This window comes from Dipodomys merriami, unplaced genomic scaffold (genome assembly GCF_024711535.1).
Source record: "Dipodomys merriami isolate MVZ:Mamm:240054 unplaced genomic scaffold, mDipMer1.0.p SCAF_11, whole genome shotgun sequence".
Classification (NCBI taxonomy): domain Eukaryota; kingdom Metazoa; phylum Chordata; class Mammalia; order Rodentia; family Heteromyidae; genus Dipodomys; species Dipodomys merriami.
In genome coordinates, this window is record NW_027202382.1 from 6,649,659 (window position 1) to 6,938,016 (window position 288,358).

At 37.6% G+C, this 288,358-nt stretch overlaps 1 protein-coding gene across 12 annotated transcripts; it reads right to left on the reverse strand.

The window, feature by feature from the left end:
- Positions 1-3,547: 3,547 nt before the first annotated feature.
- Positions 3,548-144,925, reverse strand: Elavl2 (ELAV like RNA binding protein 2). 12 transcript variants are annotated; one of them, XM_070008146.1, is made up of 8 exons: positions 144,354-144,925; positions 77,651-77,741; positions 74,670-74,910; positions 42,304-42,407; positions 19,011-19,164; positions 15,991-16,216; positions 6,964-7,002; positions 3,548-6,329 (listed from the first exon to the last, which is right to left on the reverse strand). In XM_070008146.1, the coding sequence occupies exons 2-8, from the start codon at positions 77,720-77,722 to the stop codon at positions 6,002-6,004; spliced, it is 1,164 nt and encodes a 387-aa protein (XP_069864247.1). In that variant the 5' UTR covers positions 77,723-77,741; positions 144,354-144,925; the 3' UTR covers positions 3,548-6,001. The 12 variants fall into 12 exon arrangements, with proteins under 12 accessions (XP_069864247.1, XP_069864237.1, XP_069864203.1 ...); XM_070008136.1 differs by having other exon boundaries at positions 3,548-6,332; XM_070008102.1 differs by having other exon boundaries at positions 3,548-6,332; positions 74,670-74,913.
- Between the last annotated feature and the right edge of the window lie 143,433 nt (positions 144,926-288,358).

Sequence of the window (288,358 nt, forward strand, 5' to 3'; positions counted from 1 at the left end):
CCAAAAACCTAATGGAAACTTCACCTTGAAAATATCTAAAAAACATCTGGAATGAATGGGATGCAATGAAATAATAAACCAGGCACTATAAATAGTATGAAGTCTGAGAGGATCGCTTGTCAATGTGAGCCATTTAGTGTGAAAGTTATATTCTACTATTATTATATATTCTATTATTTATTATTTAATATTATTTTATTCCTAAAAGATTTGGTTGGTCTTTTTACTTACTCCTAGGCAACATGCTTGAAATGCCACTTTTAAAAGAAGGTAATGTTGGGCCAGGCTCATGCCTGTAATCTTAACTACTAAGGAGGCTGAGATCCGAGGATCACAGTCTGAAGCTAGTGGGGAAAGAAAGTCCATGAGACTCATCTCCAATCAACTTCAACTACACAAGTACTGGAAGTGGAGCTATGGCTCAAGTGATAGAGCACCAGCACTGTGTACAAAAGCTCAGAGACAGCACCCAGGCCAAGAGTTGAACCCCCAGGTCTGGCAAAAAAAGGGGGGCAGCAATATCCTTTCTAGTACTAGTCAACTCCCCAGATCACATAAATCTCTCATGTCAAGTATTTTCAGGGTTACAGAGGAAATGGCCAAGAGAACAAGTTGAAGTTTCAGTGCATAGGTATTTTGTATTCCCTATCAATTTAGAAACAGATTCAAATTTCTAACTGATTTATATTGAATATGAGCTAATATAATAATTATTAAATATATTATAAGTGGACAGAGGCTTACCTATGGTTTTAATCACAGGGTTTTCTTGTTAACTCCCTTCCCCTGCTCAAGTTTTTTCTTAATTCCTCTTCTTCTCAATGAGTAGCTCAACTGCTACACTTCATTATGGCCTAGAACTCTTAACCCACTAATATTCAATGACCCTCAACACACATACATTAAAAGCTAAACTTCTACTCAAGACTCAGTTTCCCTTTTACTGTGTGGTTGTTGATGCATGTGGAGGAAGTAATTCTCTGGACCACAAACGATAGGGCGTGTGACAGCAGAAGGAATGCCTTCTACACATTTATGTCATCAGAAATATTTTCTTGCATTTATATCTACAAGTTTGCTGTAGGAAATTTGAACAGGTAACGTTCATGAGTTATTTTAAGAGAATTAGCGTCAATTTAGTCCTAACCTAAATCTTTATTTAAAACTAAAAGTAATGTTACTACTTTCCAGTGTGAGACCTTAATATTATGGAGTTTCTTAATGCAAAGTTGAGTAAAAACACTGACATTCAATGTATTTTACCATATTAATGCTTTCAAATCTTCACTCCATATATGACATGTTTAAAGAGAACAAGATCAAGCCAAATTCCTTGACTGACACAACTATTCAGATATACGGTTGTCTTATTGCACACTGAGAACTTTTATTTTGCTAAGCAAAAGGAAAATAATGTTCTGGAAATTATACAAATGAGCAAATAATCCAAGGAAGGAAAAGAAGAATCTTCGAGAACAAAGTGGGTTCACTTTATGAGTTGTGATTGTCTTCATCAAAACTCTAGCAATTTAACTTGCTGACTATATCTGGGTTCTCACAGCACTGATGATGTGCTAGTCATGGCACGGTGATGGCTTCCAGGAAGTAAGAGTGACATCTGCACATTTTCATAGATTCAGGGCATAGCACAATAGACAGATAACAAATAGTTCCATTTTCACCAACCAAAAAAAAAAATCCTGCTGCCCATTTCTATAAACCAGAATTCCAACTTCAGTAAGGTATATTCTGTGTTGACAGCCTGACTATATTGTGGTGTATTCAACCTTCCATCTTGAACACTAGTAACTGTGTCTAGGAATTTTCTAGGATGAATGTAGTGGGTGATTCATTACAATGCATGACACACTATATAATTTTTTTCCAATATGTTAATTGCCAGTGTTTGAGACTGCAATATGGTTGGTAATAGCATAGTGAGATCACTACCTCTTTTTTGTTCTTCAACCCAGTAAAAGGTATATGTGTATTGCTCTGGAAGTACATTAAGAGTCCTACACATTAAATTTCAATATATGTACTGCTAAAATATATGCATTTTCTTTTTGCTAGGTATCTTTGCAAGCAATAAGTGGTTAAGTTCCTACTACAATTATTGTTGAACCTTTTTATAAAGGATAGACATCTTACAATCTACTTTTTAAAGGGAAGATTAAATTGCTAACACTTTTCTTCAAATTAGATTAAAATAATGAAATTATGTTAAGGATTTATATTCATCACTAACAGTCAACTGCAATATGATTGAGATGATTTGCAAGCTTATATAAAAAAGAACTCTTGGGGCTGGGAAGGTGGCTCAGTGGTAGAGTGGTTGCCTCACATGCATGAGGCCCTGGGTTCAATTCCTCAGCACCACATAAGCAGAAAAAGCTGGACGTGGCAATGTGGCTCAAGTGGGAGAGCCTGAGCTGAAGAGCTGAGGGACAGCACCAAGGCCCAGAGTTCAGGCCCCATGACCAACAACAACAACAACAAAAAAGTAATTTCTTTTCAAATAGACCAGAAGTTACAAATCTCTCTCACAAAGAATATTTCTACTATCTCTTCAAGTATCTGGTCAAAATACTGAGAAAATACAAGAAGAGAGCAGGGTAATGATGTTATAGTGAAACTAAATGAGTATTAAGTTCATGTAATAAAATAACAGTACAGAGATTTGAGTAAAATTGCATAATGAGAGGGAGGAAGTGACTTGTAGCTCAGAGGTGCACTTGACTACTAGATTGTGAATTCATAATTCCTTTTAGAATGTCTCTTACCAAAAAGCCCAACAGATACAAACAAGTTTAAAGGAGCTACATTATTGGGGGTTTTTCCAAAAGCAATTTATTATCCCATTCAGTTTTTAAATCCTATGTAAGTAGAATTCTCATACTGACAAAAACTTCAAAATGTTTTACTTTTTCCCATCCACAGATCCACTGAGGTTGTGTGAACATGTATGTGAAACTTGACTGGCACTGTCCTATGTATGAATGTGCTATGTACACATGCTAACTTAACAGAAAAGAAAATTCTCTGATTTGGGAGACTTATCTCCTGACAATATAGCAATGTGAGAAAAAAGATAAGTATCACACATCAACATTTAAGCTCATGGATAAATTAAATGTTGACAGTGGGTGCAGAGTAAGTTACCTCTCTTCTCTTTAGCTCAAATAAATGGGAGTGGGGGGCAATTCCTACATGAGCATGAAGGTTGGAGATTTAGCCAGAGTTAGATAATAATGTTAGCATCTACTTCCTTAAACTTCACAAATACATCAAAGGACATGTTCCTGTAAGAATTACTCACCTAATAATATTTGAAAGCTAACTAATCAGAAGGTGTCATTCAGTCAACAATTTTTTTTGTACATTCTTCTTCAATTAACTTTTTCTTGGAATCCTTTAGATAACACTGCTTTCAACTAAAGCTCTGAGGGAATCTTTTAACTCAAAAGTGTAAGTTTATTAGCCTGAGCAAAGAAGTTACTCCACACACAAAAAAAATGTGTACAAAGACCTACTCACCACACTGTTCTTTCCCTTCAACTTTGTTTATTGATGTACTGAACATGAAAAAGTACAAAGAATCCAAACACAAAAGAAAACATGTACAGCCTCTTAAATACTCAACAGAATATATTTTCTATTCCAACAGATGTGAATTAAGTCATACTGTACAACTTCAAATAAATACCAGCCTTACATTTTATTAAGTGCTCTGATAAACACTGTAAAGTGAAGCACAATTTGCATGCCTCTCATCAATGCCTTGGTTTGCTACAGTAGTATAGGAAAGAAGCATGTAGCTGCTGTTTTCCCGTGAGGGAAACCTTATTTTTTTTAAGTATATACATGTATTTTATTTTTTATTTTTTAAACGCAGGTTAACTCTGACAATCTAAATGCACCTAAGGATATGAGAAAGTGCTAAGCCAATTGAGTTCTGAATAGCATTGAGTGGGTCAGCATGAAAACTCGCTTATTCACTTTAGCACGCGCCTCACAGTATATGTACTGTACTATACTGAAAATTTTTATAACTACAATTTTAAATAATAACAAAACCAAAACTCAAAGCAACCGCAAAGATAATGTACAACTATGTTATGCATAGCACATTGCCTGTTCTAAGGGGAAGCATATGAGCATCTCAGTTTATACAAAAAGCAGGACGTAACTATATAGTTCTCAGTGCATCCTGTAGAAGGCAACTTCTGCCTTCAGCTTTTTTGAAAATTTATTATAAGCTAGATGCTAATCAGAAAATATTTTGTATTTTTTAAAATTTTCTTTCATACATGGTAAAGACTTATTTTATTATTTCCCCAAATAGTGGTTTAAGCATCATACAAAGTTAAATTTCAATAGCATACAGATATTTATGATTTTTGTATGAAAAATGTAAGGAAATTTGTTCAAAACCTAAGGTTATACTCATTTTTCTTTTTTTTTTTACCACAAACATATTTATAAACGAAAATGTAGCATCACCAGAAACAGCTGAAGCTAGACTATCTACAGACAAAATTAGCAACGAATCTGATGCACTGTAAATTCAAGTCCTCAGGACAACAGAAGTGATTAAGCAAGACCTCAAGTAACAATGTTAATGCCATTTACAAAGGAAAAAACTGATACAAAAACATTCAAAACCTGAACATCACTTGGCATGTAAGGGAAAAGAAATCAAATTAGCTGAAAGGTTCATAAACACAAGGTCTTATTTACATTACACAAAGCTCAGGTGTTAGCCTTAAACGTAACTTTCAAAACACCTTCAAATATATCCAACTCAGATCACTTTTGCTGATCTGCTGCAGTACAAGTCATGTGCAACATCTTTTTTTCCTTAAGACAAAACAATTCTTCAAACAATACTGCAAGTACATCACTAAACACCATGAGCTCTATCTGAAGGGATTTCTTTAGGAAGAACAGATTTTTCCCCCATCTCTTGGTAATTTAATTTCTTGCCTGCTCTTATATATTCTTTTGTAAATTTTTTTGTTTCAAAATCACAAATCAATGTGAGCCACCTATCACATAATAACCAGGATGATCATACATTCCACTGGTGATTACAAAAATGAAACCAGCAGTGGTTCCCTCATTGATTCTATTTACCTTTCACACAAAGATCTCAAATTATTTTCTACATCATAAATCTTTCTAAATTTTCCAACAGCTGCAAATTTCCTGGTAAATTTTAAAAGCTCACTAGGTGTCATATGAAGAGATTTCTCAAAGTATTCAAGTCAAAATATTTGTTCCAGGACCAGTAAAAAGTTTCTCCAAATTTTCTTTTTTATAAAAATAGATGCTTTTTTTTAAACCCACATCAAAGAGGCTCTTATCTCTTTGGCAAGGTACTGCTTTACGAAAAGTTCTCCAGTATTCTTACAATAAGCGTTTATAACGTAGCCCCCCCCTTCCCCAACCCAAATGATAATTACAAAATAAATACTGCTTTTTAACTTCATAAATAAAATGTAAACTTCAAAATACTTTTCTTAGACTTAACAGCAATGCTTTAAATGTAAACCAAACACAAAGCTAATCAGAAAAAAAGAGAGAGAAAAAAGTTGGGGGGGGGGCAGGGGGAGAAAGACACAACCAACTGAAGAATTACAACACAAAGCCTCAATATTTACTCACAGGTTCAAGGCAGTTATGTAAAAAGAAAAGAAATGTCTTCCCTTAGCTGAAACACTTTTAAAAGGTCCACCTTCTTCAAAGAAGGCAATAGAATGCAATGTGACAGGTAAAAACCCTGTACCTCTTGTCCATATTCAAACATAAAAGATATTTAAGAAGTTTTAATTCAAATACTAGCAATAAAAAATCTCACATATTTCTTAGGATGCTAAGTAGTCGTTTTATCCCCATCTCAACACTGACTTACAAAGACATTTACTAATGTATAAAGTTTCTCTTAACTTGCCTTTGTTGTATAGTTTTCATATATAAATGGACTGAGGACAAGAGATCTTTAGGCTTTGTGCGTTTTGTTTGTCTTAAAGGAGACCTGCAGTACTCTGTCCCCCAGACGGTATCCATTGAGGCTAGCTATCGCCATGGCTGCCTCATCATAGTTTGTCATAGTCACAAATCCAAAACCTTTGCATTTATTGGTGTTAAAGTCACGGATGACCTTCACATTGGTGACAGCTCCAAAGGGCCCAAACATTTGCCACAGGATACTCTCATCTGCATCAGGAGCCAGGTTGTATACAAATATGCACCACCCTGTTCCAGGGTGCCCAGGGATATTAATTCCGGCCAAACTGGTCATTCCATCAATGGTCATTGGAGAAAACCTACTAAACAAAATAGGAAACAAACATACACACACACACACACACACACACATACATACATACACACACACACACACACACACACACACACACACACACAAAATAGAAACAGAGGTTGGTTACAGCAATGGATTTCACTTCTTGTACGTTTTTCCATCCCCAAGAATTTTTAGCAATTCCCACCAATAGGTAAGCACAGCTACAGCAATTTGATGTTTCAACCAAGGTCAATGTGCGGCTTACAATGACATGCTATACTATCCCGGTATTATTAAGTGACGTAACGGCCATTATGTGCTGCACTGAGTAACATTATCTACAATGGCAACGGAATACACTTAAAACTGGCTTCATGAATTAAGCAGGATTGAGGGAAACCAACACATACATCAACATGCTATAACGTCGCAATGCAATATGAAAAAAAATATGAGTTTTTAAAAGACCAGGTGGTATTCAGTGGGATAAAAATATTCCATGAGTCAAACGTGCTTCAAAAATAGCTTTTCATTAAGGTTGTACATGCAAAATCAAACCCAACACAAACTTAGGAGGGTAGAAATATCACTCCCAAATCAAAGAAACTAGTCAACTGTGGGAAGGGATTATGAGTGTCACGAACATCTATCATTACCTCTTCACTCCATAAGCCATATTGAGCAGATTGTCCAACCTGCAAAACACACATTCAGCAAACTTCAGTTTTAAATTTTTCCCCTTAATGTTCAAGAAAGCTGGACTGGTTACTGCCACCTTTCCAAGGGGACATTTCTACACATGTGAAGTCTCAAATCTCTGGATCGTCTGGCCTTCCTGAGAGAATTGTGCACTGCTCTAGGACACTAGCTCTTCCAATGGATTAAGTCTGTCTCTACAATGGTCAGTGTGGAGGAACAGCAGTGCAGGGGAACAGCAGTTATGACCTTGCGAAACTCCTCTGAGAGGAAATGTTGAGGTTCTGGGAGGGCTTACATTTGAGCTTTCACCATGCAAATTATATTATAACATGCATCATATTATTACAAACATACTACTTTTTTTTTTTGGTGGTACTGAGGTTTGAATTTGGGATAACCAAATAAGCCATGCTTCCCAGTCCTTTTTGCTTCAGGTCATTTTTCAGGTACAGGCACCTCTTTTGAGGATTTGAGGGCTAGCCTAAAACCACAATTCTCCTACTTATGTCTCCTGTATAGCTGAAATTACAGGCATGAACCTGGGGAGAGAGGAGCTCAATAACTTTTTGCCCCTGATGGCATCAAACCACACTTCTCCCAACCTCTGCCTCAAAGTAGGATGGAATATAGGTGTGAGCTACTTAAAAGCTAGTCCCAAAATGGCTATTTTTCACTTTCACACCAAGATAAATAGAGATTAAGTAGCTAGATTCTCCAAGATCACAAGGCTAGTAAAAATTGGTTGCATTCTACTGAAACTCTTCAACTTCCTGATTTCTATATATATCTTTCTATATTGGCTTTCTATATGTTGGCTTTCTAATATTTAAGTCTTTTGACTTCATTAAAGGTTATGTTTCAAGTTTCTAGTGCTTAACAATAAAATATATTTCAGAAGATAGCTGAATATTAGGACATAGCCATATAACCACCCTCAAATACCACAATGCTCCACACTCTCTAAAAATACTCCTAGGTCAGAAGGAAACACAATTCTCACAGCTATGCTCAAATAAAATGTATCAACTTTTTGTCTCACCTGGATCACAGGCTAGAGCACACACTTTTTGCTTCAGAGCACATACCTTTTACTTTAAAAAAGCCAAACCATCTCACTTAGTCTTTCAAAATTGGAAGAGAACTATTGTTCTCTGTATATCCTTACTACTGGTTCCACTGGGTATTTGTGGAGTTTATTTAAAAAAAAAAAAGAATAGAAAGTACTGAAGTGAGAAAATGCAACATTTAGGTAAACAGGAAAAGCACAGCCACATGGATCCTTATCTGTGTGTCTGTGTATGTGTCTTGTTCTACTGTCCCCTCTTTTAACCAACTGCCCCACAGCACAGCCTGGGTCACTGAAGGTTTATAATAAACATCTAGTGACTGAATAAAGACAATTAAATTTAGAAAGACTGTCATTACCTACTCAGTGTAGAATGAAAACTACCAGGAGCACTGATTGTATATGGCTGTACATGCAAAGGATACAACATATATACAAAAAAAATAATGTAAAAAGTCCATATATGGGACCTAACAGTGTACCTCAAGCTTTTAGAAAAACAAGAACAAACCAAACACAAAATTACTAATGGAAACTTACCAAAATCAAACTTTCTGAATAACTATAATGTCTAGATATTAATGGAGTCTAAAAAAAAAACCACAAAGAATCAACGAAACAAATGTTGGTTCTTTAAAAGATAAAAAATGCTTCAGCTGGGCATAGCTACTCAGGAGGCTGAGATCTAAGGATCACAGTTGGAAACCAGCCTGGGCAGGAAAGTCTGTGAGACACTTTTATCTCCAATAAATTACCAAAAAGGCCAGAAGTAGCACTGTGGCTCAAACAGTACATTTAAGCAAAAGAAGCTCAGAACCAGCCCTAGTACCAGGAAAAAACAAAACAAAACACTTGGCCAAAATAACCTAAGGATAAAATTCAGATTAATAAAATTACAGGCAAAAACAAATATATCACAACAAATATCAATGAAATAAATTCAGAGACTCATAAGGAAATATATCAAACATGGTGTGTGTGTGTGTGTGTGTGTGTGTGTGTGTGTGTGTGTGTGTGTGTGTGTGTGTGTGTGTGTGTGTGTGTGTGTGTGTGTGTGTGTGTGTGTGTGTGTGTGTGTGTGTGTGTGTGTGTGTGTGTGTGTGTGTGTGTGTGTGTGTGTGTGTGTGTGTGTGTGTGTGTGTGTGTGTGTGTGTGTGTGTGTGTGTGTCCTACCAATATTGAACCTCACTGAATTCTACTGAACTTTGGACAAAGAACATTAAGCTCCCCCAAATTATGCCATGAAATAGAAAACAAAGGATTGCTACCAAACTCATTCTATGACGCCAGTATTACCTGTTACCAGAACCACACTACAACAGAAAAAGACAAATATAAACCAACTGCCTTGATGAACAGAGATACAAAAATTTAAGTGCTTTTGCACAACAAAGGAATCAAGAGACAACATAAACAGCTGGGTGCTGGTGGCTGATGCCTATAATCCTAGCTACTCAGGAGACTGAGATCTGAGGATCACAGTTTGAAGCCAGCATGGGCAGGAAACTGTGAGACTCTTCAATAAACTACTCAAAAAAGTCTGAAGTGGTGCTATGGCTCAAGTGGTAGAGCACTGGCCCTTAGCAAAAATGAAGCTTACGGACAGCACCCATGGCCAGAGTTCAATCGCCAGGAGGGGGGTGGGTGGGGAGAGAATATACAGAATGTGAGAAAATGTCTTCAAGTTATTCACTAGACAAAAGATTAATATCCAGAATATATAGAGCTCAAAGTTACATACAAGAAAGCGAGTAGTCCAATTAATGGGCAAATGAATTGAACAGACAGTTCAGAAAAGGAGAAATGCAAATAGCTAATAGCTTCATGAAGAAATGTTCAACATCCTAGCCATAAAGAAAATGCAAATCAAAACTGCACAAAGATTCCATCTCTCAATCAGGATGGTAATCATCAAGGAAATAACAACATATGCTAGCAGGGATAGGGGGAGGAAAAGCTTGTATATACTGCTAGTGGGTATGTAAATTCATGTAGCTACTTCAGAAATCAGTATAGAGGTTCCTCAAAAAACTAAAGATAGTACTATATGATCCTGTAATACTATTCCTGGGCATATAGCTGAAGAACATAAATCAGCAAACTATAGAGATACCTGCACAGTTGTTTTCACTGAAGCATAATGCACAATAATCAAGCCCATCAATCAATAAATAGACATGTGTGTGTGTGTGTGTGTGTGTGTGTGTGTGTGTGTTCATTCAGCCAAAATGGAAGAAATCAGAAAAGAAAGCAGAAAAGTGGATGGAAGTAGAGATCATCATACTGAACAAAATAAGCCAGACTCAAAGACAAATATCACATTTTCTCTTACATGCAGAATCTAGGCCCTCTCCAAATAAAAAAGTGGCATGAATGTAAATGGAGACTGTTGAGGTAAGAAAACCAGCAGGAGAAAAGAGCTGAAGGAGAAGATGAAAGGAGAAGGTGGATCTGACTATAATAAAAGTTACGTAGGAATGTAAGAATGTATATGAAAATAGAATAATGGAACTCATTTAAAATTGTTTTAAAAGGAAGGAGTTGGGATATTAGAGAAAATGAATTTGATGAAATACACATGTATGGAAATAGCACAATTGATACATGCTAATAAAAACAGGGGAGTAAAAGTGAGTGCCTTTATAACCTAAGAATCAAGGTCAAAAACATCAAAGATGAATGCAAATTGGTAACAGCAATCACAAAGTTATCTGATACAGAATATCTCATTGAGTTGTGGGAATGATCAATACAGAATGCATTTGGCATATAATACCTGTGGGACAGAAGAAAAGATTGCGGTCTCTGTCCAAAGTGCTGAAAGGACAGAAGTCAGAGGCACTTTATCAAGTCACTCAAAATGGAGTTACACAATTCACCTCCATTAACTGTATGGAAGTAGGGACTGCCAAACTTCCCCATCACCCTCTTAGTACATGGCAGCCAGAAGTCTAAGGAGAGAATTTCCCTAAAAGATTTCCTTTTAAAACAGAGTGAAAAACCAAACCTGTCCCAGGATTGATCTGCAAGCACTGAAAAAGAGATATCTCAACTTATATCTTCTTTCTATCCCTGGAATCTCTAGAAAGAATGTCTAGGGTTTTTATGTATAGAATCTCTGAGGCCCTATCCAATGGACCTTCCATTTGCTCTATCCCTGAAATCTTCTATGATAACATGATTTGTATTTAATTCACTCATCTCCCATTTTAGCAAAAATTTGTTTCTATGAAACAAGTTTTATACCTTTCTCTATCACCTTTCTTCTTCCCTCCTTAGGGAGTGTAGGAGGAACATTTGATCAAGGAAGTAGGACTCAAGCTGGGATCTTTCACCAATTTCCACCTGAACTCAGTTTTCTAAGTTCTCTCAGTGTCATACGCTCTTATTTTATATGGGAGTTCACAGAAGGGAGTGAACACTTCCTACCAGCATCATGTGGCCCAAGTCTAATAGAGATGGCAATCTATAAGCTAGGCAGTTACTATAAAAATGGTGTAGTACTCTGACATTAGGACCACAGCACTAATATCTTTGCTTGCTCTACCCATTGCTCAACTTTCCTATATGATCATTTAAAAATGAAAGTCAATTTTCAAGTGGAGACCAAGCCAGTAACCCCCAGAATGAAATAAAATATGACAATGCACTTGACTAAGAGAAATACTGGAGTACATTAACTATCTATATATTCCTGTTTAAAGATAATATTCTTTTATTACATTTAGTGGATGCACAGTACTTAGTATCTACATTCAGTCCCCACATATCATATGCTTCCCAGGGGGAATAGTAAGCTTGCCTCAGATGGGGGAGATCACATGTTCTTTAGCTTGGACATAATCTACTTTAGAAATAACATCTTAAGTAGATTTGGAAGATTAGATTTGATCACCTACTTTTGACTAGAATAAGAAAAAAATAGCTTTAAAAAGATTCCCCAAAGAGAGCAAACTGAGTTGGGGGTGTCAGCAAAAATGAAAACTAAGTAAGAAAAAGGAGAGCCAATTATCTCTTCTACTTCTGATATAAGCCACATTATGACACAGCATGAAGGATTATCTAACTTTTCTCAAACAAAGTCAGGAAATTCAGCATAATCAATATTAACATTTTATAGATTTTATTAAAAGCAAATTACATTATTTATTGAGACATGAGATAAATGAAATAATTATCAATACATCTGATGGCATTTCATCTTTACCCTGTCTTTATTTATAAAATTCAGAGTCCATACCATTTATAATTTGAAGACTATATTAGCACAGCACTACATTAGCACAAGTGCATATGTAAAAAAATTATATAGCCAGGCAGCAGTGGCTCCTGCCTGTAATCTTACTCAGGAGTCTTAGATCTGAGACAGAAAAAAGCCAGTCCAAGAAGGAAAGTCTGTGAGACTCTTACATCCAGTTTATCACCAAAAGGCCAGAAGTAGAGCTGTGGTTCAAGTGATAGAGTGCTAGACTTCAGCAAAGAAGCTCAGAGACAGCACTCAAACCTAAAGTTCAAATCCCAAGGCCAGCATACACACATGCATGTGTACAAGCACACATGCACACTTGCATGCACACACAGACACACACATAAATATAGATAATACATTTCTATCATAAGTATAACATTCAGATTATTTTTAGGTGATATTTTGAATTGAACCATAGATTAGTAGATTACATTTCAAAGCTTGGTATAAATATACAGAATAAAAATTAAGTTACCTAATTTCCAAAAAGTTTAGCTTATAGACTATGGGATGGCCTACACACAAGTAAGGGGAAAGAATAAAACAAAGTAGAAATATGAGAAAGGTCTGCTAGTAAGAAAATGAAACTGTGAACCCTTCACACACTTATTATCAAAAACTCTCAAGTGCTGACCGATGCTTGATTTGAAGTTAGAAAAACAAAATCTTCAATTTACCATCTTACCCAATTAGATGGCATCATCTGGCTTCTAAGAATGAGGGCAATTACTCCAAACTTAATACCAGTTCCTTCTAATAAGAAATGGTTATAATGCAACCAGCAACATGCCTTAAATACAACTCAAGTGTGGATTTAAGAGGCTCTTTCAAAATTGCACAAAGTCTCGGTGAAGTAGATACCCAAGCCATTAGACTAGATCACATTCAATAAAATTAAAGCTGCTTCACAAGCAAGGAACAGGAAAATTTTTGGCTTAAAGTTTAATTCAGATATCATATGTCAAGAATATAATTAAGGGGCTAGAATTATACTGTCCATCCAAAAAATAAACTTTGTCTTATTCTGAAAACTGTACTTAATTAAATAATTTTTTACTAGATTATCAGTACTTGTGTAAAAGTATTTCTCTAATTGTTAACACAGGTTGACTGATCCATAAAGCTCACAAGCCCACTTTCAACTTCAATCTTTATTAGATGGGTTACTGTAATTTTTTTACTTTAAAATATTGCATACTTCATGAATATTACAAATTCTTTAACTAATATACTTTATAACTTATTTTCTAATCTCTTTCACCTCTCAAAGTACTGTAACAACAAAAAAGTTACTCAAGGATGAGAAAATGTCTAAAATGCATGCTGAGCTCTAGATCACAAATATTAGGAACAAAATATTTGTGTAAGGAAATAGGCCAGAATTACAGAGAAGAGCAAACTATCAAACTACTCAAGTTCTTAATTCAAGTATTTTATTAAGTACAAGAAGGTTCAAATTTCATTCAACAGAACAAAGATGGGAAAATAAAATATAGACAGCCAAATTCAAGACAGGCATTAACCCTGGACTCTCATACTAAAGACTTTCAATGTTTTTCAAACCCAATTTAGATCACTCACATTTTACTATCTGGACAGACACTATTAAAGGGGACAAAGTGGGCTGAAGAAGACAAGCTAGGAATCTGAAGGGACAAAAACAAACTTCCCCATTTTTACTAGGTTTCCCTTTCAACTCACAATGTTCATTCCCTTCTTCCAAATTGTCTTTCTATAGGAATCACAGAATTTCCTTAATAATAATAACCTAATGATAATAATATGGCACATAAAGATAAACACATAAGAGGAAGAAGATACAAAGGATTTAAATTTAACCACTTGTAAAGCTTTTCTCCACCCCAAATGAAAAGTGAGAAGGACCTAGAGAGGGGAGGTTGGGTAGCTACCAACAATCCAGCAACTGTCACCCACATGTTTTACAAGGTTTGCCATTTTATTAATCACTATCCTGAATGCCAGCTTCTGTGTCCTCTGGCTCAATATTTCCCAGCATTGAATCTTGAGTCTCAGAATTCTATTTTCCCATGAAACAAAAAAGGACACTTAAATAAGAAAAACAAAAATAGCTAACAAATTGTGTTAATATAGCTCTTTGGCTTTGTACACTGTAGCTAAAAGCAGTGTTTATTTATTAACAGCAAAGTGAAGTTCACTAGAACAGTCTGCTTAGGAAACACCTACAAAACTCTTTGGCGCTTCTATGTCCTAAATTAGAAAAACCAACCGATAAATTTAAACCCAAGAAAGATGCCACAAAGAAAACCCAGAGAAAGCTATGAAAGGGTATTGTGGGATTTCCTTCTCTACAAGGACAAGTATCAACCAGCCCCATGTGTCCCTAGTCTGAATGCCTCTTACAATTGTGAATTTAGGTATGAGAAATTTCTCAAACCTAAAGTAATACACTTGAGTATCTCTTAAAAGGAGATGTTGCAAATGAGTTTTCCTCTACGTTTTTCAACAGTCTAATACATTAAGGAGGAGGGGATGGAAGATATTCAAACTAGAAAACACAAAATTTTTACCATCTTCCAAGGTTAATTATGTGATTATAATTTTGATAACTATCCTGTCTCATAAAGGTATGAAATAAAGCTGAAATGTACTTGATGTTATAATGGCTATGTTTCATATGGCCAAAAAAGATACCTTAAAATGTTTTGGCAAACAAAAACTGAATATTTAGTTTATAAAACCAGAACCTCCTTGTGTCTCTGATGAACTTCTTAAAGTGACTATTCTTCTCTCAAGCACATGGAGATGTTTCTGAATGAGTCCTGGTATGATTAATTAGAATACTCATAGATTGAGATGGTCCCTTCTTTGGGCTAATGTCATGATCATCCTACCAGTCAATAAATTATCATCCACAGGCCAAATCCAGTGCTACTAGTTACTGCATGGCCCAGGAGCAGCTAAGAATGACTTTTATACTTTGATCGTTGTTTAAAGAAAAGAAACACAGTTGCAAAGAACATAACCTATGAAGTTTCATTATAGTTCCATTACAGAAAATGTATGCCACCTTCTAAAGTAAAAAAGGGGGATGAGGAGATCCATTGGTATCAACTAGGATATTCACATGGGTTATAGATCCTTAAATAGAACAGGTACTATTGAAACAGATTAACTGAAAGAGCTTGACCTAAACATGGAAATACAAACATAAAATCTGACCAAGAAAATAACCAAGAAAGGGAAATTAGAAGCTCTGGAAACAATTTGCTAGAGCCTAGCAAGCTGTAGGCTGATTTCTCAACTGATGTTTTGGGTCAAATAATTTATTATTACTAGCTCTCCTACACATTGTAGAATGTTTAGTAGCATCCCTAATCTCTACACAGTAAATGCTAGTAGCATCTCCCCCTCAATTTATGGCAACATGAATGTCTTCAGACATGTTTATTACCTGCAAAATTACCCTTAGTGGAGAACTACTACTGTAAATAATTGTTCTTTTGTCTCTATTTTGAATTTTAAAAACGATGTTATTCTCCAAGTAGATTCTGAAGGACTGAGGGAGGGAGGAACAATAAAACTAGTAAGACAAAAGCAAACCAGAGATTCTGTGCTAAAAGCACTAGACAGTAAAGCTAAGCATTTTCTTCATTTAGTAGCTGGACAGGAGAACTAAACCAGACTTACCTAAAACGCTGTGCCTGCTGAGCTAGTGGTCCTGGATACCTTCTGTTTGGAGACTGGTACAGCTGGGAAAGGATGGCCTGATTGGTTTTTTGGCTTGGATTATTAGCAAACTTTACAGTGATTGGCTCTGTGGCACCAGGAGGTTTCTGGCCATTTAGGCCTTTGATAGCTTCTTCTGCCTCAATCCGCTTGTCAAATCGAATAAACCCTACACCCCTTGATATACCTATGGTAGATTTGAGTAAAGATTCAGAAAAGGGGGGAGTAGAAGGAGGGAAGGAAAGAAAAAAGGACAAATTAATTTTTCTTCTTGAGAAAATCTTTTGACTCACACATAATATTTGCCCCAAAAGTGTAAAAAGAAAAATTTTACCTTAGCAATTTGGCTACAATCGCAATTTTACATTTTTTTTAATGCATGAAATCACCTATACTGAGTACCCATTATCACATGTCTTCCAACAAAACAAAAAGACAAGAAAGTACAAGTATGTATATCCATGTTCTCTCAATGCTTTCCTCTCATGTCCTCTCCCTCATGAATTCTCTATAATAATGTCAATGGCTTGCCTATTTTTCAAACTATACTATTGGACATGCAGTACAGAAATAGGAAGCCTAGAGGCTCTCTTTTTCATGGTAATACAACAAAATATGAGCTAAAACTGCTAAAATCACGCACTATGGTAAATATTTCAGCTAAAAATTTAAAGGTTAATAATACTGCATAGATGTAGGTCTTTTACAAATAAGAATGTCTGAAGAGCTATTCTGGTTCTCTAAAGCTTCCTTATGGTGCTATCTGTACTTAGTATCTGGAAAGTAACTACACAGAGAACAGGGATCAAAAGAGAACTTATATTGGGAAATAAGTAAGAAGAGCATGAAAACTTTCTAGCCTCAGCAATAACACTATTAAGGAAGTCACTCCCTATCCATATTCTCCTCACACTGGAAAAAAAGAATGACCGCAGCAAGAGAATGGTCAAGATTTTTCCAGTTTATGAGAAACAGCCATTTAATTAGCATGAACAGGCTAGTTGGCCAACTGCAATTGGTCACCATAAAACAAAAAGCTGCAATCTCAAAGGATCTAGAGTATCTAAACTATATTGATGAAGGAAAAGGAAGTAGGTTTTCCTTGAAAGATGGAATGGAAGCAAATATATCTTTTCTTTTATGCTGTAGTTCCTATTAAAAATACTATCTAGGACTTGACTGTTCCACTAGGAAAGCATTAGAATAGCAATGAATTGGTCTCCACACTGGTTGAGTCACTGAAACCAAAGATTCTCAAACTTGAGCCTGCATCAGCAAAACCAGAGAGTAAAATGTCCAGCCTCAGAGTTTAACTTTACAAGTAAGTTTCTGAATAGGGCTCAAAATGTGCAGTTCTACAAGGTTCCATAAGGTTGCTGATATTGCAGGTGTGGGACTGCAGTTGAGAATCACTGAGTAAAACACCAGATAGTGACCTAGGCCCACCTGTTACCCCACATGCACTGGATATACTCACTGTCAGTTAAACATGAGCTTTCTGTATTACCAATGAAATCTACTCTCCACCCACCAAGTTCTCATTAAGAATGAGTGAATGAATTAAAAAACATTAACAATATGAAAAGTGTTTATGTCACTCAGAACAAGCTTTGTTTGGATATTATGACTAGATTTCTAACTAACCCCAGGAGCAGTCTGTGTGATACATTGAATGCATGCATAGTATTACAATTATTGCAGCAGAAACCATATACAATCACTTGACCAAAAAAATCTTCTCAGAACCATAAAATCTATTGGTCATTCTTCTAGGTATGCATACAGTGGTATATTTCTCCTGTAAGAGCAGTACTTCCTATGAAACCAACTAAGAGCAGAGGGAGCCATAACACAGGGAGCACTGATCAGATTCAAATCAACTAAATTCATCTTCCCTTAAAGATTTTTTTTAAAAAGTGGCCTAATTCTTTTCTGGGATTAAGTTGTTTCTTTTTTAAAAAATATTCTCCTATTGTAAATATCAGATTGTAATATGACTACTTAGGTGATTTTTTTAACCTCCTCACTATGCTTCTCTATATTTAAAAATGTTTCGAGAAGAATAAACATGGCTTTTAGAATGGAAAAAAATGTGCCTGCAACTTATTTGGAAAAGCCAATAGTCAAATCTATTTTGTCAGTTTTCCACTAAGTAAAAGCTTTAACCAGAAGTGCTCCTGCTATAGAAAAGTTTGTTTGTTTATTTATTTATTTATTTATTTATTTATTTATTTATTTATTTATTGTGAACATACTGTACAGAGGGGTTACAATTGCATGGGCAGGATAATGCGTACATTTCTTATCAAGCATTGCAGCCTCCTCCTTTGTTTACCCTTCACATCCCTTCCCAGCTTCCCCCCCACCTCCCCACCCAATCCCCCCCCCCCCCGCACCAACGTTGTAAAGCTATAGAAAAGTTTTAACAAACATTTTATTCCTCTCATTTCATTTTGATCAAAAGTTGTATTAAGCATAAAATAAAAATTTAACCTTCAAAACTGTATACACTAAACTATGCCTATACAGCACAGCATGAACCAGGAAAACAGCTTTAACAGCAAGTAGGAAAGTGGATGCAGCACAACCCTCCTTCAGAGAACTAGATGCCCAGCGCAGCTTAAACTCTGCTTTTTACACAAATAAGATTGTTTATTAGTACTTTATAGGGAAAATGGGAGCTTTCTTTATGGAGAAGCCTGAAAATGAAGATTATAGCATCATAAATTTATTACAAGCCATGAAACAGGCTTCAAACCTGAACCTTCAGGGTGGAAATGACTCAAGCTCACTCACAACATTCCACAATCTATTTCTGTCCATGCATATTTATGAACAATTCCAGCAGAAAATTGCATTTTCTGGCCCACATATACCTTTGATGTGTTCTAGAGGCAAGACTGCAGTAGAGGAAGACAGAGTATTTCACAATCTGCCAGTCCGACACAGCAAAAGACTGTCCAGAACCACTGCCTACTTACCAGTGACCTGGTCCACAAGAATACGAGAAGTAATTATGCGTCCATATTGGGAAAACAGCTGTTCCAACTCCTTTTGGGTCATTGTTTTTGGAAGTCCACTGACATATAAATTTGCATCTCTTATAGAAGCTGAACTTGGGCGAGCATAGGAAACCTGGAAGAGGGGAATAGAATTAGGTGCATATGCCCACTTGGTCACCACCTTTCAGAAACCTAAAGCCTGCCAAAGTATTCTTTTTTAAAAAGCATACAACCAACACTGATGTTAATATATAAGCAGTATATTAACTGTTTTACTCATTTCTGGAAGAGTTGTAGACAAATGGGAAATTCTATCCTCTAGGTAGAAAAAAAGGCATCTATTACTATGGCTGTTTAAAGTTCTCAAAAACACATGAGGTCAGGTGCATAGAACACAATAACAGCTTGTCCCTGTGAGACCAATCCCTTAAGAAGACAGACATGGGGCAAATCACTCCAAGCTTACAGGCCCTAAATTCATCACACACATTTTTAAGTCCCATATCCCAGCCTATCTCATCTCTGAGAATAGTATGACCACATTTCTAAATATGCACTCTAAATTAACAAGTTTGCTCTGGTGACACATGACAAAGTAACTCACTCCCATAAATTCCCAGGAATTTAGATACATGAATGAACTACATCCATGTTTGCCTTTGTCAATTGTCTTCTTGACTAGAGTCAGATTATAAGGATTATAATATGAATAGTTTTATCATATATTATACAAATATTTCAGATCTAGTTCTTGATTAACTTTACCTGCCATGTAATGTACTAACAAAAAATGCCCTAACTTTGAACCATAATATTCAAAATTCTACAAGAATGGAAGACAAAAAAGTATATAACCATTATTCTTGTATCACTCATTACTATATGTTCAGGGTCTAGTTACTGTTCAGCATGTGATGAATGTTGTAATACCTCACCGATGCTGCTGTTCTATCATAGCTCACTGGACCAAAGCATTTATGGCCCAGCTGATAAAGTCATCTCTTGCCCACTATCTATCCCAAGCCAGGTTTAAACAGCTAGACCCGACAACAAGTCACAACCACATTCCCTTTGGGTTAACTCAGTTTTTCTTGGCTATCCAACTGCAAAGACCGAAATTCTGCAATATAGACCAGACCATCATTGGCATCATTTGTAAAAATGATACTGTGTCTAACTCTGCCAGGGAAGTATAATATGGTTATTGGTATCCACCTTCAATATAGTTTATAACCCTCAAAAAGACCAATTTCTAATCAATACTAACATTTTTTTAACTTTTAGTATGAGCTGGGCGCTGGTAGCTCACTCCTGTAATTAATCCTAGCTATTTCAGGAGGCTATGATCTGAGGATCGCAGTTCAAAGCCAGCTTGGGCAGGAAATTCCCTGTGAGACTCTTATCTCCAACTAATCACCAGAAAAATGGAAGTGGTGCTGTGGCTCAAGTGGTAGAGCACTTGGTTTAAGCTGAAGAGCTCAGGGACAGTGCTCAGGCTCAGAGTTCAAGCCCTACAACCGACCCACAAAACAAAAAAAACAAAAACAAAACTTTTATTATGAAGAACCAAGTATTTTCTTCTTGGTTCAAATTAAACCCATAGCTATTACACAGTTTTAAATTACCATATAAAATTCTGTCTATCTTTCACCCTTGTCCCAAGAGTGTTTACTACTCTTAAGCTTTATTGCTCATTAACAAGGGAAAATATATCACCTGTTCTGAAGGATTTATTTGGAAGTCAAAGTAGGTCTGTCCTATGTTATGAAAAGAAGGAATTTGAAACAGTGATAGAAAGAAACATACACCTTTTTTCCTCTATGCCTGTGTAATTAGGAATAATGGATACTGGGAGTTTAAACACAGTACAAAATAAGAAATTAAGAAAAATTTCAACTTATCAAAGTTTACTGTGGGAATCTAGTCTTGGGACTGATATAACTGCTGAACCATCCAGTCACTAAATAATATATGGAATTCAGTGATGTGAATAAATGAATACCCAAGGTTCTTTTCCAGACTACAATTCCCAATTATCTAAGGAAGCTAAAACTCCCACCACTTGGCCCATGTCCATATATGTGATTTGGTGGCTTTATTTCTGTAGCAGGGAGCTCTCAGCAAGTCAGCAGTCACTCTGCTCAGATTACATGACTAAAGTGTACTCAGCGTAAAAAGAATCACTTCCTCTGGGCTATAGGAAAGCACATACATTCACAAAGGAGGCTAACTACAAATGACTGGTGAAGCCAACAAGCAGAAGTGGGCAGGCAACATCTACATTGAGTTCCAGCAGAGTAGAGGGCAGAATAACAGAGGTTAAAGATGATGGACAGTTCTCTAATCTTTGTACCCAGATTCAAAACTAGGTCCAATTCATTACAGGCTCTTTGAAGTCAAGACAAACTATTTAAGCCTATTATACTAATAATTGTACCTTCTTTCTACAGTAGGCATAATTAACTTCTAATACAAAATGCCTAGCACAGAGTCTAGAAACATCAGTGAACTAACATATTAGTTACATCCACATCCACCTGCAGATGATGTAGATAAAGGCCTAGGCCATTGCAGTTTCGAATAACCTGCGTTTTTTACAGTGGACCAGAATAATTTACTCATTCAAATGAATAGGAGTGGAGTGTCTTAAATGTTCTTCTAAAATATATTTAGTTCTTACATATACTTAGTTCTTACATAAAAATTGAAAACACACTTGGGTCAGTTATATTTTCCTTCATTATTCAGTCTTCAGTTCATTGTTTCTTTAATTCCTATACACATTAAAAGGCCTTCAAGACAAATCTCAAAACAGCATTTTTTTCCAGTTGTTTTATCAAAGAACTGCATTCCGTTATAGGACAGATATGACCAGACTGTATAAAACTCATGATGATAACACTGAATAATTCTAAATTACATTTAGACCAGAGAAGTGTAACATTTAAAAGCACAATCAAGGATGGTATTCTGGGCCCTGCAAACAATCCCAATTGGCTGGTAGAACACACAAAGTCACTTACAGCTAGGGAAACAGACAAAGGTGATGTGAACCACCTGCCTAAGGTTAGACAAGAGTAGTGTTGTGTTGATTCACACTGTAATCTTGGCCCCACTTGGTCCCCGATCATTGTCTCATTCAGATTTCTTTTCACAGTACCACACTGTGGTAGCTTGTTTTAAGAGTTTGGACAAATTAAATGACTCTTGGCTGTTTGTTAAACACATTCAGGTACACAACGAAACTGACAAAAGACATCAAAAAACATGATATTGTTAGAAAACATAGTTAAGTCCAAATTATCTATTTCTATTCATATTTTTAACGTAGTTTATCCTAAGAATTGTGGTTACTACTTGAGATTAACTGGAAAAAACTGAACGTCAAAATTAAAATTCATTTCATTATGCTAAAGTTCTAAGAACTAAAGTGCCAGTGGCTCATGTCTGTAATCCTAGCTACTCAAGAGGCTGAGATCTGAGGATCACTATTCAAAAGACAGCGCAGGCAGGAAAGTCTATGACCCTCTTACCGCCAATTAACCACCAAAAAACCTCAAAGTGGAGCTGTAGCTCCAGTGGTAGAAGGCTAGCCTTGAGCAAAAAAGTTCAGGGCCAGCACTCACATCCTGAGTTCAAACCCCAGGACTGGTATAAGGGAAGGGAGGAGGAAGAGCAAAGAGAAAGAAGGGGGAAGGTAGAAAAGGGAAGGAGGAAGTGGGAAGGAGGAAGACAAGGTGGGAAGGAAATAAGCACTGCAATCAAGATGTACTCATAAATTGACAATTGTACAATTGCTTAAAGACTTTTTAAAAAAATTAGAGAAAGTAACAAAGTTAACCTCTAACTTCCAAGAAGTGTAAAGAAGGACATTTGCCCTATCCCTCCCTTCCTCCGGACTGGTTTCACTCCTACTGCTTCATTGTCTCTTCAAATTAAAGTAGCTCCTTTTCCCCTCCCTGTTAAAGATATCACTGTGACGAACAGCCTTTCTTTTAGGAAAAGGAAAACATGTCCTCTTCCATCTCAAAGAATTATACGTATAAGATGCACTTAGACCAAGTGAGAAGGCTTGCAGAGGGATAAGGATTTACACTTCAGGGATTTAAATCAGTTACCATGCCTCATTTTTTATTTAATAAGCAGCAATCTCCTCCACTCTGATTTTTCTGTGGGTTTGGAACTTGTATTGGTGCTTTGCTTTAAATACTCATCCAGGGAACCGTGCAGGGACTATCTTCAGCTTCAAAGTGTTTAAATATCTTTATGGTCTTCAAGACTAAATTCCCTTGGAGAAAACTCAAGAGAGTGTTTGACTGAAACGACAGATTCTGAATTAGAAATACTTCATTTACAATGAACTTCCAGAACATACCCTATGGAATCAATAGCTTCTTCCCTTATCAGGTGCAAGCTATCCTCCAATCTACATTTGCTGGATTAATATATGGCTTAGGATTTTAAATTCTCACTGCCATTTAGACAGGTGAATATTTAATGCCTGAGGAGCAAGGTTATGAAATGTCAAAACTACTAAGTGAAGGATCTAATTTAAGAGGCAGCCAGGGAGTCTGCAATTTAAATATTTAAAGATGATACAGGGAGTACAAAACTGAACACCAATCTACTCCAAAGATAGCAATTTACAACTCAGGTTTATCCTGGAAGTTCTCACAACTCTAAGTGATATAATAAACTAAGACACATATGCTAAAATTATTCAGGGGGTTGGGGGAGAGGAGGCAGTGAGACGTAAGAGGCAAATAAATGTTCTAGCCAATGGTGTCTCAAATAGTTCTACACAGAGATTAAACTGGACAAAATAGAGATAAAAATAGATTTAGCAAAGTAATTAGGTCTCAAAAACAGAGTAATTTGAAACATTCTTAGATTCCTTGTAATTAAAATCTCATTTCTTCATCAGCATCTAAAACTAATTATACATTAAACATGCAACGATGAGTAACACACATACTAAGAGTAGGTTATCAAAACACAAGTTAATCAAAATACACAGAATTAAAAGGGATGAAAAAATTCTTATGGAGAAGAACTGATTTTATTAAATGTGAAGTTTAATATTCCAATACATTGCTTCCAACACAAGCTCATCTGAAACGCTTTTATCCAAAAACATAACTGTTCTCTTTCTCTGACTCATCAATGAAAAGATCAATTACAGTGACATTAATACTAACAAAGAACAGTGATATGGCCCATGAAAGAACAAAGCAATTGCTCCTCTCTTAAACTAAGAACATTTGAAAAAATAACCCACTGACAAGATCACCAATGAACTACTTTCATCACTTGTCAATTACTGACTGAGGAATAGAACTATGAGAACTAAAAATTAGTACTTGCTACCTCAGACATTAAAAAAAGATCCATTCAATCTCTCCAGCTGGAGTAGCAAAGGCCATAGTTATTCCTATTGAAACTATTCATATCAAAAACTTGATGTTTTCATGGGATTATCTTTAGAATGAGGATCACTAACTAAAAGTTAGGTCTGTCTCTGGTAGAGACAGCAAAGGTCTTGTGATACCATTGTGTATATAGTCAGCTAGTCCCACAACACTAGCTCCAGAAATGCTCACAAGTACCATGTACAGAGAGGTTGTCATTTCTAACTACAATTCAGGCTACAGACTATCAATCTGGCTCACAACAAAGACGAACTGCTTCCAAATGCAAACCCTGCCAAGTCTAAATCTTAAAACACACCCAAGACATATGCATATCTTAGTCCAAGATTAAGTTTTCAACAAAACAGGGCATGTTTCACAATGGGTCAAAAATAAGGAAGCCTGAGAAAACAGTAAGAAATTAATGAGTAACTCCAGCAAAGGTATTACAGCTACAGGAAATAATCACATCTAATAAGGAGGATTATAAAAGGTATTATAGATTAATGTAGTTACAGAATTTGGTAAACTATCACTGGAAAATATATATGAACCTTAAGTTTTACTCAGATTTACTGAGTTAAGTGTCTTGAACCTAAATAAGGATTGTTTTAACTCAAGAGAGGTCATAAACATGGTGGAATACGTTTGATAGTTCAACTCTCCTTTAAAATCCTTCCAGGGTTATATAATGCTTTAAGATGAATTTAAAATGTCTCAGTCCTTTGGGCTCAAGGCACTGCTACATTCTCCACAGAACATGCTAACCTTCAGAAGTATTCCCCAAAACATCCTGGCCTCTCACTTTCTTGTGTTTATATAAGTACTTTCTTCTAGTCACATGAACTTCAGTCACTTCAGAGTTTGCATGGACACTAACTGCTCTCTAAAATCCATGCTCATCAGTTCTGTCCACTGCTGCCTCACTTAGTACCTCTCCACTTGTAGCCCACAGTGCATAATATGTGTTTCCCCCTTAAATACTGACTAAAACAGACTTCGCTCATCTTTTACTCTATCTTGTAAGTGGCTAACCGCTTAATATAAGAAACCTTGTTATCATCCTACTTTATACACCTTGGTACTCACAAAACATGTATTATAAAAAAAGATGTATAATCACCCACTAAGTAGAGTTTATCTTTGAAATTTTGTTTAAAAGTTTGAGAAGTCACAATCTGATATAATAAAAATTACTAAAATCCCTAAGTGGTAGCACCTTGAAAACTCTATTATTAAACATTTTTTTTAAATCTTCAGTTCCCAAAGTTGGGATTTAAATCACTAAAGGAAACAATTTTTTATATTGTTTGGTGGAGAGGAGGGGGTCTCAATTTTGGAACAAGCAGAAAATACAGAAGTCATTTTGTTCAATTTCTTATAGTTAGAAAAGATGCTAACAACAACCACAAAGGGCAAAGTGGCTTATCCATTTAGAGTTGAGTGTAGGGTACAGGTCCTGCCTCTTTGCTAATAAATTTTCCAGTATACCATTCACTGAAATACAGCTTTAAAACACAAATAATAAAATGAAAGTTACTGAAAGATCAGACATTTCCAAGGAAATACCAGAAGAGAGATTGTAAGAAGATAAAAAAATTTTTTAAAAGATAAAAACTTCAGCTTTATAAATCAATCTTTTTAAAGAGAATAAAAAACACACTGAAATGAGTGGTTCCACTAATGAAGTGACTGTGCATGTATTTTTTTAGTAGTAATATCCAGTATTTACTTAGCAGATGTGTGCAAAAGAACCAAATCTTCTGAATAGAGAGAGAAAAACTAAGAGTGCTGAGACTAGGGCTTTCTACCAATCTACAACAGTTCATATCTAATGCTTCTACTTTTTTAAAGAATATTTTTAGAAGCACCATTTAGTTATACAAAGGGGCTACATTTTCACATGTATATGCATATCTTGATTAGACTCTCCACTCAACAAACTTCAGTGTTCTATTTTCACACACACAAAGTATTTACACTGCATTCATCATTCACTCTTTCCATCCTCCTACTAGTGTCCCCACCCAAGCAGAATCTGGTTTACATCCTTGTCATTCATGATTTTAGTGTATGCTAATTACTTAATTTCACTGGCATTTCACATGTGCACATACAGGATGTTAACCAGCTTGAACCCAAGTCACTCTCATTTGCCCCCTCCCCGTTACCTCTTATTATTCAGGAGCTTTCATTGAGTTTTGGTTTTGCATCTTCATTCCGAGATGCACTGAATTTTGGAATTGCTCACCCTTGAAAAAAAAATCTCCTTTATGCTTCTGCCTTTTTAAAGATTATCGTCTTTTTAAAATATCACATAAGAAAGAGAAGCCAGTAACTAGTTATACACATTTGGGAGGCTCCCTGGCTTAGCCTTGTATCATTTTCAAGTACAGCAGCATCATTAGAATCAAGTCAATCATAGCTTCAACTTAAAGATAAAGTTAAGAATAAGCAATGTCTTACTAACTGGTCATATAACATGGGTTTAAGTTAATATTAAAAGCTATGAACAGTCACAAAAAAAACAAAAGTACTATGGTTGCAAGATTTGTATTAAACTAATCATAAACCACAGAATACATAAATTAGATTTCCTTTTGCACATGTCTTCTCACAACCTTTTAAAACTGCACTGAACTAGGCTTAAGAATTACTCAGTTTCACTGATGCATATCACTTAAATTAGGGCTGAATAGACTGTCTTGAAAAATATCTTTATTTTTTTATTAAAGTATGATAGCTGGCAGATCACTCCTGCCCATTTACACTGTCTCTCCTCAGCTATAGTAGATGATGTCACTAGAGATAACTCATGTCACTAGAGACAAATGTTGTATTTATTCTTCCTTTTTTCTGAACTGGGATTGAACCCAAGCACCTTTCCTGTGCTAGGCAAGCACTCTACACCATTTGAGACACATCCCCAGCCCTTTTTGCTTACATTTTGTGCCAGAAAATGGGGCCTGCACTCAGGGTCTGGGTACTGTTGCTGAGATTTTGCACTCAAAACTAATTCTCTACCACCTGTGCCACAGCTTTACTTCTGGCTCCATCCATCCCCCCCCCCCCCCCACACACACACACACAACGTTAATTGGAGATTAGAGTCTCACAGACTTTCCTACCCAGGCTGGCTTCAAACCATGATCCTAAGATCTCAGCCTCCTGAGCTACTAGACTTACAGGCATGAGCCACCAGGACCCAGCTGCATCATGTTGTCTGAGACAGAGTCTCCCCTAAATATGTTTGGGCTGGCCTCAAACACATGATTATAGTTATGGACCACTGCATTTAACTATTTTGTTTAAAAGACTAAGGCATGAAACCTAGTACCTCATGAATGCTAGCCCACTGTTCTACAAGGCTTAAACCTCAGCCCAAAAATATTCTTGAAATTAAACTTACAACCTAAGTGTCTTCCAAGCTGCTTAAGCATCTCTACATGTGAAAAATAAAACTAGAAGTTGGATGCCAGTGGCTCACACCTATAACCCTAGCCAATCAGAGGCTGAAATATGAGGACCACAGTTTGAAGCAAACCAAGGTAGAAAAGTCCATGACCCTTATCTCCAACTAACTAGCAAAACGCTAGAAGTGGAGTTGTGACTCAAGTGCTATAGCCAGCCTTAAGCAAAAAAGCTAAGGGACAGTGCCTTGGCCCTGAGTTCAAGCCCTAGTACTGGCAAAATAAATAGGATATTGTCATTATTGGCCATTTCTGAAACAAAAACTCTATTGTCTTTGAGGTAAGATAATAAGATACAGAGAGGGAGACTTTGCACAAGGACACTGTACATACACTGATAGAAAAACAATAATTAAGGCATCTTCCAAGTTCATGGCAGTTGTAAATAATCAATTCTTGGGCATTATACATTTTAGTATAAGATGAGGGCTGGAAAGCCTGCACCTTGAGGAAGAGACTGTCTTATCTCAAGCAGAGTCGACATCCAGAATCTTCAATGGGCTGACAAAAGTTCAACTCACTTGTCTTTCCCCAACCAAACTATTACATATTAAATCCTCCAACCTCCTCATTCTCTCACGTACAAATTTATTCAGTTAAAACCCCAAAAAGGCGTAAAATGAGAAACAGTACACATTTTGGGAACACAATAATAACAAATTAACTTAGCCAACTCCTGATTAGGTTTACAAATTTGTTTCTGCATAGAGGATAGGTTGTAAGTCCCTATGCAACAAGGTGCTCGAGTCCCTATGCAACAAGGTGCTCAATGTTTTAATGGGATCTCCTAGTAGGGAAAAAATACTAGAATGTCTACTTGAGCATATACATAATTCTCATGTTAGACAGTTCCACTAAATATAACAAGACATTCAAGCAATATAAAGAAGGGAAATCACAGTTCCTTGTATGAGATGTATTTGAGCTTCTTCAGTACTGCCTAAGTACCAGAGTGCCTCAAAGCTTCCTGGCAGGGTAGCAGCAATGTAATGCAAAGCTTCTGAAGGTGGACAAGTGGAATAAAGAGAGAAAAACTAAAAATCCTAAAACTAGTACTTCGTATCAATTAAAATACACCTGTAATAGATAAGTCTTTTCAGTATTAAGTGAAAATTATTTGTCCTGGGTTTTAAGCAAGTAGAGGGTTGAAACCAATTCTTAGCAAGTAAGTACTCCAGTACTTAATGAGTGGGTATGTTCCGTGCCCTTATGCAAAAACTATTTCTGAAGTACCTCTCAGGCAAGGATGATTAGAAGTTGTGGAAACTGCCTAAACAACTGGCTTCTTTCTTGCTTCTTTGGAAACAATACAGTAAACTAGTTTATAGAATAATAGCTGTACTTATTCAATTCTTAGCCATTTTCCAGTAATAACTTCTTACAGGTTTTCTCAAGATTGCCAGCAGAAATCATATTATCAAGATAATCGCTGCAACTTTATTTCTAAATATAGAGTTAAGGTATCATTTGTGTAGTACTTGAATATCCAGTAAGTCTAAGGCATGGTGTAGCCACAGAAAGCCTGTAAAATCATCTGATCCACAAGGCTTCTCATTTGCTTCTTGCCTGCTGCTTTTAAGGCCAATTGCCTGTTCTGATAACTTTGTAAGACCCACAAATGTTGTTACAAATATCTAAACGGTTTCTTGGCAAATTAAGCTTCCTCCATCCCTGATCTAAAAACTTGTCAACAGATTTAAATGTAATTAAAATGTCAAAGGACCATGCACGGGCTGGTATAAGTAACCTAGAACTGTTTAAAGAATATAAGTCAAATAGTGCTGATTGGCAATATATGAAAAAAGATGAGTTCTCATCAAGCCAGGTTTAGGATTTTTCACATACTCTAAGTTCTGAGGGGGAGACACATACATAAGATAGATTCAGATGATAGACAAAGACACAAAGGGTAATGGATATTACATAGAAAAGCTCACATAAAAGAATTAATTCAATATTTTTGGCAAGGTGGGGAGAGGTATGCTGATACTGGGACTTGAATTCGGGGAACAGATGCTGTTGTGTAGTTTTTACACTTAAAACTGTCATTCTACTACTTGAACCATAGCTCTACATCTAGCTTTTTGGTACTTAGAGGAAAAAGTCTTTCTTGCCTGGGCTGGCTTCAAGCCATGATTTTAGAACACACATAGACATACACAAAGGTATATATTAAAAAATACCTCAACAATCAAAGAAAAATTCCTCAAAAATAATTTTCATCTCTTAAACAAAAAACAAGCTTATTTTTCTTAACAGCTCCCATTCAAGAGCTTGTTTTAAATTTAAAATTTGTACCCATACCTATTTTTTTTTTTTTGGTCCAGTTGTGGGGCCTGAACTCTGGGCCTGGGCGCTGTCCCTCAGCTCTTCAGCTCAAGGCTAGCGCTCTACCACTTGAGCCACAGCACCATTTCCGGCTTTTTTTTCTTTTTGCTTATGTGGTGCTGAGGAATCGAACCCAGGGCCTCAGGCATGCAAGGCAAGCACTCTACCACTGAGCCACCTTCCCAGCCCCCCATACCTATTTTAAATTAAATGATACAACATTTAAAACAGTGCGTGGGGCTTGGCTTGATTCTGTTGTGAGGGATACAGATACTGTACGCATCTAGATACATATGCCCAAACACATAAAAGCAGCTCATTTTCTTTCAAGTTCAGTCTATCTTTGGTGGTCTCAATCAGTAGAAACTGAATATCAATTTTAAAAACAAAACAAAACAAAAAAAGCATTAACAGGGACCATTTGAGGCTGCCCATGGTATTTAGCCCTAAAATAGGGTGGGGAAGAAATTTGTGTGATATACATATACCTGCGCATATGCTAAAGGAGAAAAGTTCAATACAAATATGACAAAGCCTCCCCTTTGAGCCTATGTATTTTGTAGACTTGATGTAAGTCATACAACTATGAAAAATTTACTCAATTCATAAGTGGATAAGCCCTGCAACTTATTGAGTGTTTTATGACTTTAAATCTACCTCGATATTTCTCTCTTAACATGATTAGACATTAGAGAATAACCACAGGGAAAACTTTTTTTAAATGAACTGATTTGCAAGACTAATAGTCTCATTCAAAGACGATCCTTCATTCTACAAATATCTATTAGACACCTGAGCTGTATATGCCCCCAAACAGCTTTCACAAAAAATAATTACTGTATTCCTGAAGCCCTTTGTGTGACAGTTGTAAAGATTTTACAAGAGGATTTTTGAGGAAAGCCTGACAACCTTCACAGGACACAATAAAGAGACCATATCATTGCCATTTATAGAACACCCACAGAAATGTAAAGAGAGGGCAATGAGGAGGGGGGACAGACACCTTCACCTTTGTTCCAAGACAAAGTGTTCTCATGCTTCAAATTTGCAGAAGCACTTCCCTTTACCTTGAGAATCCTGTCCTGAGGTATTTAATTACACTGAATGATCTGGCACCAGGCCCTTTCCCTGGGTCTCACTGATTGATAGCATCAATAACACTCACTGGCTGTAATTAAACCTCCAAATAGTATCCCCTTCACCACTTGGTAGATCAATGTTCTTTAATATACAAAGAACAGAATACAAAAGGGAGAGAAGTGTGTTTTTAAAGCCCCTCACCTTCACAGTTCACTTGACTTTGCAGACCAGGGTAGTTTGCAGACATTGCATATTTCACAATTCCTCCAAGACATGCTTAATGAAAAACACTACAGAAATTCCTCACTTGTAACAATTCCTTATTAATCTTTTTTTGTAAGCCTTTTGGCAACCCTTTTGGCACCACTTTCACATAGCCAAGGATCAAAATTCAGTTTACAGGTCATAGGATTTCTAAATTAAGGCTGCTTATGGCAAATGTTTTCCTTAGGAAGTATTTATAGCATGCTATGATTTTTATGCTAATAAGACAAATCCCCCCATTTATTCAGGCCCTGGCTAGAATGCTCAAATAGCAATATAACTACTGGGTACCTGTGGTTCACACCTATAATCCTAGCTACAGGGGATGCTGAAATATGAGGATCCTAGTTCAAAGACAGACTAGGCAGTAAAGTCTGTAAGACTGTTATCTCCAATTAATTACCCAAAGAAGCCAGAAGTGGAGCCATAACTCAAGTGGTAAAATTCTAGCCTGAACAATTCAAGCTCTGGACTGTTTACAAAAAAATCCAGATACTCAAGAAGGAGGGGAGAGAGGTATGGTTGAGGAGTCTGTAAATAAGGCAAATTCTCATTCAACTATAAAACCAATTTTCATAACATAAAGAATCGCCATCATCTTGGATCATATTATGACTCAATCTGTATCCATGAAGTAAGTACCCATTTATAAATGGACAAGTCCTCTTAGAATCAAATACACAACAAATTATTGTGATACACTTGGTAAGGTACTGAATGAGCTACAAATGTGCTGAAAATGAATAAACTGAGTATGAGAAAGAAAAGAAAGAAATAAGATTATGGTTTCTGAGGTATACCCAGAATTGTATTCATTAAAGTTAACTTCAATCATTCAAGGTAGTTTGATACATCCCACAGATGAAAATCTTGTTATTTCCACATACGTTTGTTTTGAATCAAGCACCACAGTGTACCTACGAGTAAATCATGTGTTTATTAAGCAGTGGTTCTCAAGTGAGGCAACTTCCTGATTAAGAATTCATTGTTCTGGCTGTTAAAACACATTCTTTGTTCTTATTCTGGAGATGATTTTGATCCTGTAAATTCTGTGTTTTCTCAACCATTTCAATGATAGATTCTGATAAACATGAAAGTTTTCGGAGCCTTATAGGTAAAGGCAATTTAAATATGTAACCTTCAAACTCTGGGGCTTCTTAGGGCTTCCTGGAGAGCTCATAAAAAAAAATTCACAAGACACTAAGGCCTCCTACCTCGACATCCACTGAATGTTAGTCTCTCAATGAGACAAATTCCCATATTGCCTGAAAGCATTTGTAGGGTATAAATCACCAATAAATGTAAACGTGAAAACTAAAACAAAGCCCACAAAACCCATCCGAAGATATTTACAGGAACTGCAACTGCTTGGATGTGGCTCCTCTGGGCTAGAAAGGCCCTGTGCTTGCTTAACTTTATAAGGTGGGGGCCATCATCTTTACAGAAATGTGAAGAAGAAGGTCATTTGGCTACAGCAATCAACAAGTCAAATTTCTAAATATAGACACTTAGCAAAATTTGGGGAAACTAATTTTTCCCCTGAATTATCAGTTTCTAAGAGCAGGAGGTGATGTTTTTCCTTGACACGCCTATTCCTGTAGCTCACTTGAGGGTCATTTCTAGACTCATTAGCAGCTCCAGAACCAGAGCAGGAAGGATTAAATTTCTTTTTCCTGTGGGGCAAGTAACATTATACTAATGACCAAAACAACCAGAGCACTTCAGCAAGATTTATCAATTTTTGTTTTTACAAATCCTCTTCTCTGTAACACAAAGTAACAATAATAAGTGTTAAAATATCCAACAAAATTCAATAAAAAAACTAAATATTATGACTATTTTCTTCAGCAAAGATATTTTTTTCCTCAACTTCTCCTCAACTGTATTCCTAAAACACATTTTTGATACAGAAACTGAAGATCTCAGACTATTTCTAAAAACTTGACCTTCCATAAGAAACAAGCTAAAACAAGCAACTTCTACCTCAATATCCAGTGTGAAAACAAAACCCACTCACAGTTAACCATGTAGACTGGCATGACAGTAGCACTTTATAATGGAGGAAACTGGACCAAGAAAGCAAAAGCAGAAAGCATGACTCTAAATCTTATGACTATATTCAAAAAAGCCCTTCAGACAAAGAAGAGAAGCAGGCAGGCAAGACCAAAATTTTTATGTTATTTTCCAAATATACTCCTCTTCTCTACTTGCCTATAAGCAGCATGTCAAGAAATTTCTGGAAATAACACTTCTGCAAGTAACTCTAAGTTATTAGTTAGGGCTGAAAATTGATGCTAAAGACAATGTTAGGAAAAGCTGGCAGAGGCTAGAGTAAGAGAAAATGGACATCTAGATTTTTTCTAGAGTTGGCATCAATGTGAATGTACTTTCTCTCATTTTTAAATTATTTAACTTTCTCAATAACCCACTAGTAAAAATGCATAAAGGAGGGACTGGGAAGGTGGCTCAGTGGTAGAGCGCTTGCCTTGCATGCATGAGGCCCTGGGTTCTATTCCTCAGCACCACATAAGCAAAAAGAAAAAAGCCAGAAGTGGTGCTGTGGCTCAACTGGTAGAGTGCTAGCCTTGAGCTAAAGAGCTGAGGGACAGCACCCAGGCTCAGGCCCAGAATTCAGGCCCCACGTCCGGACCCAAAAAAAAATTTAAAAAAAGCATAAAGGATAGCTTCTATCAAATAGATTCAAGAAATTCTCATGCTATTTCCTTTACCATTAAATTACAATTGGCACTATTAAATTAATATGAACTCATATGCATCTGCTAAATATGACCTCTTTGTGTCTCAGGCTCAGTTCAAAAGACAATGGAGTTCTTCCACCAGCTATCTCAGAAAACTGATCTCCCTTGCCCTTAATAGTTCCATTTCACAAAATCCCAAGACCCTAAAATGCCTGAATCAAGGTCTCTAAGAGATTATTTGCTCTATTTTTGTGGTGTCTACAACTTGGTAAGCAAAAATAAAATTAAAACACAGTTTCAAAGAAAAAAAGAAGATTCAGTGTTAGAAGTCAAATGGTCCAGTATAGGCAAGTCAGTATAGTCAGCAATGCCCTAAGCCACATCCTTTTAAACAAATATTTCTTAAGAGCTTCATTTTATCAGCCAAAGAGATATATTTGTCTATCAGAGTCCACAGTTTGTTGCCACATGAATTGATACATGCACAAAGCTGAAAAAAAATCTTCTCCAAATGTGTAGCACACACTTGTAATCCTGACATTCATGAGGCAAAGGCAGAAGGATCGTACCAGTGTAATGCCAGCTTGGGCTATGCAGGGACTCTGTCTAAAAAAAATCCTAAAAAAAAAAAAATGAATGAAGTGCTCTGAAATTACAGTAAAAAAAAAGAAAGAACTAAGAGCTCCTTCTTGGGAAGTTAGCTCACTTGTCCCAACTCTTTCACCAAGTAGCAGTACCTTTGAACTCTAATGCAAGCATCTATAAAACCTGAAATTCTCCACACTGGCTGCGAAAGAAATGTCTGGGATTTTGTGATACAGAGACACATCCAACAGAGCATGCTTGGGTAACAAAATGACTCCTCTAGAAGGAGGTGAATACTTTTGACTACAGAAAACTTCTACCATAACTAACCTTATGACCCACAAGCAGAGACTTCTGCTTTATCAAATGTGGAAAGAAATATCTTTAAAAAAATCTACTCAAAGAATGACAAGTTGGATATTCTAGGAATATCCAAGTATCCATCTAATTCTCACTTTAGAAGACATTTAGAGGTATACAACAGATCTAAAACAAACATGGTCTGGGTCTGACTAGCTACCTACCCATATCAAGGTGAGGAAAAAAAAACTTAGGGTTTCATGTGTTGATAATGAGCATCCTGGCTGGGAAGGTGGCTCAGTGGTAGAGTGCTTGCCTTGCATGCATGAGGCCCTGGGTTCAATTCCTCAGTACCACATAAGCAGAAAAAGCCGGGATTGGCGCTGTGGATCAAGTGGTAGAGCACTAGCTTTGAGCTGAAGAGCTGAGGGACAGTGCCCAGGCCCAGAGTTTAGGCCCACAACTGACAAAAATAAAAATAAAAATAAAAAATAAAAATAAAAAAAGATAATGAGCATCCTGAAAATGTAAATTGCTTATTATGTACATACCACATTAATTTAAAAGATCATCTATTATTTCTTACTTTAAATAAAAACTGTAAATTGGAGAACACATAGACGTAACAACTTTATTTAAATGCATTGTGGCTTCTGAGGAACAGATGCAGCAAAATGCTACACCTTGAACCTTGAAACAAGGCTCTGGATTGTCAGACCACAAGTTAAAAAAGAACTTAGGGCCAGGCACTGGTGGCTCATGCCTGTAATCCTAGCTACTCAGGAGGCTGAGATGTGAGGATCATGGTTCAAAGCCAGTCCGAGCAAGAAAGACCATGAGACTCTTATCTCCAATAAACGGCCAGAAAAACTGGAAGTGGCGCTGTGGCTCAAGTGGTAGAGTGTTCGTCTTGAGCTGAAGAGCTGAGGTACAGCACCTAGGCCTAGAGTTCAAGCTCCACGACTGACCAAAAAGAAAAAAAAATGAACTTAGGAGGACTGGGATGTGGCTGAAATGGTAGAATAACTACCACAAGGTCCTGGGTGAAATCTCAATATCACACACACACACAAAAATGACATTAGGAAAGCATGTACTTAGTCTGTGTTTATTATTTTTAATTAAGGTAAAAAGGCCCATTACTCAACATTTCATTTTTGTCTATATCTCTAGCACAGTATTTTTCTATTATTTTGTTCATCCACAAACAGTGATCTGACTAGGCCTTTATAAAGTTGCATCTCCTAAATTGTCAACAATTGTGGCCTATCTTTAAAACTATTATTTCCAAAGTGTGCAACTGTGTTCAAGTAAAGGTAAATAAGAGCTCATAGACAAGTCTTGAAATAATGGCTATGTTATAAAAGATGATTTCCACATTTCTATACTTTGTACCATCACAGGAGATAAACTATGTAAGTAGGAAAACCTGTAGAGTAGGTCAAGGTGTCTAACAGGACTTTCCCAGTGAATAGCGAAATCAATCCCATCACTGCTCTTCCTAAAACATGGTGGATCTCCCTACCTAAGGAATATAATCACAGTGTCCTTTGCATGGCAAGCTCACCTTTTACAATCCCTCTCCACTCTAGGGGTGGTATCTACAATGGTCTCCCACCCTGCTTTCTGCTCTAGCTGCTAGACATGCATGAACATTCAGAGTTCTGGCACTGGGTTTTGGTACTGGTACAGTACAGGCATGTTAATAGATCACCCACCACATATTCTGCACATTCTGGCTCCTGGGCTCTCCACCCCCCCACACTTCCCTACAATGGGAACTTCTGCACATGGCACCTCAAGAATATTTCCTAATAGTTAGAAATAAACTGTTTAGAAGAATTTGCAGTAATAAATTAAATCAAGTCGCATCATAATAACCCTCTAGCAAAAGGAGCTAGAGACAGAAAAGTATGTAACACAACTTTTATTGCAATTGCTAAGTTTCCATCTTGGTAGAGGAAAAAAGTTAAAACTCAGGATATGATGTTGCATTTCACTAACCCTATCATCCCATGGGATAAAGGTTCGTTTATTTTTACAAATTAGCCAGGTGTCCTATTCACACCTATAATCCCAACACTTGGGAGGCCAAAGCAGGAAGATCTCAAGTCCAAAATCAGCTTGAGCTACATGGTGAGACTCTCTCAATAAAAGAATAAAAAGAAAAAGTTGCACTTTCTTATGAAATTTGGTACAGACAATGAAACACTGCTCTCCCTAAAAATATATATAATAGACACTATCAGAATATCTTAATAGTATAAATTAACTTATAAATTATTGTGATAATTACAGGTTGGTATTCCTTACTCAAAATGACTGGGACCATGGTGTTTTCAGGTATTTCTGATTTTGGAATGCTTGCATAAGCATAATGAGAAATCTTACAAATTAATGAGACACAAGTCTAAACAACATGAAATGCACTTTTGTTTCATATGCATCTTATATATGTAACATGAAAGTCATGTAATACAGCATTTCTAATCCTTTTGTTCATGATAGAGTTATATGGTATGGAATTCTCTACTTGTGCTGTCATGACATGAAATTTTTGGATTTTGATTAAGAATGCTTATCATTTTAGACCTATAAATGGGAACTTAAAAAGGACTTGTCCAAGATTATACAGCCAGTTAAGTCCCATTAGCAACATGGGTAATCAGGAGTACAATCTCAGAGATATAGTTCTACATTAAGCATCCAGTTCATGCTAAACAGGAAAAAAATGCAAATGTGACATTTCTAATTAAAAAACAGTAATTAAGAAAAGGTATAAACTTATAGTACCATATATTTAATAGCTTTGTTTAATTACTGTCAAAATGAACATAGTAAGGCACAGATGTAACTTAATATCCCAATATTTGAATATTTTTTCCATATGTGATTAAATAGTGATTTTAATAATGGTATTTCCTATTAATAATTTTAGGTAAATTTTTAGGCAATTTTAATCTGGTATATGCCAGAGTGACTAAGGAAAAGATCTATCTAATCAAGACCAAATTAGATCGATTTTTGTCAGTCTTGGGGTTTATACTCAAGGCCTGGGTGTTGTTTTTGAGCTTTGGGGCTCAAGACTAGCACTCTATCACTTTGAACCACAGCTCTACTTCTGGATTTTAGGTGGTTATTTGGAGAAAAGAGTCTCATGGATTTTCCTGCCTGGGCTTTGAATCGTGACCCTCAGATCTCAGCTTCCAATATAGCTAGGATTACGAAGAGTTCCATTTTAGTGGTGTCTAATAGGCTTTTTGATACAAATTATTTTGAAAGTTTACTAAAAAGGAGAGCCTGATCTCATCTAAGGCAGATCTAATAGATCTAACAGATCTGAAGTGCGTCCTTAAATCTATATTCCTAAATTACTCTTCTTATGATTATAATGTAACCACATATGCAAACAACTGCTCTAGGATCTCATAATGCCTAAAAATTCTGCTTCAATCATTGCAAAAATACCAAATAGGTGTCATTTGTTAAATATACTATATATTACACAAGGCCTATGGAGAAGTTAATGCCATTAGGAAACTCCAGGAGACACTCCTAAATAAGCTACTTTAAAGGAACTTTATTCACTGTTTCAATATTCTAATAACCAGGAATTTCAGCATTTCATACTAACTGTTAGGTGGCTTAGAAGACAGAACAGAGAGGCAGGGATGGTAGGGAAAAAACAAAGGAGAAGGCAACAATGCTTGACAAGAAATGTACTCATTACCTTGCTCATGTAATTGTAACCCCTCTGTACGGTATTTTCACAATAAAAAAAAACTTATTAAAAAAAAAAAAAGAACACCCATTGGATCTCCCAACGCCCCCCCCCAAAAAAAGAAATGAAAATTCAACAAGTACCCAAACAGCTGTATACAAAGGATACAGTAAATAATCTTTAGTGCTCATTAAAATGTAAGCATAATGCATGACAAGTTTTGTTGAAGTATCAGAAAACCAGAGTTGTAATCACAGCTCTGTATTCAACTACCTGACTTCCTCTTGGGCAACACTAAGTCCACCAAGCTCTCCTCTTTTACTTGCAACAGAGAAGAGTGCTTAAGACTAAAAATTACATCTGGGTCATGTTAATCACAAAACTTCTGTTGTGCCTCATGAGCAAAGAAAACAGATGTCAAAGAAAGGAGAGCCCAGTTTGAGTTGGAACCACACAGCCTGGCAGCAGTGAAGGCAGGACTCCAGAAGGACTGTGTGTCATTCAACTAGAAGTAAGCAGGAAAAGGTACAATAAGAGGCAAGCCTCCTAAGAGCACATACAAGCTGGGAATCAGACACACTTGTCAGTGAGGAGCCAGTCTGTCTCCATTGGAGAACAGTAGGAACACCGACCTCACGGCTCCAAAGCTGAACCAAGTGATATAGAGAAAGAGTAGTGAAACCAGAGTGAGAAGTAAGTGATGTTCTGTAAGATTATCCTGACAGTCATCATCAAGATGGATTGGAGGAGGGGAATAAAAGGAGACTGATTTATGGAATAGCATCCCAGGAATTGACAAGACATACAAGTAGCCTCTAAAAACTGTTTAAAGCTGATAACACTCAAAAAACCTGGCTCATGACCTTGTATTAATATCATAAAACCCATCTAATTGGGGAGAGAAAAAGAAAAAAGAGTAAAAAGAAATGGTGGGTATACAGTTTTGGAAAGTGGTCTGCTTTGCCTTTCAGAGAAATCTGGGCCAAATTGAGGATACCAGCTGTTAACTGATATTTTTGCAAGAACCAAATGGGGGTTGGGAAAGATGTAGTCTACTGCTTGCCTATTACCCCCACTCACATTGTAGAAAAATCAGAAGTAGCAGATGTCCCAGTATAAATCCACAAAGCATTACTGTTCTTCCTTCCACATCCTCAGCCCAAGCATTTGGGTCTGAAGAGAGAAGGCCAGACTAAGGACAGTAAGGAAGCAGCTGTCACCAATGTTTCCCTTAAGGTCATAGACATTTCTTCAGTGGCGAACTGTTTCCTTTGGTTTCACCATTCTCTGGATCTTAGGAAGTATGTATGGCAAAAGAAGTGACTCTCTAAAAATGAAATGAGTACTTAACAGAACAGAAGGAAAAGGTATTTCCTGAATGAGTCATATCAACTATCAAGGACTTTTTTTGTTTGGTAACCACAACTCAGGACCTCAGAATTAGGACTAACTGATTTCCAGGACTACTGCTCATTTGAGCTGAGGAAGAGGAAGTCTGCTAAAATGTGCACTTGACAGAGAACACGTAAATAAGCCTGAAGGTAACTGGATAAAGGATGCTATTTTTTTAAAAGTACTTTGTTATTACTTAATAGTACTATTAAAAGATTAATCTCTTGATCAAAAAAATGCAGAAAACGTGGTCACTTAAAGGAAAAACAATTCTGAATGGAAAAAAAAGATTACTACAAATTTAAATCTTTATTTAAATCTGGCAATATTAGGAATCTATTTCTTTTGCATGAATTCTGATAACACAGTAACCAGACTATTTTCTGATTAAAGAATGAATGTTTTCATTGAACATTTTCTTAACTAAGAAATGTCCATAAATCTTAAATATCTTATATGTAAGTATACTTAGGGGCCACCATGAAGTTTCCTTGAGATGAAAAAGAGCTGACAGGAATTTTTCCTATGGGGCAATAAATATAAAGAATGAGGTGTCAAAACTACCCAAGGCTAACAAATTACCTTAACTGACAATTCTAAGAGAACTTTTAAGCACAAAGATGACACTGCATTTCCAGATAACTGAAAAAAATATGAGTAGAAATCTTCAAGACAAGCCTCTAAACAAGATGGATGCCACAATCAGCCTTGACTAACTCCCCTCAGCACTTCAAACTAGAATCTGAGCTGGTTTCTGAAATCACAGGTAGAAAACAGTCTCCAACTTGAGTTAAATGATAGGATTGTGTGGAATGTTATTCAAGAAAATATTTGGGATCCATATCTAGATTCAAATGAGAAAGAGCACTATGACTGACTCACATTGTCTGCACTAGACAGAAGTGAGTGAATTGATGATACAAATGTCAACAATTTGCAAGAGGCAGCATTCCTTGTATCTTATAAAGGAAAAGAAATCTATGCTGTGGACTGGATCAACTTCTTATCCAGAGAGAATCCATGTAAGAATTTCAAGAACACACAAAAGCTAAAAATATCCACAAAATCATTTGCCATACATCCTGAAAAGAAAAAATATAACAGGGAAAAATGACTTGTATGTCATGTAAGCTTTCTAGTTAAGTCTCCTCAAAGAAAGCTGAGTCTGCCAAGACGGAATCAACTACAGTCCTACCACAAAACCGAAATTTGCCACATTTACTGTGTGACCCAGGAGCTAAGAGTGGTTTTACATATTTAAACTGTGGAGAAGAGAATATTCAGAAAGACATTAATAGTAATTAGTAATTTGGTACTAAATTACTAGTATTTCATGTATTTTTTTTCCAGTCGTGGGGCTTGAACTCTGGGCCTAGCTCTTCAGCTCAAGGCTAGTGCTCTACCACTTGAGCCACAGTGCCACTTCCAGTTTTCTAGTGGTTTATCGGAGATGAGAGTCTCACAGACTTTTCTTGCCCTGGCTGGCTTTGAACCAAGATCCTCAGATCTTAGCTTCCTGAATAGCTACGATTACAGGCGTGAGCCACCAGCACTGGCTTATTTCATGTATTTTAACATTTACTAACAACCCTCAATGAAATTCAAGTTTCAGGGCTCATAGATAAACTTTTATTAGCCACTTCACTCTGCTTCAAGGGCAGAAATAAAAAGTTGTAACAAGACTCTATTAGCTTGCAAATTCATATATCTAATACCTGACCTCTTAGAAAACATTTCCACCAAAGCCTGAGCTCAGACAAGTCTAAGGATCTCTCAGATAGTTCAGGAAGTGATTCTTACAAGGGATGGAGATTTAATTAAGTTGTCCTCAAAAGATACTTAAGTAAGAACATTAATGGTCTGTCCCTTTGTTAATATGTGAATGATTATATGAATAAAGATCCCCTATAATACTATGTCACACAGAGTAGTGTTTTCATGGGCCTAAAATAAAGAACTAAAAATAACCCTTAATTTTTTAAACTTCCAGTATATAAGTCAATTTTTTTAAATGTTGAAACATACTTTTATTGTTTTGGTTTGAAGTCTCAATCCATTCAGGGTGTTGATAGCTTTCTCTGCATCCTTGGGGTCAATGTAGTTCACAAAGCCATATCCCAAGCTCTGCCCTGATGAAAGGGAAGGGGAAAAAGCCAAACATTAGTTCTACACACACTCATATTGGTCTTGTCATTCACACCAAAAAGCAACTTTCTATTAATTCTTCCAGGAATACACACATAGTGGTCATTTTCCCCTCTTCTGTCTACTGTATTTACGAACGTAAACATCAGGGAGAATACCATAAACAGTACCGCTTAAAAGTCATACAGTCCCTCACACACAGCTTTCCTGAGCCAGACTAGCAGCAGGGCAACATCTGGCTGCAGAAACTGAGTACGAGTCTCTGCTGAGCTACTACTGGCAAGAGCTTAAAGGGCCAGATCTCACCAGGTTCATTTTCTTCTCTTATTAAATGAGGGGGGAAAAATCAGTCTAGGCTCTGGCAGTTTTCTGTGCTCTGATACATGTACAACTTTTGGCAAGAACAATTATTTCCAAGTTTAAAATGGTGCAAATCACGTGCAAGTTTATTTATGTGTATGCACATTCATGTGCTATATACCATTTTGGACAAGAATGGGCAGCATATAAGCTGGTAATTCCTTAAGATTCTTATAGAGTTGAAAATTTCCTTTCACCTAGTGACATCATAGCTGTGGTGACATCACTGCACAGTGCATTACTTGTGTTTGTTATAATGTGGTATGAACTTACAGCATGAATCATATCCAAGTATAGCACACACAAGTGTGCACAGGATATACTCTTGCCAACAATAAATAACTACTACTGAACTACGTATTTCTATATTTTCTAATCATTAGATTGTAATCCTTCTGTTCATTTAAGTTTACTACACAACATTATGCACAAACAACCTCATATATACTGTGTGCTCCATGTCTCAGCTGCATCAAAAGGTGATCAACCTATACATCAAACTAGGCCTGTGTAAGTACACTTGATGATGTCCATGCAATGAAAAAACTGCATGCCAGAGCTTATCTCAGAATGTGTGTTTCTGAAGCATGACTGCATCTACATACATTTACTTTAGTGGTGGACTCAAATTTTCTAGAGGGTTTTTGACCTAGCTAATTAAATCAGAAAAATATGTACAGAAAGAGATTTACACTGAGGGTATCACAACCAACAAGAAAATGTGGGAAAGAGAAAAAAATAAGACAGAGAAAACATTTGGAGTAAGAATTAGTCCTACCCAAGACTTTTGTTGTGGTAGTTTTCCTTCATGTTTCCTGAGCCCTTTCACTTCTACCTTAATAGTATCCAACTCAGAAATTTAGAGGTGTCAAGCAGTGGGGATCAGCACAACATACATATAAGTAGAGCCTTTCCAAAACATCTCAAATTTTCAACCACGGGCAAGTTTCTCAGTTTAAAAAGGTGAGAACCAAAAAGGTGACAAAATAGGTATCAGAAAAGGTTACACAACTGTCATTTTCCTGGAAGGACCAAACACTTTATTAAATACTATTTCTGTATGTTTTTGTTTGCATCTGTTGTTGAACTCAGGCCTGTGCTCCCTCAACTTGCTCTGCTGGCTCTCTAATCGCTTGAGCCATTCCTTCAGCCTGGCTTTTTGCTGGTTATTTTGAAGATGGCATTTCATGAGTTTTTCAAAGCTCAGGCTGGCTTCAAATCACAATCCTCTGCCTCTTGCATACTAGGACTGAAAGCACTTGGCTCTAGTTATGTATCAATTTTTAGAGAAGGCAGAGATTTTTATTGATAAGGACCCATTGGTCCAAGTAATTTTGAATATGGAAATGTAGAATAGCCACCTTGGGTATTCTAATGTATGGTTCCTAATGAATGAAATAAGGTTCTTAATCAACATGAAAAGTTGTGACTGTATTTTTGAGGACCATGATTAGAGTCTGAAAAAATCATGGCTAGCATATACCTTTTCTTAACAAAATGTTTTCTTGTCTTTTACAAAAGGTTAAAGACAGATGAGCTTTTAGGTAAAATGTCAAACATGAACAAAGCCCTGGGTTTGATCTTCAACACTCAAAATTTGAAATAATAAAATTAAGAAAGGGTAGAGTTGAGAAAGGAGAGAGATAAAAGTTGATAGGTTTCTCTTATACTAAAACTCAAAGATTTTACTGACAATTCTACCCAAAAAAGTTGCATGTCAAACTATTGTCTTTTCAAGCATTCACGAATTGAATAAACATTTATAATGTCTAATGTGTACAGAAAGTCCACAAATGAAATGTGTTGCAGTTAAACTGCCATTGATCAGATTCAAATTTAGCACAATACAAAGAGTCAGCTTACAATGGGGGAGAATATGGGATTTGGAGACAGACACATGTAAGTTCTGGCCCCAGCTCTTTCATTTACTGTGTGACTTTAGAAAATCTACTACGCCTCTCTAAACTGCAGTTCCTTTATCTCTAAAATGGTAATTTTGATATAACTGCATCTCTGAGGGGATGATGACAACTTGTGTTATCAATAAAGTGACTCACCCTAGTCAAAAGAGAACATGGAAAAATCACATAACTGCATGCTAAGTAGTTCAAGCATACTGATTTAAAGTTCTATCAGTAAGATGCTACAAAGGACATACAGACAAGGATAAGGTAGGCAAGCCAAATACCATAATGTGTCATTTTGTCACACTGCTATTCTGTTAGAGAAACCAAATTACCAATAGTGCCAGAATTAACTTCCTTTTCTAACAGCACTTTCCCTTCCACCCACATTTCTGCAACTTCTAATTGTGGTAGAATCATCTAGAAAGCTTTGAAAACAATGCTGATGCCTCTGCGATTCCTGTTCTATTGTTCTGATATGAACATAGGAAGGTGCTTTCTAAAATCTTGATGACTCTAATGCACATTCAAGTTGAGAAATCACTGTTTCCATGTTGAAAGAAAACCCAGGGCTATTAGGGCTTCTCGGAGCCATAGGAGTCATCACATGCTGGTGATGTGAAGTCACTGTACAAGGAAAACCAACTTTTTACAGTTTCATTTCTAAAACATACATGGTGGTCCCTTTTCTGAAAACTTCCACACAATCCACTACTTCAAGAAGCAGTTCACTGGCTCCTCAAAGAGAACAACAAAATTGTGAGACAGGGGACAAAGTGGGAACCTATGCAGCAGCGATACTCACAAGACAATATGTTGGAAATGATCTGTACAATTTGGGGATGGGGGGAAGAGGTAAAAGATGAGGGAGGAGGTAACAACTTAGACAAGAAATGTAATCACTACTTATTTGTGTAACTGTAACCCCTCTGTACATCACCTTGACAATAAAATTTTTAAAAAAAGAAAAAAATCCCCTTCTTCTCAATTCCTGCTTATCTTCTCCAGGTTATCCTGGTCCTTACTCCAAGCACACTACAGACATGTGAAGGTTTGCTAAGCAAATCAGTGAGAATCTTAATGACATTATGCATTTAACCAGAGACAAATGTCACCATCAGAGAGCCCATCTGCTCAGAGGGTCTTTGACTGATTTGCTTATAAAAATCAGGGTTAGCGTATTTCTACTACTTATAAACTGATCATGTGCAGATGCACTATTTACCCCAAATAACCTCTCCTACTTGTCAAAGTTTTGTGTTTCACTAGTGGCATTATTATAAAGAAGGCTACCAGATACTTAGGATGCATTTTAAATAAACAAAATTTTACTATTGTTCTAGGCAGAATAGTTGGAAAGAGACATTTGTTGCTATATAGGTATACTCTTAAATCCCCTGTTAGCATGTTAAAGTCAAATCCTGACATTAGCACAAGGCAAGTAGATCTTTTCAGACATACTGTGAGTTAGCTAAATCCACAAATATTTATTTGATGGATGTATAACATACATGTAGACATCACAGAAGTCTACCCATTCCCATCTTATAGGTAACAGGGTGTCTGTTTACTCCTTAGTGGAACTTCACACTACTGTATTTTGTTTTAATACTTCTCCTTAAAATATAACAAACAGTATCTGAGGGTTGGCAAATCCCACTTTAATTCTTCTCCTTAAAATACCACAGTGTCTGAGGGTTGGCAAATCCAATCAGCCTCTTCGAACTCAGAAGAAGGTACAAAGCAGCAAAGTCAGGAACTCAACTAGTACTCTAGTCCACATCTCCTTTACACCTGAACCCAGACTGTCTTCAATATGCCTTCAATATATCATGTCACCAAGGCCTTTTCTGACTAAGATTACACACCAAAAACAAAATTATTTTTATTTACTCATTATCTCAAGTTTTTCATAGATACTGTGCAAATCTTTTTTCATTTTGTTAATTCATTTCCTTCACAAAGTAAAAATGCATCTACTTATATGATGCACATTTCTGGTTGTAAGTGCTGGTTTTTAAGAAATAAAAGTAGTAGCAAGTCAAATACTGACAGAAATGACTTAGACAGGATCGACCCTTCCCAGCTCTCCTTCTCAGTTACCACATGAACCACCAGGGAAGGCTGGGAAACCAAGCATTATTTATCCTGATCATCCAAATCTATTTTTCAAGTCACTCTGAATTTAGAATAAGCAAACTGACAATCACCAAAACCAAGAATCACTTCTTTGAAAATATTATAAAGCGCCATATTTAAACTATAAATATAACCATTCTTGAAACCTATAGGATTAGAAGAAAATTCTGATCTAAAATGACAAAGCTAAGGGACTTCACAAACAGCCTGTATGATAAATATTTTTTAAAAAATATTTAAAAAAAACAAACAAACTCAAGGACAGGGTCAAACCATCCTGTCCTACCAGCCCAAGCTACTTATAGACATATGTCTTGAAGGATTTAGGGACCTTTAATTCAAATCTTGACCCAAAAGCCATGACAGGGATTCTAGAACTTCCTGTTGAAGACATTACCTGAATCTCTGACGTCCACCCCTTTAATTCTCACATCAGCACACATATTCCAGATGTATATGTAGCACTATTAGTATTGTATCCTCTTTTTAGGTCAAATTTATATGCCACAGAAGGATCAATTCCTTTTCAGTAAAGAGGAAAATTATTGCTCAAATGCCTATGGCATAAGAACAGTTATTCACAAGCTGCTTAAGGCCATGGGTCAAGTGATACAGAGCAACAAGCTCAAATTCTCCACCAGCTTCTGAATGGGACAGAACCAGGGAGAGCTGTTCAGCCTTCCAGCAAGAAACACAAGAATCCATTTTGTGACAAACCACGACTGTGGGAACACAGTAAATGCCAATTTATCCCAAACTGTGTGTAATTCAAAAGCACCGGCCGTTCCCTTGCCACCTACACTGCTTTTAATAGCATACTTTAATTAAAAATTTAATTGCATATTTTAATTAAAAATACACAATCTTCTAGACCTGCTTCAAAGGTCACTTTATATAGTCTTTTCTATTTCAAATTACTACCAATGATCAGAATATCAAATTATCCCCATAAGTTTAAAGCTAAAGGCAATAGGCTGCCATAATTCTTGATTATAAACCTGCTGCATTAAGTTTATCCAACCAATATTAAATGGGACCCACCTCAACATGAAATTGTTGTGGGGGAGGGGGAAGTATCACCCTACAGATTTTCACCTACATAAAGTATCCACTCATTCAATGGTTATGGAAAGTCTACTTTTGCTAGTGCCTGAGGGTGTAAAACAAAGTTCTTTGCAAAGGCTATGTTCTTGAAAGAGGGAGACAAATAAGTAAAATCTGCATTGTAACAGAAGGAGAAATAAGCAGCAGTAACTATAGGGAGTAGAGGAAGTAACAAGGCTGATCTTTAAATAAAAGTCATATTGGGACTCATCTTGATGAAAATATTTGACTCAAGAGTTGGAAGTAGCTCACAGGCTAACCATTAAGAGATATGCATGGGAAGGGATGGGAAGGGGAAACAAAGGAGGAGGCTACAATGCTTGATAAAAAAATGTACTCATCTTGCCCATGTAATTGTAACTCCTCTGTACAGTATTTTCACAATAAAAAAAGAAAGAGATGTGCAAAATCCCAGTTATTTTGTAGAAAGAGATTGGAGGATGAGAGTTCATGGCTAACCTTGGCAAAAAGTTACCATGACCCCATCTAGACCAAAAGGATTTCATGGTTGCTTACATACGTATTTCCAGCTACAAGAGAGGTATAGATGGAAAAATTCTAGTCCAGTTGGGTGAACAAATGTAGCAGTGGTACTCAGTAGACACTATGTTGAAAATAAACTATACAGCTTGTGGATGGGGACAGGAGGAAAAAAACAATGAGAGATGGGAAAAAGGGGTGGCATTGTCCAAAAAGAAATGTACTTATTACCTGACTTATGAAATAGTAATTCCTCTCTACATCACCTTCAAAATAACAATAAAAAAGAAAATATCCTGGTTCAAGGATGATGCCATACAAGAACACAAGATCTTATCTGAAAAATAATTAAAGCCAAAAAGAGCTAGGGATATGGCTCAAGTGGTAGAGTGCCTGTGTAGCAAGTATAAGGCTCTCTTTCTCAACTCCAGAAAAGAAGGGTGGGGAGTTTGCCAGTAGAGTTTTCAGTCAGCTTCAGTTCTCCTATATCAACATCCTGCCAGTGGTTTTCGTTTTGTTTTTGGTGCTAGTCCTGGGTTCTTGAACTCAAGGCCTGGGCACTGTTTTTAAGGTTGTTGCTTTTGCTCAAGGCTAGCACCTCACCACTTGAGCCCTATCTCCACTGCTGGGCTTTTGTTAGTTTATTGGAATAAAGTCTCAAGACTATCCTACCTGGCCTACCTAAGAACCACAACCCTCAGATCTCAGCCTCCTGAGTAGCTATGATTATAGACATGAGCCACTGGTGCCTGGCTAATTGAATCTCTCTTCCTCTGCCATTAGCATTAATTCTCAAGTACTACTCAGAGTTTGATTATCGTGACTCTAACCTAATCAACCAATAAATAGCCTCCTTCACTAGCCTTCTAGCATCCTCCTCTACAATGTTGCCTGAGGGACCTGACCATGGTCATGTGCTTTTTGATCGCTTCCCCTGTGGATCAGCATCCCCTAGTCCTACACAAACATTCTAAAATGAACCCTCCATTTCCAGAGCCTAGAATATAGCTCCAGAACTGGACACCTCTCACAGAGCTTCTGACATTTTCTCTAAGACCATTTCCTACCTCATTCTCACGATACACTTGCTCCCTAGGCCTCCCATAACCTTCTTGCACTGTACACATATGTGAAATAATTTGGATGTTGCCATCCCACTACACTGTCAAACAAGAGCATTTTGAGCTTAGTTCCTGACCAAAGCCCTAGCACATAGTAGTAATTATTGAGTGACTGAATAGATGAACTAACAGCTAAATGAAGGAACAACAGTGTCTGCCTTACAGCTTACAGTTTAGGACAGAATTCTCCTTACAGACTCCCATGTCCCTACACTGTACCAGATGGGTCACAAAACTCATGAAGACAAGATGCTCAAATGTTACAGTGTTCTCTCTTTAAAGGGACTGATATGAGCTATTTTTTAAAATAGTTCATGTAAAAATGTTCATATAAAATTTTTCTATAAATACCATTAAAATGAAATCTCAATTTTAAATAATGTCATCTAGAGTAATTTGATAGATTTACATAAATCTGTTTCACAAATCTGTAGGTATGAATTATGGGATGTCAGCATATAATTTTGTTGAAAGTGCTTTTTTCACTAATATAATTAAGTCTGCCGAGACTATTCATGTTCAAGTCAAATAAAATGCAGAGTGAATTCTGTAAAAACCTGGTAGTTGAATCAACAATAAAAGGTGACTACACTGATTGATGTGTATCTATTATTTCATTTAGAGCAGTGGTAATGTTTTATGAAATAAAAGAGTATAAAAGCGGCGTATTTTTTTTAAATCTCTCAGTTAGCAGTAGCAGGTCACCCACAGTCCTGGCAAGCAAGACCTGAGACCTAATAATGCAGCATTTGAAAACAGATAAAAATGAAAAAAAAATTGTCTCCAAATAGCCCACCACTCCTGTGACACTGCATTCCTGAAGAAATATAGGAGGGAAGGGGCAAGTAACTTGATTTGGAAAGGTTTATTGACTTATAAGGATGTTTTGTGTGTGGTAATGGGTTTGAATCCAGAGCCTCACACTTATTAGTCACTTTTGAGGTAAGGGATCAGGTTTTGGCCCAGGATCTTGCTATTTACATTGCCCAAATTGCTGGGGTAATACGCATATGTCATGCCCAACTACTGGCCTTGATGGAATTTTGGTGACCTTTTACCCCAGCTGGGCTTGAACCAAAATATTCCCCATGTGTGTAGCAGGGATTACAGGTATAAACTACCATGCCCTGCCTTTAGGAGAAGGAGGGAAAGAGGGGGAGGGAGGGAGAGAGAGGGAGACAGAGGGAGAGAGGAAAGGGGAAAGAGGGAGAAGGAGAGGGGGGGAGGAGGGGGGAGAGGGAGAAGAGGGAGGAAAGGAAGGAGGGAGGGGGAAGGGGGAGGGGGGAGGGAGGGAGGGAGGGGAGGGAGGGAAAGGGAGGGAAAGGGAGGGAGAGAGAGGGATACAATTCCCTCATTCCCTCATTTTTCACAACCTTCTCTCCTCCTCCCTCAAGCACACAATAAAGTTACAAATGTGTTGTCTTTCCTCAGATGGACTTTCTGTTCTTGGGCACTCATTATGTGTGTCTGTTCAGACAGGCTGTGCACTCCAACTCTGGCACCAGAGTAGCCCACTCCAGACTTTACCAAACAGCTTTCTTAATATCTCAGGTCTGATAGGCAGCAAAACCATGTGGGTACCACACAGCAGGGGAAAGATTTGAGAAAATCTCCAAAGAACAGAGGGAGGCAATTCTCTCTAGTCATTCTTCTCTCCAAATTTTAATTTCTGAGTTAGCCTGCATCTCTTCAAATGCAACATGCCAGATGCAGCACGTTCTTCCACTCAAATGCCCCACTATCTCAGGTCATATTAAGCAGCTTCTCTTTGCTGCCGTCTAATGAGGATGATCATATGGTGAGGTAGGGAGCTGGCAAGATCCTATTACTACAGTACAAGCCAGCTCTGAACACAGGAGCACTTTTTGCCAGCTTCCCACAGGACATTTACCAGGGATTATCCCAAGGATAAGAATTCAACCTGGACGCTCACTCTTCTACACAAAACAGATGGCTCACCCAAGATCATCTTCCTCCCAAATGCTAATAAAGCTGGCCTGAAACAGAAAAGGACTTAATTTTTAAAGAGCTTTTAGGACTTCAGATACATAGAAATAATAGAGAAGTGTTTAAATTGTAACTTTTCTGCTGAAAGCTCAGTTGTAAATAGTGATTGTTCGGTAAATATTACCTAAGCAGCCTAATTCTAGAGGGAACCCTTACTGTCCTCAGCACCAGGGCATTTTCCCCCTCAAGTTAGTTTTAATGGCCCCACATCTGTCTCCTGATTATGCAACTGGTAAAGCTCTGTTTTCCTATAGTTTCAGTCCTAGCAATTATGAACTTGCTGGCAATGCAGGGTGACCTTGCTTAAGTTGGCAAAAGTGTGGGTTCTTAATACATCACATTTACAGACATTATTAAGAACTCCCACACAATTCAGTCTTACACTATTGAGAACAGAAACAGCCTATTAAATCCTCTAAAATTCTCTTCAAGCACTGTAGCAGGTACTCCAATGCCTTACATCCAAGAGCAGAATGATTAGGAAAAATGATCTGGATCTGAAGAAAGAAAATAAAGCAATTCCTCTAGTATCCTCATCTTAGGATCATACCAAGGTGTAGCAGCTTATCCAGCTTAAAAGTAAGATGCTAGAGCATCTCAGCACAGTAATGAAAACAAAAGCCATGTCTCATTACTTATTGATTTAGGTAGTTGCTGCAAAAGAAAGATCAGCAATTCTACCTTCAAACAGTGGGGCTGCCACTGTGATATGAGCAAAAGCCAAAAAGCTGGCAGGTGGCCAGGAAAATCAGACAGTTCAAAGAAAGTTAGGACATTAACAACTGTGAGCTAATGTACAATCTATGCTCTGTTCAAGGTCTGGGTCTATTGCAAAGTTCTCTCTTTGTTCATTCTAATTAACTCATATTCACATTTACATGAGCACACACACACACACACACACAGAGAAATACAGACAGACACATATAGAGAGATAGTGTGTGGGGAGCTACATTATTGTCTTTATCTTGTGCTTACTTAAAAGGCAACAGTGTTATTCAAATTAGTATCCTTTGGGATGACAGCAAAGGAACCCTATTTCCCAGACAGGGTACTATGATAATGAACAGAGATCTGTTACTTCTTACTAGCACCACTGTCAATCCTCTCACCTTCTCCCTGCTATCTCTCTCAGAAACCAGTAAGCAGTACATCAAGAAGCAGTATAGGCTTCTGAACGTGTATCTTTCTCTCCCGTAAGAGACCATTTTTTATTCAGATATTGAAAGGAAAAAGAAAATCACAAGGCCCTAAAGCACTATAATTAGCTCAGTGTCCTTTTTGAGATTATGTCAGAGGCTTGCATGCTACTATGGAAAGGTCCTTGCTTTGTCCTGAAGGATGGGAATCATTAGATTATACAAACCAAAAATTCTTGTTCACAGATAGTTTTCTTCCTGAATTCATACTTTTAAAGCTATCTCTCAGCAGATAGTAATATTAAAGCTCCACCAGCCCACATCTGCAAATGTGAAAAGGTCAATCAATAAATTTGTGAAGAAACTCCATTCCCAATACCCTGTAAGTGCTGCTATCCAACTGCCTAGAAGCCAACATCACCACTGCCTATCACTACTATCAGCCACTGAGGACCTTGCATTATATCCATCCAGGCCATTTCATTCTTACAACCAATCTCTGGGGAGGTGTCTCTAATGCCCATTTTATAGATATACATCTGGAGGCTCAGTGATACCAATAAACTTGCTCAAAGGCATGTGGATGTCCAAACACACCTGCATTTTATTTCTTGTTATTCACAGAATCAATTGAAATGAAGTTCTTTCTCAATCCATCCAAGACCACCACATATTAAAAAAAACTGAAAGCAAAGGAATAGCATCCTACAGGTGCACAACCCACTTTAAACCTCAAAACAAATCCATCAAACAAAACAGATAGATGAAACATATCTGCATTATAACTAGATTTATTTTAAATAGGCCCTGATTTATATACTTCTTTTCCAGAAACTCAGACAGCAATTCTTATGGCTAAAGCCAAGCATGCTTGCTCCTGCCAAAACTGTCTCCCACACAAGACACTTTTCTCCCCTCAGCAGATTGCTTCAAATGCTTTCAAATGCATAGTACACTTTCCTAGCTATAGAAAAGCAAGTGGTATCAATACCACATGGTCTCTGTCCTCTAAGATGTTCACAGATGTAAACTGCCACTGCAACTAGGAAGGATACAGGCATCTAATGAACAGGAGTAAATACTGAGGGTTCATGCTTAACCAATATGGAACTTGACAAAGAGCAGTTAGTGCTGTGCTGAGACAGGGAAGGTGAAATTTAGACTTTTTGAAACAGAGGCATGAAGGAAATAGTACTTGAGTAGGAGGAACCTGTGGAGAATCCAAAGAATAAGTGGTCTGTGCCTTGGGAAGGGCTATAGTGGTCCTACTGCAGGAACATCAAGCAGGGATGATGAACTAGGAAGAATCAGAACTAGGATCAGCAGCCATGGTGTCCTGAACAACTACTGATTGAGGCACTGGTCTGGAATCAACTGAACTTCCCAAACCTAAATGCCACCCATCTGAATAAACTCAGCTCATAGATTCCAGCTCTTGCTCATGCTACCCTTTGCCCCAAATTAAACTGCTGGACTAGGAACCCTTTTTTTCAGTGCACCTTCAGAATTAGGGCCAAGATAGAAACACAAGACAACCCATTGTCTCCAGGAGAAACATGTTCCTCCTTGGCATGGTAGCTCTTTCCTTTGAAAGGCAATGAACCTTTCAAACAGTAGTTGAATTCCCAGAGAATTACATAGAACACCAAGTCATTAGCCTTACAACTATTCATTCATTATAAATCTAACAACTATGGATAACCCTTACCTCTAAAAGAAATCAAGATAACTTCCCAGGAGGAAAGTTTATGGTTTTCTATGGCCAACTTGGTGTAGCTATAAAAATATACGAAACTGCCAGGCGCCAGTGGCTCACACCTGTACTCCTAGCTACTCAGAAGGCTGAGATCTGAGGATCAAAGTTCAAAGCCAGCCCAGGCAGGAAAAGTCCATGAGACTCTTATCTCCTATAAACCACCAGAAAACCAGAAGTGGCACTGCAGCTCAAATGGTAAAGCACTCGCCTTGAGCTGAAGAGCTGAGGGACAGCACCCAGACCCAGAGTTCAAGCCCACCACCACCACCACCACCACCAACAACAACAACAACAAAAAAACCATGAAACTGAAGCTACTATGGGTAAAGAGAGGGGTCAATAATGACCACAAGTGGGAAGAAACTATTGTAAACGGTAAAGCATATTTCAGCGTTTTAAGCCAAAATTACAATATTATGTGCAACTTCTAAATGCCCATACATTTGTGAGTCTGTCATAGATAATATGGTGATACCACATGAAAAAAGAGAATGAGCTGGGCACCAGTGGCTGACACCTGTAATCCTAGTTACTCAGTAGGCTGAGATCTAAGGACTACAGTTCAAAGCCAGCCTGGGAAGTCTGTGAGTTCTTACCTCCAATTAACCACCAAAAAAGAAAACAGAAATGGAACTGCAGCTCAAGTGGTAGAGTCCTAGCCTAGAGCACAAAAAGCAGCACCCAAGCCCTGAGTTCCAGCCCCAGGACTGATACAAAAATTAAAAACTGAACAACAAAAAAAGGAAAAGGCATGAGAGAGGGAATAAGGCTGGGTCATTACAAAGGAAATAGTGGATTGCATCACATCATTAGAAATAATTTTTAATAAAGTAAAAGCATCATTTCACCTTATAGTGACCGCTTACAGTGATACATACAAGGCTTCCACCTGGGGACAAGTGTTCACTCTCGTTCCTTTTATATCAAAAAGAAAGAGAATTAAATTAGTTATATTTTTAGCAGAGAGAATGGAAGAAAATTTCCAAAGGACGTTCATTGTCCCCATTCAACACAAAGATTTAGATATAAATAACATGGTTTTCCCTCTCTTTGTGCAGGATATTCATTCTACTTAAGTTTATATTTGACAGAGAACGGCAGTGTATTTTCAAAAGGAATACCAGGAATGTATTTTTTTTCCTTCACCCTAAATTTAAGTCAGACAACAGCAGTGATTTTTATACCTAGGAGAAATCCCCACCAAGACAAATTGTGTTTGAGCTCATTGGGGTATAAATGCTGAGTGTCAAAGAAGTCTCTTTAAATACTACAGTCAGTGTTGGGGGGCTCAGAAAAGCTCTCTCTGAGACAGCATCAGGGAAGAATCCCAGCAGATCACAAGCAGCAGAGAAGTTGAGCATACACATAGAAGCTGGTATGGGATCCATGGCTACAAATTTAGTCAAGGAGGCATCCTAAAAGGAATAAGTATCTATCTTGTTTTTTTCCTAATGGACAGCTTATGTTACAGCAAACTTCTCTGAGACCACAAGGCAATCTGCCCACCAAATTAACAGATGGCTTCTAAAAAGGAATGCAAAAATGGTGCAGAGCCTACCGTTGCCACATTCTTATCACACATCAACATTTCTTTCCAAATCACCTTGTTTAATAGTTGGAAAGACTGGCTGTTATAATCCTCCATATCTAAAACCCACAGACCTGCTGTGGATGAAGACATGTGCTCAGAAAAGCCTTTACCTAGACAGTGACTCATTAGGACCCAGGAGTATCAGGGTAAATGCACCATCGTGATGAAATGAAAAAGCAGAGGCTGGTCTTCTGAGTCATAAATTAACAATGAAACGTTTATATCTCGTAACCTAACAACTCGGTGTAGTTACCCATTACAGCTAATTTAGGGCATATCTTTTCCATGAAACAAGAAGAATCTAAACATAAAAATAATTGTTTTAACTAACAGCTGTTCTATCATCTCAAGCACATCCACAAATCCACAACAGAGCAGAGGGCAAAAGGAGTCTTATTAAGCAAACCTCAATTTGAATTCACCTACATATATGAAATACTATACTTCCTTTCATCAGTTGCTACTAAAGATAGTTACTTACTATTTGAGGAAAGTGCTGCATGTTTACAGTACCAAATAGAGCAATATTAAACATATGATGTGGGACTAAACACCTATACACAGAATTTCTCAACCATTGGAACTATAACAATTCTGCAAACACACTGTAAGGTCCATTCCTGGACGGCGGACAGACCTCGCCCAGTACCTGCGTTACCTAGGCAACTGGGACACCTGGAAGAGGTCACATCCGCATCCGCTGAGGTCACATCTTAACCTGATGTGGCCACACCTTTCTCCCACCTGATCCCACTTCCCTTTACCTGGACACACCCTTCCCCACCCCCTACCCTATATAAGGCCTAAACCGCGGCCAGACCGGCCTTTTCTTTTGCCAGCCACTTGGAGTGCCAACCTTGCCTGGTCCCAGCAGGTCTATTGAATAAACCTACCCCTTACCTGAATACCACCTGCGTGGTGCAGTTCTTACTCGGCTACCTCTTTTTTAAAAACCTAACACACACTTCAAGATTAATACCAAGACCAATGCATGAGGAGAATTTACCTCACCACCACAAAGTATCCCTTATGAGAAAAGAAGCCAGGCACCAAGGGCCCAAATCTGCAAACCTAGCTACTCAGGAGGCAGACTCTGGGAGTATCTGGGAAAAAAATTCAAGAGATTCCATCTCAACCAAGAGAAAGATTCAGTGGTGTACACCTGTTTTCCAGGTGATATGGGATGCTGAGATGGGGAGGATCATGCTTCCAGACCAGCTCAGGCAAACATTCATGAGATCCCCCATACCTCAACCAAAATGCTGGGTGTGGTGGCACACATCATCCCAGTTATGGTAGAAAACACAAACTGGGAGCACAGTTCAAATTGGACCACGCAAAGAACAAGACCTTATCTCAGAAATAACCAGGGTACAACAGGTTGGAGGCACAGTTCAAATGGTAAAGTACCTGCCTGGCAAGCACAATGTCCTGAGTTCAAATCAGAGTACTGCAAAAATAAAAATAAACAGAGAAAAGGAAGCAAGAGTTTAAGACTCGTTGTTAAATGTAGCCTGATGACCATGATATCTAGATCAATTAGAAGACACCTCACTTGTAGAAAGAAGCTCAACTATAGGTGTCCTCTGATACTTGCCTCTATGATTCCACCATCTGCAATACACTTGATCAACTATTTCCCACGAATAAATCCAGACCTCTGTTAGAGTCAGCTTGATTAAAGAGCTTCTGACACTGTTAAATGTTACACCAAAAGGAAGTCCTTCAATGATAAGAACAGCACTCAAACAAATGAAGCTCTCACTAAATACTGATTTTTCAGCTTATTCCTAATTCAATAGCCTTTGGTGTCAAGGAGGTTTCCTATTTTGTTGACTACTACTTCTTTGCTATTTATAAAGGAGCAGAGAAGCAAATACCTTATTGCAAATTGATCTCCTTTACTAGGAGAAAAACTTCAAATATCTTATGCATGTTACCAGATAAATTCCTAAACAAGCCATATTCCTAAACATAATGCTTGTTCAAGGCTATCCTAATGGACTTTGCTATTATTACTAATATCATCATTACTATTATTATTATCTGGCTGACAACACCTCCAAATTATCCAGTACTAACACTCAATGAGGTAGAAGTTCTACCACATTAAAAGCTCTTTCTTCCATCTGTTGTTGTGGCTTAATCATGTATATAAAAAACTTCAGATACCTCTAAGGTTAGTTAAGATTCAGACTGCTTCCCAATAGCAATCTGTTTCGTGTTCTTCTTATTTTTTTTAATATATAGGGTCTCAATCTCCCTATATAGCCCAAGCTGACTTCAACCTCCTGATCATCCTGTATCAGCCTCCTAAAAGCTGGGATTACAGGTATGTGCTGCCAAACACAGCAACAAGATTCTTTTGAAGAAAGGGCAGAGGACTATCTTTTTATTTTTCTTTTTTCTGGGCGTGGGGAGAGGCAGTCATGGGGACTGAACTCTGGGCCTAAACACTGTACTGGGCTTTTTCACTGGAAGCTAGTGCTCCAATACTTTGAGCCACAGCACCGCTTCCTTTTTCTGGTGGTTAACTGGAGATAAAAATCTCTTTCCTGGGCTGGGGGTTTAGCCCAGCGGAAGGGCACCCGCCCAGCGCGCACAAGGCCCTGGGTTCAGTCCTCAGTCCTGGAAAAAAAAATGTCTTTCCTGCCCCAGCTGGCTTCAAACCACAATCCTCAAATCTCAGCCTCCTGAGTATAGGATTATAGGTGTGAGCCACTGGCTGAAGATATTTGTCTTATATCTCCAGAATATGAAAAGTTAAACATATCATACTCAATTAACTATTCCATCATAATTAATGATACCAATATTATTCTTCTCTTACAACATAGAAATCAACACAGAATTTGTTCTCTTTGTTAGTAATTCTTGAAATTTAGACATTTACTTCAGTATAATCGTCTCAATTTTCAAGTTTAGCAAATGATTTTTCTTGATCAATCTTACCACCAAAATAAAATCACCTCCAAGTCCTGATTGTTGTCCCAAGACCCTTCATCCTCTAACAAAGCTAAGTAGTTCTAGTATTAAGAAGCAATGAAGAAGAAACATTTTTTAAAGCCACAAAGCAAATGAAGAAGAGTTGAGATACATTTTTACAATTTTCCCCCAAAATTTAGTTTGCTACATGCAGAATCTATTTCACTAGGAGGGTTTGTGGCAAATGTTCTCTGTATGATTTTCTAACACAGGGTATCATCCTGGGCAGGTTTTCCCCTAGCCCTATCAGCCCCCATGTTTACTTAAAGCTACCTGAACAGCAATCCCCTTTATACTCTTCTAAGATTACTGAGCTACCTTAGCAAATTGAAAGGGAAGAGCTTAAAGTTGACTGGATTTATTTTTTAAACAACTGAACTTTTGATTCTATATCAGGGAGTGGTAAGAAATAAACATTACTATAAAGAAAGACAAAACCAGACTTAAGTCTCTACACAGAGAACTGATGACTATAGCAAAGTCGTATACCACAAACTCATAGGACACAGAAAGTTAATGCCTCTGGGAAGATGTAGACCTCCATGTGGCTAGGCACCAGTAATAAAATGAAGCAGGCAGAAAAATACGTAGAAGTTATTCAGTTGGGCGCCAGTAACTCATGCCTGTAATCTTAGCTACTCAGGAAGCTGAGATCTTAGGATCACGGTACAAAGCCAGACCAGGCAGGAAACTCCATGAGACTCTTATCTCCAATAAACCACTAGAAAACCGGAAGCAGAGCTGTGACTCAAACAGTAGAGTGCTCGCCTTGAGCTGAAGCATGCAGGGACAGTGCCCAGGCCCAGAGTTCAAGCCCCATGACCAAGAAAGGAAAAAAAAAAAAAGTTCAAAAGCATAACTATTTTCCATCAGGTGCTATGAGCAATGAGAATTGCCAGACATAACTGACTTCAGAAGATTAAAACAAGAGGTGAAACTAACTCCCACAATATCCTGCTAGCCTGAGGACAGCACTATTTCTGGCTACACTGCTTCTATGTCCTAGCTCACCAACAAACACCAGTTTAGTGCATTCCACATATACCTCTACAACATGATAAATTCCTCGGCCTCCACCTTACCCTAAACCATGAGGGGCTACCATAAGAGGTCATATTATCAGAGTATTTTATGACTCAGGCTATCTTCATCATAAAGTCACCACTTGAATCAAGAGCCCACCACTAGCTGATGTTCTACAGCACACCCACCCAAGTCTTACACACAGGCTGTTCAACAACAGGTTAAGTTCAAATCACCATCCCAAGTGTGTACAGTAAATTTTCCTCATGGCAGTATGAGGACTCTGCCAGCTCCTCACAAATACAGGTGCAAAGAAAGCATTGAGCTAGAACACTATTTTAAGGCAAGCATCAACCAGAGCCCTATAGTTACACAGACTGTCTGACCCAGTCAAAATGGGTACAGATACAATCTAGTTCAACACATACTAAGATAAGAAACCAACCCAGATGCCCCTCAGTAGATGAATGGATCAAAAAATGTGGTGTATGTGTGTATATATATATGCATATATATGTATGTATATATATATATATATATATCGAGAGAGAGAGAGAGAGAGAGAGAGAGAGAGAGAGAGAGAGAGAGAGAGAGAGAGAGATATTCTATGCCTCCATCAGAAAGAATGACACTGCTCATTTGTTAGGAAATAGAAAAACTTGGAAAAAATCATATGAAGTGAAGTAAGCCAGACTCAGAGAAATATAGGTCCCATGGTTTCCCTTATCTGTAATAGCAAGTTTCTTTGTATGTTCTTACCCCATGATACAACCCCTGTTGTCATTGTATTTGATTCCTGGTATCCTGCATCTTGTATATACATTTTCCTAATTTGGGGAGGGGAAGGGGAGTAACAAAATGCTGAAGTAAGGATACAGGATGACCCATTGTAACAATGAGATGTACAAGACAGTATATTAAAAACAAACCTTACAACTTTGTTGGGGGGGGGGGGAAGCGATGGTAGGGGAAAAACAAAGGAAGGGTTAACAATGCTCGATAGAAAATGGACTTATTACCTTGCTCATGTAACCGTAACTGTTCTATACAGTATCTTTACAATAAAAAATATATATTAAAAAAGAAAACATTGAGAAGAAAAATCTACATGAACTTTTAATTAATATCTTCAGCACATGGTTAAAGGTATAGATAAGTACAACATGTGCTTATCATGTGTAATACCCCGGGTTCAATCCCTAGCAGCAAAAAATTAACTTTTAAATAAAGCCTCAAACTTGGGGAATCTTACCCTTTTTTTAACTTTAAATTCATAAAACCCAGGGGAGGTTTTTCATTAAGCCCCAACACATGCAACTGCTTTTCAGTTGTCAACAACCAACATGTGAAAATAAATATAGTCACTAAGAGTGCAGTAATGTTCCTATAGCCAGCAGGCATTTAGCTGATGCCAACCCAGAAGGCAGGAAGCCAAGATATGAAGACCCAACATTTGAAAGGAAGACAGCTCTACTCAGTAACACAATTGGACATGATGCAAAGGCAAAAAGAGGCCAGACTACCTGTCTCTAAATTCAACATCTACATCAGTATCTGCCTCCCAAAGCTGCTTTAGAAAGGTACTTAGTTCTTCTTTAACTACAATAATTGATCCTGTTTTTAAACAACAACCAAAAAAGGGAATGGCTCTACCCTAAAGGTCTGATTGCTATTTCCGTGGCAGTATTTCTGTGCGCTAAGTGTATCCATACTAGGAAAGGGAGGAAAAATTGGAAGAAGAAGATTAAAACTACAAAAAGAATTCTGACTTGTCCCTTCCTTTATTCCTCCTATTGAGAAATGTCTTCTGCCAAGCTTTTCATTAGGCATCAACAGGGGAAAAGGTCAATTGAGGTAAAGAGGACAGCTGGGCACACTCCTATTGAATCCTATGTCCTAAGATCCTATCCAGATGTTCATTCTTAGATGCTTTAACTCTAGGAGACATAGCAGCAGAAAAATTCCTATGAAGGCAGAAGAGACCAATAGATACTAAAACTATCTGGTTTCTTCTTTCTGAGTCTAGGCATACCTTTGCCTCTGCTTCCAGATCACCAGACAATAGATACTAAATGATATAGAGGTGATGTCTGAAAGAACAAAACAACCCTGAAGCAGGTTGAAGAACTACAAATGTGCAATATGGAATCCATAAGCAGTTAGCAAGCTGATTTTAAAAAATATTGCACAGATTCTGCATTCAATCTGGACCTTTTTTTTTTTTTTGATCAATTGTGCGGCTTGCACTCTGGGATTCAGTGCTGTCTCTGTGCTCTTCAGTTCAAGGCAAGCATTCTACCACTTGAGCCACAGCGCCACTTCCGGTATTCTAGTGATTTTACTGGAAATAAGAGTCTCATGCACTTTCCTGCCTGAGCTGGCTTTTTTTTTATTTTTTTATTGTAAAAATACTATACAGAGGGGTTACAGTACAACTATGTCTATTGCAGAATTATTTACCATAGCTAAGATAGGGAACCGACTGGGCTGGCTTTGAACCATGATCCTCAGATCTCAACCTCCTGAGTAGCTAGGATTACAGGGGTGAGCTGGAGCCTAGCTAATCTGGGAATTTTTTATGATAAAAAGGGCAAAACAAAGAAGCTATTTATTTCAATAAAAAGGGTTGTATCCTAAAGCCATATAGAGATGAAGGGAGATCAAATAAGACTCTATAGCCCAAGGGGGGAAAACTAGTATTTCCTGAAACAATCCACTATAATTTACTTCTAACATACTTCAGTATGGCGAATACTATATAAATTTACTTAGATGAGGTCCCCAGGATAGATTTACAAAGATACAAATTAGTAACACTGGACATAGTGGTACGTGCCTGTAATCAAAGCTGCTCAATGAACAGATGTTGGAGGATATGCAGTTTGATACCAGTCTGAACATTAGTGAGACTCTACCTCAGAAACAAAAATATAAAAGTGCAGAGGAATGTAGCTTGAATGATAGAATGAAAGTATGAGGTCCCTGGATCAACCTCCAGTAAAAGAAAATAGAAAGCAGAAAGGTTACAAGGGGCTATAGATAAAGGAAATGGGTACTTTTGTTTAGTAGGTACCAATGTTCTGTTTGGGATGATGAAAGGTTCTGAATAATGGTGGTTCTGTACAATACTGAATGGGCTGAATGGCAATAGACTATGCTTAAAATAACTAAAATTATACATGTTATCATACAAAATAATATTTATTTTGCATCTCTGTAATACTACGTGTGCAAGCTGAATTTCAGGGAAGTCATCTAATTTGCTTTTTAATATACAGTTTTAGGAGCAGTTAACTAGCATAAAAAGTGTTAAGGACTAAAATCCAAAAATGACTAGGATAAGCCTATCTACAGTCTAAAATTAAATCAACAATCAACTCTCTGCTAATTTGCATAATGAATACCAAAATGAGCTCCTGTCCAGTAAACTAGTTATTTGTTAATTAGTGTAATGAGTGTGAGAAATACAGTTCCATTGATAAAACTAAAGGTATTTCAAGATATGTAAGATAAGCTAAATTAAGGATACTAGGTACCCTTGCATAAATAGGGCATAAGAATCTAGGGTGGCTTACCCCAAGATAACCCCATCGTTATGGGCAAAAATCTCTAATTATTAAATGGAACTGAGTCAAACCTTCCCTTAAAGGGATTTCTTTCTTGAGTGGAGCAAACATAGGCCACAGCTTCCTACCTTTGGGAAGCTCGAAGTGAATATTTCTTTATAGAGTAAAATCAAAGCACCTAAAAAGGAAATGAAGAACTAGGACTTTATCAACCCTGCAGAACAGCCTTAAGGCCTGCTTTGGGTCTCCATACTAAATGTCTGTGTAGATAGTACAACTGGCCCGAAACCTGCTTTCATTAAGATCTGAAGAGTAGTAAGCCTCATTCTTATTTCTTTGGTGCCATTATCTATCTAAGTTAAGATTTATATTCAATAAACTAACTTAGGTCCACTGTAACATCTCATCTTTCACAGAGATGGGAGATCACCTTTAGAAAAGAGATGTCCAACTCTGAAAACCAGAAAATATTAGATACCCTTACATTTATGGCTAGGTACAAAAACACTGTTTTCCACAAACATTCACAGAACTAAATCTCAAATACAGTATGAAAGCTAAACCCAGATTTTTTTTTATTGTGAAAATACCATACAGAGGGGTTATAATTACACGAGCAAGATAATGAGTACATTTCTTATCAAGCATTGTTGCCTCCTCTTTTGTTTCCCCTTCCCATATTCTCCCCTCCGCCGTGTCCCCCACCTCCCCCGCACCAAAGTTGTAAAGTTCATCTTTTTTTTTTTTTGGGGGGGGGGTCAGGTCATGGGGCCTGAACTCTGGGCCTGGGCGCTGTCCCTCAGCTCTTCAGCTCAAGGCTAGCACTCTACCACTTGAGCCACAGCACCACTTCCGGCTTTTTTCTTTTTGCTTATGTGGTGCTGAGGAATCGAACCCAGGGCCTCAGGCATCCAAGACAAGCGCTCTAACATTGAGCCACCTTCCCAGTCCATAAAGTTCATTTTTTGACATAACATCTTGTACATCTCATTGCTGCAATGGGTCCACCTGTATCCCTAGTTAAACGATTTGTTTTTTCCCTTCCCCTCCACAAATTATACCAACATCAAATACAGTGAAAACATGGGTTATATCGTGGGGAAGGAACATACAAAGCAACAAAGAAATCATCTTATAAATATGTTAGAAACAATAGCAAGAAAGAAAAACCATTTGAATCCTTATCTTGGGGTTCATTTCGCCTAACATTAACTTATCTGATCTTTTCTGCTTGTCTCAGACATATTCTAGATATTGCAAATAGGGAAACCATGGGACCTATGTTTCTTTGGGCCTGGCTTACTTCACTTAATATAATTTTTTCCAAACCTTTCCATTTCCTAACAAATGGGGAAATGTCATTCTTTCTGATGGAGGCATAGAATTCCATTGTGTATATATACCACATTTTCTTGATCCATCCATCTACTGACAGGTATCTGGGTTGGTTCCATATCTTAGCTATGATAAATAATGCTACAATAAATGTAGTTGTGCTGGTAGCTTTAGTATGGTCTTGTTTGTGATCATTCGGGTAAATGCCCAAAAGTGGGATTGCTGGTAAACCCAGAAGATTCTATATTTGTTTTTAAATAGCACATAAGGTCCAGTGTTAAATGTTCTAGAATTTGGAATTAGCGGATATAATATTTTGAATGTCTTTTTTTTGGGGGGGTCCGGTCATGGGGCTTGAACTCTGGGCCTGGGCGCTGTCCCTCAGCTCTTCAGCTCAAGGCTAGCGCACTACCACTTGAGCCACAGCACCACTTCCGGCTTTTTTTTTTCCACTTATGTGGTGCTGAGGAATGGAACCCATGGCCTCAGGCATGCAAGGCAAGAGCTCTAACACTGAGCCACCTTCCTAGCCCCTTGAATGTCTTTTGATGAGGCTTATAATATTTCACATAGACAGACAGAACACTACAGCAGACCTTATCTATCCGTATTTTACTATTATGGTAATATGAATAGAAGGACTTAGCCCTGAAGTAATGACCTAGAAATACAAAGAATATAATGGCTTAAAAACAAACCTAGTTTAATAGCCTGAGATTTCAAGATGTTAAACCCCTAATCATTCTACTTCAGAAGGTCACTGATGTCTGCACATACATGGCAGTCACTTGGCACTATGTTCAAGGACAGACACAAAAGAAAGTCACCAAATTTAGAGATAAGGCTTATGACACCATTTAAGGAAGTTCCTATAATTTTATACATGAAGAGATGTCAGCTGATTTGACACACCAAAATCCATTTAGGTATTTTTTAAAATGATCTAAGGGCAAACAATGATTTATTTTAGTGGTATCAAAAGCTCTCTTTCTTCTTTCTAAAGAAGGACTCAGAACAAAGGGACTACTCTGTTAATGACCAGTGACTTCTTATGACTAGAGTTGGAAATAAAGCCTATTTGTCAAGTTCCAGTGATCTTGAAAAGAACACAAGAATTCTGTTACCTGTATTTGCATCTATATCTCCCTTAAACACTTTTTAAGGAGGAATAACTGACCTTTTCCTTCCTTTTCAGGATAAAGTCTAAGGTCAAACAAGATACGAGAGATCAAAGGTATCACTGAATCTATAAGGGAATAATAATTGAGTCTATCACGCACATCAAAAAAAAGCAAATTTTAGTTAAGCTGGAAGCAGGAGGTGGATCCAGGACTTGTAAGCCATATACACTCTCCCTTCAAAATCAGAGCATTATGTAGAAAAGAGTTCTAACAAAAAGTACAATGATGAGAAAAGAACTCATTAAGAGCTAAAAATAAACTCTAATTCACAATATGCATAAGGATTTAACAAAAAAAAAGGAAAACAAGATGTAAAATTGCATCTGCTAAGCTAACCATGCCCTCATGGAAATTATCCCCCACCCCCACATAAGCTGAAATCTGTGATGACTGAATGAAGTAATGCTTTGAATGTTTTCAATGAATATTTCAACAGAAAAGCGAACAAAACAAAAAGATAACAATTTCTTTCCTAAGTTCTCTGATCTACAAACACTGCACTAATACTGGGCTTCTTCATATCCTTATAGATTCTCTGTATTTCTTGAACTTCTTAGTAGTACTTGTGATTTATATTAAAGGCATATATATATTAAGGAATATGATGTTAACAAAAGTACAAACATGCCACAACCAGCTAGATTTTATCTTACTAATATTTCAATGCCAAATTTAACAACTTGTTGGATTTCCAGGACAGTAACAGTCCACTGGGAAGCCCAGCTGAGGGTACCTTTCTTTTTTAAGTCAAGCAAATTCATTTGAATAGCATGCACACAGTAAGTATCATGTAGAACAATTGTTCCATGAACCAGTACTCTATTTCACAGACTAGTGTACTATTATTTGTTATCTGCCAGTGTTACACTGCTTCTTAAAACTCTACCAAAATGTATTTAATTATAAGCAAGGCAGATAGAGCACAATTGTAATCCCAGAACTTGGGAAACTGAAGTACGAGGATCTCAAGTTTGAGGCTAGCCTAGGCTATACAATGAGATCCTGTCTTAAACAGTAATTTTTTATTACAGATACCACTGTCAATAAAAGGGACCTCCAGCCTCCAATAGCGTCAAAATATTGACACTCTAAAACTTTAAAGAGTAAAAAGAAAAAAAATAAGTAAAACATACTAATTAAGTCACTACACAGACCTAACAAATCAAGTGGCACTCACAAGTAAAATGCCAGAAAATCTTTGTTAAGGTTGACCTTTACGTTGGAAAGGTAGCTCTGAGGGATTCCATAGCTCTCAGGATCCAGGAGCAGCAGTGCACTCATCTGAAAGTCAATTAATGTCAATGGAGCTCAAGAGAAATTGCCAACTTAGGAAGCACAGCTTTAGTTTCAATGACCAACTACGCTCTACAGGAATATTCAAAGGAAATGCCCCTGATAGATACCGATGAAAAATACCCACACTGTATTCAGAATTTAGACAGTCTACAAAAGGAAAAAATATTAAGGGCTGGGAATGTGGCTCAGTGGTAGAGTGTTTGCCCAGCATCCATGAAGCCCTGGGTTGGAATCCTCAGCACCACATACAGAGAAAAAGAAGTGGCGCTGTGGCTCAAGTGGTAGAATGCTAGCCTTGAACACAGAGAGGCTCAGGGATAGTGCCCAGGCCCTGAGTTCAAGCCCCAGGACTGGCCAAATAATGATAATGTAAATAATAATAATAATAATAATAATAATAATAATAATAATAATAATAATAGGAGGAAGAAAAGGAAGGAGGAGGAGGAAGAGGAAGAGGAGGAAGGAGGAGGAGGAGGATGAAGAGGGGGAGGAGGAAGAGGAGGAAGAGGAAGGAGGAGGAGGAAGAGGAGGAAGGAGGAGGAAGAGGAAGAGGAGGAAGGAGGAGGAAGAGAAGAAAGGAAGAGGAGGAAGAGGAGGGGAAGAAATTAAAAAGAGAACAAAAATCAGAATAAAAATACATTGATCTGGTACTATTTATAAACTGCTTTGTTAAATGGTAACTCCTTTGTATAGCTACTTAAATTAAAAAAATCTTAAGTGGGGTAACTCAATATTCATCTATGAGGGAGCATCCAGCAATGGCATATGCCACCATAAAACTCTCCTCGTTTGCTTAAGTACTGTTTTCAGCTAAGGGCAATGAGGACCAATTGATACAAGAATTATTTTCGGTCCCCAAACACAGAATTTGTAAAACTGTTATATGATGTGGAAAAGACTCACAGCTAGAATCAGCAGAAACTGACATGGCCTTTACAAGGGCAAACTCCGGTAAGTAACCCTTCCTGCTTTTGTTTCCCCATGTACTTCCTGGCCACTGTCCCAAAATTTATCATCCTCCAAAGTCCAAACATGTCCTTACAGTAGGCATGAAACCCTGAGTTCAAATCACACAAATCTGAAAGTGTTATATAACTGTCTGGTGAGCATGAAGCCTGACCTATAAACACACATAGCTTTTCTGACACCTTTCTGATTAAAAAGCACACTGAAGCCAGTAAAATAACCTGTTTGATAAGTCACTATCCACCAGCCCATCCAGCCCTACTTATTCCAACTCTCCTCAGAATTCCTCACCATTGACACTATGGACACCTAATTGACTGGAAACCTATTTTCAAATTAACATTTATCAAAACAGCCTGTGTTCACTGTGACTGACTTCGTTCCTGAAAATAAATGATCTTAAATTTGAAGGTATTCATTAGACTAATAAAAATACCACTTATCTGTTTCAATCCTGAGGAGTTAAGATTCGATGATTTAAGTAGGAAGAGAGACACCTATACCATTAAAATAACATTTGAAAATCTCAGTGTTACAAAAGGATAAACAAAAAAGAAAAACAGCTTTAAAGTTCTCAGGAAGCTAGGAACACTCAAAAACAAAAAGGAAAAAGGAAGATTTTACTACACTAGCTTACAGGGGGGAAAAGGAAGGCTTTGGTTATCATACAAGGCACTTCCTATACAGAATTAGTCAAAGTGTGAAAGTCTGCAAAGCCTTTGCAGGATGCCTGCAGTTTATATTTGTCAGCTTTGGTTTGTCTTTCTTTTTTACCTGAAAGTTTCCATAGGGGTAGCTCAGAATCCATCCCACATAGTCCACAGATCAAGAATCAGTACCACACAAAGACAAAACAAGCAACACACATTACCTGAAGTCTCTAACTGTAACTCTCTAACCCTTCCTGTAGAGGAAAGGGGGAAATAACCATGACAGAACAATCTAAACTGGAGGCTTTAAAACCTAATTGCACAGACACATTCTCTCTCAGCGACCGAGAAGATTGGCCAGTGAAGATGCATGCAGCCTACTGACTTTTAAGCTTGACATCTCTGATCTTGGTACCCAGGAATTAACTCATCAGATAGCAGTGCTTGAGGACAGGGCAGTACTTGAAACTTAAGCTTGCATCAAATTAAGCACTACAGTTATAGTACCTCTCTCATCCATCCCAAGGCCAAACAGCTAGACACCAAAATCCCTGATTTCCATGTTTACATCTGTAAAACATCTGAAAAAGACAGATAACTCCCAGGTATGTAAAACATTCTGAGACTCAACTATAGAGATTCACATTAAACATATCTGGACAGGGGCCAGGCTCTGATTAACTTATTGGCAATCACAGGTGACTCCAGTACAGGTACCCCAGTGGATATAATTCAAGATTCCCAGAACTGATTGGGTTTCAAAATCACTTGGGGAGCTCTTTAATGAAAGACTCCCACACCCAGCATTTACAGTTTTTAACTCCCCTTCATAAGGATGTACTGAAAGATTGGGGGACCACTGAGCTAAATTCACAATCATAGATTATGTTTCTAGAGAAACCTGGATATTCTTCTTCATTTTATGTAGTTTTCAATTAATCCTGAACTTTAAAATTCGTGCTTACTTTCCAGAAAAGATATATTCATCAAAAATCTCCACTCAGTAACCCTGTAAAAGACATACATCTCAATATAAATTAATCATCCTGTGCTTAACTTTGAAAGAGGTAAGGAGAAAGCATCCAAGTAAAGAATACAAAAGTGAATTCTAATCATTGCTCTGTTACATGACTTGCTAGTTGTTCTTAAATGTTTCACAAATCCAAACCTCTGATTGTTTGTTGGAAAGAGAAAATGATGTTGGCTAAGGTCACCTCTGGAATTTTCTGGCTCTAACATTCCACTTTTATTTGGTGCATCAGAAAATCCATTTCACTCCTCTAGAATGCAACATCAGCAGGTGTCAACAACTCTGAAGTGCATTTAAAAACTCAAAGGATAGACCAATGTCAGCTTAGCTATACAAGTAGCAGTGGCTTCTCATGATAAATGCCTATGGATAGAAAACAGACTGGAGCATCAAGCTAGCAGGAGCTCAAAGGGAGGCTGACACCCTAATAAATAGAATGTAGGCTACAAAGATCATTGTATTTGCTTCTGAATACACTTGTTAATGTACTTCCCTAATAAGCATTTTTATCAAAATAGGAACATTAATTTTCTAACAATGATAGTCTAAAAATTACATATTCTTTGCAAGAACCTGGGAAAGAGGCAATACTTTCCTAACTAGATAGTTTTGTAACTGAGATAGTTTTCTACCTCATAAGAAAGCTTCTTAAAAAGTGAAAGGTTTTTGTTTTTGCCATACAATTACTGCTTATTCACTTACAACAGAACCTGGTTTGGTAATGCACACCTATAAATGCAGTTGCTATTCAGGAGGCAAAGGCTGAGGGTCTCCAAATTGAGGCGAATCTAAACAAAAGGTAAGAGAAAAACTAGTCCTAGCTTTGTATATCCCATCCCCACAGTATAACCTCTGCTTTCACTGTATTTGATGTTGGTATAATTTGTGGAGGGGAAGGGAAAAAACAAATCGCTTAAATAGGGATACAGGTGGACCCATTGCAACAATGAGATGTACAAGTTGTTATGTTGAAAAACTAATTTTACAACTTTGGGGGGAGGGAGAGGATCATGGGGGGGTATGGGAAGGGATAGGAAGTGGAAACAAAGGAGGAGGCAACAATGCTTGATAAGAAATGTACTCGTTATCTTGCCCATGTAATTGTAACCCCTCTGTATGGTACTTTCACAATTTAAAAAAAAAAGGGCTGGGGACATAGCTCATGGGACATTTCTGATTCCAGAAATCTGGCCCAATCACACTTAAGGCAAACAATTCTTTCTCCCTCTGGAATGTGCAAAGAGAAATATATGATATGGCTGAGGCTGAAGTTCCTAAGACAAGATCCAAACACCACAGATACTTTTGAAATCTTATGATAGTAAAAGTTCTTCTTAGAAAGGTAAGTCTACCTCACAAAGAATACTACTCAGAATTCAGTTTTTGATAGGTAACATTTAATAGATTATTTTTTTCCAATAAAAATGTTTTTGTGCTGTTCCTGGGGCATGAACTCAATACCTAGGCATTGACTCAACTTTTTTGCTCGAGGATAGTGCTCTACCATTAGAGCCACAGCTCTAATTCCAGCTTCTATAGGCAGTAAATTGAAGAAAAGAGTCTCATGGACTTTCCTGTCATGCTTGCTTTGAACTATGATCCTCAGATCTAGCCTCCTGAATAACTAGAATTACAGGCAAGAGCCATGAGTGCCCAGCTACTACTTGTTCTTATTCTCTTCTCATCCTGATGGTTTTATATCCCATAATTAGCTTAAACAATTGTACGTCTATTAAATTTGTGATGTATGAGTCTAAAAAAAAAAAAAAAGAAAGAAAAGAAAGACACTCAGGCTGGGCACCAGTGGCTCACACCTGTAATCTTAGCTACTCAGGAGACTGAGATCTGAGGAACATGGTTCAAAGCCAGCCTGAGCAGAAAAGTCCATGACACTCTTATCTCCAATAAACCACCAGAAAACTGAAAGTGGCACTGTTGCTCAATGGTAGAGCACTAGCCTTAAGCTAAAGAGCTCAGAGACAGTGCCCAGGCCCAGAGTTTAAGCCCCACAACAACAACAAAAAAAATTTCAGGATATTTTTTTCAAAAACTCAAATATTTGTAAAGAAAATGTTTATTAAGAAAATCAGAATTTTTAGGGCAATTTCTCCTCGAAGCTAAATGATTCAGGGCCTTCTATAAGTCATTTAATGCTACACAACAAATAGGATTATCAGTGGTCCAAATCAAGACAGGTCACAGAAACAGAGTTCCATAAGAACTGTATCTACCTGTTTAATTTATACTTCATTAGTGTTGTATTCATCTTATACATATGCTTATTATCACTAGTGTGATGAGTTAAGAATTTCAGATTCACTGTCCAATAACCAGTTAAATGATTTCAGAATTTTTTATAACCAGGTATGATGATGCTACTTATAATCCCAGCATCTCAGGAGACTGAGATAGTAGGACTGCCAGTATGAGAACAGCCTGAGCTATATAACAAAAGCATTGCAAAATCAAAAGGAACAAAAAACATCTTTTGACTCTAATTCCATGAAATTTCTTGCTTACTGGATAATTACTTGCTTATCAGATACTATAATAGAAATTGTATCATAATAGAAATCTCACTTGCCTACCTTCTCACTGAAAAGATAATGACACAGGGATGGAAAGTGAAGCAAATGGACAAGAAATATTAATGTGGTTGCTCAGTGTCTTAGCTCATCCATGTGTGTCTATTACCTCTGTTCACCACAGTGAAGTCAGAGAAGGCAAAGAGTATGAAGATGCAGAACTCAGATTTATCACATTACATCCCATAACAGCACAGCAAAAGGTTTATAGAAGAATACAATCATTCATGTCTAGCCAGTAATAAGAGGTGGAAATCTCTGTGTATTCCATGGTAACTGCCTATCACAGAAGTTGTATGACATGTTAATATTTTTATATACCATTCCCAGTATCATAACAAAGACGTGTGATTTTTATGTGCTAATCAAACATCTTTTTTTAAATGGTAATGGTAACTGCGAAGCAATCAAGCCACATAGTATATACCAGAAAACCTACATGTATAGGGTATTGTTTTCTTTAAAAAAATTAAAAGCTGACAGAGATATAAGGAGATACTTTTGTTCTCTCTCCCAATTTTTCAAAAACCTTTCTCTACTAATGCTGCTTACCCTCATTTTGGAAAAGAAAATGAAATGATATCATGTATCTGATTGTCAATGGTGAATATAATGCTATCATGAAGATCAAAGAAGCATAATTAGTTAAGATAATTACTTAGTGTGAATTGAGACAATCCCTTTGTATTTGGTTTCAATGAGTTAAAGGTCTCTGTGAACTTCAATCTTCAGCTTGAGGAAACAGGACTGTAAGGCTAAAGCTAGGAGGTGACCTCACAAACTTACTTGTAAATCTTAGAGACAATGAGCCTGAGGCCTTGATTTTTACAAAACAATTAACAGCATCCTCAAAGACAAACACCTAAGTGGCCTCAGAAATGACCCAGTGTAACATCCTTCCATGTCCTTAACTTTTTTTCCAGGAGAAAACTGAAGAGCTAACTTGTCCAAGGTCACATGACTAGGTAAAGGTCAAGATCCTGAGCCCATCATTTACATTGCCATAAATCTCTTACTCAACTTACAGCTTTAGCTTGATTCGTTATCAACCTTATAAAGCAACTAGGTCTACCTCACCTTTCGGATTTACCAATATCATGAAACACCATGGAGTCTGTCTACTTCACACAATCTTAAGTGTCTAAAAACAATCCTAGCAGGAAGAATTAACCCTGCTACTACAAGAACATGCTCCTTAATTAAGTTTTGGCTTACTCTATAACGTTATTCAAAATTTTGAAAATACTCAGGATCAATTTTTCAAAATGTACATAAGTAAAGCCAAACTTTCTCATGTGTCAACAGAGTAAGAGAGGTGCACTTATCACATCTCCCCTTCCTTACTAGGAGGCAGAGTATAAGATCTCATTACACTCAAGTAATACCAGTAAAAATGTTTTTATGTTGACAATGTCAATGTTAGCAATTACTTTATCATCTATTATAAGCAAAAGAATATTTCACTTTAGAATGTTTTTCCCTTTCTCAAATACCATTTTCTCCTTGTAGCTATTACTCAAACGCTCAATAATGTAACTCAGGAGAATTTGAAAAGGTTAACATGACAGTGGCTGCTACACACACACACACACACACACACACACACACACACACACACACACACACACACACACACACACACACACACACACACACACACACACACACACACACACACACACACACACACACACACACACACACACACACACACACACACACACACACACACACACACACACTCTCTCTCTCTCTCACTCACTCACTTTAAAATAATTTCCAAAAACATTCATCTCGGAGTACAGTAAAATCCTGTTAAATTTATACTGCCCGCAAAATATTTTATATTTTAAAAGAAAAACTTAAATCTAAATAAAGTTTCCTATTGCTTATAAAGCCACAAAAAAATCTAAATGTATTCTTTAAAGCTATACTACTATATGATTTACAAATAATAAGCTTATTATTTTCTTATATCATGAAACATGATTCTTAAATGTGACTCATGTATGTAAAATTGCATACCTGTTATTTTGTCTCTTACAAGCTTACAGGATTCTATCTCACCAATGCTCCCAAAAAGACTCTTGAGCTCCTCCTGTGTCATGTTCTGAGGAAGGTAATTGACTATTAGGTTCGTCTTGCTGTCCTCTGTGTTCCCAGAGTCAACTGGTGACGAGCAGTTGTTGTTTATGGTGGTTGGACCATTGGCTGTGTTATTGCAAGTTGGCCCATTAGACAGTTGTGTTTCCATGGCAGCAATTACCTGCTAAAAACAGAGAAAATAAGAAATGTCAGAATTCATATCTCACAACCTATTAGAGATTCCATCCAAGAGTTTAAACATTTGTCACTAAACACAAGCCATTCTGCTGAAATTACAATAAAGCTTCAACAAAAAGTGCAACACCTTTGCTGATTTTACTTCATATGAAACTATTCAATTTAAGACTACAATTATACTTTTACATACATATTCCATACATGCACATAAGCACGACTAAAATCTTAACATTTTCTAGGATCACATTTGGGATCTACTCACATATCCTCAACTCACCTGCAGCATCCAAAGAGAGGAAGAAATTATTACAAAGGGCAAAAAATGAGCCCTTATTAAAAATTATACTAGAAAATATTAAGTGCTTAACATGCTACCAAAACAAATGGGAAAAACATGACCTACTAATTCTGAGGAGGATTTTCAATTAGCACAAGAGATTCAATATTCTAAAACTGACAGATATCTATTAACTTAAAATCAAGGACCAAGAGTACTTTTGAAAAAATAAATTTGTCAACATGTACTGTTTTGGTTACATATTGAAAGTGTTTTTGATTGACAGTATCTTGTACCTCTTCTATTGACAAGAAATAAGAACAATAAATGTTATATGTTCAAGAATGAAAAGGATTTGTATAACTTGGGAATGATGCTACGAGTACTTTTTTCTACTCTGTAGACTCTAATTGGTCATTTTGGTCAATCACCAACAAGAAAACTGATCTACAGCATCAAAATAAAATCCCCAAACAATCCAGTATGATACTTTGCCTTCAATCCAATTTTAAGAGTGAAAACAAATCATGTAACCACTCCACCAAAACAACAACATAAACATATAACAATTTATGCAAACAGACCAGCCCAAGGAACTTTCAGTTGAGCATATAAGCCTGCTGAAAATATAAACTCCAATTAGCAGATAAACAGCAGAGTTGAGGAAAATGGCCTCAAACTACTTTGATCTACCTAAAAATTTACATATTAAACAATTTTGGATCATCCAAACCAGTCTATGCTTTTTGAACACAAAAATCCCAGACCACAGCCCCAAATTTTCCAAAAGCATTTTCTAAAAGTTATCTAACTTCAGACAGCCAAGACTGTGGAGAAATCCAAAAATCAAAACACCACTGAAAAGACTGTCCTTCATATTTCATCCAATACACCTCTGAGCTCCCCAAAGAATTACTGTTCAAAATTGACAACTCTGAAATTCATGGGATACTGCTTCTAGGAAGTTTTAGCATAGAAAAAGCAAAGAATTTGATACAAAGTAAAAAGTACAGGGAAAGAAAGTTACAAGGAAATTGGGGATAAAAATTGTCTTTAAAAAAAAAAGCAAACTACCTCAGAAAAATTAAAAGGTATAAAAGTAATTAAGAAATTCCTGTTGCCAAGGTATGTTTATAAAAGAAGGCAGCTCAGAGAGATTGAAACTGGTCTATCAATCAGATTCAGACTGGTTAGAAAGGGCAAGATTGCGTGGTATCAGCATAAAAAAAAACAGACTCAATCCAGAATAAGTAGGAATATCAAACCCTGTAACCCTTCCATGAACTCATTTCCTTGTCAAAGGAATAATAGGCTATCATTCTCCAAGATGTATACTGTTTTTCCCAGGAAAGTATCCTCTGGGAATACTTACAAAGATAAAGGAAAATAAGCCTTTGAAAATGTAGATTAAAAAATCAAATAATTCAAAATATGGGTTATAATAAATTTATTTGAAACTGAGAAATGAAGTTTTGAATTTCCTAATAACACATAGCTGCTCCTGTGCAGAAAACTAGTGGGATTACCCTTTCCATAACAAAATTCTTGTAAGGCTCACCTCTGCCCAGCAGTTATGACAACAATTAGCTACAAGAAGAAAAGTGGTCAAGGCCAATTAAAACAAATTGCTATTCAAACATTAGAGTATGTATAGAAACTCTAAGAACCCCAAACAGGAGATTTAGGCTAAAGCTCATTGGGATGGCATTTGAAATATAAAGTGTTCATCGACTGAAATTAGCAGGATTTTAACAAGGACAACAAACACTCCTCACTTAATTGCACATTTATTTCCATGTTCAGGTGGCAAGAATGAGCTCCTAAGCCAACATTCAAGTGAACAGCTGCAGTAGGCTGTGTGAGCTGAAAAATTACAGCATCTCTCAGCTATAGGACCATCTGCTCAGAATAAAATGATACTAATGTGCTATATTTTACAAATAATGCATATTCCATTGATAGGCTCAACACAACTGTTCACAGAATGCAAAGTCTTTCAACAGTTACTGGGCAAATAATTTTCAGCCAGATTTACAATTTCAACTTTTTTTGAGCATCAGAAATTGTGAATAACTTCAGAATGTAGTAACCAAAAAAATACATAGTAAACAGAATGTAAAGAATTACGGTAACTTAATATTTAGACCATACCAAAACTTTTATTTTTGTTTTTTTTTAAAAAGCTTGTCACTCTTTTTAGTCTGCTCTAAATCCTAATTGAGATTATAAAAGGTGCATACAAGAACATGTTTCTGATCTAGAGATACTACTAACAGTTAAAATTGCGATGTGCTTAAAGTCCTAATGATGGCCATACCATAATAGGTTAGATTAAGAATAATTAGTATGCCAAATTAAAGGTTCAAGTGTTTGGTATGGCCTCAGCACTTCTGCAACATGCTAAAAAAAAAAGTAGCCTACAGAATTTAAGAAAAATCCCACAGACCCCAGTCCAAGGCTCTGCTGCCCACGAACCACTTCTAAGCAGAGAAGCCACATCACACAGTCTGACTGCCATGTTAGTTTGGAGTTGCCGTCTGCAATATGGACACAAAAAGTACCGTATGTTAGATGAGCAAGATAATGCAACAAATCAGTTTGTACAAAATTTACAGTGATTGTATTGATATTCCCAGCACGTCCATGCAGTGTGGCTTAATTGAGTTTGAGGCAATTCCAATCTAATCTTTCCAAATTCATTTTCACATGTAGTTTTCTTGCACAAATTTAAGCATTTTTAATCACGAGCCTGATTTTAAGACAATATTAACTAGTTGTCTTGGCATCTATCCTAAAGAACTACCTTAAACCACATCTCAAAAATTAAAAAAGTAAAATGAAGCACAACAAACACCCCATGCTGTCCTTTCTTTTAAGGATGTGGGAGAAGGGAGGAAATGTGAATGAAATTTTATAGTGAGAAAAGCAGTCATGCAATTCATAAGTGATTGTTTTGCATAAAAAGCACTTTCCCCAAAATATCAAAAGGGCATTAAGAGAAGCTATATTTGCCCACACTGTTACATTATACTACAAATGATCCTTAATCCTGAGACTTAAAATTAAAAGTGAATTGAAACCCTGTGAGGTTATTCTGCCACTATAGTCAAACTAGTCCCTAACAGTTTCACTGAGAATTGCTCACGTATACTAAGAGGCAGTAAACCAGCATCTTTCAATTGAAATAATTGGACCAATAAATGGGATTGTTGGAATAATGCTTGTATAGGATGTCAGCTTTGTCCCTGAACAAAATCAAGTGAACATTTTTTAATATGTAAATTGTAAACCCAGCACGATTTGAAATTAGTGCTGCCATGAGGCCTCCAATATAGTTAATGGGCCATTTACCACTTATTACAACTTGCCCAAATACTAAACAGAGCCGTGATATTGGCACAAAAGCCAAAGTTTCCTTTTATCCACATATGCAGATACTTTAAAGAAAAATGTCAACTTAATAATCAGAAAACTCAATCTCTGGAAATCAAGCATAATGGGAGGCTGACAACATGTCTTATGTTTTTATGATCTTTACATTTAACTTTGGCTACAAGCATTTGCTGATGCTGCCAGGGATAACAGTAATAACAAGTAGCAATGGATTTTATTTTCTGGCATCTACCAAGCTACCTAGGATGCCATGAAAATCTTTTTCTCTTCTTCCCTTCTCCCACTGTAGCCAGAGAATTCAGTCTGACCCTGTGTTCATTAGAGAAACACTTACTTATCCTCAAACTGAACCTGTGAAAAAGCAAAGTGCTTTATGTCCATGAAACATTTTGATGAGAACCCAGTATGGTTAGACTACATTGGGAGAACATGAGGACCACACCCCACAGGTTAAACCAAGCCTAAATTTATATACAGAGTCCTATAAAGAGTTGTAAGCCAAACATCCCTTATGCCATAAAAACCACAGATTCAAATGTTTTAAGAACATCTCCTAAAGTCCATAGTAGGTGCACACTAAGAGGCTGACACCATACCCCTTCTTTCTGAAAGCCCCAAGGATATGAACAATTACTGAACTAAGCTAGAAATGCTGTGTATGGAAAATGATTCTATTGCACTTTTAGATTCCCAGCACCCCAGACAGTTTCTCCGCTTGAGACAGACACATACCTTTATGGGAAGTTATAAATAAGTTGCTCACATGGCCCTTACCTTTATGCTGGGCAACAATTCAGTTACTAAAAATGTAAAGCTACATCCCCTTCACTTAAGGACAGGCAATTCTGCTCTACTCAATCTACCGCAGACAACTGGGCTCTGTACTATTTATAGATTCCACTGGCTCTGAAACTCTTTGGAAGGGGAAAAAAAGGCCATGTTCCAGTGAAACACAGCCATTAATTTTAAGGCTTAGAAAATAATGTTTCAATATACATTTGCCTCCTAAGTTAAGCATCAACTGTGTCTATTCAGACTGCTTTTCCACCTGTACTCTCCATGTAAAATGCATGAAAACGCATATTTCCTCAGACCAATCTGAAATATTCTATATTTTCACTGGACTCCAAGAGAAACTGGTAGGGTCTTATTTTGGTGGGAACAGGGATTTTATTTGTACAAGGAGAGAAGGATGACCTCTACCTTTTCACAGTTACAAAGTTTACTTCCAAAGACCATTAAGTCTTTTTAGGTTGAATTTTTTAATTTTGTTTAAAGGGCCTTCAGTGTACCTATAACTACCGTTTTCTTACTGTAGAATTGTGAGATCGATGATAATATTTCATTTCTCCTATCTAAGCCCAGTAAGAATTTGGTAAGTCAAACTAGTCTAATAGTTTCCTGATGATAATGGGAAACTTTTTTAAAATCTCTATTTTCCAGTCTTCTTGTAAAAATAAAAATTCGTGAAACTGTAGTAATCATCTCCTTCACTATTTTTAAACCTCTTACAGACAGCCACCAAATAACACTGACTGCTAATCAAAAATACCTGAAGAATATTCCAAGAATTCTTGCTAAACTCACTTGGTACAATGCCTGAAGGGGGTGGGGGAGCGGCGGGGCCATCCAAAACAGAAATTACCTGATGCTGAGATCAAACCTCTGTGGGCTAAAGTCATATCAGGTTGCTAAGAAGTCTGCTGCAGAGTTCCTCCTGCTCCTGCTGCTGCTGCTGATCTAGTCTGACATGCCATCCATACCTATGGTTACCATCCTGATCTGAGCTCTCAGGCTGGGGCCATAGCTCAATGGTACAGGCACTGACCCTGGTTTGATCTTATCTGGACTCTCACCTTCCTCTAAACTACCAAATTACTGCCTTCCACAGGTTAATTCACGTTAACACTATTCCCAGGATTTTACTAAGTCATCAATAGTCCCCTACAGTTTCTTAAATTAAGTATATTTAGTAGAATTAGTGTGCATAAACTATTTAGTAGAATTAGTATAAATACTAGAGATCCTCTACTACTTCTAACAGCTTGTTATTTTAGCCATCTAAAATACCTGAGGGCTTCCAGTCCCTCCAACAGTCCAGTGTCATACTTTCTGGTTTTGCTCAGGTAGTTCCACCTGGTAGCAAGGTCCCCACTCAAACCCTCCCAATTTCATGGATTTATGATAAAGAATAGTATCTTTAAAATTTGGAGGAAAAGCAGCCCACTTCCCCAACAGCATGAAGTTAGTACCTTGTTTTTCTACCTCAGGTATTTGTCTTCAGAGATCATATAATTTCAGTTTTAGCACACTCTACCAACCACTCTTACCCTCTAAAATACAAATCCCTACTACATGGTAAAACAAAGAAAGCCATTTATATTTCAAGTGATCAGTAGTGTGCTTTTTATCAAGAAACTTTTACATTGACTTGCTATAAAAACATGGCAACTAAAGCATAGCAAATCCCAAAGCATAGCACTAATGTGTTCCAAGCCTCTGGGCAGCAAGGACTTGGAGATGTGGCATGTTGGGTTTGGGAATGACTTTAGGATAATGACAGAAACAAACAGTAAATAAAATTTAAAAAAATAAAAAAGATTTGTTTGGAACATAGTTGAGTTATGGTTTATAAATGTTTCTTAATTTGATACCAACTAGGAATTTAGGCACATAAAAAATGATAGTATCGCTAAGAAGAATCATGGCTAGAGGCAAAGAAAAGCATTTCTCTCAGACTAAAAGAAAAAAAAATCCAACTTGAATAAAGTGACCTGGGGCTCCACATTTATTTGCAGTGGGTAGGTTCTCCATATCTAAGTCTCACTGCACCAGGATAGAGCCAGTATGGTGACGCACTGTAAGGTGAGCAATAGGCATTTGTCTCTAAAGTTTAAGAGATAAGCAGCCTTTTCCAAGAAGCACTCTCTTTGAGGAACACAACACAGGGAATGAAAGCAGGAGATATACCCAGTGAAATGCATTAACAGGAGAAACCGCTCCTTCAGTAAATGCTCTCCCATTGAAATCACTCAAATGGCAAGTTCATGATACATTTCTGGCTTTCCTGAATTAAGCAAAAGAATATCCAACCAAATGCTGCAATCCCGGGTCTACATGTCAGTCAAAAGAATGAGCTATTATTTTGTTTTCCTTTAACCCTCTTTGCTGTGGGGTTCCTAAAATAATCTGCCATTTTAGACTACATAGAATTTTCTCAGCCCCTCTTAACTCTTCACCACCACCACATTTTAACCATCTCACTAGATCCACAGATTCCACAACCTCAAGCTCTGATTTTTTGGCCTTGGGGCTAACAAGGGTCCTAGAACTGCCAGGGACAGCAAACAGGAATAGCTGTAGGAGTCACAGAGAAAGTTCTTTGGCAAAAAAACAAAAAACAAAAAAAAACTGTCTCTTGGTTCTTTATGTCTCACTTCTACATAGTAGACTCTCCAATGTTAGTGTTTCTGGAGATTTGCAGTTCCTGAGCTGGCAGGATTAAAAACTTTGTGGTTAGTGGGTTAACACTATGTGTTTAGGGCTCTAACTCCTCTACTGTCTAGGTCTATCACAGTCATCAACAGTAGACAAAAATAAAGATCTGGTGGAAAAGATTCGCCTAAGCTTCACATCCTGCATGTGAAACATGCTGCACCTGTGAATTTGGGCTAGTCTTAGGTGCTTGAAGCACAGCAATGAACACCAAGAAGTGAATATCTGCAATGGGAGATGTGTGCAGACCAGGAATGAGTATATATTATATAACAGTGGAATTAATTATATGAGTATACTTTGGAATAGATAAAAATGCAGAACAGATAGAAATGCAGGAAATGATTATGTAGACATGGAGATGGGTATTAATGGTACCTTTAGGGTACTATGGGTACTAAGTAGTATTAATTAAGATAATTAGCTCTGAGCTAAGGCTTCAAAAACTGATGTGAGCTAGCTGCTATTACAGATAGAATAAACCTCCCTTACCACCATATCTACATCCTACTCCCTATAGTCTGTCATGTGACATGGCAAGGGGAATTACAATTCCTGATAGAATCAATGTGCCTAATAAATTGATCTTTAAAAAGGAAGACTATCTTAGATTATACTCTGGGTCTAATTACAGGACCCTTATAAATGAGAAAAGGAAGAAAAGTTGTAAGAAGTGCTGCAAGTGAGCATCAATGTCTCACAACTATAATTCTAGCTATTTAGGAGGGTGGTGGTTTGAGGCCCATACAGACAGAAATGTTCATGACAGCCTTTCTCAATCTATAGCTAGGCATGGTGGGCTATATCTGACATCTTTGCTCTGTGGTAGGCTAACATTGCAAGAATCATAGTTCTTGGCCTACAGTACAGGCAGAAAAATCTGCAAAGTATCATTTCAACAGAAGAATCCAGGTAGAGTGGCAAGTGCCTATCATCAAAGCTACAACAGGAACCAAAAGTAGACAGATCACAGTGTAGGCTATGTGAGACACTAGGATCAAGATCAGAGCTCCAGATTAGCCTAGACAGGAAAGTCCACAAGAGTCCATAACAATCAGATGAGCACAGTTACGTGTGCCTGTCATTCTAGCTGTATATAACAAGAAGCCTAAAATATGTAGATATTGGATGAGGCATATACCTAGACAGGAAGCAAGACCCCATCTCAAAAATGACCAGTGCAGAAAAGATCTGGAAGTATGGCTCCATCGTGAGGTAACTGCCTGGCAAGTTCAAGGTCTTAAGTACAAATCAACAGGCCATGTACTTAGTCAACAGGCCATGTCTGGCTTCAAAAGGAATTACCAACCAAGGAAAATAGGCAGTCACTAACCACTAGCAACTGAAAAGAAATCTTCAACACTAAAGCCTTCAGAAGGGCAGTGTTGCCAGCCATGTCCACTCAGCACATTGAGAAGCACCTTGCATGAACTTTGACCTTCAGAACCATAAAACAGTAGATGTGTATTGGGTTAGCCACTAAGTTCACAGTAATTTGTGTAACAGGAAACAAGTGCAGCCCCTACAAGAGCATCTAGAAGAGGTTTATTCCAGGCAGACAGACAAACCAGGACAAAGCTGGTCGGCTGTGAAGAACAGCAGTGAGGAGCTACAAGGAGAAAGGAGGAGATGTATCAAAGGGGTAATGAGTGAGACCAGATCACGTAAGGCTTTGAATGCCACCATAAGAAAGGAAAGGATTGCAAGAAAAGAATAGTGTGTCCCCTCTGAAAATCAACTGTGTGGAGGTGCTCTGGAGGGCAGTCAAGCCACTCAAGGAGCAATCAGGTCACCCAGGTGTACACTGTCAGTGACTGACCAGGCTGATGTCAAAGGACGCTATCACATTCTAGATAGTCTCAGAAGTAAGCACATTCCTATTGTGTTACATTTTAATTATACCAGTAAACTGTTTAAATACATCATCAAAAAAAATTTACATTCCAACTGCTCACATTTAAACAAACCACCAAAACATTATGTGCTAGAAACTAAGAATACAAGATGAATAAACAAAGGAGAAGTTTTTATAGGGCTGTGACTAAAAGAGCGAAGTAGGGAGAATCTACTTTAGGAAAGCCAAAGCACACAAATCTGAGTACACACATTAACTCAAGTTTTTCACTTATGTATTAATACTTTACAAAGGAAGTAAGCAACAAATCCACTGAATATAAAATAAATCATCACCTACTAACCTATGTCATAAATTCTAGCCCTATGAGATCCCCCTAAAAGCATTCAGAAGTCAAAATAAGGAAGGGATGAAAGGGAAAGGAGGCAATACTGAGGACTGAAGAGGATCTAAAAACATTTCATGTATACACAGTGAGTTAATTAATCAACATAATAAAATGCATCAAATGCTGGTTGAAAAGGTGGGGAGGAGAGACAAAGAGTAGTGTGGTAGCAGGGTAAACTTGTTCAAGTATAATGTACAAATGTATGGAAATAACAAAAATGAATCCCTCAGATATTGCAACTGTATGTTAATTCCAAAATGAAGAGTCAAAGTAAAAACATATCTCAAAGTTGTCCCCCCACCAACCTTCAAAAACGAAGTGGACATGGGTGGTGAGAATAACTTACATTTGAGGAAACAGAAGTAAATTTTTTAATTAATTTACTTTATTGTTATTATAGAAGTGATGTACAGAGGGATTGCAATTACATAAGCCAGGTAATGAGTACATTTCCTATCATACAGTGTCTTCTGTTCCCTCGTTGTCCCCCAGTCCCTCCCTCTTGTTTCACCCATGACTTGTATAGTTCACTGTCATCAGTTTCCAGTGAGCTCCACTGTGCGCTTTTTCACCCTTTATCCCTCAAGTTCTGTGCCCTCCCCCTACCCTCCTGAAACTATACACATGAATGCATGATACATAAGGTAAAGGAGACAAAATCATCAGAAACTGGAGTCATCAGCTTTTTTAGAGACTGGAGCCTAGAATCCCATCTGTTAAACAAGCTCCACAGATGATTCTAATGAATTGTCAGCCCAGCTTTTCCTTCCTTGGTCCTTCAGAGGTCCCTGGCAATCTTTCAGGGAAGCCACCTATATTTAAGGGACTTCCTTCCTCTCTGAGCAGCCTGAGGATGGTGCAGGGGAAGCAAGGGGCTTTACTTCTTCACTGATGGTCACTGCAGGTCTACGTCTTCTTAGCCCCCATCAGCCATGTTTTGTTTTGTTTTTTTTTTTAAATAGGTTTGGCTCATCTGAATTCTGTTTTTTGTTGCTATTGTCTGAACCATAGCATTGGCAAATTGTGTTTCTTCATCATTCGCTTTGTTACGTTTTTTGGTTTTTGGTTTTTTTTAGTACAAGCATAGGCACAACTTAGCCATAATTCACAATGTTTCTAATTAACCATAGCATGCGCCTGAATTCTTATGAACATAAAAAACGTAATTAGGTGATTTTTTTTTCTTAAGACAGGCAGTAATGGACTTTGGGTCTGTCTGGATTTAGAGTCAACATTATAGGATAAGAATGTTGATCACTTGATACAGGAATAAAAGTAAAAAATGTTCAAACCTTCTTTCCTGTACAAAATTATATGCTAAGTTTCAAATGGAAAGAGGTACTTTGAACTTCTAGGCTCTATTAGTTTATACTATTTTCTAACCTCTTCTATTTATCTCAAGGCGAGCACTCTAACACTTGAGCCACAGCACCACTTCCAGTTTTCTCTTGGTTAAATGGAAATGAGTCTCACAGACATTTCTGCCCAGGGTGGCCTGAACCACAAGAAACGTGATCCTCAGATCTCAGCCTCCTGGGTAGCTAGGATTTCAGGCATGAGGCACCAGCACCCAGCACTTTTAAATGTCTCTGGCCCTTAGGGCTTTCAGGCCTATAAAGAAATAATCATTCCCTTCTAGACCTCAAACCCTCTACTGGAAATACTGGTATAGTGGTGAGCACAGCTGCCTTCCAGAAGTAAAATTCTAATCTGTATTGCTCAACACAGTCATTTATCCACCTCTGGAGGAGTAAGGTTAAGCTGGGGGTTATCTCCAGTCTGGTTACAGGCTAGAATTTGCTAAACTGCTATCTTCTAGTGATGAATCATTCCAACCTCATTCTTTCATTCCAACCTCGGCAGGCCTAATTAATTTCCCATGCCATTATTTGACTACAGAACCTAAAAAGGGTTATGAGTACAATAAGAATAAAATCATAGTTTGTATGGTCAAGTTTTTTTTGGAAAAGGCAGATAGATTTTGGACTGCTAATTAAGTCAACACAGAAATTGGATTGACTTCATATTCTACAGAAATCACAACTATGGGGAATCTCCTCAGAGTAGTACAAGTTGTGAAATCCTCAAATAAATCCCAGTAGTTCTGAATGTTTCCATTAGGTAGATTAAAAACATAGCTCCTCTGAAGAATAGACACACTAAAATATTCTGTCACATTTTAGCTGGAACAGAGAAAAAAATGTTTAATCTTAAAGGGAATATAAAAGACAAGAAAGGCTTTTGGACAGAAATATCATTTCTTAACACACAAATGTTACAAAGGGCCACCATTCTCCATCTGGCCACTTGAGCTAACATTTTACTCTTTGCTGTCATTTGGCAGGACTTACAAAGAAAACCAAATGTTATAGTTAGCATTAAACCCCAAGAAGTTTATATCAAAATAAAGGCATCTAAAATGTCAACTAACCAAATAAGGTGTATGTATTTTCTTAATAATGCTGGCAGGTCACACGTTCTTCTGTTAGGACTTTGCAGAAACTAGAAATTAAGAGATGCTATCCCAGGGTACATAAGGAAAATTGCAATGTACTCTTTCCATCCACTGTAATTTCTGATCCACACAAGATCGCTTCCTCTCTCTACAAATGTGAATATTCTCTCTGGAATTTGTCCAAATAACATATTTCTTTCCAGTGATGTGTTAAGTCCTGAGTGTCTCAAGAGATATATACCTTTGACTCAGATACATGACAATTATTTGGTAAAGACTGGTGCATCTTTATAAACCAAGACTTACACCAAGAAAATTCCTATTTCCTTTGATCCAGTTCTTTTCTCTTCCCCACTTTCCAAAGGCAACTTTCTTTAAAACCTATATTCCAAGCTGGGCATTGGTGGCTCATACCTGTAATCCTAGCTAATTGGGAGGCTGAGATGTGAGGTTCACAGTTCCAAGCCAGCCTGGACAAGAAAGTCTAGAAGACCCCAATCTCCCATGCAACCACCAGAAAATCAGAAGGAGAGCTGTGGTTCAAAGTAGAAGAGCACTAGCCTTGAGTTAAATTTTTAAAAAAAGCTCAGGGGACCATATGTCCAGGCCCTGAGTACAAGCCCCATGATGGACCAAAAACAAAAACAAAACCTACATCCCAGCTAGAAAATGCCTACATATATCAGTGACCTTTCATGGAAATTAAGCTCCTGATTTACTTACAATACTTCAAGGGAAAAAAAGGCAAGAAATTGCACTCAAACTGATAATTATATTCAAAGCAATTCCAAAAGGTAGAGATTGCCACCCGATCCCAAAGAAATTTCTAGTTGTTCTCCCTGAGGAATGTAGCTAACACTTAATGCTTGCCAGAGGAAGTTGGTACATAATAGGAAGGGCCCTCCTAGCTTCAGAACTTGTCTACTTATTATCCATGCTGGCCCATATCCTCAACCCTTGTTCTTAGATCACTCTCCAACAGAGAAACAAGCCAAGGTGCTCTGTGTTCCTAGTCAATGACTCCTGACCATCTCACCCAGCAGTCTCCACTCATACTTTTGTCAAGATTTCCTGTTTCTCATGTTATCCTAATATGAAATAGCATGTTCAATTGAAAGATATGCTTAACCGTAAATGTTATTTCTTCGCTGTTGCAAACTTGCCATTTTCACTAAGCATTTTGTCTTTTTATAAAATGCAAAAGCACACTGACCTAAGTTTGAAATTCAGTGAATTCATTTTTTTGGCAAGAAATAAAAATCACTGAAAAGGCAAATTATTTAAGCCATTTAAATATTGAGAAATTTGAGGCTGTTAACTAGTTTCCGCATTTTTAAATAATTGATGTATTTGAAGTTACTTCAACAAAATTGTTTTAATAAATGAAATTTTTGTACTTGGGGAAAAAAATCTCAAATTCATAGACACAAGTTCATAGACACAAGTCTCCCCAAGTTATATGGACAAGAAAGCAATCGTGTATAACCCCGGTTTTCACTATATTTGATATTGGTATAATTTGTGGAGGGGAAGGAAAAAAGCAATTGTTTAAATAGGGATACAGGTGGACCCAATGCAACAATGAGAGGTACAAGATGTTATGTCAAAAATCGAATTTTACAACTTGGGCGAGGAAGGGTGGGGGTGATGGGAAGGGATGGGCTAGGCAGGGGAAACAAAGGAGGAGGCAACAATGCTTGATAAGAAATGTACTCATTTCTTTGCTCATGTAATTGTAACCCCTCTGTACAGTATTTTCACAATAAAAACTTATTAATAAAAAAATAAAAAAGAAAACAATTGTGTAAGTATATATATGTATGTAATATAACCTGTGTATACATGTCCATACATATTTCCAAGAGTTCTTGAGAAGCAGAATCTATTTCCCATAGGCTGAAAAGGGGGGAAAGATATATAGATGTAATCACAGGATACATTTTAATATAAATTAAAGTTAACATAAGTTTTGAGACTTAAAGACGTTTAGCCTTTTGTGTTATTTCTACTGTAGAAGAGGTAGAGAGAGTAAAGGGATCTTTTTTCTTAAAAAAAAAAAACTTCCATTATAAATTATGTACATACTTTGACAGATGTCAAAGTACTTTACAAATGCTTAAGTTCTGAGTATTTGGGGCTATTATCATTATTGTTAGACAATGAAGATGAGCCTTTCAAATGCTACCATGGAATATTTGCTTGTCTTTCAAGCAGAGGCTCCAATAGTATAATTCCACAGTGAACTTGTAACCTGAAAAGGGAATACAGTGGAAAGTAGTGTGCAGACTTTTGCTAATCATCTGCCATCTCCTGTCCTGGGCCTTTGAAACAGATGCTGTTAAACTAGATTTAGCATAGTCACAAATGGCGACTAAGAAAGATGGAAATTTTTGCTTAAATTGCTGCAATTTTTAACCCCAGACCTCCAAAGACTGCATTTAAATATATAGGGTGTCAATAGTCTTAAGTGTTCCACATTCAAATTACAGCCTTATCTATTTTAATTTACCTTACTTTTAAAAGCACAAAGCCTTCCCCTCAAAAAGCATACAAGCCTCCATCCTCCTCAACTTGGTCTTATACTAAATTGTTTAACTGCTTGGAATTTTGATATTTTAATATTTTAAAATACCAAATGGGGTAGAATGGAAGATGTGATACTGACCAAGAAGCACTGCATTCATAAGCTGACTTGTAACCCCTTTGTACAACTATTTAATAATAATAATAAAATTAGATTATAATTAAAACACCAATCACTACTATCTTTGTTGCTTTCCCTAATAAGTACTTCAAGTATACTTTAAACATCTTCAACTTCCATTAGGACTTGATATTTATAATTCAAGTAGAGAAGCAGTGTAGACGTCTTGTGCTCTGAAATCTAGACTGATAATGTGCACATTACAAGCTCTATCAGATGATGTCAAAATGTTGAACCTCATGACCAGGAAGTATATCCACATCATCTCTGTCATTATTTTCAAACTAGCCTGGATTTAAACAGTCATTCTAAGCTTTACTAACTACAGTTTTAAGATCGTGGGTTCTTTGTTGCTTGAGTTTTTCTTATTGAGACACAGTCTTACTATATAGCCTACGCTGGACTTGAACTTACAATACTTCTGCTGCTGCCTCCCCATTGCTGGGATTATAGTTGTTCACAAACAGGCCAGTGATTAAGATCCTGTTGAAGTAAGAGAAATTAAAAATAAGGAATCTTCCTAAACTGTACACAGTATGTGAACATCTTTTGTTATGGGGGAAAAATAGATGTTCAGGCGGTATGGATGCCTTCTATAGTAGAAGTCAATGAAAAGAGGGTAGAAAAAAGTGGAAAAGGAAAAGAAGGTAGCATTTATTGATCCATCATTCTGTGTCAGGCCTCAAGCTTGATATTTTATCTCATTTGATCCTATTGTGCACTATGAACTACACACACACACACACACACACACACACACACACACACACACACACACACACACACACACACACACACACACACACACACACACACACACACACACACTGTTCTTTAACTTAAAAATCATAATTCCAATACATAGATACAGACACTAAGCAAAAAAGCCAAGGCTGAGACTGTATCTAAAACCTCCCAACTGCTTTCTGCTTCTAGAGTCACCCTTTCTCTAATGCCCCTTCCATCTGATCTACTCCAAAATGGTCAGCATCCTACAACCATCTCTTTGCAAGGCTTCTGCTGATTCCACATTGTGGACAAAGCTCATCTCAGCTCCCTAGTGAGACATCAGACTTGACGTGGTTCCCACCTCCCTGTCCATCCAGTGCCTACCACCAATCCTGTCTCACACAGTAAGCCCTACCAAATTCCCAGTGGCTGCTCCTGCTCCCAGGCTTCTTCCTACTGTTATTCACCCTTTTGTGTCCATCTGCAAAAGACTCACTACCTTTCTTTTGCTGACCGTGAGAAACTTCATGAAGCCTAAGAAGGAAGAGGGCATTGTGCCTACAGGCAGCTGTCTATGAACCTCTGAGTTAGGCTACACAATTCCGCTGTTCTCCTATAAACTGATGCCCACCATATAAGCCTCACCTGTTTTTGTCTTCTCCATAATGCACAAAGTAAGTAACAGAAAGAGGATGATGAACATCCATAAAGAGCACTTCAAAGTAACAAGATAAAGGCCAATTTTTCCTTTTATCCATGTGGTTTTACAATCTTTACCACAAAGGGAAGGAAGCTTCTTGTTGTAGCCTTATGTATCTAGAAGTACTCAAAGTCATGTCAGAATATTTATAAACAAGAAAGCTTACACACACTTAGTATAAAATCAAGATTCATTAAAATATAGCAATAACCAAAAACAAACAACAAAATCCTAACTATAGTCTTTGTGAAAACAATGCAAAACTAGTATCTAAGGAACAGAAGGGAACCAAGGGGAAGAGAATGAAAGAGAGGGGAAAGAGAGGTGTGTTCACAGTCATCACATCACAAAAAGAAATCATATCCAGGATGACTATAACCAAGACTAGACTTGAAGTTAACACCTCTCTCTTTCAATACAGCTGTTGTCTGGTATAAAAAAAAATCAGGAAGAAGAGTACAAAAGAAAGCAGAAAAGAAACTCCCTAGATCCCAAAGCCTAATGCCTCTGAACATTTAATGTTTATCATTAACATTTAACTGTTTATCAAAATGAATTCGAAGAAATAAAAACAAAGGTTTTGTTGTTGCAGTAGTTGTTGGTATAGGTGGCAATCATGGTGTTTGTGTCTACTTTTAGGGTTTGGTTTTGTTCTTTTTTCTGTCTTGTGGAGAACACAGTGAGGTGTAAAAATGGAGGGCAAGAGGAAGAACAAATGCAAGCATGGTACTCAGTAGACACTATGTGGAAAATGAGCTATGCAACTTGTAGACACAGGAGGGGGAAACTGACACTGTCCAAGAAGAAATGTACTCCTTACTTGACTTATGAAATGGTAACCTCTCTATACAGCACTTTAATAATAACAATTATACTTTAAGAAAGAGAGAGAGCACAGGACCTCCCTGAGTCCAAACACTGTGTTGTGCATTGGGAACACAAAGGTGCCCAGAATAGGTATAGTTGAATCTCATGGAACACATGGATCCTAGCAAGTCAAAGCATAACTGAAACCTTTACAAACTACAGCCAGGAATACTATTCTCTCTGGCTGACCTATGCTAAATATTTCACTAAGAAAAAGATAAAAGGGCAAAGTTACTGCTGCTATGGAAACTACTCCTAACTTAAACATCAGAGTTTGGACATGTATGTGAGGAAAAGAAATGAGGCATTTTGCTTCCTTGTGTTTGAAATGCTGGAGAAGAATAGGAGATGTGCACAGCATTCACAATGTTTTTAATATCACTTACTTCTTCCTTATGCTGAAAGTTTAAGATGACAAATAAGCACACAGGGTAAAGTTTTCCAGATTATATTTCTGAGTACCCACTACCTGCTAAAATGTTATGCATCTTTTATAAAGTTCAAGTTTGTTTAGAAGAAATTCCTCAGTATAGTATGTAGATGTAACATCAAGACTGCTGGGCAGTTGTATGTTCTTTAATCACTGGCAAGAATTTCAGAAAGTTCCTACTATGTATCAGGCAATATGCTAATCTACAGCAGTCATGACTACAATTCTCTTCCAGATCAACATAACATAGTAAATTTTCAACTTTTACTACCACTACTTTAATCTCAGATGATTTAGCAAAAGGAGTGAAAACATTCTTCTTTCTGATGGGAACTTGGTGCCAAGTCCAAAAATTTTACTATTTTTTCTAAAAGATAGTGGAAATAAACTTGTCCATTTTTCTTAGATGTTTATTATTCTAAGATTCTGGAATTGGTTTTAATTGCCAACCACTGGTTGAAAATCACAATAAGAGAAGGAGAGTGGAAATCACTTTTATATGTCCTATGCCACACTCCCAATCCACCCCTCTTACTTTTTTATAAAACCATCTTTTATCAGGCACACATCTAGGAGTACACCAGGGATTGAGGCACTAGTGGACACTTAATGCCTTGAACTTTAGCTGAGGAATCACACATCCTTTTCCCTCTCCATTTCTAGAAGAGTAATAAAGACAAGAAAAAAGTAAATCATAGTGGTAAAGTCAAGACAAGTGAATTAAGACTAGAGATATCTGATAGTACTCTGGACATTTACATGTCCCTGCCATCAGATCAAGAACAAGACATACAGGAGCCTTTCTCCACAGTGACTTATTCTGAAAAAGATAAATATTCACCTGCTGAGACTGAAGGCAGATGACCTCCTACATTAAGAACTGGGCCACAAAGAAACATAGGTCCCATGGTTTCCCTTATTTTCAATATCTAGTATATGTCTGAGTCAAGCAGAAAAGGTCAGATAAGGTTATGTTAGGGAAATGAACCCTAAGATATGTATTCCAATGTTTTTCTTTCATGCGATTGTTTCTAACACATTTATAAAATTCTTTGTTGCTTTGTATGTCCCTCCCCCACAGTGGAACCCCTGCTTTCACTGTATTTGTTGTCGGTATATTTGTGGAGGGGAAGGGGAAAAACAAATCGTTTAAATAGGGATACAGGTGGACCCATTGCAACAATGAGATGTACAAGTCGTTATGTCGAAAACAAACTTTACAACTTTGGTGGGGGGGGAGGATTGGGGGGTGGGGGAGGATGGGAAGGGATGGGAAGGGGAAACAAAGGAGGAGGCAACAATGCTTGATAAGAAATGTACTCATTATCTTGCCCATGTAATTGTAACCCCTCTGTACAGTATTTTCACAATAAAAAAAAAAAAAAAAGAAGTGGGCCAGGTGCTGGTAGTTCACACCAGTAATCCTAGCTACGCAGGATGCTGAGATCTCAGGATTGCAATCTGAAGCCAGCCCCAATAGGAAAATCTGTGAAACTGTTATCTCCAAGTAACTACTAAAAAGGCAGAAGTGGGGCTGTGGCTCAAGCTGTTGAGTGCTAACCTTGAGGCAAAATGAAGCTCAGGGCAGCACTCAGGCCCCGAGTTCAAACCCCAGTACTAATGAAAATAAAAAAAAAACAATTGAACAAAATGTGAACAAATACACCTCTCATCTATCCATCAAGGTTAGTATACAGTAACTGAAGAAGAAAACAGCCAAATGGCCACTTGTAGCAGTCTTTATGAAATAAAGTTCATCATATACTTCAACAGCATGATGAGTAAAGACTCAATAGGGTCCCTCTCAAACAGAAAGAAAAGGTTGGGGGCTGGGAACAGAGTAAAAAGTCTTCATATTTTATACACTGAAGTAAGTGGCAGTGTTGGTGTCCAGCTAGTAAAACCAAAAATAAAATTAAATGATTAATTAAAAGATTGTTTAAATATTTCACACACAAGTTATGGGATGATATTTGAAAGAAGAAAAAAAGATTGCAAAAAGCTATTGGCTCACACCTATAATCATGCACATACCTCCTGGAGAAGTCAAAAGTTAGACAGGGGGAAGGAAAGGTAGAAACAAGTACACTTGCAATGTTCCTCAAGACCTACAAGTCAGAATCATGACAAGAAAAGAGGGCAGCCAGAGTCTGAAAAGATGTTATGTAGTCTATCCAATGTCTTTTTGAATTTATCATTCTTAACATTTAAAACTTTACATTGCTTTATAATGTGCTTCTCTTTAAAAAAAAAAAAAAAGGGGGGGGGGGCGGAGAAAGGCTGGGAGCTGATGATTGTACTCTTGGGTACTCCGGAGGCTGAGATATGAGGATCACAGTTCAAAGCCAGCCTGGGATTGAAAGTCCATAGACTGTTATCTCCAATTAACCAGCAAATAGTCAGAAGTGGAGCTGTAGCTCAAGTAATAAAGTACTAGCCTTAAGCAATAAAAGCTCAGAGACAGCACAAAAAAAAAAAAAGGAAAGGGAGAGGGATAAATATGGATATCAGCAACAGTATTCACATTTCCACAGGGCTATTATCCACCCTTTATAAATGGGTCATGTTCTCCTATTTTTCCCAGGTCTGTCTTCTAATTCTGATCCCCGCTAGGGCTGGGTGCCAAGTAAAAAAAATATTATAGGTTGGTAGTCAAACATTCTGAAAATGATTCTACCATGGTGGTAAAGGCTAGAAGAACAAAAAGTGGGGGATTGGAAATGGGCATCAGTTGCCCAGAATGCATAACTTCACTCCAGATATAGCACAGAGATACTACTAATAATGACCTGCCATGGTAGTGAATTAATCTACATACTTCTGGAATATCCTGGCTACCTAATTTGAAGAACTGTAATTTCAGAATTAAGACTCTATAAAAATATTCCATTCAGAAGGGCGCCGGTGGCTCCTACCTATAAACCTAGCTACTCAGGAGGCTGAGATCTGAGGATCACTGTTCAAAGCCAGCCCAGGCAGGAAAAGTCCTGAGAGTCTTATCTCCAATAAACCACTAGAAAACAGGAAGTGGCACTGTGGCTCAAGCAGGAGAGCACTCGCCTTGAGCTGAAGACCTGAGGGACAGCGCCCAGGCCCAGAGTTCAAGCCCCACAACCAACAAAAAAAAAAAAAAAAAAATCCATTCAATAAGTACAAGAATGAAAAGAAAACATCAGACATCAATCTATATTACTGAGTATCCAAATATGACTACCACATGTACTCAAAATACTCTAATATAAAATCTACCTTAGTATATTTATTTTCCTGGATTTGGAACAGAAAACCATCTTACACACACACACACACAAATTAAATACTGTCCTGTCCCTCTGAGCTGAGAAAAAAGTCAATTTAGACCTGATTAAATATTTTGACACTAGAAAGGAGAGGAAAGGCACTTCAGTTTCTTTATCCTCAGAAAGAAGGGCAGAGTGGAGGAAAGACACAAAGATAAAAACCAGCTCATATTAATTTAGCTGCCTTGAATTAATTTTACATAAACTACCAGGCTAAATTCTGTAAAAGCTACGCTGTGACATACTACAAATTAGATTTTGGAAGCAGAGAAGGGTAAGCAGGGGACAGAAGAAGTGAAAATCAGCCTCACCTTACACTTCTTCCCCCACCCTTTTCAATTTATCCAAATAGATTCCCACTGGGGAGATGGGAGGGATCTGCTTCAAAACAGCAAAGTAGGCAGGTGTTGAAACAAAGGCAATTCCAAGACTTACAGAAATTCTTTGAAGGCAAGAAGGGTAGAAGTGAAGCATTTCCTAAAGATTATTTGATAGCAAGGTGAATGGAAGGTTTAGGGGGTTGCTGATGGAATTTGAACACTCTGGAAGGTTTCTGCTTGCTAATTTAGACACAGAATCCCATTCATTCTTCTTGGCAAAACTGCTATTTTGTTTCCCATCTAAGCTTCCTAAGTAGGAGACTTTAGGTCCATTTGGCAACATCAGGGCAATTACAATTTGATTAAAACCTGAAGCAATTAATTCTCTAATACCTCCTACTTTCTAGAAATAGGAATTTTTAGAAATAGAGATTTGTATGAGGAGGAGGGGATACCACAACACAATAATGAAGTTCTCCAAGGATCTTTTGAACTTTTACAGCATTGAGAGTTTCAGTAATTTCAGGCAGACCAAGAGAAAACTATACTTTCCACATCTTCTCATTAACCAAAAAGTCACAGCTAAAAATAAAAAGCTGGAGAAACTCAAAAAATTAAAGACTTTTAATAGGGCACGTTAAGTTATCTTCTCTACTAACTGCAATCTTTAAATTTTAAAGTACTAAAGTTATTGGCCATGTTTTCAGAATCCATGGTAATTTTCCTTTTAAAAAGAAAGACAAGTTGGGCACCGGTGGCTCATGCCTTTAATCCTAGCTACTCAGGAAGCTAAGATCTGAGGATTGAAGTTCAAAGCCAGCTGGGACAGGAAAGTGCATGAGACTCTTATCTCCAATTAACCACCAGAAAACGAGAAGTGACACTGTGGCTCAAGTGGTAGAGCACTAGCCTTAAGCTGAAGAGCTGAGGGACAGTGCCCAGGTCCAGAATTCAAAAAAAAAAAAAAAAAAAAAAAGACAACCAAAAAAACTTGAATTTCCAGTCCAATCTCTATTAGGGTGTTAAAATATGGCTCTGATGTACAGGCCTGTGAAACTAATTCTTTCAGGGCCATATTATATGAACTGAGAACAGACCAATATTTGGCCTTAAATAGTAATAAATTCTTAGCAATCGTTGAACATATTTGCTATTATAACAAATTAAAAACAGTAATGAAATGAACAACAATAATGAAGTCACATAATAGAGAACTTACTAAACAGAACTTGAAGCCCTTGAATTTGACTTAAATAACTCAAATTTAATTTTTAAAAAATACTAATTAGAGTGTTTGTGGGTCTTGATACCTTGATTCTTATTATCCCTTTTGATAAATTCCTAACATGGAAAATCATTGTCCATATATTCAGTATCTCCAAATAGATAGTTTGTAAATATTAAGTCCTTAGGGGTCTTTATAATCTTTCTCCTATTTTTGGTCAATTTGCTATGACCTCATGAATTTAAACTCTAAAATATGTGATCATGACATATGAGATACAACTAACTCTTAACATCCCTAACTGTGCTGCCCAAACCAATAATCTTATAATATTCCTTAAATAAGTGCCAAAGATTCTAGAATCATGTTATATCAATCTAAAATCAAAATTACCATGTGTAACACTCCCTGGCTTCCAAATACAGTATTTTCCTAAATATCAGAACTAATTTTACCCAAGCTTCAAGCTTCGTTAGTATACTTCAATGGAAGAGCTTATGTGTCAATCCTCAATACTAATAACTAGTTATGTTATTTCCGTTTTTAAGAAGAGTTAAGAATTTCATATAAATATGGGCCAAGAAAGGACAAGTTTCAATACTATGTAAGCATATGGGAAATACAGAGTTTAAACTTTCATATCCAATAGAGACAGGTTTAAGAATGCCTCAAGAGAAAATACCCTCTTTCCCAGGTTCCTCACTAAGAGCCAATGCATAAATGGAAACAGATATGAAAAAACCAAAAGCTCATATGAAGTCCAAAAACAAGTGCTGCCAGTTCTCAATCTGTGCTTCGTTTCCTGACCTCCAACAAATTTTTAACCTTGAAAATACCTTTCATCTGTAAGTACAAAACTTTTCATGTTGCCAGCTTTTTGAAATAAAAGTTAAATAACGTAAAAAGAGCAGCTCATAAAAACTGTCAGAGGGCTGGGAAGGTGGCTCAGTGGTAGAGCACTTGCCTTGCATGCGTGAGTCCCTGGGTTTGATTCCTCAGCAACACATAAGCAGAAAAAAATAAAAGCTGGAAGTGGTGCTATGGCTCAAGTGGTAGCACTCGAGCCTTGAGCTGAAGAGCTGAAGGACAGCGCCCCAGGCCAGAGTTCAGGCCCCACAACTGGACAAAAAAACAAAACAAAACAAAACTGTCAGAGAAGCTGGGCGCAGGTGGCTCACGCCTGTAATCCTAGCTATTCAGCAGGCTGAGATCTGAGGATCATGGTTCAATGCCAAGCCCGGGTAGAAAAGTCTGTGAGACTCTGATCTCCAATAAACCACTAGAAAACCAGAAGTGGCACTGTGGCTCAAGAGGTAGAGCACTCACCTTGAGCTGAAGAGCGTAGGGACAGCGCCCAGGCCCAGAGTTCAAGCCCCACGACCGACCGGAAAAAAAAATTGTCAGAGATAGTTATGTTGGTACAAACCAGCACTCAGGAGGCTGAAACAGGAGGACAGAAAATTTCAAGCCAGACAGGGCTACCTAGCAAGATCCTGACTCAATAAATAAATAAATAAATCTAACTAAGTTGTCAGACACTATATAAAGTAGGATGTTGCTCTGAAGACACTAGCCTTTTTGATAACCTTATGTTCTTCTCTCGGAGCACATTAATTTACAGTTATCACAGTAAGTTGGGAAATTCACACTCACAAAGAGGTTAGCAAAGAGATATCTTCTCCTTAAACTTACCTGTAAAGCCTACCAGGAAGTCCAATGTATCTTGATAAAGATTTGGTGCTACCACAGCACACATCATCAACTGAGAAGCCTGGCATTACATCTCACACCTCTAATCCCAACTACTCAGGAGACATAGATAGGACTGTGGTTCAAAGTCAACTCAAGCAAAAACTTAGTAGGATCCTGTCTCAAACAACAAGGTAGGTAGGTATGTTGGCTCATGTGTACAATCTCAGCTGTGCAGGAGGCAGAGTACAAAGATACTAATGAGACTCTACATGAAACAAAACTAAAGCAAAGGAGGGCTTTAGGTGTGGCTCAAGTGATAGAGCACCTGCTAGGCAAGTATGAGACCCTGAGTTCAAACACTAGTACTACATTTTAAAAAAAGTTCAAGAACAAGTGAAAACATGTTATCCTTTTTTTGGTCCATTGTGAGGCTTGAACTCTAGACCTGGGCACTGTCCCAGAGCTCTTCAGCTCAAGGTGAGTGCTCTACCACTTTAGCCACAGCACCACTTCCAATTTTCTGGTGGTTAATTGGAGGTAAGAGTCTCATGGCCTTTCCTTCCTGGGCTGGCTTTAAACCATGATCCTCAGATTTCAGCCTGCTGAGTAGCTAGGATTATAGGCATGAGCCACCAGCACCTGGCACACTTTATCTTTAAACAGCTGACAATGAAATCTAGAAGCCAATTTAAGTTTTATATACTATGTATGATTTAAAATAAAAAGTACACCATGGACATTTGCTCAGACCCTATCATAGTACTTAATGCAGGATCCCTTAAGGGTCATGAATTGACAGGACAGAAAGCAGTGATTATTACTAAATGTCTAGTACTCATGAAAACATTCAGGATATTAAGCCATCTTAAGAGCTAGGACAATAAACTAAGATTAATCCTAAAGAGAATTTGTCATCCCACACTAAATCATTTTGTACAGTCAAATACTTCGTGGTATAATCTGTCTGCTGGTGAGTCAATTCTACCTGAGCTTATTAAGAAAAAAAAGAAAAAGAAAAAAAAAAACAAGTGTGCCTAACCATCAAGGGTTGGCAAATAGACTTATTCCTAACAGGAAACTGTGGTCTAAGAATCTAGGCACAGGAAGTATAGGTCATTAAGTGGGGGGGGGGGGGGGGCCGCGGCTAGGGAGAAATAACTGCAGCAGTCAAATTCAAGTTGCTTTGACACATTTGTTCTGATATTTTCAGGCCCTTTCCTTTCCTTTTACTCTCCATCCATCTGCTTGTTGGGTTCTCGTGACCTCTCCCATCTCACAGTTCAGCTAAGCCACCAAGCAATCTCAAAATACTAACTGGAAAATATCTGGAGAGAGAGGGACAGCCACCTCATCCTTTAAAACACCCAAAAAAATTCCTACTTCAAAAGGGCAGGAAATCCCTAGAATTTATTCCAATAGTTGAGAAAGGTAGTCAACCACTACTCCCTGGATAGTCATCCCACTTCCAGATGACTCACTGAGCAGAATTATCCTTGCTTTATCTCTTATAGTTTATTCCCCCAAACTGAAATAGCCATAGATATAAATATCAAAGGAATAGTTGAAAGTGCCAAGAATGGAGGCACCAAGATGACAGCTCGTAATCTGGGAACCACTGAAATGGAGTAATAGCAATACTGAAGAAAAGAAGCATAAGTTTGCAGAGTATAACAAACCAATACAACTAAAAGTAACCATGCAGCAACTAGAGACAGAGTGGAATGCAGAGTTTCCAAATGAGGCTTAAGTCATAATTAAAAGGCTTCAAAAACACATTTGTAAGACCAAGACACCTGTCTTCATTCTAATATCAAATCATCCAAAATGCAGGACACTATGCTCAATACTCAAGATGACTCAGATTGGGAGTTCTCACTTAAGCGTCTAACAAAGAAGAGAACACATGCAGAACCACAACATAAGACACAATCTGGTTAAGTGTGAAGAGGTATTATATGTGGATGACAGAGAGAAACAAGAAAAAGGGGGAAAAGGCTCAGGACCTAGAAAAGGCCATGTGCAGCAAGAGGTTATCTGTTGTCACATTTTCAAATAAGGAATGAGGTACATATGGACTGAGCTATTTAATAGATAGCTACTATGTGTTAGGCATAAACAAGATAGGCACACGGGGAATTTTTTGAGAGATACAGGTTTCAAACAAGCCAAAATGCTAAAACTATATCCAATGTCATTTGGAGGGGGGGGGGGGAGAAGATGCTATATGTAAAGAATGACCACAAGAAAAAGTGTTTCTAAAAAGTGACATTTAAACTGAGACATAAAGATGAAAACATAAAATATGTGTAGATTTATGTAATTGGTCTTTGGAGGGTAAGAGATAACAAGGGAAGATGAGGTTTAAAATAAAACCTGAGCCCTGAAGAATCTCTTCCTAGGAAGGCAGGTCTGTAGAATATATGGGAACCTTACAGACCACCTTTAGATTTGTGGAAACTTAAGAAGCTAGAAAGGTTAAGAAGCTAGATAGGTCCTGAAATCCATTCACAACTAACCGCTCCTTTTGCAAAGAAGGAATTTAAGCCTAGAGATTGGCTCAGTTTCACTCAACTAGGCCAGGGGGTGGCCCAAGCCTCTAACTCCCATTACATCTCACAGCCAATTAGTTTCTTAATCAGAGAATTCACTGAGAAAGTCAGAACTCAGCAAAGTTTTAATGCACAAGAAACAATATCAGCAGATACAATAAGCAAACCAAGTATCAAGCATTTCAGATGGCCTGTGGAAAAAAATTTTCGTCAGTTCAAGGCAAAAAGAGAAATATAGTTAATGTCTCATAAACTAAAATAGGTTGATTCAGTTTCTTTCATGAAATTATGTATAGCCTACTAGTAAATAACAGAGAATGTGGTCAATTCTTTTAAAACAGACACTGGCAAACTCATCAGCCCTACAATACCCATTCTAGGAAGGCAATGATGTTCATTGCTATACCACCACAACACCACACTCACTTCTTACTGTACTTGTCTGAGAAATACAAAGATAAAGATAAACTGTTACTTAGAAGTTAAAGCAGTACTGTTCACCAACAATGAAGGAGGATTAGAAAGGAAAATTCAGAAATGTATTCATACAACTCACCAGCCACAATGTAGGAAAATACATATAGAGGAAAAGGTATATATTATGAATTAAAATGTTTCATGTATCCTATGTCCCCAGGGACACAATTAGGACTTGGCATGTTTCAACTAGTAGAACTGCCCTTAGAAATCAAAAATCATCATAATGAAACTCTTTTAGCCATACAGCTTCCAGTCTTGCATCATATTTTGGGGCTGATAGTGTGGAAACAAAAACAAAGAAAAAAGTCCCCTTCAGATTGAAGCCACTACAACTCACCTCTCACTGACTCCTGTCCAGAACTACTACTCCCACTCCTATTAAACTACAACACAGGAAAGTGGACCTATTCTGCCAATCAGCAATTGATCAAGGTCTGGACCAACCAGTAAAAGCTATTTCTAAGGTGTGTGACCAGGACCAAATTGAGCAGAATAATATAGGTCAAAACCAGAGAAGGCTCACAGTAAGGAAAATAGGCAGTTTATGAAATTCTTCCTCTAGCAGGAAAGACATGGTACCCCACTCCAACGAGGCTTAATTTATAATTCAAAAAAAAAACCGACGATGACCTAAGTAGAAATTTCAGATGTCCTTGACATCACCAGGTAAGGTCACCCTTGAGATGAGGCCACCCAGGAAGCTGACTGATCTGCTAGAAAAACAGCCTGACTGGAACAGTCTCAAAGAAACCAACTTGAGAGCTTTCATAACCTTTCCAAGGACATCTTATAAACATCTCTGTCTGTATTAGGAGCGTTTATCTGTTATTGAAGAAATGTCACCTTCCAAAAGAACTGCCACCATGTGTACTATTATTCATAAAAGTAACCTAAGAATACAAAATTATATACCAACAGTCAAGGAGCACTAAAAGAAAATTAAAATCTAGCTACTTCATTTTTTCAAAGTGATGTGACCAGTCAAGATCTAATTTATAAATTACATCTATTCCAGGTGAGAAATTTAGATGACTCATATCATACTGGGATTTAGAAGACATGATACCTGGATGCTGAACCTTAAAAAGAACCAAAGTGATTACTGACATATCAGAATAATAACAATGTGAATTCTGAAGAAAAGTCTCTTTTACTCTTAAATGCAATTCAAAATATGGGTATCAGTGGCTCAAACCTGTAATCCTCTTTAATCTGAAGGTTCTGATCTGAGGGTCGAGGTTCTAATCCAACACAGGCAGAAAAGTCTAAGACTCATCTCTCCAATTAACCACCAAAAACCCAAAGTAGATCAAGTGTAGAGAGCCTTAAGTGAAAAAGTTAAGGGATAGTGCCTAGGCCCTAAATTCAAGACCCAGTACTTTAAAAACAACAACAAAATCCAGGCACAGGTGGCTCACACCTGTAATCCTAGATACTCAGGAGGCTGAGATCTAAAGACCACAGTTTGAAGCCACCATGACTCTTTATCTCCAATTAACCAGCAAAAAGCCAGAAGTGGATCTATAGTTCAAGTGGTAAATCACTAGCCTTGAGAAAAAAGTTCAGAGACAACCCCACAGGCCCCTGAATTCAAGCCTCAGGATACACACAAACGTACAGACCGAGAGAGAGACACACACATACACACACACACACACACACTTTCTCTCTCTCACACATACACAAAATTCAATAAAAACCCTCCTGTTAAAACTACAAAACAACTGGTATTGCTTTAGCCTTTAGCACAGGACAAAGGTTATAATAGAATGTGCCACATCGAATGAAGCTAGGAGGAAAACAGACTTGAGTGGATAGAAAGGGAGTGAGAGAGGATGAGGAAAGGAGAGACGACAGAGAGCAAGATAGAGGAGGAAGAGAGACTGGGGAGGGGGAGGGGGATAGGAAGGGAGAGAGAGGGAGGAAGGAGAGAGAGAGAGAGAGAGAGAGAGAGAGAGAGAGAGAGAGAGAGAGAGAGAGAGAGAGAATAGAGAAAGAAAGGGATGCGGCAGAAAAATGGAGAGATAGGGAGGAGAAGGAGAGAGACCTTTTAAAAATCAAAGCCACAGCCAGGCACTGGTGGCTCATGCCTATAATCCTAGCTACTCAGGAGGCTGAGATCTGAGGATCAAAATTCAAAGCCAGCCAGGCAGAAAAGTCCGTAAGTCTCTTATCTCCAATTAACTACCAGAAAACCAGAAGTGGAACTGTGGCTCAAAGTGGTAGAGTGCCAGCCTTAATCAAAAAAGAGCTCAAAGAGTGCCCAAGCCAAGTTCAAGCCCCCATAACAGATAGGGTGGGGGTGGGGAGGAATCAAAGCCACTGAAATTCCAAAATAAAAGCCATATGACCCAGTTGACCCAGTTTACTTTTCTATTCAAAAGTGTTGCTAGTGTTTGTTTGATTCTCTTTGGATGCTTTTTATCAGGTCTGAAGATTTTTTAGAGGTAAAAAGTATGCTGTTACTTAAGCACAGACTAGAATAAATCACCACTGAGGACCTTCAGTCTGTAAATTTACTGGGAATGAAAGAAATTTAAACATGGGATAAGGTCAATAAATAAGCAGAAAATGTCAGAAAGCACATATATGGGCACTTGGAAAAGGTACACAATATTGTTGGATGGGGAAACACTATCACTAGATTAATGTAGGATGTCCCAGTCAGTGTACTGAACACCTTTAAGGAGTATTAATATTAATAAAAGGGATTGTTTTATCCTGTTTTTCAAATAAAGAAATGAGTTTATAAGCGGGGTGTGATGGCTCACACCTGTAATCCTAGCTACTCAAGAGGTTGAGATCTAAAGATCAAGGTTCAAAGTCAGCCCAGGCAGGAAAGGCCATGAGACTCTTATCTCTAATAAACCACCAGAAAACCAGAAGTGGTGTTGTAGCTCAAGTGGTAGAGTGCTAGCCCTGAGCTGAAGAGGTGAGGTACAGCGCCCAGGCCCAGAGTTCAAGCCCCACAACTAACAAAAAACAAAAACAAACAGATATGAGTTTATAAGACTTCCTTGCCCTGGACCATAGAAACTGTCAATCATGGTCTTTCAAACTCAGAAGCACATGTATTTTTCATATCAGTAAATTACTTAAAATAACCAACATCTAATTAAAATAACCCCATCTAATTAAAGATGAATCCCTCTTTTAAAAAAAGAAAAAAGAAAAAAAAACCAGACACTGGTATTTTTATAAGTACTAGATTTGATTCTAATGTTCAGCCAAGGTTGAGAGTCACTGTAAAAGACCTTCATAAAACAAGTGGACCATCAACTGGGTTATGAAGAACAGACAAGAGTGAAATAATCAAAGACCAGGAAGGCATCCAGTTTTCAGAGGGAAACAAGGACTTCAAGAACGTCACTGGAGCCTCACATGGTTGCACACATCTGTAATCCCAGCACCTGGAGGGTGAAGGCAGAAGGATCACAAGTTAAGAGGCCAGCAATGTCCTGTCTCAAAAAAAAAAAATCAGTGGAGATGCAAAGGCAATGAAAGGTAAGAACCAGCCTAGGGAAAGTCTGACCAGAATTTTTACAGGAACCATAATTTAAAAGGCAGAAAAGATAAGCTAGAATCACTTACCAGTGAGTAGAATGCAGTCTAGGCATCCTGTACAAGAGGTAAGACAAGAGGTAAGAGGAGAGCATGAAATGACTTTTAACTACTGTAATAAATGGTTTATGAATTTTAAAAAGACAAGGAAAAAATAGCAGTTTGCTCATATCAAGGCTATGGACGGACAGTAACAAAAAATACTGGATGGGGTAGAAATGGAGCAGAGCTTGTTGATCAGTTGCAACAGATCAGTTGCAAGTCTTTACAATTCAGGGCTCAGCATTGACACTTTCTAGCATTTATTATTCTAAGCCTCCACTTCCTCATGGAGAAAATAACAGCAGCATCTTATTTAGTTATTGAATAAAACAATCCAAGTTAAAGAAAACAGACCAAGAATTTCCATATTCTGATAGAGTACAGTGTAATAGAATAGTCCCTCAATTTGTTTTAATGCTCAAAATTACATCTTTAGATGGCCTTGGCGGATAAATGTATAAGATACATGTTCCTTTCTATATTCCATCACTGATACCTCAGTCTAAGCTCATGCCCAGATGCTACGATGAAAAATGTAAATTCTTCCTCAAGAGTAGGTATTAAGAACTCTACCAAAACTCATCATTTCACTTTGAGTTGCTGTATACATTGAGTGATAGGTCATCATCTGTATGATTTTTAGACAAAAAAGAAAAATGATTATATGCCCTTAACTAAATTCTTGGGACCAAGAATTATGTAAAAAAGTTAAAGTATGAGGGAATAGTTAAACTTGCAATATTACTAAAAAGTAACCTATACAATCTAAAATTTGACACTTTCCAAATAAGCTTGGTCACTGCAGGATTTACTGCTTAACTTCCATTTTCACATACTTTATTTTGTGTTAAGATAATTTAAACCTGTTCCATGGGTAATCCTTTAGCTAAGTAATCCTGAGAGCCACAAACTAAGTGGCCAGAAATTGCTAATTTTTGTTACATTCTACTAGTTACCATTTCTAGTCATTATAATGGAAATCTGCATCTGAACTGGTGACTACAGTAGCTCTCCCTCTTTCCCCAAAAGAAATAAACATTTGGGGTGAATGGGGAGGAATACAGTATAGTTACAAAAGGAGTTAACTCCTTGATATATTTAAACATTTTACTAAGTATCATGTAGAAATGAGAAAAGGGTATTTGAACATTTAACTTGTTTTTAAGAGAGTTCTGTCCTTTTCACCCTGTTTTAAGCATACCGACTGTATTACACTCAGAGTTCACAGGAGCTATGTTCCTAGAGTGTATTAATGGTAGAAACTGAAGTTCTCAAAGGGAAACAGTTCTGATGCTTGGATGGTCCATAAAACGCAACTACTGGTAACAACTTTAAAAAAAGCCTTTCAGCAAACAAAAAAATGTCCTCCTACACCATTCCTTTGTGAGAAAACCATTCTAAAAGACAGGATAGGTCCTCACTTGTTTCATACCAGAAAAAAAATAGATCTAACATGTACAATGAATACTAGTTGGGAGATCAGAAGATGATTCTTAAACTTTTGTGGAAGAGAAAGAGAGAGGGCACAAAAATATACTAAGCACCTGCTTGGATAATAGGACAGGGATATTTTCACCAAGCCATTTGAATCATCATTCTCAGAGGCCCACACACCCTTTTTACCATTCTATGCCTTCCAGGTAAGGCAAAAATACATTTTGAACTTTGGAATGGATTTTCTGCTTAGGATTAATTACAGGTTTTTCAGCTGCTCTGGGAATTTGCTTTCAAACAAAACGAGGTCACACTAAAAACCTGACTGAGAGAACTAAAATAATACCCTTTATCTTATCTTACATACAACTATAAATCTCAACTTATAGAAGCTAAAGGTCCCAATGCTGTCTTTTCACAAGAGAAAAGTTAAAGGTCTGGATCTTCCCTGGTTATATAGAAGAGATAGAAAAGCACTAGTTAACTAGGTCAGAGCCAATAACTAACTGTAAACTGACTAGCTAATGTACTTTATTTTTTATATTTTAAGGGTATTTTATTTGTAAGAGTCCCTCCATTACTTTTCTCTCTAGTTTCAAGCCCAAAGCCCCACCTTAAGAAGCTGTAATTTTCAGATGTGTGCTTTGGGTATGTACACAAAGAAAAACAAAACACAAGCCCCTTACTTTTTAGTATTTCCAATACAATCATAACAGGTTCTATCATGAACACTTAACCCCATCATGTTCTTGGATAAATAAGGCCCAGTCTTTGAGCTGAAGATGCCAACAGACATCCCATGAAAACACTGCCAAGACCTTCTTGACACCTGTGGCAAAAGCATCATGCCTGTTAAATATATGTTCTGTTTAAGTGACTTTTAAAGCATAAGCACGGTGCCCTTAAAAGTGATTTGTAACAAGAGGTCAGAGTATAAAATTGAAGAGGTTAGAGAAGAAATCAATTGTATATCTTCTGTCAAAACACAGCTCTAAATGTCTGAGTTGGTCAGAAACTGTTATATAGGGGGTAAGGGAGGGGGGGACCCTCAACAGGCTAGAAACACCCAATCACCCAATGATGGGGGATAAGGGGAGGGAAATAAATGACCACTCTGAAGATCTGAAAACATTTCACTTCTGTACTGAAAACTGTAGATCAGACATTCCTGGGGAAAGATACTTCTTTTCATCTCTAGAGAAATTAAGTACCTTTATACCTGGTATGAATTGAATTATATTTTCCAAAATTCCTATGTTGAAGCGCTAATTCCAACATGACTATATATTTGCAGACACAGACTTTTAAACAGCATAAGTTTTAAAATAGGACTTGTGTCTATATAAGCAAAAGAAGAGAAGCCAAAGATTATCCTTTGTCTATTCAACACAGAGGAAAGGCTATGAAGAGACAAAGTAAGAAAGTATCCCACTTCAAGTCAGGAAGAATCATCTCACCAAAAATCACTCTTTTTTTTGGACTTCCAGCCTCCAGAAATGTGATAAAATTAACTTTTAACTGTTTTCAGCATCCAGTCTCTGGTATTGTTATGGAAGCCTAAACTTGCTAATAAAATTCCCAAATAAATCTCTCAGTTTCTCAGATTTGAGAGATATACTGAATCATAAATATGGCTTTTGAATCCACCTTATCATTAGCAGTTTTCATCCATTCATGCTACTACCAATATTCACCCCTCATCTTCCAATACACATCACACTCTGCTTCCATTCCAATCTGTCTTCCCCATGACCCACTCTTCATTAGTCTTGATGAACTTGCTACCCTCAACATCCCCAACTCTCACAGATACACAGACTCTCATACAAGGACATGTTCAACTTTCAAACTTAACCCACTGTAGTATTTTTCTCCCAACTTGTTATGCAAAAATCCTGCCCAAGTCAAATGACCTATAAACATTCTGTTAATTCTGGCATTTTCTTTTTGTCTTGCTTTTATTCTCATTGTAACAACTTACACCATCCTACTATCTCCTCTTTCAAAATGGTGGCTGGAAGAAGTTGCTGGGGAATATAAACAATCACAAGGGCAAAATCTTTCCCAAATACTGCTCTGCCACACAAGTGATTTTATTCAATAATAAGCTTTTGACCCCACAAAATCATCCTTCCAGATACTTACACAAGATCTAAAAGATGGTACAATCTTATAATTCCATCAACATATCCATGAACTCTGTAATATGCTCATATTTCTGTGGATGAGAGGAGGGAATAGGAAACCCCAAGAGGCTTTGACTGGCCTTTGAAACAGATCACATGCTATATGTTAGAGCTAAGGGACACAGAAAAAAATATGTTCCATGTAAATAGGAGATAAAAAAAGATGTGACACACATGAAATTCTGAAAGTTTTCAAAGGCTCTCCTCTTCCCTCAATTGTGTGAGAACACATAAGTTCTAGAGACCATGAGGGGTAAGTACCGATAGATTTGATCTCTAAGTTCAACCAGTTTTGCTCTCAAACCCTATGATTTCTTTCTTAAGTCACTACCTAAATTCCAGCAGCAAAACTTCCAACTAATGGAGTCTCTCACTGATTTTTCTAGGTTTTCAACTATCCCTTCCCCTACCAATCCTCGAAAGAAGGTAACAAGCCTTTTCAAACCTCTTTTATGAGAGCATAACTGAGATTCATAACCCACACTGGATCCTTATTGATTTCCATCATGTGAGTGGCAAAGCCCACAGTAATACATCAAGATTTCAACAAATAGAATGCCTAGCCCTTGATCTTATATGCACCCCAAATAGTCTCTATCCTATTCACTGCACTTCCCACTTCTATACTTCTTAACTCTTATTTTCTCCACTTGGCATCTTCTCCCAACTAGTTCCAAATTATAATCATCCAGTTTATAATCATCTAATAGCTGTTGCTTTGCCCTTTAAAAACACTCATACAATAGCTGTTCCTCAGAACTTAGCATATACTATCAGAGATGCTGTCTTCACCTGTAGGTGGCAGTTTTTTGTAGGGCTGGACCATAAATACCTCAGTTCTTCCAGCCCTCCAGTCCAAATCAAACTACAGTATAGTCAGTTACACCCAGAGATACTCCAAGGTCACTAACGAGCACCCAAAAGCATTCAAGTTATTGACAATCATATCTTCTCAAATCACTTCCGAAACTGACAGGGCAGAGAAATGATACCAAGATCTACAATGTAAAGCTCAGAAACAGGAGCAAACTAACAATGTAACATTCAGGGACTTCAGTGGCTGTTTCCTAGAACATTTAGTGCCCAAGAGGGCTGGGCCATCAGCTTCCCATCAAGAGGGGAAAAGAACCACCCACTTCTATGACAGATTGACTGTCAAACACATGTACAGAAGGCCCTGCAGGAGAAAAGGCAAGCTGTCCTGCCAGAGTTCTTAAAAGCTTCTGAAGACAACAATTTTTAAGGGGTAGGGGAAGGAGATATATTCTAATCCACTGTGGATAAATAGACCCCATCTCAAATCCAATGCTGAATAAGATACCTTTGCGTTTTAAATTTTTCTAGAATTGGGGAATTTCAAAACATGAACTATTTTCACATCAAATGACTACATTAGTCAAATGAGAGCAATTTTTTAAATTGCACAAAGCTTGTATAATCAATCCCTAGTTTTAGGAAATCATTTGAAAATGCGGTTAAATGCAACCGTATCTTTTCAGAGCCAGTGCACCATCCACTTGGTCCCTAAAGTCTGGGAAATTTTCCTGACCAATAGAACACAAATAAAATATGCCAAAGGAGGCATTAGCATTTTCACTCTCTATTATAATTTCAATACAGGCAGGGAGCCAGGGTACTATATATTCAGTATATGTAGCTCCTAGAAAAATGAAAATTAACAAAAGCTAAAAATGATTTAATATAGCATATTACAAAGCAACAACTGTCACAATAAACTACAGAAGTAAAAACTATTTATTAAATACTGAAAGGAAATATTACTAAGCAATATTTTGTGTTTATCTGTTAGTTCCGGTGCTCACTGTTGGTCCTCTTACCTCTTGAGCCAAATCTCCAATCTAGTTTTTGTTGGTTAAAGATTTTTCTAATTTGGGGAGGGAAAGGGAAATAACAAAATGCCGAAATAAGGATATAGGTTTACCTATTGTAACAATGAGATGTACAAGACAATATGTTGAAAATGAATTTTACACCTTGGGGGTAGGGGGGAATTGAGGTGAGGAAGGAAGGGATGGTAAGGGAAAAACAAGGAAGGAGGTAACAATGCTGGATAGGAAATGTATAGGAAATGTACTCATTACCTAACTCATGTAACTGTAACCCCTCTGTACACTACTTTTACAATTTAAAAAAATTTTTTAAAGTCTTAAAGACTTTCCTGACTGGTTGGCTTTGAACCTTAATCTCTAGGTCTCAGCTCCTTGAGTGGCTAAGATTACAGGCAGGAGCCTCTTCCACCCAGCTTTTAAACATTATTTCAAAGCTAACAACTACAAAAAACAAATTAAGCTCATAGTATTTGAAGTTTATAATGATAGGCCATAGTATTTGAAGTTTATAATGATTAAGTGGCTTGTTTATTTATATGTTATATAAAGATTTTCTAACTGATCCAACCAGTGACTATTTATGAAACTGACATTTTAAGTATTGGAAAACATGTCCATTGCCATTAATATCATATAAAATGACCTTAAAGAGAGTGATAATCTCATAAAATATAGAACCTTTTACAACAGAGAAGTAACTGGAAGTTGCTGGCATTAAAACAGAATTTGAAATCTCAAGATTCCCTGTACTGAATAAAAAGCATTCCTTTGTTCATTACAAAGCTAAGACAAAAACAAGGCATTTAATGGCAATGTGTTTTTCCCCCAAAAGCTGATTTATTGCTATTTAGCGTTTCCAAGAAAGTATTTCCAAGAGCCAAACAATCATTCTTAATATCGACTCCTCTTCACAGCTGCTGTGTGGCACCACCACCTCCTTACAAACTGGGGGAAAATGCTGAAATGGATGCTTAAATGATTTTCTTGATTTCAATATTTTCCCCTGCCAGATTCTGGAATATCATACAAAGCAAAGTATCCACTCTGGTTCTTGGGTTTTCAACTGTGCCTAATTTTACCAGATATAAAAACTTGAACAGTAAAAAATGAACCAAGGAAAAATTAAACCAAAAGTCAAATGAACTTTCTGAGTCCTACTCTACAATGACAGTGTTACAACTGTGATCGATGTAAGAGCATAGCTCTGGTTCCAGCCCAGGGCTCCATGCTTTCACTGGATTATTATGATTCCCGTTATTTACAAACGTGGAAGCTTATTACACATAAAAGCTCTTAGTTCCAATAAGCTCTGGGTAACTTGCTATCTCCATTCTAAAAGCCTCTTCCTCACAATTACCATCCATTTGAAGAGTGATTTGACCCATACTCCATCCTTTGAGACATTACATAAAAGGACTCTCACCTACTCAAAAATCAATCTTTTCAATTAGATGAAAACTTAATGAAAGCTGAGATCATCTTGATGAAAGCAAAATACTGCCAAAAGGCAAAGACAGCTTCACACTCTAACGGTAAACCCACAAAGTTGCCAGATTAGAATTCTGCTGCTTAGTCACTATGGTCCAAAGATGTGTGATCTGCCTCACTATGACTTTCTGTAAGAGATGCAGGGTTTGTAAAATTCGGTTTTCGACATAGCATCTTGTACATTTCATTATTGCAATGGGTCCACCTGTATCCCTATTTAAACAATTTGTGTTTTCCCTTCCCCTCCCCAAATTATACCAACATCAAATACAGTGAAAATGGGGGCAATGCGGGGGGGGGGGGGAGTAGTCATGGAGATGGGAGTGCAGGGATGTTTACAAAGGAGGAGGCAACAATGCTTGATAAGAAATGTACTCATTACCTTGCTCATATAATTGTAACCCGTTTACCATATTTTCACAATAAAAAAACTTATTAAATAAAAAAAAGAGATGCAGGGTTTACCAACCTTACAGGAAGCCCTGACACTACCAATGCCAAATAGATACTTGCATATCTGGATCCCCTTGTAAGAAAGTATTTAATCATATCTATGCAACAAATCCTCTTCAAAACAAAAAGTAATGTCTCAAACATACTCTGAGTACTGCATGTGTCTATGTCCTTTAAGTAAGTTACCTAATGATTCAGTCTCATGATCATGGAATCCAATAAAGGAAATAAATTGTGTTTGTTTATCCACCCACTTTAATCTCATGACCCATAGTATAGATGGATGCATTCGAGAGACAGCTAGCCTTAAAGAATAAGGATAGGGACAATGGACTGTAAAGCTAGTTGGCACAGAGTCCAACTCACAAACATGACATGGTGGCCAATTTAACTAAGTGAACACACAGGTTGTATTAACCTGACCTTTATGCTTTATGTCCTGATTTGTATGTCCTGATTTGTACAACAGCTACCATCTGCCCAGCTGAGTTATGGGCTGCTAACAATAGGATTTAAAGAATTCAATATTTCATATACAGAAGAACCAAAACCTGAAATCAAACACACTTTTTTCCTATACCCAGAAGTGAATCTTTATCCTCTCTGTTACAAAGAAACAAATGACAAATATTAAAGCAAAAATAAAAAGAAACTGCAACTGGAAAAGCACCTCAGAAGTAACTATTTTCTAAAAATCCTTGAATTGAATCTTAAAACACACATAACCCTGAAATATATGCATTCTCACTGAGTAAGCCTTTGCATCACAGAACCAGTATAAATAAAAACACAGCCGGTATAAATAAAAACACAGCCGGGCGGCAGTGGCTCACACCTGTAATCCTAGCTATGGAGGAGGCTGAAATCTGAGGATGTCAGTTCAAAGCCTGCTGGGCACGAAAGTCCATGAGACTCTGTTCTCCAATAAACCGCTCAGAAAACCAGAAGTGGCGCTGTGGCTCAAGTGGTAGAGCGCTAGCCTTAAGCTGAAGAGCTGAGGGACAGCGCCCAGGCCCAGAGTTCAAGCCCCACAACCAACAAAAAAATAATTAAATAATTAAAAAAATAAAAACACAATGTATCTGAGGAAATGTGTAAGTCATTATCATGTTAAAGGGTAAATCACACATAATACACAAAATATATGTGAATGCCAGCTGTTGGGATTCTAAAATGGAAAGGAGGTGAGGCACATTGATAAAGATAGAATTCATAAAATATAGAGGCTGGTAAGGTGAAAACATATTTTGTCTACAATTTTGGGTTACCATAATGAAATGTTTGGATGTATTAAGAAATATGAAGTGCGAACTTCACTGGCCACACTTAAGGGGAAAATTACTTTACTAGTTCATTGAGTACATATTGAATCTAGACAATAGGAGACTCTGAACACCTCAAAGTGCTTGAAATTTGTTCTGTAGGCAATAGGGAACAACAGTTTTCAGACAGGGGTATGAGAGCCAGAACAGGCATTATAGGTCTCTAACTCAAATAGGACTGAAATCTGAGATATTATTTTTATCTGACCTGATAGTTCATAAGACTACTAAAAGGTTACACAAACAAAATAGTACTCTATTAATCCACAATTTAGATCTAATACCTGACCACATAATACTAGTCAAGATCTGGAACAAGACTGGCTCCATCTCTCTCATTTACTGTATCTTTGGGCCAGTACCTTAAACCACTCAGTAAATCTGTACAATGGGAAACTACATACTGACTACATCTCAGAGTACCAAAAGAACTCAAATGAAGAAAAACTTTTTATGTCCATGTCTTAAGAGTTCATTTTTTTTTCTTTTGTATGTTCTTCCCCCTATGGTTTATCCCTGTTGTCACTATGTATGATTTTGGTAGCCTGGATATTGTATATGCATTTATCTGAATTGGGGAAAGAAAGGGGAACAACAAAATGGTGAGCAAAGGACAAGGAAGGACAATAAATCTACGATACTCACAAGACAATATATTGAAAATGATCTGTACAACTTGGGAGGGTTAGGGAGAAGGGAAAGTGGGAGAAAAATGAGGGAGGAGATAACAAGTTCAACAAAAAAAAATGTACTTATTTCCTTACTTTATATAACTGTAACCCCTCTGTACATCACCTTGACAACATAAATAAATAAATAAATAAATAAATAAATAAATAAATAAATAAATAAATAAATAAATAAATAAATAAACAAACTCAAGTTGTATCAAGTGCATGTGCAAAGCTTAGGACAAAATCTGTGTTAAGATTATTTTGGGGGGGAGGGTCAGTCATGGTGTTTGAATTCAGGGCCTGGCCGCTGTCTCTAAGCTTTTGTGTTCAAGGTTAGCACTGTACCACTTTGAGCCATAGCAACATTTCAGGTTTTCTTGTGGTTAACTAAAGATAAGGGGTAACAATGCTCCACAACAAATGTATTCATTGCCTTACTCATGTAACTGTAACCCCTCTGTACAGCATCTTTACAATAAAATAAAAAAATTACCAGCACCTGGCTTATGTTAAATTCTTCTGGCATAAATTACAAGCCATCAAATGATACTGACAACATGACTTTTTTCTGTACCACTTCTAGCAAGTATTATATAGTATTTCAAATAAAATTTAAGAATGTTGGCTTCAGAAGCCTCGATGTCTACTGTGTGGGAAGGTAAGATGAGGGAGTACCCCTATTTCTCTATTAATATCCTTCCAAAAGCATAGCGTAAAGCTATACACTTATATGAGTAAGTTTTCAATATGCCTTGTCCATTTTTACCTTCTCAATGACTTTAAATGGTTCCCAGGAACACATATAATTAAAATTCATTATCTAAAAAGACTGCTTCAGGAAACCCAGCAATCAAATCCACTATCATCTATTTTTATAGATAGATATAATTACAACCTAATAGGCATCATTTAATCAAGACTTAACAAGTAGGCTCTTAAATCTAAAACTTGATCATTTTCTTCCTTGATAGGCACACAAAATTTTCCTCCCAGGTAGTAGTCATGGAAAGTGAAAGGTGGAAAGAACTGTTAAATCCCTCATCAGAATGGCCTTCCTGAAGAGCTAATTAACCCAATTATGACAGGTATGATCTGAGAACATAGAAACAAAACCAAATGCAATATTATAGTACATTATTTTTTTGTTTTCCAATGTGTCACCAAACAACTACCCACCACAAAAACAAAACACCTAGTGGGATCTCTCTCTTGTCAGATCTTTAAAGGAAAAGGAAAGGGAAAGAACTCTTATGTGTTTTCTTGTTTCCATTTAAAAGCTTAGAAAAATTAAAGACCCTAAGATGTGACATGCTCTCCCAAGGTAATCAGGACCAAATCAAGACGTAGACTAGAACCTAGATTTTGTAATATCAAATCCCATCGTCTGGGTGAAGGATTATGGGACAATTTTGATGGCCTACATTTTCAAGTCTGATTACTATGTCTCTCATATCTAATTACAATATCTATCCCCATTTGCAGCTAAGTAAGATTAATTCTCAGTTACTAATCCCTAATAGTAACTCTGCTACTCACAGCAACCAACTCTCTGCTTTGAAAGAGTTGGGGATCACTAATTAGTGCATCTTCTATTGAAAGTCTCTCATTGTCTTACCACACTCAACTTCCTTCCAGCTATATTAAGATTCTTTTTTTTTTGCTTATTTATTTTAAATACGTTTTTATTGTAAATATACTGTACAGAGGGGTTACAGTTACATGAACAAGGTAATGAGTACATTTCCTATCAAGCATTGTTTTACAGACCTAATATACACACACCAAACAAGAGACACTCAGTGGGGAAGAAAAATCTATTAAGAATTCAAAAACCCTCTTTCAGTTGTCCTGATCTGTTTTTCCCTCCCTGTTGCCCAAAACTAAGAGCCTCCTAGCAAATCTAAACCTTTTAAACCACGCCTGAGAGCTCTACAGTTGCAGATGATAGACCTGGTCTTTCACTACTCATGGATTAAAGAATTCTAAATATCTAAATATTATATAAACAAACCAATTATTTCTCCTAAAAGGAACTTATTTGTGTAATTTACCTCCCATTGCCCAAAGAATTTCAATTCAGGAATGAGCAAAAGTAGCTACTGTTTTTAAGATATTTCCTACAAAATGTCCCATTATTATTCCTCGTTGGCAGGTTAAACTCTTAGGTTTTGGAGAAGCTGAGTGACATAAATAATGACCCAGAATTCCTAGCTACAGACCTCCAAACATCAAATCCAATAACAGAAGACTATTTCTCATTCCCAAGCTACTGTAACTAGGCTGCCTGTTTGTTCATTCAGGGTTGTTTGGTTTAAGCACATCCTTCACAGATGAGATGTCCAAACCCAAGAACAGCTGTACTCCATGCACAGGTAAGTGGTATTGTATTTCAATGTCCAAGTGTCACCTTCAGAACTTGTCATACTCCAGCTTCCTTCTATACAATTCAAAGATAACAAAACAGACCACAGCTCCATTTCCTGCCTTAAAAATGTATAAAGCCTTTCAAAGACACAGCTATTAATGACACCAGTACTAATGATAACTTATCTATAACTTAAATCTGAGAATGCATAATTACTTCAGATTATTTGGCTTCGGTGAATGAGGAATCAGTCCTTTTCTAGGGGCTGGGAAGGTGGCTCAGTGGTGGAGAGCTTGCCTTGAATGCATAAGGCCCTGGGTTCAATTCCTCAGCATCACACAAGCAGAAAAAGCCAGAAGGGGCGCTGTGGCTCAAGTGGTAGAGTGTGAGCCTTGAGCTGAAGAGTTGAAGGACAGTCGCCAGACCCAGAGTTCAGGCCCCATGACCGCCAAAAAAAAAAATCCTTTTCTACATATTCTACATACAAAATCAGACAACTCAGTGAAAATAAGTTAAAGGTTTAAAACTATTTTTTTAGGGAAGCATACAATGTTTTAAAGTTTTGCTCAAATATTTAGATCTATTCTTCACTCAACCTAGGTGTTTTCCAGGGCAATAAATGTGTTTTTCATGTCTCCTCAGAGGATTCCATCAAAAGGCATAGAAAACACCTTAACATCCTCTTTCTGCCCTTCTAAAGCAAGTGCACCCCACCTGGGCAATACCTTTAATAATAACACTTTCAATGGACCCAAAAGAGGGCACAAATCCAGCTAAATATAGTGACTTATATAGCACCCAACCTCCCCTTCCTTCTTAGTTTCTTCTTTCCCTTCCTCTCTCCCTTCCATCAACCCTTTCACCATCCATCCATCTTTATGTTCTATCAGTTTGAAGCTAGATAAACTTCTCAAAACAGACTTTTGCTCTGAAGATATCCAAGAACACCTGAATATGAAATACAAAAAAGGAAGAAAAAGAACACAAACTTTAAAATTTTTTAATGTTTTTAAAGCTCACTGCTGCCCAGTGATACTCACTAGACATTATGCTAAAGATGAACTATACAGGCCGGGCACTGGTGGCTCACACCTGTAATTGTAGCTACTCAAGAAGCTGAGATCTTAGGATTATGGTTCAAAGCCAGCCCAGGCACGAAAGTCCGTGAGACTCTTATCTCTAATAAACCACAGAAAACTGGAAGTGCCACTGTGGCTCAAACAGTAGAGCAATCACCTTGAGCTGAAGAGCGCAGGGACAGCGCCCAGGCAGGCCCAGACTTCAAGTCCCACAACCAACCAAAAAAAAAAAAAAAATGAACTATACAACTTGTAGGTGGGGTCAAAAGGGAAAACCTGGGAGAGAGGTAAGGAAGTGGTGACATTGTCCAGAAACAAATATACTCTCTGCCTGACTTATAGAACTATAATCCTTCTGTATATCACCCTTATAGTAACAATTTAAAAAATTTAAACCTCATTGCTTTTTTTTTTTTTTTGGGGGGGGGGTCCGGTCGTGGGGCCTGAACTCTGTCCCTCAGCTCTTCAGCTCAAGGCAAGTGCTCTACACTTGAGCCACAGAGCCACTTCTGACTTTTTTTTCTTTTTGCTTATGTGATGCCGAAGAATCGAACCCAGGGCCTCAGGCATGCAAGGCAAGCGCTCTACCACTGAGCCACCTTCCCAGCTCCCCTACTTTATTTTTAAACTAGGTAAAAGTTTTCTCAGGTTGAAGATTTTATAGATATAAGTAAAAAAAAAACTAATTATTGCTCTTGTCTTGAACTTTATATTTGAAAGGAAATTGTGCCACCTTTCAATAATTATTAAACTTTATGTACAAGAAATTAACAGAATATAAAAGTATGTCTTTGCCTTCAATGGCTACACTGTTCTCAGAGCAATACAAGTTTCTTGTAACATGAAATTCCAGAATATCAATATTCCTCACCACCGCCCACTCAACCACTCACCTACTAGAAATATCCTAGTTCAGAGACTTCAAATAGAAATCAACATCATTAGAAGCACTAACTAAAGGACACTGTTACTAAGATTTCTTGATCTGGTTAGGGTATATAATGGTCTTAATATTAACAACATAATAATATTCAGTCATTCATTATCCAAGTCAAGATGCAGAATCTGCACGTTTAGCACCTGAAAAAAAAACAAACTTAATTTTATCAGAACATTAAATACAGAATCACACACAGGAAACAATTTTATCAGAACATTAAATACAGAATCACACACAGGAAAGCAAGAACCACAACCACTCCATTCTGCAAATTAAAGGAAGAAGGGGGGATGGTTGCATTTTATTCTCCCAACAATAAGAAATTGATAAGTGGAACCCTGTCTGCAACAGTGGTTTAGATGACATCTCACAGCCTCCTTTTTACTCATCAAATCCCATGACTAATGGTAGAGATGGGAGAAAAAGTGGAAGGTTTAAAAAAAATGCAGGCATGTTCAACAACTGCAGTTTAAGGTTTTATACACACCCACAGTACCATTTAGTCAATTTCTATTTAAGAAACAAACTAGGACAACGAAACCAATACAGGAAAAAGAAAATGCTTAGGTGAACTACTCCAAGGTGCATTTTTAGTTCATGTGACCTTCCAAAATGTTCCAAGTATGGGTACGCAGATGTGTGGGCACGTGTACATTTATAGAAAGTGTTGAGAGCACTATGAAAAAAAATTACAAGAATAAATCACAGAATGTCAGGACTACAGAGGCCTGTAAGAGCTAGCCCTCAGCCTAAACTTTTAGGTAAGGAAAGCAAGATGTAAGATCTAGACCAAGGTAAAACTCGTAATGTCAGAACTCATTTCCTAGCATTCAAATCTTCAAGTACAAGGGCAATCTCACCTTCAATTATGCTAATTCCATAGATTTATCATTTTTTATATTTTTGCAATGCCAAGGATAAATCTAGAGCGCTATCACTGAACTGCATCACTATGGACCTCCCTGCCAGTGTTTGTAAATTTATACTTCCTCTTGGAAGATAAATGGCTATTCACTCCTTTCTACAACACAGATGCTAAGTTTTCTTAGGGCTCATATGGGCTCTGCCTTATTTCATCCAAAAAGCCATTATTTTAACTGTGTGTCCTCAAAGAGTGTTCCTGGAAGCCATGTAGGTCCCAAAAGACCTATATCATAGATCTAGGAGGATAAAAAAAATTGTTTTTCTTTTCTTTCACAAAGTAAAATAAAGCTTTCTAAAAGTTATGATATCTCTGCTTCTGCAATCTGTTACAATATGACAATACATTTGACTTCTGTTTAGCCAGACATGAAGTGAAAAATACAAAATTATGCACTCCTTACAACTACTTTTTTGGTTTTAGAAAGAAACATAATGTATATATGTGTATATGTGTATATGTGTGTGTATGTTCCATTGTTTTAAAATTGTTAATATGTAATGTTTATTACTTTTTGAACACAGTAAATAGTTCTAACACAGTAAATATTCACAAATATACTCTGTACAAACCAAAGGCCTTGTGGGTCCTCAATAATGTAAATTTATAAAGGACTTGTGAATCACCAGTCTGGCTTATTGCTCAATAATCTCTCTTACGATAAATTCCTCTAGTGCAAGCACATAAACCTTATAGCTGCTTCCTATGACTCTCCTTACCTTCAAAGGGATGTTCCTCCAGGCCCAGAATTATGTAAGCTACTTCTTTTACCTAGTATCACCTTGAATAACAAGGAAAAAATAAGTTAATCACTTCCATTTCCTTTGACCTAGAATTTTTATAAAACCGTGGTAGATGTAGCTTTATATTCTGACTCTCAGAAAAGGTACTTTATGAAGAATCATGGATAAATGGTTTCATGCTATCTATTTATTTTGGTTTAGAAAATGGTTGGGTAGCTTATGGGTCTTTTCTAAGGAATGCAAAGGCTACCAACAGTCATTTTCCATGTTCTTTTTGAGGGATCCCACGATAATCAGGCAATCAACCATCTTCCACATCTGCCTGAAACCCTGCTCTTTTTCCTATGTTCACTTTCACCATGTCAACACATATCCTCCATGGGTTTCCAGGCCCTCTAGAAATTCATCTATGCTAAGAATCAAAACTAATTTTCCAGTATTTCAAGACTACAACAGGCTAGAGCCTTTGTTCCTAGGGGAAAAAAATTTTCCCCTACTTACATAAAAACTCCAAAAAGTACCATTCATATCTACCTGGTTTCATGAACTTTTCCCCAACTACTGCAGAAGTCCTCACTAAAATGCCTTCATCCCTGGAGACACCTGCCCCCAGGCTGTGGACAAGACTTAAAGGAAGTAAGAATAGCATCCACATCCTCCCACTTCTGAACTCGCAAAGACCCAGAATAATGCAGAGCTCAACACTGGCACTGAATACAAACAATTCAGATGCATCAAATATCAAAAAAAAAAATCCATTTTAAATGCCTTGAAAGATACAAGATTATCTTCTGAATCAAAGATTCCATCTAATAGTATTTTTGCAAATTAAATATGTCCATAAATGTGTGTATATAAGAAACATACTTCAGGGGCTGGGAAGTGACTCAGTGGTAGAGTGCTTGCCTGGTATGCAAAGAGCCCTGGGTTCAATTCCTCAGCATCACATAAACAGAAAAAGCCAGAAGTGGTGCTGTGGCTCAAGTGGTAGAGTGCTAGCCTTGAGCTGAAGAGCTGAGGGATAGATCCCAGTCCTGGAGTTCAGACCCCATGTCCGACCAAATAAAGGAAAAGAAAGAAAGAAATACACTTTAGCCAGGTGCCAGTGGCTCATGTCTGTGACTCTAACTATGCAGAAGGTGAAATCTAAGGATCATGGTTTCAAAACAACCTGAGCAGGAAAGTCCAGCAGATGCTTATCTCCAGCCCACGCAGCAGTCGATGAGACTCATCAATTAACCACCAAAAAGCTGGAAGTGGAGCTGTTGCTCAAGTAGCAGAGCAAAACTGGCTTGAGTTCAAGTTCCAGTATCAACACAAAAAGAAAGAGGGAGGAAAAAGTACTTCAAATATGAAGATGGAACACTTATTCTCTTGGGCTTCCCAGGAACAAACAAATGCTGGGAAAGTCAATACAGCAATAGGAAAGTAAATGCTGTGGTAAAATCCCTGCTAGGAATTTAAAAATGGAAGTGAAAATTAAAACGAGAAGACATGACCACCTAATAGAAAAGCTAAGCCGGCTGCTGGTGGCTCATAATTCTACCTATTCAGGAGGCTGAGATCTGAAGATCATAGGTCAAAGCCTGCCTGGGCAGAAGTCTGTGAGAGTAACCCCCAGAAAACTGGAAGTGGCACTGTGGCTCAAGTGGCAGAGGGCTCACCTTGAGCTAAAGAGCACAGGGACAGCACCCAGGCCCAGAGTTCAATCCCCACGACCGACAAAAAAAAAAAAAAAAAAAAGCTATAATGAAAACACCTCAAAGATGATCAACAACAACAACAAAAAAAAAGCATTAAAAGTGTTTGAAGATTTTCCTAGCTTAAGACAAACCACGTTTGGGTAACATATATAGCTAAATGGTTGTAGCAGCAAGGGCCAAAACACCCTGATGGCTACTAATTAATAATAAGTCACAAACATCCCTTTCAAGTTTACCATTTGAGAGAGTGGATGTTAACAGGAGATATGATTTGCTAAGCTAAATAAAAGCCTTCATTAACAAGAAGTGACAGGATCACAACCCTGCTGCTGATAAACTGCCAACATACCAGAGACATTCAATAAAGGGCTGCCCATTTAACATATTGCAGCTTTAAAAGGAGTTGCTTCAGAACAAATAGTTCTATGTCAAGGCAGGCCTACAACATACCAGACAGAGATATTTCCGTGCCCTGGATTCCATGTGTGTGCACAGCACACACGTGCATGTGCCAAGGTATATACCAAAGGAGAACATGGCCCTCTAACCTTAAGGTTAAACATCCATGATTACAGCATTTACACCTTAGACCTCAATTCCTCATCTACCTCCAGAGAGACTCAGTGTTATGCAGAAAGCAGCCGTTCTCTGCAGTCAAAGGAAGCTTCACACAACTATTAAATGACTAGCCCAGCCATCATCCCTGGAGCCTTCCTCATTCCTTCTAAACATAGCCACTTCAGTCTGACCCTAAAGGAGTCAATATTTTTTTAATATAAACATGCTTTGACACTGTATAAACAGATCATAAATAGAAAGGCACAGTTTCAGCCTAGTCAAACTAGCTACAGAACTACCCCATCAGAACTTTTCCTTTGTGGTACAATTTATTAATACTTACCAGCTACCAGACTACAAATTATTCCCAGGGCCAGAAAGAGAAAAACACCACTATTAATACAAAGTTCACTTTAAAATGAACTAATAACCAAATATCGTGCACTAAATTACTATTACATAATAATAAATGCCATTCCCTAAAAATATATAAATATTCAGTATAAAATAATAATTTTTGGCTGGGCACTGGTGGCTCACCTGTAATCCTAGCTACTCAGGAGGCTGAGATCATAGTTCAAAGCCAGCCAGGGCAGGGAAGTCCAAAAAACTAGAAGTGGCTCAAAAATGTGGCTCAAAGTAATAGAGAGATAGCTTTGAGCAAAAGAGCTCAGGAACAGTGCCCAGGCTTGACTTCAAGCCCCATGACAAAGTAATAGTAATTTTTATTAACTATAAGTGATATATCATAATGTCAACTTAATCATAACCATAATAACCAGTAATTATACCCATCAAAAATTTCTATGCAGTATTTACCTTTGTTTTATGTTTTTGTTTGTTTTGTGTATGCCAATACTGGGGCTTGCTTTACCTTACAGCTTGGATCTTTAGCTTCTCTTTTTTTAATTATATTTTTATTATCTTTAAGTAATTGTTCAAAGGAGTTAACATTCAACAAGTTTATGAATACGATACATATTGATCTATGTCACCTCTTTCATCTATATTCCTTTCCCTTCCAACCCAGCCCCTCCCCTCAATTTTCTTAAGATTTACATTATGACTGAATTCCTCTCCCTCCCCTTTCCTCTGTCCTTTAGCTATTTCACTGAAAGCTGGGTATTCTACTTGAGCCACAGCTCCACTTCCAGTTTTTTGGTGGTTAATTGGAGAAGAGCCTCATGGTCTTTCTGCTGGGGCTGGCTCCTAACTTCAATTCTCAGCTCCTCAGCCTTCTAAGTAGCTAGGATTATAAGTGAGCCGCTGGTGTCTGGCATTGGTTGTATGTACCTTTACAATGTTGATCCTTTTTTAAGAAACAAGATCTATTTCTAGAATAAATTAAGACCTACTATGTTCAAGAAACAAAGTTGTAAAGCAGAACTAGTAATTCTCCAAGAATTACCAATTCAGGTAAAATGGCTGTCCAAAATTGTGGGGAGTATTCTAAAATTTTAAAGAGTCTTTCAGAATAGATCAGATTCCCAGGATCGTAAAGGAAGCCTGTACTCTAGCACCTTCTCCTTGCTAGCTCCCAGCATGTGCTCTGGAACTCTCATTTCTGCTATCCATGTCAGCTGGAACATTAAGACTCTCTGTTCCTAAGCCGAAACTTGTCTCACTTCTCTCTGAATTCTATCAAAGGTGAAGGTTACTGTGCATTTTTCAGTGGCTTCTTTCTGCACACCTAAGGAAAAAGACCATGAGATCTAAAAGCTAAGCTGAAATAAGACCCGATTTTTTAAAAAATGTTTCACTTATGTTGCATCAAACAATTATAGATGGTATGAATACTAAAAAAGATTCTAAGGTTGGAAGACCTCTCAAAAGAGCATATAATGTTAAAAACAAAGGAAATCATGTTAGCAACCAAGGCTTGTAAGAATATATTCAAGTAAATGCAATGATCTAATAAGCTAATCAAGAAGATTACTATTTTGAGGGCAAAAAACAGCTCAGAAGACAACCGCCTGAGTTTAGGCACAGAGCCATGAATTCAAATCCTTGTACTGCCAAAAGAGAACAAGATTATTGTATTAAGACCAGACACAGTGGCGAACTCCTATAATCCCAGCTACTCAGAATGTTAAGACTGGGAAAATGGCTGTTTAACGACAGCCTGGAATGGGGGTAGAGAACAAGTCTGTCTGAAAGCAGAAGCAGCTAGCTTAAAGTAGAAGAGCTAGAGGTATGACTCAACTGGCAATACCTCATGTTTAAAACAAACAAACAACAAAAACCACCTAATTATATTCTTTTTTTTAAAGAGTATTAAACATGGTTTGTCGATTTTCAAAGTAATTCTAGATCTCTAAAAACTACAAACTAGGTATCAAGAAGGATCAGAACTTTGAGCAAGGACTTGAAGGTCATCATAAATTTATCAAGATGAACAGAAATTACTTTTGGGGCCTCTTTGTATATTAATATCCTAATATTTACAAGAATGTGCACCATGAATTTATAAACAGCAGAATTCAACTTTAGTATCCTTATCTATGCTAATATCCTGATACTTACAAAGTTAAAAAAAAAATAATTCAGGCTTAGGTAGGGAAACATATCTACAAATTGGCTTCCCCAATTACGTCCACAGGCTTTCTCATTTGACAGCATCAACTCTGATTATAATTAAAAATCTGTAGAACCTTAACATGTGCCCTAATAATCCCTGAGTTCCATGTCAATAGGAAGTTTATACATGTCCTACCATCTCCTACCTAAAAATGTGTATAGCACACAGCATAAACTGTCTACTAAACAATATTTTATCCAATAAAATACTTGGTAGTGGACCCTCAATTTGTTTTATAAACATACAATGAGAAGAGAGAAAGAGTGCAGGTTCATTAGAGTTCAGGTTGCATTGTCCTATTAAACGCTATCCAGTTTTAAATCCTCCTCAGCAACGATCTGTTTCATTTTGTGATGCTCTAAATTGTAGCTAAACAGTATAGAGCACCCTTGGCAGGACTTCACCTGACTGCTAGGCTCTATTCTGCCTTTGTGCATAACCTACTGGGCCAATTTTCTACCACAGGCACCTGCTTAAAATACACAGGGGCAATTTGATGACCTTATTTCCTTACATTTACACCAGCTATTTGCAGCCCAAGGATAACATTTATACTCTAGATGTAATAAAACATACACAGATCATAAATCACAAACCATGTCAAAAATGCAGCTACTTCAGCTTCTCAATTCCAAGACATTATGAATTGAAAGGTGCATCACTAACCTCAGAGCTTTGGGGAATATGAGATCAAAGCATTAAGTGGATATACTTACAAGATTCAAAAGTAATATAAAAAGTGCAAGATATCAGGGAATGCAGTATTCAAGCAGTATTTTTGCTAACTATTTCCTTAAAGAGACTGAAATTCCAGTAAGATCAGCTATCGTTCATTCATAATCTGTATACAGATGTAAATTACACTTACTCAATATAGCTCTTAAGAACTAAATTTTTTCTTGCCATATTAAATTACAAATGTTAAATGAGTTCACATGAACACATATTTTCTGAATGTCTACTATAAACACATTAGGTGTAGAAGTAATATACAAGACAGATATGTGCCTTGATAGCAAACAATCCTCAATCTGTATTTTTTCCATTTGCTCTAATTTTCCTGAGAGTGGAAATGGTAACTTGCTGGAGAAAGGTGAGTTAAAAATGGTCTTTAGCATGTGAAAATTTTGTTGATTCAATTTTAGACATCATATATTATTCCTTACTGAACACTCAACCTGAGGGCTGCATTGGTAGAGAGTTGTTTTACCCCCACAGAATGGAAATAGTGCAATTGCTAAAAAGCTCATCAGATTTGGGACACATTTGTTTCAAAAACCTAACAAGTTTGGAAAGCATAGCCCTTAAAGATTTTCCACTCCACTCAACCAGGGTTATCTGAATGTCACTTTCACTTGGGAATATAACATATAGCATTTCAATCTTTTTTCCTTGATTTTACCAGCATCCTAAAATAAGTCTGAAGATAGTGTCTTCATTCCCTCATGTATAGAAAATAACCAATGCTTATTTCATATGGTTCCAAAAAGTAATTTCTGCAAATCGAGACTGCCAGCTGGCACCAAGAAGATACCAGCCTGTGAAAGAGTCGCTTCCAGAAGTCACCTAGTCATGGACCTAAAATAATCCAACGATGGAATCCTGGCCCTGAGAACAAGTTGTGGGCATTATCCTAGAAGTGCTACAGAGACCAGTGGGAAGCTTTAAAAATTAACATAAAAAACCTGGCACAAGAGCCCCACTAAGTACATACCAATTAGGCCAGAAGATAACATTGCTTCTGGGGTCTATTTTATCACAAAGCACCCATAACGGAAGCAAGACATTCTCCAAATATTAAAGTTGTCTCTTGGAACTGTTTCTCTGCCTGAGGCTCCTTAAACCACAGCCCAAGAAACACTGGAGGGAGGAAAAAACACTACTCTGGAGCCCAGGGAAAACAATTCAGAACCAGGAGTCAGACCAGACCTGGGTGCTAATTCTCCTACTCCTTAACTATATCCTTGAACTAAGCACTGGACCTCCCAGTTTCATTCTTGCCTATAATTCCACATCACTCCATCATCACTATGCTATGGGGGAGATGTTCTATCTTCTATTCTACCGTTTTGAGTGGCTTGCCATCTTCAATTAGAGATTCCATGTTAAAAAAAAAAATCAGCCAGACACCACTGATCACACCTATAATCCTAACTACTCAGGAGGCTGAGATCTGAGGGTCGCTGTTCAAAGCCAGCCTGGGCAAGAAAGTCTGTGAGGCTCTTATCTCCAGTTAACCACCAGAAAACGAGATGTGGCACTGTGGCTCAAGTGGTAGGATGCTCACCTTGAGCTGAAGAGGTGAGGGACAGCACCCAGGCTGAGTTCAAGCCCCATGACCGACAAAAAAAAAAAAAATCAACCTAGACATTTTATTGAGCTACATACACTTCAGAGCTTCTGTGGAAGTTATACAAAAGGAAAACCAATATTCTTCACTTCTCTCATCTATATCATGAACTATATAGTTCATGGGGGGGTGGGCGGGAAGGATGGGATGGGATGGGATGGGAAGGGGAAACAGAGGAAGCAACAATGCTTGATAAGAAATGTACTCATTACCTAGCTCATGTAATTGTAACCCCTCTGTACAGTATTTTCACAATTAAAAAATTTTTTTCTCCATATCATCCACAAAACAATGTTTCTAAATCAGCTAAACCAGGAAAGGAGAAAGGAGGCAAGATACCAAAAGGCAAGAACAGAAATTATTCCCTGAACAGCCAATTCCAACTAAGGGAGGAGTCTCTCCAGCAAACCAAGATGAAATCACATACAGGCTGTTCAATCACCTTTTGGAATTAAATGTGCATACGTGTATGACTTGCTACTAATGTAGAAAGGAAGAAACCAAAGACACCAAGATCTGACACAAGAAAGCTAATCAGTAGCCCTGTGAATGAGTATGGCTTGAAGACATGGCCTTAGGCATAAGGAAGACAAGAAATGATGCTAATCCATCCTCTGAAAGCATTCCACCTGTCTCTTGCTCCTGAAACAACATTCCTAAGAGGAAAGGAGCCAAAGAAATATCACTATGATTTTTTCCTAGCATGCATGAAGCCTCAGGTTCAATTAATCAGTACCACATACACAGCCAAAGCTTTAAGTGGCACTGTGGCTCAAGTGATATAGTGCTAGCCTTGAGCACAGAGAGGCCTAGGCCCTAATTTCAAGCCCCATGATTGGGGGGAAAAAAAGGAAGTACCTCACAAAAATAAATTCAGAATGTATCAACTCCAATTTTAAAGACACATTTAATTCAAAAGAATTTTTTATTATTTTTATATATTTTTGTCGATGGTGGGGCTGAACTCTGGGCCTGGACGCTGTCCCCTTAGCTCTTTAGCTCAAGGCTAGCACTCTACCTATTGGGCAATGGTACCACTGTGGCTTTTTCCCCTTCTGTGATGTTGAGGAATTGAACTCAGGGCCTCATGCATGCATGCAAGGCAAGCACTCTACCACTGAGCCACTTACCAGCCCTCAAAAGTAATTTTTAGAGTAAACATATGCCTTTAATTCACATACACACACTTTCTCTCTCTCTCTCTCTCTCTCTCTCTCTCTCTCTCTCTCTCTCTCTCTCTCTCTCTCTCTCTCTCTCTCTCTCTTAACAGAGTATAGACAAACAGATTTAAAACAGAAATAAATTATCTGGGCTATAAACTGTTCCACTTTTTAAAACTACTTGCATTAATCCCTATTATTCTGAAGAGTTTGGCTAAGATATTCAATATAGGGACACATTCTGATTCATCCTTTTTTGCTGGTCTAGCTCAAGTGGCTGCCAAGAGAGCAGAGCTTTATGGGTATTGCTCGTCCTCAGAAGCTACATTAATGCTAGGTTGATAAAATAGATATTCATATCTGTTTGCCAGGCTGAATAAAAAGTTAACTAGAAATGTAAGCGCCTAAAGTCACCAAAAGGAAGGCTCTACACTGACATTTTCTACCTACTTAGCATTCATCTGTATTCATCTCACTAGACATTAACACACACCAAAGTTGCTCTCTGCTTTTCAAATCATACTATTATGCTTAGGAGTAGATTAATAATATCCACCTTCCTTATTGTAAAATAGAATTACAGCATTGGTCCAAACATGACGTTTGGATCTTCTTCCTACTTCTGCTGGCTTATCAGCTTGCTCTACCACACACGTGGGGGAGCTCAGAGAATTAACTAAGGCTGCCCTGCTGTTTCCAAAGAGGGAGGAGACAAGGCTGAAGACTAAAAATGCAAAAGGGGTAGAAGGAAGAGAAACTACACACATAAACCTCACACCTGGTGGCCTGTCCTTTTTCACAGCAATCTGAGGGGAGAATGACTTTTCTAAGCTGACACCACCAGCAAGGAGATTAGCAGGTGTCCTGGAGCCTAGGGCCTCTTTTAAGCAGCTCGCAACATACTTTTAATTTTCACAACCTCAGGAATATCTTGCTGACACCAGAGTATCTGAACAATAAGATGCAGACAACTGGTGAGGAGAAATCCCCATTCTCAATGAGGACAGCTCTAAAATCTCAAGAGGAAAGCAGGAGAGAGTAAGACAGGCAAAAGTAAATATGTAAAAGAAGAAACAATTTGCTGCAACCAATAGTAACAGAAGTAGAGGCCCATCAAAAGACTTCCCTAATTGAAGTAAAGGAGACTACAAGATCTAAGTTTGTAATGAGTAATCTAACATAACTGAAACATCGCTGCAAACACAAAGAAAATCAAAAGAATATAAACTCCTTAGAACTACTGCCTTTTGTCTTTATGTGTGAGTAAACTTTTAAATTCCCATGGCTTTAGGAACTGCAGCATTCAAGTCACAAACCCAATCATCTGCAAAGTCCAAGCACTGACTTTATCCAGATTCACACAGTGCTCCATCTTCAGGGGGTAGTTGATGAATGTGGGCTGAGTGTTGCTGGGTCCCTACAATTTCTCAAGAGGAAAGAACTATATATAGCTCTGAATGGTTTTTTGCATGATTATTTCCCAGCCCAAAAATCAATTCACAACTTTTAAAATTATTTTCTGGCCAAATCAGAGACGTCCATATGCTGTCGAAGAGCCACCAACCAGGGCCTGCGACGCAAAGAATTTGTCCATTGATACCCAATTCTCCCTCTCAGAGACACAAAAGATATTCTTCAGTGAGTAAAATGTAACAAAATACATCAGAAAAAATGCAAAAATACAAGGAGGAAAAAGCAAGGAGAGACAAGTGAGTAGCTGACCAACTCACCCGTAACACCAGGCTCAAAAGCCCATAGCAAGGGACAGAAGCTAGCATAGAGCAGAAAGGTCAGCCATGGCTAGTTCAAATCCCTGGCAGAAACACTGGAAGGGAAAGGAAGGATGAAGTCAAAAGCACCGATGACCTAGTATTTGGGGGAAAGTCCATGAGTCATTCATAGCCACAGGCCAGAAAGGACCCCCAGAGTTTCAACAAAATAAGCCAGCCATCATTAAATAGCACCAGGGAAGACAGAGGTACTGAAGTAAGACTTACCTGGGAATCGTTTATACAAACTTGTTCACTCTATAATAAAGGTCATATGTTAAAGTGTTCCAAATAGTTCTGCAGTAAAGATGACAGATCAGCACCTCCAGTAAAGCACCAGCATCAGTGAAATGGAAAAAATAAAACAAAAAACAAACAAAAAATCGCACTTTTTCTCTTTTGAAAAAGCAGCTCAAAGGAAACAAGATTCAAGTGAGATCAATTCCAGGAATATTCCCTCCACCTTATACAAGAGAATTTATTTTCAAATACTCTGATTTATTTGCTTTCAGAAATATCTTTTGTACTTGTGATATATATAAATGATGCTTGAATTTTTTAAGTGTTAAGCATGCTTTAAAAACTGAACAAGTGGCCGAGCACCAGTGGCTCATGCCTGTAGTCCTAACTATTCAGAAGGCTGAGATCTGAGGATTGTGGTTCAAAGCCAACCCAGGTAGGAAAATCGGTGAGACTATTATCTCCAATTAACCACCAGAAAACAGAAGTGGTGCTGTGGCTCAAGTGGTAGAGCACTTGTCTTGAGCTAAAGAGCTGAGGGATCGTGCCCAGGCCGAGAGTACAAGACCCAAGACCAACCAAAAAAAAGAAGAAGAAGGAGGAGGAGGAGGAGGAAGAGGAAGAAGAAGAAGGAAGAAGGAAGAAGGAAGGAAGGAGAAGAGGAGGAGGAGGAGGAGGAGGAGGAGGAGGAGGAGGAGGAGGAGGAGGAGGAGGAGGAGGAGGAGGAGGAGGAGGAGGAGGAGGAGGAGGAGGAGGAGGAGGAGGAGGAGGAAAGAAACTGAACAATTGAACAAAAAATTTCCAACGCCCTCTTTGGCAAGGTATCCATCAAGGACTTTTCACTTGGGGTCATGAGGGGGAACTGGAACAGGCAGAGAGAAAATCAATTACTATGTACACTCCATTTTGTGATGGATAGCAGTAGATTCTTAATAAGAGATCAAGTAAAATTCCAATCAAGAAAATATGGGCTGAATACACTTGTGAAAATGTTCACATTTAAAAATCTGATTCCTCATTGGACATGTATAGAGATTTTAAGTTAAAGAGATTTATATTCTTGGAATGTTAGCCAGCCAAGTTCTCAGATTTTCACGTCATCTTTTTATCATTATTTACATTTTCAAGGGAAATGCATCTTAAATTTTCCTTTCAACTTCCATCAGAAACACAAATACATCTATTTCCATATTAAAATGTTCAAAGTCACAACTCAAAAAAAAAACTCCCATAGTTTGGAATTTTTCACTTCCTCCATGGCAGAAACAGACTGGTATGTTATGGGAGAGGAATAAATATAGTTCAATGATCGTGCATGTGCTTAGCATGTATGAGGCCTGTGTTCAGTCCTCAGTAGGAAAAAAAATAAACTAAAAGTGGTTCATACAGGGGCTGGGAAGGTAGCTCAGCGGTAGAGTGCATGCCTTGCAAGCATGAGGCCCTGGGTTCGATTCCTCAGCACCACATAAACAGAAAAAGCCGGAAGTGGTGCTGTGGCTCCAGTGGTAGAGCACTAGCCTTGAGCTGAAGAGCTGAGGGACAGCGCCCAGGCCCAGAGTTCAGGCCCCATGACCGGCAAAAAAAAAAAAGAAAAAGAAAAAAAGAAAAGTGGTTCATACATATGTTGAAAGCCTAAAACTAGCCTTTAAGGACTACTTATCACTAACTTTCCAATTCAATAATCATTCAAAAATCCTATACTTCATGATCACCTTTACTTAATCCTTGAAGATGGATTTTATATATAAGAAACCAAGTACATAAGTAACTGAGCCAAATTTAGATGCTGGGAACTTCAGACTTCCAGCCTTGTATTTTCCACCTGGCTCCGATAAATAAAGAATTTCAACCAAGTGACAAAACCTACTGAGGCAAAACAACTCAGGAGATGAACTGGCAGAATTGTGCCCACAAGAAGACTTTACAAGTCTAATATTTGTTTACAAAAATCAGGATGGATTCTTAAAAAAACTAAGGAGACAGGCAAGCATAGAGTCATCCTTCCAAGAAAGCTATAGACCCACACTGCTAACCACAAAGAACCCACTTAATGGCTTCATCCTGTTTTCCCTGGTGGAAAACCATTCTGATTTATAAAGTGCTATTTTCCAAATGCAATTTCATTTTAATAACCTACTCAAGATGATGGTAAAAACAGTATGAGATTTCTTGGTATGTATATTTTAGAGGGAGATAAGGCCTAGAGCTTTCTTCAATGTCCAAACACATGCAGTTCTGACCCAGTATTACCAAGTTTTAACTTTACAATAAGCCTACAATAAAGAGATATAGGAAAAGTAATTACAAAGTAGTGTCTCTTTACCATACTTCAACCCTCATAAAAAGGTATAATTAGTCAAGAGGTGTCTACTGAATCTTAAAGTCTAACCACTAGTAACAAAAAGCAAAATGAAATAAGATAAAGTCTAGTTGTAAATAAGCCATTTAGTCATTAATGTAATTATTTGTTTTGTGCATATGCTGGTCCCGGGGCTTGAACTCAGGGCCTGGACTGTTCCTGTAACACTCTATTACTGGAGTCAAAGCTGCACTTCCAGCTTTTTTGCTAACTGGAAATAAATAGTCTCATTAACTTTCCTTCCCAGGCTGGCTTTGAATCAGCCTCTTTAATAGCTAGGATTACAGACTTGAACCACCAGCACTGACTTCTGCTAATGTAGTTTTTAAAGTTGGTGGAATAATAGTCCAAAATAACATTCAAGAAAAAAACTAGTCATTTAGAATATGACTTTTATTGTATGAAACAAACTAAATCTAAGAAAAATGCTGGTATTAAAACAATTAGATGAAGAAGTAGTATATAAGTATCTCCATTTAAGAGTCTAAATGTACATAGGGTTAAAAGTAACCTTTAATGTTTCTTTAAAAATCATTATACTGTTTTATCATAAATATGCCTAGTGAGAAAATTAGTCACTTTTTTTAAATCATGGAACTTTTGCTAGGCTCAAGCCTGTAAACCTAGCTACTCAGGAAGCTGACATCTCAGGATCATGGTTAAAGCTAGCCTTTGACAGGAAAGTCCATGAGACTATTATCTCCAATTAATCACTAATAAAAAAGCCAGCAGCAAACTAAGGATCAAGTGGTATAGGGCTATCCTTGAGCAAGAAAGCTCAAGGACCAGCACCAAAAATAAAAAAAAAACCCTACAGGCCCTGAATTCAATGAATTCAAGCCCCTGAATTCAACCAAAGTGTGCCCATGTATGCATGTTCGTGTGTGTGTGCGTGCGTGCGCGTGTACGCGCGCGCGCACGCACGCACACACACACACACACACACACAGAGATGGAATTTTTTTTAATGAGAAAAAGGATTTTTGCGTGCCAAATCCTTTTATTCCAATACTTGAAATTGGACCTAGGCCCTCACGCTTGCAAAGCAATGCTTTACTATAGCCTAATGCCTGTCAAGTTTTATTTGCTATTTATTTTCAGTCAGAAGTTGATACAGCAGAAATCAGTAATGTAGTGGTACAATAGGAAACTTCACATTTATAAAAACAAGGAGAAAAATACCAATATTAATTTGCTGTAAACAAAACAACCTACAAACTGGTTTGGTTTAAAATACCATGTCACTTATTCTTAGGACCTCTAGACTGTTTTACCTGTTCTGCTTCCCAAAGCCCCTCTGCATGATGTCTTAGAAGAGCCTGCATCACGTAAAACTATTCAGCAACATTCAAAAAGGAAATAATGCAGTTAAAAGAATCAATCAAACTGATGTGTTTAAAAACCTAACCCATATCTGAGAAAACAATACCCTTTCCAAAAACAAACAGTTTTTTTGAAGAACACACTCCCCAAGGTTAGCATTGGTACTGGAAGGGGAGGATGCAGGATATATATGAGAGTGCACCTAGTATAACGTAACTCACATCAGTCACCTCTTGTTTCATAGGACAGATTGTAGGAAATTATATTTCCTTGAAATAAATTCTCCCACTGACCTTAACTACAACAAAGGTTTTGACGTCCATCACACAAGCTAACATGCCAATCTGTTAATTTCTCATTACTAAAAATTTTCCTAACTACTTCTTAAGACCTAGGATTACAATACTAGTTTCTACTTTTAGTTCTGATTCCAAAAGCCTATCATGTAAGCTATAAAAAAGCATCTTTTACATACATAAAAGCCTTGGTGCAAAAGCAGTCTTCTATCTGTGTTTGCTGTTTCTGTTTAGAAAACTTACGTCACTTAAAATGCAAAAAAGTAATAATAATCAATGACTGCTGTACACCAGCTGATAACGTGAACCAAATAAATACTCTTCCCAAATTAGAAATATATGTGACAGCAGATTTAGCAGTAAACTACGGTATATGGGGCTCTGTGAGTCACCAGAATCCAAACCAGTGAAAACATCGATCAACATCAGTAAAATGAAACCATCCAAAACCAAGTGAACATGAACATTCCAAGCATTTATATCCTTCAGGGTTGGGTGTGGCTTCACCAGTGCATAAAGCCTACAAACAGTTCTATGGTCAGCAAAACAGACATAAAAGTAGGAAAGCATCTAACCAGGGTACGCTAAATAACCTGAATAACTCCATGTAAAATGAAAATGTAATCGCCTTGTCCAAATATTAAGAATTTCGAGATGGAGAACATGGAGAAGAGGTGTACAATGACACAAGTCACAAATCCATAAAGTAACCCTCCAAGATAAACTTTAAAAAAAAAAAAAGATTGAAATGGGGTTGTTTAGTATGACATGTGGACTGGAATGACCGACCAGCAGTGCATCTACTCAAGGTAAGAGAAAGTAGAGGAGACTGTTATGGGCACATTTTCCACAGGGTGGCACACCACTCAGGCCGCTATCACTCAATTCATCCAACCCCCCAGAAAAATAACCTAACAAGGGTAAGTACCACAGATCTCTTGCCTTTCCCACTTCCTGATAAACACAGATGACTAAAAGAATCTGAGAACATGGCAGATTTAATCAAGATTTCAAATGAGAGCAAAATAAATGATGCTAAGAAGCAGATGAGCAATCTAACAGATAAATAAATGGTATATCTTAAGAGTATCCAGTCTTTTGGGGTTGAGAGGAGAAATAAGGATAATTTGACACTGTACTGCTTTTGTGACATAGTAATGCTTGAAAAGATTCAAATTTTGTTGTTGTTGTTGTTGGAGGTATTTTTTTTTCCAACTGAAGAAAAGGGTTGATCCCAGGATAGAAGTCAGTATTCTAGATTCTTCGGTCTTAGAGAGAACTTGAGACTTGCTTCTTTCTAGAAGGGAAGGGGGAAAGCATTTCTATCAATTACACTCATGTTAACACGGAAAGCACCAACAGCTGAAGGTGGTCACAGGATCCAGCTAAGAATATCTATGTACAGAAAAACTAATATAGGTTAAATAGGAGAAAAATACAGTTATAAAATTCAATGCACAGCCTACAAAATTAAGAAAATTCAGGGAAGGAATGATGTTGGAAGGGGGAGAATGATAAAAGGAATAACATTGATCAAGATGCATTACATTCATAAACTGCATGCCAACTCCTTGATGCTATTTAAATAATAATAAGATGGGTTTGATTAATGAGACAGTAGATATGCCAACTATGCTGCTCTTCCTCAAACTATTAGGTAGGAACTGGCTCTTAGCTACAACTGCAGAAAAGAATTGCCGAAGAATGTTAACCACAACCAATCAAACCCAAAATCCAAAAAGCATTCTTCCAACAACACATCTAGGTACTAGAAAAGCTCAATAAGTTTCCAAAGTGAAAAGGAGTGTCAGCAGACACTGACCAGCACTGGGTTCAACACAAGATGCATATTCTAAACCTAAAATTTTGTTGAACAGGGGAGTGTGGGCACCTAACATCACAGAAGACACTGAAGAGGAAACACCAAAAATAAGAGAGTAGGTAAGGGCTTTAAGGTCTCATAAGGCCTAAGGTTCGCTCTTCAAAATAGAAAAATAGCTCAAAACTCTAAGGTGGCAGCGCAAAGTTATCTAAATAGGCAACAAGGGTCTAGCTTTCACACAAGCACCAAAAATTGCTCTCAAGAAGGAAAAGACAAAAATGGAATCACAGAAAATTGCAAGTAATATGTTTTCCTGTAACCCTATTTTTTCTGCCCGTCCCAACAACTATTATTTTCCAGATGTTTTCTTCCTCACCTTTACCGCTCTATTTCCAAGAGAACTTCCCCTAATCTATCCTCCACTGCAACTTGAGCAGTGTTCAAATTAACCATCCTACAACCCTCCTCTAAAGAACCATCTGAAGACAAATGCAGGAACATTCAGGTCCATCTAGCAAAAACAACCATTATTTCTATACCCAGAGGACCAGAAGAGAAAGGACATCAGGAGAGCTCTGCCACCAATCTCACTAAAATGGAGACTCCAGGTCAGCTTCAACAAGAGAGCAGCACCTAGCAAAAATGTGAAACTCAACACGACTTTGAGGAAACGACTTGGGAGAGAAGTGTCTTCAAGGGCAAGAAATAGAAAGTCAAGTCAATGTGTCTGGGGGGGGGAGGGTGTTCCCCTCACTTTATCGGGAGGGGAAAATGCCCCTCATTGGTAATTCCAGTTAACAGATGGATTTGCCTTAAGTTTTTAAAACTGTAGTATATCTTTTATAAAGACAGAATTATGAATAGCAAGAAAATTAAGTTTTAGAAAGCTCTTTTGTCCTTGCCAGGAGGTATTAGATCTTGGCACCACTAAGCGATAGATAGAGAGAGAGAGAGAGAGAGAGAGAGAGAGAGAGAGAGAGAGAGAGAGAGAGAGAGAGAGAGAGAGGGGGGGGGGGGGGAAACGGAGGGTGGAAACCCCAGGGAACATTTCCTCTTTTCCCCACATTTCTGGGAAACGTGAAGACGGGAGATGAAATTTCTCGTAGGAGAAAGATGGTTTCTAAACATGCACACGTCTTAAGTGACCATCTGGACGGCTACAACTCCAAAGTCACGGCTCACACCTCGAGACACAGTGTGTGCGCGCCGGATCCTCAAGGATCCCAAGGAGGTTTGGTTGTATTTCGTGGAAAGACTGCCGGTCGTGGTCACAGACCCGTGGAGGGAGCACCTGCCGGTAAACCGAGGATGGTTAGTGGGGCCTGGCTCCTCCAAATCTCCCCCAGTGTACGCACACAGGTCTCCAACTAGGCCCTTTCTGGCCACGCTGGAAAGGCAAACGCAGCGGCGGCGGCGGCGGCGGCGACCGGGGAGCACTAGGCAGGGCGAGCGAACTCGCTCCAATGCCACCAGCGCCCGCCTCGCCCGCCCCGCGCCAGCGAGCTTTGGCGCTTCCCGCGCAGCGCACCATGATCGCGCGCCAGACCTGGGGATGCCACCCCGGAGCGGAGCCGCGCCGAGCTGCCACCTCGCGCGGCACTGCCCGACCTCACCTCACACGCGCCCGGCGGATCCTCACTACCACCGTCGGTCGGTCGCTCCGGCGGGGAGCGTCCACCGCCTCCCGCCACCTCCGCCCCACACCGCGTGCTGGCCGCCGCCAAGTCTCCGGACGCCCCCCTCCACACCCTCCCCACCCCACCCCCAAGCCCGAGAGCTCCCAAGGACCGCGCTCAAGGAGGCGCCATGGAGACTTGGGCGCGCACACACACCACACACACCCGGAAAGATGAAGAAGAAAAAAAAAAAAAAACCACCTGGGCGTGTTGGGCAGAGCCCAAGCCCGCACACGCGTGCCGCCGCCAGGCGGGGGTGGGTGGCCAGTGCTTCCCGGGGAACCCGGCCCTTCTCCCCGCGAGCCCCCTCCCCCACGCGCCCTCCAGTACACTCACCTGCGTCTCCGCGCCGTTGCCTCAGAGCGCTACACGCGGCCGGCAGCGGCGGCACCGAGGATGAGGACGTCCACGCCCGTGCACGCTTCCTCCCCCCCCCCCCACCCCGCGCCTCCCGCTTCCCGCGCCCCCCCCTCCTCACACACACGCACCCCGGCCAAGCCCCCGGCCCACCGGAGGGGCGGTGCCACCTCCCCGGGTGCCCAATGCCCTCCACTCCCGTGCCGAGAGGCCGCCGAGCTCCAGGAACTTCTTCCCCACCACCACTCACCCCCTCTCCACCAGCGTTCCCGCCGGACGCCCGGAGCAGCAAAAGCCCAGGCCGGGCGCTGCTGCTGCCGCTACGTTTGACGGAGCGCAAAGCCCGGCACCTCGGTGTCCAAAGGGGCTCCAGGCCGGGCGCGCGGCCGTCCCGCCCCCCCCCACCCCACCCCACGCCCCCCTGCACTTGCCTGCTACGACTCCCCGAGCTGCTGCAGCTACTACGGCTCGTGCTGCCCGCAGCCGGCACAGCCGCGGAGGAGGCGCTCCGGGCGGGCGGGCGGACTCCGAGAAGCAGCAGCGGCGGCGGTGGTAGCGGTGGTGGAGGAGGAGGCGGGAAGGTGAACTGGAACCTGGCGGAACCCCGCCCCACCCACGCCGCGCCGCGCCGCGCCTCTCGCCTGTGCGGCCGCCGCCGCCACCGCCACCACCACCACCACCACCACTACCACAACCGCCCTCCTCACCCGGCCGGCTGGCTGCCTCAGTGCCGCCCGGCGCCCGCGGTCCCGCCGTTTGTAGTGGGGCGGGGAGGAGGGGCTTGGCTGGAAGAGCGCCAGGAGGCGGGGCCCACAGCGAGTTCGTGGCGCCCGCCGCCGCCGCCGCCGCCGCCGCCGCTGCGCTGCTACCGCGGCTGCTACTGCTGCTGCTGCTGCCCGGCCGCCACCGGTGCCCCCCCCCCCGACACACACACACACACACACACACACACACACCCCGCCGGAGACTCGGGCCTCTCGGGCCTGGTGATTTGCCACCAGACTCCGAGACCAGGTTCCCTTCCCTTCTGTGGACCTCACCGTGAGAGTCACGCGCCCAGGGGCGGCAGATGCCAGGTGCAAGTTTGCAATCTCCGCGTCCCTCCCCGCACTAACCGGGGAGTCGAGTGGCTGTGAGCTGGGGTTACTCGGATACGTGTACGTGCCTATTAACTATCTGTGGCTATGTGTGTGTGTGTGTGTGTGTGTGTGTGTGTGTGTGTGTGTGTGCATATATTAGAGTTCAAAGCCCCCTCCCCCACCAAAGATTCCCCCACGGGAAACTAAGGGCCCGGCGCCCACGATCTCCTCCCGTCCTCTCTAGACAGCATCTGATGTTTAAAGAAGCCCTGAGAGTACCTGTGCGGGGTGCTATACTCTGCCTCAAACGTAAAGTAAGGAGAAATCCCGCCTGCTGCACTCCACCGTGCCAGCGCCTGTCCTCAGCCGCCTCCTTCCAGTGCCTTCCCCCCCCCCCCAGCAAGCACACGAGTCCCACTGGTCAGCTCTTCACCGAGGGGGCGTCCCGACACTGCCCCGCCTGGCCCCGCCCCCCCCCCCCCCCCGCCTGGCTCAATTCTCTCTCCCCAGAAAAACCTGTGCCTGGCCTTAACACAGACCCACAGCAGGGAGTCAAAACCCACCGCGAGCCACGCGGCCAGAGCACGTTTTTTACACCTGCTCGGTTGCTTAATGACGGGAGCACCTGTCATACTGAGAGTCTCTCCCGTCCCCCCCCCACACCCACCCACCACCACTGCAAAGGCTCCCGTGTTAACCCTTCCCCTTAAAAGACTAAAAAAAAAAAAAAAATACCACCTGTCATACCTACCTGAAACTGCAAGAGGTAAAAGAAAAGAACTGAGCAGTGGGCGAGTGAGACACCGCAAGAACGTGACCGAGGTTACAGCTTCAAGGGCATGATGCGGGTTTGATGCAGCAAGGTCCGCTAAGGGTGCCCAGCGCTCCCCGCCCCCACGCGACGGGCGGGGGTGGGGGAAGGCCTCCTCCCAGCCAGGGCGCCCGTGAGGAGGGGGACACATTTACCCTCTGGAGCCAAGTCAAATCAGACAGGGTGAAGTAGGACGTTCAACTACAGTTGAAATTGGCCATCCCTCAATTTGGGGGGTGGGGGAAGGGGTTGGGGTGGAGGGGGGCAGGGAGAGACCCAGGCTGGGAACACCGGAAATAGCTAAATGGTTCTAAATCAGCATGTCTGTGTCATCTGAAATTCAAACTTACAATTAAATGACCTTACCTGACTTTGTCCTTATTTGGGAGAAAACCCCCGCTCAAAGTTGCCAATGCCTCTTTGACCTCCCCAAACAGTTAATTACAAGATTCCCACCCTAGGCACACACTGGAGTGCGAAGAATACCAAGTTCCAAATGTTAGGCGAAAATGGGCCTACCGAATTTGCTAAGCCAGACCTAAAACTCTACACTTTCTGAAGCTGTCTTCTTGAAGTTAAGAGAGCACTATCGCTCACTCGCTCTCAACAGATTTTCCAAGTCTACCAAACCACTACAGCTTACAATCTTGTATTTTCCTGGACAAATCCAGAACCGGTTAGCTCATAAAGCAAGTGTTCAGGCACTGGGATAAAAGAGGAAGTGGGGGGCTGGGCACAGGTGGCTCAGGCCTGTAATCCTGGCTACTCAGGAAATTGACATCTACATCTATGGATCATGGTTCAAAGCCAGCTCTGACAGAAAAAGTCGGTTAAGACACTTAACTCCAATTAATCACTCCCCCCTCCCCCCCAAAAAAAACTGTTAGGGGAGCTATGGATCCCTGTGGCTTAAGTAATAGAACCCTAGACTTGTGCACCAAAGCTCAGGGGCAGTGTCCAGGCCCTGAGTTCAAGTCCCAGGACAGGCACAAGTTTTAAGAAGAGAGAGAGAGAGAGAAAGGTAAGGGGAAGCCATAAAAGCCCGCTATTACAGATTGAGAGTATGATAGCAACAACTAAGGTAAATAGTTTTTAATTAACCTCATAAAAGATGACTTTGAAACACAACATTTTTCCTTTTTGCGGGATTATTTGCTCAAATTCTGACAAATCTTTTAGATGTCCCATTTCAGAAGCCATTTTACAAGGAAGTCTTAAGGGTTCCAAATAGATTTTCCACCTTCCTGGTCTCCAAAACAAAAACAACCTTTTCCTGACCTTCAGGAACTGAGTCTCAATCAGGAAAATCATTTGTTCGGTTACTCTTGCCAACTCTGTACATTTTTTAACCCTGTTTCATTTTTAAGCCTACATTTTATAGGTTGCAGAGAGTAGTGTAGGCCTAGGAAATAAAATATATTCCTCTCCCACCCCCACCATCCTGAGGATAGATATAAATAGAGGTGTGGAGAAGGGCTGAAGGTTTAGAATCTTAACCAACTGGAAGGTTTTTAACGTGGGTGGGGGAGGGGAGCGCACATCGTGCATTTCGGGGAAGGAAGAGGCATCTAGCCCAGCCCAGAACTGTTCGTGGTAACTACTAACTGGTATTTCAACAAACACAATAAAGCCAGACCTGCAGCTAGCAATTACCAGAGAGAAAACCACCCAGCCTCCACGTCAGAAAACTGACGTGGTTAGCAAAAGCAAAGAGAGATACTTGAACCTGGACAACGCAGCATGTATCCGACCTCCAGGTTGCCACTGTTTCCTATAGCTCGCCTATTTCTTTCCAGACGTGAAATTAGATGGCTACGGAGCAACGTGCTGGGCATAAATTAAGCCACAATGGCCACGCGAGGTGATGTCCGCCGTGATGGGTGGGCACTGCCAACTGTGCCAATCCCGAGCCCCCAACCGCGCTTGGCAGAGGCCAGGGAAGGCTAGGGTTTGGAACCCCGAGGGCGGGTGGAGTGCAGAACAGGGAGGAATTCACCACCTACCTTTTCCCCATTCCCCTGCCTCTCAGGCACCACACGGCTGCCCTCACGCACACACTCACCCCCCCCACCTTCGTGCCCATCATGTAAACTTCTCTCAGGAAAAGCCAGCAAGCCACCTCATTCTATCACCACCTCCCCCAGTCCTCCCCAGCCCCCCCCGACAGACAGACAGACACACACACACACACACACACACACACACACACACACACACACACACGCACACACACACACCTTCCCCATGTCTACCCCGGATTCGCTAAGTCTCAGTAGAAAAGCCAGGTGCTTTCTCCTAAGCCCGAGCGGAATCACGAAAGTTAAAAGGCGGCGCGTGCCCGCTCCGCCCGGCTGCTGGTCCCCAACCATCTTCCTCCCGGCGTCAATTTTAACAATAGCTCTTGGAGGACGGGGAGCAGCGGTGGAGGAGAAGGGGAACGCAGCCGAGTTCGCTCCCGCACGGCTACCGAGGGGGTTCCCCCTGCGTCTCCCCCAAAGACCGACTCCGCCTCGTAGGACCAAGGACAGAGCTTGGCATCCACTTCCCGGAGCCCAGCACGGCAGCCACTCCACACAGACACAGCTCAAAGCATCGTATTGACGCTTTGCCGAACAAAGGGAATCTCATATCCGGTACAGGCTTAAGGATTCGGCCCCAAATGGGCGATCCTCTTTTAAGGCTAAATGACGATCATTGGCTTCCCGGTGAATTCGAGGCCGCAGTACCTAGCGAGGCAGAGTTCTGACAGCTGCGAACCGCCCCGGCCCCGGCCCCCGTCCTCGGGCGGCGTGTTACTTTTTCTCAGTCAACTACAACTCACTGCCTGGTGCGGCATCTAAATTCCATCTGGCAATCCCATCTCCCCAGCACTCGTTATCTGGTTAATGCAATTAAGCCGGGAACGGGGTTTTTTGTTTTGTTTTTTCCAGGTCTAATCTGCACATTTCAGCCTTCTGATTCCCCTTAAGGATCCTAAAGCCTCTCGAATCCTCCGGCTCCTTGGCGAAAGTAGAGGCATGCGCCCCTAACCCACCCAAAATACACACACACACACACACACACACACACACACACACACACACACACACACACACACAAGTTATCCTTCTCTTCCCACGAAATGAACTTCCAACCTCCATCCCCAAACCTCCCATTGTACTCCAGGCTCTACCCTGGCTACATTGACCACTCTTAAGTTTCTGCCGCTGACATTTTCGAATATTAAGTACGGTAAGCATGCGTCCAACTGCCTTTTCTAAGTCTAGCTCTCTAGAATTAAAAAAAAAAAAAAAGCAGAGCAGTAGCTTTGAAACGAGGCAAACATGTGCAATTAACTTCACATTCTGCATTCTGCTCACTTACAGGTTTTCTGGGTTTGCCAGCGCATCGCTGCAACTAATGATTAAAGAAACCAAACCGAAACTTACCTTTCTCCCTTAAGGTTTTTGTGTGTGTGTGTTTTAAAAGTAACGGTGCAGGTCTCCCAATAAGGATGAGCAAGAAGCTGCTGGATAGTTCTCTTAAGACAGCACGAAAAACCTAAACTGTGCTCGGCTTAAAAGAAACAAATAAAAAAAAGAAAGAAAGAAAAGAAAAGAAAAAAAAGAAGAAATGCTGTCGACCCCCCCAAAAGTCCAATGCTAAAATAAACGATGAAAAGCAAGATATAAATATGAAAAAGGGAAGGAAAACTTAAAAAAAAAAGAGTTTAAAAAGACGGAGAGACTACCCTCCTATTGCCGTGCAACTAAACAAAAAGAGGCAAGAAAAAACAAACCAAGGAACAAAGAAAAGAGACGAAAGAACGTTTTTGGCTTGGGGTTTTTCTTTTGTTTTGTTTTTGGGTTTTTTTGTTTTTTGGGTTGTTTTTTTTTTTGGTTTTTGCAAAAAGACGATGTCTTTCTCCTTGTTGCTTTTTAGTAGGTCGCTACAGGAGTAAGCTGCTGCATCGCTAAGTGAGAACAGAAATAAGGGGGGGAGGACGTCTTGAAAAGGAGGTGGACTGGACCACAGATTTATAGCACCGTATCACCAACCCCTTCTCTGCCTCCGCACTGTCGTGCGTACAGCAGCTCAGCCAGGCTCCTATCCCGGGCGGCACGCGCGGAAGTATACGCCGAATAGGACCACAACTGAACTTGCTCATCGTCCCAGGTTTCTGATTGGTCCAGGAGCTTCCATAGGAACCGCCCAGACAATGCTCCGTAAGCCTATTGGCTAGCAGTCTATGTCACTCTCGAGAGCTCAATGGAGTCCCGTTTCAAGGTAAGTTGTCCGGGGAGGTGCACACTTAACACTGGCGGCGAAGGGAAATGCAAGCAGCAAAAGGAGATGGGAAGAGAGCAACGTGGGAGGGTTGGAACTGTACTATCAGAGTTTTTGCGATGTGGCCACGAGCTCCTTTCCTCCTTAAGTCTTTCTGCTCCCGTTTTCTTTCCTTTGCCACCACTGCTGCATCTTGGGCATGTCTCTGTATAACATTTAACTCTCTGTCCGGTATGTATGAGTCACTGAGAGCTCCCTCTCTTTGATCTGAGTGAAAAGGATGAATGTACATCCATTACTTGCCCGCATGCCTTTTGCGATTTGTTGTCCAGTATTCTATATGAGATATTAAGCAATTGTATGTCTTGCTCTATTTTAATATGTATATATTACAGATTCCTTAATTTTTAAAAAGCTTCCTTTTTAGGATTAAAATGAAGGCAGGCTCTTAAATAAAGCTTGTACCGTTTGAATTAGCTTCTACTTCATGTCAGAATGGAAAGCAGTAGGATAAACATCCTGTCCATGAAAACAGGTACTGAGTAGAGATGAAGTCCTTCACTTAGAAGTGTATAATGACTCAAAAAGAGCAGCTGTATATAAAATTAGAACAAGCCACTCCTCTGAGTTTGCTGGTGGTACAGTTTTTGGACCACACGTGTAATGCTGACAATAAGAATGGTTGAACCATTTTACCAGAGCTCTTTCTCTGAGGATTAAGAAAGTTTAACCGGAAGACCAACTTCTGTCAACTCTGTACTGTATAGATGATTACTTTTATTACAAACCCATATTTTATTAACATGCAGGAGGATAATATGCATTGCTCATTATTTTTTTTCCTCTAGATGAAATTAAAGTCCTTGGACTCATATTGAAGGCTAAGTAGCAACAGTATTCACTTGACCTAAGTTTACTTCTATCCAAATTTCTTCTTTCTTTCAGATAGTGTTAACTTCCTAGACAGTATTTATATTTCTTATACAAGAATTGTAATATATATTCTCTAGAGGCGCATGCCTTTCGGGAAATAATTCCTTTACCTGTTTACTTACTGCTAATCTATGTGAGAATGCTGGGGATAGAAGGCATGGGTAAGAATTAAAGATTGCAGGGAAGTGAGGTGACAGAAGGGAAAAGGAAAAATAGTCTGAGAGCAAAATAATTTGGAAGCTTAGAGTAAAGCAAATCCAAGTTCCTTAGAATGTCCTTGAGTGTTGATAAATGATTAATGACAAAGAATTAAGGATGTTTATCTCCTCTGTAGCCTGAATAACAAAGTAGAAGTTCTCTTATTTTGCATGAAAATAACAGAAGACTGAAAAAGAAGGCCTGAATCTGTATGTTATCTTATAATTAGCATTTATAATTATTCCCTATCCCCTCCCCCACCTTTTTTGTATAACAATTGCCCTGGAGGGGTCTTAATTTCAACTTAACAGGGTTCTTGAGACCTGGGTAAAACTCCAAACTAGAAGGGGGGGGGGAACAATTTGAAGCAATAGTTAACTGGAAAAAGAGATAAAAGACTGTCTGCAATAAAAGTATGAATAACAGAAGATTGGGGGTTTTTTTGTCATCATTCTCGTCTTTCAATTTGTCCCCTTAACTCACATTTCAGTCCGAAGAAATGACTCATAAATAAATACAAGTTGGGTAATACTGCTTGATTTAATCAGACATATCTATAAAATGAATGGTCTGTTTTCCTTATCATGCTCTTTTTGGTATTGCATTCGTTTTGTGTGTTTGCATAATCTTAGCACTTTGAAGAAATCTCAACAATTATAATTTATATTAGTCCCTTCTAACTGGTGGAAATAATACACTGTTATACTGTTTAAAAGCATTATATATCCACCAGAAAGATTTCTGTGTTACAATAGTCCAGTTTCCAAAACATGATACAGTATAGAAAGCTAGGAATGTATGGTGGAAAGAAAATCTAGCATGTTTGTTACACAAAGACATTATATGAAACATGTAAATGTGTGTGTTGCAATACAAAATTCTAACTTATACTCTTCAGTTTGAGAAGATGAGCAAATATTTTTTAAATTATTGAGTCTTCTTCAACATGTCTTTTCTTTGTTGGTTAAATCCAGAAATTAGATTATTTAAGAAACAAAAAATTTTAAAATACTTTATTTTCTAAATTAAAAAGATGGATAAATCTAAAAACTTTTAGATGGCTAGGTGTACCATAAGCAACCTATATTTTCTAACTTTTAGAAATAAATCTGGATGGAGCCACTTTAAGACAAATGGTATGTAAATGTAGATTTCACTTTGAAATCCATGTGTCATGGTTGGAAACTTTAGTTCTTGCCATCAGTGGGACTGTGTGGAAGCATTCATACTAGGTTGAGCAAAAATGTAACCACTTCTTCTTTTGTCATAGGTAAAATAATTGTTCACTTACACTAGAAAAGCATTTAAAAGATATTCAGTTTCAGACTAAGTTTTGGCAGCTCTGATATCTTCGAAATCCTCAACATTATTTTGAATTCCAGCTCAAAAGACAAAGATTGTGGTACCACAGAAATCTTAGAAGAAAAGTTTTATGTGGATAAAAGTTGCAAAAACAATAGTTCTCAAAGCTGAAAAAGTAATGAATTAAATTAATTTACTTTATGTTAAAAATAATTTTCAAAAACCAACACCTCACATGATTAGGTACAGCCATGGACAATGTTGTTTCAAGGCAACTAACCCCCTTACACTCCACCTCCTGAGGGAGGAGGAGAAGGTCCCCTTAGCATTTGATAATAAAGTGCTCTGGAAACTACTGGTTACTTGTCACTTTTTAAGTTAGCAAAGAAATTAGTTTAGAGATGTAAATGAGTCTGTAATGTTTGAGGATAAAATTTCAAAGAACATACCCTTTCAGATTAATTTTTAAAAAAATTCTGTTAGTTTGGTGAGCAGTTTGGGAGTTTTGTATTACTAAGATTGAAACCTGCATAAAAAAATAGAGGTGTTAGATAACCCTATTACTACTCTTTTCCTTATGCTTCTGAAAGTAGTATGGCAACCCTCTTTCCATGATAAAAAGAAAAAAAGGGAAAAAGAAAACTAGCTAGAGAGTTTCAATAACAACTTGAGTTTAGAACGTAGATTTTATATTAGATCGTAACTGTCCATCAAGACAGGGAAAATGAAGGAATTAGCACCATGGACAGAGACTAACACACCGGAATAAAGAGGTTTGCACAGCCTATGCCCTTGCCTGGGAAGTACAGAAACAGCACTTCTTGGACATCTTTCATTTCAAAGACTCTGAAGAACACTTTCTTAGTCTATAGAAGTACATTTATTGTGACTAGCGCTTACTTTTGTTAGGACTTGGCCAGCAAATGAAACCATTTGAGGATTGAGAGCCCCCAATTCACAAGGCACCTTCCACACAGCCCTTTCTCTTTTACATAGACTTGGCTTTTTGGAGAAGCATTTCTTTCATCCAGGTGTCTATGCAGAATGAATGCAAATCCAGGCAGTCTTGGAAAGTCTGGTGAGCCTACCCATATGATTTTATCCTTGAAATTCCAGTGAGACAAGCAAGAAGCCTGGTTACCTTTACACCCCTCCCCCAATTTCCCTCTACCTTTCACACACCCTGACAAAGAGGTAAAAGTCCTTCGTTTCCCCCTCACATCCCCCCCCCCCGCAAGTGATTAACTTCCAAGACTATTTTTCAAAGTGTCTTTTATGTTGTAAACATTTCCATAAAGACAAGTGCCTGGGTAGTCAGTGAGCAGGATTACAAACATCCCTTACTTTCTCTTTACACAGAGTTCTTATATGACATGGGGGAGGGGGAGGCAAGGGGAGAAGACTCAGGGAGAATGTCTTTTAAATCTTTAAAATACCTGTTTACACCTAAAAGCAGATGCGTTATTTTAATATTAAAAATCATAAATTTCACTAATTTGCAATAAATCCTAGAGATCAGCTACTGGTCAGTTTTGTCTCCTCCCCACCCAGCCTCAATATACTTCTTCTTCTGCTGCTGCTTTTTTTTTCCCCCCCTTTCTGGACAAAATTTGTATGAGCCTCATTCGCCTTTAGCAGATTTGCCTGCTGCTATTGAGACTAAGATCTGTTGCACGTGTCCCAAGAGGGCATCGGAAAATATCTTTACAGTCTGGGATGGACGGTCATTGAGTCAAACGTTCCCACCCAATGTCTTCAGATTTTCCTTGCGTCTTTTACTCGGGAGCAACTTTTAGGAGGATAAATTCACGTCTCTGTAACTTTTAAGACGATAAACTCACGCAGCGGCTAGTATCGAGAAGCAACCAGAGGAGAGATTGAGGTAAGAAAAAAAAAAAACAAACTGGAGGCGAGAAAGGGCAAGTTACAGCCTTACTTCTGTTTTCTTTCGGAGCCGCTAACCGCCTTCTTAAGCTTCCTCCTGCAGCCAATACAGCTCATGCAAAATTAATACAAGTAATTAAAAATAGCAGTTTCCAAAGTTAAAGGAAACCATCTGTCTCAGCTGGTTGCAATCAGTCTTTTCGCCGGACCCTTTACCGGGACCTGGAAAGAAACGGTTTTTCTGCTTCCGATGCTCGGGGGGCTCTTTCCTATATTGAAGATTTATGTTTCCACTTGTGTGCAATGCACGTCTAATTTGAAATAATAAAAGCCGGACTGAGCATTCAGTCAATCGGAGCTATCCATCCAGTGCGCACGGCACGCCGCCCTGCCCCCCTCCTCCCTCTGGTCTCTGTTACACACACACACACACACACACACACACACACACACACACACACACCAACCCTCTCCTTTTCCTCCCTCCTCTGCCCTCTCCCTTTCTCACACACGCACTTACACTTTCCCTTGTCCACGTGTGTACAGATCAAACCCTGGCCCCACAGTGCAAGTGACAGCACCAAGGCACGGTTACAAAGGCGGAGTTTGTATCTGAAGAAGACCGAGGCCCGGGGAGACACAGCGGCTAGAGAAACAGCTGTCTTATCAGCCCGCTGCAGAGATGGAGATGGCTGGAGAGGTCCTCAACTGATAATCACTTGAATAGGTTAGCAATGCGCCAAACTTCACGCTTGATAAGACCAACCCAATGTAGAGAACGGCCCAGATCCTGCTCCATTCTCTTTTATCTGGGCTGTAAATTAAGAAATTGAAATTCAGGTGGCAGAGGCTCCAGTCTGCTGATAGACTGCTAAAGTAAACTGTCATTAAAATGCTTTCGGCAAGCGGAGAGGGGGGGAGCCTGCAAGGAGATCTTGTTGGAGAGAGCAGGGGTAGGGGGGTGCTGGTGTTTTTGTTGTTACTGTTGTTTCTTCATATGGGAGCAGGGAATGATGAGAGGAAATAGCTTAAATTATTTTGGAAAAAGGGAAGTAGGGAAGGGACCCATGCGTTTTAATCCCAGTTATCATAAATAAACAATCTCAAAAGTAAAAAAGTTGTGGGAAGTTTAGTTTGATGGAGTTTAAGGGACAATGTAAGCCAATCTGGCATACAAGAAAAATCTGTCTTTATCTGGGAATGGAGAAAGTGCATTCAAATGGACCCTGTAAGAAAAGCTGATCAACAGGATTCAGGCATTCAACTGAAGTGAACCCGGCCTTTTTGTAAAAGTGAAGAGGCCTCGTCTAGAGAGGACGATTTGTAGAATGACGTAAGAAGTCCCCTTTACAATAGGACCACTCAGAAAAACTCAGAAAATCTAGGTATGTATTCTCACTCCATCTGGTTCATGCAGCACCCTTTAAATATACTCTCCTCACTGCTTCAAGATTCGAAAGTTTATCCATTTCTTGAATGAATTTCCCTTCCTCCCCAAATTTAATATGTATAATAACTAGCATATAGACTGTAATCTAGTCGTCTTAATTCACTGATGACCTAGAATTCTACCATGGTTAAGTGGATTGATTGCCTGTTCACTAGTTTCCATTTGGGATGTGGGAGAGAGACAAAGACAGACAGACAGACAGACAGAGACAGAGAGAAACAGAGAGAGACAAAGAGGAAGCATTATATTTTCCACAACAGCATTTATATTTTATCTTAGGGACATTTATAAAAAGATAACTTTAGTTGACAACACAGTTCATTCAGCTTCAGAAAAATCAATCCATTCTTATTTTATTTAACCTCCAAACTTAGATCAAGGTCAGAGTACATATAACTGGTAATATAAAAGCTCATCATCATTCTGATGTGAGGGAAAATTAAAGATAAATGTGTTGGAAGATATGATGCAAAAAAGTAAGATTCCATTATGTATTTCAGCAATTATCAAATGACTCTGATATATTAAAATTATTCTTCTAGACTTTGAGGCTTTCTGATCATTCAAAGGGTGGTAAGCAAATAAGCATATTCCAATGGCATGGACTCTCAAAAGATTTCAGTTTAATAGTTATATATACAAATCCTTCATATCATATTTTCTTTTTATGGAGTTCAAGTGCATGTATGAATGAGGAAAAATTTGTGGTTTTATAAGTTACCTTCTTTTTGTGTTACCATTTTCCATATTGCTACACTGGTTTATATAATGGCTATTATATAAGCATTTTAGGAGATATTCCTTTAATGAATTCCAGCATTTTAGGCACTATTATCTTTAATATCCAAATTAAAATGCTAATTATTTTGCTTATTACAAAGACTCAAATAAGTCTGAATGAACAGTTGTAATGAACACTTATGCAAAGTATAACTTAAGGTTTTATTTTTTTTCTTAACCCAATGAAAATATGCACACCGACACAGCTTGAACTATTCGTTGTTCATAGAGGTATGATTTTTTTCAAGATGTGAATCTGCATTAAAACTAAGATGAATACTTGCTGGGTTTTAAATATGAAAAGGATTATAAACACCACATCCATCTCATTTTATTATTAGTGAATGGTATAGCCTTCTAAATGCAAAGTAACTAATTATTATTGAGAAAAGTAATAAATATCAAAATATAAACTATTTTAAAAAAGAATTTTCTACTGTAAGTTCTTCCTGTAGAAAATGAGATTCATACATACTTAAGGCAAAGAGTCTGCAATGTACAAAGGCAAAACATACTGGACACTTTAAAAGTATTCAAAAGTTGTGCTATTTTTGTTTTCACTTGAACATAATTATATTACCAAAAATATCAGACATTACTAATTGTGTCTTTCCGGAAACAATATTTATCATCAGCTATTAGTGATAAACAGTTGCTATTGCTGAATATTTATTTCAGATCTTTGGCAAATTTAGGCATCTTTTGAGGACTTTTTTGTACTACAATAACAAAATTAATGGCAATAAATATTTAATGGAAAATCCTAGTAAAAAGGAAATTTTAAGAGTCTAAATACCTCAGTGAATATTCAGTGAATATGTGAAGCATTTGCAATTTATCTGGCTTTTTTCTTGTTGTTATTATGGCTTATTTTCCTAAATTACAACTGTTTAATAATTTACCACTCAAAATTTACTTCTTTATGTAGAAATTGAAATGTTACTCTTTTGCAAACTACAAAAAAATGATTTCATACACATGGGAATTGAAACTGACTCCAGCACCATCAGGCTTTGGACCCTTATATTATTGCTTTTAAGCCTTGCTTTCTTAATCTATAAAATATGATAGTAATGATCAAATTAGGATCCTCATTGAAGCTACTCAGGATTACACATATAATCCTGAGTGGGAACTAATCAAACCTGTATGAAGGAAGCAGTCACGACATGGTAACTATGATCACGTGAACAAAAATATAAACTTAGCACATTTATTCCATGAAGCAAGAATTAAAATTCCTACATGTACATACTGTTGCTTAAATATTTTCACTTGCTCTCATTAATGTCTAACATATATTTATATGATAAATATCTTCTCACATTTCTAATTGTAACCAAGTTTAAAAGGCCCCAGAAGGCATAAAATCTTCTGTCTGCCCTGTTATGTGACTTCAATATATTTCCCAATACACTTTCATGATTCACCCATAAAAAAGTTGCAGGTCTTCAGAAAGGAACCGAGTCTGAGATTCCATTTGACTGATATAATAATAAAAACACCTTAGATTTTTATAGTACCTTTTATCACAAAAAGCTCAATGCACTTTTACATATTTATCGTTGTAACCCCAGGAGGTAAGGAAGGACATAAATCATAGCTCATTTTCAGGGGCATAGCAAAAGCATTAGGAATTTAGGTAACATATCTAAGGTTAATAGAAATAGAGAGGTTTCCTGAATGTCAATCTTCCTGCAATCTGTTACTCTCATTAATTATGGCTATTGTTACTTTAGTTAGGCTCTAATGTTAGTGTTTAGCATTAAGTACAGCTTCTAATTCATTGAATTACTTGATGAAATCAAGTTAAATGTATGTCACTTAAATTAGTTAAATTAAAATATTGTGATTTTATGTGGAGACATGCTTATTATTCAATTGTATATATGCATACATTATTCTCATTCTCTATTCTGTGTTAATTCCAAAATGCAAATTTTAAAGTTCTAAGTCACTTATGGCATTGAACGAAAGTTTCAATGTCCTTATTCCTTATTCCTAGTCTCTTCCTAGACTCATTCCACTTTCTGAACACATTTTAATTATTCCATTTGCATAGACCAACAGTACTTTCTGCCCTAGTTTTCTATTTCTTAGGTTGTTTATGCTTGCAAAAAAATCTATCAAATAAATACCCAAATGAATATAAAGGGCAACTATATAAAGGGCTTTTAGTAATACTTTTTTGTTTTGAATGAAACAAGAGAACTGATGTCCATTTGACATTGTAAAGCAGATTATCGGAATAATAGTAAAACTTTCTGATGGCCAATAGTTTTGTAGTTTCCTCTTATTAGCTTATTGTGCTAAGGATTGATACAGATGAAGTTATTAATGTGGTCTTTCAGTGAGTTCAATGAAATGGAAGGACACAAAATTTTTCAGCCTGATGAAAGAATGAAATTTGAACTTTTTGAGGTATTACTTCATTGTAGGTATCTATGGAAAACAGATGAAATATTTTCATTTTAAGTTTTAATAGACATCTGTCTGCAAGTTCCAGCCTAGTCCTGTGACTGCCAAACTCCAAAGAGGAAGTATAATTAGCATGATGAAGAAACATAGATGCATACACAGAGCAGCCAGTGCTCTTGTTTATTGCTATTTTACACCAATTCCTTTTACTTCTTCATAATGATACGATCAAATGGAAAATTTATTTCTCTGATCAAGCATAAGAATGTGCATTCTGAGGCCAAGGATACTTTTGTAATGAGAACAAAATTCTATTCATTTGGTGACTGGCATTCTGACATTAGAAATTAGAGAACATGGTTGTTTGAAATGTCAGTTTTTTTAAACATGAGTTGGTAGTTATAACCTAAGTGAATGGTGTTACCAACTATTTAAGCTGTTTGAGTAACAATAGACCTTTCCTTGAAATACTTTGACTCAATTTACTGTGAACTTTATTCTTTACTCCTATTAATTATTGTGTAGACAAATAACAAAAAGGTTAATGCCCATTATTTAACTCATAATACTGATATTTTCTAAAATACTAATATTTTCTAGATTCAAAAGGAATTCTAAAAGAAGCATGGCTGTATATTAGTCATATCAAAAGGATAAAAAGACACATAAAAGGTTGAGCTTCTTTGTAAGGCTGGCATAAAAGGAACAAATATTAATATATATACAGTGTTTATTCCTCAGTTTTGAAGAATCTTCATTGGAAGGCTGTGTTTAGAGCAAATTAAAGGAGGTTCAGAAGTAAAAATTACAGGACTTTGGTGGAGAATACATTGTCTATACTGAAAGAAATAAGCTGGAAAGCATAAGTTATCAGGTTCCTAAGATGTAGAGTCATATATTGCTGGCTTTGAAAATCAGAAGAGGGGAGTACAGATGCAAAACTACCAGTACAGGTTAGATCATCGACAATTTGAGTTTTGGAAGTGCCAAGCTGGAAGAGATCTAAGAACCAAGACACAAAAAGGTTAAGAAAATTTTGTCTAAAACTCCAGACCCCCTTATATTGAGGTATCAGAGATGGAGGAAAGACTGACAGGTATAAAAGCCAAAATATGTCTATCTGGCACAAGAAAATGATAGGGTTCTAAGCAAATAATACAAATTTTAAGTGAATAAGCCAATGATGTTGTCAAAAAGACAAATTCTGAACCAGAACCTGTCAGGCTGGAACCCCTTTTAGCTTGTATATGTTTGTGTGTGTGTGTGTGTGTGTGTGTGTGTGTGTGTGTGTGTTGTGTGTGTGTGTGTGTGTGAGAGAGAGAGAGAGAGAGAGACAGACAGACAGACAGACAGAGACAGAGAGAGACAGAGAGACAGAGACAGACACAGACAGAGAGAGACACACAGACAGACACAGAGAGACAGAGAGACAGAGAGACAGAGTGTGTGTGCTTGTGTGTGTCTGCCTGTCTGTCTATCTGTCTGTCTGTTGCAGGGCTTGAACTCAGAGCCCAGGAACTGTCTCTAAGCTCTTTTGCTCAAAGCTTAGTGCTCTACAATGTGAGCCACAGTTCAACTTCCATTTTTCTGGTGTTTAATTGGAGCTAAGAGTTTCAGGAACATTGCCACCCCTGCTGGCTTTGAGCCTCCATTCTCAGACCTCAGCCTCTTGAGTAGCTAGGATTACGGCCATGAGCCACCAGTGCCTGGCTTCCTTCTTCATTTTAAATGCTTCTAAGACACCTTTGTATCCAAGGAAGATTTATAATCACGAGTCCTTGCATTATTCATCCCACTAGTTGATTGCCTTCAGCAAGTCACTCAGACAAAATGTCATGGGTCCCAGAAAACTAGATTATTATCAGTAGTAATGGGAATAATAATAATTATAAGAAGTAACATACATTGTGTTCTAGGTATCATATTGCTTTACACATAAGTAAGTAATTATTATTATTTACAATATTACCATATTACAGAGGTAGAAACTGAGGTAATTAAGTAATTACCCAAGATTCCACATAACTAGAAACTGACAGAGCTGTGAGTTGACTCTAGAACCTGTTTCTAGGTCCCAAGTACTTCATTATTATTGACTAGACATCTTATAAGGTACGTTCTTGAGGTAAAATTTGATAATTTTAAAACATATAGCATCCTAGCTATTCGGAGGTGGAGATCTGAGAATCCAGTTTCAAAGCCAGTCCCCATGAGACTCTTATCTCCAATTAACCACTTAAAAAATGGGAAGTGGAGCTGTGGCTCTATTTGGTAGAGCACTAGCCTGCTGGAAAAGAGCTCAAGGACAGTGACCAGGCCCTGAGTTCAAGGCCCATGACTGACAAAAATAAAAAATAAAAATGTATAGCAGGAATTTCAAATGACACAGCACTTGAAAGAGAACAAAACTGTAAGGAAAATACATATTATAATTAACATAGGCAGATAAACATTTTTCTATCAAAAGTAATCAGATTTTATGTTTTGACATACTATCTTTAGGATAATTAGTGTAAAATACACTTGGAATTTGAGAAATGTAAGATATTCTAGCATGCTCTAACCCCTAGGTAATAAATGTCGGGATTTGAGGAAATTCAATTATTTATTGTTTTATATTTTAAGAGGTCTGCTGCACCACTATTATAGTAAATAGTTATAAAGCCATTAAAAAGGAGAGTGCATATTTATTATTTTATGATATGTGAAACTTTCCATAAAATATTAAACTTATTAGACCTCACATAAAGGATGTTCTCTTTAAGCAATAGTTATTTTTAGGTAATTTTTAGTAGATTTACAGTTTATACTTTCTTATTTTTCTTTAGATTTTTTTTTTTTTGCATTAGTGAGTTGGTAAAAATTCTGACCAGGCATTCTTTATTACAGATCTGAGAAACAGGTGTGTGTGTGTGTGTGTGTGTGTGTGTGTGTGTGTGTGTGTGTGTGTGTGTGTGTGTGTGTGTGTGTGTGTGTGTGTGTGTGTGTGTGTGTGTGTGTGTGTGTGTGTGTGTGTGTGTGTGTGTGTGTGTGTGTGTGTGTGTGTGTGTGTGTGTGTGTGTGTGTGTGTTTATGGGGAAAAACAAAAAACAACAACAACAAAAAACCTTTATGCCTAGTTTCAAGATCTTACAGCCACCAGGTGGGAGTAGCTGTTATATACTGGGACCAGTAAGGACCTCTTAAAAGAGTTGACTCACCATGTCAAAAATGAACTTTGGGGGGTGGGGGGAGGCTGGGAAGGGATGTGAAGGGTAAACAAAGGAGGAGGCTGCAATGCTTGATAAGAAATGTACTCATTATCTTGCCCATGTAATTATAACCCCTCTGTATAGTATGTTCACAAAAAAAATTAAAATTAAAAAATATATATAAAAGAAAAAAGAGTTGACTCACTTTCAGAGACAGGTCAGATTAACAGGCTGGGACATGTTTATTTTATAAACAAAATATATTCATTTATAAAAAACAAATCTTGCTGGGCGCCAGTGGCTCTTGCATACAATCCTAGCTTTGGGAGGCTAAGATCTGAGGATCGTGGTTCAAAGCCAGCCCAGTAAGACAAGTCTCTGTGACATTCTTATCTCTAATTAACCACTCAAAAACCAGGAGTGGTGCTGTGGCTCAAGTGGTAGAGTGCTAGCCTTGAGCACAAAGAGGCTCAGAGACAGCATACAGACCCAGAGTTCAAGTCCCACGACTGACAAAAAAAAACAAAACAAAAAAATCCCCACAAATCTTGAGATTTAATACACACCAAAGTATGCATGAGAAAGTAACATGACCAAAATCTCAGAAATCGCTACAATATCAGATATAATTCCTGTCCAATTAGAGTTATCTAGTATTATTGTATAAAAGATAATTAACCATTTCCTTCACTTATTGCCTATTTATATTATGACCGTAAGATGTTCCTTTCTCATTCATTCCTGAATTCATTCATTCATCGTTTCCTTTTCCCTATGAGAACTTTTCCCACAGTTGCACAAGAATATCTTAAAACAAACCTTCCTACCTGATCAGCAAAATCCTTAAAATGATTTGTTCATATTTCTGTGGCATATAAATAAATGAAAACTACAATACAGTTAATGATTATAATGAGATTGAACAAAAACTGGCTTCATGACAGGTACCATTTAGTGAATTGCTAAACAGTTACCTGAGTTAATTCAATTTTCATATTGCTTAATTTTTTATCTTTCTTGCTATTGTTTTTAATGTATTTATAATGTACCATGTGATTCATATTGCTTAATTTTTGTCTTAAAATCACTCTTCAGAGAGTAGGAAACTGGCTCACTTTTATTCTACAGGATGATATAGCCTCCGAGCATTCTTATTTTCATTTGGCTATTTAGAAATAGTACCTAGTATTATGGCCCTAGTTTAACAAGAACATTAAAGGAATATTATGTTTAAATTTGTGGTATTGCTAGGACTAGAAATAAGGGTACTGAGAAATAATAGCAAATAAGAGAAATGTGTTTTCACAAGTTCTGCTACTATATTTTATACATTTTGAACTTCAGATGTATTTAATTTTTAGATATAATTGGTGGCTTAAAAAAAGCTTATTTGTCCTGGACAGAGGACATAAAGTGCCGCTGTCTTTCCTTATGCACTCATTTGACTCTTGGTACAATCTTGAATAATTTTAAACCAAACATGACTGCAGCAATCAATTTTTGTCCAACTTATTGGACATGAGTTAAAGCCAATTAAAAAACCATTTTTGGTGTAATTCAAGGGGAAAAATGTATAAACCCATGAAAAACAAGTTTCTGTTGTAGACATGAGTCATCACTATTTTAAATATTGCTGTCAGTCCTAAATCTTTAAGAACCAAAATGCCCTAAAATTGCATAATTCACTCTGTAATCTTCATTTCTCAACAATGACTTCAGGTTATTATTTTTATAAGAAATTAATCTGAAAAAAAAATCATGTACTTTCAACATTGTCTTCTATCTGCAATAATTCTTTTTTTTTTCTTTTTTCTTTTTTTGCAATGAAATTAAGGCTCCTTGAGTTTGTGAATTAAAAGCCACAGTAAAAAGTGACTTATACAACAATAGCAAAACAAAATAATTTTAAGGTATCTTTTCACTATTAGAACATGTCCCCTTTCTCATGAATAGAGTGGCTCTTTTTAAAGGTTATAAAATGAAACAATCCCTGTGGGCTCTGGATATTCTTAGGGTAATCAAAGCAGCAAAACTGAAGCTTCGAGGTGGGAAATTGCAGCTATAAAATACAGCCATACATTTTCAATCTGTATATTAAAAGAAAGCTTTTCAAGTTCAGGGTTGTTGCAATTAAAGGTATTCAAGCAGACCTGAATTCTGGCTTTCCTACATTCTTCCTTTGTAAGTTTAGGCATGCTAGCCAACCTTTTTAAGCCTCAGACTCCTTGTTGGTAAGATAGGTATTTTAAAAAAATAGCCACCTTTTAAAAATGCCCTAAGCATGCAGTGAAAAAATGTCATGTGCTTAGGTGAGTACCTACTAGTGAGTACCTACTAGAGTGAATTGTCAATGAATGACAGGAATAAGAAGATAAATCCAGTTGTTCTAAGACATGCTGTATATAGGGACCAATCCCTAACTGTGAGGACCCTTTTCATTGTAAGAAGAGGTGCCAGGTTTCTAGCCTTGGAGTCTGACTCAGTAATTCTGAAATAAGATCTAACTAAGCACTAAACACTGATTTAAAGCAATAAAAAAGCATAACATATTCAAAAACTGAAGATTTTCCTTTTGATCAGTTAACATGAAGTTAAACTGTAGGTTGAAATATTTTAGTTCAGTTCTTTGTGTACAGCATGTTAATTGAAATAATTACCTGCTTTTTATTTTGTGTTATGCTGAAAGAGATTTAACTGGGATTTCATTAGACAATGTTACTTACATTTATATAGCTGTGAGGTCACATAACAAGAATGATTTCCCACAATTTCCTGTTACAGAAATGATGGAATGGATATGTGAGATAACTCTGAGAAATCACATAGTCATTCTACTGGCAAAGATATATTTTAGTATCTTCAATACTGGTAGCTTTTACTTCTATTTAATAAATATGGCAGGTAAGTCAATAGTTCTGAATGAATTCTTCCAGGTTGTATTTTGAGCGTGTTCATTTCTAGCTTACTTCAAGATAAGTCGTTTGTTTTTTTCCCCAATGACAGAAATCAAGGGGTATCACATAGTTAAGAAAAACAATTACCAGAAAAGTATCTATGTTGGCCTGACATACCCTAACCCTAACCCTAACCCTAACCCTAACCCTAACCCCTAAATATTTACTATGATTTACAAAAATGTGAGCATTTTTCCTGGGAGTAATTTTTAATGGATTATAACCAGAACTATTGTTAATATTTTTCCACTAGTGGAAAGTAATATATTAGATCAAGAACTTGGAAAGGGGACAGATACTGTCCTAGTAGATTTAGGGCTCTAGCAATGTCAGGAAAAGGACATCAGACCTTTGGGGAAACAAAGGACAGTTAGGTTGTTAGACATATACAGTGAGGTTATGGGAAGGGCAGAAAACCACTCAGGTAATCATTATTATTATTTTTCTTTCCAGAACAGAGCTGGGTGCAGCTAGTACATTCTCATCCTTAATAAGGTTTTGAGGACTTGTTAGGAAAGTAGACTGGTATACAGTTTGGTATGTCTGTGTGAAGAATTCAGGAAAATTCCAATGCTGCCACCCTTCCAAATGAAGTTTTTGATTTAGAGTTTCTAGAGAATAATCCACTGATAGGCTCTCTGGAATTAAGAATGCAAATTACATAGATTACCTAGGAACTCAATGGGAAAATACTTATTCCCTGGGGTCAGGGGGGCATTCTACTTTCAGGGTTTAGAAATGACTCTGCAGGCAAAATTTAATTCTACTTCATGCTTTGGCAAGCTGTTATCGATCATATAAAATGTTGATTAAGACGCTGACAAGAGAAGTTGGTATGGCCAGATTCTCATTTAAAATCTGTTTATAATTTCTATATTCTATATATAAAATAAAGAAAAGCACTTGTTTTTCCTATTTCACAGGGTTATTGTGAAGCTAAAATGAAAGTATATAAATGAAGACTGGAAAAAATTCATTGTTGTGGCATAAGAACTGAGAAAAAATTTGTTTTACACACACACACACACACACACACACACACACACACACACACACACACACACACACACACACACACACACACACACACACACACACACACACACACACACACACACACACACACACACACACACACACACACACACACACACACACACACACACACACACACACACACACCCCTTCACAACTTTCTACTAAATTATCCAAAAACCTTATCTGGAACCTATTTCAAACCCTATCTGGAAGCTATTTCTTAAAAAAAAAATCCTTCATTAAAAATTTTGCTTCCTTTTTCAATGTGATTGTCTAAAAGTTTTCCAATCAATTAATAAAATAACAACCCTAAGTTAAAACTCATGTGAAATGGCCTGAAACTCGCCAAACTATCATGGAACATGAAAATGAAAATGTACAGCAAAAATAAGACCTCCCATTTTCTTTTCTGTTGTTGCTTACGAATATGTTTATGTAAGACTAGCCTTAGACTGTTGGGTTTCTCAAATGTGGCTCTGAAATTTTAAAGAAGAGATTTCCCTTTCAGATTTTTCATGAATCCAGCAAAGAATTGCTTTCTCACAGCTGGAAACTTGAACAGCTGGTGACTCTGATACTTTTCTGTTTCCCTGGAGAGAGTGCTCAAGAACCCTTTCTGTACAGCAAGAAGACAGCAGCCATGAATGTGGTCAGAAACATCATTCAGTGCAACCCAATTCCAAGGCCACCATAGGACTGGGAAAAGATGACTCAGCCACTGTGTCACCTGCAAGAGGAAGATATTCTTTCTACAGAGGAAAAATCAACCTCCTTGAGATACTGCTTTCTACCCTACGATCAGATCATATGAACATAAAGATTTCTTGAAGGGTACTTGATGTCAGTCTCAGGGTTTTTTAGAATATGTTCTTATCCTATTTTCATATTCTGCTGGAAATTTTTCTTTTGTTTAGAATACATTTCTGGATCTTTCTTCGTGGATAGTAAATAGATCACTCCATTTTAAACTTACTGGAAGAAAAACAAGCAAAAGAATATTTCAGAATAGCTGTCACTGCAGTATTATTTATTGTATCCACTAGAGGACTCCTCTCAGAATAGCTCAAAATATCTCTCCTTTCATTCTCTGTGGCCTCTGGCATTTGATGCTCCACTAACTCTTGAGTTGGGCCACTGGCTACATATCAGTGTTAGAATGAAAACATTTTCCTACTTTAACACCTCCTGCTAGTTCAATAAAGCGATGTTTAAATAACTGAACTGGCTTCAATGAACTGTACTTGCCATTTTTTCCTGCTTCTTAGCTAGATAAAATGGAGATAATTATGAAGTGGATGAGCAGGTTTAATGAAAGCCAGTTTCTTTTCGTATACTCCTGAAGCAGCAATCATCATCTGTTTGGCTTTTGAAGAGCAACAATTATAATCACTTAAACCCCCAAGGGGAACAAAAATAGAATTTACATTAGCATATAAAATATACAGCTGGGTTGGGCAAGCCTACAAAATTCTGGGGAAATCATACTAATCTGAATGCTATTCAAACTCACAAGTAAAATGAGTTCAAGAGTATTTTACATACTTCCTATAAAATAATGCATATAACAATGATGAGAGGATTTTCCTAAAAATGAACATAGGGCAATGAAAAAATTGTTGCCAGGAGAGAATCCCAATGGGACCAGGTTAACCTGTATTACCAAGGTATCATAGAGCAACATGTGTAATGGTATACACACAAAGTTCTAATCAGGCTGAAGTGAAGTATGTTCACAGTAAAACTACACACACTTGGGTGTTTCTGTAGGAAAGTAAGGCAGTTTTCTCTGACCAATAGTGAAAATTAATCACAAATAAGGAAAATTTCAGATTAATACTACTTTCCTCTCCATAAATGGGAATGCAATACAAAGGTAAGTGAAATCTCCTAAATGGATGCTCTCCTACTATGAAGCAGAACTTGTTTTCCCATTTTCAAACATTTCCATATGAATTTGGTTCAAACAATCTTTTTATTACAACCTCTTGCCCATTTTAGACAACTTCACAGGCATTCTCTTTTTTTGTTTTTGTGTGCCTTACATGGTTTATAAGATTTACACATCTCATATATATTAGATATATAAGAAAAATATATATCATATATATCACCTATATCATATATATCATATATATGTCAGCCATATTGATTGAGGATATAAGAATAAAAATGGAGTTTTTTCTTTATCTATTATGCTATTAGCAATAAGACACTAACATAACCAGTACATTAAAGGCTTTCCAGGCTCTGCACATTTGTCAAAGGCAGTGTATCAAAGAAATTGCACTAATGAATCTTGAAAAATTTAGCATCCTACAAAGCAAATATGTTCTCTCTCATGGTAAGTACATACCATTGTGTAAAGATGAGATAAATCTTTACTTCATCTTTCTGTATATTATTTGAAATTCTGACGTAATGTTTTTCAAAACAGAAAAGTAATAGTCTGTATGCAAAAATTTCACCTCCACTGAGATGTCTAAACTATAATATTGTCTGGAGTTACAAAAGAAGAATAATGGAAAGGAACAAAAACTGGACAAGTATCAACTGACCCCAGCTGTGGGAGTACTGGTGACTTTATCTCTGTAATTCATGCAGCTCTCTGTACATCTTCTGATGTCATTCAAATCATTACATAGAACCATTTGTTGACATCTCTATCTCATACAGAGTTTGTACTGCCTGACAACACAGTCATCTTTTCCACCAGGGCATCCCATGGATGCTCTAGCTTTGTATTCAACCTAGTGAGCATGAAGACATGTACATTGAGTGAAGGATTTCTTTCATTAATATTCCAGGACACATTAAAATGTCATGATTCACAGTAAGAAGCAAATATATAAACATAAAATAACAACTCTGTTACTATGATGATACATTAAGCATTGAAAAATTAAGAAATTCAAGTCTACATTTCCATACCAGTCTTTATTCTCACTATCCTTAAGCAAGAACATTGGTAATTTTTAAGATTTTATTGAATATTTACAACATTAATCTATTATTTATCCCATAGTATTTTTATTAGAAATCCTCAGGAAGCTGAGATCTTAGTTCTTAATGGTAATGACCTAATGTTTCATTTACTTTATAATCTCTTAAAAAATTGAAACTATTATCATCACCTTTTCTAATTTTGTCAGTGTCTGTTAAGTGTAATAATATCTAGCTTTCCTATAGAACTTTAAATATCTGAGTAGTTTGGAAAGATCACAACATATAATGTTACTCTGAACATAAAATGTAACCATTTTTACTTTCAATGAGAATTTACAGGAAATAGAATTGTGTAGCTTGCAGGATTCTGGGACCTACCTATGTCTGCTTTAGGTGTTTTGACTCTCTTCCTACTTTAAACATAATTCATGTTTCTCCTACTAAATTAATTTTGTCTGGGGTTATAAGAGAGCAGTAATGAAAAGGTACAAAAATTAGACTCTACAAACCCATCATGAAATATTTCTGGATTCTAGTTTATAATAAATGTACTTAATATTCTTATCATTAGATAAAACTAAGTTTTATGGTATTAATTATCCCATAAATTGAAAGCTGAAAAACATGATACTTTTTCTCTTTTGCTTTAAATTCATATAACTATAAATTTTTGTAGAATTACATGAATTCATTATTCATATGAACAAATTTGTTTACATTAGATGAACAAATGAAAGGAAAAACTGTTCAGACACAGTCTTTTGATTTTAGTACATAATCAGGTAATGTAAATTTCCAAATCAAGGGTAAAGTTAAAAATATTTTATTAACTATGAACTGGGCCTAAATTTTATTTATAATGAGCCAAAAACTAAATTAGGTTCTTAGGGATACAAATTCACGTGTTTTTCAAGTCATAGCTTCTGAGATGAAAGAGAAGTAGAGTTGAGTTATATATGTTATCCACTGCTAGAATACTGGAAGACTTTATATTCAAAGCTCACAATTCTTCTCTTAAAATCCTGGTGTTCATAAGTTCAAAATTCTTTGCCTGAAAAGATCTTTCAATATTCTCTCTTTCTCCTTTTTAACTCAGGACCTGGGCACTGTCCCTGAGCTTCTTTTGCTCAAGGCTAGCACTCTACTACTTGAGCCAAAGTGCCGATTCTGACATTTTCTGTTATGTGGTACTAAGGAATCAAACTCAGGGCTTCATACATGCTAGGCAAGCACTCTACCACCAAGCCACATTCCCAGCCCCTCAGTATTCTCTTAATAAAAGTTTAAATATGGTGGAACTAGATTATTTTACCTTATAAAAATCTGGATCTTAAAAGCATGGTTAAGAATGGATGGTTGAAAAGTTACTCATTTAGCAAGGTCATTGTATTTTTTTATTGTTTTTGTTTGCTATATTTAGTTTTGGTTTTATTTGAAGCCAAACTCTGACTATGTTAGCTAGATGAGCCTCAAACTCAGGATCTTCTAGCCTCAGCCTTCCAAGCAGCTCTGATTACAGTTGTGAGCCACTGTGCTCAGCTTCAAGTATTTTTAAAATAAGTAAGTTCTCTGCATTCTCATTAAAGTCATGCAATTAAAAGTTTTTTTTTTTTACAGAAAACAACTCAGGAGTCTATTTATTCAGAAAGTGCTTTGATTCTCCTTAGGTGAAAGTGAAATGTTGAGATGTTTTCTGTTGAATGTAAATGATGTTCTTAAACATTTTTCCATTGGTACTTAGGGTGATTCAGCTGAATTATCTTGATAAAAATCTTAACATCCCCACTTTTGCAGATCTAAGCTCATAAATAAGCAAACCTATTGAAGCAGATGCAATTCTGTACTCCAATCTCTCAGGACCAAAGATGTTATTTAAAAAAGAAAAGACCATTGTAAAAGAAAGGATTTTTCTTGTTATTTATTATGGAGTCTATTAACTTTTTTCATTTATTTATTGTTATTGTAAAGGTGATATACAGAGGTGATATGGTTTCCTAAGTCAGATAGAGTACATTTCTTTTTGAACCAAGTCTATTATCTTTTATTGAAATTTTAACTTTCCATATTTTCTATCTTTATCCTTCTTTTAGTTCACTAAATAAGAGAAGTTTACAAAATGGAGGGTCTTTACTTACTGAATGGTTAAGGTAGAGATTGATAAAATATCAAGGTATCAAATGATATGCTACCTATAATATGATTTCCTTAGTAAATGTTAGCATGAATCTTTAAGATAAAAATTAAATCCATATGAGCTGAAATGAAAAAATTACTCTGCTTATTTAATTTTAGGTTCCCTTTTAAGAGAAACTGAGTTTTATTATTTATTAATTTACTTATTTATTTATTTGTGGCAAAATGGAGATAAAAATTTCACAGAGTTCTTGCCCTGGCTGGCTTCCACCTGAAATCCTCAGCTCTTAGTCTCTTGAGTAGCTAGGATTTTAGGCATGAGCCTTTTAGGCTGTCTAGATGTTTCTTTTTATTAAGGAGGCATGGTTAGTTTTTATTTTCAAATACTTTGTCATTGTTAATCTTCTCCTTTTGTTTGCTTTTGATGGGATGGAGAAGGCAATGATGTCCTTTAATGTCCCACAACGCAACAATCAGCCAAACTAGACTAACGTAATCCAAACTCAATTTTAGGATGTAGTTAGGAATATTTCAGATGAGTTGTTTTTGTTTTGCTTTCAAAAATGTCTGTCATACAAAGTGATATATTTATTAGAATTTGTGGAGAGTGTGTGGATTTAATGTGGAGGGCCTTTTTAAAAAAACAAACAAACTAGCAGACTATCACTGTTTTTTTTCCCTATTATTTCTCAATTTGTTTCATTTTCCACCCAAGTTTGGTTAGATAGTTTTGATGCAAATCCCCTCTTGATGGCTATCTGACCTTAACTCTCCAGTTTCTAGGCAAAAGAAACTGATAGAGTACAGATTATTTTTGTGAATGTTATACATTTTCTGGTATTTGTAAAATACATTTCAATGGACTGAGGTTTAGAGAAGCTATCAGAACATGGCCACTAATTTTACATATGTAGAACATTTATTACTTTTCTGTAAAAACATTACAATTATTTGTACTTTTTCCAGAAAGAACAGATTATTTTACCTTCTGATATGAAGAAATTTCCATATTGAGAATATTTGGAAACCCTTAAATTGTCATATATTTATGGAATTAGTGAAGGCACACATACATCAGGATATATGGTAAACTACACGCACTGTTAACTATGATTAAAAGCTAACTTACAATTCCCCAATTTATTTGAATAATTTTAGGTCTTCAACGGAAACAATATTTTCAGTGTGTGGATGGAAAACTAGAGTAAAGCAGAGAGCTTATCTGAGATTTAATATAATTGGATATATTTTCTTAAAGTTTCAAAGACACCCAACTTTATATTATGTCCAGGGTACAAATTTACAATTATTTATATAGGCAGTAATATATAACTTTTACTTTACTATTTTCTACATAAATACAGTTTAAGGTATTAACTTAAACCCTAAGTATAGTTCAAGATTAATTTGAAAAATACTATATAAGTTAAATAATAATATCTAAAATGAATTATATATTTAAGAACATTGTTGATCTATGTTTTAATATCAGTACTGAATTTCTCTTTTGAAATTCTTGCTACTATAATAATAAGTCATATTCTAATCCAAACTCTTCTTATACTTTTTCTAGAAGTTTTACAGAACTAAAATCTGTAATCTACAAACAGATTAGTAGTTTAATTGGTTATTTTCTTTGGAAGCTCTTCAACTGCAAACAATGGTAGTTGCAGATAGCAGGAAACAAAGCAAGTTTGATGGCCCTGGAAGCTAACTGAGTAAGGAATCATTTTACGATTACACTTACTGGTAAATGACAGTGATTTCATGTACAGTAAACAAAATGTCAGTTGTTACAATAAATTATTAAAACATTTGGCCCCCCCAAAATACATTCATCTTTATTCAATGCAACTTAAAAATGACTCTGAGTTTCCTAGGATCTCACAAAGTTTATAGTTACTCAAAAAATACTTTTAGAATAAATCTTGAGATACATCAGCCCATGCAATTGTATCGACACACATAGAAATTAAAGTTAAGAACAGGCTCCACAAAACAAAACCAAATTCCTTTCGGGGGACGTTTCGAAACGTTTGCATCCTATGCTTCCCATTTGAAAATTTAGATGGCCTTTCACCATCAGAGACTGTGGCAGCTCCATTGCAATGTAGGGCAGCCCAGTCATCTCCATAGCAACAGGCATGGCCATGTCTGTGACAAGGCTAGTTAAAAGGCAACCAGATCCACAAAAAAGAAAAAAAAATGTTTTGGAATACTGAGCACTATTATTATCATTATTTTTAACTTCAGCACTGGCTAAACAATTTAGAATTCTCCAGAGCACAACTTGAACTGTTCACTAAGCTTGAGATTGCTAACTTTTCCACAAGTACAGTATTAGTCATTCCCAGAATATCAATGAGATAAAAGAGTAACCCTCAGGAACTCCTCCCTAGAAGGTACTTCCTATTTGACAACACACAAAGAGAAGTCAAAAAAGATAATGAAGAAGAACCCTTAAAATGGGTCTGTAGACTTTAGTTTTAAAAGGGGTGGAGGAAAGTGAAGAGCAGCTGTAAGGAAAATACAAGCCATTTCTTTCCCAAATCTTTTAAGACAACCACTTTCCCAACTGGTTATCATTCAGCCTTTGGAATTTGTGTAAAAACGATGGCTTCTAAAATTGCTACCTGAGGAAGTATGAGAAAGAAAAGGGAGGGGTCTAGTGCACCTGAGAGCACAGAGGTAGTTGTCCTGGCTGAGCCTGATCCAATTGTTCCTTTTCTCCTGTAGGATTTGCAGCCAGGATTTGGCCATGGTGACAAGTGGAGGAAGTCGGAGCTGCGCGGGTCATTTGAAACAAGACAATAACCCAATTCCCTTCTTCTCTCTCCTACACCTCTCCCCTATCCATTCCAACTCTCACCCTCTCTGAATGCATTCTAATAATATCAATAAACACAGAACTAGCCTAGTGTCTACAGTACAGAGAAAAACAAAATTAGAAGGGCTGTTTTTTATTAGTTGGTTGAGACACCCCTTTCTCTCAACCCCAACCGTGTGTGTGTGTGTGTGTGTGTGTGTGTGTGTGTGGCCTCAAACCTCCCACAGACCGAGCACAGAGAAGAAAAGGTAATTTTTGCTTTAAAAGTTCACTTACCACGGCAACCTCATACTGCTTTGTCATGCTTTTTGCACTTAATTTTTCAAAACTGCTTGTGCAGGACGCAGAACTGGGAAAGGCACGACTAAAGTGTCTCTAGTAATCACAACCACCATAAAAAAATAAGATAAAATAAGAAAGGGAGAGAACATTCACCAATCAGAATTACATTTAAACGCACCATCAACCCCCAGAGCAAAGACGTCCGGTTTAAACCTAACCCGGGAGGGGGGTGGGGGGGATTAGGGAAAAAAAAAAAAGCAAGCCCACAAAACAAAAGGTAACAGGGAGAGTTGAGTGGCTATTAGAGGGGAAATTGATCCAAGCTACCTTTCGACCTAGGAATGGCTTAAAAATCACCAAGCAGCATTCTCCTCCCTCCCCTCGCTCTCCCCCCCCCCATCCCAGCACCCCACGATTACCCGAGTGACTGCACTTGCCTCCAGCCAGCTCAGCTGCGGGAGAGGAAAACCACATCTAAGTTCACTAGCCCTGCCACAGTCTTCCACGGCTCGGTGGGGTTCTCCAGGCAGCCATCCACTGGCGGTCTGGGCTTCGCTGCGGCTGCTGGCTGCTGCGAGCAGCTTCTAGGAGGATCCTTGAGGTCTCCTTCCTGTGTCCTGGGCGCCGCACAATAGCCCCGGCTGGGTGCACTTCATTAAGCCAAGCCGGAGGAGCCCCGGGAGGAGCCGGGCCAGGCAGTGGGACCCGCGCTGCCCACTTTGGAAGGATGCAGGCGAAGGGTGGGGTCTGGGTGGGTCAAAACTGTGCACGACGGTATGTGTCGTGCCGTCTGTCCTCCGGGGGGAGGGAGGCCCCCAGCCGCCACCCCCTCCCCTCTCTCTCCCACACAGAGTCCTTTCTCTTTCGCTTGCTCCCTTTTTTGGCTCCCCCCCCCCCCCCGCCCCGCAGTCAGCACGTGCATAAGTAGAAAACCCATTGGCACTTCCAAGCGCTCGGGGAACAGAGCATTCATCCCAATGGAGAAGACCCTAAAACCACCCAAGGCGGCAGAGGGGTGCGGAGCGGGGTGGGGAAGAGGAGTGAGCGGGACCCGAACTGGCCAACAGTTGGCAACTGTCCTTGAGAAGGCAGCGCCGGATCGGCGTGCCGCCCGGAGTCTCCGGACAGCGCCCCCCGCGCGCGGCGCGCAGCCTCCGGGGCTCGGGGCCCCCGGGAGGGCGGGCGGCCCGCTGGGCTGGCCCGACCGGGCCCAGCGGGGCCGACTGGAGCGAGCGGACGCGAAGACAGCCCACCCCGAGCGTCCGGCCCGGCGCTCAGTCTGTAGGACGGGGTCGCGCGCGCCGCCAGCGGGGAGAGGAATCGGCGCCCAGACGGAAACCTGACCCGGGTAGGGACTGCCAAGGAGTGGGGAAGCGTTGCCAGGTCGGGGGTGATTGGGTCAGGAGAGCGTCTTGGGGTTCCCCGCTCCCCCCAACCCCGGAGTTTGGGGCCGTACGTCCCAGCTGCGCCTCACAGAACCACCCTGACAGGTGCGCTGCTAAGTCCCGCGCGCGCGGGGCCCCGCCCACCCCGCCCCGCCCCGAGCCCCCAAACCACTGCACCCCGGGACTGCCACCCCAGGCTGACCTCAAAGACAGAAAACACGTAAACGTGACTCTGGGGAGGCTAAGACACCCTTGCCCCTTGCCTCCCCATCCATGACCCCTAACCCTGTTGAAAGCATCCCCCCCCTTCCCTCCCCCCCCCCAGCCCTTTACAATTCAGTTAATGATCCCTAGATCCCAGTTGACAGGCAGGGCTTGCCATTTATAGCAAAACCTTCCCAGAGACTTTATTTCCCAACGTGGACAAGTGGACTTACTTTACACGCTTACTTTCCATTTTCAACTTAACCGTGGTGTTGCGCGCTCTTGATGGGGCTAAAAAACACCTTCCAAACGTCTCCAGAAACACGTGGATGTACTTGTTTATGTTTATTAGAGTTTATGGAGCAGTACCTCTCTCAGGTGATAAATCCACTTCTCTTATATAGATAGCTAGATACCTATATTTATAGACATCTAGCTATCTATATATATCATTGCAGCCAGAAAGCAAAAAGCAGAGAGAAACAGGGCGTTTATGGCTAATGAAGCATCTCTCCCTTTTTTTATGTCCGCTTTTTATTTATTAATCTTTTAAAATTTGTGTATATAGGTTGGGCAGCCTGATCTGGGCCCTGGGAAAGTGCTGAAGAAGAAGTTATGGTTCTGCTCAAAAGCCTGTGATCCACGGGGAAGGTAAAAGAACCAACAGTTTAAGGGTTGTTCATATGGAACCACTTTTAATGATCAGGAAGGAGTAACCTTCAAAACAATCTTTCAGTAAAGGAAAGAAGCCCCCCTGGTGTTGATTTCACCTAGTTCCTTCAGGTCCTAAACCTAAGTGGCTAAAGAATATCCCCTTCCCATTGCCTCCTTTTATTAACCAATTACTTTCCCTAGCTTTTTCAAATTCTATGTTTTGAAGACTTTAGACTTCTGCTCATGCATTTCGTAAGATTAAGTAAAATGAATAAAGAATTGGAGGAGTTTGGGAATATGCGAGGGAAGAGAGAGACCAGTTGGAGTCATTGAGAAATACAAATTGATTTCTTAATTAATTTATGGTTTAATAATACCAACCAATAAAGTTTACTTAGAAGAAATTCTTAGTGATATACTTTAGTGAGTAAGAAATTATAAATATTTACCTATACTTAGCAAAATAATAGTTTCTCTATAAATTATTTGTAAAGGCACCTATGAACTGATCTTTTCAAACATTTCCTCTCATGATGTTTTCTTGATAGTTTTCATAAACTTATAAAGTAGTTGAGAATGAATTTTGTAATACACTATTAAGTTGTAAGTGTAATCATAAATACTGAAGACACATCGTTAGTTAAGGTCTTCATTTCCTCACTTAGCTGGGAAAGAGAGTAAATACTTTCCTCTGATTGAAAATTACAAGGACATTTTTGAATAGAAAAACATTAGTTTGCTGGCCCAGTGCTTTTGCTTGTTCATTTTGAAAATGAGTTTTCAGTGGTTTTGAGGACCTTGAAAATACTCAGTTTACTGAATTTATTTGTGTCTGATCGCCCTTTCTCCTTCTACGTGGAACCATGTTTCTTAGGACAGGGAAAATGGAAGGGAAGGGAATGCTGACTAGAGGAAGAACACTATTTTCTTTAATACTTTGAACAACAGAGTAAAGAAAAGAACTATGAATTTGGAAACTGTTTTTTTTAATGAACAAATAGTATAAGCAGTGATAAAATAGGCCCTGTAAGTATGTACATTAAATGTATTAACCTTGTGAAACATAAAGGTTACACCTGGGAGAAGTTAACACAGTTGGAGATTATTAAGACTTATCAACCCAGCCAGCATTAATGAGGAGAACGTGAACCTAGTGTGGGACATAGTTGTACAGAATTCACAAGAATTATACACCTAAAGGTAAATTGAAAATTTCCAGGACAAGCTGTATTAACCCTCAAGAAAACTGTAGGTAAAGTAAAGAAAAAAAAATTAGAGGGCTGGGAAGGTAGCTCAGTGGCAGAGCGCTTGCCTTGCATGCATGAGGCCCTGGGTTTGATTCCCCAGCACCACATAAGCAAAAAGAAAAAAGCTGGAAGTGGTGCTGTGGCTTCAGTGGTAGAGCGCTAGCCTTGGGCTGAAGAGCTGAGGGACAGCGCCCAGGCCCAGAGTTCAGGCCCCATGACCGGATCCAAAAAAAAAATTAGACTGCAAAGCCGGGTGTCAATGGCTCATGCCTGTAATCCTACCTACTCCAGAAGTTGATATTTCAGGATCATGGTTCAAAGCCAGCCCCACAAAGGAAAGTCTTTGAGACTCTGACCTCCACCTAAGCAGCAAAAGTCAAAAGCGAAGCTGTGGCTCATGTGGTAGAATGTGAGCCTTGAGGGGGAAAAAAAAATCCACACCAAAGTTCAGAGACATACCCACGCCCTGAGTTCAAGACCCAGGACTGGCAAAACAAAGGAAACCAAACAAAGTGGAGTGCAGATATGTTTTTTTCTACCAAAAATTTCTAGCCTATTCTCTAAAATTTATATGACAATTTTTCAGAGGGCATTTCATCTCTGAACAAAACACTATGTTTTCCTTCCTATTTTTTTTTTTATCAGTCTCATTATTGGCCTCATTTATTTCAAGTCCTACTGTATCTACTGTAGAGAAAATAGAAGGCAAAATAGATATTTTAAAAAGTATATATCAAGAACTACATTATAAACATTGAAAGGAAACTAAGCCTGGGAAATATATAAACTGAGTGTTAAATAAGTAACTTACCATCTTTAACTCTCTCACCAATGAGTAAATCTTGAGAATCATGTGAAGATTTCAGCTGTAGGAGTCTTTTCTGTCAAAATGGTTGCTGTACATTTAAAACATAGTGGTTTCTGCCATTTTATGGGTAGCTGTCATTCTACAAGAAGCTCTTTTAGATAATCCCCATTCACTTCTAAGAATTGTTTTTCTAGCGACTAGAGGAATGGTTCAAGTGGTAGAGGGCCAGCTGAATAAGAATTGTGTTTTTGACAAATTCCTGCTTTGGTCAAGTGTCCTAGTTTTGGTTGATTGCTGGGATAAACATTTAACCCCTTTCAAGGCAAGCACTCTACCACTGAGCCACCTTTCCAGCCCTTTAACCCCTTTCAAACAAGCCAGTTGTGCAAGATTGTTCTGCTGTAAGAGTTCTGACTAATCAGCTTGGAAGGCAGTAACACCATAAGAGATAAATCTGGGTGGACTGCTGTCCCATCCACTTTCTAACTTGGATTCATGTCAGTAGCACTCCCTTCTGCAGCAGTAAAACTTGGTCTTGCTGAGTTCCTTTGGAGTTGGTGGCTTTATTTTTATGGGACGCCCCAGTTTCTTGAGGAATTTCCAACAAGAATCATCTGAGGGCTTCAGTCATTGTGACATGCAGGGATCCATCCTAAGTGAAATGGTTCTCTTTCATAAATTTCTCAAATTATGTTACATGTAAGAAGATCATTGAATAATCCAATAAAGATTTTTAATGATTTACCCTTACACTGACTTTTAAGAGTTCAGGTCTCAGTTCTTGGAAAAGCATTTGTTTGCCTGCTTGTTTTTATGATTTCTTGCCCATGTCAGAGAGCAGCATTTCTAGAGTCCTCTTGAAACTGATTCTAGTGCTCATGAACTGGGTGACTTTGGCAATTTTCTTAACTACTCTAGATTCCATTTCCCTCCTTAGTAAAATTAAAAGAACAAAGACCAAGTCTCTCAGTTGTGATGATTTAATGATACCAAGTGTGAAAACACACTGCCTGGTAAAATGTCAGTCCTATTGAGATCAGCCTTGTAATTTGGCTCACTTTACATGAATTTTCAACCTCCTCCTTCCTTGTCTTACTCTAATTTAGAGAGTGGAAAATTGAATGTTTAATTTCTCAGTGTTCTGTGCAGTTTGCAGTGCCTGTGAATTAAATACATATTTGCTAAGGGGTCTTTTGGAAATATTTTTGTCTCCCTCAAAGAAGAGGAATAGACAGTTGCTACCACCTCTTTCCTTTCTGTTCTATTCCTTTTTTTCCTACCTGGAATGCTATGTGACGTCTGGAGGTAGAACAGCTATCTTGCAACATGGAGCAATGTGTAGGGATTTCAGAGAAGGCTCTGAAAGAAGGTGAGGAAAGATGGGAGAAATTTGGGTTTTGGGTTAGGCTGCCTAATTTATCTGAGACTGCCTGTCTTTAGACTTTTTGCTATATATAAAAAAGCAAACTCTCTCCCTTTCTCTCCCTCTCTCACCCTCTCTCCCTCTGTTTCTCCCTCTCCCTCCCTCTCTCCCTCTCTCCCCCTCTCTCCCTCTCTCCTGCTGGTTCTAGGGCTTGAACCCAGGGCTTGGGTGCTGTTCTGGAGTCCTTCTTTTGCTCAAGGCTAGCTTTCCACCCCTTGAGCCATAGCTCCACTTCCAGCTTTTTGGTGACTAATAGGAGATAAGAGTCTCATGGACTTTCCCACCAGGGTTGGCTTTGCATCTGGACCCTCAGATCTGAGCTTCCTAAGTAGCCAAGATTATAGACACGAGACACCTGTGCCCAGCCAAACTGCTTTTTTCTTTAGACATATTTGGTTTGATGTTCTGTATCTTGAAACTTTCTTAAATGACATATCTGCTATTCGGAGAGTTTTCTACTTGTAAATGCAATCTGCCTTGTTATGACCCTGAATGTCAACCACTTTGTAGAAGTCTAGATAAAACCATTAGTCTGAACTCCACTTATAATCAGTTCACTAGTATTAGGTTAGATGATTTACTCAGAATCTTGATCCAGGAATTGCATTTGTAAGAAGCATTAACAATGGGCTGGGAAGGTGGCTCAGTGGTAGAGCGCTTGCCTTGCATGCCTGAGGCCCTGGGTTCGATTCCTCAGCACCACATAAGCAAAAAGAAAAAAGCCAGAAGTGGTGCTGTGGCTCAAGTGGTAGAGCACTAGCCTGAGCTGAAGAGCTGAGGGACAGTGCCCAGGCCCAGAGTACAAGCCCCACGACTGGACCCAAAAAAAAAAAAAAAAAAAAAAAAAGAAGCATTAACAAATTTTTTTTTGGTCCATACTGGAGTTTGAACTAAGGCCCTCATGCTTAAAAGACTGGCATTCTACCACTTGAACCACAGTTTCAGATCTGTGCTTCCTTCTGATTGTTTTTGTGATAGTGTCCAGCCTCCAGCCCAGCTAGAAAGCCTGAACTTTGACCTGCCTACTTCCAGGCCTATACTACCATGCATACTACCAGTATATTACCGTACAGTATAATACTACAATAGACACATTTAAATATTCTCTTTAAATTTAAATGCCCTTTTCTAGTTATGGTCAGATTCTGGATCACAATTTTAGGGAATGACAGCAACCAAGCAATGTTAATAAATACTGAAGATAGGATTTGACTTTGGAAAATATCCCAGAAGTTGCTCAGAGTCAAAGATACTCATTTAAGTGAAAAGCACCTAAAAATTAGAAGATACATGGTAGATATTTTTGTTTTGCTAAACTGAATAAGCAAAAACACCAGTACTAATTTTGTGTGTCAGACTTCAAAAAGTCTGAAAATACGTTATAGCTATGATAGCATTGTTCAAATAAGCACATCTCTCTTCAAGGTGACTATGGGGACGCCCCCAAACTTGGTCACATGGGTTACCTAAACATGTCAGTCTCATAGCTACTCCAGTTACAGTTTATTTGCATAAACCAGATGTTTCTTTTTCTCTTTCCCCCCTCTATTCTATCACAAATTTCTTTCTTTTTTGGGGGGGGGGGCGGTCATGGGGCCTGAACTCTGGTAATGGGCACTGTCCCTCAGCTCTTCAGCTCAAGGCTAGTGCTCTACCACTTGAGCCACAGCGCCACTTCCAGCTTTATTTTTTTACTTATGTAGTGCTGGGGAATCGAACCCAGGGTCTTATGCATGCAAGGGAAGCGCTGTACCACTGAGCCACCTTCCCAGCCCCTATCACAAATTTCTTGTTCTGAATCAGGCTTAGTGTTCAACGGATTCAAAATCATTTTTATGGTACTATTATTTTATAATAATAGTTTTTATGAAGTTCACATAACAAATCAGAATAGGGGTAAGGTAATAAGATTTTTTTTTTTTTTGCTGGTCCTGGGGCATGAACTCTGGGTATGGGTGCTGTCTCTGAGCTCCTTTTGCTCAAAGCTAGTGCTCTATTACTTGAGCCATGCGACACTTCAGGCTTGTTCTGTAATTAATTGAAGATAAGAGTCTCACAGACTTTTCTGCCTGGGCTGGTTTCTGATGATGATCCTCAGATTCAGCCTCCTGAGTAGATAGGATTACAGATGTGAGCCACTGGTACCCGGCAATATATTTTTTTTGGGTCCGGTCATGGGGCCTGAACTCTGGGCCTGGGCACTGTCCCTCAGCTCTTCTGCTCAAGGCTAGCACTCTACCACTTGAGCCACAGCACCACTTCCAGCTTATTTCTTATGTGGTGCTGAGGAATTGAACCCAGGGCCTCGAGCATGCAAGGCAAGTGCTCTACCACTGAGCCACCTTCCCAGCCACCCAGCAATATTTTTGAATCAACTGGAATTAAATTTGAGCTCCAGCTTTCCTACTTACTGGCTGTATTTCAGTGGTTATTTAATCACTTAAGCTTTTTTTTTTTTTTAAAAAAAGATAAAAATAGAAAAAAAGATAAAAATAGAACCTATCTTAGAGAATTATTGTGAATATTAAATAGGATATTGAATATGGGATGTGCACAATGGTAGGCACATAGTAGGTGAACAAATAGGCATTGTATATAATGATACAACCTAAGGGTAATACTGAGATTTTTGGAATAAAATATAGTTAGGGGAAGTGGAGTATGGCTCCAGTGGTAAAGAATACTAGGCCCTCTATAGACATTCCTACTAAGAATTGCAACTCTAAAAATAATTTAGCAAAATGATGAGATAACAGTGGTTCTTTGATATGAAATGATGTGAGTGTTTTATGATTTGGTGTAAGGTAGAAGAAATAAATTTGGTGTTAGACAAACCAGGCCTGGTTTCAGTATGTGATTAGTATAAGTCTCAATTTCCACAGTATGTTGTTTTCCCAGGCATACATTCTAAAAAAAAATAAGAAATTAACTGGGTGCTGTTGGCTCATGCCTATAATCCTAGCTACTCAGGAGGCTGAGATCTGAGGATGATGGTTCAAAGCCAGCCTGGGGAAGAAAGTCTATGAAACTCTTATCTCCAATTAACCACCACAAAACCGGAAGTGGTGCTCTGGCTCAAGTGTAGGGCACTCCCCTGAAGAGCTAAGGGACAGCACCCTGGCCCAGAGGTCAAGCCCCAAAACCAGAAAAAAAATAAAAGAATTTGGTCATTATTTATGTCTTCCTTATTAATAACAAAGATAGAAAATTGGATTTATATTTATATTTTAAGAATCAGGGAATAATAATCAATTGGCATTTATAAAGGATCTGCAGAGGTACTTAATTATTTGGAAAACTAAGATGACAGTTGCAGGGAGATGAGTATTTATTTACACCATATGGGGCTATAATATATCAAGCATTATGTGATTAAACAAAAGTTGGAGTTTGGATACAGATTATTCAACTCTAGAGCCAGTTCTTCCATATATGCAATAAGTATGTCCAGAATGAATATACCATTGGTTCTAGTTAATTGTAACAAAATATGAGAGAGACTTTCTCATTTGACTCAACAAGTCCTTCAAATGTACATTTTGAAGGACTTGTTGAGTCAGAGGAGCTCATTACATTTGACATGGAGGGAGGGTATAATTTAGCAGTAGGCCACTAAATAGAATTTATTAAGTATTTCAGAATAGAATCTCAGAGAAGACCTTTTAATAGAAATGTTAAATCAAAGCCTTTTAAGTAATATGGTTTTTTTTTGTGTTTTTTTTTGTCGGCCGTGGGGCTTGAACTCTGGGCCTGGGCGCTGTCCCTCAGCTCTTCAGCTCAAGGCGAGCGCTCTACCACTTGAGCTACAGTGCCACTTCCGGTTTTCTGGTGGTTTACTGGAGATAGGAGTCTCAAGGTCTCTCCTGCCCGGGCTGGCTTTGAACCGCGATCCTCACATCTCAGCCTCCTGAGTAGCTAGGATTACAGGAGTGAGCCACCAGCGCCCAGCTAGTAATATGTATTTTTAAGATTTATGTTAGGTTTTTTCCTTACCATGATGAAGTACCCAACATAAGTAATGTTAAAGTAAGAAAGAATTATTTTGCCTCCTAGTTTCATAATTTTTTTTTTTTTTTTTTTTTTTGTCCATAGTCTTTTGGCTGTGTTGGTCTAGGGGCACGATGAGGCAGAGCATCTTGGTGGTGTGGAAAAGAACAAACCAGGAGTTGGGCTGTTGTAGATCATGCCTGTAATCCTACCTACTCAGGAGGCTGAGATCTGAGGATTGCAGTTCAAAGCCAGCCTGGGCACAAAAGTCCGTGAGACTCTTATCTCCAATTAACCACCAGAAAACCGGAAGTAGAACTGTGGCTCAAGTGGTAGAGCACTTGCCTTGAGCTGGAGAGCTGAGGGACAGTGCCCAGGCCCAGAGTTCAAGCCTCACGAAAATGACCACCACCACCACCACCACCAAAAAGAACAAAAAAACCCAGATTAACTCATGGTAGCTCAGAAGCTGAGAAATAGGAAGGGGCCAAGGGTAAGATATACCCTCCAAAGACACATCTTCAGTGACCTACTTCCTAAAACCAGTCCAAACTCCAAAGTGTCCATTCAGCTATTTAGTCACTTATGGATGAATCCATGAATGAAGTTAAAGACCTCACAATCCCGTCATCTCTAAAAGCTGGCAACCTTATCTTTAACATAGGAGTGAGCCTTCAGGGGACTTCTTTAGATTTACACTATTACAAGATTTTCTATTTTTGGTAGGAAAGGAGTTTATTGTAAATAATAGAGGATACCCTGTGCATAGCCTCTATTATTCTATTTTAGAAGTATAATTTACATATATATATATGTTAAGCAATCAATTACTTTTTTTGGAGGGGAGCGGGCTAGCAAAGACTCCACTATTGACCAGTAGTTATCAAAGTGTGATCCAAAGTCAGCTCTATTATCATCCAGGAAATTATGGGCCTTATCTTTGACTTACTAAACTAGAAAACCAGATGGATCCAGACAACTATATGGTAACAAGCCCTCTGGGAGATTCTGGTGAAAGCTAAAATTTGAAAACCACTGCTTAAGAGTTAAGCAGAAGTTTTTTTTTTTTTTCCCTAACATGAAAGAAGAAAGCATCAAAAGAAAGCATCCTTATCTGTATCCTTGAATCTGTATGCGTTTTATAAGATTAGCAGAATGTGGCTACTTCTTTTTCATGGACCTTGCAGATCAGGTATTCCTGCCTTGGTTTATGGTTTCAATGTTTGAAGCATGGAAACATTGGAGTATTTCTTGGTTCCTCTATCTCCTTTTGCCTGGCCCTGAGAAATATGTCCTCACCATGCCTTTCTATGTCAGGGCTTTCCTCCACAGTGTTGTCTTTATCATGCCAGAGCTGTTTGGCAAGCTGCTGAGTGCTTTTTTTTTTTTTTTCTACACATAATTGCTACTAAATTTGATTGTATTGAGAAGCACAAGAAGTGGAGACAGTCTATAAGAGAGGCCATGATGGCCTGCAATCAGCAAACTGTAGGCACGTTGGAACCCAAGTCATGATACCACATGCCCCAAATGCTGGCTATGGAGCTACAGGATTTTGTGTTTTCTCTGCTAGGTTTCAGATTTAATTTGGCATCAGTTCTTGCTTCTTCCATTCCTTTCCTTTGGAATATAAATATCTACTAGTCTGTAGAACTGTGACTTGAAAAAATATAAATCATTTCTCATTTTACAGTAGCTTACACCTAAGAATTTGACTTAGGTCTCAGTGACTTTTTGTTTTGTTTTGTTTTGCTCAAGGCTACTGCTCTACTGCTTGAGCCACAGCTTCCCTTCTAGCTTTTTGATGGTTAATTAGGGAGAAGAGTCTCATGGATCTTGATGCTTGGGTTGGCTTTGAACTTTCATCCTCAGATCTCAGCCTCTTGAGTAGCCAGGATTACAGGCATGAACCATTTGTGTTCAGCTCAAAGAACATTTTAAGCTTAGACTTTTGAATAGTGCTGGAACTGTTAAGACTGAGGACTTTTGGAAAGAGACTGGATGTGTTTTTGCATTCTGAATTGTGTAATGGGTGAAGATTTGGAGGTTTGGGGTAAAATGTTGGGGTTTGCAAATGAACTACTCCTAACCATATGCTCCTGTGTTGTGGGCTTTGATGTCAGTTAATGAGTTTTAGAAAGTGATTGGATCTGAGGATTCTGACCTAATAATTGGCTTGAGCCCTAGATGGATTCAAAATAGTTTGACATTACTGAGAGGCAGTGAAAACTTGGAGATGGGAACTGGTTGAAGGATTTAGCTCCTTGGGAGCATGTCATTGGAGACCATATGTTGCCCTGTCCCTTCCTGCATGCCTCTTTCTCAGTGTTTCTTGTTCACCATGAGGTAAGGAAGTTTTCCACATGTACCATATTGAACTGTTGTGATGCTCTACATTGTCACAGGCCTACTATCAGTCAAGTCAAGAACTGTGGACTAAAAGTTTGATTAGTCTTTCTTCCTATAAGTTGTTGGTGTTCAGTATTTTGTCACAGCAACTCAAGGTCTGACTAATCCATTTGCCATGTTATGGTGTCCTTTCTCCTCTATTCCTTTTTCTCTCACCCAAGAAATGATTGAAACTTACTATGGAATGTCTGTTCCTCAGACAGTGAGCCTATTTCTTTTTTAAAAATTATATATATATATATATATATTATTGTGAAAATACCGTACAGAGGGGTTACAATTACATGATCAAGGTAATTTCTTGACTTGTATGTTCCAACATCATTCTTTTTTGCATGCTGCAGGCTCTCTCAGAGTAGCTCTTCCATATACCACCTAAGCCTCAGAGGGAGAACAATGACTGAAATGTGTGAACAAACTAGTCCTAGGATTTAGGGTGGGACAGGTATATCCAGATGCCAGTATCATTTCCATTTGTTTTTTTTGTCTGTAGTTTCTGTGAAGTTGAGCTATCCAGAAAGAGGTGTGGGGTGTTGGTAGGGAGTAAGTTACCCTAGCCAACTACTTTTAAGTTCTATCTGAGGCCTATCTTATATGCATGGAAATTCAGAAATGCAGTCCATGGAGAAAAGTCTTAACGTTTTAATTTCACTGTTAATTGCTTATGGCTGCTGAAACACATTGCCACAAATTTAGTGACTTAAAACAATGATCTCCACCAACAAATGTTTGAGTTTCAGAAACACAAAGCAGGATCCCACTGGGATAACATCTTGCCCAAGTCAATGTTTTATTGCCTGTTCTAGCTTCTAAAGAATAGTCAAACTCCTTGTCTAGTGGCCTATTTCCTTGTTAAAAGCCACCATGGGAGTGAATCTCCCACTGTATTACACTGACACTAACTTTCCTGTGCCCTTTGACACCTCTAAGGACCTTAAGGATTGCATGGAGTCCACCTCGATAACCTAAGGTCATTTGATTGGCAATCTTAATTTCCTTTGAAACCTTAATGGCTCTTTGTCCCATATTCACATATTCTGGGGGTTAGGTTGTAAACATTTCTTGGGTGAACTTGATTTGGTCTTGTATATGTATCTACAAAGCAAGGAAACAAATCCTCCTGATAAGTGAGTATCTGTAAAGACATCTATTCCCTAAGATTCTCAGAGACAAAATACAAATAAAAATGTGCAGGGGATCTTTGCCCTTAGGGAGTCTACATAATGTACTGAAAATTCTAAGGAGATTGCGGAGGGAGTTGCTATGCAATAGCCTGTGTGAATGTATCATTTTAAAAGCATTTGTGGTTTTATAGTTGATGTTCTATAAGTATTGGTTTTCACCTGGAGGCATCTTACCTATGTGGATAAGGAAAGCATTTATTAAAAACCAGTCCCTCAGCCTCTATCCCACCAAAGAAATTGGAATCAGTGCATGTGAAATAGGGAGTACGTATATGCTAGAGAAACAAGAACAGAGCAGTTTTATGAGAGAAAATGCAGGGTTTGTTTTATTCTTTTAATAATGTAATAATTCTCAGTTTTTAACCTTCATCATTTTTTTCTAGATCTCATACATGCTGTTGACATAGCAGCCAAGTTCATAATTTTAGTGCTGAGACTTACTTTGCATGTTAAATTCTGTTTACAAAACCAAAGGATTTTCAAATAGAAGCACTTATCTGGAATTTGGAGATGAGATCTATCCAAGTACAGAGAAAAAAAAAACAAGTCTGAGAAATAATTAAATTTGCAACACTATGTGTATTGAACTCAAATGCAGTTTGTTGAAAAAAATTAAATGTCTCCCTATTTTTATCTTTCCTTTTCATTTTAAAAGAAAAATTACTTTATTGATTTTGTAAATATAACACTTGCTCATTATAATGAGTTCAAGTCATGCAGAAAAGTAAAAAAAGGTTTTAAAAACAATCACTCAGATCCCCACTTTTTTAACCATTATTTATTAATATACACACTATTTTTATAAGTAAGTATTGAAGTAGAATGAAGCTCAAATGAATTGAAATGGGTTGCTAAACTTCAAATAAATGCAGTTTTATATTACTTCTTAATAGATTCTTCTAGTTAAGAAAACATTATTTAAAATGTTTAGATATTGATATCATTGACATCTTTCAATTGTAAACATCAATTATTTCCCTGATCTGAATGACTACTGTAGCCTCCTCCATTTTTCCTCTTACCTCTTGACCTTGTTTTTGTTCGTAAAACATAAGACTACCTCCTCCTTTTCTAACTTTTCAGTCTCTTTCAGTCCTTCCTTCCTTCCTTCTTTCCTTCCTTCCTTCCTTCCTTCCTTCCTTCCTTCCTTCCTTCCTTCCTTCCTTCCTTCCTTCCTTCCTTCCTTCCTTCCTTTCCTCCTCCTCCTCCTCCTCCTCCTCCTCCTCCTCCTCCTCCTCCTCCTCCTCCTCCTCCTCCTCCTCCTCCTCCTCCTCCTCCTCCTTCTCCTCTTCCCCCCCCCCCTCCACCCCACTTCCTTCCTTTCTTTTCTAGAAGTATTGAGGTTTTGCATTAGGGCTTTTCTCTTTCTAGGGAAGCCTCACACCATTTGAGCCATTCCCCAGCCCCATAGGATTTTTTAGTTAGTATCTTGTGTTTTTTGTCTAGGGCAGGGAGCTCGAACTGAGATCTTTTCTATCTCTACCACATGCCAGTTGGGCTGCTTCATGGCTTCTTTTATGTTTGAGGACATCTGTCTTATTTTGGTTATACCTTATATACATGAATATTTTTTATTTGTAATGTTAGACTAGATTTCCTTTCATTCAAAATTTCTTAGATATTTTCTGTGGACTTTTGTCATTGAATATTAATGTGGAACAATGTAAGTCCCACAAACTATTTCTTTCAGAGTTGAATGTAATCTAATTAGCTCAGAATATATATTCCTTTTCAATCTGTTGATTATGCTAATCCTTCATTTCTTTTTTCCATTAATAATTATCTTTAAGTAGTTGTACAAAGGAGTTTCAATTCAACATATCAATTTATGAGTACAATGCACTTTGATCAATGTCATCCCTTGCATCCCAATGGTTTATTTCTGAGAAAGTTTCTTTATTTTCGAAGTATCTATCTTTGGATCCATTGCTGTGTCTAGATTTTCTATCTAAGAAACATTGCTATGAAACACAGAATTTCTAAATCTACCTTTGTTATAATTGTGTTAGGTCTTTCTGCATTTGTAGTCTCTTATTGGTGCTTAACTAAAATTCTGTCAGTCTTCTATTTCCTTAGCTTTATCATGCAACACAGTTTAAGATTTATTAAAAACTTGCTATGTCTTGCAGGCAATTCTATATAAAAATATGTTCAACTGTTGTGCTCTTTAATTGTGCTTTTATGTTTCATTATATCCATATAAATATGCAACTCAGACTCATAAGATGTGATAAAAACAAACTACTCTTTTGCTCTATGCTCCTCTGCTGGTGGCTCATGCCTGTAATCCTAGTGACTCGGGAGTTTGAGATCTGAAAATTGAAGTTCAAAGCCAAGAAACAGGAAATTCGTTTGATAGCCTTATCTCCAATTAACAATCAAAGCAAACCAAACCAAATTAAAACCCTTACATGATTATATCAAAATATCTTTCCATGTTTTGAATTGAGTGGAAAAAAGTTGAGACTCTTTGCCCCCATCTCACATACCAAATAATTATACAGAGAGTCTCACTGTTGTCCAGTCCATGAACATGCCCAGTGGGAAGAATAAGTAGTTGTTATGGTTCCCATATAAAGACTCATGTACTAAAGGTTTAGTTGGCTTTTGGGATGGTGACTAGAAGGCTCTAACTTCATTAGTGGATTCCACTGATAGATTAACATTTCCATGGCATGACTGGGTATCAGTGCAAAGTAGGATGTAGGCCTAGTTGGAGGAAGTAGGTCACTAGAGAGTGGCCCTGGAAGGTTTATCTTGATGTTGGCCTCTTTTGCCCTCTGTCTCTTCATTTCTGAGCTGCCATGAGGCAAACAATTTTGTTCCTTAGTACTCTTCAGCCTCATGAATCCATGAGCCAAAAGAAATCTGTCTTGGGGCAGGGATTGTGGCTTAGTGGTAAAGTGTTTGCCTAGCATGCATGAGGCCCTAGGTTCAATTCCTTGGTACCACATAAGATTAATAAAATAAAAGGAAAAATAACCATTAAAATAAAAAAAAGAAATATGACCTATAAGTTCTTATCAGGTATTTTGTCATGTCATAAAGAGTTGTTTAATACAGCTGCACTGCCCTGGAATGCAGCCTATACTAAAGAGATTCTTCCAGTGCACAACAAGGCAAGGTTAAAGCCCAACCAAACAACAACAGCCTGTCCTTACGTAAATGTTTATTTAACACAGATTGTCTTGTTTCTTTTCACAAATCTCACACAAAGTATTATTTATCTACTACTATGTTTTGAGCATCCTCTTAATATTTTTCTAACTGCCTTACTGACATATAACATATATCATAGAATTCATTTATTAAAAATGTACAATTGGATGGTATTTAGAATATTTATAGAAATTTCATACAGCAGGATTTTTGAATGTTTTAATCATCCATTAAAAAAATTCACATTAGCAGTCAATCTTCTTTCTCTCCACCCAAGATACTAGGCCTGTGAAACCATACTTTATTTTATGTTGTTACTGATATCCCACGAGAATGGAAACATATGTCTACACAAAAATAGATGGCAATATTATTTCTATCTATGTAACATTTATTGTCAAGGAAATTGCTTCATAAAATTCTCCCTCTTTCTATACTCTGAAGCTACTTTTATAATCTCAATCTGAGATGACCACATATCCTGGATAGGCCAAGGAAAGATAGTAGAAGTTAGCATTTGTGGACATAGATTCTAGAAATAATTGAGCTGGCTCAGTTACAAGAAAACCAGTTGCAAATGGAATTACTTAGATTCTCTGAATGTAAAATTTCTCCTGTAAATGTGAGATAATAGCATTATATTCTCATGGAGTTGTAGGTTTAAATGAACCATTCACATAAAGTGCTATAGTAATGCCAAATGCTTAAAAAACTAATTGTGTTAGTGATTGTTTCTTATTATAGTAAAACACACCTTTTATATAATTTAACATATTTTATATATATATATTTTTTGGGTCCGGTCGTGGGGCCTGAACTCTGGGCCTGGGTGCTGTCCCTCAGCTCTTCAGCTCAAGGCTAGCGCTCTACCACTTGAGCCACAGCGCCACTTCCGGCTTTTTTTCTTTTTGCTTATGTGGTGCTGAGGAATCGAACTCAGGGCCTTATGCATGCAAGGCAAGAGCTCTACCACTGAGCCACCTTCCCAGCCCCATAATTTACCATCTTAATCATTTTTATTTACCATCTTAATCATTTTCAAGCTCACTGCTAGCAGTGCTAAGGATTTACACTGTTGTGAAGCAGATCTCTAGAACTTTTTCTGTCTTGAAAAATGAAATTATCCATTAAATAACAACTCTCCTGAGAGCACTTTCTCCAGGCCCTACTATCCTCAACTTTACTATCTAGGAATCTGACTATTTTAGATATCTCTTGTAAGCATTTGTCCTTTTGTGACTGGCTTATCACACTTTGCATAATTGTTTTTAATTGTTGTGGCAAAATTCCTCCGAAAACAACTTAAAGAAGTATTTGTTTGGCTTATAGTTCAAGACCTTTCAGGGTTTCAGCCCATCGTTATTTAGCTTCATTGACTGAGCTCATGGGTTGGTGAGGCTGAACATCATGGAGAAAGGGCATAATGAAGAGTTCAATTCATGCCATTGCAGCTAAGAAGCAGAGAATGAGACAGAAAGGGCCAGGGATAAGACAAGAGTGGTGGTTTATGCCTGCACTCCCAGCACTTAGAAGGCTGAAGAAAGGGAATCACAAGTTTGAGGCCAGCCTGCAGTATAGAATGAGTCTGAGCTATATTGAAAGACCCTGTCCCAAAAAGAAAGGAGAAGAAGAGAAATGAGGAGAAAAGGAAAGATTAAAAAGATATATCTTGCCGGGCACTGGTGGCTCATGCCTGTAATCCTAGCTACTCAGGAGGCTGAGATCTGAGGATCCCGGTTCGAAGCTGGCCCGGGCAAGAAAGTCTGTGAAACTTTCATCTCCAATAAACCACTAGGAAACTGGAAGTGGCGCTGTGGCTCAAGCGGTAGAGCACTCGCCTTGAGCTGAAGAGCTGAGGTACAGCTCCCAGGCCCAGAGTTCAAGCCCCATGACTGACCAAAAAAAAAAAAAAAAGGTATATCTTTTGAATATTGCATGTGTCCAGCAATGAATTTCCTCCAACCAGACTGCATCCACGTGTATGAACTCATCAATGGATTAAACTGTTGATGGAGTTAGCACCCTGCAGAGAAGTTAGCACCAATAGAGAATTCTGTTGTGAGTACACATCACAAATTGCTATTTATTCATCTGTCAATGGAAATTTGGGTCATTTGAAACTATTATCTGTGTGAAAAATAGTGCCTGAAACATGGATGTGCAAATATGTCTTTGAGACCCTGCTTTCCAATCCTTTTTTTTTTGTCAGTTGTGGGGCTTGAACTCTGGGCCTAGGCACTGTCCCTCAGCTCTTCAGCTCAAGGCAAGTGCTCTACTATTTGAGCCAAAGCTCTATTTCTTGTTTTCTGGTAGCTAATTGGAGATAAGAGTCTCATGGACTTAACTGCCAGGGCTGGCTTTGAACCATGATGCTCAGGATTATAGGTGTGAGCCACCAGCGCCTGGCTCTTTCCGATCTTTTGAGTATATATAGTCAGAAGTAGGATTGCAGAAATGAAACTCTACCCATTAAATAGCAACTATCCTTTCTTTCTCCAGGCCCTGGTAACCATTACCTTACTATCTATCAGGATAAATTTGACTATTTTAGATATCTCCTATGAGTGGAAGTATTTGTTTGGCTTATAGTTCAAGACCTTTTGTAACTGACTTATTACATTTAGCATGATTTATATTTCCTGCCCCAAATTCTCAGGTACTGACATTACACTACCATGACTGGCCTTAGCATTGCAATCTTTTAACAGCAGTAAACATTTGAAGGGTTAACTAACATTGAAATATTAATATATTATCTACAAAAATATCCAACCCTATTTATTTTGTTAACAGTAATGCACATTTTAATTTAAAAATGAACATTTGCTCTGAGAAAAGTGTGGAATCATTTTCTGAAATGAATGAAGACAGGTAGCTCTGGTTGGCTCCAGGTTTTGCTGTAAGTTAATTGAACTTATTCTTAAGTTTAACTTATACACACAATGGAGAGAAGATTCTCTAATATCTTAAATGCCCTCAAAGCAGAAAATCTTTCTTCTCAAAGGGCCTCTCAGAATAATAGCGCTTACATTCATCTACTCCTTAATAATTGTGAAGTGTTTCTCAAGCAAAGTTACTCACCATCTTCATATCTAAGAAATACCTCAGAAGCACATAAAAAATAATTTTTAAAAATAATTTTGAAAAGAGAAAGCAGAAAGCTGCTCCAGGAAGGATGGTCTGAGATGTCACATTATATATTTTGATGTTATAATACAGGAAAAATAGGTTCTAATTTCTTTCCTATTAAACTATTGCTATAAATTGATAAACTAAATTATTTCCTGTTATGCATTTATATATAACGTAAATTAGCACTTTAAAATTTATAGACAAAGGGTTAGTTTTCCTTTTCCTGAGTCACATAAAGCAAAATAAATATCCATGTAAATTGAAGTATCCTAAGTTTGCAATGTGAATCTATGCTTGTATGCAAATGTTTTATGTAAATTTGAGTGGTTTTTCTGGGAAACAAATGCTGAAATACTTCACGTACAATGCTTATAACTCTTTATATATTTTAGTTAACCTTCCAGAGTATTTAAGTTCAAGAGACACATCTTGAAATAGCTATCGAGGTGAAAATATTTGATATGCTTTATTTAAATATATCCATTCAAAATGTGTAACTGTCTGCATTCTCTACTAAGATTATTTCAGAATCATAGTCAAGGAGTTAAAGAGTGATACATTTAGAAGGACAAATTAAATGAGATTAGAGATGATTTATTTCTGGATGTTTCAACTGTTATTCTGACCAGTTTTTGTTATGAATTTTGATTACCTCACTCAATGAGACTATGAGATATTCATTAATTTTTAGAGAAACTTAAGCCATTGGATCTATTCTAAATTTGGAATAAACTTCCAAGTGTGGTAGTTTTTCACCTTTTGTGCGGACTGTGGTTTATGTGCTAAAAGATTGGTTCCCAACATTGTAGGTAATGTTGAGGTACTGAAATCTGGGAGAAGGGAAGCCTGGTAGGAAATAGCTATGTCTTTGCTTACATTAACCAATTAATGCTGTAACACGAGAATAGGTTGTTATTATTGTCCTTTTTGTTTTTCAGTTGTGATGGGATTGAACTAAGGATATTATGCTTGCTAGGCAGGTGCTATACCACTTGAGCCATTCCTTCATTATGAGAGAAAGTTGTTAGGAGAAGAAAGTGTTCTATGCATTTGGTTCTTCTCTATGCTGTTGGCCCTTCATATCTTTTCTGCCTTGTTGTGATACAGAAAGAGGCCAATCCCTTATTTGGATACTCAGTACACATAAGCTAAACAAACTTCTTTGTAAAGTAAAATACCCAGTCTCAGGTATTATAGAACAGAAAGCATACTAAGGTAGAAATTAAGCAAGGATGGAATCTATAATTATAGTAAGCCTGTTAGAGGATGCTGAAGTATGTGATGGGTTTATTTATATTATAGAGAATGGATTAGAGCTGGTCATGATGACCCAGAAGATCAAATGATTCTTATACTTTTTTAAACCTCATATTACATGCAATGCAGCTTTTGAAAAGTTCCTTGCTATGTATAAGCTTATTTCATTCTCATACTATTATCTAAAAAATATGAAGTTGTACATAGTGATGCATGCCCAACATTTAAGGGGCATAAGAAGGAGGATTAAGTTTCGTGTCAATTTGGTCTTGATAGTGAGATCCTGTCTCAAAAAAATCAACAAGCTGGTTTCACTGGTGTCTCCTATGTAAAAGTATGAAACTGTAGGCTATTAATTGTATGTCAATTTTACCACAATAAAGCTGTTTTACAGGAGAAGGGGAGAGGAGAGGAAAGGAGGGGAAGGGAGGGGAGGAGAAAGGAAGGGGGGAAAGGGTAATCCTCAAAGAAACACAGAAAGGGATGCTCCTAGAATTGAGATTTCTTAACTGCGTTCCAGGGAATTAAGAGGTCATGGCCACCAGAGTCTGCTATAGTTTGGAACTGCCAGACTCTAGAAATGGTTCTCAGTTTGGTGGTGGAACCTTTAAGAGATGCAGCCTAGTAAGAAGTATTAAGGATATTGAGAATGTGCTTTTGGAGGGGATAGTGAGGCCCAGTCTCTTCTTCCTCTTTTCTCTGACCCTGAGGTTTTGCTCAATGATGTGCTCCTATTCTGTTGTGCTGCCTCAACCCAGGCCCAAGGCGTAGGGGCCAAATGACCATGGCTTAGAACCACTAAAATGCTCACCTAAAATAAAACTTTTGTTTTTATAAAAAAAATCAACAAGCAAGCCCATAAAACAACACAACACAAAACAAAAAACCCCACCAGAAAACAACACAAAAATACACAAAACAACTCTGTGATAAACTGATAGCAACTAAGAAATTGAACTTAGATACATTTTGAGTTCTACTAATTTTTATTTGTTGTTTTATCTCATATGGATGTGGTACACTTTATGATAGTTTAAAATACTGAAAATAAAACTTTCTTGTAAATAGATTGCATAGATAGCCAATTTTTTTGTGGACTTATTTTTAATATACTACCAAATGCTAGGATTTATTTTTAAAGAAAAGCAAAAGGTATAAAATTAAAAGAAAACAATCAATGTTTAAAAATAAGTTGGCTAGGGTTGTTCTGTGTGTAGAGTCAGATTTAGTTTTGAATCTTTGTTGTTGTTGTTGTTGTTTGGCGGCTTGATCTGGGCCTGGGCATTTATTTATTTATTCATTTTGGTCGTGGGGCTTGACCTCTGGGCATGAGTGCTGTCCCTCAGCTCTTCAGCTCAAGGCTAGAACTCTACTACTTGAGCCATAGTGCCACTTCCAGTTTTCTGGTAGTTATTTGGAGTTAAGAATCTCATGGACTTTCCTGCCCGAGCTGGCTTTGAACCCCCTCCTCAGATCTCAGCCTGGCCTAGTTTGAATCTTAATTTGCCATTTTCTAGGTGCATAAATTTTTGCATATTTATCCTTTTAAGTCACAGATTTTTATTTTATTTTATCTTATTGTATTGTATTGTAAAAATGCTATACAGAGCCGGGCGCTGGTGGCTCACGCCTGTAATCCTAGCTATTCAGGAGGCTAAATCTGAGGATCGTGGTTCAAAGCCAGCCCGGGCAGGAAAGATCGTGAGACTCCTATCTCCAATAAACCACCAGAAAAACCAGAAGTGGCGCTGTAGCTCAAGTGTAGAACGCTCGCCTTGAGCTGAAGAGCTGAGGGACAGCGCCCAGGCCCAGAGTTCAAGCCCCACGACTGACCAAAACAAAAAACAAACAAACAAAAAAAAGATGCTATACAGAGGGGTTACGGTTACAAATAAGGTAATGAGTACATTTGTTGTTGAGCATTGTTACCTGCTCCACTGTTTTTCTCTTACCATCCCTTCCCTTATCCATCTCCTCCCCCAAGTTGTAAAGTTAAGTCACAATTTTATTACCTGTAAAATAGGACACGAAACCTACTATAGAGCTTTTCTGAGCATACAATGTGACTAAGCATGAGGGATTCAGCACATTGTCTTGTAAATACTGGTTATTGATAGAATTATGCTTATCTTTACACATAATGGAGATATAGCCTATAATATGTCACATGATATAATTTAATAAAGAGATAATAATATATAAATGTGGAGCTAAGAACAGTTGCCCAAAAGGTCTCACTTCATTTACTTCCCCTGAAATTCTACAAAAAGATGTGAGTAGCCATCAATTTCTCATTCTTTCCAAAAAAAAAAAATAACAAGTAGATTAAAGATATAAGGATAATGATGGCCACTTTTGACTTTTTCCTAGATGGGCTGGAGCAGAGGCAGCATCTGTGCCAGGAAATTGCTATTTCTGTATTTAGGAGTTTAGCTTGTGTAGGGGTTTAGCTGGTACAACAAAAAGAGGAAGTGTTTTTAAATTCATGAGCCTGGTGTTCCTGTGTGACTAAATATATTGTTTACTAATGACATTAAGTGTAGGGTAGCTCATTTTAAAACATTGGTCTATTATATAAAGTGAGTCTTATTTAAAATAAGACCATGTATTTTATTTAATCCGAAAATTAATGTTCCTGAAGCAAATGCAAACCCATTTTAGTGGTTTCTATACAATTCTAATAAAAAAAAAGTCTGGCAGAAATGATCAGCAATTACTTACTGTTAAGTCTATTTTACTTGTACTGAATAGAGATTTTTAAAGATTTTTTAATTTAAGGAATATATACTAGTAGGAACCCAGAATCATAATGTTCATAGAGAGTAATGGTTTATTGACTACAATTCATATACCCTGTGATGAGGAGTGAATACCTACCTTGTTTTAACATAAGAAAACAATAAGCAGTGGTAGTTTGCTTGAAAAGAAACTGATGTCTGTTATAACACACACACACACACACACACACACACACACACACACTCACACACACAAAAGAAAGCTCAAGTTATGGGAGAAAAGGAGGTCTAAAGTAGCAAATGTTTTCAAGATGAAAAATAAAATCAGTCACTACTTGCAGCTGTTAATTTTCAGCCTTACCTCTGATATCAAATTTTTTGATTATATATATATGTAATGTAAAAAGCGAATTGATGCAAGTAAAACAAAGAGCAGGAAAAATCAATTATTTCTTCATATATCATGAGAATACCTTTTAAAGCTTGCAACCTTAACTAATAACACACTCAGAAAGCACACTCTTCATAGTGGGTGTAAAAATGGCCTAATTTGAAAGACAATGCATCTGGCATGCATACCCAGTAGGTTGTATTCAGCACTCTTGAGATTTCAAGTTAGCATAATGAAATATTGTCCTATTCCTTGTAGACTAAATTTTTCTTTATCTCCTTGAATCAAAAGCCTAATCATATTTTGCCCAACTCTGCCTGCATCTAAATTTGAAGTTGTGTTGTTTGTAGGTGGACTGCTTGGATGCCACTTACTTTCCTTTTCAAATCTTTTTGAATTAGTCTTTAGCCATCACAAAGGCAAGGTTTTTTAAATTCAGGTACCAGGAAGGTATCTATTTGTGATAGTCTTTGCAGGATTGAAGTTTGAACTCACAGCCTTTGAAGGCTAGGCAAGAGCCATGCCCTTTCTCTTGCTTTTAAGGACCTGGAGCACTGTCCCTTTGTTCTTTTGCTGAAGGCTAGGCTCTACCACTTAGAGCCACAGCTCTATTTCTGGTTTTCTGATGATTAATTGGAGATAAAGAGTCTCAAGGCCTTTCTTGCCTAGGCTGGCTTTGAACTATGCTCTTCATATCTCAGCCTCCTGAGTAGCTAGGATTACAGGCATGAGCCACGGCACCCAGCTTTAGTGTTGTTTATTTTAGGGGATTTCATATGAATGAAATAGTACAATATGTGATTTTGGGTTTGGCAATTTGTTTATTCTTCTTGTATAATATTCAGTTATGTGAACAGAATACTAGATACATCTTTAAGAGGAAAATCTTCTTTCTTCTGATGGCTTTTGGATATAAGGAGCTACTAGTATTGAAACTGAAATACACCTAAGGTGATAGTAATTACCTTTAGCTTTGATGAGCAGATCAGATAATCAGCAAGTATTTATTGAGCTTCTCTTTGGAGTACCAACTAACCCATCTATTTGGCACCATTCTTACTCATTTATGCACTGACTGTCTGACTAGAAGGTAAGGGGAGAAAAACAACCTTGTGATGAATTGCTATTGATTGAATTATTTGTATTATGTACCACAAAATAATAATTCAATGCATAAACAAAGTGGACTGTGGAACATCCTTTCATGAATCAAGGCTTAAGTGATTTTTTATTTTTGGTATGAGTAGTGAATGCCACCTCTAGCTAATTCCCAGCAAATATTTATAATAATAAATAACAAATATAATTATATTATCAAAATATGTTATATTGCATTAAATAAGAAACTATAATTACTGTACACTAATATATAATAATTATATATTATTTTTAGGAAAGTAATTAATAACGGAAACATTTAAGGGGATATCTCGGCAAGGAGACATATAATTAATTTCACTATTTTAGGAATTAATAGAAGTCATCTTGTTCACTGGGTCTATATTATAAATCATATAATTGGAATAATTTTTATATGCTCTTGGTCTTGAGAGCAAACCAATAGTAATTTTTTGAAAATTGAAGCACTGATTTTCTTTAAAATGTCATCTCTCTAAACACTGAAGTTTGTCTCAGACCTTGTCATAAGTTGTCATTTTTTTTCCAATATACTTGTGTGATTCAGAACCAAATAACATTTTGGAGGTCCAATTTCTTTTCCTGAATCCTATTGAGATAATCCTCTCATTTTTGCATGTTTATTTAAAGTGCTATAAGACTTGTAGAAACTTGCAATAAGTATCAGAAAGGAAAGAATTTAGAAATACCTTAGAGGCCAGAAAAGAAAATCTTTCTCTTTTCACTCTCTCTTCTCTTTCTCTCTTCTCTTTCTCTCTCCCCTCTCCATACCTTTTGTTTTCTGGGCTCAAATCCAGGTTTCTTACATATGCTATGCAAGTGCTCTACCATGGAGCTACATCTGCAGCCTATGAAAAAATTATTTGCTTTCAACTTTTTTTTACTGACTTTTGTTTAGTCTAATACCAACAGCAACAACAACCATCAGATGTGATTTACTAAGCATTACCATGTACCAAGGATGAGGTTTTATCATTGCATATGAGCTATTTCTATTCTTTATAACAAGAATATAAGGTAGTCTAATTCTAATAGTGATTAAAACAATGATTTTTTCTGGTTTAAAAATGCACTGGATGAAAGGCTTAGAGAAGTTAACTTTTTTATTATCATCTAGCTAGTAAGAAATGCAAGGCAAGATTCAAATTCATTTTTCTTTTCTTTGTCTGGCTCAAGATTTCTTTTATATAAAGAAAATTAAGTTTATATTGCTGTAGATTTTACACAAATAGAAGTATGAGCTCTATGATATAGTTTTGTTAATTCTAATAAATTTAAAAAGAAATGTTAGTAAATAATGCTGTATTAAAAGTCTCTTGAGGTGATAGCTCATGCCTGCAATTCAAACTACTCAGGAGGCTGAGATCTGAGGATCACAGTTTGAAGTCAACTCAGGCAGGAAAGTCTGTGCCTCTTAGTTCCAATTAACCAGTAAAAAGTCACGGCTCCATTTCTGTTTTTTTTTTTGGGGGGGGGAGGGGCTTCATTGGAGATAAGAGTCTTGCAGACTTTTTTGCCCTGCTTGGCTTTGAACTGTGATCCTCAGATCTCAGCCTCCTGAGTAGCTAGGATTACAGGTGTGAACCACCATTACCCAGCTAAAATTTTTGTTTTAAACTCATATTCATTACAAGCTTTGTCTTTGCTATGCTGCAATCTGACTATTATACATGATAGAAGTTATTCAAACTAGTGATCATCTCACTTCATTCAAGCCAGTGAGCAAAAAGAATTCAGCCTCCGAGTCTTGCCCTGCCTATAAACAGCAGTGTGGAAAACAGTACAGAGAACAAACTGTTCATTTGGTACTGAAGTTATTTTGTTCTGTTTCTCTGTGATATGCTCTAATTTTATTACCACAAGCAAGCAAAAGAAAGGCATAGAGATAGGAAGTGGGGTACAGGCCATATCCTGAATTGGCTTTTAATTGTGATTTGTTCTCATCCCATTTGTACATTGAAGCTGGCTATTCTGAAATTAAATTTCCTTGGCATATCTAGGCTATCATTTCCTTTTGTTTTATGATGCTTATCTTCATTCTGTGGCATGACTTGATTCAGATCTAGCTGGTCATTCTGTCATTCTAGTGGGTGAAGCTGGTCCTCACTGAGATTGTGTTATGTGTAGGAATTCACATTCTTATTAGCCGAATACTGAATGTCTAGCTCTATCATTAATTTGTCCTCAGTTCTCATCCCAGCCTGGGATGATTGTGGAAATGAATATTGTTACACTAATGTACAGAATAAAAATGCATTTTAAGAAAAATACACTGTTCCTATTTAACCTAATTTAAAAACTATTATACCTTAATTCTTCATTGTCTTCACTGGCTTCACAAAGGAAGATCCACTATTCTTATGATAGACAAGGGGAGGAGGGTGAATGATGTAGCAGGTGGCTGGTAAAGTGCATTATATACATAAATCAGTAAGTTGAAATGAACTACCTTTTTATAACTGATACTAGTAAAAAAAACAATAATGATGTAGGAAAATATTTTATGACATAAATACTTTGACTCTGAATTCCTTAGATGAGGGGTTTTGGGTTGAAGGTCATTTGGAACAAGTTGTACTTGTACCAAGGTTGTATGTTATAGTTGGAAGTAGTATTATGTGGTAGTTCAAAGGACAGGCTCTAGAATCGGAGCATTAGTTTAAATATCATTAGCTGTGTGAACATGAAAAATTATTAGAACTTCCAATTTGCATAAAAGAATGGTAATATTACTTGTTAGTAGGAATATTGTAAGGAATATGATAATACATTCAAGATACTAAGTATATCGCCTGAATTCCTCACTTATAAAGTTGTGACATAAGAGAATGTTATTGATTTAGACACTTAACCTTTTAAGGTAATAGATAACCAAACAAATGACATCTTGCTTTATGTGCAGTAATTCTGCTCTCATATTTATTCTGCATGCTCTCTGATAATGTGTTACAGATATCTATGGGAAAAATGTTATGGACACACCTAGATTTTTGGTGGGATACTAGTTTAAATATTAACAATAAAATAGGATTGACTTCCATTGTAAGATAATTGGGAAATATAAATTTACTACTTATGAAAGAAGTATATTGATTACTATAATTGCTCTAAGTAAAATCATGGAGGTAGAAAACAAATGAGATGTGTTTATGGGTTTTGAAATAATAAAAAAATACACATATTGATCTCTACTCTCTGTTCCTGGCCTAGTGCTCATAAAATCTTAGTAATTTCCTGACAGGGGTGCTAGGAACATCTTCATTGTAATGAGGTAACTCTTGGGGGCCCGGATAGCTTTAGGATGGGAGTTGGTTACAAACAGAGCCAAGTGTGTAATTAAGTGACAATCCCCCCAACTTCCAGGGAAGTTGAAAGTTGAATTCATCACCAGTGACCAGTGATACAATCAGTCGTGCTTATGCATGAAACCACCAAATTTCCAAAGCACCCAGTCTGGAGGGTTTCAAGATGACCCAGAAAGGTCATGGAAGCATGTTATCCTTTCTGTCATACTTTGTCCCATGTATCTCTCCCATCTCTCTGTTCATCTGTATTTATTGTAAGGTTCTTCATAATAAATCAGCAGATGAAAGCATTTCTCTGAATTCTGTGAGGCACTCTAGCAAATTGATGGAATCTAAGCAGTGGGTCTGGGCACTCTGATAGATAGCCAGTTGGCATCAATAGGAGTAGGTAAGATAACCTTAGGTTTTAGTTTGGCACTGGAATTAAGGGACAGATTTATGAACCTGTAACTCTAGATATTTTCAATAGCAGCTTTTTGTGGTGCTGGGGCTCCAGTTTGTTAAGCAGGTATTCTATAGATGGTTTGAAAAAAAAACATGATAAAAAGCTGTCAAATGTAAGATAACTTAGTGTAAGCTACATTAATATCAGGCAAGAAGATTTCCAAAATGGAATTATCAGATAAATATAGTCCAGGCTAATAGGTCAATTTAACCAGAAGACATAATAATCGTAAATGTAATAACAGATACTTAAAATAAATGCAGCCAAATTGAGGCAAAGAAAGAATAGACAAGTTGATAATCATAGGTGGTAATTTCAATATATTAGTCTCAGAAATTCATAGAACAAGTAGAAAGAAAATCAGTAAGGATCTAGGTATTCTAAATGATACCATCTACAAAAGCAACTGGTAGAATTAATAAGTGAATAGCAGTGTCACAGGATGTGAGTTCAACACATCACAATGTATTTATTTAGCATAATTCATCTGGGAAAAAAAAATCCTGATTTGGTTTATAAAAGCATCAGAAGCCTAGAACTTGGCTGAGCCAATAGTGTATCAGAGGCTCTGATGCATCAATCTACTCTTCTACATGGTATAGATTACAAGGGAAAAGAAAAGCCTTTTCAAAAATGGCCCTGAAACAACCAGATAAACATTTAAAAAAAACACCCTAAAACCTCCCTTAGCCACCAAACTAATGCAGTACCCTAAAAGCAAATTCAGGTAGAAGTAGATGTAAATATAAAAGTAAATATACAAAACTTCTAGGAAGATGATAAAGGAGAATGTCTATGAATTTAGGGAAGGCAAAGATTCTTCTTCTTCTTTTTTTTTGGTTGTGGGGCCTGAACTCTGGGCCTAGGCGCTGTCCCTCAGCTCTTCAGCTCAAGGCTAGCGCTCTACCACTTAAGCCACAGTGCGTCCTCCCGTTTTCTGGTGGTTTATTGGAGATAAGAGTCTCAAGGTCTTTCCTGCCTGGGCTGGCTTTGAATTGTGATCCTCAGATCTCAGTCTCTTGAATAGCTAGGATTACAGGTGTGAGCCACCAGTACCTGGCTGGCAAAGATTCTTAGAACAAAAATATCATTAAGCATGAAGGGAAAAATGAGAAATTATATTTCATTGTGTGTGTGTGTGTGTGTGTGTGTGTGTGTATGTGTGTGTGTGTGTGACTGGGGATGGAACTCAGGGCTTCACAAGTATTGTACTTACCACTGAAGTCATGCTCCTAAGTCTGATAAAGTAGATTTCAATAAAATTAAGGTTTGACATCAAAAGATGCCAATAATAAAGCAGAAATGGCAAACTACAGACAGGGAGAAAATGTCCTCTATCTTTTTATGTCTCATTCTTACTGACTCTGGGAGTATATGCATATATGTATATATATATATATATATATATATATATATATATACATATATCATAAAGGAATTTTGTTAAGAATATATAAAAATGCTTACAAATAAAAAAATCACCAAAATCCAACATAAAAACAGAAAAACCCAGATGCTTCAAAAATAATCTATAAATAGTCAATAAGAACATGAGAAACCTTGTTAGTATTAGAAAAATGTACCTATGGATGGGTGAAAATGTTGAAAGAGGTAATAGTGATCAAGACACACTGTATTCATGTACTGCTTTGTTGAATGGTATTTTTTGTGCAATTACTAAAGATAATAAAAATATTAAAAAAGCAAAAATGCACTTGTAGAAAGGCTACAATAAAAATAAAATTGATTTAATAAAGGCTGGAGGTATGGAACAATTGGTAGAGTGCCTAACTTGGAATCTCAAAGTCCTGAGTCAAACCATAGTATCACAAAAGTTACTTAATAAAATCAAAACATTTAGAAGCAGTTTTTTTTTTCCACTAGTCCCCGGGCATAAACTTTGGTCCTGGGCACTGTCCCTGCGGTTATTTTGCTCAAAGTGAGCATTCTACCACATGAGCCATAGTACCACTTCCAGCTTTTTTTGAGTAGTTATTGGAGTCTCATGACTTTCCTGACTGGGTTAGCTTTGAATCGCCATCCTCAAATCTCAGCCTCCTGAGTATCCAGGATTACAGCCATGAGCCACTTGTGCCTGGCTAGAAGCAGGATATGAACCTAACACAGAAAGAAAATGACTAAAAGATGTCAAGCATCTTATAATTCAGAGGAAAATACTATGTGGGATTTCTTAAGACAACAACAGAACTTCTAGGAGAAACTATATGTTCCCCCAAACAGTATCTGGGTGTCAGGAAGGGTCAAGGCAAGTAAAATAACTGGAAACTATATGTTCCCCCAAACAGTATCTGGGTGTCAGGAAGGGTCAAGGCAAGTAGAATAACTGACAGGGATTTTTAAGCATTCTTTTTTTTTGTCGGTCGTAGGGCTTGGGTGCTGTCCCTGCACTCTTTAGCTCAAGGCGAGTGCTCTACCGCTTGAGCCACAGCGCCACTTCCGGTCTTCTAGTGGTTTATTGGATATAAGAGTCTCACGGACTTTCCTGCCCCGGCTGGCTTTGAACCGCGATCCTCAGATCTCAGCCTCCTGAATAGCTAGGATTACAGGCGTGAGCCACCGGCGCCCAGTTTTTTTTTTTTTTAATATATATATATATATATATATATATATATATTTATTGTGAGACTACCATACAGAGGAGCTACAATTACATGAGCAAGATAACCAGTACATTTCTTTTTTTAAAATTTTTATTTATTTTTTATTGCGAAAATACTGCCGGCGCCCAGCTTTTAAGCATTCTTTTAGATTATATGCCCTTCCCTATCTGAAAACATGTTAGGAACTTTTTCTTGAATAATCATTTTTTTGTAGGAAAACAAAAATCATTTTAGGAAGGAATAAATAGAAGAAGGTATAAATTATGGAGTGTATGGTATAAAAAGAGAACCCGGAGACTGTATTCACATGAATTAAACAATTTAATTGCTCTGTCTTTGCCTTAAATGTCCTCTCATCCACTCCCAAGTGAATGCCAGTTCTCAGCATAGTTGGGAAGGGGCTGGGTTGTGTAAGTCAACAAATTTGTTTCTTTTTTCTTTGGGCCAGCACTAGGACTTGAACTCGAGGCTTTAGCTCTTGCTTGTCCTTTTCATTCTAGACTAGTGCCTTACCACTTAAGTCACAGCTCCACTTCCCTTCCCATTGATCCTTTTTTAACTTTGGAAGAGGAGCTGGAAGAATAGATACATGAGCAAATTAGTATGTCCATAAATTTATTTCAGTTGGTGCCACTAGCATTTATGAATCCAGAACCTTATAAAAAAGAATGTAAGAGAGGGAGAATGAGAGAGAGAGAGAGAGAGAGAGAGAGAGAGAGAGAGAGAGAGAGAGAGAGAGAGAGAGAGAGAGAGAGAGAGAGAGAGAGAGAGAGAGAGAGAGAGAATGTTGTGTACTTCTCAGAAATGTTAACATAAGACAGAGCTTTATTCCTAGAAAGGTGATGGAGAAAACAGGTCAAAAATATCCATTTGGGATATTTTTAAATGGATATTTTTGGTAGAGAATACATATCTTATATATATATATATATATTTAACTATATATTTTGAAGATACTGTACAGAGGGGTTACAGTTACACGAGCAAGGCAATGAATCCATTTCCTATGGAGCATTGTTACCCCCTCCTTTGTTTTTCCCCTACCATCCCTTTCCTTCCCACTTCTGCAACTCTTTCCTCCCCCCCCAACCTCTGCAAAGTTGTAAAATTCTTATAATATTGTTCTTTTTAATGTACTCGTCATGTGCTATGTGATTATTTTGTTTCTTTGAATGTTCTTCCCTCATGGTACAGTGTTGTTACTGTATTTGATTCCGATGTCTTGCATCTTGTATATACATTTTTCTAATTTGGGGAGGGGAAGGGAAATAACAAAATGCTGAAATAAGGATACAGGATGACCCATTGTAACAATGAGATGTACATATCTTTTTGAACAATGTCACCCCTTCCCTCTCTCTCTCCCAGTTTTTCCCTCCTGTTTCCCTACACCTCAAGTGGTGTAATTCATTTTCAACATAGTGTCTGGTAAGTACCACTGCTGCATTATAGTCCTCCAAACAGATTAAATAAACGAAAAGAAAACAAAAACAGCAATAAAGAAAAAAACCCTCTTGTTCTTTTAGGCATTCACACACAGTGAGACCAAAGGAGGATATTCTTAGAAGAGGAACACAAAGGTGCAATACCTATGCATGTGATCATATAAAATAATGTGTATTGAACTCTAGGAAATTGGAAACAAGAAGTATGTTTTTGCCTTGCTTTTCTTAGTGCCTCTAACTTGGAAAGAAGCCCACCCTTTATTGATAGTTTTTTAAACAACAAACAGGGGCATCAATTGGAGATCTTTGTCACTTGGTACCTGAGAGGGAGAAATGAAGGGGAATTGGTAGGATCCTATCTTCTGTTACCAGAGAATCTGATCTTTTATCTGTTTTCTTTCATGGTCTTGTATATAAAATTTCATTTGGAAACAATTTCTGTGTGGCTGTGTGTTGTAACAAAGAAAATCTCTTGTACCTTTACTTTGGAAGTTAACTGTTAATTCACGATGACTTGATTTCTTCTCTATAAAAATGGGAAAGTGGGAAAAAATGAGGGAAGGGGTAATAATGTTTGACAAAAAATATACTCATTACTTATGTAACTGTAACCCTTCTGTACATCACCTGTACAAAAAATTAATAAATAACAATTAAATTAAAAAGATTCTTATTTAAAAAGTCTGTAATTTTTATGGCTAACTTAAATATGTTAAGTGAGTATTAAATATAATAGTTGAGAATTGAAGGTTTCAGTGGCATAGCTGCTGTCACATTGACTTCGACAGTAGTAAAAATTTGGAGAAGTATCTTGCAACTGTAAATCAAGACAGGGTACAATAATGACCGTATATATCATAGAGAAGGAAAATATCCACTGCAATCATTATTTATATTTAAGTTGAAACCTCATTTATAATATACGTTTCAATTTTTTGTGACCAAGAATCATGCAGTGATTTAGAAAATAGTTTCTTAACTCATCTAAATATTTATATATACTAAGTATTTTATATCAGCTACACAAATGTGAAGGACATTTATGCTAACATTTATTAGGTAAACTACAAATTAAAAATAAAAGATGGAAAATGTCAATAAATGGGAAAATTTATAATGTGTGTACTATTTTTTGACTGTACTTTTTAAATAAGTTTTTATTGTGAAAATAATGTATAGAGGGGTTATAGTTACATGAGCAAGGTAATGAGTACATTTCTTATCAAACATTGTTGCCTTCTCCTTTGTTTTTTGAGAGTACATTTGTACTGTTTTTTGACTGTACTATTTTTTGAGAGTTCATTTGTAATACATGCATATCTGCTTCCAGTAATTACTTTCAAATAAAACTTTTGTACAACTTAAAGTCTGATTTTGTTTGCAAGAAACCTATGTAAGTTAAAATCCCTGTCCAATACTAAATAAATGAATGTTAAAGATCTTAAAGTAGGGGGCTGGGAAGGTGGCTCAGTGGTAAAGCACTTGCCTTGCATGCCAGAGGCCCTGGGGTTGATTCCTCAGCACCACATAAGCAAAAAGAAAAAAGCTGGAAGTGGCACTGTGGCTCAAGTGGTAGAGCGCTAGCCTTGAGCTGAAGAGCTGAGAGACAGCACCCAGGCCCAGAGTTCAGGCCCCACGACCGGACCCTCCCCCCCCCCAAAAAAAATCTTAAAGTAAATTTTTTCAGAAATGGAAGAGAAACAGTGATCAGCAAAGGTTTAGGAGGTTAAAAGTAGATAAACTCAGAAGGAGAAGAAAGTCCATGTCATTTTTGAAGAGATTGAAATAACATTACGTGTAATTATTTATCAGTTCTTCACTTATAAAATATTAAAAACTTGATAGTCTTATGAAAATATATGTATGTTACTTACAAATTGTTTTTAAAATTTTGGCTTATAATTAGATCTTTGTAAAAGAATGTTTTTCTCCCCTGGGTTGTTAAAGCTAAACATACTATCTGTAAAGTGACCTCAGATACTTCATATTTAAGGGGGGAAATATGATACTTTCTGATGTTTAAGGTAACATTTTTTTTTTTTTTTTTTTTTTTTTTTTTTTGTCGGTCGTGGGGCTTGAACTCTGGGCCTGAGCGCTGTCCCTCAGCTCTTCAGCTCAAGGCGAGCGCTCTACCACTTGAGCTACAGCGCACTTCCGGTTTTCTGGTGGTTTATTGGAGATAGGAGTCTCACGGTCTCTCCTGCCCGGGCTGGCTTTGAACCGCGATCCTCAGATCTCAGCCTCCTGAGTAGCTAGGATTACAGGCGTGAGCCACCAGCGCCCGGCCTAAGGTAACATTTTTAAATCAAGGAGAAAACATTTGTTGTGTTTTCCTATTCCTAACAATTTGGATTGTTAGGTTCATGAGGGAAATCCTAGAATATTATGCTAGGAAAGAGACTCTAGAAATTATTCATTGCAAATCTTTAGTGGAAAATTAAGATCCTTAAAGATTAAAAATTTCCAACACTCCTTTCACTGTGAAGGGCGTTTTCCTAAAACAACCAAATCTTCATCCAAGGTTCATCATTGACCTTACCCTGCTATCAACTTTCTCTTTATAAGAGTGTGTATCCTACACTCGAAACACACACACACACACACACACGCGCGCGCACACACACACACACACACACACACACACACACACACACTGGAGTTTGAACTCAGGATCTTGCACTTACTGGGTAGGTACTTTACCACTTGAGCCATGCTATGCCCCCAGCTCTTTTTAGTTATTTTTCAGATAGTCTCTTGTGTTTTTGCCTGAGGCTGGCCTTGGACAACTATCATTTTATCCATGCCTCATGTGAAGTTTCAATTATAGGCACAACCCCATGCTCAGCAATTTGATCTATGCTAGCCTCAAAGTGTGATCTCTCTGATCTCTGTCTCCTCAGTAGCTAGACTTAGAGTTGTATACTAATATGCTGGTATTCCCAGTTTCTAAGGAGACACTGTTTCTATTTGTTGTGTTGGTATAGTTATTAAAAGCCTTTCTTTCCTGACCAGAACAGTGTCTGTCTTGAATATTCTAGGGCTTAGAGTGATTTATTTGATTAAATAACACTGATAGGGTGAGGTAGAGTGGATTTTCCCCTTTGCTTATATTCTTCTAGCTAATCAAGGAGCCTTATCTAAAGAGAATGAATAATTGGCTTTACCAGAATTGCATAATCAATGGTCCCCTATTTTATCACATTAATTTTGCTTCATTTGAACAATTGTATATTATACATTTGACAGACTTGGGTTAATCTTATTGTAAGAGGCCTTTATAATATTCTTGTACAAGGACACTAATAATTGGATATTAACTTAATGTCAGACTCTTAATAAATTTTAGCCTTCTGTTTCTACCTTCTAACTTCCCATGTAAGGTGTAAACTTACAGGATTGACAGGTAAGTGAATAATGCAGGACAAAACAATCAAGAATTAACCTTTTTGGAAATAATACTTGTGTTTAAGTCACTATTCATATGTGAAGCCACAGATAAATTGGAGCATGAAAATTATATACAAGCATATTTGTTCTTCTCAATTCATATACCTGTAATTTGAATAAAGTTCTTTTTCAAAAACAATTATATACTCCTAATGTTTCATAACAGCAAAGCCAAATCTGGATTTTTTAAATAAAGAGATAGTTAATATTTTTATTTTTTTATTTTTATTTTTTTTGTCAGCTGTGGGGCCTGAACTCTGGGCCTAGGCACTGTCCCTTGAGCTCTTCAGCTCAAGGCTAGCGTCTACCATTTGAGCCACAGCACCACTTCCAATACTTAATATTTTAAACAAGATTAATTTCTGGCATTTTACTAATAGACTGAGCAAGTCTCATTTTACATAGTTGTTATGCAACCTTCTTTTTAATTAACATTTTTCATACCAGTACTGGGGCTTGAACTCAGGACCTGAGAACTATCCCTGAGCGTTTCTTATTTAAGGCTAGCACTCTACCACTTTTGCCATAATTCCCCTTTCAGCTTTTTGATGGTTAATTGGAGAGAAGAATCTCAACAAATATTTGCCCAGACTGGCTTTAAATCACAATCTTCAGATCTCAGACTCCTAAGTAAATACAATTACAGGCGTGAAGCATCAACACTTCACGTGTGTGTGTGTGTGTGTGTGTGTGTGTGTGTGTGTGTGTGTGTGTGTGTGTGTGTGTGTTGATGAGCTTAAATGTAATATTTGGAGTTAAATTGAGTTTCTATGGTGCTCATGAAGATGAGTTGTTATTTCTATGTAGACCTAACTTTGTACTTCCAATATGGTGAATAAGTGATCATAAACACAGTTACACAAATAGGTCACTCTTACACTACTGAAGTGCAAAGAAAGTACTTGAAGAAAATTTTTGTTTAGTTTATATATGTAATATATACATACATAAACATATTTTATACTGCAAAAGTCAAGTAAATAGTAAAAATTCATCTTTCTTAACCATTGTATATATCAGCAGTTCCTAGTCCCACTCACTCATTCAAGAGTTGTATTAAATTGGTTATAACAGACTATGAAAAAATAAAATAGGTAGCTATTTATCTCTCTGTCAAGAGCAGGAAGCTACAGCCACACTGATTAATAGTTTGTATTGGTCATATTCTGAGTGACGGGAGCAAGGAGAGTAGTGACTTTTCACAAATTTCTGAAAGTAAAACAATATGATAAAAAACATGAAAAGCAATAGTTTAGAAGAGAAAGAAGAGGAAGAAACTATCCACTTACACCTTTTACTGACAATCAGTAATGGGTCTTAGCATCAGTAGGTACAATTATTTCTTTATTTTCACAGAACATTGACACTATTTTCCCCCAGGAAGGCTTGGAGCTAGGTGTTTCCCGGTGAGGTGGGATGGGAGGAAGAAGACAAAGGAGCCTATCATGAATCTATTAGCTATAATGAACAGGTACTAAGAAGCAGACACTGGCATATAACATAAATTATAATCTAAATGAGATATTCATATTTACATAAGCAGTACCTCAGGCACTCTAAGCTAAGTTCATGGGAAGAAAGTCTTCCAAATGCCATTCATACCACCAGGGATAATTGCAGGACTGGAAGCATCCATGCCATTGCTAGGAAGCCTGTATTGGGGTTTTAATTTTCAGTTTGACTTACATGCTGTTGTTGTATCATGAAGCCTCCAGTTGCAGTTTTGCAGCCTGGTTTTTCTTGGCTTATTTTAGAATCACAGAAAGAGTAAGCTTGCAAATCTTTTAATAAGGCAATTACATTCAGACAAAGATTAGATCTCAGTGGCACAATAGATCTTTGCTATATTATTCAGTATCTTTTTGATATTTCACTGTCACTAGACAAAGCTGTGAATAGTAATGTGACAAGTCTATTCAGTAGACAACAATGAGGGTTTCCTTAATTGTGTTCACTTGTATGCCACACAAACCCTCACTTAATTTTTTTTGGCCTGTTTTGAAAAAGCAGAAAGAAAATACCATTTAGAGTCACAAAAAACACTGCTGAATTTATCCTTGAAATCTGCATTTTGTATTTGTAAAATGAAAATGTTGAGATATTCAATCATTTAATTTTTTATTTGGTAAAGATATCTCATGATTCAAAAATGTCAGTCTTAATATAGAAATAAATTACTTGGTATGAAAAAAGAACAAGAATTCATCAGAATCTAAAGATTTGTTTAAAAATATGTGCTTTGGATGATGGGTTATGGGTATGAAAAAAACGCATGTTGATTTCTAATGCTTGCTAATGAAAAGAAACTTTAGGCAAGTAAAATTATTTTGCCCAATATTCCCCTCCCCTCAGCTTAAAATTAAAAAACAAATATTCTAATGGGAATTTAAGATGCATGGTCAATCTTAGAAAACTGAATTATGTGTATCAGCTTATTTGGGAAAAGGAAATCATATTCATAAAACTTATGTTATTTTTATTAATTAGTATTTGTAAATGAAATAAAATTGGTATATGGGCACTTAGTCCCCAGTTTTGGGATGTCTTTACTCATCTGCTTCAATCTCTGGTTCTGATAGCTCCAAAGCTATCAAAGTAAGCAAACCATGAACAAAACCTCCAAATACTTTTTTTTTTGTATGTATGTGTGTTGGTTCTGGGGGTTGAACTCAAGGCCTGGCCTCTGTCCCTGAGGTTTTTTTTTTGCTAACGATTTTCATTCTGCTTCTTGAGCCACAGTTCTATTCTTGGCTTTTTGGTGGTTAGTCAGAGTCTCACAGACTTTACTGCCTAGGCTGGCTTTGAACTGTGAACCTCAGAGCTCAGCCTCCTAGGTAGCTAGGATTACAGGTATGAACCATTGGTGCCTGGCTCCAAGTAATGTTTTTATTTCACAGTTTTACTTAATCTCTTTGCATTCATTTTCTTTTGAGTAAAACAGAGGAGTTTGGTGAATGGGCAGCATAGAAAAATGATGACAATTTCCTTTATGTTTTGCTGTAGTGGTTTCAAGGTTTCAGTCTTTACATTAAGGTCTCTGATCTATTTAGATTTTTTTAAAATTTTATTTTATTGTAAAGATGCTGTACAGAGAGGTTACAGTAAGGTAATGAGTACATTTTTTGTTGAACATTGTTACCCCATTTCTGGTGGGATCTGTGGGATGGAGAGAGGGAAGGAAAAGATCCATGAATGAGTTTTTCATTAATTGTTATGCTGTCTGTACATTATATATTTCTACATGCATATTGATAGGAGAAAGGGAGGAGGGAATGGAAATACAAAGGAGGGCTTGATATGGTTCAACATATATTGTACCTAGGAATGAGATGATCACAACAAACTGTCTGTGTGTTAATGTAAGAATAGTTCACAGTAAGAACTGATGATAAAATACCTGCAAGTATAAAAGCCTTATGAAAGTCCCCAAACACAATAAATACAGAAGATGCAGGAAGGTCCTGTCATCATAGGAAATCATGGAAAGAAGTAAGAATGAGATGAAGATTTGAAAATAATAGTTACTCTTCAAAAAGTCTCCAGAGAGAAATAAAGGAGATCCCTGAAAAGAAATTTAATGACAGTAAACAGTTGTTAAATGGTATGGCAAAACAGAACCTTCTTAATTAGCCAAAAAATTCTGGGCAATACTTATTGTGTTTGTAGACCTACAGATTTGACATTCCTGGTAGAAGCAATTGATAGAGCTTTCTGGTTACTGAAAAGCATTTCAAGCTTTTTGGTCTTTTGCACAAAAGTAAAGAGAACACTCCAGAGCATATGTAGTGAGGCAGAGATGAATGAAGTTATCCTATATAATTGAGTTGTTTTCATATATGATAATTGCAGTAATCTAGTGACCTATTAAACTTTGATATTGCTATAGTGACCTGTATTTTTCTATAGTTACCAGAAGTTGATCATTTGATGGTTATAGTTAAGAGAAGCTTGAACACAAGAATTATAAAGAAAATAGAGCTGGGCATGGTGGCAAATGCCTATAATTCCAGCTACTCAGAAGGCAGAGTTTAGAGGATTATGATTTTGAGACTAGCTTTAGCAAATGTCAGGGGCTTCTTACCTCAATAAATAGGGAGAATTCACACCTGCAATTCTAGGTACAACAGAGGCAAAGATATAAGAGCTTGTAGTAGAGGTTTACCAGAGTCAAAAGTAAGATAGTTTTTCAAAAAAAAAAAAAAGCTGAGAACAAGGTAGAACTGGTCATAGGCTCAAGGGGAAAAGCCTAGGAAGATTCTGAATTCAAACCCTAGTACCACCACTAAAACAAAAAAGAATTATTAAAAAAATGATTGACATATGAGTAGACATTCACAACCCTGCTAAAAGTACCTAAAGTAGTGTCAAATCCTTTTAAAGAGACTTTTCTCTGGAAGCAATGTGGTATACTTAGTCAAGAGCAAACTGAGGAAGCATAAGGTATTTTGTTGGTGTCCTTAATACGGGTTTGCCACACACATCAATTTTCACACAAAATTTTTGATATTTACCGTAAAAAAAATCTTAAGTGTAATTTTCAGCATTACATTTTACCTCAACAGATTCTAATGAATAAATAAATTCTTTATTGACTTTGGCTCAAATGGCAAGACTACGTGACCTGGGGAATAACCAAATGTTGGCAGAACAAAAGTGAAAAATCAATCGCCATTGATTATTTAAACTCGGAATTTCAGGGTACTCAAGCAGGATTTATTCTAAGCCAAGCCCCCGGAGGAGCCCTCTTTGATTTGTAAACTGTCTCCAATACTTCACCCTACACAGTTAATTTGCAATCACAACTGCCGTTTTAAAAGAAGGCATCTGGTTTGCCAAGGAGGTTTATGTAGTTTCCTGAGATTTCTTTTTGTTCATATATACTTCAGTGTCTCATCTTCCTCTTTCTACTTTTTTGTCCTCTTGAATTCCAACCCTCCTCTTCAGATGCTTTGCCTTTATGTAATTTTATGCCTGGACCTGCTAGAAAGATCTTCAGAACTCCAGAACCCCTGGGATGTTGCCTTATTGGATGGTGGAGGAGGGGAACTGCCCGTGTGATCTTAGCCAAATCAGAATGCGACATCATTCAATTGAAAGCCAAGAGGGACTCAATTGGAAAGCAGTGCACCATGCTTTTTGCGCCTGCCTCTCGTGGGGTGGGGGTGGGGGTCATGCTAAAGAGGCAGCACTTTCAGGAAGAAAAAAAAGCTGGCAGATGTTGGAGGTGATTAAAGGGATGATTAAGAACTGGCACTCAGTCCGTGGAAGGACGTATCCTGCCCCCCTTTTTTTCCCTCCCAACTACACTTAGAGCTTGGCAGGTCTTAGCTATCTGGCTTGACTGGCAAAACTCTGGCAGAACCACTGTGAACTCAAAAGTCTTTTTCCAAGATAGTGGGATGAAATGATAGGCTACTCATTTTGCCAGTACAAGATATTATGTTGCAAGTTTAATTTTTGTATGATCTCAGTAGAATGCAAAGACAGTTACTTTTGCAAAATGATCAGTGATTATTAAAACACCTTGAACCTCACTCCAGTGGCTCACACTGGGAATCCTAGCTACTGAGCTTGGCAGAGAGCTGAGGATCATAGTTGAAAGCCAGCTCAGGCATGAAAGTCTATGAGACTATTTTCTCTAATTAACCACCAAAAAGCCAGAAGTAGAGGTAGAACACCAGTCTTGAGTAAAAAAGTTTAGTACTGGCACAACACAAAAACAAAACAAAACAAAACCCCCAAAACACCAATTATTTTTTTCTTGCATTTTGTAACCTTAATTTTATTTTTTGGAAAGGTGATGGACAGAGGAGTTACATTTCTTGTCAAACATTGTTACCCTCTCCCTTGTTTTCTCCCATTTTCCCACCCTCCTGATTCCCCTCCCCACCAAGTTGTAAAGTTCATTTCCAACAGTGTCCTGTGAGTATCACTGCATTGGTTCACCCTTTGTCTTTTGTCTCACCATTTTGTTATTCCCCTTCCCTTTCCCAAATCACATAAACATATATACAAGATACAAGGTACCAAAATCAAAAACTTCTTGGGAGGAGGTGGGGAGGAAGAGATAGTGGAAGAAAAATGAAGGAGTGGGTAACAATGTTCTACAAGAAATGTACTCGTTACCTTATTTATGTAACTAACTCCTCTGTACAGCAACACCTTTACAATCTCTCTCTCTCTCTCTCTCTCTCTCTCTCTCTCTCTCTCTCTCTCTCTCTCTCTCTCTCTCTCTCTCTCTCTCTCTCTCTCTCTCACACACACACACACACACAACCCAAACCCTCTTGTTTCCACATATTGGAGTTCATTTTTTTTTTTTTTTTGGCCAGTCCTCGGGCTTGAACTCAGGGCCTGGCAATGTCCCTGCCCTTCTTTTGCTCAAGGCTAGCACTCTACCACTTGAGCCACAGTGCCAGTTCTGGCTTTTTCTGCTTATGTGGTACCGAGGCATCAAACCCAGGGCTTTATGCATGCTAGGCAAGCAACTCAACCACTAAGCCACATTCCCAGCCCTGTGAGTTAATCTCAGTCTGTGGGCTTTCTATTGATCTTGTTAGCTATGTCCTTTGCCAGGCAGAAGCTCTGCAGTTTAATGCAATCCCATATATTCAACCTTTTTTTGATTTGTTGTGTTGTGTTGATGTTTATTTAGGAAGTTTCAACCTGTGCCAAGGAACCCTAGCATATCCCCTATCCTCTCCTGTAATATTTTCAGGGTATCTGCTCATACCTTAAAGTCTTTGATCCATTTGGAATTGATTCTGGTGCAGAGTGATATACAAGGGTCTAACTTCAGTTTTCTACACATTTATAGCCAATTCTGCCAGTAACATTTGTTCAAGAGGCTGTCTTTCTTCCATCTGATGATTTTGGCTCCCTATTAAAGATTAGGTGGCTGTAGGTCTGTGGGAATATTTCTGGGTCTTCAATTCTATTCCATTGGTCCTCAGGCCTGTTCATGTGTCAGTACCAAGCTGTTTTTGTTTGTTTGTTTGTTTTATAACTATAGCTTTATAATAGAGTTTGAAGTTTGATATTGATATTTCTCCAGCACTGTATTTCTTGCTAAGGATTGTTTTCGCTATTCTTGGTCTTCTATTATTCCATATGAATTTTTGGATTGCTTCTTCTATTTCATTAAAGCATGTTGTTGGGATAATAATGGGTATCGCATTAATTTGTAGACAGCTTTGGGCAGTTATTACCATTTTCATGATGTTGGTCCTCTCAATCCAGGAGCATGGGAGGTTTTTCACTTTTTTTTTGAATTTTAGCAATTTATTGTATTTTTATAAGGTTTTTTATTGTGAAAATACTGTACACAAGGGTTACAATTACATGAGCAAGGTAATAAGTACATTTCTTATCAAGCATTGTTGCTTCCTCCTTTGTTTTCCCTTACCATCCCTTCCCTCCCACCTGGTTTTTCCACTTTCTTAAATCTGCTTTAATTTCCTTTTTCAGTTTTTTAAAGTTTTCATCATGGAACTTCTTCACCTCTTTGGTTGATTCCTAGTTTTTTTTTTTTTTTTGGCTATTACAAAAGGAATTGCTTTTCTGATTTCATCCTTGCTCTTTTCATTGTTTGCATACAGAAAAACACTGATTTTTTTGGGGGGGGGTCCGGTCATGGGGCCTGAACTCTGGGTCTGGGCGCTGTCTCCCAGCTCTTCAGCTCAAAGCTAGTGCTCTACCACTTGAGCCACAGCGCCACTTCCAGCTTTTATCTTTTTGCTTATGTGGTGCTGAGGAATTGAACCCAGGGCTTCAGGCATGCAAGGCAAGCGCTGTACCACTGAGCCACCTTCCCAGCCCCAAGCTACTGATTTTTGTAAGTTAATTTTTTTTTTGGCCTGTCCTGGGACTTGAACTCAGGACCTGGGCACTGTCCCTGAGCTTCTTTTGCTCTAGGCTACCACTCTACCACTTGATCCACAGCGCCACTTCTGGCCTTTTCTGTTTATGTGGTACTGAGGACTCGAACCTAGAGCTTCATGTATGCTAGGCAAGCAACTCTACCACTAAGCCACATTTCTAGTCCTGTGAGTTAATTTTGTACCCTGCTACTTTGCTGAAGTTTTGGATTAGCTGGAGTAACTTGGGAGTGGAGTCTGTGGGGTCTTTAAATACAGGATCATGTCATCTGCAAAAATGGAGAGTTTTATTTCTTCTTTCCCTATTTGGATCCCATTTGTGTTTGTCTCTTGCCTTTTTGCTCTGGCTAAGAATTCCAATACTATATTGAAAAGGAGTGGAGAGAGCTGGCATCCTTAGCTCATTGATAATATTAGAGGTTTTTAACTTTTGACCATTAAGCATAATGCTAGCTGTAGATTAGTCATATACAGCCTTTATTGTATTGAGGAATGTTCCATGGATTTCTAGTTTCTTGAGAGCTTTCATCATAAAAGGGTGTTGGATCTTGTCAAATACTTTTTCTGCATCTATTGAGATTATCATGTGATTCATGTCCTTGCTCCAATTGATGTGTTGAATTACATTAACTGATACATAGATTGAACCAGCTTTGCATCCTTGGAATGAATCCTGTTTGGTTTTTGAAGTCTGTTGGCCAGAATTTTGTTGTGAAGTTTTGCATCGATTTTTATTAAAGAAATGGATCTTTAGTTGTCTTTCTTTGATTGGTCACTGTCTGGTTTTGGGATGAGGGAAATGCTGGCTTCATAGAAGGAGTTTGGTAGTGAACTTTCATTTTCAATTTCATTGAAGACTAGGAGGAGTATTGGTGTGAGTTCTGCTTTGAAGGCCTTGTAGAATTCATCTGTGTATCCATCTGGTCCTGGGTTTTTCTTGGATGGAGGGTCTCTTATTGCTGTTTCTCTTTCAATGCTTCATATGGGTCTGTTAAGTTAGTTTAAATCGTCTTGGTTTAGTTTGGGTATATCAATATTTGCTAGAAATTCTTCTATTTCTTCCAGATTCTCAAACTTGTTAGCATAAAGGTTTGCAAAATATTCCCTTATAATGTTTTGAATCTTGCTTGTTTTGTTGTGATTTTTCCCATTCTCTGATTTTATTTGGGTATGTTCTGTTTTTCTTTTGGTCAGATTTGCTAAGGGTCTGTCAATTTGGTTAATTTTTTCAAAGAACCAACTCTATTTTACTGATCCTTATCATGGTGTTTTTGGACTTTAATTCATTTAATTCTGATTTAATTATTTGTTTCCACTTATTTGATTGGGGTTTGTCGTCTTGCTCATTCTCGAGGAGCTTAAGGTGCATCTTTAAATTGTTGGTTTGAGATTTATCAGAGCTATAAATTTTCCTCTGAGTACTGCCTTTGCTGTATCCTAGAGCAGCTGGTATTTTGTATGTTCATTTTTGTTAAATACCATGAACATTTGAATTTCCTTTCTAATCTCTTCAATGATCCATTGGTGATTCAACAACATGTTGTTCAGTCTCTAAGAGTTACAGAATTTTCTAGAGTGGCTTTTGGTATTGAGCTCTAATTTTATTTTTTTTTTTGTACTTTTTATTGTAAAAATGCTGTACAGAGGGGTTACAGTTACATGAGCAAGGTAATGAGTACATTTGCTATTGAGCATTGTTGCTTCCTCTTTTGTTTTCCCCCTACAATCCCTTCTAATTTTATTTTATTATGGTCTGAGAGAATGCAGGGAATATTTTCAATATTTATGAATTTGCAAAAATTTGCTTTGTGACCTCAAATGTGGTCTATTTTGGAAAATGTTACATGGGCTGCTAAGAACGTATATTTTGATGCTGTTGGGTGAAATATCTTATAGATGTCTGTTGAGTCTAGCTGGTCTATGCAATTGTTTAGTTCTCTATTGAATTTTTACTGGGTTGATCTATCCAGAAGTGACAGCAAGTGTGTTAAAGCCACCAACAATCAATATGTTTGGATCCATGTGTGATTTTAGGGTAAATAGTGTTTGTTTGGTGAATTTGGGTGTTCCAGGATTTAGTGTATACATATTTAGAATTATTATATCCTCCTGTAGGATAGTAGTATGTAATGTCCTTCCTTAGCTTTTCTCCCTAATTTTAATTTTAAGTCTATTTTATCTGATATTAGGATTGCAACTCGGGCCTGCTTATGGGGGCCATTTGCTTGATAGATTTTATTCTAGCCTTTCACTTTCAGAATATGGTAAAACACCAATTCTTAAAATTTATGATGTTGAATTTATGTTACTATTAACCTATATATGTTTGTAAATATTTGAGTGTTAGCAAGGATATTTAATTATATATGAAAACATTTGAAATTGAGAGTATCCAAATAAAATATTTGGTTTCTTTTTTTTTCTTCTGCTTATGTGGTGCTGAGGAATCAAACCCAGGGCTTCATCCATGCAAGGCAAGCACTCTACCACTGAGCCACTTCCCCAGCCCAACATTTGGTTTCTTATAATCACTTGCAGATCTTCCCCCCTCCCCAAGAGAATCTATCAATATTTCATTGAATGACTTACTTGACTATATCAACAAGAATAATAATTTAATCATTGTTATTGTGTTTTTATTTAGTATAGCCATTATAGTGTGAATTTATCAGTGAATGTATCCATGAAATAGTTTGCTAAGACATATAATTACCAAACTATATACTGGCCTTTCCAACAACATCTAATAAAACAAAGCAGCTTACAAAGTTTCACAAGGATGATTTATCAATAGATAGTAACAAGCTTAAAATTATTATAGGGAACGTAGGGACATGTAGAGTATAAGAGAATTCTTTATATGAACTTGCAAATTACTAGTAAGTAAATTAGGAGTGAACAATCAATTAATAAGTAGCTAATTGAGGCCGGAAGATTACGCTAAATACATGATCAACAGTGAACAAGTCTAGAGTAATATTATCATAGCTGGAAAAAGAACTTAGAATTCAACTTGCCAACTTTTGAGTATTTTATCCAACATTTGTAATGAATGGTCATTTAACATCATTATTCTAAGCCATATTTGCTACCATTCTGATTCATAAAACCCTTCTCTTTGCCCACAGTCTTTTGTGTCTTTAGCCTTGTTGATTCCTTTGTCTGGACTTGTTTTTGCCTTAGAATTTCTGAAGAATCATTTGACTGGCAACATGAAATACTGTACATTGTTCCATTCTGCCAAGGCAGGTAAGAATGTACTTTTGTAAAACATGTTACTTGTTCAAAACAGTTACACCATTGGACTCTTTTGCATATACTGTATTTTATTTAATATGTTTGTATATATATATGCATATGACCCTATATATGTTTAAATATATATTTATAATTTAGATCTAACTTAAATATGTTTCTCTGAGCCTTACTTCACTTACCATAACTTTTTTCTTTCTTTTTATTGTGAAAATACTGTACAGAGGGGTTACAATTACATGGGCAAGATAATGAGTACATTTCTTAGCAAGCATTGTTACTCCTCCTTTGTTTCCCCTTCCCATCCCTTCCCATTCCTCCCTCCTCCCCACCCCCCGCCCTGCAAAAGTTGTAAAGTTTGTTTTTCGACAATGACTTGTACATCTCATTGTTGCAATGGGTCCACCTGTATCCCTATTTAAACGATTTGTTTTTTTCCTTCCCCTCCACAAATTATACCAACATCAAATACAATGAAAGCAGGGGTTATACCATGGGGGAGGGACATACAAAGTAACAAAGAAATCATTATATAAATATGTTAGAAACAATCACATGAAAGAAAAAAAACATTTGAATACTTATCTTAGGGCTCATTTCACCTAACATCACCTTATCTGACCTTTTCTACTTGTCTCAGACATATACTAGTTATTGCAAATAAGGGAAACCTATTTTTGGGGGGCCTGGCTTACTTCACTTAATATAATTTTTTTCCAAGTCTTTCTATTTCCTAACAAATGGGGCAATGTCATTCTTTCTGATGGAGGCATAGAATTCCATTGTGTATATATACCACATTTTCTTGATCCATTCATCTACTGAGGGGCATCTGGGTTGGTTCCATATCTTAGCTATGGTAAATAATGCTGCAATAAATGTAGTTGTGCTGGTAGCTTTAGTATGGTCTTGTTTGTGAACATTTGGGTAAATGCCCAAAAGTGGGATTGCTGGGTCATAGGAGAGCTCTATGTGGAGCTCCTCTTTTGAGGAACCTCCATACTACTTTGCAAAGTGGTTGGACAAGTTTACACTCCCACCAACAATGCAGTAAGGTTTCCTTCTGTCCACATCCCCTCCAGCATCTGTTGTTATTAGAGTTCTTGATTATAGCCATTCTAAGTGGTGTGAGGTGGTATCTCAATGTTGTTTTGATTTGCATTTCTTTTATGGCCTGAGAGGTTGAGTATTTCTTCATGTGTCTATTGGCCATTCTTATTTCCTCTTCAGAGAAGTTTCTCTTTAAGGCTTTAGCCCACTTATTTATTGGGGAGTTGTTTCTTTGAGGATTTGTTGTTGGGGGATTTAATTTTTTTTTTTTTTGTCGGTCGTGGGGCTTGAACTCTGGGCCTGGGTGCTGACCCTCAGCTCTTCAGCTCAAGGCGAGCGCTCTACCACTTGAGCTACAGCGCCACTTCCGGTTTTCTGGTGGTTTATTGGAGATAGGAGTCTCACGGTCTCTCCTGCCTGGGCTGGCTTTGAACCGCGATCCTCAGATCTCAGCCTCCTGAGTAGCTAGGATTACAGGCGTGAGCCACCAGTGCCCAGCTTTCCACCCACAAATTTTATAGTTCATTTTCAACATAGTGTCTAGTGAGTATGACTGCTGCATTTGTTCACCCTTTGTCCCACCATTTCTGTGCTTCCCCTTAACCTCCTCAAAAGGCATGAACTTAAAAGCAAGACAGAAGGTATGGCAAACAAAAGCAACATAGAAGGAAAAAGAATTATCAGGTCCAAGCATATTTTTTGTATTTTACCATCCAGTGTGTTTATCTTGTAGATTTATAAGCATATTCTAGTTATGACAAATAAGAAAAACCAGGCAACCTGTGTTTCTTTGCTCCTTTGTGAAGAATCAGATGGCTAACTTATGTTGGGATCCTCTGTCTTATTCCATTGGTCCATGTATCTGTAAACCTGTATAATGTTCATTTTGTTATTAAGGCTATATCATATAATTTGAAATCAAGTGCTGCAATGCTTCAGCATTGCATTTTGCTCAGGTTTGCTTTGATCATTTAGTGTCTCATGCTTCTATGTAAATCTGAGGATTTTTTTTTTTAGTTCTGTGAAGAATATCTTTAATCTTTTGATGAAGACAATATTGAATCTGTAGATGGCTTTTCATAATGTGATTGTATCACAGTAATAATTCTTGCTGATACGTGAAAATAGGGTTCATCAATCTTCTAGTTTTTTCTTCAGTTTCCTTCTCCAGTGGTTCATAGTTTTCACTGTAGATGTCTTCTACTTCCTCCTTTATGTTTACACCTAGGGTGTTTAGGATTTTGTTTGTTTTTAAGATATTGTACATGGGATTTTTCCCCTGATTTTTTTCAGAGTAAACTCATTGGTTAATCTCATTAGCTACTCATTTTTTTTGGGGGGGGGGTCCGGTCATGGGGCCTGAACTCTGGGCCTGGGCACTGTCCCTCAGCTCTTCAGCTCAAGGCTAGCACTCTACCTCTTGAGCCACAGTGCCATTTCTGGCTTTTTTCTTTTTGCTTATGTGGTGCTGAGGAATCAAACCCAGGGCCTCATGCATGCAAGCCAAACACTCTACCACTGTGCCACCTTCCCAGCCCTGGCTACTCATTTTTGTATGTTTGTTTTATATGCTGCTACTATGTTGAGAGTTTTTATCAGACCTGTTGCTTCTGGAGAATTTTTGATTTTTAATTATTTAATTTTAATTTTTAAATATAGGATTATATGATCTACAAATATGGATGTTTTTACATTTCCTTTCTTATTTGTACCCCTGTTTTTTTTTTATCTTGTCTTATTTCTCTGGCTAAGATTTCAAATGTCATATTGTATAAGAACAGAAAGAAAGGACATATTTGTCTCAGTCCTGATTTCAGAGAAAATGCTTTCACCTTTTATTCATTGAGTATGATGTTGGCCATTGATTTGTCATATAGACTATTATATTGATATATGACCCTTCTATGTCTAGTTTTTCCAATCCTGTTAACATAAATGAGTATTAAATATTGTCAAAGGCTTTCTCTTCCCTAAAAAGATGCTGCTGCTATTTTTTGTTCTGATTGTATTTATGTACTATATTTTAATTTGCTAGGTAGTTGCTCTACTGTTTAGCTAAATCCCACCCATTTTCTTGTGTGAGTTATTTTTTTTCATTGTGTCTCCAGCCTCTTGTCCGGACCAGCCTTAGATTTCCATTAGCATACTCATGCCCACCTCATAGCTGGGATTACAGAAATGCACTACTATACAACTTTGCTTTTTTGATATAATGTCATGCTAAATTTTTCCAGGGCTGGTCTCAAACTGTAACCCTCTTGATTTCTGCAATCTGAGTGGCAAAGATCACAGACCTGCAACTCAGTACACCCAGCTTTTTTATTGATTCATATATGTTGAGCCATCCTTGTCTTTGGTTAATGAAACCACAACTTCTTTATGGCATAGGATTTTTTTCCAGAACTAAGGATCCATCCTAGGGTCTCATGCGTACTAGACTGAACTACATACCTAGTCAAGGATCTTTTTATTACTAAAGCAAAATATTAATTATAAAGATTAAATCTACTTTTCTTAGAATTTATGGAGAAAAAGAGGAAACACTGAGATAAGACAATTTAGCCATTTTAATGAAAACTGCTACATACTTCAGTTTTTCTAAACCTAATTGAAATAGTCCCTAAATCCTTGAGCAACTGATTATCAAATGCATTTTGTAAACAAAGAATGATTCCTACTCCACCATGACCTGGAACAGAGCACTGAGTTAACAGTACCATCTTGAGGCAAATGGAATTTTTTTCATGTCTTCATCTCTAGACACTCATGTCCATCCCTACAGGTTTGATTCCTTTGCTTCTTTTTCTGTCTTTGGAAACTGATGATGGCCAGGAAAATCAAGTCATTTTCTTTTTTCTTTTTGCAGTACTATTTGAACTCAACACCTTGCTAGTAAGGTGCTCTACCACTTGAGCCATACATCCGGCCCTTTATTCTGTAGATTTTTAGATGGGGGCTCTTCTTTTCTTTGCCCACAGCTGGCTATAGATTAGGACTTTCTATCTATGGCTCCCATATAAATGGGATGATAGGTGTACATCACTATATCTAGCTAAATAATTGATATCAAGCTTGTTAATATTTTCCTTAGGCTGGCCTCCCAATCTCTACCTCACAAGTACCTGGGATTACAGAGATAACCATCATACTCACTCCATTTGAAAATTTTGAGTGAATTTTCCTCTATTTTCATTGAGAAAGTCCATCCTGTGAAATTTACCAAGCACTATATTCTATAAAAATACTATCCAAGGGGCTGGGAAGGTGGCTCAGTGGTAGAACGCTTGCCTTGCATGCCTAGGACCCTGGGTTCGATTCCTCCACATAAGCAAAAAGAAAAAAAAATACTATCCAAGTTAGAACACTGGTTTAAAAAAAACATAATTCTCGAAATTGAAATGCGTGAGTGGTCATAATAGCTATAATAACTCTAAGAAAACTACATCTAGTCAAGGAAATAAAGACTATCAGAGGGGCACAGCCCAGATTAATAATTTTTGTTTTCCTTGTAACCATTCACTAAAAATGTGCTTCACCCTTGAATATTTATTATCTTGAAGGCTCATCTGTGATATTTGTTTTAAAATAAAACCTGAAAAATGAACAAATTCCAACACTTTAAAATGAAAAAAACCACAGAGATGTCTAGTCCCATTTAGTGTTATATTAGGAAGATTCTTATTATCGATAATTACTAATATTAATTAATAACAATTAGTCATGTTAATTGATAATAGTTAATTGTTGCTTTTACTTGTTATAAAGCTGTGTTAATAATGGTAAACAAAGCTACTTCCCCCAAAATAAAACTTTTACTATTTTAAATATTTTCATTTTTTGAGAGGCTCCAATCCCAACCGCATGCTACAGAATATAACTAGATTAACCTTTGCTTCCTACCCATTTTTGTGATGTTTCCTCCACACATTGAAAACTCTCCTTCCATTGTCCTCTCTAAGTTGACCTCACCTATTGGGCTGGGACCACCATTATCCAATATCACGCCAAAAACAAACAAAAAGTATCAGAGAATTTTACTTCTTTCAGTAGTAATTCATTTGCACTGAGATTAATTTTTGTCTAATAAGCTCAGGTTTCTAATATTCAAATCATACATATATAATTTTATGGTTTCTTCTTATGGTCCAGTTAAAAAATATTCATTCATCTAATATTAAGGAAGAAAATATTTATTGAAAGGGTATTATATAGGTCTTAAAACTATACAGGTAAATTTTACTGATCCTGAATTTTATAGTAAGAAATGTGTGTGTGTGTGTGTGTGTGTGTGTGTGTGTGTGTGTGTTAGCAACCCAGTGTAGCAAATGGCATAGACATAATAGCAGTAGGGAACAAAATATGTTTATTTATGTTATTCTTAAGTAGATATACAAACATATTCCAATTTAACATGTCAGTTTGTAAGTGTAATACATTATCCTTAACTAGTTATACAAAGGTATTCCAATTTAACATGTCAGTTCGTAAGCGTAATACATCTAAGTGTTACTCCTTTCATCATTCTCCTCCCATTTCACCTATTTAATTTCCCCACATATACACTGAATATTATTATTACATTTGCTCACTCTTCCTCTCTGCATTTGTCCACCCACTCTCCTTGACTTCAACCTCCCCTATAAATACAGGTTCCTGTTTTCATCGATATACTATCCACCATATCCAAGTCGGAGAAATAATCCAGATGTTCATCAGTGGATGAATGAATCAAAAAATATGATGTATATACACACTCATCCATCATGAAGAATTATAGTGCATCATTTGGAGGAAAATGAATAGGTATGGTTGGACAAATGGGATTGCATGAAGTTGCAGAGCTTCTGCATGGCAAAGGACATAGCTAGTAAGATCAAAAGAAAGCCCATGGATTGGGAGAAGATCTTCACTAGCCATACAATGGACAAGGGTCTCATATCTAAAATATACTTGGAACTCAAAAAATTAAATCCCGGCCGGGCACTGGTGGCTCACGCCTGTAATCCTAGCTACTCAGGAGGCTGAGATCTGAGGATCGAGGTTCAAAGCCAGCCCAGGCAGGAGAGACTGTGAGACTCCTATCTCCAATAAACCACCAGAAAACCGGAAGTGGCGCTGTGCTCAAGTGGTAGAGCGCTCGCCTTGAGTTGAAGAGCTGAGGGTCAGCGCCCAGGCCCAGAGTTCAAGCCCGGCGACCGACCAAAAAAAAAAAAAAAAAATTGTGGGTGGAGACAGGAGGGAAAATCTGGGAGAAAGTAGGGATAGAGTGACACTTCTAGAAGAAATGTAGTCAGTACCTGACTTATGTAACTGTAACTCCTTTGTACAATAACAGTAAAAATAAATAAAATAAATAAACATATATTTGAGAAAAGGTAGATGGTGTTCAGATTTTTACATGTAGGACAACAAAACTAGTCCCTTATTACTCACCTTGTATAAACATCTCAAAATGGGTCAAGATCTTTATGTAAGATCTGAAACCTTGAAACTACTAGAGAAAAACATTGAGAAAATACTAAGATAAAGCTATAAGCCATGATTTTCTGAATAGAGGTTGTAGTTCAGGAAATAATAGTAAGAACTGATACATAGAATTGCATCAACTTAAAAAGTTTGAACCCCAAGATAGGGACACAAGAGGTTTTTCTTTCTTTGTCGCTGTTGTTTTTAATGTATTGTGTGAATTTTTTTTCTTTTGTAAGTTCTTCCCCCATGGTATAACCCCTCTTGTCACTGTGTTTGATTCTGGTGCCCTGCATCTTGTATATACATTTTTCTAATTTGGGGAGGGGAAGGGTAATAACAAAATACTGAAACAAGGATACAGGTTGACCCATTGTAACAAGGAGACATACAAGACACTATCTAGAAAATGAACTTTACAACTTGGGTGGAGAGGGGAGGAGCTGGGGAGGAGAGGAGGGAAGAGATAGTAGGGGAAAAACAAAGGAGGGATAACAATGCTCAATAGGAAATGGACTCATTACCTTACTCATGTAACTGTAACCCCTCTGTACAGTATCTTTACAATAATTTTTTTTTAAAGTTTGAGCATAGCATAGGAAATAATTGCCAGGGTGAAGATATCTGTTCATTCAATAAATTTTATTTGTTGTCATATCACACCACTAGAAAAAATAAGCATCAATACAGCTCTACAAAATACCTAATTTTATGCCATTTTTTTGTGTAACTTTCTTAAAAGTACTGTACATGTCTCTACATTGTTCTCTAAATTCTTCAGCAGGAGTGCGGTGATGTCATGGGAAAAAAATGAACCAAACAGTTGGGTCTAAGAACTGGCACCTGTGTGTGTGTTTGTGTGTGTGTGTGCACACGTATGCATGTGTGCATGCACACACACACAAATGAAAATGAATTAAGCATCCATAGTACAGTAATGACTTCTATACATCCTGAGTATCATGGTTTTTCCTCATAAGTGGTTTCCTTAGAAGTATGGATCCACATCCCGAGCGTCTGTGTATCCGCTCATGTTTTATAACTTCATTGACACATCCAGATTCACTCTTCACTATTTTCTCTCTTGCTTCGTATCCTTGATCCTTGAAATCTGCATTGGGATTTCCTGGAGGCAGTTGTTTGTAGAAGAATGGTGAGTTGGGAGAAGACAAGTTTCTCCCTGATTGCTTTCTGTCCTATCTGCATTGTGTTACTAGAGACCAACTACTACAGACTACAGCTCCTGTAGTTATAGGAACTCTGTTGGGGTTCAACCCATTTCTCTCTCTCTCTTTTCTCATGCAGATTTGGATAACAACAACTACAGGTTGTTGATTTTCATTATGCCTATCAACACTTGGATAAATATACCACGTTGAATGTCAAATCTGTGTCCTATTGGAAGCCTACATGATACACAGATAAATAATAAGCAATGTACCAACCCCCTGTACTCTAGATAGAACAGAAAGAGAGTCTTAATTTTTGGAATAATGACTAACACACAAAAAAGAGATGCCAGGCACATGGAATACATCAAGTGGTCTAACAAATGAGTGTTGATACAGAACAGGGAGACTGAAACTTAGAGAGATTTATTCATCTCCAAAACTATGAATTTAGTACATTAAAGTTGAATGTTTTACAAAAATGCCCTCTGTATACATTGTAAGCATTCCCCCCCATTTGTATAATACATAATTCCTGATAAAAATGCCAGATTTGATCATCTTTTAAATAAGCAATGCATTATGAGATTTGGCTCCTATGACATTGAATGACATGATGCTCTTGGATTTGACTTTGGAGTAATATATTGATTTGAAATTAAAATACTGGGAGATAAGAGGTTGACTTTTGGGTGGTGAACTTAGGAAATGTGAACTTGAATGGTAGAATTATTATGCATTTTGACAAATGCATGCATGGGATTTAAAGCCCAATATTCAGCAAAATGACAACTTATTCTGAGGAAGAACTTAAACTGAGGAGTTCTTAAAGAATATTTACAACATAGTAAGACAAACAATCTAATTAAAAATATGGGAGAAATATTTAAATAGACCTTTCACTGAAGAAAATGTTCCAATGTAAATATGCCCAGGAAAAATTTCTTATAGTTACTAGCAAAATCAAATTAAAATCATAATGAGATTGTACCATAGATCTGGTAGAATGTTTGAAATTGAAAATGATAGCTAGGCATGGTCCCTCAAGCCTATATAATCCTAGCTACTTGGGAGAAAGAGATTGGTGGATTATGGTCTGAGGCTGTATAAGCACAAACAGTTGTGAGACTCCATCTCAATCAGTGATTAGGTGTGGAAGCACTTGCCTTTATGCCAGATACTGTGACACGTGATGGCAAAACAGTGGCATGCTTCTGTCATCCCAGTGACTCAGGCAAATGCATGCAGGGCAATCGTAGCTCAGTCTGGCAAAATCATCAATGCAAAAAAAGGGCTGAAGCTGTATGTGGCTCAAGTGGTAGAACCCTTGCTTAGCAAGTGTGAGGCATTGCATGCAATTCCCAGTACAGCACACTCATAAGATTGCAAACCATCAGCAATGTTGAGGCTGTGCCACAACTGGAGATCTTACATGTTGTTGGTTAGAATGTAAAATATTGCAGTCACTTGGAAAAAAAGTTTTAAAAATAAAGATGCTTAGTATATGATTTAGGAATTCCACCTTGAGGGTTTTTTTTAACCAAAAAGAAATATACAAACACGTTCACCCAGAGATCTATTCTCATATATTTATGGAGCTTTATTCACAGTAATAGAATACCAGTTATTGGATTATATTGATGGAATGATATTTAGCAGTAAGAAAGGAATTAAGGAACTATCTGAGACAAGTGAATGTCTTTGAGAAGATACTACAATTAGGTAAAGTCAGATTCTGGAGACCACATACTGCATGATTCCATCTGGATTATATTATAGCTGAAGCTGACATAACCAGAGAGAAAAAGAAATCAGTGGTTGGCAGGGGCTGGATATGGTGATGGGAAACTGACCACAAAGAGGAATAAAGGAACTGGTAGATTATAAAAACATTCTGATTCTTGATAATGTTGACATAGCTGTAGATATATCAAAACTCATCAAAATTTATACCTGAAAGGTTGATTTTGTGTGTGTGTATAATTATATTCCAATAAATCTAGTTTTCAAAAAAGAGGGAAGAGAATTTAGTAGTCTACTCCTTGATTATAGGTGAATATTCAGTTGCTCTATGAAGGTGCTGATAGTAAATTTTGGTACTGAGCTTGTTTCAATGTAATTCAGCTTATTTGTATTTGAAGCTCTAAAAGATATAAAATTATTTATATTTCTGAATAGCATGTTATTGGAAAAGTAGAGTAAGCTAATAGAATTTATTTCCTTTGCTAAAAATCTTACTTATTTGCTCTTATGCAGTAGAAATACCTGCACAAGTTATGAATGATGGATAAGGATAAAGTAGCAGAAAATCTTGAGAGGAGAAAGGACTGTGGAGTTAAGAACCCTTGAAAATGGTAATTTCCAATTAAGGAAAATAAGCAATTCAAAGACCAGTTTTGCATAAATCCAAGGCAATCAGTCTGAACAGTTTCTTTTGGTTTTATATAGAAAATCTCTGGGACTAACATCAGACTTGCCAGAATAGATTTTGTACTTGAACTCAGCCTATTCTAGGACTATTACTTTTGGAAAAGGAATTCATATCAAATTACCAAATAAATCCTTCAATGGATATCTTAGTCATAGAAATTTTGGAAAATAAACCATGATTAAAAAGAAAAGATAAGATGCCTGGTGCCAGTGGCTCGAACCTATAATCCTAAACTACTCAGGAGGCTGAGATCTGAGGATCATGGTTCGAAGCAGCAAAGCCAGGAGACTTTTTTTTTCTTTCTCCAACTAACCTCTCAAAAACTGGAAGTGGCACTGTAGCTCAAGGTGGTAGAGTGCTGGCCTTGAGCAAAGAGCTCAGCATCCATAACCTGAGTTCAAGCTTCATGACAAAAAAAAAAAAAAGATAAGCTTTTCTCCTTCCTGATCACTACCTAATAATGTTATTGTGACTTTATTAGTACCTAAGAAAACCTTGATTAGTTTATTTTTATGTTTTTACTTTTATGTTTCATTTTAAAATGAAACTTAATTTATTATTAGTTTTTTCAATTGCTTTTTTTTATTGTGAAAATAATGTACAGAGGGGTTACAATTACATAGGCAAGATAATGAGTACATTTCTTATCAAGCATTGTAGCCTTCTCCTTTGTTTCCCCTTCCCATCCCTTCCCATCCTCCCCCTCCCTACCCAATCTTCCCCCTCTCCCCCCCCCCCCCCACGGCCACCAAAGTTGTAAAGTTCGTTTTTTGACATAACGACTTGTACATCTCATTGTTGCAATGGGTGCTTGATTTTTTTTTTAAACGTGGTACTGGGGTTTTGAACCCAGGGCTTTGAGCTTGATAGGCAAGTGCTTACTGCTTAAGTCAAATCAGTAGCTCCTTTTATGCTTTAGGTATTTTTCAGATAAGGACTGCCTCAGATAGATTCTTCTACTTCTGCCTCCCGGCCAGCCTGAAGTCAGGATCCTCCTAGCTCTACTTTCCACTTAGTGTGGATTACAGAGTAAGCCACTAGGCTTGGTTGATTTGGTATTCTTCACATAAATGTGTGTTGTATATTTTACTGTCTTTGAGGCTGTTTTGTGTCTAGATATTTACACATTTTCTTTAGCACAATATAAATATTTTGTTGCCTGACAATATTTTTAAACATTAAATTATTCTACTTTTGTATTTCATAGATCTACTCTTATCTGTGGGCTCTCTTTGAGGTGACAGAAAACCAAATATTCTTAAATTGTATGCAAACTTCGCTTCCAAAAGAGAAAGAATCTTCCTTAGCTGTCAAGTTTTCAATAAGACTCCTTTTCTTGGTCAAGAGCACTTGGTTATCAACCAACCAGGCCTCCCATGTCAAGTGAGATCTGCCCACCCACCCCTGTATTTTCAAAATACCAGCACCATTTTACAAATTCTAAGAATCACTGTTTCATGTGCAAGTGAAAATCATGTTTTATGAAAGGCACTGCTGTGCTCTGGTGCACACTACTGTTGGTCAAAGACTAGTAGGTCAAAAAGAAGGATGAACTTATGTTGTTTTCAGGAAAATGATAGAACTGGAGATCATCATGTTAAGCTAAATATATCAGACTCAGAATGACAAATATCACGTTGTATCTCATATGCAGAACCTACATTTTCAAAAAAAGATATGAGAGCCAGGTGCTGGTGGCTCACACCTGTAATCCTAGCTACTCAGGAGACTGAGATCTGAGGATCATGGTTCAAAGCCAGCCTGACAGGAAAGTCTGTGAGACTCTTATCTCCAATTAACCACCAGAAAACTGGAAGTGGTGTTGTGGCTCAAGCTGTATAGCACTTACCTTAAACTCAACAGCTCAGGGACAGCGCCCATGCCCAGAGTTCAAGCCCCACCACTGACAAACAACAACAACAACAACAACAACAAAACAACCAACCAAACAAAAAAGATATGAGAGTAGAGGGACTAATGGGAAAGAAGACCAAAGGGAGAAGGCAAGATTGGCATAGGAGATGAATATGATCAAACTCTCTTATATACATATATGAGAGAGTCACAAAGAAATCTGTTTTTTTTTCAATCTGTTATTTTGAACAGTTAATGTATTCTAGAAAAAAAAAACCCCAGTGTTTTTTCCCATTTATTTCTTAATCTTTTTCAAAATTCTGAGATTGGTAAGAGGAAAGCTGATGTGAAGTGATTGGCCCAAATTCATAGGTCAAGTGAGGAGTCCTGGGAGCATCTAATCCTAGATCTAACAAACTTTGGTTATGGTACTTCCCACTGTAACCTACAGGAAAAAGAAGAGAAATTCCCAAATTGAAAGAGGAGAAAGGTATGCAATTCAAGTTTACTAAGCTGTGACTTTTCCAAGATTTAATAAAAATTTCAAAAAGCATACAAGCTATATGTACCCATTTGTTTTTATATTATGTTATTATAATACCAATACCAATAGACAGAAGAGAGATTTCATAAAGTAATAGGTAGAAGTTCTAAAGTTTCTACAGAATTTGATCAGATTTTCCTGTTGGCAAAATTTGTTCAAAATAATGTGGTTTTGTGGATTTTATTTTTATTTTTATTTTTATTTTTTTTTGCCAGTCAGAGGCTTGAACTCAGAGCCTGTATCGTCCCTCAGCTCTTTTCACTCAAGGCTAGTAGTGCTCTACCACTATGGGCCAAAGTGCCACTTCTGGTTTTTGAGTGGTTAATTGGAGATAAGAGTTTCACAAGGACTTTTCGTCTTGCCTGGTTTTTATTTTTATGTTCATTTATTAGATGCCTCCAACCTTTTTGATGCAAGAAAAAACTTATATAGGTATATATCTATATCTATATATGTATATATATATATGTAAATGTATCTGTAGACAAGCAGGAGAATTATAAATTCTTAATTTTTTTACAATGATGATTGTACTGATATGCGTTCAGGCACATTTTACCACCTATGGTAGTTGTGCCTTGTCCCAAGAAGGCCGACAACTATCTCTTGTGAGTTAAGCTTGTACTTTACACGAAAAAACCCTCTGTAAAGAATAATTTATCCAACTTTTGTTTGGATTCTTCTCTGAAACTTGAGACAGCTATTAATCAGAACATTTTTGACATTATCTGGCACTGTCAACTAAATTACATAAAGAAAAACTGAATTTCATATCCCTGTGAAGTGGGTGTATTAAATGCCATAGATTTTTTGGATGATTCATTTAAATTAAAATGGTTGAAAGCTTGCTGACAGGATCCAAAAGGAACTTGGCAGTGAGTTCCCCAGTACAAGCTTTGAATAGATAGAATCTTTGCAGATTTATTAAAGGGCAATTCCCTCCCTTTGCACTTTCTCCAGTCAATGAAACACATAGTTGTAGGGGAAAATGGAAATTGATCCATGGACTGCCTCAGTGGTCTTTTCATTTCGAAGTTTTCTCATTGTTGTAGGGTTAAGTAAGTTTGAAGGATAGGGTTAAAATATGTTATGTCAGATCAGAAAAAAGGTTAACTTGTCAGGCTGAAAATCAAGGAAAGCTTTCTGGAAGACATGGCATTTGGATTATGCCTAAAAGATGATGTCAGGACAGGGAAGGGTATGTAAGACAGAGGGAACAGAATGAGTGAAGGTATAAATAGGAAAACTTCGAAGGTGGATGGAGAGACCAGGAACTCTGCAATTTGGCTTGAAGCAGGGTAATAGAATGGGATATAGAATAGGATGTTCAGGATGTGTTTCAATTCTGGATGAATTGCATGACAGGCTAAGGAATTTGGCTTTTATTCTACAAGCAATTGAGAAATCAATTGGCACTAATGCAACCACTGGAAAACTCAGTGTACCACAGAGAATTCCAATAGTTTTGTGAGAAGTGTTAAGAAGTCATTTAATGGAACTTCTTTCCTCCCTGTTTATTTCTCTCTGCTCTGATGTGTTAGTCTAACATGTCAAAAAATACAATAAAACAAACTTTCCAAGATTTACAAATTACATCTCAATGACAACTTATGTCAGATAAGATAATTCATACTAAAGTTTTCATCAGTTGCAAGACAAGAGGCCAACCATAATTTACTGATATTTGAAACTTTGTGCCCAAACTTCCCAAATGTATAGTGTAAAAGTTCTTACCTATAGGCTTCTGGGTAAATAGCCCCAAATAACCAACTAGCGCATTTCTTTGAAGCTTTTTGTTTTGACATGTGAGTTTTTATTGGACTTTAAACAATGTAAAAGAGTTATTACTAATATTAAAGAGGAGTTAGCCTGGGCTACTTAGTGAGGTCATTTAAAAAAACTCAACAAAATGAAACACACTCAGGAAAAAACAAAGCCAAAAGACCCAATAGAAATGAAATAATAAAATGTTATGTAAAAAAGCAAGATATTTTAGTCAGTAATATTGCAATTATTTTAGAATTATAGGTAATAGAATATTGACAGCAAATATACTGAAATCATTTTTGTTTTCCTTTTCAATGAACAAAACAATTTTGACCATATAAATAATAAAGGTATTTGAATTGCTTAGGAGAATGTTGGAATAGAAGGTCTATCCACAGATGCTGTGAACGGGAAGAGTCACAGGTTACCAAGGTGAGCCCATATGTGGAAGAGCAAAACTGAGGAGGAACACTGATAAACACACAACAGAAACAGGACTGCTGAAAAGTTTTGTGAAACAGAAAGGCAACAGAATTAGGAAAACTCTTGTGGCCTCTATGACAGATTGACAGCCTAGCTGTGGGGTAAATCTATACCTCCCCCACCGTATTTTGGGGATTTGGAATGACAGTAATTTCCCCAGTGTGATGGGCCAGCATCAGACATGGCAATCTTTTAATCCCTGTATCTTGAAGGAGGGATTTCTGCTCATAATTGAGGTACTTACAGAATCAGATTACATTAACTGTGTGCAAGCAGCCTGTAGCCAGGCAGACCTTAGGCTAAGATATATCCAGTGGCTTGAAAACCAACACGAATTGGTGATCAATGAATTCTAGAACACCAAGCCAGTTGTTCAGGTGGCAGACTACTCCCTGAGGCAGGGATGGAGAGGGAGAAGCATAGGGACTCAGGCCTCCCAGTAAGTGGCTCCACCATGCCTATTAAGGACCACTTCATTACTGAAGGAGGGCCTGCAGAAAACAAAGGATCCAGACTCAGCTGATAGAGAGCTTAGAGAGCCCAAAGTGACCAGTTTATAATGGCTACTTGCAAGCAGCTTCCAGTCAGACAGATGTTGGACTTGAGCTCAACCCAGGAACATCAGTTATTGGAGATTACTGCCTCACATGGTAGTGTTCAGGTGGGAGAATGTTATTAGAGGCTGACATAAACAAGAAGATGTTTTGACTCATGCAAGCTGAGAGATCTAGGGAAGAAATGAAAGAAATCCCAGTGGCTGGCAGCTCCACCCTGCCTAGAGAGAGTAATTGCATTGCCTAAATGCCATTTCAGACTACCCACCACTCACCTCTGCCAGTGAGAATCTGAAATTTTCAGATCTGCTGGAGTGAGCCCTGTACATTAGCTCCTTTGCAAAAGGCCTGCAGCCAATTTGGCTTAGAGAAAAACACCTCAGGAATTTGGAAAACACAGACTCAGGTGACAGCCTGGTGGAGTCAGGGGGGCTTCCATGTAGGAAGTAGCTTGGGCAATGAACAAGCTGGTGGTAGATGGGCCCCATTCTCCTTGTCTAGAACAAGACTCAGAGCCTGAGGTTGAGCATAAAAACAATAGCAAACCGGTGGCTGGCAGAGTGCTCAGCACCTAGGAGTTATTGGATGACTCTGGGAGATGGTTCACAGGTGAGGCTGAGAGCTCTTAGCTCTGGGTCTGGAGCTAAAATGATACCCCCACTACCATCCCTTGCCTTTCTACAGGCTGTTAAACTGCTGGGTGGAGCCTGAAATAGTAGAAAGTTGCAGGTAGATTACTTGAGTCCTTCATTTCTTTATTATGAGAACAGAACTTGGTGTGTAATTTGTTCCTCTATTGTCAAGCACATTAAGGAGATGACCTATGAGAAGCTCCTGTGCCAGCTCAGGTGAGGATGGTGGCAGGGAGAGGGCGTAGACAGAGACACCTAGGCAGCGGGTCAATACTGACCCATGGAACGCCAACCTGAACACTAGGAACTGAATAGTCGAATACAAATAACAGCTGAACATGGTAAGGAAGAAACGGCAGGATATGAAGAACAATTTAATAAAGGCACAGAAAGGGCTGGGAAGGTGGCTCAGTGGTAGAGCGCTTGCCTTGCATGCGTGAAGCCCTGGGTTCGATTCCTCAGCACCACATAAGCTAAAAGAAAAAAGCCGGAAGTGGCACTGTGGCTCAAGTGGTAGAGCGCTAGCCTTGAGCTGAAGAGCTGAGGGACAGTGCCCAGGCCCAGAGTTCAGGCCCCACGACTGGACGCCCCCCCCCCCCAAAAAATAAAGGCACAGAAATACTGAAAAGAAATCAAACTGAAATTCTGGAAAGAAGAACTTAATGAGACAAAAAATTCTCTGTGAAAATTCTCCCTAGTGGAGTGCATCAAATTGAAGATAGAACACCAAGGCTTGAGGACAGGTAGCTCTTAGAGGGATCAGTTGAAGAAACAGCAGCAAAAATAACAGCAAAAACCCTAGGAACTGTGGCTAGCACAAACAGGCTACTGTTTAAGAGATCAAAACTAAGGATCATAGCATAAAAAGAAAGGCAGAGAATATATATTCAACAAAATAACAGTAGAAAAGTTCCCAAGTCTTGAGAAATTCAGGTACAACAGCCATTCAGGTATAGGAGACCTTTCGGATATGCAATAGATCAGACCAGAAAAGAACCATACAAGACACATAAAAATTCAAATATGAAGAGTACATAAAAGGAAAGAATATTGAAAGCTGCAAAAGAGAAGCACCAAGTCACTTGTAAGGGCAAATGCATCAGAATCAGATTTCACAGTGAAAATCTTAAAAGCAAGGAGAATATGAAATGATTCATTTCAGATGCTGAAAGTAAACATCTGCCAAGCTAGACTACTCTATACAGCAAGGCTATGATTTATATATGGAGGATAACTAATGCCTTCGATGAAAATAAAAAGAAACAGCATTTTAGGACCACTAAACAAACCATCATTGCAGATAATACTCAAAGGAATCTTATATACAGAAGAGGAAGATAAAGGTAATCATGAAAATTAGAGAGAAAATAAGTCTCAGCAGATGTGTAGAAAAGCAAATGAAGGGTAGGAAAGAACCAAACACAACAGAAACAACAAAATGGAACAAATTGTTCATACCTTTCAATAAGAACACTGAATGTTATACTCCACTCAAAAGACAGAATGTTATGTTGGATTTAAAAGCAAGACCCAGCCACTGATGTCTACAAGAAATGCATCTTTCAGACAGAAACAAACATTGGCTTTGGTGGAAAAATGGAAAAAGATCTAGAAAGCAAATGGACCCTGAAAGCAGGTACTCATATGAAATATAGTAACTTCAAGCCAAAATTAGTCAGAGGTCATTTCATATTAATAAGGAGAACAAGCCATCTATTGTTCAAGAGGAAATAATTGTTAACATGTATGTGTCAAATATTGATGAACCCAACTGTATTAAAAACACTCATGGACTTAGAAGCACAGATAGGCAGATGCACAAATAACAGTGGAAAATTTTAATATACCACTCTCAGCAAGAATAAGATCATCCAGACAGAATTTCAGTAGAGAAACCTCAGACTTAAATGATAAACTATTTGGGCTTAACAAATATCTACAGAGCATTTCGCCTAGCAGCTATACATACACGTTCTTCTTAGAGCCCATAACACTTTTTTTCAAAATGAAATATAAAGCTAGTCTCGGAAAATAAGAAAATTTAAATAATTCCCTGTATTCTATCTGGGTACCACAAAATAAAATTAGAACATAACAGCAAAAGGAAGCACAGAATATAACCAAATCCATGGTGACTGAACAATACTTTATTCAAAGATGAATTATTGAAGAAATAAGAGTAGAAATAAAAAACTTCTTACAATCTAGTGAAAATACCAGGACCTTTGGGATATACAAGGATGTGTTAAGTGGAGAATTTATACCTACAAGTGGCTATATCAAGAGAGAGTAAGTGGAAAAAAGGAGAGAGAGGGAGAGAGAGTATGAGTGAGAGAGGAGAAATCACAAATAAATAGCTCACCCAAAGCTCTCAGAAAAGCAAAAATAAGCTACACTAAAATTTTATGACCTGAAAAAGTAATACATAGAAATTAAGGAATCAGAAAACACAACAAGAAAACACCATAGAAAGTATCAAACAAAAAATTTGTTCTTTGAATAGATAAATAAGATTGATCTTTAGCCAGTCTAACTAGAGAAATCCCAAAGTAATAAAATGATTGATTAAAAATTGGGATAGCAATGGAAAGACTTGGAGAAAATTATATTAAATGAAGCAAGGCAGGCCCAAAGAAACATAGGTCCCATGGTTTTTTCCCTTATTTGCAATAACTAGTGTATGTCTGGGGCAAGCAGCAAAGGACAAAAGCTATGTACATATGACCCGATAAGATGAAGTTAAGCAAAATGAACCCCAAGATAGGGACACAAGTGGTTTTTTTCTTTCTTGCTATTGTTTCTAATGTATTTATAAGGTCCCATGTGATTTCTTTTGTTGCTTTGTATGTTCCTCCCCCATGATATAACCCTTGTTTTCACTGTATTTGATGTCGGTCTAATTTGGGGTGGGGAAGGAATAAAAAAAATTGGGTACACCACAATATAACCCCAGCTTTCACTATATTTGATGTCAGTATAACTTGTGGAGGAGATGGGGAAAAACCAGTTGTTTAAGGATACAGGTGGACCTGTTGCAACAATGAGAAGTACAAGTTGTCATGTCCAAAACGAGCTTTACAATGTCGGTGGGGGGGGGGAGGGGGGGAAGGAGAAGGATTGGGATTGGGGGGGAGGGGGGAGGCTGGGAAGGGATGTGAAGGGTAAACAAAGGAGGAGGCTGCAATGCTTGGTAAGAAATGTACGCATTATCCTGCCCATATAATTGTAACCCCTCTGTACAGTATGTTCACAAATAAAATAAAATTAAATTAATTAAAAAAAATTGGGTACAGGTTGACCCATTGTAACAATGAGGGGGGGTGAAGAGGGGGGAGTGCAGTTATAGAAGTGGGAGGAAAGGGATGGTAGGGGAAAAAAGAAAGGAGGAGGCAACAATGCTTGATAAGAAATGTACTCATTACCTTGCTCATGTAACTGTAACCTCTCAGTACAGTATTTTCACAATAAAAAACTTATAAGAAATTGGGATAACACAAACAATACCAATGAAACCCAGAAGATCATGAGAGTATGGTTTGAAAACTTATATTCAAATAAACTAGAAAACTTGGCAGAGGTGGATACATTTCTAGATGCAATTGATCTATCAAAATTGAACTAAGAGAATATAACTCCTTAAATTAATATAAGAAACAATGGGATTGAGTTAGCAATAGAGAGTTGCTTGTTTGTACCTTCCCCCACCTCAAACAAACAAACAAACAAGCCAGGACAAATTCACTGCTGAATTCTATGATATCTTTAAGGAACTAACACCAATACTCCTTAATCAAATAGAAAGGGAAGGAATAACACCAAATTCATCCTATGAGGCCATTCTCACACTCATTCTGAAACCAGAAAAAGGAACAAGAAAAGACTGCTTTAGACCAATCACTTTAATGAACACAGAACAAAAATTCTAAATAAAGTGCTTACAGAAAATTCACCACCATACTCAGAAAAATCATATAGTATATTCAAGTCAGATTTTTTCAAGGATGCTAGGATGGCTCACTAGATGTAAATCAATAAATGGAATACATCACATAAAGAGGAGCAAGGGCAAATATTACATGACTATGTAAATTGATAGAACAAAGCTTTGATAAAATTTAACTTCGTAAATGATAAAAAGTTAGAAGAACCTAGGAATAGAGAGAATGTGCCTCAGTGTAATAGAGGCATAAATAAAGGTACATAAATCCGTGGCTAACATCATACTAAATAGGAAAATTTGAAATCATTTCTGCTAAAGTGATGAATGTGATTAGGATTTCTACTCTCCCATTCTTATTCAATATATTTCTTTTCTTTTGCCTGTCTTGGGGCTTGAACTCAGAACTCAGGGCATGGGCACTATCCCTGAGCTTCTTTTGCTCAAGGCTAGCATTGTACCACTTGAGCCACAGCACTACTTGTGGTCTTTTCTATTTATGTGGTACTGAGGAATTGAACCCAGGGCTTTATGCATGCTAGGCAAGCACTCTACCACTGAACTACATTCCCAGTCCAGTACTAGAATTCTTATCTAGAGCAATAAGGCAAAAGAAAGGAATAGAGGAGATCCAAGTACAGGATGAAGAAGTCAAATTATCTCTATTTTCAGATGCTGTAATTCTATATGTTAAAGTCTCCAAAACTTCCATGAGAAGAAAAATCTCCTAGTTCTGACCAACACTTTTGGCACTATAGCAAGGTTTAAAAACATACAAAAATTAGTAGGTATTAATACACCAACATATCGGAAAATAGGAAAATAACCATAATAGCAATTCAATAGAATTCAATCTCAATAGAGATTCAATTCAATGATCATCAAATGCCATTAATTGCAGAAATAGACAATTCAATACTAAAATATATATGAATGTGAGAAAGATTACAAATAGTATAAAAGCAATCTTGATAAAAAGAATAAGCTAGTGCTATCATAATACCAGACTCTATACTAAAAAATACATGTATTTTATAGTTATATGATAAAAACAGTATGACACTGGCACAGAAACAGACATGAAGACCAATAAAGCAGAATAGAAGAGCCCTAAATAAAAGAACACACACACACACACATCCATGTGATGTGTGACAAAGGAACCAGAAGCTTACCCTGGTTAAAAAAAAAAAAGCCTTTTCCGCATATAGTACCAGGAAAACTGGTTATGCATCTATATAAGGCTGAAACTAGACCTCTTTCTCTCATCTTCTATAAAATCAACTCCAATAGAATCAAAGATCTACATGTAAGATATAAAATCTTAAAATTATAGAGAAAGGTTACAGAAAACTAGTGAATATATAAGCATAGGTAGTTATTTTCTGAATAGAACTCCAGCAGCTCAGCAAATAAGGCTGGATAAGTAGGACTGCATGCAATTAAAAAGGAACAATTACGAGAATCAAGAGACAATTCACAGAAGGGGAGAAAATCTTTATTGGATATTCAATGAGTAAATGATTAATATTTAAGATATACAAAGAATAGCAATATAACAATTCAATTAAATGGTCTAATGAATTTCATGGACAGTTCAAAGAAGAAACATAAATGGCTAATAAATACATGAAGAAATGTTCTGTCATCCTTAGTTATAAGTGAAATATAAATAAAAACTACTTACTGTACACTAAGCTTCTATCTTAACCCAATCAGAATGTCAGTCATAATAAAAATAACAAAAGATAACAACAAATGCTGGTAAGGATATAGGGCAAAGGGAATCTGTACACACCGTTAGTGAAAATGTGAACTAATATAACCACTGGAAATCAGGCAGGCTCATATAAGACTAAAAATAAATCTAACTTATGACCTTGACATATGACTCTAGAGCATATATCTGAAGGGAAATAAAGCAACACATAATAAAGAGATCTGTGTAAGAATGCTTACTGCAGTTCTCTTCATAATTGTCAAACATTGCAATTTGCCAAGATAGCCAACAACTAATTAATGGATCACAAAACATTGTATACATATCTATGTATACATATATATATATGTATGTATACATATATATATGTATATGTATATGTATATATCTATGTATATATCTATGTATATATATGTATATATATGTATATATATATGTATATATATCTATGTATATATACATAGATATGTATACATATCTATGGAATATTATTCAGTTATAAACAAAAATGAAATTATGCTATTTTCAGGAAAGTAGATTGATCTGGAGACCACATTCTATCTACCTGTAAATATCAACATGAAGGTAAAGTAAAACAATTCAGTTTAGTACAGTGTCCTTCATTGTTCGTTTTTTTCATCTACAAAAAACAGTGACTCCAATTGTAATGAAGATCGATGAAGACTGAGATTTTCTGATATTTCCTATGGTAGCTTTATCAGAATTTATGAACATGAAGGCATTTTACAATGTACAAAATGCTCTATATAGGTGAAAATTTAAGATCCTCCTCAGGGAAAGTATAAAGCTACTAACATGACTGACATTTACTGAGATTCATGATGTTCTTTGGAACTGTAGTTACTGGCTTCTTTTCTCTTCCAGTCTCTGCATTCTGGTGAAGGACTTTGTATAAATTACTGACTAAGCACTTAGTGTTTGATTCCACATTGATGTAATTAAAAATTTTTTAATGCAAACAATTTAAACGTCTGATTTTTCTCTCTAGTCAGTAATTAGCACAGTTATACCCTGTTCATAAGGGCTTACTCCTTTGTAAATGTTGACATGGGATTTAATACAAAACATGAAGCATATGGGTTATTGCTCAGATATCCTGGATTTGGTGGAGGGATCTAGAATGAACTTCAGAGTTCCATCTGGCTTGAGTTTTAGTTCTGCTATGGACAATCTGGAACTTCATTAAAATCTCTCTCTCTCTCTGTCTCTCTCTCTGTCTCTCTCTGTCTCTCTTTCATCTGCATGTAGAGACATGCGTATATACCTACATATATACATATGAATATATAAACTCTACAGTGTACAAATTAGATTATGGTGGGAGAATGGTAACAGATCTGTGTTAGAACATCACTTTTCTTATATATGCTAATTAGAATTTCATTCTCTAACCTCCCTCCCAGAGAAAGATCTTTCTTTTTATATTTGAATTATCTTCTATGGTAGCAGAACCCTTGTCATTTGCTTTACTTTTTTCCCCGCCCACTCAGATATTAGAGCTTCACATATTTTAAAAATAGCAATATTTCTGCTGTTTATTTTTATGCTTGGGTGTTTTGGGGGCAAGTTAATTGTCACATTTCAAAGGAAGTCTTACTAGATGTATGGGATATTGCAAAAGAAAACAAAAAGTGTAATCTTCGTAGGGTGGACAATATTGTTAGCCTATTTTGCTTTCATCTATCACCCCTTTCTCTTATCAGTGGGGTATTATGGATTTTTGTAGCTGTCCTCTGACCACCTCTCGCCAGCTTTTCATGAGGGTAACAGAGCTAACTCCATGTCTAACTGTCAGTTGGGCTAAGGGGGCATTTTTTTTCATGGTTTTTGTATAGGAATGTAGGCCTACTCTGTCAGTCCCTCTATTAGGAAGGGACATGAGACTCACACTGTGTAAATAAAATGTCAGGATCTGGAGTGTATAGAACTTCTAGTAATATAGTTTGCTGATATAAAAAGATCAGAAATGAAGATATCAAGGAAGCTATGATGAACATAATTTACTCTAAGTCTATCCATTTCCCTGCAAATGACATATTATTCTTTCTGAGGGATGAGTAAAATTCAATTATGTATATATACCATGTTTTCTTTATATAATTATCTATTGTAGGGTATCTAGTATATAATTATTTTTTAAATAAAAGCCAGGCCTTCTTTATATAGTAATTGGCTCATTTTTGTGTATATTCTAACTTAATGTCTTGATGTCTTCTTGAAATGGCCATATCTTGAATTAGTGAAAGATTTCACAATCTTTTTTGTAAAATTTTTAGCACTACAGAAATGGACATCAAATTACATGTTGCTTATATTGCTGGCTGTTGTTTTTGTATGTCATAGATTATTTGGTGAGAGATAGACATGTACATAGTCTTCTTAGAGCTCTGTTACATGAAGTATTACTCTGTACAAATCAAAACTATCCAGTGTATACCTGGGCACACATGTATCAATCACACATACACATACTTATGTCATTGACACATGTGGAAGGCAGATCAAAAATACAACTAAAAATGGTAAATTATGTGGAGCTCTTTGCATTTGCATACAGACAAACTGACTAAAGGAGAGTATACGTGGGAGGAATCCAAAGGAGTAACTCCTCTGAACATCTAAAGTATTATTTATCAAAACAAATTCCAAGAAATGGAAACATGTTTTTACCCCTTTGTTTTATTTTGTTTTTCCTTTCTTGGGGGGGGGGGAGCGGTGAGAAAAGCAATGAGGAGGCAGGAATGGAGGGAAGAAGGGTGAGCAAATGAAGTCATTGAATTCAATATATGCTATGTAAAAAATGAACTATGTAACTTGTGGGTAGGAATGGAAGGGGCAATATTGGGCAAAGAGAAAGAAAGGGTGACAAGAAGCATTGTATTCATATTCTGATTTATGAAATTGTAACTGCTTTATACAACTCCTTAACAACAACAATATGTAAAAATTGCATAGAATCTGGGTCTCAGTGTCTCATGCCTATAATCCTAGCTACGTGGGAAGCTAAAATCATTGGGTTCTTATTTTAAAGTCAGCCTTGGTAGAAAACGCGTATGAGATCGCTTTTCAACTGAAAGCTAGGATGACTACTGGTCATGTGCTGTTGTCCTAGTTACCAGGACATCTAACATAAGTAGATTACTAAGGCATATGTCTGGGAGAAAAAGTAAAACCTACCTCAAAAATTCCCAGCAAAAAATAGAAGCGGTATGGCTCAGCAGTTAGCATGCTTGCCTAGAAAATCTGAAGGCCTAAGTTCAAACAATGGTACTGCAAAAAAAGAAAAAAATGTATGGCTGTTATAAAATAATATTTCATCAAGAAAAACACAATCTAACAATAACCACATGGATAATTAATGTGAAATAAGTACATTCTGAATATAGCCTATCAAGTGTTTTATTGGCTAAGTGATTATAACAATGTCATCATTTAAACATAGTTGTGCTGGTAGCTTTAGTATGGTCTTTGGAACCAACCCATATGCCCCTTAGTAGATGAATGGATCAAGAAAATGTAGTATATATACACAATGGAATTCTATGCCTCAATCAGAAAGAATGGCATTGCCCCATTTGTTAGGAAATGGAAAGACTTGAAAAAAAATTATATTAAGTGAAGTAAGCCAGGCCCAAAGAAACATAGGTCCCATGGTTTCCCTTATTTGCAATATCTAGTGTATGTCTGAGACAAGCAGAAAAGCTCAGATAAAATGATGTTAGGCGAAAAGAACCCCAAGATAAGGACACCAGCGGTTTTTTTCTTCCTTGCTATTGTTTCTAATGTATTTATAAGGTACCATATGATTTTTTTTGTTGATTTGTATGTCCCTCCCCCATGGTATAACTCCTGTTTATACTGTATTTGATGTTGGTATAATTTGTGGAGGGAAAGGAAAAAAACAAATTGTTTAAATAGGGATACAGGTTGACCCATTGCAACAATGAGGTGGGGGGTGGGGTGGGGGGCTGGAGGAGCATGTTGGGGGGGTTGGGAGGTATAGCTGAGGAGGTGGGAGGAAGGGGATGGTGGGGGAAAAACAAAGGAGGAGGCAACAATGCTGGATAAGAAATGTACTTATTACCTTGCTCATATAACTGTAACACCTCTGTACAGTATTTTCACAATAAAAAATTTAAAAATAAAAATAAAAAAATAAAAACCACAATATCATCTTTTAATTTAACTTCAACTATTGCCATGAAAGTGCTTTTGAAATGAAATTAAAAGTGCACTGTAATAAAAATAGAGTATACTATTTTAAGTTGTACAGTCCAGTAAAAACATAATTCAACCAATTACCAAGTAAAAATATGTAGCTGGTGGCTAAATTTTCAAAGCTTTTGGGAAAAAGATTATAACACAGAATAAGAGATTACTGTACACAGGAAGATGCATGACAGTTTTGAATGATCCAGCACACATACACACTATTTTCTCTAAACAATTAAAAAAAAAACTACCCAAGGTAATAATGAAGATCTGTTTGGCAGCTTGTCTGTATAAGCTCCAAGACGAGTCAGACAACCTTCAGAGAGAGAGACATGAGCTGTCAGGTTCATCTAGCTATAACTGGAGTTTCAGATCCACTCTGGTCAGTTTAGCAAAGAGAATATCAGGTTACAAAGTGATGGCTATGATGGAGATGTGACAATTGAAGGTCACTGTTAAGATATCTGCCCCTTGCAAAAGGGTTTGTCTCAAGAGCTTAATAGGAATTTTATATTGCTGTCACAAGTACCTGCCAATGTGACCTATTTGTTAGTTATTAAAGATTAATTTGTCAACATTGACAGCTGTAATTCTGTTTACTCAGGAGCCTGAGATCTGAAGATCCCAGTTCAAAACTAGTCTGTGCAGAAAAAGTCCATGAAACTCTTATCACGCAGAAGTGAGGAGTAGAGCTATGGTTCAAGTGTTAGAGTGGAACCTTGAGTGGTAAAGCTAAGGTTCAATGGCCAGGCCCTGAGTTCAAGCCCAGCATCAACAAAACAAGCAATTAAACAAATGAAACCCATAAACTTATCACACATTCATTTGTTTGAACATATAGTTTCCAAAATTTAATTCAATCAATACTTGATGCATATAAATATAGGTCAGTAAGGCCTAGAACAAGTGATTTTCCTGAAAACTAAGCACAGAAGATAAGAAATGATTCATATTCAGTCACATCTTCCCATTGCATTTACATTTCTCATTTTTATTTATTTTATAGAAACATGGGTTTAATGATTTACTTGTCTGTGTATAATATGTTTGATTATATCCACCACCATCACCCTATTGTGCCTCTCCTCTCCTCTTTTTTTTTGGTCCAGTCATGGGGCCTGAACTCTGGGCCTGGGTGCTGTCCCTCAGCTCTTCAGCTCAAGGCTAGCGCTCTACCACTTGAGCCACAGCACCATTTCCGGCTTTTTTTTCTTTTTGCTTATGTGGTGCTGAGGAATCGAACCCAGGGCCTCATACATGCAAGGCAAGCACTTTACCACTGAGCCACCCTCCCAGCCTCTCTCCTCTCCTCTTATCACTCCCCATCCATAATCCTTACATGTTTATATCTTTGCAAAGAATAAAAATCTAGCTTCTGCATATAAGAGAAAACAGACAATATTTGCCTTTGATTTTTAGCTCTACTTATTTCCTGAAAACAAATCCTTCCTTTATGGCTCATTAATACTTCATTGTGTAGATATACCACAATTTCTTTATTTTCTCATCTGTTGCTGGACACTTAGACGGATCCTGTGAGTTGGCTATTCACTTGTTTTGATTGCATTAGCCAAACAAGGTTGAGTCCAGCATTTAAAACTACTATTTCCTGAATCTATTTTCAAGTTCAGGAAAGATTTTGCGTGGAGAATAAATGAGAAACCCACTTTCTGCCCCATTGAATTGAATTCTTCTCTTCACTGAGATGACATTTTGATAGAATAATTTCCATAAAAATTGTGAATATAATAAAGTTTTAAAATTATATTTTACCTCACATAGAAAACACTGGAAAAATTCAAGTTTTGACTTTGGTTTAGAACTTATCACATTTGCCATTAAAACATTTTAATGCTAAAAGGCACATGATACTGCCCTTTAAGCGTCATGTGAGTAGAGACTTTGCATTGATGGCTCTTGGGGACTCACTAATGAGCTACAAAGCCTTTACACCTCGAGGTCAGGAGTTTGGATTAGAACTAGGCTGGGAGTGACAGAAAGTCATTACCATCTCATGATAGTTCAATGGTTTATGTGAAGGCAATTCATTGTTTCAGGCCACTTTCTAATGAACAGGCACACACCTCACAAAAACTCACCTTTGCTTATGATAGTAATTGAGATAATAAAACATTGGACCAAGAACTGTATTTGGTCCTTGCTATGACTACCATATCCAAGTAAGGGAGGAGAGCAGGGAAGGAGAAAAGTGAAAAGAAAGAGATCACCATTCAGAACAGAACAAATCAAAACACAATTGACTCATCCTCCAAAAGTTTGCTAAGGACGTCTATGACCCAAATATTTTATTCAGAGAAGGCTTAACTTATATCTTTTCAATAAAATTTTAATAATTCTAGTAGAAGCCTCTAGATTAGCCAGACAAAAAGATGATTAATGTTTTTGATATATGCCTTTTAATGTTGTCACTCCATGTGTCATTTTGATGCTATATTGGCTATTAATAGTGAAAGAAAGGGCTCTCAGATTTTCCCCTAAAATTCCTAGCAATCACAGACATAGATGCAAAATTACACATTTTTGTTTTTGTACATGATTTTCTTAGGTTATTTGTCAAGGAATAGACAAATGCATATTCTTCTTAGCATTCCCATTACTTGTTATACAAATATGAGCAAATAGAGAATTTCTAATACAAACACAGACACACCTGTATACATGCATGCACACACAAACCTACTCTGGTATTGCTGTGCCTTTGATATTTTAGTTCAATCAAATATAAGTTTTGTTTGTTGTATACTAATAAACAGAATAATCTGAGGAATCATTGGAAAACAGAAGCTTAGGATGGATGTGGCAGATGACCCTGTCTCTGTAAAGTTGTTCTAGATTTATGCTATCCAATAGAATAATTTGTAGACAATGAGGCTATTTACACTTAAATTAATAAAAGCTAAGTAAAATAGAAACTCAGTTTCTGAATTAAATTGGTTACCTTTCTATTGTGTAGCATGTGGACCAAATGTCTATGTTATATGAAATATTTTCATCATTTCAGAAATTTCTGTTGGATGGTAGTGTAGTCCCTTCTATCTTTATAATTTTTTATATTAAAATTTATTCTAAAATAATAAAAATCATGAGCAAGAATTTGGAAGCAACAAAGAACCTTAAGAAAAAAGAAAATGTCAAAACACAAATGCATTAAAATTGGAAGATTATGTAATGATTGAGCCATGTAATATCTTATTGGTGACTGTTTTTAACTTATCCATGTTAGGTTTCTACAATTTAAGATATTTAGAGACTTTCAAAAGTTAAAAGAACTTACTGGCCAGTTTTCTTTTCAAGGAAGTTGACATCAATAATCTGGTGGTGTTTCTTGTACCTTTAATCAACTGTACAGCAACAGGCATATCAATCATGAGATTCTTCTGTCACCTTTTTTCTCTTCTAATGAGTGATTGTACTTGCCTACAGAAACATGAAATCCATAGCCCTCTTTAGAAAGTGAGAACATACAAATACTTCTCCAATATCCCAGGAGAAAAATCCACTATTGTAACAGAATATTATAAATTAGACAAAATATTCCTTAGCTGCTTGTAATATTGCCCTCTACATAATTCTGCTAATGATGACCTAACTAACTTCCCATAGGAAGGATAGAAAAGGGGAAACTGTTGACAAGTTGAATTTCATTTTGAGCTAGGATACTATCTTAGTAATCTGCCATTTTCTTAGCTTATTCATAACAGTCAAAGGAAAGATTGTATCTCTCTTCTTATAGTGAAAAGCTTTCAAGGCAGAAAATAAGTCTTTTATTAAATTCTTGTCCAGGGGTTCATTTGTCAGGTCTAGAAATGACTAGTTATTGTTACCATGTATCCCAAGATCATCTATGACTGATATGGAAAAATAAATCATTTTAAAAGAATTCAATGGCAGTGGGACTATGTTTGTCTTGCCTGTCAATATTATAACTAAACAACAGTTCCTTGTTTTATTTTCTTAGACATGTTTTTTTTTTTCTGATGCAAAGAATCTATTTGAAAAAGAATGTTTGGAGCAAAGGTGGCATTAGGGAAATAAGCAAGGTTTAGCAGAGTTAAAGGGTAATATTGCAGTATTTTCAACAATCAAATTTATAGGAAGAATAAATGGGAACTATAAATTGGTCAATGATGAATTAGCAAACATTCCCATTCAAATATGTAACCAAATTGGTAGGGTATACCAGGTATTAGAATTTTAAATAAAGCAGTATGTTAGCTTCCTAACAAATTAGCCTAATGGCTCACAGAAGTTGAATGTCCTGCTTTATCTAATTGAAATGATTAGTTCTGGATATACACAAATGGTTTTTACATCTATATTCTCTGGAGAATTTGCTACATTTTACTCATCTCATAAGAGAGAATGAGAGAATTTAGTTATACTACATACCAGGTTTTTTTTTTTTTGAAAATTGTGTTTTCCCACAGAAATAACCTAAAATTACCAAGATTAGATGAATATATTATTTTCCTTGTTCCTTTAAGTACATAGTTCTGGCTCTGAGTAAATGAGTGTTTTCTTGTGTGTGACAAGGATAGTGGTATTACCTACTATGTAGAAAATGGAATCCTTTTATTCCAGGTGCTGATCCAAATGCTCAAACTTGCCAAAAGTAAAGATATACAAATAAAGAAGAAGGCAGATGGATCTCAGAGAGAAATCATAATGAAGCCAAAGTGTAGAATAGACCAAAACAATGGAAGTCAATGAGGCAGCACTCTCCTCTCTGTAAAGGAAAATGTCTTTTCCTCTCAGCTTTACTTTTCAAATTATAATCCAGACTAAAACAAATCAGACCATTGAGACTCATTTTTTTTAAATTCTGAGCTAAGGCAAACAGATCTAATTTCATTCTGAGACAAGGCAGTTGGGCTTAATGCACAGTATAGCGGTGGAAGAAGAGGAGGACTGGCAATTGTGGGAAGACATCACATATAATTTATTTTGACGTAGTAATACTCTTCCTTTTTGTATGACATGCTACTCAACAAATGGAGAGACACTCTAGTTAAGTAATTGATCAGAGTATTAGAGTGTTGTGCTAAGAAATGACTTCTAAGTTGCATTAGCTTGGGTTGACATTGCCAGTCAGTCCAAGAACGAATCTACTTAACATCTTCATCAGTGACCAGGATAATGGAGGAGAAATAGCAGACACATTAATTAACTTCAGGAAAGACATTAGACTGCAATGATGGTTTTCACATTGTCGGACAGAGTATGAATTTTAAATGGTCTTTGCCATGATAAAGCACTTGTCCTTTGCATTTAAAATCTCAAAAGGTTATTTGTGTTTTCTCCATTCCTGCAGGCATGGCAAGGAAAACAAATAAGTGGACCCTTGCTATTGCGAACCCAAGTGTTCTGTTTGCTAAAGCACAGAGCCTCACAACTGGAACAGCCTTTGCATTAAGCAGATCCATCTATGCCTTTTACCTCTAAGTGGTTTTCCTTTCCTAACATGTGACTCTTTCCCAGCATCTCAGGGCAAGGCTGCTGCAGTGTTAGAATCATCTGTACTGGGTTACAAGTCCATTAGGGGGGAAATCAACACCTTTATTTATAGAAGGCACATGTTTACAATTTAGAATACCACTGCCTTCTCTCAAGTCTTGTTTTGCATGGAAGTGGGGCTCACCAGGATTCTCACCACCTCTGTGTTCTCTGCCATGGAAGTAGTGATTTTCATGCCTGCTTCGAATATCCACCAGATATTCATACATGGATCTCCTGATGATGAGGCTCATTGGGCTCCCTCTACACAGGTTCCACATCCATGATGATAGACGTGTGTACCATCTTCATGTGCTTTTCTGCCTACCATATCCTGTGCCTGTCATCTCCTCTGTCTGACCTTGTCCTCAAAAGATAAGCTGTTTCTCCCTTTCTGTAAGGTTATGGATTTGTTTTACCACTGTAGCCAAGAAACATAAAGTTGCTTGACTACAGTTGGAAAGAAAGGAATTACCAAGACAATGAATTATTTCTGAAGGGTTAGTATTTCAGTGTGTAGAAGAATTCTCCAGTTCAGGCATAAAATACATGCTGATAGGTCTGTGTCTTTCTATGTCTACTGTTACACTTTCTTTAAAGAGATAGGATGTTCTTTAATGCTTTTCAGATTCTTGAATCTTGCATGAAGGGAGTCTAAAAATATTTTCAGTGTTTGTCTAGTTGAGTGGTTGCCAGGAATTTCCTCCTGTTTCCAAGTGCTTGTATTTCAGGTACTAGAGACAACATTCAAGCCTTTCTTCCCTACTCTTCCTCTCTACTTTTGGTGTCATACAAAATGATAAGGCCATTCTGAACTATGAGTTTATTGTTACTTGGAGTAAAACTTAAAATCTGAGTTTTACTTTTTTAATCTGTTAAAAAAGGGTGGCACCTATTTTGCAGATATAAGAATTTATGATATAATAAACATGCCTAACAGACAGTACATAGTGTAGTGCTATTAGTGCTCAACCAAGTCTTTTCAAGGAACAAGTTAATTTGGAAGTAAATCTCTATTTGCCCTAAGATTGAGTATTCAATATCTATGTTAGATTAGGAAGTTTATTTATCATTCCCATAACCACTAATTTAGTCTTATTTCCTAATTTCTTGTGTTCTTGCCCATCCTAAAGATCTTCATCTTAGCTATGCTAAGGTGAATTTTTGTGTAAAAGGATTATTTCACAGTAAAATTCTGACAGTTAAAAAAAACCAACTTTACCTTTTTCTATATCAACTATACCAGAAACAAAAAATCAAACATAAGAGTAAACATTTGTATTATTTGCATTGACAATGACCATCTATTGGTTGAACTTTATTCCTTATACTGCTGCTTCTTTTTCTCTTCCTCCTCCTCCTCTTTCCTCCTCTCCCTCCCCTCCCCCTCTCCTTCCCTTTCCTCCTCCCCCTTCCACCTCCTCCTTCTCTTTCCCTCTCTGTCTCTTTCCCCCTCTCCCCCTTTTTCTCTTTGAAATATTATAAGGAAGGAGAGCCTTGTGCTTGCAAGGCAGGTGCTCCATTACTTAAGTCATGCCTCCAGTTCTCTGGACATTCTTCTTAATTTGGTATTATTTACTATAAAATTTACATTTGGTAGAGAAAATTGAAAAATACGGAAAAAAGAGTATGAGGAAAATATTTTACATAGTGGAGATAATGAAAACAAATAGTTTCTTCCATATATAAAATTTAATATTCTATTTTTTTTATACGGCCTTATATAATGGCCATTCTTTTTTGTGTTACAACCTTTGTGAAAATTTTTATGAACACAGAGTATATTGCCACAGGATCTATTTAACTATTATTTTCTGCCAAAATTTTAGTTATAGCAATGTAATAGGCACCTTTTCAATTTAAACTTTTTTTCAGTTTTCAAGATTATGCCGTAGAATTAATTCTCAAAAGAAGATTGTTGAGTTAAAGCATTGCATACATTTTAAATCTCTTGATATTCATGAACATATTTATTTTCAGAGGTGTTTTGCCAATTTTTTTGCTGCCATTAGACTTACAACAATGCTAACTTCCTTTGTAGCAATCTATTTTTGATAAATAATGATGGCACTATTTTTTGGCTAAATGTAGATTATTGCTATTAGTAATGTATATACATATATACCTATATGTATATGTACATACACACATATATGTTTTCTAAGTAATTCCCCCTTTGGAAGCATAATATCTCCTTTAGGTCTTTTGGTAGGCCACTTGGTCTCACTATCATGACTTTCTAGGAAGAAGATGGAAGACAACAGTGAAAACAGTTTACAGAGTTTAATTTCGCTCTCTTCTGATAGCCCTATGTCCTTAGCCACCTTTTCTTAATAAACCTGGTCCCCTAAATGGAATTCTTATAACAGGGGTATGAGCTGAATTGGCACAACTCTTCTTTTCCAGTCTTTGGCTTGTTTCATCATAAATCTGATGCTTCTTCCTTTTCTCACTCTCAGCCACCCCTTCCTCCCCTTGCCTCTGCCCCCCCCAGCCCTGCTGGTCTAGCCTGCTGCTCTCTGTATTTACATGTATTTACATGTTGGCCCTCCCAGGATTTTTATCTTGTGAAAGGTGTTTCACTGTATTAAGGAATGCTGGAGCAAATAATATTAGAAAAACATTATATTAGGATGCCAGAATCTCTTTCTCTCCCTGAAGCTAAAACATACAGTTTCACCCTCAGGAACTAATTCTTTGGAACACCAAGCTACAAAGGGAAATGCAATGAAAGGCAGGCTACATTAAATTTCATTTAGTCCTATTGTTTAATTTATGTAGGCCCTAGGCATGCAGGATCCTGTTTGTGTGTTTGGCTACTCTGTATTTCATCCTGTCTTTCGGCCTTCTAGATATTTCTGTTCTAGAGATTTCTGAAACCAACCAGTTCTTCCTTTTTGTGAGAGTTGGTAGATAGAATGGGATTTTCTTATTTTAAACTGGTCTTTTAGTTTACACATTTTTCATTGAATTTAATTCAGTTTTCTCCTTCCCTTTTTGACTTTAGTCATGTGATATCTTACTTTTGTTGACCAATTTTTAAAGTTTTGCTTATTCATTTGTATCTGGAATGAAAAATTTAAATAATCATTATTATTGTTGTTATTACTTTGTGGTGTTTAGTTATCAAACCCCAGAGTCTTGTGCAATGCTAAGCAAGTATTCTACTTCTAAGTGACACCTGCAGCTCTTACTTGGATTTTGGTGTTTTTCTTTTGCCATGTTGTCTGAGTATTTGTTTATTTATTTATTATTTTAGCATAGCCCTCCAGCAGACATGGAGATTTCCTAGGAAAGCACAATGCAAACAAACTCGAACCCACTTGTGGACCTTTGCAGATTAGGGTGATTCCATATTGTGAGCCATGTGGCTGAGCAGGATTTGATTGCTTCATTTCAGACCCAGCAGTCAAAGATGCTGTGCTTTGCTGGAGGGAAGTGTTCACAGCTACTGCCTATGTTGTATTTTTATTTTTTCCCCTGAGGATTAACAGAAGACCTGAATTTTTAGAGGTTTCCATATGGTTGCTTTCCTTGTAGCATTGACTTGAAAAAAAAAGAAAGAAAAGAAAAGAAAATGAAAACACCTCTTCACTTTAGGAAAAAAGAAAGTCCTAGCCACTTAGTATTCTTTACACTCTGGAAGGCTGACTATAAAGGCTTACACTTCCTGCTGTGATTGTATCCTCCTTGAAAGAAATGAAGCAGCAACATGAACTTAGTTCCCTTTATCTGCACAGTGAGTCTAAATCCCAATTTCTGCAGTCTTTCCTCTCTGACTATTTAATACACTTATCGTTTCTCTGCCTGGCATTCCCCTATAGGAGAGATTGAATTTAACAAATGTACACCAAGAATGATAGCTGACACTAATTCAATGAGCAGAAAGTTAAATCCAATCATAATTCCTGAGGTAATGGAGATGGGTTGGGTATGTAGATCTCTAAAGAGTCAAAGAGATTAAATGAGAGTACACAGCTCTGTTGACTATGTAGCCACTAGAAAACTATAATAGCATTTTAAGGTAGGGTGATACCAGAGCCTAATTTTTTTTTTAAAGGAACAAACCATCACTGTCAAGCTGATGCAGTATTTTTGCAATTTCATATGCTGTTAGTCTAAGGTGAAGAAAGATGTTAGCTAAATAGAATCCAGAATGAATACATTAATTTGCACAGCTCTTGCCTCCAAACATGCACAAATGCTTGAACAATTTTAACTCAGATAGGTATTAGTCCATTTTAAAAATCAGTAAAGTCTGCCTGCAAAGCTTTTTACAAACATAAATAAGCCACATTCAGGACACCGAGGTAGAGAAGAAAGGGAAGAAAGATTTAAAGGCTGAAAAAAATAACTGCTTGATTTAATGTCTGTAAATGAAAGCTATAGACCAGTACTTCCCATGAGACGCCATGGTGGGTTGTGGCTGATGGCAAGTTATAGAAAACTAACGAAAACTTGCAGCTGGGTCCCTTGCTGGATCCGCCCCCAACAGCCCTTCTCAGTGGGGTGACAGGATTAGGGTTAAGGCTGCTAAAATAATGCACTCTGTTCATGCCTGGCCTGATTGCTCCCCTGATCTGACCAGGAGTATTAGGGTGACAGCTGCTTTTCCAATTCTCTGGGCTGCAAGTAGCTGAGCATCATGTCAACTGCATGTGCATATTTAGTAGTCATATATTGACAATTAAGGAGAAATTGATTTACATTTGGATTACTCCTGTGAAGGAGTATATGAAATACTTAGTCAAAGAATTGGAGGTTTTAGGGATCCCACTGTGAATTTTTGCATGACTGAGCAGAGTCTTTTTAAAACATATACATGATCAGTGAATTATGATAATTCTTTGGTTGCTGTGGCTGGATAAAAATATTGAACATTACATATGCAACTCATGTACATACCTCAGAGGAAAACTGTTAAGTTTTAGGAATGCTATATAGTACATTATATTGAAATTTGGATGGATTTTTTTTTATAATTCAGAATGGAGTTGGTAGAACAGGAAAAACAAAACTAAATAGGAAAATGTTTATTCAGCTATAAAAGCTGTCCAAATCATGGTCCAAGGCAAAAATACTGGGCAAAAGTACTAAGCTGTATTGAAAAAAAAAAAAAAAAAACTAAAGCAAAAAGGCTTAGTTGTATGACTCACATAGAAGAGCATTTGCTCAGCAAGATAAGGCACTGAGTTCATAACTCCAACTTTCCCAAAATATGTTCTATTCATTTTTAAATGGCTAATATTTTCCATTTGATGGCAGCAAAATCTTCCCTAACTGAACTATTTTCTATGAAGACAAGTAGAACAGAAGGCTGGGTCTTAGACTTGATGTGACATGGATTTTTTTTTAAATTTTGCACAAGTTAATTCATCTTCTAGGTCATTTGATTTTATAATAAATTAAAGCTACTGAGAGATTGAACAAGGGTTATTAAGTTTTATTCTAAGGCTAGGAAGATGAACCTAGTGTGTGATGCTTTCAAATCTCTTCCCAACTTTAAGCAAGGCGTTTTATCCTTTTTGTTTTGTTTTGTATCACACAAGTACTGAAACAGATTTTATCTTCCAGGAAAAAGTCCTGCTATTAAAAGTAGTTTAAAATTCTTTGCCTGGATAGCTATAAAATCACTTCTAGTTCTAAAATTTTATGACTTATTATTCTGTGCATCCTTCTGAATTGCCAGATTTTCCAGTATGTGAGCTCCAATTATGGTCCTAGATTTTGTTCTTTCTATAGGCAAGGCAAAAGTAACTACAGTTATTTAGGTAGACAAAAGGTAACAAGAAGAGAGTTGTTTCTTTTTTCCTGTAATCTCTTCTCTCAGCTTTAATTCTTTGAATTGGGAATGTTTCAGTCTCATCACATTTTTCTTTCCAAAGAAAGCGTAAGTATATTTGACTTCTCATTGTTTATCATCCTTCACAGTGACACTGAGTTGGGGAATAAAAGGCCAATTCTTACATTACAACTTCCTCCTTTTCCTTTGGAGTGTGGAGATGCAGTCAGTGCCTGTGCTTTTGTGAGCAGCAATTCTACCTCAGTCCAAGTGCATCCCACTCCCCGGGACTCAGTATTAGGTGCTGCATTCATTTTTTGTTTTTTGAACATTACTTCCACTATAATAAGATTTTTTCTTTAGATTTCTGTGAGAAACTCTAATTTAGGCACAAGAATGAAACTCTGAGTTTAAATCTTTTAATCAGTCTTTCTGAAAACAGCCATTGAGATTAATTGATGACTCTCTCTCACAAATGTGCCTGATTATCTCCCTCAGAATATTTGAAATCTGCTCCCATTTGCATCCATGTTGAGAACTTTTCCATCTCTAAAAGTTCTATGTTTCTCATGGCTAAAGTCTTGCTAAAAGATCTAACTAAAACTCTTTTTTCCCCCCAGATTTTTCTCCTACTAACTAGAACTAAAGTGTTCTCTTTCCTCATTGCAAGGAAAAGTACTTGCGTTTTGTCTGTAATGAAAACACAGCAAATCAAAGAAAGGTAGGACAAATGGGATTGCATGAAGCTGCAGAGCTTCTGCATGGCAAAGGACATAGCTAGCAAGATCAATAGAAAGCCCACGGATTGGGAGAAGATCTTCACTAGCCATACAACAGACAAGGGTCTCATATCTGAAATATACTTGGAACTCTAAAAATTAAATCCCCCAACAACAAATCTTCAAAGAAACAACTGCCCAATAAATAAGTGGGCTAAAGACTTACAGAGAAACTTCTCTGAAGAGGAAATAAGAATGGCCAATAGACACATGAAGAAATGCTCAACCTCCTTAGCCATAAAAGAAATGCGAATCAAAACACCATTGAGATTCCACCTCACCCCAGTTAGAATGGCAAAAATCAAGAACTCTAATAACAACAGATGCTAGAGGGGATGTGGCCAGAAGGGAACCCTACTGCACTGTTGGTGGGAGTGTAAACTTGTTCAATCACTTTGGAAAGTAGTATGGAAGTTCCTCAAAATACTCTACATAGAGCTCCCCTGTGACCTAGCAATCCCACTTTTGGGCATTTACCCAAATGCTCACAAACAAGACCATACTAAAGCTCCCAGCACAACTATGTTTATTGCAGCATTATTTACCATAGCTAAGAGATGGAACCAACCCAGATGCCCCTCAGTAGATGAATGGATCAAGAAAATGTGGTATATATACAGAAAGGAATTCTGTGCCTCCATCAGAAAGAATGACATTGTCCCATTTGTTAGGCAATGGAAAGACTTGGAAAAAATTATGTTAAGTGAAGTAAGCCAGGCCCAAAGAAACATAGGTCCCATGGTTTCCCTTATTTGCAGTAACTAGTACATGTGTAGGACAAGCAGAAAAAGCCAAAAGCTATGTACATATGACCCTGTAAGATGCTGTTAAGCGACATCAACCCTAAGATAGGGACACAAATATCTTTTTTTTCTTGCTACTGTTTCTAACATATTTATAATGTACCATGTGATTTTTTTGTTGCTTTATATGGTCCTCCTCCATCGTATAACCTCTATTTTCACTGTATTTGATGTCAGTTCCCTGCATCTTGTATATACATTTCTCTAAATTGGGGAGGGGAAAAGAAGAAAATGCTTAAATATGGATACAGGTTGACCCATTGTAACAGTGAGATGTACAAAACACTATGTTGAAAACGAGCTGTACAACCTCTGCGGGGGTGGGGGAGGGGAGGGAGGTGTAGGGGCATGGTGGGGGGTAACTGGAGGTGGGAGGGAAGGGATGGTAGGGGGAAAACAAAAAAAAAACTATAAATATGTTAGAAACAATCACATGAAAGAAAAAAAACATTTGAATACTTCTCTTGGGGTTCATTTCACCTAACATCATCTTATCTGACCTTTTCTGCTTGTCTCAGACATATACAAGTTATTGCAAAAAAGGGAAACCATGGACCTATGTTTCTTTGGGCCTGGCTTACTTCACTTTATCTAATTTTTTCCAAGTCTTTCCATTTCCTAACAAATGGGGCAATGTCATTCTTTCTGATGGAGGCATCAGAATTCCAGTGTGTGTGTGTGTGTGTGTGTGTGTGTGTGTGTGTGTGTGTGTGTGTGTGTGTGTACATATATAATCACATTTTCTTGATCCATTCATCTACTGAGGGACATCTGGGTTGGTTCCATATCTTAACTATGGTGAATAATGCTGTGATAAACATGGTTGTGCTAGTTGCTTTGGATGACCTGGTTTGTAATCATTTGGGTAAATGCCCAAAAGAGGGATTCTGGGTCATAGGGGAGCTCTATGTGGAGTCTTTTGAGGAACCTCCATACTATTTTCCAAAGTGGTTGAACAACTTTACACTCCCACCAACAGTGCAGTAGGGTTCCCTTTTGGCCACATCCCCTCCAGCATCTGTTGTTACTAGATTTCTTGAGTACAGCCATTTTAACTGGGGTGAGGTGAAATCTCCATTAATCTTATAATTTAAAGAAAACTTCCTTTAAGCTGGATAGTGTTTCACATTGCTTTGATTTATTCACTGGTGAAAATTATAGACAGCTTACTAAAGTAAATGCTGTAGTACACATCTAAGTTCCCCCTTTACTCGAATGCACTCATTCCCAATCTCTTGGATATTGGGTGTCTGAAATGCTGGGATTACAAGAATTGCTACCACTCCCAGAATAAGTATTCATTTTTAAAATTAGAATGTTTAAAAACATACATTTTTCATAACTTTAAATCTTCTAGGAACTAATATGCTGCTGAATAAACAAACGTGTGAACTGAAGTTTCAGCATTTTATTTTCTCATATTGAAGGTCAAATCGATTTAAGTAAGTTAGACCTTGAAAAGGAGTGAGTGTCTGCCTGTGTGCATACAAAAGGAATGTCTGGAAGTAGAAACACCAGCTAGTAACCACAAAGGTTAGTGATTCTGGGATCTGAGAAATGACACCAATGTGATCCATTTTTTGGTAGTGATTATAGATAGTGATATAGAGAGGAAACCTCTGACAAAGTAAGAAAATAAGCTGTTGTAAATCTCCTCTTGAAACATTTGTAGGTTGAAGTGGGTGGAGCAGGAGAATCAACTGTGGGAAAGTCTTTTGCCTTCTTGGGCACCATTACTGTCCTGTTCAGAAGTTGACACATTTTAGCTTATAGAGGACACATCATTGCAGCAGTATTACTGTTCAGAAAACTTTCTAGTTCTGATCATTGACTTCCTAATTGCTTCCATTTCAAACTCTTAAACAATATTTAAGGTATTTTGAAGTGTTTTAGCTCTCTTTGATGCGTGCTTTAGGAGGGTGGTGTTACTATCATATTGAGTGCACAACTACAGATACATTTAGAGAGCGAAGAGAGAAAGGCATAGAGGCAGAGGATAGAATAGAAAGAATACTTACTCAAAGTATTTTTAATTTCTAGATACATCTTATGTAATAAATACACATGCTTAAAGTTTTCTAACTAAAAAAGCCCATGGAAACAGCAGCATCAGAGTATACAGAGATTTCCACTACAATTTGGGCTCTGATCTCAAAATAGTCACACATGTACATACCAAAAGACAAAACTTTCTTGACATTTTAGACTGACTTATTAAATGGGAATCTGCATTGATTTTTCTTCTTCATTTAGTTAAATGTATTAAATGCAAAACAACCTAGTTCTAACTTCTTATACATTCCCAGTAGCGCTACATTGATTTCATTTTCCAGGTTCATCTTTCAAATTGCACTCTGCTGCAAGGATCAGCTCTTGTGTCACCATGTGCTGGTGGGGTATATGAGGTCAGAATTGACTTAGTAGCCTGGTATTTGCCAGTAACCTTGCCTCTATACCTAAGAATTAACAAGTGGGATTAAAAACATTCTTATGTTGTTTTACTGGTCTGCTTTTTTGTGGTCAAGGGTTGGTGTTACTGAAGTTTGAATTTAGGGCTTTGTAATTATTAAACAGGCACTGTACCCCTGAATCTTTTGCTCCACTTATTTTTTAGACTAGGGCCTTGCTTTTTTTTTTTTGTCAGTCATGGGGCTTGAACTCTGGGCCTGGGTGCTGTCCCTCAGCTCTTCAGCTCAAGGCTAGCCCTCTACCACTTGAGCCACAGTGACACTTCTGGCTTTTTCTGCTTATGTTTTGCTGAGGAATGGAACCCAGGGCCTCAGGCATGCAAGGCAAACACTCTACCACTGAGCCACTTTCCCAGCCCAGGACTTGCTTTTTTTTTTGACTCAGCCAGGTTGGCCATCATCCTCCAACTTTTACATTGCTCATTGGTGTTGTATGACAGGTGTGAACCATGCGCAGCCTGTTCTGTTCAGATAGAATCTCACAAACTTTTATTTCCTAGTAGCCTTGAACTGGTGTCCTCCCATCTGTGTTTCCTGAATATCTATGAATACAGGTGTGAGCAACTGATACACTGCTCACCAATATTCTTTTCTTAAGAAATCAATGAAGACATTGACCAGAAGGTCTCAAATTGATATTATTCCTCATAAACCTATTCTTGGGTTTCTATGATTCATGTGAGTTAACTCTTTTCTTAGTTTGTTGGTATGTTTTCAGATTTAAGTACAAGCTATGAAACTATTTTTGAAATTAAATTAAGGACAGCTGTCATCAATGAAAAAAATATCTTCTTCTTAACTTCAAAACATTTTTTTGGAAAATGCTGTTTTAAATGGCATTGGCATAATATCCCAAATCAAAAATTGTAAAACTATATTGTGTAAGATATGTTGGAAATTATTTGACCTCACCCAGGAACAGAGATGGCTCGCAGTACCTTGTTTGCCTTAGAGGTCAAATGTGTCTTAGTGGATAGAGCTTCTGATCCCTATGCCTTATTTCACATGCTTATTTTGGGATTTGAGTTCATATTGGAAAGAATTGGAAGCAGGCTGGTTGTCTTGAGGAGCAGGGGAGTATACATTAGCATCCGGAGTTCCATCTAGACTCAGTGATCCACCTGTGTGTGGATGCACCATGATTCTGCCTTGATCAAGATCATTGGATTCCCTGAAAGTTCAGCTCTTTTCTAGATTCTGGAGTCAATTTTTTATCTTCATAACAATTTAAAAAGAAAATGGAATGAGATAATGCTCAAGTCTTGGATTTAGGGACTTGATGCAAGATCCTGGAGGAAGATCTTCAAGAAGCCACAATGGTAGCCTCAAAGAAACAGGCATTGGAAGACTAATCAGTCAATCAACAAATGGAGCATGTCATTGGTAAATTTGTTGCTAGAGGAATAACTTTCTCTTGTAATTATGATCTCCACATTTAACATATTGCTTGGCATAGGGGGAAAATCAGTATTTGATGAATGAGTAATTGTGTAACTCTACAACAAAAAGGAAAAGAACTAGTTGGGTGATACTAGTGAGTTAGCTGCACATTTTGTTTTGGAAATGAAGGCACTTGAGCAGTGAATAAGTTTAGTGCCATAAAGAAGCATCTTCTGTAGAACTAGGACTCTTTCAGTCTCTACCCACCAACTGGCAGTAAAGTCTTGGAATTTCCTTTAGATACTTATTCATAAAAGGGATGTGACAAAAGTAGGGCTGTTAGGTCCATCATAACTGTGTCTGGAGTAAAGGATGATTTGAGGTCACACTAACAAAATGACCAAGGAATCATGTGCACGCATGCGCGCGCGCGCGCAAACACACACACACACACACACACACACACACACACACACACACACACAAATGTCATGTCCTTTTGGTGTGACATTTTTCTGTTATTAGTTATTCTACTCAACATTGATTTTCTATGTTTGATACAAATCTCTCTATCAATTGGACCTTTTGGGGTTATATAAGAATCTTGTACTTTGAAGATTAAAACAAAGACCTTCCAAATCAGTGAACAAGAACAACTTCCTCCCACCTACAGAAAATCTTGCTGCCAAGGTAAGAAATGACAGACCTGTAATATTTATGCCAAAGATAGCATTTCTTGGGTCCCAAATGATATATCTGGAGACCCTGTATTTCCTGACTTTGTTCTTATTTCTAAACTGCTCTTATTGCAAGTAAAGAATTTGCTTTGGTTCATGTTGGGATAGGGAAAAAAAACCCTGTTATCAAAATCTCCATGCAATCCTTCCCCAGATGTTTTATCAGTAGAAGGATATAGAACTCTTATTTTTTGTAAGTCCAGGAGGAATTTTGCAAGTGCTTGGTGGAATTTTGGTCATCATAAACAACATCACAGAATCTGGTAACTTTAGTTGTCATTTTTGTACTTTTGCTTCCCACCTGGCATTTTCATAGACAGGGCTGGTATACTTTTGATTCAGCTCACTAATTGCAAATGCCATGCATGATGTGAAGAATAACACATGCTCTAATTTGCTTTATCAGCCAAGTATGGGACTTCCTAAGGGTGATATGGTTATTGTCGATTGAGATGATTATGTAATAGAATCTGGAAGGAGACATCCAGTTCTCCTTTGGCTTCTAATAGAACCTTCCCTTATTACAATATGTATTAAAAGGAAACTTGATTAACCAAGTCTTTGGGATAACAGCTTTGTTCCAAGGGAAGTCATCACTGAAGAGAGTAAGAAAGATGCTTTGATCTCTTCTCTAAGCCGGGGTTACCTTGGAGCTCCCGAGAGGAAATTAGAGACACAGTGGCCTTGTCTCGAAGGCAGAACTGTTAGAAAAGGACTCTTCTATTCCCTGCCAGTGATTCATTTCTGAGTAGAGTCTGTGACCTTAGAATACATTTGCTATGTTGTCTAAAACACTAGAATATTTATTTGCTACCTCTGAGTTGAAATGATTTTGGAGAAAATATTGTATTTAACGTTATGACATGAAACAGGTAATTTCAAAGCCAAAATACTGACTGAATTTCTTATCTTGAAAGATGATTATTGCTGGCTGTGGAGGTACATGCCTGTAATCCCAGTTACTCAGAAGGTGCATATAGTATAATCCTGTTCTGAGGTCTGCCCTAGGAAAGTTAACTTGAAACTATGTCTGAAAAATAAACTGGGAGCATGGCTTAAGTGATTCAGTACATGCGGCCTTCAGTTCAATCCCCAGTGGTGCCAAAAGAAAACAGAAACGAATAAAAATGCTACAGGGCTAAAAAAACTACTTTCATGTTTAAGGTTAGTTTCTATCCATGGATGCAAGCTTTTGGGATTTTTTTTTGCTTTACATAAATAAATGAATCCAGCTATTTTCTATGATATCCAGCTTGTGATTGAAATTCTTTACACAATAGAGCAAAGATGCTTTCTCACAGAAATTTGTTACTAATTTATGATAAGTAATAACTCTGCCTCAGAAAATGGAGTGAGTCCAAAGAGAAAATTTTGACATTTTAGAATGGAAAAATCTTGATTTAACTGCAGATGAACATTGGTTACTGAGGGACATTGCTTTGTCATTTAATTAATTCCCTTTCCCGACATTTCTCCCCATCATGAGGCAAATTTGTTTGTGGCTCTTAACCTTTCAGCATTATATTAGATTTTACTGGAGTCACACAGTGACCAACGGCAAGTAAATAGAAGACAAGAGCAATTCTTTTTTAAAAAGGCAAAAATTCATTTTAACTAAATTTTCCCTAAAGAAATAGCCTCTACTTACTCACAGGACTTATCACCTTAGGTATAAGGTCTAACTTTGCCATCTAGAAGCAACTATAAGAGGGCTTTGTGTTCTGCAAATGGGTCTTTAAATGCGTGCTTTGAGCACAGCGCTGACATCCTCTACATACACACATACACATATAGTGTGTGTGTGTGTGTGTGTGTGTGTGTGTATGTATGTGTGTGTGTGTGTGTGTGTGTGTGTGTGTGCATAAAGTGTATATAAAAAACATGTTTGTCCTGTTATGGTTTTTTTTTAACTATGCTTCTCAGGTATTAACTTAATTTTCCTAACCCCATTTTTTTTGTATTAGCATCTCTTTCTCAGATGGAATTCTTTGTTTTCCTGAAGCTAGAATAAGTCTCTGATATGGAATTTAATCCATGTTATTGTCACATATAATCCATTCCTATTTTTCTTTTCTTTGAGAGCATGTTTTATTGACATCTCAGCACTGGAAAGAAGGAGTTGTATCGTCTAGCCTGAGATCTTTTATTGGGGTTAGGGGCAAGAGATGCTCCCAGGGGAAACAAAAGGCAAGTAATTTAATCTAATCTCTAGGATGATGGTATTTGCTAGGAGGAAAAGATCTTAGCTAAGGATTACCTATAGGAAATAGAATCCAGTTTCCTGGGTTAATGTCATGTAATATCCTAGGGAAGGAGTTGATTTTTTTTTCCAAAAAGGGTCAGTCATTAAATATGTTAGGCATATAGACCACATGGACTTTGTTGCAGTTATTAAAGTTGCAAGGAAAAGCATCCATAGCCATTATGCAACAAGTAGGCTTGGCAATGTCCCAGTGGAACTTTACTCATGGAAAAAGGTGGTTGGCTTGTGGACTATTGCTTGCTACTCTGGATCTAGGGCATAAAATAGAGATACATCATAACTTGTTTTTCCTGTAATGAGGGATATCTATGAACTATTAGAGAGCGCAGCTATTATTCTGGGGAGAGATCCATGTTTAAGGAGGTGAAGGTCCTGAGGAGCTATCTTTGAGGATCGACACTTTCTCTGCCTTCCTTTGCTTGCCTATGTTTCCCAAATCATGAAAATAGCTTAATTTCAGGGGAGACTTGATGTGTGTTGGGCAGATTTGGCATTCCAGTTCTCAAGGTTCCTTAGACTCCATGGTGTTTAATGGGACACAAAATCATAAATATAGAACCATCCATACTTTCCAAATCTTCTGGTGGTATTTGTACCTTCAATGAATAACCTCTAGACACAGACATGTACTTTGCTTTTTTTTTTCTAGGCTGGGAGTCAGAGGCTGTATCCTATGGCCTTAGATGCTAGGATCTCTTACCTGTAGCCTTGCTGGTATCTTCATTTTTTTATACATGTGGTTTAAGGCACTTCATAGTTTTTGAAACGGCTTCTAAATTAACCAAAGTTGTGTTGCTAACTATATTTTGCTCTTTTGAAAAAGGTCTTCTTTCTAAACAGGGTTCTCTGTTTGTAGTTTAACACATTGGGGATTTGTGTTCTACTTTGATTTAGAGAGGCAGGGTTCTGACTTTCGACACAGCATTTTAGTTGACATCCCAGGTGAGAGATTTATCTTCTCTATCTCTTATTTGACTCTAGATCCTGAATAAGAGTCTGAAATAAAAGCAAAGAAGAAATTCATGGCACTGCCTTTTGAGACCTTTCTATTTTATTTTGAGTGAAAGAATCAGGAAGAGTTGACACTAACTCTTGTTATGTCACTAGTTAGCTATGTTACTCTGACCAAAGCACCCAACTTCTCCAACCTTTTTTTTTTTTCTTTATAAAAATCAGAAGTCTGCTTTTGCCATGTATACTTAGAAAGACAGCTCATTTACAGGTCAGATGATTATTCTTGTTCATTGTTGGCCTTTAGCCAGAAGTTATCTGCATATGCACATATGTCACTCAGAATTATAATCAAATATGTAGAAAACTCCCCTACAGATGTTCCTTTTAGCAAAGGGCAGATTTTCTCTTTCTACTATGGTTTAGGAGCAATTCCACTTGAAGACAGAAGGCTGGACTGGAGCAATCCCTTATTGTCCTTTATAGTCCTATTAACTTGTCTATTTTATCTTCTTCCCTTTGGCACAAACAGTATCTCCTTGCATGTGGACGCTTAAGCAGAAAAGCCCAATGCCCTAGTGCAGAATACTAGTTAAGTGCTGATTAAGTGAGTTCTGAATATATGTACAGCTTGACTAAAATTATTTATTCAGGCAAGGAAGAAACTAATTCACACAGCAGTGGCCTAATTGGCATCAGAGAGGCATTTCTATAAAGCCCTTAGGAAAAGCAGGAAGTTGATTAAATAGAAGAAACACACATGGAAATAGGAGTACAAAGGAGGTATAGAAGAAGAAAATGTGGTTGTTAAATAATTGCCCTCATGATTTTTTTTTTCTTGTTGAGAAGTTCCCTTTGATTTAATTCAAGAGAGAGCACCTGGGAAAATTTCACACCGAAACCCCTCCCACTCTTCTCCTTCCTGTCCTGAGAATCCATGGCCAGGAACTCCAGTCCTAAATCTGAGAGCGGCAGGTAAAAAGAACAGTGGAAACAGATGGCAGCAGTTACAACTAGCAAATTCCCAGTTGGTGGCTCTCACATTTAGAAGCGGGCATCTGTTCTGCTTTACCACTGCAAAGTGGTTTTAACTCAGAGGTGTTAAAAATATCTAAGTTGCTGTTTTATTCATTTCTGCTATTTACTGACTTTAATGACTTACAGTATATCCAATGAAAAGTACAATGTTTACCCAAGCGGCAAGAGACTCAAAACAGAAATATGGGATGCTGTTAAAAAAAAAAAAAAGAAAGAATCCTTGTGGTCTACTAAACAGCCTGGATGGTATTATAGGTATACCTTGCCGTGTGAGCTAGGTAAGTGTCTTAACATTTGTGCAAAATGAAATATTGCTTTAAGACACATCTGGGGTACAAGATGGGGAAAACAATCAATATGTCACAACCTTTCTGGGCCTCAGTCTCTTCCTCTGTAAAATGGGAATCCAGAGCTGATGTGAAAATTAGAGATTGAATCAGTAAAAAGATGATAAATCCTTCACATCTTAGTTACTGTGAATACACTTCATTCCCCTCTTGGAATAAACATCCTTTATAAGAACTAAACATGTAGCTTATACCTAAAGAGGACCTCAATTTTTTTAATCTCAATACTGAGATAAAAAAGTCTGAGAAAATCTTCACAACTTTGGAGATTGTGTGAGTCACCTCTTTTTATGTTTCAAGCTATCTCTCCATAATCACTTATAATTGGAACCATGAAAAGAGTCTTATTGAATTGAAAACCATTTACTCAGTACCTGGTACACAGTAGATGATCAACAGCCAACGCACATTCATTTTCTTTTCTTTCTTGCTATAATAACAATATTTATTCATCATTGAAAATTTGGAAATACATAAATGTATTTTTACAGATTAAAGTATTTTTTTCAAGACAGGATACTTTGTATCACCTATTGAGAAAATAATATTAAAAGATGAAATTGTTAATGTTTTTTCTGCTCTTAAAAATTGAGGAATAGTTAACTACTTGTAGAAAACTAAAGCTAAATCCTTCTTTTTCATCCTGCACCAGAATCAACTCCAAATGGATCAAAGACCTCGGAGTCAAAGCAGACACTCTGAAAACATTACAGGATGGAATAGGAGAAACCCTAGGCCTCCTTGGCTCAGGCCGAAATTTTCTGAATAGAGACTCAGAAACACAACAAATCAAAGAAAGGTTGGACAAATGGGATTGCATGAAGTTGCAGAGCTTTTGCATGGCAAAGGACATAGCTAGCAAGATCAATAGAAAGCCCACGGATTGGGAGAAGATCTTCACTAGCCATACAATGGACAAAGGGTCTCATATCTAAAATATACTTGGAACTCAAAAAATTAAATCCCCCAACAACAAATCTTCAAAGAAACAACTGCCCAATAAATAAGTGGGCTAAAGACTTAAAGAGAAACTTCTCTGAAGAAGAAAGAAGGATGGCCAATAGACACATGAAGAAATGCTGAACCTCCCTAGCCATAAAAGAAATGCAAATCAAAACAACATTAAGATACCACCTCACCCCAGTTAGAATGGCAAAAATCAAGAACTCTAATAAACAACACATGCTGGAGGTGATGTGGACAGAAGGGAACCTTACTTCATTGTTGGTGGGAGTGTAAACTTGTTCAACCACTTTGGAAAGCAGTATGGAGGTTCCTCAAAAGACTTCACATAGATCTCCCCTATGACCCAGCAATCCCACTTTTGGGCATTCACCCAAATGTTTACAAACAAGACCACACTAATGCTACCAGTACAACTATGTTTATTGCAGCATTATTTACTATAGCTAAGATATGGAACCAACCCAGATGCCCCTCAGTAGATGAATGGATCAAGAAAATGTGGTATATATACAATGGAATTCTATGCCTCCATCAGAAAGAATGACATTGTCCCATTTGTTAGGAAATGGAAAGACTTGGAAAAAATTATATTAAGTGAAGTAAGCTGGGCCCAAAGAAACATAGGTCCCATGGTTTCCCTTATTTGCAATATCTAGTATATGTATGAGTCAAGCAGAAAAGGTCAGATAAGGTGATGTTAGGAAAATGAACCCTTAGATATGTATTTAAATTTTTTTTTCTTTCATGCGTTTGTTTCTAATGCATTTATAAGATTATTTCTTTGTTACTTTGTATGTTCCTCCCCCACAATATAACCCTTGCTTTCACTGTATTTGATGTCGGTATAATTTGTGGAGAGGACGGGGAAAAACAAGTCATTTAAATAAGGATACAGGTGGACCTGTTGCAACAATGAGAAGTACAAGTTGTCATGTTGAAAACGAACTTTATAACTTTGGTGGGGGGGGAGGATTGGGGGGTGGTGAGGGGAGGCTGGGAAGGGATGTGAAGGGTAAACAAAGGAGGAGGCTACAATGCTTGAAAAGAAATGTACTCATTATCTTGCCCATGTAATTGTAATGCCTCTGTACAGTATGTTCACAATAAAAAATAAAAAAATTAAAAAAAATTGAGGAATAATTTATGGAAAGAGTGGCTTTGCAATTATAATTTGACTTCATAAGAAGTTTGAATACTCTTATTATGCAGTTAATACTGCCATATTAGCAATTAAATGGGCTGGGAAGGTGACTCAGTGGTAGAGTGCCTGACTTGTGTGCATGAAGCCCCTGGTTTGATTCCTTAGCACCACATAAGCAGAAAAAGCTGGAAGTGGCGCTGTGGCTCATGTGGTAGAGTTCAGGCCCCATGACTGACAAAAAAAAGATTAGCAATTACTGACATTTATTGAGCAATATTGTATACCATGTACTATAGTGAAGCTTTATATATTCTACTTTATTTTTATAATTTTTAATTTTTTGAGCTGGTACTTGGACTTGAACTCAGGATCTTGTGTTCACGTTACAATTTGTGCTCTACCACCTGAGCCAGACTTCCAGTCTGGCTTTGTATTGCTTAATTAGAGATGACATCTTGAGGACTTTTCTACCCAGACATATTTTGAACAGCCTCATATCTCAGCCCCCTGAGTAGCTAGGGTTACAGGCGAGAGCCACTAGTGCTTGGCTTTATGTATTTTGGTCCAGCTATATCACACAACAGTCTATACAGCTGACATTTATAAGTAAGGAAATCAGAGAATTAGATATTAAAGAATATTCCTAAGAGCATTTGGTTAGAAATGATGCAAGCATTGAGCTAGTCTGCTTTTTTGTTAGCATGGTGCCAAGAATCCAGATTTTTGAATGAGGTATGGATACATTTCCACTCCACTCCGTAAGTATCCTTCAACATAGAGGGACTTTTGCTTCTGCTCCTCTCCTGTCCTTCACTTTCTTCTCTCCTTTCAGTTTTCTTCTCTTACTGTCCTTTATGCTCTTGTGGGTATGGACACTTAGATAGTGCTCATTGCCTCAGCCCCCTCTGGTCTTCTTTTGTTGGAGGTCTGCTTTCAGGAAGAAAAGCTACATCATTCTTTGTACTAGCACCAGTGGTCTTCTTGTGTCTTTTTTTTTGTACTTGTCCTTGAGCTTGAACTCAGGGTCTGGGCACTGTCCCTGACTGTTTTTGCTCAAGATTAGTGCTCTACCACTTGAACCACAGCTCGACTTCTGGCTTTTTTGGTAGTTAATTGGAGATAAGAGTCTCACAGACTTTCTTGCCCAGGCTGGCCTCGAACTGTGATCCTCAGGTGTCAGCCTCCTGAGCTGTTATGATTATAGTGGGAACTACCAATGCCCAGCTTCCTGTGATTTCTTTTGGGAATGAGTAAATTCTCATCACAGAAACACTTAAATCACTGCGTTCAATGTACCATTTTCAAGAATCCATCTGTCTGACATATCTGTTCATTATGCACTTGTTCATTGAAAGAATCATTGTTTGTTGACTCTCTATGATTCTTTTTTGTTGGGGGGGTGTCTGGTCGTGGGCCTGAACTCTGGGTCTGGGTGCTGTCCCTCAGCTTTTCAGCTCAAGGCTAGCGCTGTACCACTTGAGCCACAGCACCACTTCCGGCTTTTTTCCTTTTTGTTTATGTGGTGCTGGGGAATCGAACCCAGGGCCTCATGCCTGCAAGGCAAGCGCTCTACCACTGAGCCACCTTTCCAGCCCCTACTCTCTATGATTCTTAGAACTTAGTGCCAGATACATTTCTAATCATCAGTGCCTTTTTTTTATGTGGAAACCTGGGAAAAATATGCCATCACTACCTACCTCAGTTTCTTCTGTTGTAACATGGAAATAATTCTGGCTTTCAAAAGTCTTCGTTAGATTTAAATTAGTTATTATATGGAGAAGCATTGATAAGTAAGTCTTTTGGAAAAGCAGAAGGATGATAAATAACTGAGATGTAAAATTGAGGTTCTTGCGCTGAGGTTGGAGAGGAGAGGTGGTTTTGGGTACACTCAGTGTTTGTGTTTATGATCACTGCTCATTCATTGGGCTCAGCTGTTGGGCACAAGCTTGAATTCTGCCTGTGTTCTCTCATCTTCACAGAACTCGCGAGGAGAGGCATTATGTTCCCCTTTTTGTGATGTGGAGACTGGAACTTAGAGGGTGTGAGTGTATTTGTTTTCATGTAACATTTCAAGGTATGTGACATAGTCAGCTTGAAAATAGGAGAGGTTTATTGTGACCCACAGCTTCAGAGGTTTCAGTCCATGTTGCTTTGAGTTTGTGGGGAGACAGCCCAACACTGTGGGGATTATGTGGTAGAACCAGGGTCACTTCATGGGTGGGAGGCAAATAAAAGAGAAGAAGACCCAGAGTTCCCTTAGAAGGCATGCCTTGGAGGGTCTAAAGCCTCCTTTTAGACCCTACCTCTTAAAAAGTTAACCATTTTTTTCCCCTGATTAGCATTGAATTGATGATCAAGCTTTTATTTATTCCTTCTTTGGAGGAAATCTACATCTGAATTATAGGAAAGCTCATCCAGTGTCACAAAACTGGTAAGAAGAGAGTTCAATATTTTAGACCAAGTCTAAAGGCTATGTTTTTTGTCCCCCCGCCCCAGGACTTTGTCTCTGATCATTATAGCAGTATCCGGAGGTCTGGGTATGGGAGAAGGTGTTCTTATGGGTGGGGCCAGGGTCAAGGTCATTAAATGACAGACAGCAGAAGGGTGCCTCAACCCTTCCCAGTCCTACGGCAGGCTGTAGGAATCACGGTTGGGAAGTCAGTGGAAGTGTGCTACTTCTTAAGAGACCAGATGCTTTTCTATTCATGGTTTTCTTTCATAGTTAATGTTCTGACTTTTCAAACACTGGCTTCTTGAAACTGCATTAGACCACATATGATCAAGTTTGCATCCTTCAGCATCCAGTTGGAATGTCCTAATGTTCCATCACAAATCCTACTTCCTCTAGTAAGGTATAGAGGTCATCTCTCTACGAACCACTGCTGGCTTTCTGAACCCCGTGGGTCTCTTCAACACATGTCCACCTTTCACTACCAATTTTGCATGCAGCGTAGTTACTACTCAAGGAAGAATACTATGCAGAAAGGCTCGCATATTTAAAAGTCTAGGGGAAAATTTAGCAATGCATGTCCTTGGACAGCACAGAGAAGTTGCTTGGTGTCCGACTGAAAGAGCCTTGGCAATATAAATTGTCTCTTGCTGGTGGTTTTCTTGCTTGAAGCAAAGGGTATTTTTCTCAATGGGTCGAATTTAAGTTTAGTCATCATTTCCAACAGGTACAGTTACTTGGGTAAACTTAAAAAAAGATGAAAGTGACATTTACTGGGTGCCCTGCCTATGTCATTTGACCCACAGGATCTCATTTCATCCTCACAATAATCTTTAAAGGTGAGTAGCATAATTTTTGCTTTTATAAAAAAATAGACAGCAGGACACAAGGTGATTGAATGCTTTGCCCAAGGTCACCTCTCTAGTCAGATTCTTGCCCTAATCTATCTGTTTTTAAAGCCCTGCTCTTTTTGCTCTTTCTTGCATGAACTAGTTTATTAAATATGAATGGGGGAAACTTCACTAGAAGGCTTTTTCTTCAAAAGCAGCCAGGGAATCCCTTTTCTGCTTGTAAGTGATACATTAGTATGATCTCCATGTCTGCCTATGAATTATCTACAGTGTGATCAATTCTGAAGCTGGCAAGGACAAACTTGGGCAAATAGCTGCGCTTTACAGAAAGTCTAGAATTGCAAAGAGAATGGCTATCCTTTGTACCATGAATTTTTTAAGAGAAACGAGAGAAACGTTGCAAGAGATAGAAGTCTTGATAGATAGGGTTTTTTTTTTTTTGAAAATCTCTATATGAGAAAAATTTCCACAAGGGACATCCCTTTTACCAAGCTGGCGAAGATTGAAAACGCAGTTTCCAGAATCAAAGTGTATTCACAACTTGAACTATCCCCTGACAAGTAGGCTGCAAGAGGAGATCTCCTTTAATCTTTTTTTCTTTTGTTCTATTATTCTTTTTTCCCCTGGGGAGGATAAATTCTCCCCCCCCCCATTTTCTTTTGCTTATTATCTCTTCCTTTTAATCATTCCTCTATCAAGACTTGTGGCAATGTTCCCCCTTTTACATTATGAGTGAATACAAACACAAATCAGTTTTATGTTTCTATTTCAGGATATAATTTTTTCCCCCTTTTCTCCTGAAACATTCAAAGGAAGTAACAGAGAGTTAAGCTGAAAATTTCACAGAGGCTTTAGTAGATTCGGAAGCTGTCCATTTCTCCAGACTGTGCCCAGAGTCATGAGAAAGATGGTAACAGCAAAGCAATTCGAATCTACTAGAGGTTAATTATAATGTTTAATAAGGTAATTTTTAATAATAAGTAGGAGACATTAGAAAGATAATTAGAATTTAAGGTAGCTCTATAGCTCTATAGAGGTTGTCAGAAGTAGGCATTTCTCAATGAAATTTGAGGGGCCTGTGTACAAACAATGCTGACAGTTTCATCCAAGGATTCTCTCCCATCAGGTGTGTGAGAGTTTCTGGCACATGGCTCCCCACCAAGGAATCTGAAATAGATGTGTACAGTTGAAGTGACTGTTCACTTCTGAGTTGTTCTTTTCAAAAAAAGTTTCAATTAAAAAATAAAATCCCCATTATTATCTCATTACAATACAGGCCCTGGATATGAAAAAAAAATTGATTACATGATCTTTAGTTCCTTACTCTATTCTATCTATTTTTAATTTTGTGGCTTGGAGATTATTGGACTATCAACACTCTTCCTGAATAATCAATCTGGTTAATTTAGCCTATAAACCACTTTCCCCCTGGTGTCTGGTGTAACATATTGTTTAGTAATGTGCCCAGCAAAGCATAAAAAGTACCTCTCAGAAGTGGAAAAGGAAACTGCACTCTGATTTTGAACTTGGGCATCTTGCATTCATTTTCACTTGTCTACTGGGCTGTGCGGTGGCTGACTTTTTATTTATTTGGTTTTTTCTAGGCATATGACTGGCCTTATTTCATTGTGTTCAGTGGCTGAGCACAATGCACAGTATGGTATTCTGAGGTGTCCACTTGTTCTTTATTGCTTTTATGACAGAGCTGTCCCACCGCATGTCTGCCCTGCCCTCTGACCCAAGGCGTTTGCTTCAAGTAAGCATGCCAGATGGTAGAGAAAAGTGCTGGGTCAACGAATAACCCTTCAGGGTTAGAAGTTACCAAATCCTTCTTTACAAAGCAAACTTAAAAGCAACAATTTTTACCAAATGCCATGAAGTGGAGTGCTTTCCCAGAGAAAAGGGAGGTAGGGAGGGGAGACCTTAATGACATATTTTGCTTTTGGGCTTCATGGTTTTAGGTACAGTGTCTATTGGCTAATTTGAGCATAAGCCATTGGTGAGAAACGATAAGAAGACAAGTTGGACAGATGGATCAATCTTATTCTCAGCAACAAGCGCCACACTGAACTGTTTGAATGGGAGTGAGTAGTTTGAGCTCTGCCAGGAAATTACAGGCGCAATTTTGATTCCTTCTTCTTCTTCTTCTTTTTTTTTTGAGCTGAGGAGATGTCATTGTCTAAAATACACCGGGCCTCTGAAAAGCTTTGGTAACCCCAGAGGACACATTTAGATGAGATTTGTTTCTTCTTTCCCTTATTTAGTGTGGTGTTGTGTAAGTCTGGGAGCATGTGCATTTGTGAGTTATTTTAATTACACTAAGGGAGAGAATGTAGAATCCTTTTTATGTTGCTGTTTTCAAAAGCAATTTAACAAAATTTTTATTAGCCATTTTATAGGACTGTGTGTTTTATAAAGAACATTAGAATGGCAGTTTGTCTTTGCAGATGGCCTGGCATTGATAGGCATAGTTACCTTTCAGATGGCGATAATACAATGTGTCTTTATGATATACTGAATTTATACTTGAGACCTAAATTTTTTTTTAGCAAACACTAAATTAAACAGTGAAGAAATTTTGAAAAAATTTCAGGGCATTGAAACAGAGCCCATAACCTTAAGTTTCTCTTTTGGCTGAATACTATCTCATAAGACTTTCACAATTGCTAAGTGATTCATGGTATGAATTCTGTAGCTGGAATATAGTATAAACTAGAAAGTTTAATTGGGATTCCAAATGTAGAGGTAATTTCTGGGGTAAATTTGTGTTCTTACTGTGTTACTAAGTCTTTATGTTACATCACCCATGAAAACAATGATAATAATAATCAGTCTTCAAGTGTTACTAAATTGTCATTTAATATTAATAATTATCTGTGATTATTGAGTGTCTACTATGGTTTGACACTTTATGAGAGTATTTTTGGTCTATGTCTAATTTAATTTTCTTGATTCTAGCAGAAGTGATAGTAATATTTTGGTGTTATAAACTATCAATTGCTGGATTTATTTTATATATATTATCACATTTAACTTTCAAAGCAAACCTAGGAAGTAGTAGAATCTCTCTCTCTCTTTCTCTCTGTATTCAATCTATACTATTTATAATATTAGGATTTAAATTCAAGTGCTCTACAACTTAGCCAACCCTAAGACCTTTTTGCTTTGGTCATTTTTAGGGTAAGGTCTTTTATTTTTCCCTGGATCAGCTTTGGACTCTGACATTCTTACTTATGTTTCTTGCATAAGATCTTTTTTATTTTTATTCTTAATTGGTCGTGGGATTTGAACTCTGGGCTTGGGCGCTGTCCCTGTGCTCTTCAGCTCAAGGTGAGCACTCTACCACTTGAGCCACAGCGCCACTTCCAGTTTTCTGTGGTTTATTGGAGATAAGAGTCTCAGGGACTTTCCTGCCCAGGCTGGCTTTGAATTGCAATCCTCAGATCTCAGCCTCCTGAGTAGCTAGGATTACAGGTGTGAGCCACTGGCATCCGGCTATAAGCTGTTTTTTTTTTTAAGGGTAAGATCTTTTATTTTTTCCCCTGGATTAGACACTCTTATTTATGCCTCTTGCAAAGCTGGGGTTACAGGTGGGTGACATCATATCCAGCTTGTTTGGTAGCACAGAGACTGGCTAATTTGTTTGCCTAGGCTAGCCATGAACTGTGATCATCTTAATTTCTGCTTCCTGAGTATGGGCATGAGATACCACATCTTTCTATAAGTATAATTTTATCAGAGAGAAAATGAGTTTAGAGAGATTAAACAACTTTCTTATCATAAACTTGGTAAATGACCAACTCAGAAATTAAAGTACAAATTCTTCTTCTTCTTTTTTTTTTTTTTTTTTTGTTGGTTGTGGGGCTTGAACTCTGGGCCTGAGCGCTGTCCCTCAGCTCTTCAGCTCAAGGCTAGTGCTCTACCACTTGAGCTACAGCGCCACTTCCTAAAGTACAAATTCTTAAAAACTATTCTAAGTGTTATTTATTAACTCTAGAGATGATACATCTGCCCAAATATACACAGTTAGAAAGAGGCAGAGAGGACATGCCAAAACATGATTTTCTAACTTTACAGCCTACAGTAGAAATGGTAGAAGACTCTTAATTTATAGAATAACTGGTGTTCTTAATTGCTCCAATAAGATGTATAGACTACCATAGACTACTGGCCAGGTCAGTTTTCAGGCAAGTGGGATACTTTTGATTAAGGCTATTGGCTACTTTTTGTATGCTTGCATACTTCCATTCTGAAAGTCGTTTAGATATGTATTTGTGGTTGGGTGCTTTCTCAACTTGTTCATGCTAGCTGACCAAACTACTATAGACAATTGCTTTTATGATTGTGTAAGGAAATGCAATATGAATAGTTATTATTTTTTATAAAAAGGGAACCAGAATAGACCAGTTTAGAAAGCACCAGACTCTGAGTTCAAACCTTATTACTACCAAAAATCCAAACAATAGATGTTGAAGAAAGCAAAAAAATAGCCAGGGGCTGGAAAGGTTGGCTCAGTGGTAGAGTGCTTGTCTTGCATGCATGAGGCCCTGGGTTCAATTCCTCAGCACCACATAAGCAGAAAAATCTGGAAGTGGTGCTGTGGCTCAAGTGATAGAGCCCTAGCCTTGAGCTGAAGAGCTGAAGGACAGTGCCCAGGTTCAGAGTTCAGGCCCCATGACTGACAACCCCCCCCCCCCCAAAGTAGGTATGATTGATGAAAAATATAAAGGATTGTGAGGATGTAGTGACGGGAAATTCTTTACTAGTAATTACACCATGATAGCAATCTAAAAATTTTATTTCACTTAAAAACCATTTCAAAAGATTGGCCAATGGAAAGATAGCCATCTTCATTGGATTTAAAATAAAAAGTAAGTCATATACATATCATTTCTGGTTATCTAATGATTCTTGATAAAAGGATGGCTTCTCCATTATCCTGTTAGTGCTGAGAATACTGATACGTATTCTGATGAACTCAGGTACCCCCTACCCTAAAGTACAATGATAGAGCTAAGGATGGAGAGGCAGAGCTGGAAGAAAGATTAACCTTGGTGGTTCTCAGGAGTGCATACTTTGTCTTTCACCATTTCACCAAGCAAGCTGAATTGGAGGGCTAGGATCTTTGTCCAGAAAACACAAAGGAACATCACTGAACTTGGGCAGACCTGAAAGTTCTCCCAAGTTCATTCCTTTCCCTAAGAAAGAATTCCCTTTCCATCAGATATTAATCTACTTTATTTTCAAAACTCTAGGGAAAGAGATTTGCATCATATTATTTTCTGTAGAGACCTTGTTAGTATACATTCCTTCTTAGAGGAACTTTCAAGCAATAGGGGACACAAAAACAAGTTCTACAACAAATGTACTCACTACCTTATGTATGTAACTGTAACCCCTCTGTACATTACCTTGAATTTAAAAAAGAAATGACTTCTAATGACATCATCACTGAAGCTATAAATCCCAGAAGTTCTCTAACTTCATACTGTCTCCTCAACTACTTACTTGACAATTTCTGAAATATTCATAATTGAAAAAATTGTATGTTGGTATTGGCTACTAAAATCATTTAAAAAATAATTTACCTAACCAGTTTCTAGCTGTTGAATTAACGATAATGGCAGCTTTCCTGGAAGGATTTCCTAGAAAGTAACCCACAAACATTTTCTTCACAACTGTGCTGGTGGCTATACTGAGCAAAGAGTCATGGCTGGGTGCAACTTCTTTGTTCAGGACTTGTCAGTGCAATGCCTATGTTTTGTATACTATTCATCCATGGTTGTGCAACAAATATCCCTACAACTGAGTGCCTCATCACAACAGTTCTTATTTACTATGTGTTATGGTTTCTGTGGATTTATGATATGGGAGTGGCTTGAGTAAACTCTTCGAGCTCTGTGTTTATGATGAAGTTTTAGTCAGATGTTAACTAGGGTTAGTAATTTGAATGTTGTACTAGGATTCTAAGGTCTAGCTCCATGGTTACTCCCTCACACGAGTAGGTAGGAGGCCTTTGCTCTTCTTTGGACCTCCTTTAAGTGTTGTGGTAGTGTTGTAGCTGGATTCTGGCAGAAAGCTATTTGAGAAATGAAGATCAAAGCAGAAATATCTTGACCCAGATTCCGAAGTCATAGCCTGTCACATAGGGTTAAGGATTAGGAAAGATCATCTTAGAGAGTGGCTACCATACTTTGCTTTATCCATCCAGAATCTTGGTATTCAAAATTTCAGTACTGCATGTTTTCTATTTCAGAATTTGTTTCTTTAGTGCTTTGGGCCTGTCATTTATTTGTTCTTTTTTTAGGACCTTGCTAAATAGTCCAGACTGGTCTGGAATTTGAGATTCTTTTATTTAGGTTTGCAGGCATGTGCTGCAATGCCTGACCCAGTGCATAGGTTTGTTTTTTAAAAAATTAATTTATTATTTTTTTGTAAAGTTATGTACAGAAGGGTTACGGTTACATAACTTAGTTAATGCGTACATTTCTTTTTGATCAATGTCACCTCTTCCTTCATTTTCTCCCAGTTTTTCCTTGCTGACCTCTCTCCTACACAAGTTGCATAGCCCATTTTGAATGTAGTATCTAGTAAGTATCTCTGCTGTATTTGTTCACCTTTTGTCCCACCATTTCTGTGCTTCTGCTTGTCCTCCCAGAAATAGTTAAACTTACATACAAAACTAAAGGTACAGAAAACAAAATCAGTGCCAAAGGAGAAAAACAAAAACAAAAACAAAAATAACAAAAAGCCTCTTTTTTCCATTTCTTGGAGTTCATTTTGATAAACATTTTATATGATCATATGCACATAGCTATTGATCCTTTGTGATCCCCTCCTAAGAATACATTCCTTTGGTCTCACTATGTGAATGTTTAGAGTCCTATTTAATTTATCATGTCCAAGTGTAATTTTTTTGTCTTTTACCATCCAGTGTGTTTACTGGTAGATTTATAGGCACGTTCTAATGACTACAAATGAGGGAAACCATGCAACCAATGTTTCTTTGGGTCTGGTTTACTTCATTTAATATAATTCTTTCCAAGTCTTTCTTTTTCCTTACAAATGGGGCAATATCATGCTTTCTGATGGAGGCATAGAATTCCATTGTGTATACATACCATATTTTCTTGATCCATTCATTTGCTGAGGGGCATCTGAGTTGATTCCATACTTTACCTATGATAAACTATGTTGCAGTGAACATGGTTGTGCCGGTAGCTTTAGTGTAGCCTTGTTTATGGTCTATGGGATAAATACCCAGGAGTAGAATTACTGGGTCATAAGGAAGCTCTATGTTTAGTCTTTTGAGGAACCTCCATGCTTCTTTCCAGAGTGGTTGAACAAGTTTATATTCCTACCAACAGTACAGTAGGGTTCCCTTTTGGCCACATTTCTGCCAACATCTGTTGTTGTTAGTTTTCTTAATAATGGCTATTCTAACTGGAGTGAAGTGTAATTGCAACATAATGTTGTTTTTATTTGCATTTCTTTTATGGCCACCAATGTTGAGCATTTCTTTATGTTTCTATTTGGCTATTCTTATTTCTTCTTCAGAGAAGTTTCTCTTTAAGTCATTATATCATTTATTAATTGGCTTATTGCCTTTTTGAGGGTTTGTTTTTTGAGGGTTTAATTTTTAAAGCTCTAAGTCTATTTTAGATGTGAGGCCCTTGTCTGATGCATAGTCCATTCTGTGGGCTTTCTATTTATATTGCTTGCTATGTCCTTTGCCATGCAGAAACTCTTCAGTTTGATGCAATACCATTTATCCAGTCTTTCTTTGATTTGTTGTGATTCGGGATCTTTCCTTAGGAAGTTTCGACCCATGCCTAGGAGCCCTAATGTTTTCCCTACCTCTTCCCATAGTATTTTTGTGATATATGGCCATGCATTTAGCTAATTCATCTTTTGGAATTGATTCTGGTGAGGGGTGATATAAGGAGCTAGCTTCAGTTTTCTGTACCTGTACAGCCAAATCTGCCAGTACCACTTATTGAAGAGGCTGTCTTTCTTTCATCCTGAGTATTTGGCTCCTTGTCAAATATTAAGTGGCTAAAGGTCTGTGGGTTCATTTGTGGTGCATAGTTTTAAGAGGTTAAAAACATGTTTTTTTTATTTCTTTTTTATCCCTTTAGCTTTGGTCTGGACCTGGTAATTAATTGTATTTACTACTTGTTGCTATAGAATAAAACCATACTAAATTTTAGAGGTTTAAGACTACATTTCTTTGCTTATAATTATGAGGATTAGTAATGTGGTCTAGGCTAAGTTGGGTGACAGTGCAATCAACTGTCTTGCCTGGAGTCATCCCAAATTATGTCAAGGCTTCAATGGGGTGAGATGGTCTAAGGCAATAGCAATCAAATCTAGTGTTTGATTTTTTTCCTCTGTGTCCCTCATAGCACATGAGTTTAGGCTCATTTACATAGAACTTGCAGGTTTGCAACTATGGCTAAAAAATTACCCAAGCCCAGGTGTCAGCATTTTTTTATTTCTCTACTTGTGTCTGCTAGCAAATATATTTCCTAAGGGAAATCACATAGACAAACCTAAGAGTCAAAAGATGGAGGAGCTGATGCCCTTCCTGTTAGGAGGACTGGCAGAGTAACCTTGCATCAGAAGGCAATACAGGGTGGGAGAAACTGCAATGGCTGTCTAGGCAAACAGTAGCTTCCTCTGTTCTTTTGGGCAGTCCTTCCACTTCTAAGTCATCTTCTAGGTTGTGTGTATCATATGGCAAGGCTGGTTTGTGTTTTTCTATATCCCCAGCACTTGTTCCAGTGCCTTATTAACTGTCTATTGAATTGACTATAAAAACATGTTCAAGAAAAAGAGATTGAGTAGTTGAAAGGGGTAAGGTAAGGTCAAGGGGAGGGAGGATAAATGAATAAAGGGAAGAGGAAGAAAGTGCAGCAATAATTCAATGCATATCCTACAAAATTAAGAAAAGAAAAGTGAAAGAGAGGGTATGGGCAAGGAGGGGTGGTGGTGAGACTATTAAAAGAGGTGACATTAGCCAAGACACATTGTATTCATAAACTTCTTGGTTGAATAGCAACTCCTTTGTACAACTAGTTAAAGATAATACTAATACTAATACTAAATAGATCATGGAAGGTCAAGCAGATAGTGAAATCAGGAGTCATGCTCTATTGGAAATTGATGAGATTATTTAAAAAGCTGCTCAATCAAGGCACACAAAACAATTTGATTTTTAAAAAATCTGGTTATTACCTGTTTACTTAAACTGATCAATTAAAAAATCTGGTTATTACCTGTTTACTTAAACTGATCAATTGCTTAGTTGGGTAACTCGTGGATGTGTAAACAATATAAAAGTATAGTATGCTAATCAAAATTGGTTTGATAGCACTGACTTATTGCTGGTTCACATCAGATACCCAGTAAAGCACACCTGTGGTGTCTTCTGGTAAATAGTCTTGAGTGTATACCTATTGCTGACTTGCCTGTAATTCACAAAAGTCAAGTTGCCCCTGACAAGTTAGATAATCATCTTCTCTAGGATTTCTGTAAGGGGCTTCAAGTACGCTTTATGTGATTAAAGAACTTATTGTTAATAATACATTAGTAAGTGAACTACAAATAACAACATAGTGGTGGCAATGATATCTTTTTTTAAATTTTCTTGTTAAGATGATGTACAGAGAGGTTACAATAACTTCCCCCCCTACAATCCCACCTTAAGTTTTGCAGTTCATTTCCAACATATTGTCTTCTGAGTATCAATGTTGCATTGGTTTGCTCTTTATCATTTATCTCACCATTTTGTAGTTCCCCTTCCCTTCCCTAATTCAGATAAACATATATACAATACCTTTGTTTTAGCATTTGATTTAGTATTGTTTGCATCTGTGGCAGTGGTTTTCATTTCATAACATACATATACACATATATACATATATGTATGTATACATATAGACATATATAAAGACACATAGACGTATAGACACACAGACATATATTGCAGTACTGGGGCTTGAATTCAGGGCTTCCCTTCTGACCACTGAGCCAGAACATGTTTTCACTGATTATTTTTAGGCTAGATGCTTGCTTCTCATCTATTATTATATAATATAGTATATTATATTATTCATATAATGTATTAACATAGTATATTAAAATATATAACAATATACAATACAGTATTACATATTATACTATATATTATATACATAATAATATAATAATATATAATACAGTATTATATATTATAATTGTCATGTTATTTACATGCACTTTGGGCTTACTGCTATAGTTTGGGTAACAGGTCTGCAGCAACACATTCAGCTTCCTTTCTGTGGAGACAGTCTTGGTGACTTTTATCTGCCTAAGCTGGCCTGGAACGGGTGATCCTCTGCTTGCAATTCCTACATAGCTTGGGATGACAGGCGTGCATCTCTGATCTAAACTATGTATTGAGAAAGGGTCTTGTGAACTTTCCTGCCCAGGCTGTTCTCAAACGTTGATCCTCCCATTCTCAGCCTCATGAGTAGTTAGAATTACAGGTGAGCCACTGGCACCTGGCTCTAAACATTTATTTTGTTATAATGCTGCACAGAGAATAAAAACTAACTAGTTTGCTTTGATTTTTGTTTAGAATTTTTAAAACTGTAATTGCAGTGTGGTAATTTTGGCTATTTCATTCCAATCATAGTTATGGAATTTCCAATTGATGAGATAGGGATGAAAAGTTTGATATCACATGTAGCATGTTAAACAGATCTCTTGGTAGAAATGTGGCAGAGTGCAGAAGGTGTATATGGAATCAGAAATACTTCTGTGGATAATTTTAGATGATATAATCTGCCACCACAGAGAAAGAGTAATCAAGATTATAATTTGTTTTAGATTACTTAAGATTTTAAAATATAATGCTGGCCTTTTTTAGCTCATGGTTAGTATAATAACACATGTGATTGGTATCGTTGATTAGAATCCTGAATGTTGGCCCTAGGGTGATAGAATGAATTACAGAATCTTTTAGAGAATTCAAAAAGTAATATATATTTTTGTTATATGCTGGTGGTATATTTCTACTGACAAAAACTGAATTCAAATTGATTTTTACTAATCAAGTGGGGAATTGCTGGGACCTGATGTCTCATGCTACTCAGGAGGTGGAGATCTAAGGATTGTAGTTCAAAGTCAGCCTGAGTAGAAAAGTCAGTGAGTCTCTAATCTCCAATTAGTTACCAAAAAGCCAGAAGTGGGAGCTGTGGCTCAAGTGTTAGAGAACTAGCCTTGAGCAATAGAAGCTCAAGGATAGTGCCTAGGCCCTGGGGTTAAGCCCCAGAATTGGGGTTTAAACACTCATACAAAATCATGAGAAATTTATTGATAATACAATTGAAAAATAGTTGAGGGATAATGCTGGCTGAATATTATTTTTTCTTTCTTAATATAATTTTATTGTAAAGATACTGTACAGAGGGGTTACAGTTACATGAGCAAGGTAATGAGTCCATTTCCTATTGAGCATTGTTACACCCTCCTTTATTTTTCTTCTACCATCTCTTTCCTCCCTACCTCCCCAACTCCTTCCCTCCCCAAAAGTTGTAAAGTTTATTTTCAACATACTGTCTTGTACATCTCATTGTTACAATGAGTCATCCTGTATCCTTAATTCAGCATTTTGTTATATCCCTCTCCTCCCCAAATTATAAAAATGTATATACAAGATGCAGGACATGGGAATCAAATACAGTGACAACAGGGCTTATACCATAGGGGAAAAACATACAAAGAAACAAAAAAAACCCATTTAGTACATTATAAGTACATGAAAAAGAACAGCAACAAAGATAAAACCTTTTGTGTTCCTATGTTGGGGTTCATTTTGCATCAGGTTATATGGTCCTATGTACATAACTTTTGACCTCTTCTGCTAGTCCTAGACATATACTAGTTATTGCAGATAAGGGAAACCATGGGACCTATGTTTCTTTGTTTCTTTGAGTTTGGCTTACTTCACCTAGTATAATTTTTTCCAAGTCTTTCCATTTCCTAACAAATGGAGAGGTGTCATTCTTTCTGATGGAGGCATAGAATTCTATCTATCTATCTATCTATCTATCTATCTATCTATCTATCTATCTATCTATCTATCTATCTATCTATCTCTATATATCTATCACATTTTCTTGATCCATTCATCTACTGAGGGACATCTGGTGATTAATGCTGTAATAAAAATAGTTGTGCTGGTAGCTTTAATATGGGCTTGTTTGTGATCATTTGGGTAAATGCCTAAAGGAAGGATTCTGGGTCATAGGGGAGCTCTATGTGAAGTCTTTTGAGGAACCTCCATACTGCTTTCCAAAGTGGTTGAACAAGTTTACACTCCCACCAACAGTTCAGTAGGGTACCCTTCTGTCCACATCCCCTCCAGCATCTGTTGTTATTAGAGTTCTTGATTATAGCCATTCTAACTGGGGTAAGGTGGAATCTCAATGTTGTTTTGATTTGCATTTCTTTTATGGCTAAAGAAGTTGAGCATTTCTTCATGTGTCTATTGGCCATTCTTATTTCCTCTTCAGAGAAGTTTCTCTTTAAGTCTTTAGCTCACTTATTAATTGGGTGGTTGTCAAAACAGCTTGGTATTGGCACAAGAACAGACCTGAGTACCAATGGAATAGAAGTGACATGAACAGAAATGAACCCACAGACCTATAGCCATCTAATCTTCAATAAGGGAGCTAAAAAAAATAGAATGGAAGAAAGACAGCCTCTTTAGTAAATAGTGTTGGCAAAATTGGTTAAACACCCGTAGAAAACTAAAGCTACTAATTGGCCACTAATTGCTGAGGGATCTTGGTTAATCCCCTTTCCTCTCCAAATTTTGGTTTTCCTTGCTGGTACAAGGATCAGAACATATTGGATGCTTCACAAACAGTTATAATAGTAGATTGGACACTATTTTATGAAGGGTATCATAGTAAATGTTCTGATAATTATTATTGAGTGATTGAAGATAGTGGAGTAAAATAATCCTTGTTTTTTTGCCATTTCCTCCTCTTCCTCTTCCTCCTCCTCCTCTTCCTCCTTCTCTTCCTCTTCCTCCTTCTCCTCCTCTTCTTTGTCTTCTTCTTGCTCCTTCTTTACAAAGAGTAAACTATTGGATCAATTACTAGGAAAGAACATTATTAAATGAATAGACCATTCATCAAAGTTGTATGCTCTTGTCCTAGATATTGTTTTGTGTATATATAGCCATACTGGGACTTGAACTCATGGGTTAGGTGATGTGCCTTTGCCTTTTTGATTAAGGTTGGTGCTCTACCATTTGAGCCACAGTTCCACATCTGGCTTTTGGTGATTAATTGAAGATAATATTTTCAAAAGATTTTTCGGCTCAGGGCTGGCTTTGAACCATGATTTTCAGATCTTAGTCTCCTAAGTAGTTAGAATTGAAGGCATGAATCCCCAATAAGTCAACTATCCTAGGTATTTTATGACTTCTCATTGCATATGACAAAAATAAAACAGAAAGTCTCAAATTTAGAAACAAAGATATCAAATGATAGACAAACAGAAAATTCTAGAGTATGGACTTGTGAAAATTCTCTGATATGGTCAGATGTAGAGTCAAATTAACCTTTTACAATTCCTCTATGTCTCATTCTCTTTCCATTTCTTGCTTGGACTTTGTGTATGGCACCCTCATCATTATGCAGGTTTTCTTTCTGTGATGATACATGCTCAGCACAGTGTCATAGCCTACCTATCTGCAGAGATTCTGGCAAAAGTCTCAGCTATCAGTCTCATTCTCCCATTTCTCTGGACAAGAGGGCCTAGGATACCTGTCCTTTTTTCAGAACCAGTTGTTTAGTCTGACCTAACAAATCTCAAAGATTGATAATATGGTAAGGACTGGCTTTCCCAGGAGGAGCTAGCTTTGTCACCAGCAGACACTGGGATGTTGGGGTTAGGTCTATGGTCTCTTCCTCAGTGAATGATCTTGGATAAGTTCTTGACCATTCTGAACTTCCGCTACAGAACTATACTTTTTCCTCTTGTTTTTTTTTGGCACTTGGGTTGAACCAGGGCCTCATTCTTGTCAGGCAGATGCTCTATCACTGAGCCATGGCTTTAGCCCATCCATCTCCACTTCTTTATAGGAATAGTGCAACCAGAAGGTTTGGCTAATTATTCAGTATATTAGGATATTCAAGAGCTTTCAGAATAGCTGGAATACCATATATTTAATTTTACTCTGTTCTCTAGTATAGGAATAAGACATCGAGAAAGCAAATAGAAGATAGGAGCTTCTTTGAAATTCTTCTACAAATATTTTCTTCATCTTATATGTTTATAAATGGAAATCACAAACACGTGCATGGTAGTTACTTTAAGCAGCTAGCAGACATATTCCTGGGTCAAGTGAGATAATTTTAGCTTTTCAAGTTTTTTTTTTTGTTTTTCTTTTTGAGTTTGCAATCAATACTCAACTTGGTTCATTTACTGAACTGGTGGAGAATGTCTGACCCTAACTGCCCATGTCAAAAAAGTTATCAGAGACAGAAATGCCTGAAGGAGTTCAATATGTTTTATCTTGCAAAGAATATTAGCCACCCCAGGACAAGCAGTCAAGAGAGCCACGAGACTATCAATCAATGTGTTGATTGGCAATTTGCAGGCTCCCTTGTTTTGTCCTAAGAATATGAGGACAAAAGCTGTGGCAATATTGACACAACTGAGGGGCAAATGTGTTGTTTGTTGTAATGAAGCCATAGCTATGTAGCTATGTAGCAATGCTGAAAGCAATTAGTTGTAAGTGATCTTGACTAACAAAGACATATATGGGAGGCAGGTTATGTGCTATCCTTTTAATTCGCGATTGATTTTTGCTGTAGGTTATTTTATTTTATTTTTTTAATTTTCTTAATAACAAATGCTGTGTGACAGCCTTCCTTGGAGCACATATTATGATCCTTGGCTCCTTGGTTCTGACACAATCCATTAGTGGCTCTGGATGAAAACACAGAGCTGGTCAATTCCCATTAGAGTGGAAAACTCTGTTTAACAAAAGGGTTCCCAGATGTCTTCTGTGGTGTAATTAATTCAGGTAACACAGTATTTGGAGGTCCTTTTCAGATTCCTCTTAATTATGCAATCATTCTTTGCTTATTCGACCTTTTAAAAATAGTTTCTATGACTCTCTCTGCTCTTTTCTAGCTCTTTCTCAGCTCTTCCCTCCTCTTCTCTTTCCCAACATTCTTTTCTTTCATAGCTCTCTCTTTCCCACCTTTCCCAGATACTCTCTCTCTGCTCTTTTCTAGCTCTTTCTCAGCTCTTTCCTTCTCTTCTCTTTCCCAGCTCTCTCTTTCCTAGCTCTCCCAGCTCTCTTTCCCAGGTCTTTCCCCACCCCGTGGAGGACCAAGATGGCCTGGTGCCAGCCAGAACGATGAATAAACCTACCCCTTACCTGAATAAAAAATAGTTTCTATGTATACTGCTTGGCACCGGGTCTACAGCAATGGACAAAATAATATCATTTTTCATAGGAATGTCGTAGGCTAGCAGATATCAGAGACAACTGTACTAGCTAACCTGTGGTGCAATAATAAAATACCACAGCTGGGGGGGCATTAAACAATAGAAATGTATTTTTTCACACTTCTAGATGCTAGAGCTCCAATATCAAGTGGTTTACAGATGTTCTTTTCTTGAGAACTCTATCTTTAACTTGCCAACGACCACCTCTCATTGTATCCTCACAGGGCAGGATGTCTCCTCTCTGTGTGCGTGTCCCTGCTGTATGTATCTCTGTATGTCCAAATGCCTGCTTTTAAAAAAATAAGGACACTAGTTAGGTTGAGTTCAGCATCAACTTACTCACCCATTTCAAGGCCCTGTTTTCAAATAGCACATCCTTAAATTCTTGCTATGAGAGCGTCATCATTTATTTTGGGGAGTGATATATTTCTTATCATACTGATTTTGTCAATTAAGTTGAAGATGATGTGTAATTTAAAGGAGTAGCTCAAAATTTCGACAAGAAAATAAGGCAGAGATAGCTAAGATATGGAACTAATCCAGATGTCCTTCAGTAGATGAATGGATCAAGAAAATGTGACCTATATCATATTTTCATTATCTATCTATCTATCTATCTATCTATCTATCTATCTATCTATCTATCTATCTATATGAATTCTAGGCTCCCATCAGAAAGAATGACATCACTCTGTTAGGAAATGGAAAGACTTGGAAAAATAATATTAAGTGAAATAGGCCACACCCAAAAAAACATAAGCCCCATGGTTTCCCTTATTTGCAATAACTAGTATACGTCTAGGATAATCTTACCAGACAAGCAGAAAAGGTCAAAAACTATGTACATATGACCATATAAGATGATGCTAAGTGAAATGAACCCCAAGATAGGGACACAAGAGGTTTTTCTTCATTGTTGTTGTTTTTAATGTGCTATGCAATTTTTTCTTTGTTTCTTTTGTATGTTATTCCTTTTGTATGTTATATTCCTGTAGTCACAGTATTTGATTTTGGTACCCTGCATCTTGTATATACATTTATCTAATTTGGGGAGGGGAAGGGGATAACAAATCCTGAAACCAGGACATAGAATGACACATCGCAACAATTTTGGAGGGGAAGAGGTGTAGAGGAGGTAGAGCAGGGAAGAGATAGTAGGAGAAAAACAAAGGAGGGGGTAACAATGTTTGACAAGAAACGTACTCATTACCTTACTGATGTAAATGTAACCTCTCTGTACATCATCTTTACAAGAAGTTAAATTAAAAAAATAAGGCAGGGAAAATAACTAGGTGTTGGGGGCATGGCTTTAAAGCAAATAGTCAGAGAAGGTATCTGTTGAGACAATACTGAAAAGAGAGATGAAGAGGAGAATTGAAGCAGAAATATCTCAGGAAAAACATGCTAATTTTCAGATGGTCAATATACTGGGGAAAAAGTTAAGAAGTGAGCATGGCTGGATGCAGAGTAGGAAGGGCAGAAATGGGAGCAGAGCTATCTGGGGGTTTCCTGGGAGGTCTCATAAGTCCCCTAAGAAAAGTCATGCATATGCTAGAAGTTAGAGATTACTAAACATGCAGTTTTGGTCCAGTGTGATACATGCTACTGAGAGTGCAGGGTATTGTAGACATAATTTAGCCCAGTGCAAAATAATGATGAAAAACATCTTGTTTGTGACATCTTGATGGTGGTAGAAGGGTCACAACTTCTGGTAGAAAGGTATTAAATAAACAAAAGGGTCACCAGCCCTGGTTGTAGAAGTGAAAGAGAGAAGTAGTTGGCTTTCCACAGATGCTCCTTCAAAGACAGACTACATGGTAAGAAGCATGCAAGTGCCAACCTGTGGTTTAATTAGAAGTCTTTGGCTGTTTAACCAGTTCCCATGTTTTACAGAATACATGGTGAGACACTGAGCAAGTTTTGTAACCCAATTGGTCTTAAATTTGTAAAAGAAAACTAGTATACTTTGTCTTATAAGAATAATATACTTTGTCTTGCTCCAATTTAGCCAACAATGGTTAAAATGTTAGATAAACTGAAGTTTTATGAAAGGATTATCATTTAGCGATGCACTTAAATTGTTCCTCCTTTACGCTTCATTTGGACATGTCTTCATTTCTGTAATTTCTAAACAAGGAGAGCATTTAAAAAAATTAATAGTGATGATTTACACCAGAAATAAAGATTATTCACCTTTTTTAAATGCAAGAAACCAGGCTCATTATATGGTAAGTTTTATTATGGGCAAGAAGTCCAGGCATCAGACTGAATATTACGCTTTGTCCCATGGCATAACTGAATTTGTACACCAACGGTCTTTATTCCTCTGCAGTAATTATTGGTAAAATGAACCAAGTGTAAGTGAGCCTGTGGCCCTATCCACAGGCTTGGCTCTATCTCTCTTGCTTCTTTCCCCTTTAGACAGTCATTTTTTTTCTGCCTCTCTTGTCCAACTCTCTCCCCAGTGAGCAGCTGTGTTTGTGAGTCTCATCCTGA

Bases quoted from the DNA above. Each gene is read 5' to 3' on its own strand.
- Elavl2 (XM_070008085.1), bottom strand. From the start codon at position 77,703: ATGTGGCTTCTCTGCTTAGAAGTGGTTCGTGGGCAGCAGAGCCTTGGA. The intron at 42,408-74,669 runs GTATGCAATTTT...CCCTTTCATCAG, and splicing joins TGTAAGAGACAAAATAACAG to GGCAGAGCTTGGGATATGGC. The intron at 19,165-42,303 runs GTATGTTTCAAC...CCCCTCTTCCAG, and splicing joins TTCAAACCAAAACAATAAAA to GTTTCCTATGCTCGCCCAAG.